This window comes from Periophthalmus magnuspinnatus, chromosome 9 (assembly GCF_009829125.3).
Source record: "Periophthalmus magnuspinnatus isolate fPerMag1 chromosome 9, fPerMag1.2.pri, whole genome shotgun sequence".
In the NCBI taxonomy this organism is placed as follows: Eukaryota; Metazoa; Chordata; class Actinopteri; order Gobiiformes; family Gobiidae; genus Periophthalmus; species Periophthalmus magnuspinnatus.
Genome location: NC_047134.1, coordinates 9,171,248 through 9,459,605, shown reverse-complemented (window position 1 = coordinate 9,459,605; position 288,358 = coordinate 9,171,248). Strand labels below are relative to the sequence as shown.

The window sequence follows — 288,358 nt, the reverse complement described above, 5'->3', positions numbered from 1 at the left end:
TTAGCCATATACAATAACTTCCATTTCAACTTTTAAAATTATTTTATTTAAAAAGAGTTTTATTGTTTTTCACGCCTGTCATATTTTAATTCAGTGCCTTACCTGTGTGTCTTTAAACTGTATATTTGATTGTGACCCCTGGGTTTTAAAACCTCCAACTGTACCCTCAGTTTACCACACATGTACAAAAGCTAGTGTTTTCTAATGATAGACACAAAAATAAGAAAAACTAAATCATATCTGAAGGAGCAATTCAAGAAACACAAATGTTCAAATCATTTCATATTGTCAACATGAAGCTCAAGTCATTTATACTTACTTACAGTGGGAAGAGGAACCACAGCACTTTGCGCTTTGGGTAATGACCAAAAGGACACGGCGGCGGATACAAATGGCCAAAATGGGTTTCTTCCGCAGGGTGGCCGGGGGCTCTTAGAGATAGGGTGAGGAGCTCAATCACACAAGAGGAACTTGGAGTAGAGCCACTACTCCTCTCCACTTGGAGGTGGCTCAGTCATCTGTTCTGGACGTCTCCGTGGAGAAGTGTTCTGAGCATGTCCCATTGGAAGAAGAAAGACCCAGGGCTCAAGACTATATCTCTTGGCTGGCATGGGAAGACTTTGGGATTCCCCCAGAAGAGCTGGAGAAGCTATGTGGAAAGGGACCTCCCTACTGCTGCCCTCCCCAATCCGGCCTCGGATAAAGCAAAAGAAAATGAATGGATGGATGACTAAAATGTGCATGAAACAAAAGACATGTCCGTTTCTGTCAGCGTTAAAGGGCAGGTCCGGTCCTGTCACTGTTAAAGGGCTGTCTTCTGCATGAATGATCTTTATAATTGTGTTCTCAGCGGGAGACTTCTGAAAGTGTTACTGCCAATCACACTCCTCTGATAGAATATACACCAGGAACCATTAGACCGGGTTTAGTCCTGCTTTAGACCTGGTTCGGTCTTTCTTTAGTCCTATTTCAGTCCTGGTTCAGTCCTGCTTTAGTCCTGGTTCAGTCCTGGTTCAGTTCTGCTTTAGTCTTGGTTTAATCCTGGTTAAGTCCTGTTTTAGTCCTTCTTTAGTCCTTCTTTAGTCCTGGTTCAGTCCTAGTGCAGACCTGCTTTAGTCCTGGTTAATCCTGGTTAAGTCCTGGTTTAGTCTTGGTTTAGTCCTGGTTCAGTTCTGCTTTGGCCCTGGCAGGAGGCATTTTAACCATTACGGCCAGTCACACTGCTGTAATACACACCATTATTATACTTTTTTCAGTGAATACAGATTTGCATTTTACATAAAAGAATCAGATGGAGTAGAGTAGCCAGAATATTCTCAAAGTCAAATAAAGTATTTGGGGAAATACTCAAGTATAAGTTCTGCAGGACTGTTGGGAAGTATCATCAATAGGCCCCGTTTGCTTTCCCAGACTGATAAATGTGTAGTTTTCTCTTTCTGTCCCTCTTTATCTCTCTCTCTCTGTATGGTAATTTTGTGGGTGTGAGTCCCTCTTTCTCTTTGTCTTTCTCATTTTCTCATTCTCTCCCTCACTCTCTCTCTGTATGGTGAGGTTGTGGGTTTGATTCCCTGCTACCTTGCTCGTGTGGCGTGAAGTGCTGCACTGACGAGATCGTGCAGAGCTAAGTGACGGCTATAGACTGTAATGGAGCCCCATGCTGAAGGCACCAAAGGAAGGAAGGGGGGGATTTAAAAAAAAAAAAGAAAATGGAGATAGGGAGAAAGGAAAATCAGTTCCCAAACGCTTATTGATTGTTGTTAAAATGAAAGCTGATGTAGCACAGTGGTAAACATGCCCCTGTCTCACCTTTATTGGAACATGTTGCAAGCATCAAATTGAAAATGAGTGAATATTTGCATAAAAACAATAAAGTTTATCAGTTTGTCATGTTTATCAGACAATATCATGTCTTTGTAATTTACATAGTTTTACATAGTGTCCCAACTTCATTGGAATTGGGGTTGTTTAATAGGAACTCTCTACACTCTCCCTCTGTCCTGGTGTGAGATCAACTAGTGCTCTGAGGTACTGAGAATTCTCCCATAGAGCACAATGCATTACTGGGGAATTCAAACTGCCTGTGGTCTGACAGAACTTTCACAGTGTTCACAAAGGTCAGATTTTGATGGGGTTCTTCTGTATTTTCATAACTTTTTAGAACTTTTTAGATTTTAAAAAATATTTAGCCTTAAGCCTGCTCCGAGCCCGCGCTAGCCCGATCTAGCAGCTATCGCTCTGATTGGTCAGGACTGGTCACTGGTGAGTGGCACTGGGCCATTATTCTCCAATGCTTAGAGCTGGATGAGTTTATCTTTTGAAGAGTGCCCCCCTACCACCACCACTCCCCTCTCTTTGAATACATACCTGACTGTGGAGATGATTTGAGGTGTTAGATACATGGGGGTGGTCTCTCTGTTGGGGCACCTCTCCCCACACCCTCTCTCTCTCTCTCTCGCCTTCTAATCTCTCTAATGGAGCAGGTACATGAGGTCATTATAGTGTCAGCCACACTGTGCGCTCTGGACCCTGCAGAGTTAAACATCACCCCCATCTCTCTACCTCTTCATCTCTCCACCTCTCCATTTTTCCACCTTTCCTTATCTTCATCTCTCTCCCAAATAGAGGGAAAAATCTGTAGAGGGAGACAGACTGCAATACTGAAACATGAATGAAACAAAACAAAAAAATGTTTTTGATACATCATAGACATAGGCTAAGAAGATATGGCACTCTGTGCTAACGCTGTTGATCACTTGGGCTATCACTCTAGCTATCTTGACAGTTATCAATGTAAGCAACACAACACATATACTTTATTGTAATTCACCCTACAGATGCCCTATTGCCAATCAACTTCCGTTTTTACTGCTACAGGTACAGGCACACTGCTGTGTACTGACTTCATAATTTTAGTTTCTTAATCGGTGATACGTGTAGGATTGGGCAGCGTCATATAGTCATTTTGGTACTTTTAAAAAAAAAATGTAATCTGTACTAGCGGGATCTACAGCTATCCATTGGAGGCGCTGACAGCTGCACGACTCTTTGTTGTCATGTTTTCTAACGTGGAAGTCAGAAGTCTTTTATCTTTTATACATATTTTTATATATTTTTTGCAACTGAAAATATCAAATTATAACATAATGATGCACAGATTATAAATATAGAGCAGACACAAGCACAGTCTTATTTAAATCAAATAGTATGTTGAGATTAAGTTGTTCTTCTTTAGTAGTCTATTTTTGATGTGAATGAGAGTGGTTTATTACAGCCTCATTGATTGAGCCATCTGATCCATCTGAACCAGCAACCTCTGACCTCTGGACTTACACAGGGTTGCCAGTTTCAATGCTGAAGTTGGTTTAAACCTAAAATGCCTCTCTTTGATCTGAATGTTCATTACCTAAACCCCAGCACTTGCAACCGATCATGAATCAGTGCTAGTGCAGCCTGTGCAGCTCAGTGACTGAATGCTGGAGGTTCTGAGCTTTCACTTGAGGCATGGCCTGTCCATATATTGAGAATTTAAAAAAATAACTTGTATGTGTCCTCTATCTGCAGGTTAAGGCACTGCAACCCAGGGTGAGTCGTGATTTTAAAGCTGTAAGAGTGCAGGCTACATACAGTTCCTTTAACAAAAACACAAAAACATATACTTTTTGTGATTGTTTACCTGTAACTCATAGAGATGTAATGGGAGCAGAAGGGGAATAGAGCCAGAATGTTGCACAGAGCCATTTGTAAGTATAATATGTAATATCACCATTTTACATATCTGAGGACACAAATATGGCAACAGGTAATCTGTATGAAATACAGTATGTATAAAGTGAAAGGCTGAAGAATAGTAAAGAATAATTTGTCCAAAGATGGCTCAAAAAATGCACTATCCCCTGGTTGTTGGGTCTGTGGATAAGTGTGAGTTTCGCCCCAGGTTTGTGTGAGGGGCTTTGTCCATTGGTCTGAGGCTGGATTAAGGTCACTGGGGAACAGGTGTGTCCTTGCCTCTTTCCGGACTCTTTTTCTCTCCCTCTGTGTGTGTCTGTGTGTGTGTTGTTTGTATTTCGTGACACTTTTGTCCAGATTTGGTAGATTTTTGGTGGAGGTCACGACACAATCTGGACACTGCATTTTATTTTTCTCGGTCGATAACAAAATGAAAATGCCACACACACATAACTATTGCCATAGTGCTCTGGCATTTTTGGATCAGAATATAGCTTCAGCCCTTAAGCCCATGTCCTCTCCCATCAAATGTACACCTGATGCGTTTTGTCTCAAATTGCTATCTCACACCTTGTGATATCATCAGGTGATATTCAAGTTCTGTTCCTCCATATTTTTAAAGTCTATACACCTGTGCCAGACTCATTTGAAACTGCCTTCACAACATAGCTTACCATTAATGAAAGAAGCTTTTGAACCTCATTTCACCTTTTCTTAATGTAACAATAACTCTTCCTGCAGCTCTAGATGTACAGTGTAAATTTTTGTTCCACCTTGTGGCATTAAACATACTTGTCCTGAATTTATTCAAAGGAACTGTATGTAGCCTGCCTTTTTACAGTTAAAAAAGCTCAGGACCTCTAGAATTCACTCACTGAGCTGTAGAGGCTACACTAGCACTGATTCATGATTGGCAACAGGTGCTGCGGTTTAGCTAGTCATGATTCAGAGTCCTTTTAGGTTTAAGCTTTAAAACTGCTGTTGTAACCGTTGTACCAGTGTCTTCTTGTTGTTTCTGTGATTTTGTGATTTCTCCAGCAGATTGTCCAGTCACAAAGCAGACTGAGCTCTTCATCTTGGGTTTGCCAGATTCTGTACAACATTTTGAAAACCAGTTTGAAATAAACTCAAAAGAACTTTCCATAATCCTAGGCCTTAATAAGTTCTTTTTGTTGTTTGTATTTGTCCGTTATGTTTTGTCTGTGTGATTCCGAGTCTTCCTTTTTCCCCATAAACATGGCTGCTGGCCTGGAGTGACCAGTATGCCATTTAGCAGATTCTTATGGTCCAGTCACAAAAGGGTAGTGACTTTTTGTGATGAGACACTTCAAGATGACTTTGTTTGTTTGTTCGTAAGATTTTGTTATCGTGAAATTTGTGCTTCCCCCCAGGTTCCCCAGCACCAGGGATGGGGCTCGGTTCCAAGCGTGGCCTGGCCAGTCTCAATGGGCTTGAGGGAAGGGATGAGAGCGCACTGGTCTTTGGACCACCCAAACCAGCTCTGGTATTTTGTCATGTTTTCCACCTCCTAATCTTTAGACACCAATGTAAGTATAAATTCATTATTTCAGTTAAGTACAAAACTAGTTTGTAAATTAAGGGGAAGGGTGTTATGGTGTTAATTTCTTCTTTCTTTCTTCTCTTTTTCTTTTTGTTGTTTGTATTTGTTCATTATGTTTTGTCCGTGTGTTCCCGAGTCTTCTTTTTTCCCCATAAACATGGCAGTGATTGGAAGACAGTCTTCCAGCCTGGCCCACCTTCAGCTGCCTCCCACCCTATTTAAGAAGATTGGGGACACTATGCCATTGTGCGGGTTTCTTTGCGTCTAGTCACAGGGGTAGTGGCTTTGTGTTACGAGACACTTTATTGTCAGTACTGACTCTGTTTGTTCATCAAGATGTTGTCACTTATTGTGGAATTTGTGTTTTAGTTAACTTTACCTTTTGTTTTTGGTTTAAATCCTTGCAAGGTACCCTTTGTTTATATATGTCCCTTTTTGTTTAGTTTACCCTTAACATTCTTATTTTACCAATTTTCCATCTTGGTTTTCTTTTGGTACTTCTCTTCCCCTAGCTGAGCTGGGTTGTAACAGAAGGTGAGGGGGAAGAAGGGTGAGGTGTGAGAGACTAAAGGGAAGAGTAAGGGGGAGGAGTGGTGGGGTTTGAGGGACTAAAGAGGAGAGTGAGCGGAGAGTAAGGGGAGAAGCAGGGTGTAGACATATGAGGAACAGTGTGATTGGTTTAACAGGTACCCACACCCCTGTAACAAGAAACACCTGCTGTAATCACGGCAGTCCTGTATGATGTCACATATACTTGAAATGGCAGTGACCACTGGAGACAGCACATACTCAGGTTATGACTGTTTTTGAAAACAAAGCAGTGAATTTACCTAGTTTGCACTAAAATTGGAATAGTAAACAATACTATTCAAACATCATATACACAGTTTAGTAGCAAAAAGTTGATTTCGTGTTTAGTTCCACTTTAAAAAACAAGGCTTTCAGAGCTGGCATTGGCATTGGTTAGCTGCATGAAATCTGGTGCAGGTGTGTGGACTTTAAAAACACAGAGGAGCTTTTCAGATGCCCATAGTGTCAGCCCTCCTCCTACAGCCCTGTGTGAGATATCGCTCTGGAGAATTTGGAACCCCACGGACAGAGAGACCACCTTCTTCAGTGCTCTTCACTCTGCCCCCATCGAGAGACCCCATTATAGCTGTGCTGCCTGTGGCCTGAAATACAAAATAAGGCCCCAGATAAGTGCAGCGGGGAGGCTTGTCACCAGCATAACAAAATGCCAGAAGGTCCCCAGTTCCATTCCCGGAGCAGGTGGGTTTCTGTATGGCGTTCATATGTTTTTGCAAATGCAGAGCCATAGGAGCAGAGCCAGAGGAGCAGAGACAGAGGAGCAGGCAGGAGCAGAGTTTAGCAGACCGGAGCCAGAGGACCAGAGCTAGAGCAGCAGACCAGAGCTATAAAGACGACATAAGGAGCAGAGCCAGAGGAGCAGAGCCTCATAAGCGGACAAGAGCAGAGCCAGAAGAGCAGAGCCAAAGGACCAGAGCCAGAGGACCAGAGCCAGAGGAGCAGAGCCACATAAGCGGACAAGAGCGGAGCCAAAAGAGCAGAGCCAGAAGAGCAGAGCTAGAGGAGCAGAGCCAGAGAAGCAGAGCCAGATGAGAAGAGCCACAGAAGCAGAGCCACAGAAGCAGAGCCACAGAAGCAGAGCCACAGAAGCAGAGCCACAGAAGCAGAGCCACAGAAGCAGAGCCACAGAAGCAGAGCCACAGAAGCAGACAAAAGCAGAGCCAAAAGAGCAGAGCCAGAGCAGCAGAGCCAGAGAGGTAGACAGGAGCAGACAGAAATAGAGGGAGGGGTGCAGAGGGGATTGCAGTGAAATGGAGCGTCTCTGTGTGTCTAATGGGGCGTATAAAGCTGTAACCCTCAGTGAAATGTCTTTATCCTAAACATCGATCTGGTGTCAATAATCATCTGCTGTTGTGAAGGGGCACTGTTTTCTGCGGCAAATGTACACTGAGACGAGAGGCAATGGGTGAATGAGGTCAGGCACACTCACATTCATCTATATAAAGACGACATAATCACACTCTATTGGGCTAATATAGCATTTTAAATAAGGGCCATTTTCAGCATTGTGGGAACTCTGTGGAAGTGTGTTCTATGGGACCCTTAGTTTAAAGAGGGGGGTATTTTACTTTTTTTTTTTTTTTACTGCTAACACATATTTAGATCACCATGTTACCTTTTATTATTTTGAAAATGCTATATTCACTGAAAAACAACATATTAACATTAACATTCATTTTTGACGTTCTGAGTCAAAAACTTTGCTCTCCGTGCTAAGTCAGTCCTCCTTCAGAGTGCTGTCCACACAATCAGCATGCATTCCGCTAATGAAACTACTATGCATCACATCAGGTTTGTCAAGGTGTACTGCATTGTTTGTATCATATTTTTTGTATATTGATGAAGAATTAGTCTATCTGGTCTTTAATGTTAATAGATTATTTTTTCAGACCAATGTTTAGTTTGTTTTCATACCTCAAACACATCTGTCCATTAGCTCACAAGTCATCTAACATTTAGAAATAAATCAAATTTCTGCTCATTCACTGATCTTGCAGAAATCCAAGATGTTTCAGCCTCCAGTGATATTTTTTTCTTATTTTTCCGATACTGAGGACCCTGCATGTCCCTGATTAGCTAATCCACCTGTCAATCACACCCATCTGAAAACAAGGTGATTCACGAGTAACCAACCAAGACTCACATCTTCGTAAAGAAAATCTAGATGTAACATCTCATTAACAATTTTAAGTCAAAGGTGCACTTTTCTGTCACTTGTGTCGATGTCCATGATATTGCTGAGCTTGGAATATTGCACAGTATAGCTTTAAACCTATCTTTTGTGCATTTATTTAATTAATTATGGATGTTTTTCCTTTTAAATAATTCCACAGTAGATTTAATGTCATACTGTGGCGCATTTAATAGGCAAAACAAAAACATCTCCATGGACACATGCAAGTATCGTACCCTCCCACACAAAAGTTACAAAGTGCATCTTATTGTAATTTGAAGGATGAAACATTAAATAATGCACAAAATCTGGTATTTTCACAGGACAGTCACAAAAATGAAAGGAACCCAAACTTTACTCATGTTCTGTTACTTAAAAAACATGAATAAAGATATACTGTACATAATACTTAAGTAGAAGTAAAAGTATGTAAATGTTGTAAATATTTGTGTATAAATAAGTAATTCTTATTTTTGCCTACAATTACTGTATTGTAATTTTACATGTATTTTAATGTGCCCATTTTACTTTGTGTACATTTGTATTTATTTATTTTATTTTTTTTTTTTACTGGCAGATTAAACATTTTCTTTACCACTTGTCTTGTCTTTTAATAGGAAATATCAAAGCAAAAAATAACCCAAAAACATATAAGGAGATACCACTTAATTCTTACACCACTAGTCCTGTCTTCTGATCCTGCAGACACATTTGGATATTGCAAGAGAGTTTTTTACGTCCACTCTTGCTCTGGCTGAGAATGGACGCCTGCACCAGGTGAGAGCAGCTGTGATGTCCTCAGTGAGCTTATCACAGAGTCACCAACAGCGGTCAGAGAGCATTAGATTGAAAACAAAATGAATGACTTGAATTAGAACTATTTAGCAATGATCAAAGCAACATCTAAAGAGGTATTCAATCACGTATCACATGATTTGCTATAGACACAATTAGGCTTACTTCTACAGCTACTGCTATACCACTAGTACTATTACTGTCGCTACTACAGCCACTACTTCACTCCAATTCAACTTAAAGGAACAATATGTTGCCTGTGCCTTTACAGTTAAAAAAATACACAATCACAAATGAACCTGGGTTGCTAGCACCTTAACCTGCAGATAGAAAAGTTTTCTCATTCTCAGTATATGGATAGGCCTCATGTTAAAGTTCAGAACCTCCAGAATTCACTCACTGAGCTGCAGAGGCTGCACTAGCACTGATTAATGACTGGATGCAGGCGCTGGAGGTTTAGATAGTGAGGATTCAGATCAGTGAGAGTGCTTTAAAGTGTAAACTAACTGAATTTCAGCAATGGAGCTGGCAATCCAAATGAGAGACTCATAGGAGACTCATTCTGCTTTCTACCTGCATCTTGAGAAACAAAACACCAAAATATAACATAAACAACATTCTGTAACTAAGAAAAAAAATCAGCATTACAATTATTACTAGTAAGAAACTATATTTGAATTAAACATGTCTCGGTCATATCTGGGGAAACCTTGTTTTTGTTTTGTTTTTTTACATATAGGTTGCTATAAAAAAGGATTCTCTCTGAGGTTTCTCAAATATTACCAGGCAGGGTCAAAACATTCCAGGAGTTTTGTTTTGTTTCATTCACATGTTTGAATTACATTTACAATTCATTATTAGTATGTCTACATCTCCAAATCTCAAAATGCTCTGTTCTACCGTGTAATGTTTATGAAACAGTTGTTTTCAAGTTAACACCTTTATCTCCTTTGGCTTTTGTTCAGGAGAGATAGGCAATTTCAGTGATAAAATCACCCAAATGATTCTAATGAAGGTGTATGGAATTAAAAAATACAGTGTCTTTCTGTTTTATCACATGGCATCACAAAGTGGAACACTCTGTTCTTTTCGTTTAGTTTGAGGAGAAAAACTCAGGCTAATATGTAGGGTTTATGGTGCTAAAAATGTGTGAATGACAGTCTACACCACACAAACCCTAGGTAATATTTTTGCTGAGGAAACAACATTATACATAGACCAAAAATACAGTATATGGGCCCTGTAAAATTATAAGGAGTATAAACAGGAGTATTGACCTAAATAAAGTTATGATTCAACTGGCCCCTAGACCTCACTGTATTACGAATGTATCATTCCAGCTGCCACCCTCTATATTAAATATTACTGACCTATATAATGTTGTGATATTATCTAAAACCCAACAATAAGACACATGGTACCATAACAGAAAGTACCACAGTTTATGTTGAAAATCACATTCTATTGTCTAAATAAAGCATTTTTTAAAATTATCATTGTGGTATCGGAATAGGTATTAAGTATCAAGTCTATTCCTTAGTGTCCAAAAATTGAGAATTTTAATATAGCAACAGCACTAGGAGAGGCACTGAGATCTAGCAAAATTCTCTGCAGAACATAGCTATTATACTGAACATATAACTGCAACCATGTCATGTTTATTTCTCCACTAGTAAATAAAGGCCAATAAAGTTAAATGAAACAAAGTGAACTCCTGTAAACTTCCACCTGTGGATCTGTGGACCACGTGACTGAACAAGGAAGCGGAAACGGAGGAATCCAACAGCTGACAGCGCAGATCGAGATAGGCGACAAGAGGTGCCACTCTGCCACCACATTCCAAAATACGTCCGTTTAAGTCAATATATGTACCCATATTTCATCCAGAACATTTAATTTGTTTATATTATTTTGCGCATATATATCAGAATTTACCTAGGGTTTGCTTGTGTATGAATGAATAAAATAAAAAAAGAATATTCTAAATAAATAAGTAAGTTACGTCTGGTATGATGAAGTGATAATAGCCGAAAATATATACATTTTATCTACCTGCAGAAAACGTACAAATATCTGTATTGGGAAAAGTCATTATACTGTGGGATTCTATATACTGAAAAAAATCAACTTATTTATGTCAGGATTCAAAACATTTACACGTGTTATTAAAATGTGTAAATTTATGATTTATCCGTTTCAGTATTGTTGATCAGTACGCTCAACTTTTGGAAAGAAAAGGGCAGGGAGTTTTCATATTAAAAAGGCCAAATTACCTGAAGAGATCCATCTTCTAATAAAATTGGACTTACGTTTTCCTGTTACTTTGCCAATAAATGTTGAAATTCATAATTAAACCTCAAATCTATCAAAATTAGTCTGTTATATCACTTCAACTACGGCAAACCTTTTAAAATCCGAAATTGTACCTCAACAGTGACTAACCCTGACCTAAATTTTACATGCGAAGTGGCGCTCTGTTTGTGCTCCTATCTCTGCACTCGGCTTCAGCAGTGCTAGCAGCTCGGGCTAATCCGGCTAACGCTAACGGTTCAGGCTAGTGGCGCTGTGATGGCGGAGCTGGTGCAGGGACAGGCCTCGATCAACCAGCCGGCGCTCAAGTCCGACGGCCTTGTAGACGCCTTCCAGAGGGCTCGGCAGGTAAACAACTCCCCCGGTTCTCGCTCTGCCTCGCTTCCGCACCAAGCCGACCCGTTTCCACCGAGCCGACACACTTTTTCGGTGGCCAGTCCCAACTTAACTTCGCCAACTTAGCAGGCTAGCGCGGCGGATGCTAACTGCGAGGAAAGCGCTTACAAGTTGCATATGTCGGGGCATTACCGGGGCTTTGCGTGGTTCGCGGTGGCCTATGGAACTCTGAGGGTAGTTTGATCGGACTTTGCGGAGCTGTCACCCCCGCGGGACCGCTCTAAAGGCCGGGGAAAGGGAACGGCGACGGAGGGGGGGGCTGCACAGAAGTTTGGCCACACGTGTCACTGAGCTCCTCAACCTGTTGGTGCGAAAAGCCCTTTTAAAAACTGTGCTTTTTGATGTTTTAAACCGCAATTTAACTCCCATTAGCAAGCTACGTACTAGACTTTTCAACCGGTAAGATGTTTATTAAATGCACATTTCTGCACATGGACATAATTTTCACCCTGGCTTTGCACTCCTCTTATAGGCTCATGTTTACTGTAAGTTGGTTTCGAAACTAGGCTCAGTTATGTAACGAGCGGACAGCCATATACAGAGCCGCGGAGGTGTGTCTGCTGCCTATAGACTCCTGGGACAATACGACATTTTGGGTGAAAGCAGCGCACTCAGCTCTGCGTGTAAACTTCCAAAAGCTAACGTAGAAACCAGCTGTCAGCGTTAAGAGCAGAGTTTCATTTTTTTGAAGACGAGTTGTGCAAAAGTTTATGTGCTGCTCCGCTCGTTTGGCCTGTCGACTTGTTGGTTCTGGTGCGAGGAAACCACAGGTAAAGCGAGAAAGACGACAAAATGCCTCGTATGCGAATCTATTAAGATTTTGTTGGGTAGATGGCTCTAAAACTGGTTGTGTGGTAGTTGAATGGTGCAGGGTTGCAGAGGTGGATGGACTGGCCAAAATGTACGCGAGTAAAGACTACTGCCTCCTCTTTAGTAGTGTCATCGCGATACTACAATTTCAAACTCGATTTTGATGCTCAATACCGGTAATAAATAGCAGTCTTTATTTAGACAATAGAATGAGGTTTTCAACATTCACTTTTTCAGCATTCTTTTATATTACCATATGGCCTTATCTCTGAAATCCGTCAGTCGTACAGGTAGTCTATGTAGGCTTATACTTGTTCTGATATAGCTCAAGATTCTAAAGCAATTCAGGAAATGTTAATTTCTGTCCTGTTCATGACATTTTTTAGTATCAGTACCTGCTCAGATAATCATCTAGTTGCGATTCTAGTTTTAGTATTGATTAGTGTCTTATGTTTGACAACAATACTCTATAGTTGAGCTGTTGCAGCTTAATCTTTGGCAAAAAAAAAATCACAGTATTTGCTACCACAGTAATCAATAAGGAAAAAAGAATATATTTTACAACTTAAAAGTTATTCATGACAGGTTTGATTCATGATTTTCCTGAAGTGTTTGTTTGACCTGTAGACTGCATACTATATTTTTCATGTTGCTAAATTATTATAGCAATATTTTAATAATAAGCAGTGTCATTCTCGCAATACCAGTCATAGTTGCAGAATATCGCATCTTTATCTCATATCGTGCAGACCTACTATAGAGTAATTCAAATTTTATTAAATCTAGCATTAAGGTGGACAAATTAACACAAACTTTGCTGCCCCATTAAAATTTATATAATGGAGCATTTAGAAAAGCTGCGCACACAAACTAATATAAACATGTCTTTCCTGGAAGGGTCTGTTAAACTAAACTAAATTGCATTTATTGAAAGAGACAGTGTGCAAAATCACATTTTTTGGAGGTTTTAACCATGTTGTAATAGTTTTCCCTTCTCATTTACCCTCTCAAATTTGTATTTGGAGCGATTTGTGCATGTTAGCGTAATCTTTATTCTCCTGTATTCAAGACATCATTACTCTGATCATACGCCGTTTTCACCACCAAGGCACACACCCACTGTTCTGTACTTCGTTCTTCAGTTTTATTTTCTTAATAATTAGTCATTTGGGCCTTGCAATTTTCCAGCCCGTGGGCTTGTTTCTTTTAAGTTGTTTTAGATGAATATTGCAATTTAAAATGTCAACATATAACAATGATCTATATGTGTCATAGATGATAACTGACACAAGAATGTTTTCTTTAATCACAGATGTTTTTATTGCTCAAACATACCCTGATGATAATGATAATGATGATCATTTTCAGTAGGGTGACCTCTCAACAGATCTGCCTTGTAACTTGACTTGGTAGCCTCTACTTATTGTATGTCTGAGTGGCAGAAAACCTTTTCAGGTTTTAGCTTTTTACCTTTTACCTATGTGACAAATTGCTAACTCTGCAGTTTTTAAAAGTTGTATACCAGATTTTCAGTGTATTTAAAAACTAACAGTTTGCTGTGGTACATAATTATTCACTTTCCTTTTGCATTCCGAGCATCCTAATTATTCACTCTGATGAGTTAATACATGTTTTTCTCAACTTTGATGCCAGAGCTAACTTTTGCCGTCACCGTAATGCTAACAACGAGCATGCTAAAGCACACTTCCTGATTATCTGACAATAAAATGCTTCACGTTTAGATGCAGACAGTACACAGTGGACTTATTTTGACACCCGAAGAGCTGCTTATACAATCAGTCTGTACTGGGGCAAGACAAAGTTTGCTCAAAAATACATGCAATACACACATCAGGTACAGGGCCTTTTAAGTAACACAATATTCTGTGCCAAGTAAACAACGCAACTAGTTATATTTTGTATCATTCCTAAAATGATTAAAAATGCAACTAGACATTGTTCCAAAATCTCCACATGACCAATCTCCACATGTTTTAGTTTAAAGATTTTGAAATGCAGTATTACATTTTAACTTGTAATGGAGAGAAGCCAAACATTGGTCTCAGATAAGAGTTAGCAAGAAACGACATAAAAACGTGGTATAATGAAAGTAGTGCACACATACATTAGCCATAAGTCACTTGAAGTGCACGATGACAAATCCTAAAAGGCCTCCATTCTAAAAGTGTAGCTTTAAATTTCTCATCCACAACAAGTTCGACAAAAACATACAATCGCATCAAAGTTAATTTTATTGGCAAATCATAAGTGCAGTTATTTATCCATGATACGATCTTGTGCCTGTCTTCATATTTCATTCTCATGCTGCTCAGGAATGACAGATCGACCAATATGGCCTTTTTCCATTCTAGATACGCTTTTTTTTTAATCCAAAATGGCTGATGGTCGATAAGGTCTACTGATTATGTAGGTCATGATTTGAACTTACTCTTTAACCTTTTAGGACCTGGCATCCACATATGTGGACAACACATTTTGGTTTGTCTAGGCCACAATGGACATTTTTAGAATAAGAATAACAGCATACAAGAACAGCAAACAACGCAAATATATGCCTTTACAAAAGAAAAAAATATTTAAATTGAATATGTTTTCCTGCTCCTGTCAGCAGCATTTCACATGAGATACATTGTTCCAAGAGGCACAATTGTTGTTTCTCATTTTGTTTTGTTTTTTGACAAATGTTGCTGTGTTCAGGGTCTTAATAAGTTTTTGCAAATCATTATTCAAATGTTTTAACAAAATGATTAAAAATGTCCACATATGAGGATATTTGTTTTACATAATTTTTCTCATAAACTACATAATGTAAAAAGATATTTTTTTGTATTTACATTCATCAGGTCCAAATCAGCCTAAATAACAAAGAGAAATTAATAAAGCAAGAGCTTGAGTCTTAGGAGGATAATTTGACTTCAAGATCACAATTTGAATGACCGTAATTGGCAACTTTCTAAAGCTGCAATTTTTGAAGTACCACCATTTCCACCACAAACAACAAAAAAACTCAGTCGTGTTTGTACAGATCTAGTTTGTCCAGATCATATTTCCTTTTGTCTGTTCTTCCTGCAAAATTTGAACTTTGAACAGAACCCCATCATTGAAACATCAGTGACAAATGTAATTGCTGTCACTATGGTTGGCTGAAAAATCAAAATGAGATATTATAAATATTTTAGTTCTAGGCTAAACATTGTACTGCTCTACACAACAACAGCTATTGTGCTATTTGATCTATGTTATAATATTGTTTCCTCATTGAAAACATACCTGAAGTTGTTACACATGTTTAACACACAAAACCCTCATATTTAGAGTTCTTTTCTCAAAGTGAAAACACCTTGTGATGTCATATCATAATACAGGAAGTGCTCCCTGTGGTTTTAAACTTCATACACCTTCACTAGATTCATTTGGATAAGCCAAAACTTGCCAAACTCCACTGAACAAGGGATAAAAGGTAGCTGTTAACTCAAACTAACACTCCATGACATCACAAGGTGGAACAGAACATTTTGAGCTTTGGAGATGTACACAGACTAATAATAAAGTCTTACTCAAACATGTGATGACTTGAGCTTATCCAGGCAATATAAACACAAAGTCACCAGGATGGAGCTTTTAGAAAATGGTGATTTTTTTTTTCTTTGTGCAGGACATTATGGTATTCTAAAACTGCACCTGAACAAAATTAGCTCATTTTGATTTGATGGTAAATCATCTTGATTTAATATTTAAAGAAAGTATTTAGCGCCAATATGTAGTTGTTCACTGCCCCAGTCTGTGTGGCGCCCATGTCATAACCAGTTTGTCCTCTGTTCAAAAAACACTTTTCTGATGCACTTACTAGTAAGCTCCAATGGAAATGGAAGAGCAATGAAGATTAAGTGGTGGCTCCATGTTTGTTTCAGCATAAAAAGCGTGACAAATCTTATTTTAACCCAGGCAAATACATTTAGTAATTATTTGTCACAAAAGAAGTGAAAAGTGAATTTGTGAACGTAAATACAACTGTAAATCAATTTGTGGTCCTAGCTATAATTTTTTAAATCTATACCATTATCAGCCACAAAATCAAGAGAGAATAATATCGGAAAACGGCTGAATAAAAATTCATATGGGTCCGCCCCAATTTTGTAATTGTAACCATGCAATTTTATGTGAATCCTTTGTCCATAATTGGACCTACGTTTTGATATTCAGAATAACATAATACTTCTTACCCTAACCATAATAATACTAACCCTATCAAAATGGTGGAGTTTTCTGTGTCAATTGTGGTTGTGCCGTGAGATTGTCGACAATCCCCTGCCAGCCTCATTGTTTGTAGTCAAGGTTACATCCATGCAAAGTATTTGGAGCACTTCCCACAGTCAGACCCCTGTATACCTCATCCTGTCTGGAGTGCAAACATTCTACCTGTCCATTGTCCACCGCATGTTGTTGTTTATTTTGTTTTTGTTATTTTGTTTTAAGGTTAAATCCTGTGGAACCATCTTATCCCATCCTTCCCTCCAATCCAAAGCTACATTCACACAATACTGTCTAATCCATTTGAACATATTGGAGGTGTATTGAAAAATGGATTATATTGTAATTGGAACATAGTGTATAATCTATAATCAAAACATTAAAAAGAGACAGAATCATCTAGTGAAATCATAGACTGTATGGACATGGTTAACCCACTAGCCTCCGCGTTCTAAATAGGAACTGAACATGGGCATGCTTCCGGTTCCATAGACTCTGGCTCTAAGTCCCTTTCTATTGAAAAACTGCCACCCCTCTCTCTGTAACTGCTGCTGTCAGGCTTGTCATTTTGGTCCTTTGATCCTGGAAATTTTATTTACCTATTATGTCCATAAATCTAGATATGAACATTAATGATGTAAAAATCGGGTGCATTCTTTCCCCAAGGTCACTCCCACTAGCGTTGGCATCAGATTTGATGCTGCAAACCAGCAATGCAACCTGGGAACCTGTCTTCAGTAACCTCGCTCCGGATTTCCTTTTTGGTTGCTACGATACTCGTAGTCATAATTCCAATTATGAAACTTGCCTCCAAATTGGCCCCTATAACTGCTAGTCTTGATGAGCTTCATTTGACTGGAGCCGAACGCTATGGGTGACGTCACACTCCTTTAGTCCACTTCTTTATACAGCCCATGAGTACTCTTTTGTGGGTATTTTACATAGGCCTTTCATGATCATTACTATATCAACTTGTCGTTCAATATATGATGGACGGATCAAAAATTTTTAGGGGTCAATTTTTTTTAATTTTTTTTTTGAAATTTTTGTTTATTTCTTTTGCAGCATGATTAAATTTGAGTGATAGAAGGTTGAATTTTGAACTTCTATGACTAATCTAATTTAGTTATTTCAGCTCATGTTTTTTTTTGTACATTTAGAATATTTTTGGGGGGCAATAATTCTGCTTTACAGTTTGGTTTTCAACAATATATTGCACAATATATTGCACTTCAAAATGGGACTAATTTTATAGTCCCTTCATGTTTTGTGTCTTACTTGAACCTCAACTAAAACCGACACATTCCTGGTACATTGTTAAAGTATAGCCTGAATATTGTAATTATGAATTTGAGATGATACAAAAAATGAGATATACATTTTTGTCAGTTATTATTGATTGTGGTTTCCAGTGCTACACTTAAGAGACTCGTGACTTAGTGTCTTTGTCTGATGGAGCTGAAATGACTGCTCTTTTCTCCTGTTTCCTGTGGACACTCAAGGCCGTGTGCTCGTTCGGGCTGCCTTTGTCTGTCCTGTCCCCTTTTTTTTTCTTTAGTGTGTTTGTCCGTGCTGAGCGTGTGTTAATGGAGGCCGTGAGGTCAGGAGAGCCTCTTGACTGCTGTAAAGGTAGGGCCCAAGTCAAAAGCTGCAGCTGAGACACTGAATGAAAGAGAGGTGAGAAAGAATTCTCACCCTGTAGTTTTTAAACTCCATACACCTTTACCAGACATAGTTAGTGTACACCGAGCATTAGAGTAGGCATGATCCAAATGCAAGTGCGGTGCGGTGCGGTCCGGGACCCGTGCAGGTCTCAGGACTTAGAAAGTCATTCAGATCAATGCACCCTGCCACACTGACCTTGGTGGAGTGCAAGTGCAGGTCCAGGCACAGGTCTGCAGAAAGTATCCACAAGAAGATATTTTTTGCAGTTTTCAGGTCATTATGTGTGTTACTGCATGAACCCATGTGAAACCACTCTGCTTTGGTCAAATACGCACCGCAGTTGTCATTGTTGGTGTAACAATTTGCCAGTTACCTGCTCAAAGTATGTACCGGACCAGGTCAGTATAAATCTGGCGTAAGCATTGTCAACGCTAGCAGCTTTTTAAAAAAACTTATCAAGAGCTGCTTTTTCACTCTTTGTCTCCAGACAAAGATCTAAATACTAGTGGTTTGAAGTGTGTACTATATATAAAAAGTATAAAAAATAAGCAACCACTTTTCTTGCTTTTCTATGACAAAGGATTTTAAAAACTAGACTTTGCACTTTTTAGTGTATCCGCTATCGGCCTCCAGCAGAAGCCAATATTTTGTTTCCTTTTTTTTCCCATTTTTAGCTTTCTACCATGTTATCATTTTTCTGTCATCAAAAACGAGAAGAGGTTTTATGTTATAGATTCATATGAGTATTTTGGTGAGCTCTCCCGGCCCCTCTTCGAACCCTCATTACAATTACTGTAAGATACTATGCAATGCTCAGCCCACAAGCCTACGTCCCCCATGTTACCACACAGCAATTCATAAATATACAAAACATGATACAAAAGTGTGCACAAGCAGCTTGACAAACCTGATGCGATGTGCAATAGTTTCGTTAGCACAATGCATGCTGATTGTGTTGTGATAGTGCTCTGAAAGGGGAGTGACTTACTGCGGAAAGCAAAGGGACAGGGTCATAGATGAGTTTGTACATCCAAACAGACAAACATACCTTTGTTCGGTGCCAACTTTTGGCTTCTGGTGAAAATTAAAGTGTACTCATTATGTAAACGAAGACCCAGGCTAGACATCAACATATGTGAAGGCACAGTTCCATCCTCCAGGAACACATTTGTTGTCTTAGCTGTCCTCAGGTGTAAAAGTTCATTATCTCATGGGTGTGAAACAGAAGTCATTGCTTTGAAATGTATGTAACTTTGTCATTCTGGTTAAAAAACTCAGAGCTTAGATTCTCGGGGGAACCAAGCACCAAGGGTAGAGACTCGGAGAGACTTGGGATACCGGCGGTCTGTGGCCAGGGCAGCTCTGGGCCCTGTCCAGTTGGTATCTGCTGTAACAAAGAATAAACCTTTTTTGTATCTCCGAGCTTCATAAATTGATTAGTTTTCATCTAGAATAGTTAGTTTTCCACAACTGGTTCCTTGGCTTTAAATGTTGTTAATAATTCCACATCCAGTCACTCTTCTGTATCCACGTGAAGTTGAAGCCAAACGCATAACATGAACCAGACTCCTTCAAAATCCTCCTCTTTGCTCTTGATGAAATCGTAATTTTAGTATAAAGTAAATGTGTACTACATTTGCAGTGTGAATAAAGATGCAGCCAAACGAGTCCATAAAGTAAACTGAAGTAACTGCGCAAGTTCTTAGAACAAAATGCATGAGCTCCACAACATTGCCCATGATCTAAAGTGTCATATACGTACAAAACAAAAGTGAAACTTTAGCATGTGTGAGACACTTGAGGATCAGCTGTGCACTCGGATTCATTTGCGCATTTGATCATATAGCCTAGTATTATTTTTTAAAATATGAATTAACATAGTTATTCAGGGACTGAAAAGTATTTTCTTAATATTGGCCATGAATTTACATAAAAAAATACAGGCACTCAAAAAAAGAACCGTTCAGGAACTGGTGTCAAAGTACCGGTATCGGGGGGGGGGGATGGTTAAACAATGCCCAGTCCTACGTATATCTGTGTAATTCTATTTGCTTAAACCACCCTGATTTTTTTTTTTTTATCCCAATTTCCACCGTAAAATCACTTTGTTCCATTTCACTTTTGCCTCCAGTTGCCTACATTCTGGAATTTAGATTATTTATGCTTTACATTGACATCGCACTGGGGATTATATAGTAAATAATTTTATTATATAATTAAAATTAAAAAGTATCAAGTCTAAAGTGACCAAGGAAGGTAACGATGGTGAGGAGTTAACTTGTCTAATTGCAAATGTTTTTTTCTTTTAGCAGATGGTGGGAAAGATGGGAGCAGAAGGCCTTCCTCACATGAACAACTCTTCTTCCTCCGTGGAACAGTCCCTTTACTACAGTGGCCAGAAACGGGAGGACACAGGTACCACTTACTACACACAATAGTGACTGAAATCTCCTGTCCTATGACCACAAAGTTGACCGTTCCATTCTCCTCAATTTATTTTAGCAAGACACTTTAATATTGTTCAGTCCATAGAGGTGAATTTTTTTGGGGGGGGGGGAAATTGTGTCAAGACATTTTTAAGACGCTGTACCTGAGTTTTAATGTTTTAAACATGAAAAACAAAACAATTTCATTTTAAAGGGTTTGCAGTTGTCCAATGTTGTTATTCACTTAATTTATGCATTCTAAGCATCCTGAATTCATTATGTTGAGTTTTCATGCACTTTCACAACTTTGAGACCAATGCGCAGTTTTGCCGTAACAATAAAGTCAACTAGTAAAGGCTACTTCCTGATTATCAGGCAATAAAACACTTAATAATTGGATGCTGACAGCAGACATATTGACATCAAGAGCTGTTTATGCCCATGTTTTGCTCAAGCACATAGGAAAAATCAGGTACAGGGCTTTTAAGTTCTGTATCACAAATCTATTTTAGTTAGTGTTGAGTCTAAATCTGTTTTGTGTGTGCAGGGAGCCAGCTGGGAGTCATGAGCCATCAGAGGTACGTGCTCCTCTATTGATCCTGACTCTGCATAATACCTGTGTGTGGACATGTGTGTGGAGGGGAGTGCAGGGCAACATCATTCACTCTGTGTCCAACTGCAGTGTCCCACTGAAATCTTGATCTAATTTACATATTCTTGGAGTGAGAGTGATTCAGATGTGCTGTGTGTTTCAGAGTGGTGACAGAGGACTACAAGGTCCCAGACAAAATGGTGGGATTCAGTAAGTATGTTTTTGAGTGCTTTTGCTGTGGAGAACACCGCAGAGATGTCAGCGAGGACTGGAACATTTGTGTTAAGCTTGTATCACATCAAAATCACACAAAAAATATTTCAAAATTTGTTGTAGAAACTACTACTTTTGATCATTTCATCAAAAAATTCACCTGAGGGCCACATTTGGCCTCCGGCCAGTAGTTTGGACACTGCATTAGAGTGTTGGTCCACAGGCCGAAACTGGTAGAATTACTGGGACATGAGAATTGTACAGTATTACAATATTTTCAATATCTCAGGGGGAAGTATATTGCACCATAAGGCCAAAGAAAGTTCCTAGTTTGTGACTTTTGTTTACCGACAATGGCAAGAAAACTGATTCTGATACATGCTCATTAAGTCCACCATTGCACGAGTAATGCTGTTCACATTTTTGTAAATATTTTGGTTTTGTTGAAATATCTGACAGAATTCTTGATATGAACACATTTTTTTAAGGTGACAATATGGCTGTCTTCACTCATTTTCTGAGTTTCAGACTTGAGGATTGTTCCTGATTTGAAGGATTGGTATGGCAATGGTCTTCCGTTATTATATTTTGGTTTATATTGCATTATTGCTACATCATTTGAATGTGGAAAATCCTTAAAATCAGGAAAGAATCATTTTCCTGAAACACAAATACACAACGCTATGTAAGACCAGCAGATGGGTGAACTTGCTTGCTGGAATCAAATCTGTGCTGTTTGACATGTGTGCAAAGACCCTTATGTGTAACTGAAAATGTGTTTACAGTCATCGGCCGAGGAGGGGAGCAGATCACCAGAATCCAGCTGGAGTCTGGCTGTAAAATCCAGATTGCCGCAGGTCAAAAACAAACACCACTGTTGTTTTTCTTTTTTCTTTTCTGCATTTGTGACCAGTGTAACACCATTCTCCTCCTGTTGTGCTGCAGACAGTGGAGGTTTGATGGAGCGGCCATGTTCTCTCACTGGGACCCCAGAGAGCATCGAGTGAGTCTTCAGCGAGATTTAAAGTGCAGTTTTTTTATGTTTTTCAAATTTTGATTTGATTTAGTTCACCAGAATAAAAAAATGGGCAATAGTAAATCTGAAATAGAATTATGTGAAGTGTGTTTTAGAGAGAAAGTACTCTAATCTGTCCTATGCACTTCAAGTCTGTAATGCATTAAGAAAGTGTAGTTAGTTTTACAGGATTTTCTCTGCTTGTCTCACAGTCGGACTGCCTGTTTAATTGTCCTGAAACGTGTGTGCTCCTTAGACAGGCCAAGCGTTTGCTGGTTCAGATCGTGGATCGCTGCAGAAATGGCCCTGGGTTCCACTCGGACTCTGACGGAGCTGCCTCAGTTCAGGAGATGCTCATCCCCGCCAGCAAAGTGGGACTGGTTATTGGACGAGGAGGGGACACTATCAAGCAACTACAGGTCCACTCCTAATGTTCTTAATACTACTACTACTAATATTACAACTATCATTAATGCAAAGGATTCAGGTAAACACCATCAAATGACTACAGGTGGCTACAATATTGAGGTGGGAGAGATGTGATTTGAAAAAGGGTTAATAGACACAAATACTACCCATAGTGAAGATTGTAGGCCCATAAAATGTGTAATTTCTTTGAAAGAGGAAATAAATGCTTAATCCACTTTTTTCACTACTAAACTGTACATTGTATTTTAAATGCATTACCTACTGGACCTAGTCATTTTTGGTAACTTCAAACTGCAAACTCTAAATTTGCAGCTGTTTGGTCAAAAATACTTAATCCCCTAGCATTCCGGGTTATTTTGGTGAAATTGCCTTTGTTCTGACCTCTTCAAATTAAAATGCTCACCATTATTGAACCCTCAGTAGTAAATACACAAGTTTGGGTTTTTTGTAAAGGTAACACCCTATAGTTTTACCCACAGGTGTCAGAATCACTGTAAGTTTGTCTGCTGAGCATTTAGACACTTTGGAACACACATAAAAATTAAGGTGTAGAAAGCTGCAGTAGGTCGCTGGAGACGAAAATACACTATATCTCAACTGAAAATCTTGCTGACCACTCACATTTCAAATTTAATGTCAGTACCTATAAAAATGAGTAAGTCCAGGCCTCTCCAAACCTATCCAAATGGAGACATTTGGAGAACGTTTGAAAGAAATGCAGTAACTTTTAAATGCTTCAACCCACAGACATCAATGAGGGCTCTACTGAAAGCTCACACTGAGAGGAATCTGTGTCTGCACACCCAGCTGCTCTATTACTGTACATTTATATATCGTATCAAAACACAATATAAAATTGTATGTATATTTGTATACAAAATACAGTCAAAACAAGTGGTATGGGTCAAAATAAATATAGATTTACAAACCACACACTGCAAACATTGAACAAACACACACACATTTCAAAATGTAAACAAACGCACACGGAAACTAACAACACTGTACAATCATGTACAATCATGTACAATCATGTACAGTGTGACAGTGGCTCAGTGGTTAGAGCTTTGGTCCCCCAACCCGAAGGTTGGAGGATCGAGTCCCGCTTGGACCAACTGCTGTCATTGTGCCCATAATTCTGTCATTGTATCCTTAGTTCTGTCATTGTATCCTTAGGCAAGACTCTTTCAGTCATCTGTAGCACTGATTCACTGTCCGAAGCACCAGTAACCAACAACCCCCACCTTATTGGCCAACTTTGGTGTCAATCACAAGCTAACAAATTTGTTTTGCACTGAGGAACAAAGTTGGCACTGTCAGAAGTTTATTATGCTTGAAATCGACAAAAGAAATGCAAAGAAGTGATGGAGCAGATTTCACTTTCCTGCACCAGATTGGACATGGAGGATCTAACTTCTTTTGTGGACATAATTTCTTGACTGGATTATATTCTCTGGACCTTTACGGAACGAAACAGACCAACTTTGTGTGAATATGTTGATGTTTGACAGAACCACAGCCCTCAAAGGTAAGTGAAGTCCAAATCCACATTTCCAACTTCTCTGTAAAAACGGCTTTCCTGTCAGCTTTACAGGTATAAATGGTTTACATATTCAGAAAGATGAGTGCCGTAGCTTTCACTTGATGTGTAGATTGTTTGTGTGGGTGATGCAGAAATACACATACATTGCTGTAAAGTTGTAACGTAAAGGCACGTCAAGGGTTTAAATCTAAGTTTGTCCAGCATGTCACCAACTACTGGAATTGAAGAGGTCACTGACGTCAGCACAGAGGAGGAGGATCATATGAAGAACTTACTTTCCATGGACTTGTTTGGCTGCATCTTTATGCAGACACGTGCGCCACCCTGGATATTTACATCATCATCTTTGGCGATGGTTCACAGAGATCAAGAAGGAGGATTTTAGTGAAGTTTGGTTCATATTATCTGTTTGGCTTCAACTTTACATGAACTGTGACTGGATCTGAATTTATTGCGCACAAAAACTGTCAAGGCCCTGTACTGAAGACTAAGTTTTTGAATGGATTTCAACTTTGCATGCTGTTTCTTCAGCTCTTCTGTTTTACTGGCAAGATGAAACATTGTGCTTTGTTTACACACATGTAGGCTTATGTTAAAAGCCTATGTTAAAATGTGAGTGCTGTGCATTTATTGGCTAATTGGTACCAGCTTTTGGTTCCTTGGCTTTAAATGTCCACCTCAAATGAAAGTTAGTCTTGTGGTACTAGTACTTACCGGATTCAGTCAGTTCCTACTTGGAACAGCGTTTCGATGCCCAGCTCTAACCCTGTATATACAAAATAAGTGTTGACTATATTGTCAGTATTAAAAAATATTAAATTAGTGGTGAGGTGGACTGAATGTGTTTTTTGTGCTTTAGGAGAGAGCTGGAGTGAAGATGATGATGATCCAGGACGGAACCTATGCCGACAGGAGCCGACAAGCCCCTCAGGATCTCAGGGGACCCCATACAAAGTCCAGGTAAAAACAGGCAGTACAATTTCCAACCAGAAGTCAGCAGACCTGTTTTTAAATCAATATTGGAACTTAAAATACTGTTGGTTTTATTATGCTGAATCCCATGGATTATTACTTGTATTTTTTGGAGTGACTACTAGTCTAGCAGTCCAGTCTTTTAAACATACAGAATACATCAAATGTATGAAGTAAGATATATGGAATTATATGCAAAGACAAATGTAAAAAAACTACTAAATATTATAACACTTTTTAAATTCAAATCCTCAAAGTAGCCACCCTTTGCTTTGTGGAAAAATATTTTGTAATTATGTAACTATTTGATGTCTTTTGTATATGTCTAAAATGTAGAAAGTCAAAAAATTGAATGAGATGGTGTGTCCAGATTTGACTGGTACTGTATCCCAAAATAGTATTAATCCCTGGGATTAATCATAATGAAAAATTTGCCAAAGTGATGAATGTTTAAAAAAAAAAAAAGTATCTTCTAAATGGGGAAAGGTACAAAATAATTACCATAAATTTCGGACTATAGAGCAACACCTGAATATAAGCCACACCAGCTAAATTTGAAAAGATCAGTTTTGTCCATATATAAACCGCACCTGAATATAAGCCGCACGTTTTTGTGTAATGTGATATTTACACATAAAGATGGTACACAGAAGGTTTCTTTAGTTTTAATTAGGAAATGCTTTTTTTTTTTTTTTAAACTGTGTCTGAAAACCATCAGTTCATAATCTTTCCCCATGTCTCACTTTTGCATTTACTGTTAGAGTGCCCCCCAGTGGCCGTTAGGCAGTCAAAATCGTTTAAATTAGCCCCGCACTGTTTGTATAAGCTGCAGGGTTCAAAGTGTGGGGGAAAAAAGTGGCTGATAGTCCGAAATTTACGGTACTTTTAGATGTTTTGGCCTGTAGGCCCTATGTGTCCTGAGTGATAAGTCCTGTATGTTGTTAATTATTTTTGTTTGCAGGCGGCCAGAGAGCTGGTTATGGAGGTGATCCGAAGAGAAAGATGGAGACTTCAGAAGAAACGACTTCGGTGCTCGACTTGGAGGAACCTCTGTGGATGTAAGGCACAAATACAGCACTGTGTACAGTGGTTCTCAAAAAAACCAAAACATTTAATTTACAGGTCATGTCTTCTCTGTAGTTCAACTGTACAAATAATTTAAAGTGCCTGCACTTGATTTCTTTTCATGTATTTGAGCAAAATTTGTCTTGCCCCAATACAGATATATTATACAAGGAGCTTTTCAGGTCAAAATAAATCTGCTGTGCATTGTCTCCATCTAATTATAAAACATTTTATTTTCTGGTAATCAAGAAGTGCACTGTTGGCATGCTAATTGTTAGCTCTGCTGTGGTCTTGGAAGTTGTAAAAAAATACTTATAAACTTGTGGTGCATAATTACTCTCAGAATATATGATAAGGTGAGTTATAACTGGACTACTGCAAACCTTTTAAAATTAGTTCTCTTTTTCATGTTTTTTAATAGTCTGTGTATTCCCGCAGTTGTCTAGGTATGATCCATAGTAAAAGAAAAATTCAAATCTGTCAGCTGGACAGAAAGTTGTCTTACATGTTTATTAATCCTATAAAAATCTGGTAGATCTTTAAATATCCAAGGTTCTCATAATGCTGCTTTACAGTAGTGACTATTCAAATTTTATTTTTTATTGATACTGGCACCAAGTACTTTTTGGGTTTTGATATATTTATACCAATATCCGTGCTGTAGTGAGTCAGAATAGACCATCTCTGTTTAATGGTCACATTTTACATGGCTTGGCAAGGCAAGTTTATTTGTATAGCACAATTTGTACACAAAGTAATTCAAAGTGCTTTACAGAATAAGAATGACAATGAAATCACACAAATCAAACATAATTTTATAATGATTATTTGTGATTATTTAACATTAAAACCGAAGAGTGCAGAATAAAAACCTTTCAGACATACACACATATGCGCAGTTAAACAGAACTGTTTTGAGGATTTAAATATTGTCAAAGTAGTGGCCTGGCTCACATATTCAGGAAGATTGTTCCAGGTTTTAGTTGCATAAAACTGAAACACTGATTCCCCATGTTTAGTCCTGACTCTGGGCTCCAGCAGGAGGCGGGTCCCTGAAATCCTCACAGTGCTAGATGGTTCCTATGGCACTAACTTTTCGGGGATGTACTATGGTGCTAGGCCATGTAGAGGCTTGTACACAAGCAGACCTGCTTTAAAGTCTATTCTTTGAGCTACAGGAAGCCAAACTACATGTTGACAAGCCTCAAAGCTTCTGGGAGAATGTCCTAGGGACAGATGAGACAAAATGAAACTTTTTGCCAAGGCACATCAGCTCTATGTTCATAGATGGAAAAATTAAGCATATCAAGAAAAGAACACTGTCCCTACTGTGAAACATGGAGGAGAAAAATGTGCTGGCCAGTGTCAGAAAGTTTGGTCTCAGTCGCAAGTCATGGGTCTTGCAACAGGACAATGACCCAAAACACACAGCTAAAAATACCTAAGAATGGCTAAGATGAAAACATTGGACTATTCATAAGTGGCCTTCTATGAGCCCTGACCTAAATCCTATTGAGCATCTTTGGAAGCAGCTGAAACATGCCGTTTGGAAAAGGCACCTTTCAAACCTGAGACAACTGGAGCAGTTTGTTCATGAGGAGTGGGCCAAAATACCTGCTGAGAGGTGCAGTCTCATTGACAGTGACAGGAATCGGTTGATTGCAGTGATTGCCTTAAAAGGTTGTGCAACAAAATATTAAGTTAAGTGTACCGTCGTTTTTGTCCAGGCCGGTTTCATGATTTTTTTTAAATTTTTTTTTATAATTCTGTTGAAGCATGGTTGAAAAGCAACATCTGACTCTCATTGGTTAAATTTCATAGAATTTTTATTATTACTTTTGTCAGATTCAAGTTATTTCTGTGACCATTGTGAGTTTTTCGTTCATTAACCGAAGGGTACCAACAATTTTGTCCACGTGTGTAGATGAACTCAGACTGGTGATGATTTCTTGGACAGTTTTGTCAGTTACAGGTGCAAAGTGAGTCAAGTGTGAGTATAGTGTAATTGACTTTTTGGTACATTTTGAGGCCTACAATTGTCTCCCCAAGTTTCATGCCAATCAGACAAAGTCGTGTGTTTTACATGTACTATAGGGCAGTGGTCCCCAACCACCGGGCCGTGGACCGGTACCGGTCCGCGGATCAATTGGTACCGGGCCACCGGCCGTCCAAGAAATAATTATTTCCGTTGTATTTATTATCTGAGTCTGAACAATCATTTATTTTGAAAAATCTTTTATTTTGAAAAATGACCGGATTCTCTCGGTTACATTTCCGTCACTTGAGCGCCGACAACTTTACCACTTGGCGTTCCAACGGCCCGCCCGTGACGGCCTTTACGTTACAACTTTACAGCAATGTACGTGTATTTCTGCATCACCCACACAAACAATCTACACATCAAATGAAAGCTATGGCATTCATCTTTCTGAATATGTAAACCATTTACACCTCTAATCACCACAGTGCTGACAGGAAAGCCGTTTTTACAGAGAAGTCAAAACTGTGGATTTGGACTTCACTTACCATTGAGCGCTCTGGTTCTGTCAAACATCAACATATTCACACAAAGTTGGTCTCATTCGTTCCGTAAAGGTCCAGAGAATATAATCCAGTCAAGAAATTATGTCCACAAAGGAAGTTAGAGCCTCCATGTCCAATCTGCTGCAGGAAAGTGAAATCTGTTCCATCACTTCTCTGCATTTCTTTTGTCAGTTTCTGGCATAATAAGCTTGTGATTGACACCAAAGTTGGCGCTGTCAGAAGTTAACAAGTTTGTTTTGCGCTGAGGAACGAAGTTGTCCAATAAGGAGGGGGATGTGGGTTACTGGAGTCGCAGACAGTAAATGAGATCTATAGATGACTGAAAGAGTACGCCCCACTCTCCCCCTTGTAGAATCAAGCTGTTACATTACACACGTTTAGTGATGTTTTCCTCTTAAAGCCCATGAACTGCGGAACACGCTGATGCGTGACATGCAGTGGTTTACTGTAAACAGACGGAGTTTGCTGTGCGCGTAAAAAGACGAGACTGGATATAAAGATCCGCGCGTAAAATTATGCGCACGTATTGTGTAATTTTACGCAGCAGTTTTTGCGTTTTTATGTGTGTTCCAAGTGTATAAATGCCTCAGCAGACAAACATAGTGATTCTGACACCTGTGGGTAAAACTATAGGATGTTACCTTTACAAAGACCCCAAACTAGTGCAGGTACTACTGAGGGTTCAATAGTGGTGATTATTTTTAATTTGGAGAGGTCAGAACAAAGGCAATTTCACCAAAATGACCCGGAATGCTAAGGGGTTACAAATGAGCAAAATGAGTTAAAAAAAAAAAAAAACCCGGTCCACGGTAAAATTTTCAAGCGTTGGCCGGTTCGCGGTGATAAAAAGGTTGGGGACCACTGCTATAGGGGGAGTTATAGAGGCCACTGGCCACGTGCTCATTACTGTTCTCTATTCAGTTTTATTCTGCATCAGTGGTTAGAATTTGAGTTCTTTAGGCTGATCCATGTGTCGGTGAGCGGGAATCAAAGAAACAGGAAATGAAGGCATTATTCGGCGACGGCGTACAAGCAAATGGCGTGGAATTTGGTGAAAACGTGGATATCGTATGAAAATCCATGAGTCTAGATGTGGTATGTGAAATCTGAGCTCATATAGAATAAAAACCTGGGATTAGATACGTTTTGAAAACACATGGCAAAAAATTTGGCAAATTTTCAATCCAATATTGCAGACTTCCTGTCCGTCATAGAGTAGTGCTTCAATTCATTTTAATGCATTTTTCAACGTGTTCTATCAGTGTTCCGATTTTTGTATGTGTATTACAAAATTTACCAGCCTCCTCTCCCACACGGGTCAACTTCTAGGTGGTGCCGAAATGAATGAAACTTGGGGAGATAATTGTAGGCCTCAAAATTTACCAAAGTTGTGTCTTTTACGTGTTCTGTAGGAGCTATTGTGTGTAGTGGCCATGTGCTTTTTTTTTTGTTTTGTTCCTGTTTGGATTCCGCACCTGTGGTAACATTTTGAGCTCTCTGGCACTATCTGTGCACGTCAGACATTTTTCAATGATTTTTTTTTTTTTTTTTTTTTTGGTGTCTTTGCGCTCCTGGTGGCCAACTATGGAAAATGGAGCATGACCATAATTTCATATTTTGGTTCTTCTGAAGCCACCAATTTATTCCCCAAATTTCATAGGAAATGGATAATGCTGATGTCTATGGTAGCGGGCACTATGTGAATGTGAACTCTGTAAACCAATGGTCTTAAGAGGACATCGACAAAACAGGAAACAAAGGCGTTTTTCTGCGGCATTCTATGGGTGAACGCCGGGGAATTTGGCGAAGACGTGGATGTTTTATGAAAAACCATGTGTCTAGATGTGGCATGTGAAATCTGAGCTCATTTGGACCAAAAACCTGGAAGTAGATACGATTTGAAAACGGGCAGTGAAAAAAGTGGCGAATTTTCAATCCATTACGGCAGACTTCCTGTCCATCATAGGGCAGCACTATTATTGGCATTTTTGCTCGTCTCCATGAGTTCTATCACTGTTGTGATTTTTGTCGAGTTATGGCGAAATATGCGGGTCACCTCCCAATTCATTTGAATTTTTTTTATTTTCTAGGTGGCGCTGTGAAGCTGTTGTGCGTGAGACAGTGTCGCTAAGCGCATTTTCTCGAATTTTTGGCCGAGCTAGTCGATCCTATACCCGGTTTGGGGACTTTTCGTGCACGTTCAGGGGGGAAAAAAATAAGAAGAAAAAGAAACCGAGGAAGAACAATGCCCCTCGCCGGCCAATGATCAGACAGCGCAACATCCACCACATTGAGATTTGAAATATTTATTCCATTTGTAATGAGCAGGTCCAGAGTGTGCCCTCTGTCGTGGGTGTGCTCGCTAACATGCTGAGTCAGACCGAAAGTTTCCAGGACAGAACTGAGCTCTAGCATTTCTGTCAAACAGATTATCCACATGTACATTAAAATCATGTGTAATGACTAAACCATTGAGGTCTGTGCATATGACTGAAAGCATCTCAATAAAATCATCAATAAAACTTACAGTGCTGGGGAGGTTTGTATATGTATTTTAAAGAAAACATACTCAAAAGATGAATCCTCTCCAAATGACAACCTGTGAGTGACCAAATTATCTCTAAAAAACGCACACACACCTCCGCCCTCTTTGTTTACTTGCGTTTCAGATTTAAGAATGCATTACCTGTGTTTTTGTCTAGCCATGTTTCGGTTAAAAACATTAAGTCCAGATTAAAAGAAGAAATACAATCATTAATTAAAAAATGACTTGTTACATAAAGATCTGACATTGAGCACAGCAGGTTTCAAATTAGTCTCAGTAAGGCTGGATGTTATCATCTTGCAGGGAATGTGAAAAAAATGTCTCTGATTGGACAGTCTAACTGTCCTTCTGGTTATCAGTCTACACCACATAACTGTAGACATGGCTCCATCACAGGGCCTCAGCATGATATTATTTTTATTATGACTATGTCAGACAGCAGAGGTCCTGTGTGTCCTAACACTTGGTGATAACAGCTCTGGGGGAAGGCAAGGAAGAGCGAGCAGGGGAGTTTGGGTGAGGGACCAGGTGAGGGACCAGGTGAGGGCTGAGGAGGCGGAGCAGGGGGGAGTTTGGGTGAAAGACGAGGGGGGATAGGTGGGTACAGGGAAAAGTTCAGCATAGTTGATGCCAGAACTCTTGATTGCGCCATATTAGGTGTGAGGGGAGCCATCTTAATCCCTGATCTGATGAGGCTTTCTAGATGGTTGGGAAGGGCCATGGGTGAAGGTGGGGAGGAAAAGGAGAATGAGGCATCCCTAGAGGGAGTAGATGTAGCAAAGGGGACTCGGGGCTGATCTGTGAGCAGGGGAGGTGATGGGGTTGCTGCTGAGACTGAAACCTCTGTTGGGGCCATCACAGATGGGTTCAAGGCCTATAACGAGGGGCCTGGTAGACTTGGGGCTTGGGCAGGTGGTGGTGCTGACTTGTTCTCTGGGGGAGGTGGTGATGCTGCTGAATCCCTCGCTGGGAGAGATGGTTGTGCTGCTGGTGGTGACTCCTTCGCTGGGGGAGGTGGTTGTGGTAGTTGTGGTGCTGCTGGTGGTGCCGACACATTGGCTTGGTCTCTGGCTGGCGCAGCAGGACTGCTTCTCCCATTCCTCTTTTCTCTCATTGGCAGCCCAGGACCCTGCTCAGGCCGGTGCCAAGACTTTTAAACCTTTTTTACATTGGAGGAGGTTATCCGTTAGCACTCACTCCACCTCTGCTCAGGTGCAGGCCATTTCCCTTGAACAGGTCCTCTCGTTTCCAGAATAGATCAAAGTTCTCAATGTAGTGCGGTCCTCTGGCTACACATTCGTTGAACAGCCATGTGTTCAGCTGAAACAGCCAGGTAAATTTGTTCATCTTCCTTCTGTCTATGCTAGGAAGATGTCCACTGATAAATGTCTTAACCTCCACTTTGTCAAGCTCCTTGAATAATTTAATGAAATCCGTTTTCAAGATTTCTTGACACCATTCTGGTGTCAACTGCACCCACGTGCACAATCAGGAGTTTAACTCCTCTGTGTGTTGACAAAACGTTTGGCAGGAGTTTTGTAATCTCAGAAATGGTGTAACTGGGATAAGAGCAAGTTTGGATTCCTCTGTGGATTACATCTCTGATGGCACCGTCTCCTAACAGTAGCGTATCTCTTACCTTGACGTTTGGCACAGATCGCATGTTTGCCACCGCTCTTTTGCCAACATTGTTTTGTGACAAAAATCAATTTTCTGTTTGTATGCTAACATCAAAATCAGTCTGTGAGAGTGGTAAAAATGTGTTTGTAAACTGTTTTGGGTGATGTAACTGTTAGCATTGTCTTTTATCACTTGTTGTGTTGGCTTGGTATTCTTGTCCTTACAAACTTTTGGAAAAGACACCGGATCGCTCAGGTTTAAATTGAAAGTAGCTTTTTTTTTTTACCCTCTTCTCTGAAAGTAACTGTGGGCTGCTTACCACTGGAAGTCACAGGGAACGTCCGGTGAAGTCCTTTTTCAGATTCTAAAACAAATATCCGTGCTTGTAACTCATTAATGTGCTGCTGATAGTTTTGACAGTGTTCACAGAAAGAATTCCTTTGGTTTCGTCCCCTGGACATGTCGCTGGCTCATCAGAAATTTAGTTAGAAAATGTAAAAATGGTTTAAAAGTCTTGGTTTACTTAAAAGAAAATCATAACTAAACAAATCTTCTAGCACTGAAAGAGGTAAAATGATTTAAAAGGCAAAGTAAAGAAGGAAGCAGCAGGAGCAAGCAAGGTTTGGGTCTGCACTCTTCAGAAGCAGGAAGTAAGTCTGTGAGACCTGCCATACATCTTCATTAGCTGTTCATCTGTAACATGTCTTCCTGTGCAGGTCCCGGTGCCACGCTTCGCTGTGGGGATTGTGATTGGACGAAATGGAGAGATGATCAAGAAAATCCAGAATGACGCCGGGGTCAGAATCCAGTTCAAAGCAGGTACTGTACTGAGCAGGGGAGCAACCACCATGAAAGGGAGATGGCATTTGTCCATTCAGTCTTCTGCTCGCTCATATGCGGAGTTTAATATGACTTTTGTTTCCAGACGATGGCATCAGTCCTGAGCGTGTGGCTATGGTCATGGGGCAGATGGACCGCTGTCAACACGCCATCCACATGATCAACGAGCTCATCCAGACTGCACAGGTGAACAGAAAAAACATACCTACAGTATCTATAACCGGCAAGGGTGTCCAGACTACAAATGAACAAAACATATCTATAGTATCTACAAGCTCATCTCACTGCACAGGTCAAGAAAACATACCTAACAGTATCCATTACTAGCATCCAGATGCCACAGGTGAACAAAACAAACTCATCTACAGTATCTATAACCAACAAGCTCATCCAGACTCCACAGGTCAATAAAACAAACCTCCAATATCCATTGATATTTTGCAGTGACATCACTGTTTCTGCGTGTATGTCTATGACGGAATGTTCAGCAGTTACCATGGTGATGTCATGCACACAAACACGGGCAAAAAAGTCTGAAAACTGAAGAAAAATGGATTTTAACAACACAAACTGTTGATTAATGCTAGCTAACTGCAATCTTATTTGAGACTTTTTTTAACAGCACAAATCATCTCACCCGTTGTAATTTCAGCTAAGTCAGTGCTTTATGGTCACAAGTCAAACTTGAGTAACAAAGTCTGACAGGAGAGCCTCCAGTTAGCTTCACCTCCCAGGAAATGTTGATGACATCATCTGCAAAGTATCAATAGCCAATAAGCTCATTCAGACTGCACAGGTGGTTTGGCTCTTTCTCTCCAGACAACACCTCCTCTCTTAACTCTTGTCTTTTTTCTAGGAGCGTGATGGTTTCAGCTCCTCCCTCAGGGGAAGGGTCCGAAGTCGTGGGGACTGGCCCATAGGTTCCCCTGGGCCTCTTCAGGAAGTTACCTACACCATCCCAGCAGACAAGTGCGGCCTGGTCATCGGCAAAGGTAACCCCACATCATGCAATTATCTGGAGTGTTTAAACGAGGAGTCATGACAAATGTAGGGCTTTCATATTCATATTTTCTCAGTATTAATTTTCTGAACAAATACAAGACAGCCTTTTAATGTTATACAAAATTTCCTTTTTTTTTCTACCATGTTATAATCAAAAACAAACTTGGAGAGGTTTTATGACATCCATGCAGGTTTGAGAAATCTTTTGATCTCTCCCAGGCTCTATTCGAGCGACTTATGATTAGCAGTACAATTCTGTTCAATGCTCAGACCACAAGCCCATGCTTCCACGTGGAAATTTTCCAGAAATCTACAAAAACATAATGCAGAACAAAATACGACTTCACAAACCCGATGGGATGTGCAGTAGTTTCATTAGCGGAATCTGATTGTAATGTGATAGTGAAGTGAGTTAGCGCGGGGAGTAAAGGGAGGATGAAATCAGAGCATCGAAAACAAAAGTGAAACTTATCAAACATGTAAACACATTGTTTTCTGTGAATACAGCATTTTTTTTTTTTTTAAAGTAACATGGTAATATAAGTATGTTATGTGTTAGCAGTTGTGATCCCATAGAAGTGTAATAGCCCCTCTTTAATTGCCCGCCCTAGAAAAATGTCTAATTTATCTGCATTTTTTGAGTGTAAATGTGTGTGGATTTTTCTTAGAGAGGGAATTTCCTAGTCTTGTATATGTCCAGGTTAAAGAGGTTGGAGCTGGCTGCATTCTATATGGAACCCTGTAGCTGTACTGGTGAGGTCACAGTGAGGGACTGAAGGTCACAAACCAATGGCCTTCATCAGAGCATAATGGGCCTGAGCCAGCCTGCTCTGCACATGGCAATCTGAGCTCTAGCCATTTAGCAATCTTAAATCCAGTGTTGGGCATCTTACTTCAAAAATGTAATTAGTTATAGTTACAAGTTACTTCTCCCGAAAAGTAACTGAGTTAGTAACTCAGTTACATTTTGGGAGAAGTAACTAGTTACTAGGCAAAGTAACTACTCCACGTTACTTATTATGTTAAAAACAATAAAAACACAACAGATGTGAACCTTTAACATTTATTTCGCTTTAACAGATTGCAATTATATTGCATTTGTTTCCAAGTAAATTATAGAATGTATCAAAAATAAAATATATATATATATAAAACATTTAATTTGAAGTGCAAATAAATCAACATGTCACACAAGTTCAGACGACTGTACTTAAAGTATTTTCTTCAGTAAAATAAACAATAACAATGAAGTGCTTTCAGTATAATACTGAAAAGATTCATTACCATGTTTTGTAAAACTAAGGCATTCAAATGTAAACCTGTAATAAAATATCATCATCAATCAATCAATCAATCATGCATTACGCGTTTGTAGTCCATGCAGGCGACCGCAGTCTGTGGAGAGCTGCTGCGCTCAAAAACTTCCCGGCACCGATCGACGGCGTCGTATCTGCGCCCGCCTCATCTCAAACAAGCCTTTTATCTCAGCCCAGCCTCCTCTTTCACCACAGAAACACAACAGCGTTGCAGCTCCTTGGCTGACAGACTCTGATGAAGAGCAGAGTTAACTCAATTAAAAGTAACGCACCACATTTTATTGTCAGTAACGGTAATGGCATTAGGACGCTGGAAAAAGTAATTAGTTAGGTTACTCCGTTACTGAAAAAAGTAACGCAGTTAGTAACGCCGTTATAATTTAACTCCGTTATTCCCAACACTGCTTAAACCACCAATCACATGTTAGTCTGTGCTCACACATGGTTCACCCCAAGTTGCAGTTGCAGTTGAAGTGGACCGGTTATGGGGCAGGTTCCTCTTTTCACTTTGGCATTTGCTGTGGATGGCGCCATCGTCATTGGGGTTGTATTATTTTGCATGTGGCTGCAAAATAAGTTCTGTATGGATTACAGAGTTGTTTTAAAGCCTCCCAGAGAATCAGTGCATTGTTGACTTGTTGGTCACATGAACACTGAACATTTTGCATAAATCAACCTACTTTATATTCTATTTTAGCAGCAAAACGTTTCTCAAATTCTCCACTCCTCAAGAGGCAAAAGTGGACAGAGAAGATAGTAGCACAATAGTAACGAAAGTTCAATTATTACTACCATCTTAAAACTTTGTGTATCAAACAGTTAGCTGTTAACTATTTTTTGATAGTTTTTCTGGTGGGTCACTACGAGCCATAAAAGGTTAACTTGCAATCCCTGCATGAATAAAGGATGCTCGTTTACCTTAAAGTCTTATGAATGTTTTTCCTCATTGCAGGTATGATCTATAAATTGTTCTAATATTAAAAATAAGATCACTGTTTACAATCTCTGTTAGCATGCTAATGTTTATTAGCATTACTCCGACGGCAAAACTCCTTTTGCTGCTAAAAATTTGTGTAAGCTTGTTGCATTAGAAAAATGAGAGAACTACACAAAAAGGTAAAAAAACAGCTAGTTCATTTGGAACAGATTGAAAGGGGGCAGACTTTAAAAATCAGGTACAGCACATTTAATGTTCCAATACTGACATTTTGATGTTCTGCATACAAATGAAACTTCACTACACTTAGTTAAATATGGTCAAATCAATTGTACCAGTTCAATAGATAGCAAAATATAAAGAGTCTAGAAGTGCAGTGCTACCAAATACATTGATAATGTTTTTGGTTGCAGCTGCCATCTCTATCACTTAACCACAATGAGACTATTTCACTGGTTTAGTCCTCATTTGGGATTAGACTTGAGACCTTGATCAAGCCAGGTTTAGTTCATTTGTATACACGTTCAGTCTGTCTTTACCCCTAATCAAAACACTCCTCAGTCCTTGTTTACGTCTGCTTAAAACTTTGTTTGTTTTCTTTGTCTTCACTTCGCTTTCCCATATTATGCACTGAATGTGATGTTAATATTTTGGAAGCAGCCCCTTTCAAGACGACCACAATGGAGTCTCTTTAACTCTCTACAAAGAACAGTCAACACTAACAGCCCTGGCCCATATGGTGTCTGCTGGCTCTCCCCCTCTCCCACTATCGGGGCGCTTTTATTGTGGCAGTCCGCTCCCTCTTGACGTCTCATTCACTGGTGCTCTTATTGTGATGGGGCGACCCTCTTGACCTCGCGTTGATGGCTTCTCAAGAGGCTTTTATTCTCTCACACTCGGCCACCAACCACTTCCTGCGCACAATCTTTAGACCAGGCAGGAATCCAAGCAAACAACGACCATGTGTTTGAAAGGGATTAGCAGCGAGTACATCGGAGGGACGCTTCCATTTGTACTGAAAGTCAGATGGGTCTGTGTCCTTGCTGAGATGGCTTGGACAGGTACAAATACTTTATTATGAAGGGATATTGAATATGTAGTACAGAGCAGGGAAGGTGACTTATGTACAGAGGAGGGACAGTGAATATCAGATACAGAGGAACCCATGGTCTAGAGTAGTGATGTAACATTCATGAATGAGTCACCTCTTGTACTTGGAACTGAATCTTTTTCTTTCTAATTTTTACTGTTTAATGTTGAACCAACACAAGAATCAGCTCAGAAGCAGAGAATGTGACATTAGTGATTTTTTTTTATTTTTTATTTTTATTTTTTATTGTAGTGCAGGTTTTATTTAGATTTTCATAATTTTAAAGGGTAAATGCTCTTAGTTTGAACCATTTTAAACACATCTGACCCATGGTAATTTTTCTGATTAGTTTGTTGTTAAAAGGAGTTCTCACATTGGCTTCTGTAATTTAAATAAATATCAAAAGAGCCATTGTTTAGATTGGCTATGCAGAGGGTGCAGAGGAGAGGGTCCAGTTAAGTAGAGGATCCAGAGGAGAGGGTCCAGCTAAGCAGAGGATGCAGAGAAGAGGGTCAGACAGCCAGGTGTAGAAGAGAATTCCTGATCTTAATGTACTATTTATATACTGTGGCTAGTATTTTTTTATTTGTTTTTTTAAATAGAATTTTCTTTTGTCTCATTCTTTTACAAATGCCATATAACTGACCTGACTGTTCGCTTGTAGGTGGGGAGACCATAAAGAGCATAAACCAGCAGTCGGGGGCCCACGTGGAGCTTCAGAGGAACCCCCCTCCCTCTACTGACCCCAGTACCCGAGTCTTCACCATCAGAGGCACGGCGCAGCAGATGGAGGTGGCCCGGCAACTCATCGACGATAAAATCGGGGTCTGTACATTTAGTAACACATACTCTTATATTGATTCTTTACAGATGATGTCCTCAACATTCCCTGGGGACACCCCAGGGATGATAACTTTTGTCACTGCACTGTCTGAAGCTCACTTAGACTTAAATCTGAGCTTTATTTTACAATGTGACTGAAAGTTTTTTTTCCAGACCATCTTAAATCTTTTTTGACAATGTTTGCTAATATGCATTGTTTCTTCATGGTAACTACTGAACTACTGATCACGCATGCATTTCTATGGTGGAAAGTATCAGTACTAAGGTTTTATTCCAGTGAAAGGCAGGTGCACAAGAAGACATGTACTAAGGCATACTGTAACTGTAAAATTGGCCTGGTGTGTCCATATTTGACTTGGTAGGTTCATATTCACGAAAGATAAAGATAAAGAGTTTTTTTTGTGTGGAGTTTGCATGTTTCTCTCTGTGTCTGGGTGGCCACTCCAGTCTCTCTGATCAATCCAAAACATGCACCATAGGTAAATGTCTTCAAGCTAAGTAGTCCTACACTGGTGCCCACGCTCTTGACAGGTTGCCCCAGCAGCATTGGAAGATGGATCAAATGCAGATGACAAATTTACCTACAGGGACTATAAAGTGTACCTTAACCTTCACTGTTTCTATTATTGTACTCTGAAGGCAATCAATTATTCAATTAAAGGGCCCATATTACACTATTTACTGATCGGTTGTAAAGTCAAAAATGTACTTGGAGTTGTTTGTTTCATTCCCACATTTGATTCACAAATCCTGCGTATTTAGGCTTTTAGGCCTTCTCTCAAATTAAAAACACTCTGTTCCACCTTGTGATGTCATACGATAATACAGGAAGTGCTCCAGTACACCTTCACCAATAATATTTGGATAATTTCAGCTCTGGAATTGTCAAAATGACAAAAAAAAAAAAAAGTTAACTTCAAAACTACCTACATTGCAATGTAGGGGTGGTTTTGAAGTTCGCAGCTTTTTGCTTGTGATGTCAACAGACTAATAATAAAGAATTGCTCAAATATGTGAACGAAACAGAATACAACTCCTAGTTAGGGCTGGGCAATTTTGCCTAAAAATAAAATTGTTTTTGATTTCATACTACAGAAAACTGTCAAAACTAAAAATATTGTATTCAGAAGTAATCATATTTAACCTATTGGCGGAAATCTTTTCATGAATGAGATAAAACAAACTAATAGTAATAGCACTAAATATGCAGCCCCACATTTAATTTGACATCACTGATTTCAAAGCAGTCTTGGTAAACTTTGGTCCCTATGACTGCAGTGAGCCTTTCTTGCAGTTTTCAATGCCATTTCCAATGGAAGAAAGTGGGGGAAAATAAAAATCGATTTGGAAATTCAAATTTGATTTATCGATTTAGTCAATTTGCCCAGTCCAACTGCAGGTATGTTTTTGAGGAGGTAACATCATTATAACACCTTAAAGCTCCCAAGAGTCTTTTTTATATATATATGAGTCTTTTTTATATATATATATGTCTTTATATATATATATATATATATATATATATATATATATATATATATAAAAAGACTTATATCTTAAGACTTATAATGTAGAACATTTTAAAGATGATTATAGTGTGTGCCCCTAGAATCCAAGGTTTGATTCTTTCATTGAAACTCTCATTGCCTCTTTCTTCTGTAAACACACTATGATTCCTCTCCAGGGCTCAGGGATCATGAGTAACGGAGGGTTTGGCTTCAGCCCCTTCACCCAGGGCCCGGCCACGCACCAGAAGTGAGTCCACACCATCTATTCTCTGTAGCTGTGCCAGTACACAGACCTCCTTACTGCAGTAGTAGTAATAGCAAGTGGTAGTAAGTAGTGATATTTGTAGTTTTTGTTCTGATGATTGAACGTCTTATCTTTAGCTGTGGTAGTGGGCAGACCTTCCTGACTGGAGTGTGGGGGAGCACCTATCAGACTTGGCAGAACCCTCCACAGCAGGACCCAGGTACAAACCGCTCCTCATTCATTCACACTACTGCACTGGAATCAGTTTGCGCTGTAGCAAAACTCAGCTGTTGCTAACACAATGTCCTAAAAGGTAGTGTACCTGATGTAAAAACATGAAAAACTTCACACACTTCATTTTATAGTACAATATAATAGTTTGCAGTGGTCCAAAGTCATTCTAGCATACTAATGATCTACTTCAGTCTCCTCATAACTTTCAGTGACCAGGTGGAGTTTTGCCATCACAGTAACGCTAACAGGAACTTACATGCTAGCAGTGCACATCCTAATTCTCTCACAAAAATGTATAATTGAATGCAGACACCAGTGAATGCAGTGATCTCACTTTGAACCCAAGAGCTGTAGTTGAGCAAATGATTTTTGCTCAACTACACAGAAAAGCCACAAAATAATACAAATAGTAATACAATTTACCCTATAACATGTTGGCAGTCGCTTAATTGTTGAAACCACGGTATTCTCTGTTCAAGATGATTATTAGAACATACCTGAATTTTAGTCTTTTGCTGACAAGAATTAGATTGCATTTTAGGCAAATAATTTCATTTACCAAACAATTTTAGCTTGTCCACATTTAGTTTTTGCATCTCTGGGCAAGATATTTTGGTCACATTACACACTCTAGTCTGCCTTGTGTGTAATTATGTGATTTAACAGTGGCGTTTGTGCTGTATAGGTCAGCAGAGCCAGCCTCAGAGCCTGATGACAGACTACAGTAAGGCCTGGGAGGACTACTACAAGAAACAGAGTGAGCACAATGCCGCGCAAGGAACTACCATAGTTTTAGTTGCTTCAGTAATTCTAAATTTGTGGAAGGAAAAAGCATTCCTAGTGCGTTTTTAATTGAAATTTACGACAAAATAATGAAATCATTAATATTGATCAAACCTTTTAAAACGCCATTGCTAGATGAGATTAATGATCTGGAGGTATAAGGAACAGTGTGATAGGTCTAACAGGTATCCACACTTCAAACTCCACCCCTGCAGCCAGACCTTTGTAATCAAAAACACCTGTCCAGTGTGATGTCACATAGCACTTGAAATTGGCCACTGGGACTAAGACTCACAGTTTTTGGCTGTTTTTGAACATAAACCTCTAAATGTATTTAGGTTGCGCTAAAATTGCCAAAATGTGACTGGGTTCAGTAGGCAATGCTATTAAAACACCCTGTACACATTTTAGTAGCAAAAACATTTGTTTGGTGTTTTGTCTCACTTTAAAATCTGGTCTTATTTTATTTTTATTTTTTGACCTGAGATTTAACAAATTGACTTGCTTTAACATGGTTTTGATTTGCATGAGGTGCAAAGTGGCTAACAGTGTTGTTTTCCCTCCAGGCCAGTCGTCTCAGCAGAGTTCGGTGCCAGACTACACCGCAGCATTAGCAGAATATTACAGACAGCAGCCGTACCTGTGGAACCCCACCCAGATACAGGTAAGAGGCAGGGTGCGCAACATTTTATTCTGATTTTTAAGTGATCTATTCTCCAAGCCTGCATTTATCGATGCCTAAATAACATAAAAAATACTATACTATAGGAGAACCATGATAGTTTAGGCTCCACTCAAGATATTTTTTTGTTCAATCATTAAAAAATGTTATTCAGATAATGGTAATTCACAATTATAAACCACAAGCAGCTGTAAAGTTCTTAATTTATTTTCATTCACATTGTCTAACAGATCCCCATTCCTCTAGTATGTGACTAGCTTTATATCAAACTTTCTGAGTGATAAAGTATGAATGACAAAATAAAATGTGGCTTACACAGTGAGATAAACACATTTTGCGTTTACTAGATTCAATTGATTCATCTTGTTAGCTCCTAAAATACTTGTAACAATTAAATGGTAATTTTAATCATTTTTGATTAATGTTGTTGATAATGTTGACATCCCTTCTCTGGTACAAAACAAACCCCAAGTCATGTGCACAAAGATAAAAGTAAATGGCCGCTGTTATTTCAATAATAAATATTGAGTGTTGATTCAGATTAGCTGACTTGAAGGGGAACACCTTCTTTTCCCAAATCCTCCTTACCCTCTTTTGTGTCTTCTCAGGATCACTAGACGGCTCAGATCAGCGTTCCCTAACCACGCTCTGCCGCTTCCTCCTTCCTTTTGTAGACAGAAAATTACGGAGAATTAACTCAAACAAATCACAAACTCTTTTCTTTCTTTTTTTTTTTTTTTTTTTTTTTTTTTGTAAACCTGAAATTTTGTCATGGCAGATGTTTTTGGTCTCCTCTCACGGCATAGACCTCGATTATTATAATTTTTTTTTTTTAATCAAACTTGAAAAATGTATCAGTGTGGCTTTGAACAAACCGAATATATATGATAATAATAATCTATATTTTGTGCATTTTCCGATAAACACAAACGGTATAGGGCTTAGCAGTCTTGAGTCACAAATCAGAATATTATTTTGATAATGTTATAAACGCATGCGACAGACTGTGTTATTTTTTATTCTAGAGATGTTTTATCAGCGAAGGTCTATGCCGTTGTCAGTCTTTTGTACTAAAAAAATCTTTTTGGGTTTATTTTTGGATTTTGAATTTTACAAGTCGTCATCTTGGAGGTGCAATGATGTTTTTTTGAGTTTGACGATATTTACTAGTTCTTATTCCTGTATCTTTATTAGTGATTTTTAGTTTTTATGAGAAATGTATATTGCATTGCCGAAAAAGCTGTATCTCTCTGTGGTCGAACCTGGTTTTTGGATTTTTGAATTTTCCCGCCATAATTTTACAGTAAGATAAAAAAGGCGGGAAAATCAATTACTATTTTCTTACACAGTGCAACGTTATATTATTCTGTTATTATAAATGTGAGGTTTTCTACTTTGTCGATTGTTTGTAAAAGTTAACAATGAAGTTGTCAGTTGTCTATGTTTTAGCAATGCTGGCGCATTAGCTCGATGCTAAAGCTAAGCGCTGTTTCAAGTGTTATTCAGACCTGTGCGGAGGGTGAATGCTTTTAAGTAAATGGTTGTTAGCGAAACGGTGCCTGTTTAAATGCATATGTGTGTTTGAGTGTTAGCAAAGCAGTATTGGCACTTAAAGGGGCTAAATGTGGGATTTCTGTTGGAACTTTGTTTAAATGTATTGTAGAGTGGCTATCCAGTCTCTTGCCTCTTCACCCATTGATCTTTTCAATGTAACATTGTTTTTATTGTAATATTTTTCTGTAACTTCATTGTTGGCCTTTTCATCCAAGTTTGTTTTCTGTTTGAAATTTAGGTTTTGTGCAGGTATACCTGTTAATCTATTCTGGCAAGGAGGTTGTGACAGTGGAGCAAACCAATAAGAAAAGTCGCAATTACAAGTGGTAAATGATTCCCTGACAAGCCCCCAATTCTTTACAAACTTAGAAAACTTAAAAAGGTGGTGGAGCTTGCTTTATTAACTCCCACAAAAATCTCAAGGTTTGATAATCCAACCTTAGACCTTTTTACAGGGGGGCAAGATTGCTCTCCTGTACAAAAAACATGTCCTTCTTATGTCCTTTGTAATTCCTTCTTAGTGTAACAAATGTACTTTATTCTTGATTTCTTAAATTACTGCTAATTTATGCTAATGTTACCGTCCCAGCTGAAATCCTGTAGTTAGCCTCTGTCTGGCGCTAACACGTTTTGTGATTTAAAGTCGGGGTATATTTTTCACGTCGGGCTAACTGCTGCTGAACTGTGAGTTGGCTCCTTTAGCTTTTTTGAGAATTTTTCACACTGTTGCTAGATCTTGTACAAAAATTTGAAAAAACGCGTGTGGGTTGTTGATGTATTACTACGACTTTATTGTGACAAAGGTATATTTTCTTGGTGAATCATTTTTATCTGTTTAGTAAATAATTTGAATATTGTTGACCTTGCAGCCTTTGCCGCTGTTTTGTTCGACCACAGAGAGAGGGCACTATAATGTTGATGGGTTGTTTGTTTTTTTTGTTTTTTTGTTTTTTTTTCTGAATATCTCCGTGTATGTGTGCAGATGATAATAATAATAAGAGGTTCTCCTGTACAGGGCTCTATATTTAAATCCATTTTGTTTTTGTTTGTGTTTCCACTCTATGGCGGGTGCTGCGATAGTTAAAAAATGTACCTTATTTTAAAAAGAAATTGTTAAATTGGAATGTTGTCTGACGATTGAAACTGTGTTAATCATTCAAGACTGCTAGGCTAATCATCTGGCTCCTGTCTGTCCTTATGCCTCTGTGAAATAGTTAGCCGCCACGCTAACAAGCGAACGTCGTTTTCTGTCATTTTGCTTGGTTCTTTTTTTTTTTCATTTGAAATTTTGAAAATGTAGGGTTTTGTTTGAAAGGGACATTGAGAGAAACATCTAAATCTACACTGGGTTGTCATTTTGTAAAAGTATTTAGTAACTGTCTTTTACGATATTAAAATTTAAGCCATCGAAGTCTATTTCAAGCTATTTGAACATGTATAGTAGTATCTAGTTTGTCAATAGGAAGCAAAGTCTTAGTGTTTTCCAGAAATTATGTTTACATATTTTTACCACTTATTTTGCATTATGAAATATTAATGTTGATTTATTAGATGTTCTGATGTCTAAAGTTGAAATCCATTATCATTGCCCTCTCAAATAAGCTCCAGCCATGACTTTGCTTAATGGTAAATGCAAGGTCAGTGAAATCTGCTGCTTGGTTCACTCATGAAAATATTTTATAAAAATTGTAAAATGTTTGATTTTGTTGTCTGATAATGCTGCCAATTCATATCTTGCAACCAAATATTTTCTTAATGTACTAAGACATTTCTTTGTTGAAATCCGTAAATTAATATTATATTTAGTTTAATTTATTTTTCATTTGAAATGTGTGATAAACAAGGTCAGGCTTCAGTTTCATAATTCTGTAAAATTGTGATTTAGCAGAAGCATATCTGTTAACGTCAAGTTTAGTCTTTTAGCATCTTGTTAGCATGGCGGCTTTTTTCTCTGAGGTGGTAGTTTTGGGGGTTCTCTCCCAGTTTGTCATTCTAATGATTTGAATAATTGTTGATGTGTCCTGGCTGCACCAGGAAGCTCCTTTGTGAAAATGAGCTGTTTTGTTTTTTTGTTTGTTTTTCTAACGTGGAGCAGAAAAGGCAGGTTTTTGTAGATTGACACAGATGGGATTGTGTTGAGGCCGACGGGCGATGGAGGATTAACACCAGGGCTAATAAAGCTCTTCTTTCTGAGTAACACACTCTGCTTTTCATTATTTTCAAACAACTGTATTGCCCCGTTAAATAGAATGTGCTGATTAGCTGAAACACTTGAAGATGCACTTTGTAACATTTCTGCAGGAGTGTCGTCCACCTGTTTACTGCTTTGTCTCCATGGATAAATAAGTTTGCCATACTTTGGAACATTCTAGGCAAGCAGTTTGCTTCATGTGCTCAAACCAGTTTAGATCTGTGGAGAGGCGAGCACACTCACAATATGCATATTTTTCACTGTAGTCTTTTAGCAGTGAAAACAACCAAGACAACATTCCAGGCAAATCAAAAACACTCTCCACCAGAAAAGCTACATACTGCACCTTTAATTGGCTCCTATTAGTTTCATAAGCACTGTCTGCAATACCACATTTACTGATAGTGACAGACTTAACCTTCCCCTTCTCAATGAAATTCTACAGAACCATAAGAGGGTGGGTGTGTGGTCTAGACAATATCAGATGCTTGAGGTTAAGGCAAATGAAATGTCAGTCTTAAAATGTGTGAATGGTAAGTTGGGGTTTTCATTCCTACGATTTTCTATCCATCCCACATTTTCTACTTTTAAAGGTCACCCTACCCATTTTTTATTGGCAATGAAACTAAGCTCTGTTTACTGTAGATACTGGAGTCTGAGCGTCATCCCAACACAATAGAGGGTGGGGATAAAGTACTGCATATAATGTGCACAACTTCCATCTGGATTAGAAATGGCATGAATTCAGAATGATTGCTAGAGGCACTTTAAAATAGTGCTACCAACAATGATTGTTGGTAGCACTAGGACTTATTAGGTACTTACAGTGGTAGTTACTGTGGTACTTTTTCTTGCCAGTATTTCATGTTTAATGATAGCATATTCTTTAATATTGTGTATTAAATCTTTTCCAAGTGCAATATCACCATCACTGTACCATATCACTGTACCCTCAATAGATACCATTGTAACTAACACTATAATTTAACCATTCACTTAATACGACATATTACTGTAAGTACCAGTATTAGTACCAATAACTATTATAGAGGTACAAGAAGTGGTACTTTAAGTACTGCTTTAAGTACCACAAAGTACCATTATTAGTTATATTGTATAAATCCCAGCCAAAGTACCAGTAAGTATCAGTATAATTACCAGCAAAAGTACCACCACAAGTACCACAGAAACTATCACCGTAATTACCAGTCAAGTATCTGCTAACTGTAAAAGTGCCTAGTAATTTCCAGACCCTATTTCAAGACCTGATTGTTTATAAGGCCAACAGACTGACTGTTTTCAAGAAACCTATACTTTATTTACTAGTAGGGCTACAACAGTTGGCTCAGTAATTAATCATTATATATATTATTCAATCAGATTAATGTAAAATACACATGCTCATGTCAGGTGTCCATGCTTTGTGGGGATATTACATTGACATACATTATTTTCCTGTATACTGAGCCTAATCTTAACTATGAAGCAGACTGACATAGGAAACCCACAAAGCCGGAAACACTGTAGAAAATGTGTGATTCAAGTAATTATCAATTATTTCAATATTTATTCCTATTATTGCTGCAGTCTTAAGTACAAATTACACTCAAATGTCTGCCTCCATTTACTTTAACAATACATACAATACACAAGCGTGTACACTTTTATTGTTGGTCAATTTTACATGACCAGTCAAAAGTTTGGATGCTCCTTTTTTTTTTTGCTGCTTTGTACATCATGCATACTTCATGCATGGAATGCCATGAGTGTACAAAGCAGTGATCAAATCAAAGGGTAAAAGCTGTTTTGAAGAATCTATAAAAGACATTTTTTGTTATTGCACACTTTTTTTTTTTTTTTACTACATTCCATAAGTGTCCAAACTTTTGGTAGTGTTGAAAATATTTTGGTTGACGTTTCAGTTTAAAGTGCACATTCAGGGTTGGGCCTATGATCAATCTGAGCCTTCATCATCCTGTTTAGGTGTTTGATTTTCAACAAAAAGGTGAGGGTGGCTAACTAAAAAAATTGTTGGTTAATGCTAGCTAGCTTGTGACTGTAATGTTACAACCCCAATTCCAACGAAGTTAGGATGCTGTGTAAAACAAAACAAAAAAAAAAAATAGTAATAAATAAATTAAAAAAAAACTGAATTCAATAATTTGTAAATCCTTTTCAACCTATATTGAACTGAATAAACTACAAAGACCTGATATTTAATGTTCAAACTGATAAACTTTATTGTTTTTATGTAAATATTCACTCATTTTCAATTTGATGCCTGCAACACGTTAATTAATAAAGCTGGGACAGGGGCAACAGAAGAATGGGAAAGTTGAGCAACGCTTAAAATACACCTGTTTGGAACATTCCACAGGTGAACAGGTTAATTGGAAACAGGTGAGTGTCATGATTGGGTATAAAAGGAGCATCCCCAAAGGGCTCCATCATTCACAAGCAAGGATGGGGCAAGTTTCACCACTTTGAACAACTGCATGAGCGAATAGTCCAACAGTCTAAGAACAATGTTTCTCAACGTACAGTTGCAAGGAATTTAGGGATCATCATCTTCTATGGTATATAATATTATCAAAAGATTCAGAGAATCTGGAGAAATCTCTGCAAGTAAGCGGCAAGGCCGTAAACCAACACTGAATACCCATGACCTTCGATTCCTCGGGCGATACTGTATTAAAAACAGACATGAATGTGTAGAGGATATTACTACATGGGCTCAGGAACACTTCAAGAAACCATTGTCGGTTAGCACAGTTCGTCGCTACATCTCGAAGTGCAAGTTAAAACTGTACCATGCAAAGAGAAAGCCATATATCAACAACACCCAGAAACGCGGCCGGCTTTTCTGGGTCTGAGCTCACGTGAGATGGACTGATGCAAAGTGTGCTGTGGTCTGACGAGTCCACATTTCAAATTGTTTTTGGAAATCATGGACATCATGTCCTGCGGGCCAAAGAGGAAAAGGACCATCCGGATTGTTATCAGCGCAAAGTTCAGAAGCCAGCATCTGTGATGGTATGGGGGTGTGTTAGTGCCCATGGCATGGGGAACTTGCACATGTGTGAAGGCACCATTAATGCTGACAGGCACATACAGGTTTTGGAGCAACGTCTTTTTCAGGAACGTTCCTGCTTATTTCAGCAAGGCAATGCCAAGCCACATTCGGCATGTGTACTAGACTGGCCTGCCTGCAGTCCAGACCTGTTTTCCATTGAAAATGTGTGGCGCATTATGAAGCGCAAAATACAACAACAAAGACTCTGGACTGCTGAGCAACTGAAGTTGTACATTGAGCAAGAATGGGAAAAGATTCCTCCTGCAAAGCTTCAACAATTAGTGTCCTCAGTTCCCAAACGCTTATTGATTGTTGTTAAAAGGAAAGGTGATGTAACACAGTGGTAAACATGCTCCTGTCCCAGCTTTATTGGAACGTGTAGCAGACATCAAATTGAAAATGAGTGAATCTTTGCATAAAAACACCATAAAGTTTATCAGTTTGAACATTAAATACCATGTCTTTGTAGCTTATTCAGTTCAATATAGGATGAAAAGGATTTGCAAATCATTGTATTCTGTATTTTTTTTTTTTTAAGTTTTACTTGTTTAACAGCACAAATCAGCTCACCTGTTGTAGTTCCAGTAAAGTCAGTTCTTTATGGTCAGATTGTGTTAAAATGAAGGTCAGATTAAAGTCTAATTTAACAGAGCTTTAGATAGAGCAATGCCTCCAAGTAGCATCACACCCCTAGGGAATGTTAATGACATCAGTTGCAAATTATCAATAGTAGAATTTCAGAGTTCATGGACACAAGGATGTTTACTTTTACAACTTTTGAAATTTGAGATATACACATATGACAACTTTTGGCTGTCATATGTGTATACACACACACACACACACCCCTACACCCCCCCCCCCCCCCCCCCCCACACACACACACACACATATTGTTTGATACGAAATAGTTTGCAAAACTTTACCTTTTCTGAACAGTTTTAGAATAATTTTTGAACTTATCAGAACTAACACAAAACCACTTAAAGTTCCCAGTTAATATTAGAGATGTTTTTTTTTCCCCTATGTGTTTGAGTAAAATGTGTCACACAGATATTGTACTAAGGCAAAACTTCCACAGTCTCACCTCCCTATTTTAATTCAATTCTCACCATCACCACACCAGTTCTCAGGGGAGATTGATCTTAGCAGTACTACAAATGTACACAAACCAAGGGAAAACTGGTTTTAGATTGTATGCCCCTCATTTATGGAACACTCTCATAAACCAACTCAAACTAAACTGTAATTCCCTTAACTGAATTTAAACACACCATCTTGTCATCTTTTTAGACCGTTGTAATTGTTTTAATTGAAGCTTGTGGACCACAGGTTCAGTAAAGTTCAGTATTCAATTCAGTATTCAACTCAGTATTTAAATGTACATTTTACTATGCATTTTATTCATTGTAAATGTTGTATGTTTAAACTGTGTACTCAGGACTCCCTTGTAAATGAGATGTAATCTCAATGGGACTGCATGATGAAATAAAATATAATGAAAATAAACTGTATTGGCAGCTCTTGGGATCAAAATACGTCTGCACTGTCTGCCTCAGAAAGTGTTTTATTATCCAATGTTCAAGAAGTGTGCATTAGGATGCTATTTGTTAGTTACAGTTAGTTAGTTACAGTCACAGCAGAACACCACTCTGGCCCCTGAAAGTTGTGGGAAAACGCTTATAAACGCATCACCGTGGATAATTAGGATGTTCAGAATGCATAAGGTAAGTGAGGAATAACTTTTGACCATTGCAAACCTTTTGAAATGTTTAAAAACAAGCTCTGTTTTTAAAGATTGTAAAAATCAAGTACAGTGGCTTTAATTTGGGTTGGAAATTATCTAAAGAAATGGCATTTTTATTATTACTGTGTCATCGATATTGAAGGACGTAAACGTCATTGCTCATAATATTAAAGATTAGACTAAAAGGAGGTTTAGGACTTTCACGCAACACTGCACAAACACACTCCATTCTTGCCCTATCGCATAGAAAAGAACGTACTGTGACAATAGATAGATTGTGTAGCATGTCCTCCCAGATTAAGCTGTTACAGATAACGCTGTGCCAGTGGGGCGCCTGGAGGGTAGAGGAGTGCCAGAAGGAAAAAGATGTCCACATCCAGACACTGAATATTCATGATTTATGTTTAAATGTGGCGTTCAGGGTCAGGCGCTCAGATCAAAACGGGACCGCCCCTGAGATCTCCGTTCACGTACTAGGGACAGCATCACGCCTGACTTGTATTAGATGTATGTATGTATGTATAGGGAACAATAAAACTCGAGTGATTCTACTCTCTGGTCTCCAGTGATTCTTCTGATCGGATAAAAGGAACATGCTTACAATTTGGTGACCCCCGACAGGATCCGATCTTGAGGCCCTGGGGATGGAGACCGACCCTCGAGGATAGGTCCAAGGCAACTGGACGCATTGTGACTTCCCGCCGCGCGGCAAACTAAAGAGGTAAGGAAGACCTTTCAAAACTTCCATATTGACTACATGTAAATTGAGGAAGTCACTGTGCTGTCTGGTGCCGCCAGAGGTAAAATTTAGCAAACTGACCGTATTAAAATCGCATTTTAGGGCCAGAAGGGCCACGGGGTAACTGGTAAATTACAGGTGTAACATTGTTACGGGGTTAGAGTTCCCAACTAATAATTCCAGGTGTAATATTATTACGGGGTTAAAGTCCCTCACAAAAAAAAAAAAAAAAAAAAAAGAGGTAACGGCCGTGTTCAGGTTCAAGTCCTGATAGTAAAACAGGTTCAAGTCCTGTGACCCACCGTGGACTGGTGTAGTGGGCAGACATGTCCCTACGTAGCTGTGTGCGTACAGCACTTCCCTGGGGAGTTTTGGGTCCCCCAAAAATAATAAAGGTACAGGGTTCAAGTCCCTCACAAAAAGGTAACGGCCGAGTTCAGGTTAAAGTCCTGATAGTAAAAGGGGTTCAAGTCCTGTATACAGGGTTCAAGTCCCTGGTGAAGGGTTAAAGTCCCTTACGAAGAAAGGTTAACGGTCGTGTTCAGGTTAGAGTCCTGACAGGAAAACAGGTTAAAGTCCTGAATAACAAACAAAGTAATAAAGATAAAATAACAGAAGTAAAACCAAGGAAAATATAATAAAAACAAAAACAAAAAATAATAAGCAAAAGAACAAAAACAAAACTATGGATGAAGAGTGTACAAGAGAGTGTGAAGAGTTTGGTGGATGTCCGCAACTAGAGGGCGGCAAGGACTCGCTGGATGGAGAATGGTTAGATATGTGGCAAAAAGTGGAGGAGCAAGTGCTGTCAGGCATGGAGAAAAGGAAAAGGCCAAAGGAAAAAGAAAGGTTGAATAAAGAATGGATTTACGCACAGATAACTATGCCCAAAGACATGAGGACAGTTCCATGCTGGGAAAATATGTGTAAGTTGTGGGTAGGACGAGAGGAGAAAGCACAGTATGTGATGGGACGGACCACAAAGGAGAGACAAAGGGCATGTATATTTCAGAAAAAGTCACTGACTAAAAAGGTGGAAGCATGCGAGGAGATACGACGTGTGGTGCATAGCTGTGCTGTGGCATGCTTAGCACTCACCAAGGTAAGTAAGCTCACACCTAGACCTAAACCTGACAAACAGAAGCAAGTGACTAAAAAGCTGCACTGGAGAGAGGAGGACCAACTAAAACGGACGAATTCTGTGTATCCTGCAATGCCTAGCGCACCACCTCCTCCTCCTCCTTTGAATCCAGACCAGACACAGGTAATGGCCCCGGTAATGAAATTTTCAGATAATATAAAAACTGAATTACAGAGTGAGGAAGACTTGGTAACATTAGCAGAGTGTGGTAAACGAAGGAAAGAGAAAGAGTTACGCAGACATGGGTCACTATCAGACCTGTCCTTGGGGGTAGGAGCAGCAGCGCTTCATGGCCCAACTATATCTATAGCACAAAACACAGGGCAAGATAAACAGAGAGAGGAATCAGAACAGAACATTTATTAAGAGAATTACAAGTGAGTCAAGACAAGGTGAGGGCATTGGAAATAAAAAAGGCAGAATTAGACATTGACAATGCAGAGTTACAGGCAACACTGGATCAGAGTCGAAGAGAGCTAGCACAACAAAAGGAGCAGATAGTCTCATCCGATGTAGATAGTGTGAAGAGCCAAACCACAATAACACACTTTGAACTTTATGATTACAGAAATACTAAAAACAGTGACTCAGAGGACAGTGAGGAGGAACAACAGATAGACAAAGAAGTGACAGAAAGTGCAGCAATGACAAAATTATTACAAAAAGCAGCTCAAAAAGGAAGAAAGAGAGGAGGAAAGAGCTGCATCCCCAAACGGTCTCCCATTGGGACACGGAGTACACTACAGAGTAAGACACAGAGTAAGTATCCAGGTAACTATCCATTGAGAGTAACTGCACAAGGCCAACTGGGTGGCTATGAACCATTCCAATACAGAGATTTACAGGCGATGGGTGGCAGGCTCCTGCAACTGAGTAAAGGAGGCTCCTTCTGGGTGAGTGAGTTTGTGAAACTAATGACAGGTCAACAGGCTGCCATGGGCGATGTAAGAGCTCTTCTCTCCGCAGCATGCTCACGACATGAATTGGCAACAATTGAACGCACTGCAGACACAGATGGGGTGGGAGATGAGGCTGCCTTGGGACCACACGCAAAATACTATTTTGACGCGATACGTGACGTGTTTCCAGACCCACAGACTACGGCCCCAAGTGGAATGGACTTCTGACCAGGACCCTGCTGAGTGGTATAGAAAAGCCATGACTGGCTGGCTTGACAAGACTAACAGACACCCATTTAGAAGCGATAGCACTAGTGCCATCTTTAAAGGTGCTATACTGACTGACTTACCTGGACCTGTGAAAGTTGAACAAAAACCCAGAATTGGCTATATGGGACAAAGACCGCTTTAAATTACATGTAGTGCATTTATTAAAATTACACAAAGACAAATTAGACAAAGATGGAGATGAACTGAAAGACATGTCTACTCAATTACTGAAATTACAATTAAAACAGGCTCGAGACACTGAAAATAAAAAAGAAAAAGATAAAAAGAAAGCTGAAAAAACAGAGAAACAGATGGTTGTTTACCAAGGTGGCAGGGGACAGGGGAGTGAACCCAGCGGTGGCCGTAGGGGCTTTGGGAAACTTAGAGGTGGAAGGAGGCGCGGCTTTGGTGAGGACTCATGTTTCATTTGTGGACAGAATGGACATTGGCACAGAGAGTGTCCACAAAACTTTGATAACCCGATCCAAGGTCACTTCCAGGCTCTAGGCCCAAGGGGAGGAGCTGGAGGTGGCCACGGACGAGGACGAGGCTACGGGCCCCCACCAAACAGAGGCCCGGTACCATGGCAGCAAGGAGCAGGCCAGTATTATCAACACGATGATGCTGGCGACCAATATGAGGAAGGCTACTACTAGAGGTGCCCAGGTGAGTCCCAGCCTGGGGCAGGGGCAGACCCCAAGTGGCAGGTAGAGTTGTCAACATGCTTGTTGATACTGGAGCCACTATGTCATCGATAAATCAGCCTGTACCACATTCTCTTGTTTCACAGAGAACTGTGTCACTTGTGGGATTCGCTGGGACACCACAAAATCTGCCGCTCACTAAACCCCTAAAAACTGAACTTGCAAAACAAACCACGTACCATTCTTTTGTTGTGGCACCACAAACACCTGTTTCATTGTTGGAGAGAGACTTACTAATGAAAATGAATGCAAAAATTTTGTGCACAAAACAGAACAGTGACTTTTCCTGGTGGCTATGTTAAAAACTGTTTTGGTTCAGGAGGCAATGGACAATATCTGATGGGAGAAACTAGTCCACCTGAACCTGCTGCGGACATTTATTGGACTAGATTACATTGCCCTAATTCTCTCACTTCCTGGTGGAAGTGAGAGAACTGATCCACTCCACTGTACTTTATTCTATGACAGAGAAGGTGATTTGGTGTATAGAGAAGAATTTGATGCTCAGATTTATCAAACAGATTGGACTTTTGTCATCACAAAATTATTCATAGCTCAAGAAGGTGTGGCCGCATCATGTGACCTCACCCCCAGCCAGTTGTTGTGGTACAGGTCACCTGACGCGGTCCCACATGTGTCTCTGGCACTGTCTTCCAGGCGCACCAAGCCAAAGACTTAGGTCCCATGGTCAAGTGACTATTGACTGTTGATGATTGGAAACCCACTGAGAACGCAAACGTTTTATTTTCTCAGTCTCAGAATGCTTTTCAAATAACACATGACTCTCTTCTCACTGTTACAGGACTGTGTGAAAGATGTGCACTATCTCGTGATCATGGATGTGAGATGGAAGACCATGAAATGACATTGACCTAAAAAAGGTCCCTGACTCTGTTTGGTCACAAGGCCCTCATGACGTAGGACATTGCTCCACAACACCAGAGGTGACATTTAAGTATGATCACAACACACATGTTTATATTCCACAATATAGACACAAATCTCAAGCAGCTGCAGAAGGAATTGATGACACTCTCACAGGTTTGTGGGAGGCAGGAGTATTGGAGGTGTCTGATTCATCCTATAACACCCCTCTACTTCCTTTGCCAAAGAAAGAACCTGGCAAATTCAGAGCAGCTCATGATCTTAGAGCTATCAATGACATTGTAGTGGACCCATGTCCTCCTGTACCTGACCCATACAGAATGCTTCAAAACCTAACACCGCGTCACCAGTGGTTTACAGTGATTGATTTGGCTAATGCTTTCTTTTGCCTATCTCTGCATCCAGAGGTGAGACACCTGTTTGCGTTTACACACAAAGGATGTAAACTGCAGTACACAAGACTGCCACAAGGCTTCAAATTAAGTCCAGGAATTTTTAATCAATGTCTAAAGGCTGTGTTGTCGCAGGTCACTCTCCCAGATGGTGTAGTTGTTATGCAATATGTTGATGATATTCTCATTGCTGCCTCAACTCCAGAGCTGTGCCTAAAAGCCACTGTGCTGATACTACAATGCATAGAACAAAATGGACTCAAGGCCTCCAGAAAGAAACTACAATGTTGCAGGAAAAGAGTTGAGTTTTTGGGTAGGGTTATCACAGGGCAAGGTAGTCAGATGTCCCCTAAACATCAACAAGACATTCTACAACACCCAAAGCCAGTGACAGTGAAACATATGCTCACATTTTTAGGCCTCTGTGGCTACAGTAGATCCTTTGTACCGGACTACGCTCTGACCACACAATCACTCAGAGCTATGATAAGACAACAAGGCATGCGCAATCTGACTGCTACATTAGAATGGACTGATGAGGCAAACAAAGACTTTCTTAGACTGAAACAAGAGCTGGCCAAGGCAGCCGCTTTGGCTACTCCAGACTTTTCTCAACCCTTTTGGCTTGATTGTTCTGTTTCCAGAGGCACGGCAAATGGTGTGTTGTATCAGAAGTCCAGCGCTGGCAGATGTGTGTTGTTGTATGTTAGCACATTGCTTGAACCAATTGAAACTAAACAACCTTTTTGTGTTCAGATGGCGGCAGGTGTCGCGTCTCTGATCCAGAAGGCGGATCATATTGTCATGTCTTATCCTTTGTACATGGTTACAAATCACATAGTTGTATCATTGGTTCAATCTTCTTCTTTTACTATGTCTTCACTTAGACAGACGCGCCTACTTAAGGTTCTGGAACAACCCCATCTTGTTTGGGAAACTTCTCTACATGATATTGCTGACTCATGGGGCACCGAAGGCACCCCCCATGACTGTTCTGGCGTTGTCCTGACCCTTAGCTTGGCCAGACCCGATTTAAAGGTCAAGCCTCTCAACACTGGACGTGTTCTTTTCTCTGATGGCTGTTGCTTCAGAAAAACTGATGGTCTGCTCTCGGCTGCTGCTGCAGTAGTCGAGTACTTTCCCGAGTCCGGGGAGTACAAAACTTTGGTAAGTGAACTCTTGACAGAACAGCCCTCTGCTCAATGTGCTGAGCTCCTAGCCATGTATCCCTGCATCACCCAGGATCTCAAGTGGGAGCCAACCATCAACTCCCTCATCAAGAAAGCCCATCACAGGATGTTCCACCTGCGGCAGCTGAGGAAACGCAAGCTGCCGGTCCAGATGATGGTGCAGTTTTACACGGCCATCATTGAGTCCATCCTCACCTCCTCCATCACTGTGTGGTTCGCTGGGGCCACTGCCAGGGACAGACAGAGACTGCAGCGCATTGTGCGCTCTGCTGAGAAGATGATTGGCTGCAGCCTTCCATCTCTACAGGACTTGTACGTCTCCAGGACTTGGGGGCGAGCAGGCCGTATAGCAGCTGACACTTCTCACCCTGGACATGGACTATTTGAGCCACTTCCCTCTGGCAGGAGGCTACGGTCCATTGGGACCAGAACCTCTCGTCATAAGAACAGTTTCTTCCCCTCTGCAGTTTGTCTCATGAACACTTTATAATATTTGCACAAAACTGGACTTTATAACACCGGCCACTTTAATAAGTCATGTTTGCACTGTTGTTCTGATGCTGCTGTTGTATATATTTTCTACCTTTAAGTATTTTATTTGATTTTTAAGCATATCTTTTTTTTTAACTTCGTGCATGCCCTTAATGTGTTTGGCTTTGGAGACTGCTGCTGGACAACAGGTAACTATATATTGCGATTCAGCTTATGTAGTCAGTGTTCTGTGTTGCGATTTAGCCTCATGGACACGAAATGGATTCAAAACTACCAAAGGCTCACCTGTTAAGCATTTAGATGTTGTACAAAGATTGTCTCGAGCTGTGATTTTGCCCTGTGAATTGGCTATTCTCAAATGTCCTGGCCATTCTAAATCTGACTTTGTTACAGCTCAAGGAAATATTGCCGCTGATTTGGCTGCCAAACAAGCCGCGGGATATGTTTCTCAATACATGCTATCTTCCCAGCCACTGCCACAAACCCAATTGGAACTTACTCCACTTTTTATTATTTCTGTTCAAAACACAGCTTCTCCAGAAGAAAAACAAACATGGACTGAAAAACAGTGCTTTGTGGACGAGACATGACTGTGGCGTGGCCCTAATGGTAACCCAGTCTTGCCTATGTCACTCAAAGTAATGTGTTTTGAAGAGGCCCATGGTCCTCAACATGCCTCTCCACAACAAATGTCGGTTAGATTACAAAATTGGCACCATCCATTTATGACCGACATGATCTCTGATTTTTGCTCTCAATGCTCAACTTGTCAGCTCTATACTGTCAAACCTACACTCAGACCACATGTAGGCCAATTTGACCCTGCGCCCTTTCCAGGTGCCGAAATTGTTATAGACTTTACAGACATGATTGATAGAGTCTGTGGTAAACGCTATCTATTGGTCATTGTTGATTCTTTTACCAGATGGGTTGAAGCTGTACCCTGTGCTAAGGAAGATGGCATCTCCGTGTGTAAAGCTCTCACCAATGTTTGGGTCTCCGCACATGGCTTTCCTTGTGTTGTGCACTCAGATAATGGAACACACTTTAACAATGCTTCTCTCCAAAAGGTTGAAAAAATGTTTGGTCTGACTCACAAATTTGGGGCCGTGTACCATCCTCAATCGTAGGGGATGGTCGAGCGGGTCAACAGGACCCTAAAATCTATTCTGGCTAAAATTATGTCTACCACAGGTCTCAATTGGCTCCAGGCTCTGCCTATTGCTCTTCTAGACAATCTGTTCACAGAACCACTGGTTATTCACCTTATGAATTTTTGACTGGCAGGGTGATGCCTGGCCCTGGCAGCACGGCGTTATCTTATTTACCTGTGTCTAACTCACGTTCTGTTCCCTATAAAGCATAATAGCATATCTTACCTCCAGTCTTTCTGTTCAGGTCACCTCTCAGGCTGCTCCTGTTGAAGATACTGATCTTGCTGCTCCTTCACGTGTGTACCTGAAAGTACTGCGCAGAAAATGGTCTGCTCCACGTTGGGAAGGCCCGTATGACGTGACTGCTCGCACCTCTCACGCTGTTTGAGTAGCAGGGAAACAAGATCGGTGGTTTCACCTGTCCCAAACCCGTCCTGCTCCACAGGACCCCTCATCTTCCACTTAATAAATTTTTACCTTAATTATTTTTAGTTTAATTATTTTCGCTTATGCTGAACAATTTTTCTGTGGCTTCCAGGTTGAACACAATTGTGCTCTGGTCAGAGTCGGTACGGGTGGCTACCCTGCATCCCTGTCAAAAGGCTTGTACACGCATGCTTACACACGCAATGGTTTTTAGTGGACGGGGTTCTACCCCGCACAAAAGGGGGATTTCATTATTAACAGTATTATGCTTTAGTGTAACATTATGGGCATGTGCAGGTGGGGCCTCCAGTACCTCAGATAACTTAATTTCAATAACAGGTCAGAAGTGTTCAAACAAAACCAGTCACGCAACATTACCTCAAATGTGTACTCCCACCGGAGAATCCAGAGTTTTTCGTGTACCATTCCACTTATTTAAACATCGGGGGACTCAGTTAACTTCTTTGGTAGACCCTAGCTCTTATCACTGGTATGTGATGCCCGGACAAATTGACAATTTATGGGGAAACGTAGCTGCATACTCAGGTAATGACTGGACTCCATGGTCCGCCACAGAACTAGCTAGTAAATGGAAAAACATGTTAACTTTAACCAGGACCGCAACCCATTTAGTAGTAACAATAGATTTCACACAACAAGCAAATACTTCTGAATGCACAGTATTTAGATTTTATGTATATGTGTCCGGACCATCCCGTGATTATTACGCCGACGCAATTATATGTCAAGATCCAATCAGAACTAACAAGACCAGTCCCTATACTTCTGTTGGTAGATTAGACCAAAATACTAAATACATTCAAGTTCTGGACCCATCACAATTTACTTCAGCAGAATTTGTTTATTCGGCTACTGGCACTAAATTACAATCTAACATTTGGCTCCAATCCGCGCAAAATGTTGCCTTTGGTATAAGAGAAGACTGTGTGGTCTGCCTTCATGCAAGGCCACAGCTGCAGTTGGTCCCGGGCATTTATGAGAACACATCATGTGCATTGGAGCTCTCCTCAAGGAACAATTCAAATCTATCCTCATCATGTAAACAACTAGGCCCTATCTTCCCTATCCAACCTCCAATTTTTTACACTCCCAAAGCGGGTAATTTCACCTGTGTCTCCAGTACCTGTCCTGAAAATTGTACAGATTGTAGGCATGTAGGCTCTATTGACCCTAACATGTGTTCTGAAAATCTAACCAAAAACAAATCTTTTATTCTCTTAAAGCAACATGTTGATGTATGGTGGTGGTGCGGAAGTGAAACTCTCAGAGGACACATGCCAGGTATTTGGACTGGTGTGTGTTCATTGGTTTCTCTTATCTATCCCGCTACCATTATTGTTAAATCAGGTTCACATACCACACACACCAGATATCAACGTGACACTATATCTGATTTAAATCATGCTCTAGGCCCTAACCCAACCTATGTAGATGCCATAGGTGGACCACGTGGTGTTCCAGATGAATATAAACTAATCGATCAACTTGCTGCAGGGTTTGAAAATCTCCCATTCATTAGTGCCATATTTCCTGTCACTCGTAACAAAAATGTAGATCGTATAATTTATCTCCATTACAACTTGTTGCGTTTAACCAATCTGACCACATCCTTAGGCACAGCTATGGCTGAACAATTAGACGCGATATCTAGAACTACCTTTCAAAATAGAATGGCCCTAGATATGTTATTAGCCGAACGGGGAGGGGTACGTTCTTTGTTTGGGGAACAGTGTTGTACATGTATTGCTAATAATACTGCTCCGGATGGCTCCGTAACCAGAACTCTTAAAGGACTCCAAATGTTCTCGGACATGATGCATTCTCACTCAAGTGTTAACAATCCCCTAGATGAGTGGTTCTCCAAAATGTTTGGCTCTTGGAAACAACTAGCAATGTCAATGGCTACCACATTAGTAATGGTGATTGCATTATTTATCTTTGGTGGTTGTTGTTGTATTCCATTGATTAGATCTTTAATTGAACGTGTCATTCAATGCGCTGTAGGTGGTCAGCTAAAAGGTCAATATACAATGCTTAAACAGGAAGAGGTAAAACCCACATTACCAGTATTGGCCCCACCGTATGAACTTTAAGAAAACATATAAATGGTGATCTATAAAAATAGATCAAAATGGGGAATGAAGGACGTAAACGTCATTGCTCATAATATTAAAGATTAGACTAAAAGGAGGTTTAGGACTTTCACGCAACACTGCACAAACACACTCCATTCTTGCCCTATCACATAGAAAAGAACGTACTGTGACAATAGAGTCACAGTATCAAATTTATTCCTTTGCATCGAAATTGAGAGATTGAAATCATGACACTATAACCTTCTATGCTATTCAATATTTGCTAACCTATGAGGAGAGTTCACATGGATGTGGTTACAGTGTATGAGGGCCGTGCACAGTGAGACTGCACGTTGTGATTACAGTTGTTCCTAATGGCTCCATCTGTTTCTGAAGTCTGTATGAATAAATGATAACGAACATGGGCCCAGCTGCTGTGGTTTGAATGATGAATTATGGATTTACTGTTACAACTGTCTGCTATTAACGCCTCCAGCCTTACTCACATCAGAGCCGCAGAGAGACCGTCCACTAGGGGACGCTGTGGGGCAGGTGTGAACACAAGTGGCAGCACCAAAGACAATGTTATGGTTACATTGTAATAAACGTAGTTTCATTCACACATGTTTAACACACAAACCCTGCATATTTAGACTTCTCTTAAACAGAAAACACTCTGTTCCACATTGTGATGTCATGTGGTAATACAGGAAGTGCTCCAATGTGTTTTTAAACTCCATGCACCTTCACTAGAATCATTTGGATGATTTCAGCCCTGGAATTGCCCATATCTATTGAACTAAATGTAAGAGGTAATGGTTGAGGTGGAATAGAGCATTTTGAGCTACTCATGCGTGAATGAAACAAAACACAACTCCAGGTATGTTTTTAATGAGGTAGCAGAGGCAGGAGTCAATCTTGCGTAGTATAGGACCTTTAAAAGACCTTTCTTCTAAGGACCTTTAGAAGATAAAACTGCATTACCCAATTTTCAAACCATTAAAAGGATCCTTGGAAGTATTGTTAGAGAAAGTGCATTTCTGTGTTGTGCTAGTCTCACAGTGCCACTTCTGGCTTTGTTATCTTGGCTTACATCATCAGAGGTATAATACTCCCTACAACAAAAGCACAGCCAGACTGGACTAATGAACTGAATGGACAACACTATCACAATGTGTTTAGGATTCATATCTTCGAGTGTTGGGTGTTGTACTGGTATATAAACTTCTCCTGTGTTAGAACTCCAGTGTCATGTCTTTTCACTTCAACTCTCTACTAGTTTATTCTACAACAAGTGTTTAAATCTATCTAACTAACTTTGGCACATCACTAGTACTAACATGCATGGATTGTGGAGAATGTACACACCTAGGTTTGCAATCGATAAAAATAGTTATAAGATGCAGACAGTGTTGGTCATTAAAATATAATAATCATATTTTTGATGATATTACCTGGACTATAATCTAACCAGGCCAGGTTAGACTACTCAATTCACTAAAACATACCCGGTAGTTCACATCATTATATTTAGGTTTTTATTAAAAGGCTTGCCTTTTTTTATTTTCTATTTTTATTTGTATTTTGGTGAAATTTACAATTTTACTTTCTAGTTGGACAAGGGCACACATGTGACACATGTAAAAGTATTTCCATAACTTTTACCAGCAAACTTTTCTAAATTACACAGTAGTAATGATTAGACAAATACAAATAAATGACAACCTTTATTTTGTTAAGATGTCTATGTAGACCCTCAGTCGTCCAGGTCTGATCCATAGCAAGGTCTGATCTTCAGAACTGAAGAAGCGGCTTGGATGAGCAGTGAAACGTCTTCACTCCTACAAGATTTGTCCAGTTGACAGATTTAACTTTGTTGTTTTTATTTTAATAAAGAACACATATTAATTCTCTATTAAACATGTTTTGGTCACTTTGGGATAAATATTTCATATTTTACCTTAAATAATGTTTGGAAAACACTTTATAAATTGCTCCAATGTTTCCAATTATGTATTTTGCAGTCTCTGCTGTCAGCAATGGGAATGAACAACCAGAAAACAAACAAATTAAGATCTTAGGCCAAATGAATACTATGCTAATAGAGCCGTGTGTTTGTTGTGAATAAAATTTGAATGTAAAATGAGTCAGATGATGATTTATGGGCTTAAAAACTGTGTCAGAGAAATTCAGAGTTTTTACCTGTGACGCAACAATCCTGGCAAAATGTGAACAGAATATTTTTTTAGTGTCCGGAGACTTTGGATTAATGAATCAAGCATGAATGAAGAAAAATGCCTTCCTTGTGTGTAAATTGTCTATATTTTGGATGGAGTTTTCCGTGTTCATGACATAGGCAATTTAAGAACTCTTCACACTTATATTTTTCTTTTTTTCCCCCACAAACTGTCACTTAACTGATGTAAACCTATGATTAAATATTTACCAGGTACTATCACACCAAACCAATTTAGAAAAACATAAAAAAGCTGTCATAGGTACTAACCTTTCTGTTCCTCAGTATGGCATTAACCATATCTACCTCTATGGAGACAAGCAGATGACGCAACCTGGCCAAGGTACAGATTAGATCTGTGGGGAGGCAAACCTACTCACAGTTAGCATGTTTCTGAAGGACAATAAAGAGTCTGTAGTGAAATAAATACAAGATAGATACATTGCCATGCCATACAGTGGAACATTCCAGGCAAAACAATAACATCTCCATAGAGAAAAGCATATAGCAGATCCTCTACCAGAGAAGTTACTTTGTTCATCTATAAAGTAACAAAGTGCAAAAGAAAAAGTACTGCATATTTGTTTTTAGGTATCTGTACATTACTTAAATACATTTTACAGTAGATACTTTTTACTTTTACTTCACTATATTTAAGAGCAAGAGGTATCCATACTGCACTCCACTACATTTTGCAATTGGACAAAAAAGTTTAAAAAAAAAAGTAAAAAAAAAAAAATAAAAAAAAAAAAAAAAAAAAATATATATATATATATATATATATATATATATATATATATATATATATATATATATATATATACACACACTGTCAGCATGCCATCTTGAGGTTTTGAGAACAATTAAGAAGTTGATTCAGCCTTCAGTCCTGTGCTGACAAAAATGAGCACAATTCTTTATCAAGAACACCACATTTGATGCTTTAATAGTTAGTGTACTTCAATCCTTTTTTTTTTTTTTTTTTTTTTTTGAGCAGATTCGTATATGTAATACTTTTACCTTCACTTACTGGTAAGTACATTTTTGCTCCTGCATCTGTACTTTTACTTAAAGGGCCTATAAAGCACTATTCGTGGTCTATGTTCTATTGTTCTTTCCTCATCAAATACATTCCTGGAGTTTGACTAGGGCATTTTGAACTTTGGAGATGTAGACAGACTAATAGTAAAGGGTTACTTAAACATGTGTGAACAAAACAAAACACAACTCCAGGTATGTTTTTGAGGAAAATAACATTATAACATGGCTTAAAGCTTACAAGAGTCAATTTTGTGTAAAAAGAGGACCTTTAAGTAACAAAATGGAATACTTCCTTCACCACTGAATAACAGTAACGGAGAAATCTCATTATAGTGGAAACAGAGTAAGTGGTTTAGACTGGGCTCCATAATACAGCTGCAGCCATCACTCCAGACCATGCGATATCTTTATGTGTGTGATATGATGAGTGGGAGTATGGGATAAAAGCCTATGTCCCCACAGACCCTACGATATCATAAAGTCCAGGAAGTGTAAGCACTCTTGTGATTAAAGATTCAGACAATGGGTTTGGAGCCGAGCCAAATGTAGTGACCGCATCCCCACATGGGCCTGCTCCTCCCGCCCCTCCTTGATGTAGGCCTACCTGCAGTCGACTTAGAAGAAGAGAAATATAGACAGTAATATCACTCACATGTCAAAAGTAGTTTTATTTGTTTCATTATTAGTATTATTGTGTTATTTCTTTACTTGTTGATGTTTAGACTATAATAAATTGCAAATAAAAAAGTAGTTGTCACAGAGTATTTAATGGCTGCACTGAACCAGTTTGATTCATAATTTCGAGTTAAAGGTGCATTATGTAACTCTTTTCTCTTGCCACGGAAATGTATGTACTGTATGTTGCATTCATAAAGTTGCAGGTGTTTATTATTATTATTATTATTATTATTATTATTATTATTATTATTATTATTATTATTATTATTATTATTATCATTATTATTTATGAGAAATAATGCATTCTTACTATGACAAACCAGAAGTCTCATTTATAGTGTGTATATACACTTTTTATATTGTTATATAATATATGTTTTACAATGTTTTATAATGTTGCCTTTTCATGTTTCTTATCTATAAAAAAGACAACTCAACATGAACATGAGGGGCCGGTGCAACAACTGTGTTTTGTGTAACTTGACCTGGTGGCGTCACCTGTTTGTCTCCTTGGAGAGACGTTGAATGCCAATACATTGGAACATGCCAGGAAAAGCATTAAGATCTCCGTGAAGCAGGTGGCACACCCCTGTTTTTATGTGAATGACTCGGGACTAAACGGCTCTTTTCCTCCCTCCTTCTCTTTCTCGCCCTCTGTCCCTCTATCTCCCTCTTTCTCTCCCTCCTCCTTCCCTCCCGCCCTCCCCCTTTCGTTCTCCCAGTCCCTCACTCTCTCCTTCTCTCTTTTTCTGTTTGTCTCTCTCTCCCTCTCTTACTCTCTGTATGAATAATCTATGAGACATTGTTTTGTAAATGTTTTTCTATTGAGTCTAATGGAGCGATAACGAGCCTGTGATGGACTCCCACTCTGCAACTCTCTGACCGGAGCTCGGGCTGCGCTGAGGCTGCGCAGCTGCGCTCTGTGCCGCTGATCCGCTAAAAGCCTGTTAGCGCACATTATTAGCGCACATTCTAATGTCCGCACGGCGCATGAATACTAATGACCCGTGGAACAATGTGTGCGCCGTTTGCGCTCACTCCCGTCACGCGTGCCAGTCACCTGCCGCTCCGGGCGTGAGCTCCAAAGCATGTTAAAGCGTGACGCACGGCTCTGGCAGAAAACGAGACAAAAACATCGCAATAAAGAGAAGAGGCCGTTATTAAAGCGCCATTATAGAGGGATTAAGGCACAAAGAGCTCCGAGCAGCCGGCTGAGGAGCGCTGTGAGCCGGCCACAGCCGCAGCCAGGCCCCGCTGTCACCGCGCTGGAAGTCTGGAGAGAGATTTGGTCTGAACGAGCAAAACAAAGACTAAATCGACTCTAAACTAGAACTCAAACAAATCAAACTAGGACTTAGTCCTAGGGTAATTAGCTAATTAATGAATAGGCATGTTGATATGAGTTAACATATTGATTATTTGCGCTTCAGTTGAAACGACATGCGACCCTCAGCATCAACAGGTCTCACAAACTCAACTCTCACACATGTCTCCTGCGATTTCTCTTAGTCATCGGCCCCTCCGACCACCGCCACTCACACAGCACTTCCTTACAAGGCGGGTGGGTAAAGTGTCTTGCCTTAGGACACAACGACAATTACCACTCCACTGGCGCTCCACTGCAGCGCCCGATATTCCCAACGGTCTCCGCCTTACTTATCTTTTGAGATCAGACGAGATCAGACACCCACAAGCAGGTATGGCATAGTCATGACTCAAATGTTCAAATTCACAGCAACATGAACCCCGCAGTGGAGTGGCCCTTGCGCATTGATTTATTGTGTGAGAACAGTGGCGCGGCGGATGAATACGCCTCAGTTGTACGTCAAAATCAATGACCTTCACCTCATTCACACACGAGTCGTTTTGTCCGAGAGCGAAACATTTTACCTTTTTGTCGTCAACTGTTCTTTTATACAGAAGTGTAGATGGAAATTCCGCCCTAATAAAATACAAATTGAAGAGGGTCGACAGGTTGAGAAGTTCAGGCCTAAATGGTAGCCTATTGTGAATGTCAATTTCTCCAGTCGGGACATGAGGGCGGGTATGAGAAATAGACTATCCCTGTTCGTTCTGGGCAGAAAAAAAAGTTCCAATTGAAAACGTCTAATCAGTTTCTGCGCGCTCCCACCCTCTGGAGCAGGTCCGCCGCCCGTCTCCAAACAACATCATTATTACGGGCTTCAATAGGCCCACGTGCACGCGCTCTCACAGATGCACGCGTGCCCACACACACACACGCCGGCACACTCCTCCCTCGCGACAGGAGGAGGAGGTGTGTGTCTTTATAAAGACCCGTGTCAGCGCGTCTCTGCATTTTATAAATCACTTCTGAAGAAATTGTCCAAAAATCGACCACGGATTCGCCAAACTTAACCCAGTTTATTAGTTAGTATTAGTTTCAATATTTAGGTTTTGGCCTCCAGTCCCTGAGACATTCGCCTAAACCCATCTCAAACCGGGAACATCCAGAGCTGACGACCGGAGAGCGCGTCTTTAAAGCGGGCGAGTTCACGCTACTCATCCCGCACAGGTCTGCCTCTTACCCGGGTAAACCATCGCATTGACCCCGCTCTGTCGGTGCTCTCCTCTGGGTCAGAAGGTTGATCGCGCCGCGTCTCCTCAGTTTGACTCTCTGACCCTCGGAAGGCGCTCCCGCCCCCGGGGAAAATCCATCACATCTACGCAGGTTGAGCTTTACCCCGGTCTCACCTCTCTCTCCCCGGGTTCTTTTTGGATCACCACTCCAGGCCTCCTCCTCCACTTGTCGCGATGGGCTCGGTTCTTCCCGGGTCCAGTCTCGCTCTCAAAGCGGGTTTCAAGCCTCAGCCCGCGGTACCCTTGTCCCTCTCTGACATCATCACTTCGGACGTCCTGCACAGCTTCCTGTACGGCCGCTGGAGGCACGTGCTGGGCGAACACCCGCAGCACGAGGACCGCACTGCCCCGAGCTCGAGCCCCAAGACCGCGTTCACGGCAGAGGTCCTCGCGCAGTCCTTCTCCGGAGGTCAGTGCCACAGCGGGAGGGGCAGGCCGAACTTTTGCTCATTTTATTCACAAATTTAAAATTTGTATTATTTTAACTATGTTTTTTGTAATTTCGTGACCAAGGTAACTGAATAAACATTTAGCACGATGCGTAAAAAGTGATCGTTTCGAATAGACACCAACAGGTGTTTTTTATGCGCAGCCCCGCACACTTCAACACATTCATTTACATGCACATATTTTGTCTCCAATGTTGCTTTTGAGTTAGTGTGAATTCATCTAATTATATAAAGCTAATTAAATAAGAGCCGCGTGCATAAAATTGCAAATAACCAATGCGCATATCAGAGCGCTTTCTGCACACTCCTACTTGACTTCATGAACGGCTTAATGTGGTAATCCACGAAGACTTTGGGAAGACATAATGTACCGAGGATAGCCTAGTTAATAGCCTCCTTCAATTTAAATGACCTTAAATCTCGCATATTAATTTAATTTACTTTTATAGGCTATAAAAATCTAGCCCGTATTATATATTTTCTATTCTATTCCTCGCGGCTCTTGTGCGCTGGGGGGGAAAAAAAAAAAACAAAACTTGCTGACTTCGTGAAAACACATTTTTTCCCCCATATTTACGCACGATAATATAAATAGGAACAGTTATTCTGGATTTTAAAAATAACAAATAAAATCCAAACATATTTCATAATAATAAAATAAAACATCTTAATTAAGGGCAAAACGGGTGCAAAAGGTTTATAGAGGTTTTTGGATTTTTAGGCACATTTTTATCCATAAGCATCACGTCTTTAGGCCACATATAAAGCACTAATTGTGGACGATTCGATAGAACTTGTGGCTATGACTTGACAACACATTCATTTACGCGAGGGAGAATAGGATTTTACGTAGGTTATATATTTATTGAAGTTATGTAGACGAACACTGATATAGATGGGCTACAGGTCTGAATTTGTAATCATTAGCGTGGAATCCGGCCTGCTGCAGCAAAGGCCTCGAATTTAAAACGTAGAATTAATGAATAAGCGTTAAAAATGTCATTTGTGGAAAATAAATACAAATCCACTACTAGGATACAGTTAACGAACTCTCTCTTTTAAATGCATTTGCGTAAATGGTTCGTTCTATTTGTGGTTTAATTGGCCAAAAAAGTGTTTCTGACAAATGCATATTCATTTGAAATATGACCAAAAAAAAGTAAGAATCCTATTCCAAACACAAGCTGTAAATTAAGATTTTGATGTGTCCTGTGCGTAATATGAAATGAATTATGCGCACAAGAATGGTGTGTCTGGCAAGCGTAATAGTCCTTGTGAAGGTATGACCGAAGTCTAGTTTTCACTTTTGGAATAAGGTGACATTTGATTCAAAGGTTGTGCGCGCGGACATCAGACTCAGTATTTTTTATTCTGTTTTAATTCTTTGGAACTGTTTTTCGTAGTACGTTGGGTTTATAGTTACATTTTACGCATTTAAAAAACCCTCGCACTAATAGCGCATATACTTTTTACGCAAGGTATAAAAATAGGCTATGGGCTATCCTTTTAAATACAGAGCGACGCGTGTATACTTTCTTTTAAAAAGTAAATCTTACATTAAAGGAGCACTATGTAACTTTTCTAGTGCGGATCAGCCACCTGCTTGTCTCCATGGAGATGTTATTGCTTTGCCTAGAATATGGCATTCAACGTATCTATCTCTTCTTTTCTAAGGAAATGCTACACGTCAGATCTAAGGAGAGGGAGGCGAACCCTGTCACAGAAAGAATTTGCGCTTTCCAAAATATTGTTGAGCAATATTGACACCTGTAATTGAATACATAAATACATACATGCCATTCTGCTGAACATTCGATACAAAGAAATAACATCTTCGTGGACACAAGCGAGTGGTGGATTGTTCACCGAAAAGTTGCGTAGTGCACCTTTAATATTTAAAATTTATCTCGCGTATTAGGCCTAAATTGGTTTTCCGCAGCTTAACATTTCAAGTTGACAGTTATAGGCCAAGTTGACAGTTAATTATTTTACGCTTTAAAACGACCCCCTTTTGAGTTTTGAATCGCCTTTTCTCGCGCGCACCTGTTAACGCAATATGGAGCTCATTCGTTTTCATTGGCTCCGTTACACGCCGTTAATGCCGTGTCGCTGCTCCCGTCTGCTCCGCTAACCCCTTGTGCAAACCGTGTTTTATTATTTATTTATAGCCCCGCGTGTGAAAGGCCCTTTCTCTCGCGTACAGCCGCCGGCTCTCTTCTCGTGCGCTTTTGTTCCGCTGTTAATCTGCGTCTCGTTTACGTCGTGCCGGTTTCACGCTCAGGGACGACCGTGAAATGCGCAGCGACGTTAAAAAGTATGAGTTTTTTGTGTCACGGGAGGAGAGCGGCCCCCGTCGGTCACAGCGCGGATTAACCCCACGATAATAAAAGTTTAAAACGATTTAGATACGCGCTTTTTTTTTTCTTTTTCTTTTTTTAGAGACGGCGGGTTACGTGGTGCTCAGCGTGACGCGACACGACCAGCTGCGGCTTCAAAAGAGCGACACAATCATGTTTTCACTATTACAAGTTGTGAACACGAAAGAGGCTTACGTAAAACAGACGTTCAGACGTGTTAGACAGCGCCTGTGCAGCGGGAGATGAGCAAAGAATGTTGCGCAAAAGAAATGTAGACCGCTCACCCATTTAAATAGGGCTGCTCATAAATGTAATGGATGATTTGAAGTTAAATGTGGCATTATTTATTGAAAAATACGTGGAAAGTTGTTGACCTGAAGCATCGGGCCTGTTTCATTTTTTGTTAGATTACGTTACGTTACGTCACGTTAGATTAATTGCATTACTGTACAACCTAAACTTAAAGGGAAAAATGATTTACTAATTTATAAAGTCTGTATTTTCCTGAATAGGCTATGGCAAATAGTTTCAAGAAATTGTTGCCTATATTTAAAATGTCACTATGTGAGTTTTGTAGGTGGAGGGTCCGATGTTGTTATGCCAGAGTGCTTCACCTTGTATTTCCACACAAAACGACTTCAAGTTTAAAAGAGACAGTTGCACAAAGACTCTGTTTTAAATTATTTGATAATACTGGAGATGATGCATTATTTAATATTTTGTCTGTCAGATCATAATTTAAACTTAGAGAACCCGAATTGCACTATTTTCTGGTCTATGTTACAATGCTCTTTCATCATCAACAGACCTGAAGTTGTGTTTTGTTTTATTCACATATGTTTAACACACAAACCTGCATATTTAGACTGAGTTCTTCTCTCAAACAGAAAACGCTGTATTCCGCATTGTGCTGTCATGTGACAACATACAAACTGCTCCACTGTGTTTTTAAACTCCATACATCTTCACCAGAGTCATTTGGATGATTCCAGCCCAACTGCCAATCTCTACTGATCTAAAGGTAAAAGGAGCTGCTAAGTTGAAAACATAACTGAGCTTTATGGCATGGTGGAACAGAGCATTTTGAGCTTTGGAAATGTAGACAGACTAATAATAAAGGATTACCCAAACATGAATTAATGAAATGAAACACAACTTGAAGTATGTTTTTGAGGAGGTAATAACATTATAACATGGTTTAAAGTTCACAAGAGCCAATTTTGCATAATATAGGACCTTTAAATATGTTTTTCTTTAATTGCACATACAGAGATTTACCTTTGGTCTTGTTCACGAGTGAGAGAAGGATGGGCCGAGAGATCGGTGCAGCATCTGTTGTGATGTGGTAGCTGTATCGAATTGTTATGGAATGAAGGAGCTGAGTTGAAAGGCAAAGCTGTCCATTTACTAGTCAATCTATGTTCCTACTCTCACATATGGTCATGAGCTTTGGATAAGGGCAAGGTCGTGGATACAAGCGGACAAAATGAGTTTCCTCCGCAGGGTGGCTGGGTGCTCCCTTAGAGATAGGGTGAGGAGCTCAGTCACATGGGAGGAGCTTGGAGTAGAGCCGCTGCTCCTCCACAACAAGAGGAGCCAGCTGAGGGTACTGGATCACCTGTTCTGGATACCTCCTGGACCCCTCCCTAGGGAGGTGCTTCGGGCATGTCCCACCCGAAGGAGGCCCTGGGGAAGACCCAGTACACGCTGGAGGCACTACGTCTCTCAGCTTGCCTGGAAACACCTTGGGGACCAGACCATACACAGAGCGCTTTTAAAGCTCCAAAAAGTCTGACCGTTTATAACGTGATATAGTCCCTCTAAAATGTAATGTTTTTCCATACTTTTATTTTTCTTACAGAGGTGCAGAAACTGTCCAGCCTGGTGCTCCCCAGTGAAGTCATCATTGCCCAGAGCTCTGTCCCAGGTTCAATATTTCATTCTCATTTTCAATAAACAAATATTAACAGCAAAATATCTCACTTTTGGCAAATTAATCAATGGATAAAAAAGGAATAGAATAGAAATATGTGAAAACAAAAAACTATTTTTAAATGTCCTGCACAGGTGCTATTCAGGATTGCATTTGCCTGGTTTAGTTCTGGGTTAGTGATACAATTAATTTGTTGTAGTTTTCAGATTCTAGACTGTGGTGATGTCATGCTCCAGATGGGTCAGTCACAGTTGACACTAGAGATTGTTTTGTATTTTATTGACTGGCAGATAAAATGTTGTCAACAGTAGGTTGCGTTCCTGTGATTTTGTCACATGCACAATAGGTACAGTCCTCCAGCGAAGGTAGTCCTGACCAAGACTAACACCAAGATCATGGAGATGAGTCCCCAGGTGCAGCACCAGCTGAAGGATGGCTGCATTGAAGGATGGGTCAAATGCATCACAAAGTGGTAGTGTAGTTAAAACTGAGCTGGAGACAGGTCAGAGTTCTCAGGTGGAGTTTGCTGTGTCAGATGCAGAAGTGTTGACCTGGTTTCTGGTTAATATCTCTGTAATTACCCTATAGCCCTGTCCACATGAAAGAAAAACTGACACAAAGTTCAGCGTCTGTTCTGTCAGTTCAAAATAAACAAAAGTCAAATGATTTTTCTACAATATCTTAAAAAAAAAAAGTGCCATTATTCAACTCCAAAGTTGTAATTTTTGTCAGCTGAAAGAATTTTTAGCCATAAGATAAATATGACAAGTTTGTGGAGCTAATCCCAAACTAATAATGAGAAGGTTAAACTTTTGTGGATCATAAGTTTAGAGATTTCTTTCAGACAGTGAATCTCCCATAGAGTTATATTAGCCCTGCCTTCCATCTGAGATTATGACATCATCAGATTCTAAAATGTGAATGCAATCTATTTGTGGCCTAAATCTTAATGCTTCCTGTGTTGTAGGAGAGGGTTTAGGGATCTTCTCCAAGACGTGGATCAAAGCCGGGACTGAGATGGGACCTTTTACTGGCCGTCTGGTGTCTCCTGAACACATCGACCTGTTCAAGAACAACAACCTCATGTGGGAGGTATGAGCACGCCTGAACACACCTGAATGTCCCTGAATGCACCTCAATGTACCTAAACACACCTGAACACACCTAAACACACCCGAATGTGCCTGAAAGCACCTGAAAACTCCTGAATGTACCTGAACACACCTAAACATACCTGAACACACCTGAATGCACCTGAACACTCCATAACGCACTTGAACACACCTGAATGCACCTGAAAACACCTGAAAGCACCTGAACACATCTGAATGCACCTGAATGGACCTCCTGAATACATCTGAACACATCATGCTCACGTGACACCTCTCTGTAGCAACTCCATAGTCACGATTTCCCTATCACTAAACTATATCCTAGATTTCCCAAGTCTGTCCAGTTTAGTCAAGTGCATAGTTTTTCTTCATTATTGGACATGGGCAGCAAATGTGACGTACACAGAGGTCTGAATATTAGTATAGTATATATAGTAGTATAGTATAGTATAGTCACCTAGCAACAACATACTCAAATCTAATCCACACAATAGTTATTATTTGCCATTTAAAAGTACAAGACAAACCCTTAAAATGAATGTTTAATGTGTCAGAAAAAGAGCTCTACCCAATGACATAGATAATAAGATATAACCAGAAATAACCAGCAACAAACTAAATAAGGTAATGCATCTCTATGGAGTAATAAGGACACATACTCTAGCAGTGTAGCTTTGTGCTTGCGCATACCCCAGATATATGGGAGGGCATCTGGTCAGACATTGCCATCAAAAGTCACCATTTTAGACAAATACTTAACTGTTGTGTGTGTGGTGTACTCAGGTGTTTAACGAGGATGGGACAGTGCGCTACTTCATCGATGCTAGTCAGGAGGACCAGAGGAGCTGGATGACCTACATCAAGTGTGCCCGTAACGAGCAGGAGCAGAACCTCGAGGTGGTTCAGGTGGGCTCCAGCATCTTCTACAAGGCTGTGGAGGTGAGTCCGGGTTAAACCTGTTTTCCTCCTGGTTTAGTGTTGGTTCAGACCAGGACTAAACCAGGGCTAACCTGGTATAGTCCTGGTTTAGACTTGGTTTAGACCTGGTTTAGTTCTGGTTTAGACGTGGTTTAGTCCTAATTTTGTTTTGGTTGAAATCACAGACCAATTGTGGCAAGTCCTGTCTATAAGGCAGGGAGTACTTTATTGAAATTAGAAAATGTGTCTCAGATAAAATGTCCCTGACCTGTGCAGTGCCCCACGGGTCAGTCCTGGGACTCCTGCTGCTTAATCTCTACATGCTGCCATTAGGCCAGTTTATACCCAACAATAATGCGTCCTATCCCAACTATGCAGATGACACTCAAATCTATGTCTCACTGGCTGCAGGTGAATATGTACCAGTGGATTCACTCTGCCAATGCAAACAACTTTCTTCAGCTAAACTCAGACAAGACTGAAGTCATAGTCTTTAGCCCACAGAAACATAGAGAAAGTGTTCAAAGTCAAAAACCTAAAACCTTCAAATCAGGCTAGAAATCTTGGGTTAAGAATGGACTCAAACTTGAACTTTAACAGCCACATCAAATCAATAATATCTGCAGCTTTTTATCATCTAAAAATCCTTGCAAAAATTATTGGTATACTGTCAAACCCAGACTTAGAGAGACTAATCCATGCATTTATCACCAGTAGGTTAGGCTACTGTAATGGCCTGCTCACTGGCCTCTCCAAACGAGCCTTAAGACATCTGCTCGGGTCTTAACTAGAACCAGGAAGTACTTCACACATGCATCCTGTGCTCAGGTCTCTACACTGGCTCCTGTGACTCAGAGAATAGACTTTAAAGCAGCTCTGCTCGTGTACAAGTCTCTCCATGGACCAGCACCAAAGTACATGTCCGTTGTTTCCATATGAACCATCTCACACTCGGGCCGGCCTCCTGCTGGTGCCTAGAATCAGGACTAAACATGGGGAATCAGCGTTTCAGTTTTATGCAGCTAAAACCTGGAACAGTCTTCCTGTGAGACAGGTCTCTATATTGCAAAGTAAATCCAGGCTCAAAACAGTTCTGTTTAATTGTGTATATGACTGAAAGGTTCTTATTCTGCTCTCTTCTCTTTTAATGTTAATTTTATGATGACTATTTATGTTTTGATTTATTGCATTGTGGTTTTTTTTTTACTCTGTAAAGCACTTTGAATTACCTTGTGTACTTATTGTGTTACACAAATAAACTTGCCTTACCCTTGCCAACAGCTCCCTCTAGTGGATAATGAATCAATGACTATTTGACTAATACACGTTTTCAGGATCAGCATTTGTGGCTCTTTAAAGTGCACTGTGTAACTTTATGATGGCGGGTCCACAACCTGCTTGTCTTTATGGAGTATTGTATTGCTTTGTCCAGAATGTTTCATAGTATGGCAGTATTAATTCAATCACATGTCATCATTACTGACAGTGGAGTCATCTCTCCACAAACCTGACTTGTAACTTGTCCTGGTTGTGTCATCTGCTTGTCTCCATGGAAACAGATACATGTAATGCCATATTGTGGAACATAAGTCTTTGTTTACTATCTCCATGTTTATGTTTATTTGATTAAATATGGGACCGTGCACATCAATTACCATATTTTAGACCAATATGTAGGGCTGGTAGATTCATGACAATCCAATTGAAATCACACTTTGGATGGACGCAATTAGCAAATTGAGCAATTACCATAATTTTCTTCACAAAAAGCAAAATCTCTTGTGTTATTCTGCATAAAACTGCTAACCCTGTATTTTAGATCTGTACAAACATGTTCTGGAATGTCCCTGTGTATCAGATGTCCTTAAAATGTGAACTTTGAACAGAATCTTATCAGAAAACACTCATTGAATGATTGAATAACCAGACTAAATAAAGATGTCTGTGTGTCCTTAGACCATCCCTCCAGACCAGGAGCTGCTCGTGTGGTATGGCAACTCCCACAACACTTTCCTTGGGATCCCAGGGATTCCCGGAGGAGATGAGGACCACAGCAAGAAGAGCAAGAGTGGTCAGTTCTGCTTTAGCTCTGGTTTAGTCCTGGTTTAGTCTTATTTCAGTTCTGGCTTAGTCCTGGCTTTAATCTCTCCCTCCTTTCTGTGCAGATCCATATTGACCCCACATGCCCTGGCTCCAGTCTTAGTTTAGCCTTGCTTTAGACCTGGTTTAGTCCTTGTTTAGTCTTGGTTTAGCCTTGGTTTAGTTCTGGTTTAGTGGTGGCTCTGAACCCTCTCTCCTCCCTCTCTGTGTGCAAATGACTTCCATTTTGACCTGCAGGCCCTGGCATCAGTCTTAGTTTAGTATCACTTTAAACCTTAGTTCTGGTTTAGTCCTGGTCTAGTCCTGGTTTAGTTCTGACTCTGACCCCTCCCTTCTCTCTACTCTCTGTGACTTCCAGATGAGTTCCACATTGACCCTGCGGGCCCTGGCTCTGCCCCCCTGGCCAGCGTTGCCCTGAGTGTTGGCAGAATGCGCTGTGTGATCTGTCACCGGGGATTTAACTCGCGCTCGAACCTGCGCTCCCACATGAGGATCCACACTTTGGACAAGCCCTTCGTCTGCCGCTTCTGCAACCGCCGCTTTAGCCAGTCCTCCACACTGCGCAACCATGTTCGCCTGCACACTGGAGAGCGGCCCTATAAGTGTGTAGTGTGCCAGTCTGCATATTCACAGCTTGCAGGTACTACACATGTACTTAGATCTGGTTTAGACCTGGTGTAGACCTGGTTTAGACCTGGTTTAACCAGGTGGTTTATCCATCCATCATTTTTTTCAGCTTATCCGGGGCTGGAACAGGGGGCAGCAGTCTAAGCAGGGACTCTAAGATTTCCCTCACCCCTGACACGTCCTGCAACTCCTCCGGTGGGACCCCAAGGCCAGTGTGTCCTGGGTCTTCCCTGGGGCCTCCCACCAGTGGGACATGCCCAGAACACCTCCCTAGGGAGGCGTCCAGGAGGCATCCTGACCAGATGACTGAGCCACCTCAGCTGGCTCCTCTTGACATGTAGGAGCAGCAGCTCTACTTCGAGCTCCTCCCGTGTGACTGAGCTCCTCACCCTATCTCTAAGGGTGCGCCCAGCCACCCTGCGGAGGAAACTCATATCGGCTGCTTGTATCCGCGATCTTGTCCTTTCTGTCATTACCCAGAGCTCATGACTATAGGTGAGGGTAGGAACGTAGATTGACCAGTAAATCGAGAGCTTTGCGTCCGGCTCAGCTCCTTCTTTACCCCAACAGACCGATACAGTGACCGCATCACTGCAGATGCTGCACCGATCCGCCTGTCAATCTCATGCTCCATCCTTCCCTCACTTGTGAACAAGGCCCTGAGATACTTGAACTACTCCACTTGGGGCAAAGGCTCTCCACCTGCCCGGAGCGGGCAAGCCACCTTTTTCCGGTCGAAAACCATGGCCTCGGATTTGGAGGAGCTGATTCTCATCCCAGTCAACAACATTATCTGCAAACAGCAGAGATGAGATCCTGTGGTTCCCGAACCAGCCCCCCTCCAGCCCCTGTCTGCTACTAGAAATTCTGTCCATAAATATAATGAAGAGAACTGGTGACAAAGGGCAGCCACTGCTCCTCTTGGATCCGAGGTTCGACTATCGGTCGGATTCTCCTCTCCAATACCCTGGAATAGACCTTACCGGGAAGGCTGAGGAGTGTGATTCCCCTGTAATTGGAACACACCCTTCAGTCCCCCTTCTTATACAGAGGGACCACCACCCCAGTCTGCCAGTCCAGCGGTGCTGTCCTCGACCACCATGCAACCTTGCAGAGACGTGTCAGCCGAGACAGCCCACAACATCCAGAAACTTGAGGTATTCGGGACGGAACTCCTCCCAACCCCAAGTTTTTGCCTCTGTGACCGCATGAGCGGCACGCTTGGCCCGCCGGTACCTGTCAGCTGCCTCAGGAGTCCCATGAGCCAATAAGGCTCGATAGGACTGCTTCTTCAGCTTGACAGCATCCCTTACTTCTGGTGTCCACTGCCGGGTTCGGGGATTGCCGCCGTGACAAGCTCCGCAGTCCTTACAACCACAGCTATGAGCGGCCACATCGACAATAGAGGTGGAGAACAAGTGTCAAGAACGAGTGTCCAAGACATGTGGTTGGATGTCAGATGAAACGACAACAAAGTTGATCATCGATCTCCGACCTAGCGTGTCCTGGTGCCATGTGCACTGATGGACACCCTTGTGCTCGAACATGGTGTTCGTTATGGACAAACTGTGTGTAGCACAGAAGTCCCCCAGGAGAACAACGGAGTCACCGGTCAGTGCACTGTCTAGTACCCCTCCCAGGGACTGAAAGAAGGCCGGGTACTCTGCACTGCTGTTTGGCCCGTAGGCCGCCACAACAGTGAGAGGTGAACTCCAACATGGGGGGGCTGAGCTGAGGGGCAATGAGCAAGCCCACACCAGCTTGCCGCCTCTACCCACGGGACACGCCAGAGAAATGGAGAGTCCAGCCCCTCTCAAGGAGTTGGATTCCAGAGCTCAAGCTATGCTTGGAGGTGAGGCCGACTATATCTAGTCAGTAACGCTTAACCTCCCGCATAAGCTCCGGCTCCAGCCGGTGGTCGAGGCCCCCACCTTCGACTGCCACCCAGATCTGTCTGCACCGGCCCTTTACGAATCGTCCCGCGGGTGGTGAGTCCACGTGAGGACGGCCCCACGTCGCTCCTTCGGGCTGAGCCCGGCCCCATGGAGAAAGGCCTGGCCACCAGGCGCTCCCTGTCGAGCACCCACCCCAGGTCTGGCTCCAGGGTGGGGCCCCGGTAACGTCGGTCCAGCCGACGTAACTAGCCTTGATTGTTCTCTCATCATAAAGGCCTTCTGAACCACTCTTAGTCTGACCCGTCCCCCTGTAACTGTTTGCCATGGGTGCCCCTACCAGGGGCATGAAGCCTCCAACAACAGAGCTCCCAGGATCATTCGTGTGCACAAATCCCTCCACCACGTTAAGGTGGCAGTTCAGGGAGGGTAGACCTGGTTTGGACCTGGTTTAACCTGATTTAATTCTGGTTTAATCTTTGTTCAGTCCTGGTTTTGATCCACCTGCACATGGTTGAGAGGCATTACAGGTGTGTGGTGTGCCAGTCCGCCTACACCGCAGGTACCTTACTCAGACCCAGCAGTATTCCCATGCGTTCTGGAAATTATGGAAAATCTGGAAAATAATTGGCCTGTTTTCCAGGCATGGAAAATATACGGAAAATGAGAAACCTCATTTATTTTATACGTTTAAGCAGTAAGGTAGGCAGTGTAGTCAGCAAAAGCACTACATATTGTGCAGTATCAGCACAGTGCATGTTCTACATTCATCAAACCTGGCTGGATCAGCCCTGCCTCCTCCAGTGCACCATCGCAGGTGAGCGCAGCTGTATATGGTCACTTTGGCATCTATAGGCATACGGATAGTTATATCTGTAAATATGGGCAGCTGACCCAGGGCCCGAAGCCATGGTTTAGACCTTGTCTAGTCTTGGTTTAGGTCTGGTTTAGATCTGGTTTAGACCAGATCAAACTTTAGAGTTTAGTCCTGGTTTAGTCTGGATTTGTACATGCCTAACATCTGTGTTCTGTTCGCAGGACTACGAGCACACCAAAAGAGCGCCCGTCACCGCCCCACCTCAGAGGGAGGGCAGGGTGTGCATGTGGGGCCAGCAGGCGTGCATGTGGGACCGGCAGGCGTCCACGTGAGTGGGACGGGCGTGCATGTAGGCCACAGCACACCTCCTCCCCCTCCACACCCTGCAGTCCTGGGCCACCACATCCCCACCATGGTCCTGTAGGAGAGACCAGTTTTAGACCAGCTTTAGTCCAACTTTAATCTGGGTTTAGTCTAGGTTTAGTCTGGGTTTAGTCCTGGTTTAGACCTGGTTTGAACCTGTTATAGACATGGATATAGACTGGTTTTAACCTAAATTAATTTTGGGTTATGCCTGGTTCAGTACTTGTTTTGACACAGGTTTAGTCTTGGTTTAGTCCTGGTTTAGACCATGTCTGGACCTTTTGACACACCCAGTTAAAGAACTGGTTTTAACCGATGGTTAAAATTACTCCTAGTTTTTACATGGGTTTAGAATGGTTAAAATTGGTTTATACCAGGTTTAGTCACACGTTTAGAGTCCTGGGGCAGTTCTTGCTTAAACCATTTTAGGTTCAAAAGGTCTTACAAGTACTTTGAGTATTTGTAACCTTGTGCCACTGTGTGTACTCCAGTGTACTGCATGTTTGAAGTACTTTTGTCTAATGCATGCCTGCTTTAAAACTGATGCTAGAGTCAAGGAATGTGATCAAGTGGTCACTTGTGGTACTGCAACAAAAGGTTTCCTACTATATGAGCTTTGTAAATGATCAGGGACACATTTTAGCTGTAGCTCTAAAAACATTTGTAATTATTTAAATATATTAAAAGTGGGTGACTAATAATGTAATATAATGTCTCGGAGCTTCTCCTGTCCTCAGGAGTCATATTGCAGTGGTCCACAAGAGGGCAGAGGACCCTCCCTGTACAGGCACGACCTGTGACATGTGTTTCCAAATGGAAAGCACCTGAGGAGAGTTAGTTTAGTCCTGGTTTAGTCCTGGTTTAGACAAGGTTTAGTCCTGATATAGACCTGGCTTAGGCCTGATATAGACCTGGTTTAGACCTGGTTTAGGCCTGATTTAGTCCTGGTTTAGTCCTGGTTTAGTCCTGGTTTAGTCCTGGTATAGTTCTGGTTTACTCCTGCTTTAGACCTGCTTTACTTCTGGTATTAACCTGGTTTAGACCTGGTTTTGTCCTGGTTTAGACCTGGTTTTGTCCTTGTTTAAACTGGGTTTAATCCTGATTTAGACCTTGTTCAGATGAATAGATGTAGTCCTGGTTTAGTCCTGATCTAACTCCAGCGGACTTAAACCCTAAACTTTTTGTTCTCATGTGACTAAGATCATGGTTCTTGTTACATTTTGACCCAAATTGGGCCAGAGCCACTTTTGAACCAAGCACTGTAAATGTTTATGTTTGTATTGTTATTAAATTTATTATGTTATGATTTTATAAGATGTGATTTGCTGCATGTGTGTCTGAAAAAAGCACCACTCAACTGTTGATGTAAACATGTGAAGATAAAGAGAATGTAATGTTACTTTACGGTTTTACTGTGAATAACCATCAATGAAATAATAATTTTAAAAAAAATAATAAAGTATTCTGTCTGTGTGAAGGTGTTTCTGATGGTGACTATTTATGACAAATAGGATTGACAGTGAATATATGGTAGAGACTTGGATATGAGTAGAGGAGAGGGTCAGATGGAGCAGAGGATTCAGAGGAGGTAGTCAGATGGAGCAGAGGATGCACAGAAGAGGGTCAGATGGAGCAGAGGATGCAGAGGTCTCTGCTCCTGTCTGCTCTGACTCTGCTACTCTAGCTCTGCTCCAGGACTAAACCAGGACTAGATATACAACACCATTTAAGCATGCACATATGGGCTTAGCAGGATATGAGAACACAAGAGAGAGAGAACAGGGAAGTGTGGTCATGGGGACTAGACCAGGTACTAAACCTCCTCTGGCTCTGCTCCTCAGGCTCTGCTCCTCTGGTTTTGCTCCTCAGGCTCTGCTCCTCTGGTTTTGCTCCTCTGGCTCTGCTCCTCTGGCTCTGCTCCTCTAGCTCTGCTCCTTTGGGTCAGGACTAAACTTGGACAAGACAAGGTACTAAAGCAGAACAAGACCAAAATTAGACCAGGACTAAACTTGGGCTAGACCAAGTTCTAAATCAGGACTAGATTAGGACTAGACCAGGACGGGACCAGGGCTCAACTAAGACTAGACCAGAACTAGACCACAACTCGACCCAGACTAAAGTTTTGTTTCCAAAAAAACTGAGGACCCAAAAATGGAACCAAGATAGGATGGAAAAGGTAAGTGGTATATCTAACAAGGAGTTGGACTGAGGTCATCAGGAGAGCAGGGAGAGGCATGTGGCAGGACCAGAGCATCAGACTGAAGAAACAATTTGGCAACAACTGACTGAACTGAAGTAGTGGCTGAGCTTGATTTCAGACATGGTTCAAGTAAGTAATTGCCAGGCAAACTCCGCCCACAAACTCTCACAGAGGGATAGAAGGGGAGGGGGAACAGGGAAACAAGAGAAACTGTCACAGCTCCCTGTAGCTCAGACTTCCTACCAGGTTTGTTGGAGAACATCTGGTAGAAATTTCGAAGCAAGGTGGGATTCAGGACCATTCCTTAGGGCCATATCCCTCCCAATCCACATGATACTGATAGCCCTGACCATGTGTCTAACATCCAAGATGCGACTGACCGTGAATGCTAGATCACCATCAATGATCAGGGCAGGCAGAGAGTGTTCAGCTGGAGGGTAGAGAAAACTGGTAGTCACAGTTTTAAGGAGGGATCATAAACTGTATAAAGAAGTAGACTAAGGGGGTGTGACATCACCCATAGTGTTCGGCTCCAGCCAAATGAAGCTCATCAAGGCTAGTAGTTATATGGGCAAATTTGCAGCTGAGTTCTGTATTTGGAATTCCAACCTCAAGTATCATAGCAACCACAGAACCAATCCAGAGCAAAGTTGTGAAAACAATTTTTTAATGTAAAGCGAATAGGAGTCGATGGAGCCTGAAGTATGCCCATAATCACTTCCTAGCAGGTTAGCTACGTCAATTTATACATGCAGTCTGTGGGTGGGATACACAAAATGATGGGTGAATATTCATGTATCAGAGCAACTTCAGGTGGACAACAGCCAGATTGATCATTTTTTCAATAACACAAGGTTCAGCATACTTCGGCGCCAGTTTACATGAATAAACTTGGAAGGGAATATCATGGGTGGACAACCAGACACGTTGGCCGGGCAGGTTAGCTGATGACAGTTTATGTTGTCTATCTGCCCTCTCCTGGTTGCAGGCAACTGAACATCTTAGAGCGCGTGATGACATCACCTCAGATAGACTTGAACCAATGGAACAGAGACATCCGTCTCCTGGTCAGGAACAGAGGTGGTTGAAATCCCATACAGACCATGACAGAAGACTGCAGTGAACTGTGTGGATACTCAGTCCAAGGTAGAAATTGACTCCATTTTGCAGTTTGACCATTTGCTTGACAATGATAATCAGATGTGTGGCTAATTGTAGTTCCAAGAGCATGGCAGAATGCCTTTGACACTTGTGATGTGAACTGTGGTCCTATGTCAGACACAATATCAAAAAGGATGCAGTGTACTCTGAAAGCATGTTGGACTAACAAATTAGCAGTTTCAGTGGTTGAAACTGAAAGAACCTCGGAAAGTGGGACAAAATGAGCAGCTTTAAAGAATTGGTTAAGGATAGGATGGTAGTATGTAATGATAAAGTGAAATCATCCAAGATACAATGCCTCATCAAGCCAGATGGGCTTAATGAGAGTTCAATCCTTTGGCAGAACGGAGGCACAAAAGATTTTTATGATTGGTCCAGACATCCAGCGAATCCACTCCTGTAAAGTCAGCTCCACTGAGAGAAGTTCTCTTTTCCCAATGTCATCATTAATGTCTGCAGGTGTGAGTCGGTGAGAAAAGAAGGCACAAGAATGCAACTTCTGGTCTTTGAGGGAGCACCAACACCAGTGTCTGAGGCATCAACCTCCACAATAAATTGCCTGGATGGATCTGGGTGTGACAGCACAGGTGAAGAAATAAATAGTTGCTTTAGAGAGGAAAATGCTGTTTCAGCCTCACTTGACCTTTTGAAAGGGAAGGTGGTGAGTCAGTGAAAAAGCCTTCTTGCTGTAGTCCTTGATGAATCTCCGATAGAAGTTTGTATAGACCAGGAAACATTGGAGTTGTTTGCGATTTTTTTGGCCATTCTGCCACTGCTCTTAGTTTTTCTGGATTGGCTTTTATCAGCCAAGAAAATTCATAGAGGTGGCCTAGGGGGGTGTTAAATGCAGTCTTCCACTCGCCACCTTGGCAATGATATGCATTTCTCAGATCTAATTTATGGAAGATTGTCATTTGGTGAAGTGGTTCAAGTGCACAGTCCATCAGTTGCAGAGGCATATATGTTTTTAATTGTAATGTCTTTTAAGCCACGAAAACCAATGTAGGGGCACAATATCTTGTCTTTTTCGTCAACAAAGAAAAATCCTGCACCTACTGGGGACAACGAGGGACGAATTAGGCAAGCAGCAAGAGAGTCAACAATTGGTTGTTCCATGGCATCTCTCTCTCAGGAAGGAACAATTTGTACAAACAACTCAAAGGTAATAATGCTTCAATTTTACAAGCCAATTACACAATTATGAGAACAATGTAGTGGAAGGGAAAGGGCTTTTTGTTTGTTGAACACCTCAGGGTATGGTATACTGTAAGGACAGAAGACAAATCGTAAGAAGTAGGTGGAGGGGTGCTGGGACTTTTTCGCTAGAGGTTATGACTGATCTGAGGCAATTTGAATGGCAAAACTCACTCCAACCAGTTACTTTAATTGCAACCGAATCTATATGTGGGTTATGGAATTTTAACCAGGGTAAGGCCAAAACGTCAGGAGCATGTGATTTCAGGACATAACCAGAGTAATGAGCAAAGTTGCACTAGCTGGTCCAAAAGCAATAACTAACTGTACGATGTAAATGTTCTCCATTAAGGGCGTTAACGTCTCTGGAAGATTCAATGGTAAATGGTAAATGATCACATTTTTATATAGCGCTTTTCCATCTTCAAGATTCTCAAATAACTTAACATCAAGGTACACAGACACCAGGGGTGAGGTGGGTTAATTGTCTTGCCCAAGGATGTAACAGCAGTATTCATCTGTTGGAGCTGGAATTACACCTCCAGCCTATTGGTCAGTGGATCTGACTGGTTAACCAATGCTGTTTTTACACTGTGCTATGGAAAAATGACAGTTCTAGTTGAAAAGTAATCCATTTGCGAAGCTTGGTGAGTTTTGAAATACAGGGAAAAAAAGTTTGTTTGTTACAGCAGATACAGACAGGACAGGGTCCAGGCCTGCTCTGGCCACAAACTGGTAGCCTCCCAGCCTCTCCCCAGCTCCCCTCTCACTCTAAGTCCAAGTCTCAACAACCCAACCCCAAGCATCTGAGCTCTGACTATTTTATACCAGAATGACAATGCTATATACATTTCAAAGCAGAGTGACTTTTGTTTCACACCCATGAGATAATGAACTTTTACAGGTAGAACAATAGCGATTTTCCTGTGGGATGGAGACAGAGCCTTCACACATGTTAATGTCTGGTCTGGGTCTGGCAGACTGACACAGATCAAATGCTTTTTAAATACAGAACATGACTATACTTAAATTTCTATCACACTTTCTCCCTTTTGATTATTCATTAATCATACTTCATAAACAATCATCACAAACAGAACATGCACAGAAACATTCATTGTTGGAGATGAAGTCAGTTCCATTATTGTTGACTGAGATGGAGGGAAATTCAACAGTTCATTGTTATGTTCAGTTCAGTCTGTCCTTATCCAATGATTTGTAGTCAGACAATGTATCATGCCACCTCCTCGTGTCAATAAAGAGTTCTTTTACTGATGGCTAGATGAATCTTTAATTGATACAAGTGCAAACTTGATTGTAGATGCCAACAACATCATCATCGGCGTCAAAACCACCAAACCACCGTTGAACTAAATCATTTACATAAATTACAATATATAATAATAATAGAAATATAATAATAAAAGACATAAAATAAACATGAAATTACAAACACATACCTCGCTGGCTGACTCAAATTTAGGAGGTAGAATGAGCTTTACTTTGATTAACTTTGTAACTTGTAGTGATGGGTCATTTGAAGCCGGGGCATCGAAACTTGTACCGAGTAATAGGGGGGCGTGTCAAATGAAGCCCTGCTTCGAGGCTTGAGTCAGATTACTAAAAAACACGTGACCGGCGTAAAGTGAGGCCTCACTTCTCACCGGTCACGTGACTGGTTTAGGCTACGTGTCATTTTTCTAAATAAAAGCGCGCAGCACCTCGCTGTGGGTGTCGTAGATTGGTTGTAGTTTGAGCGAATCAGTGACAGATAGTAATAAAGTGTCAGGAATAAAGCGTTCCTTCACTCATCATTACGTGCCAGTTGGTCCAGGGGTAGTGGCACGCAACGAGTTGATGTTAAAACCGGGCGTAGAACAAAACTGAGAGCGTGGAGACGTGGTCAAAACAATCATAAAGTAAATTTATTCTTACAAAAAGTGCTCAGAAAGTGTATACAAATTAAACAACTAGATAATACAAAAATAAAATACAAATTAAAGCCACAAGCAGCATCGAACGGCCCTCGCGGGCCATGCTTCGCACTAGGCCGGCCCCGCACTCCCTGTGGGTGGCGCTGATGTGCCACTTGTCCCTTCTTTTTTGGGGCTCTGGACTCCATTTGGCACCAAACAAGTGAAAAGACATTGGAAGTGCTGATGCACAAAATGGCAAAATTTGGGTTTTTCCAGGCATCGCCATGGCAACACCGTGCAAAATACAAACTTGGCCCCCGGACTTTTTTGACGGGGACGACCTGAAGAATCACTGTGCCAAATTTTATGTCCGTCGTTGACGGTAATAAGTCGTTATAAGACTTTGAAATGTACGACAATTTGGAAATTTTCCCATTAGGATAACATGGGCACTTTCGCGCATCGCCATGGCAACCCAGTGAAAAATATGACTTGGGTCTGATTGACTTTTTTTGATCAGGATGACATGAAGACTCATTGTGCCAAATGTCACATTATTCCATGAAACTAATATTTTTCCCATGAATGGGAAAAATTGGGAGGATTCCCATTAGGATAACATAGGCAGTTTGGCGCATCGCCATGGCAACACGGTGCAAAAGACGACATACGTCTGCTTGACTTTATTGATTGGAATGACCCAATGGAATTTTGTGTCAAATTTGGTAACATTTGGAAAAACTAAATTTTCAGCCTTCCATACAAATTTATTTGTTATTCTGTAGGGGGCGCTGTCGCGCCAAATTTACTTCTTTCACAAGCATAAGAATTAGGGCCGAAAGTTTTACAACTGATTCGAATTTGAGCCAAATCGGACTTTGCTTGCGCAAATGGGAGCAAATTTTGACTTTTGAAAATTGCAAAAATTCCAATGGAATTTTGCGGCTTCGCCGCACGGAAACCATAAAAGGGATCATCATAAATTGGATAACTTTTGATGCCCCACTTGTCTAGATAATGTATAGTGATTTTCAGCCCTGCAGGTGAAGTGCCTTCAGAGGAGTTGACGAAAATGTGAGGTCAGCGAAAACGCTGACTCGGCATTTTGGAATTTTCAATCCAAGATGGCCGACTTCCGGTGCGTCAGAGGGCGTGGCCATAATAACTTCGTGAAGACAGTCTGCAACGATGAGTGCATGGGCTTCGCAAGCCCATTGACTCAATGTTGACGCTGACATGCTAGCAAGAACAAATATGCATGTCCCATGCCTACGGCATGGGTTGCTAGGACACAGGAGTCTGTGCAGGGGGCGACGGGGGACGACTCCTGCTATTCATTCCTGTTGCTATTCACTCCTGTTCGCCCATTGACTCAATGTTGACGCTGACATGCTAGCAACAACAAGTATGCATGTCCCATGCCTACGGCATGGGTTGCTAGGACACAGGAATCTGTGCAAGGTGTGGTGCTGCCACGAAGTTGTGCGCGAAGCGCGCAACTTCGTGAAGACAGTCTGCAACGATGACTCATCGTTGCGGAAGCAACAGGCCCTACGCCCTGTAGGGGCTCGAGCCTAAAAATAATAATAATAATATTTTTAGCAAAAACAATATATCCGATAACATTACAATGACATATTATACGTTTTTTGAAAGCTCTCGACTTTCCCCACGTCACCGTGGGGTCAATGGCGAATGACGAGCGCGTTAGCCATGGCGTTAGGGTCCGCCATTGACCTTCCATTGACTTCCATTCATTTTAGCAGTAATAAAGATGGCCCATGCCTGCGGCATGGGGGCTTGGATAGGGCTCGATGCCAGGAGTGTGTCCCTCATGAAAAAAAGTTCAGCTGTCCTTACGCTCGACTACACAAGGACTTTCACCCTTTTGTCTTTTACCAGTTAGTAACCCTAGATAGGAGTTCACTTACTGAGTGTTCGCTAAATAGCAGGGACTTCCACCCATTTGACTGTTTATTAGCTAGTTACAACTAGAGGGGAATTTCACCCATGACTGTTTGATAGTTAACTGTAATGACTCCTAAACATCACTCTGGAGAATAAATTCAAATAGGTCCCAATACTAGATATTATATAAAGCAAAGTGCAGCAAAACATGTTCACCTTTACACAGTGTCTCACAGCTTAGTCATAGGTGGAGCTACAGTCATCACAGTCCCATGGACTAGACCTGGATCAGGGGCGGGGCTAGTGACTGGGCACAGTCAGCACAGCAGGGCTCCTCAGTTGGAATCCATTTCTGTCCAGATCCTCTTGAAGTTTTGCTCCACATTTTAGATGTTTTGGCATTCGTAACTTCCAATATCTTAGTTTCAGTGGCTTAAAAGGATGAGCGGTCTGTCAAGTATGTCCCAAAAGTGAGGAAATCAGGAGTGGTGGAAGGCTATTGTTGTTTGGATTGTATTAGCAGCATCAAAAATTGTATAGGATCAGAACTATGGCCGTTCGGTATGTTTAGTTAAGCATTTTGCATTTCCAAAATACATTCTCCTTTGATTTACCAGTCTTTGTAGATGAAGATTTCCTTTTCAAATGGAAAGAAGTCTGTATTGAAAAAGCTCACCAAGTATACCTTGTTTGAATCCAGCGGTGGTGATCCAGGACAGAAACCAATGTCCATCTCTGTTCTTCTTTGAAAGATCCGTGCATCAGGACAGAAACCAAAAGGAAGACAAACTTCCATCTTCCCCGTGTTCTAGACGACCACTCGTGGATCCCACTTCTGACACCATTATTGCTGTGGAAAAATTACAGTTCTAGTTGAAAAGTAATCCATTTGCGAAGCTTGGTGAGTTTTGAAATACAGGAAAAAAGGTTTATTGTTTGTTACAGCAGATACAGACAGGACAGGGTCCAGGCCTGCCCTGGCCACAGACTGGTAGCCTCCCGGCCTTTCCTCCAGTTCCCCTCTCACTCTAAGTCCAAGTCTCAACAACCCAACCCTTCCTAGTAGTATTCCTTCCTTTCCTGTGGGATGGAGACAGAGCCTTCACACATGTTAATGTCTGGTCTGGGTCTGGCAGACACACAGATCAAATGCTTTTTAAATACACAACATGACTATACTTAAATTTCTATCACAACTGCCTGGCCAAAAAAAAAAAAGAAGAGCATGTTGTTCAGTGATTCTTAATGAGAGCTCTGTTGCAATGTGGCCACTGACCTCTTGACTTTGATCAAACTTGGACATTACGATGGCAGAAATTCTCAGCATTTCATAGTCAAATGGACGAAGCCACGCAAATTTCACATAGACTCAAATGGACAGACACTTTGGACATGAACTGCCACAAAAGTTTCTGGACCTTGGTTTGTCAAATACCAGTGTTTTTCAGACCAGTCTGCATTCTGTATTTTTTGTTTGTTTGTTTGTTTGTTTTTGGTGTTATTGTATATATTTTTAAAAAGTTATAAATAAATAGTAAAAAATATATATATATTATACAAAATATACTTTTTGGAGCTTTTTACTATGTTTTAATATTGTTCCCTCGTCAAAAAACATACCTCAAGAGGTGTTAGATGTCATCTATGCATGTTTGAGTAATCTTGTAGCCCATCCAAAGCTCAGCCCACAAACCTACAACATCCATGCACCTAGATGGCTATTCTCCATTAATAGACAAAAGCAGGATACAAAACTACTACACTACAACTTCACAAAACTGATGTGATGTGCAGTAGTTTAATTAGCTGGATGCATGCTGTTTGGCTTGTGATTGCGCTCTGCAGGGGGGATTGAGCAAGGCGAGAGGGGAACTCAGAGTGTCAAAAACAAAACTGAACCTTACGAAATAAATGTTAATACACTGTTTTCAGTGAATATAACATTTTCCAATAAAAGGAAACATGGTGATTTAAATATATTATGTGTTAGCAGTTAACACCCCATAGAATTGAAATATTAAGAACAAACATGTTCATGGACCCATTGATAATAAGGATGGGCAATATGGCCAAAAAATAAAATCTCAATTTTTTTTTGCACACACCAGTCGAATATGATTGTAATCTAAGTCAGAGCAGGGACTTTTTCAAACAGGGGAAGGTGTTTATGTTTTCATTCTCATCATATGCTGTTATTTAAAAAATGTAAGCTGTCTTAAATTACATTTGTATATATATCTAATTGTAATTGCACAATAATCTTGATTTCAAGAAAGAAAGAAAGTCAAGAGTACATTTATTTCATAATAATCCTTGATTTCACAATTTTGTAATTTCGATTGTTAAAAACCCTAATTAATCTAATTAATTCTAGTTCTAATTCTAGTCTAGTTTTAGTACAGATCTTTTTATATCTCTCAATGTTTTTGACAACCAAGTCCCAATTTTAATATAGTGAATGTGCAAAATTGTGAAATTAAGCAAATATAAGACAAGAAGCCCTGACTAGCCTTAATTCAATGTCAATGGAACATTTAGGCTTTGCAGTGCTGTACTTTGGCCATTCAGTTTGATGACGATTTGGTACTATCAGATGATCTGCAAACACAAAATGAACAGTCAATATGAACACGCAGACCTTTGAATCCTGAATTTCCCTTGTGCTGCCAGAGATTTACCATCAACCCAACTCAAACAAATGAGCACACTCACTCCAGGACATCTGGACTGAAACCAGATTGGAATCCTGAATTTCCCTTGTGCTGCCAGAGGTTTACCGTCAACCCAACTCAAATGAGCACACTCACTCCAGGACATCTGGACTGAAACCAGATTGGAAGCAGGGTACAGACCAAGACTAAACCAGGTATAAAATAGGATCCAGACCAGGGCTAACCCAGAAAACTAAGGAAACCATTATTGGGGCAAATGAGTATCTAACTAGGCCTAACTACCCACCTAAAGGTTATTTGTAACAGTGTCAACAAGGACTAAATCAGGACTTCAATCGGGATCTAAACTGGTATTGGGCCAGGTCTTGGGTCCTTGGGAGGTCTTGCAGGATGTTGGGGGTCTTGGTGAAGATCATGGCACTGCTCATCTTCGGAGGGATGTGCAGTAGAACAGATGCACAAGACCGAACGTGAGTGAAAATGATTGTCAAAGTTTAATTCCTGGAAAACATTTTTGTAGTTTGTTGAATAACAGAAATAATGTGTTAATATTTGGTGTAGGTTTTCATAGGTTGCTAATGCTAAAAATGAAATGTTTCTTAAATAATTTGAGGAGTTAAAATAAAATTGTAACTCATTAATAGCAATAGGCTCCTGCTCCAGTCTGCTCCTCAGACTCTGCTCCTCTGGCTTTGCTCCTCTGGTTCTGCTCTTGTCTGCTCCTCTGGCTCTATTCATGTCTGCTCCTCTGGCTTTGCTCCTCTGGCTTTGTTGCTGTCTGCTCCTCTGGTTTTTCTCCTCTGACTCTGCTCTTCTGTCTTTGCTCTTGTCTGCTACTTTGGCTCTGCTTCTCTGGCTTTGCTCCTGTTTGCTTCTCTGGCTTAGCTCCTCTGGCTTTGCTTCTGTCTCAACACCTGTCTCAGCTCCTGACTCCTCCTATGGCTCTGCTCCTGTCTGCTCCTCTGGCTCTGCTCCTCTAGCTCTGCTCCTCTGGCTCTACTCCTCTAGCTCTGCTCCTCTGGCTTTGCTTTTCTGGCTTTGCTCTGCCAGCTCTGCTCCTGTTTGCTCCTCTGGCTCTGCTCCTCTGGCTCTGCTCCTCTGGCTCTGCTCCTCTGGCTCTGCTCCTCTGGCTCTGCTCCGCCGGCTCTGCTCCTGTTTGCTCCTCTGGCTCTGCTCATGTTTGCTCCTCTGGCTCTGCACCTCTGGCTCTGCTCCTCTGGCTCTGCTCCTGTTTGCTCCTCTGGCTCTGTTCATGTCTGCTCCTCTGGCTCTGTTCATGTCTGCTCTTCTGGCTTTCCTCCTCTGACTCTGCTCCCCTTGCTCTGCTCTTCTGGTTTTGCTCCTCTGTCTCTGCTGCAGTCTGCTCCTGTCTCAGTACCTGCTTCAGCTCCTGTATGTTCCTCTGTCTCTGCTCCTGTCTCAGTTCCTGTCTTTGCTCTTGTCTTCTGCAGGTTCCTGGTGGCTGCTCCTCTCTCCTTCAGGTTGGATGCTATGGAGAAAGTGGTATTGCAGTTGTTTGGTTTCTCAGACCCGGTGACGGTGTATGTGTTTGTGAGGAAGACCATGGCTGACTTACCCATTCTGCGGCAACAAGTGACCCTCAAGGCCAGTGACCAGCACATGGGGGAAGTGCAGTTTCGGGTACTCACAGCACATCACTACTCAGTCATTAAATACTCTACCAATAAGCTGTAATAGCAGCTGGTAGTAACATAAAGTAATAGCTTTAGTAGTAACAGCAGTAGGCCAATTAGAGCACTAGTATTAACTGTAGTAGTAAAAGTGCAGTAGTTGTAACATTAGTAGGCCTATTGACAGCATTGGTATTAGCTGTACTAGTTAACGTAGCACTAGCTGTAGTAAAAGAAGCAGTAGTAGTATTAGTAACAGTAGTAGGCCTATTAGCATGAGTAGGAAAACAGTGGTAACAGTAGTAATAGTAACAGTAGAAGGCTTATACTTAGCAGCAGTAGTATTAGCTGTAGTAGTAAAAATATACTAGCTGTAGTAGTAGTAATAGTAGTAGGTATATTACCAGTAGTAGTATTAATTGTAGTACAAGTAGTATTAGCTGTAGTTGTACTAACAGTAATAGGCCTATTAGCAGGAGTAGTATAACCGTACTAGTGGTAGTAATATTAATAATAGTATGGCTATAATTAGCAGCAGTAGTAGGCCTTTTGCCAGCAGTAGTATTAGCTGTAGTAGTAATAACAGCGGTAGCAGTATGGAGTTTAACCTTAAAAAAAAGTCTGAAATCTTGCTGGGTGCTATTCAGCAATGTACCATAAGAGCGATCATCTTGTTCTGAAATCTTATAAATCGCTAAGTTATTAAAACATTTAGCCAAATTTGTAAGTTTTAGATGTGTTTTTTACTTGGACATTTGTTACATTATTTAGCATATTGTTTGTCTGTTGTACCTTAATACTCTTAATATTAGATTTTTTTTGTTAATTTTTTTTTTGAAAAGTAGATGTCGTAGATGTAGTAGTAGGCTGTAGCTATAGTAGTAGAAGTATTAGCAGCTGTCATGACCATGGTATTAGCTGCAGTAGTAGTAGTATCTATTAGCATCAGTAGTGATATCAGTAGTATAAGCAGCAGTTGTAGTAGTAACAGTAGTAACAGTAGCACTTATAGCAGTATTCACAGTAGTAGTACTTTGCTTTGAGCTCTACCCTGTGTATTGCAGCTGTTTCCGGAGCAGGTAGAAAGCACCATGCACCATGTGATCCTCCACGTCCAATCAGAAAGTTTCAACCAACACGTCTCTATGCCCCTGAGCCGCACCAATGGCTTCCTGCTGGTTCAGACAGACAAGCCGTTGTACACACCCCAGGAGAAAGGTAAATACTACTGTACACACCCCAGCAGAGAGGTGAATATTACTGTGTTCATCCCAATAGACAGGTGAATACTACTGTATACATCCTAGTAGACAGGTGAGTACTACTGTACACACCCCAGCAGGCAGGTGAATACTTCTGTACACAAACCAGCTGACAGGTGAGTATTTAGGGATGTTATCAATTCCTAATAAATAAAAATATGTATTTAACTAGTTCTAACCAGTCCATGTGTCCACAGTGAAGGTGAGGGCCTTTTCTCTGAACCAGGAGCTGAGACCTGCTGTCCGTAGTGTCTTCCTCACATTCAGGGTGAGTGTATATCTATGTATCTCCTGCGGTGCAGGGACTTGAACACATAATGCACTATGTTATGGGCCCAGTCTTACCACTGTAAACGCTTCACAAATAACAAGCTTGTATGGTCAAATGTTGTTTGAGTAAGAAATCATTTTAAATCGTCCCGTCTGTTGATTCTGATTCTGTGCAGTTTATTTATAATTACTTGTTTTGATCAAGAAAATTCAAAAATAACACTGGTGGTTATTTTTTTGTTGTCATTAACTGAACTTGAAGAAGTACAGGCCATATTAGGTGCCATTTAAAACTGGGAACTGCCTTCTGGTGCTGTTGTTGGAGAAAAACACCACATTTGTAATATACTCACATGGTTCCATCAGAGTACTATATTTGGAACATAGGGTTGAACATGCTTTATGTTTGCAGCAGAAAAGTAGGAAAGTAACTGATTACGCGCTTGAATCTTTGTTCAATTGTATTGCAGATATCAAGTTGTGGTTAGGACAAAATTTTCTGCACTTAAATGAAGAAAAAACAGAATATATTTTGTTTGGTGATTCTGCCCCCTTAAATCTTGGCTCACTGACCTCAAGGCTCAGACCAACTGTTAAAAATCTCAGGGTCATTCTTGACAATGCTTTTAAATTTGACAAACAAATTGACAGCGTGGTCAGAGCAAGCTTTTTTCAGCTACGTCTTTTAACAAAAGTTAAGCCACTTTTAAATCGCAATGACCTTGAGAAAACGATTCATGCTTTTATCAGCTCTAGAATAGATTATTGTAACTCACTTTATGTTGGTGTCTCTCAGTTGTCCCTGGGTCGCCTCCAACTTGTGCAAAATGCTGCAGCCCGATTTTTAACCAACACATCCAGACGCCAACACATCACCCCAGTCCTTTATTCACTCCATTGGCTTCCTGTTACTTTTAGAGTTGATTTTAAAATTTTACTTTTTGTTTTTAAAGTTCTTAATGGCCTCGCCCCGCCCTACTTGGCTGAACTGTTGGTGGTCCAAAATCCAGACCGGGCCTTGAGGTCATCTAATCAACTCCTTTTGGAAGTTCCAAAAACTAAATACAAACACTGGGGTGATCGGGCCTTCTCTGTTGCTGGGCCCAAACTCTGGAACAAACTGCCTCCTGATGTGCGCACCATTACTGACTTCGGTCTTTTTAAATCCAGGCTTAAAACATATTTATTCAGACTGGCTTTCAACACTTAGTAATGTTGTGACACATTATCATTATTTATAATTTGTTGTATTAATGTATTTTATTCTATTTTATTCTCCTATTTTACTGTTTTAGTATGATTTTAACTTGTTTTAATTAGATTTTACTGGAAAGCACTTTGAGTGTTGTAAAGTGCTCTATAAATAAATGTTGATTGATTGATTGATTGATTACCACCAAATACCACCAAAAAAACTACAGCTTATAGACTGGACATAGTTAATGTGCTAACTGGCATGTTCCAAATAGGAAGTGATTATTGGCACGCTTCCAACTCCATCCACTCTGGCTACAATTAATTTTCTATTTCTTCACCCCTCTCTTCATAACTGCTGCAGTCAGCCTATTAAGCCGCTCTACATGTTCCTGGTGTTTTTATTTTGCTATTTTGTCCAGGAATTAAAATATGAACAGACAAATCAGGCGCCTTCTTTCCCAGAGGTCGCTCCTGCTGGCTTTAGCAACAGGTTTCAATGACATTGTTGCTAAGTGCCCGCTCTCTAGCAGTGGGGGTGGGACGGGGCGTTACCTTCATCGGCCTCACTCCTTTTTGACTCTTTGGTTGCTATTATGCTCGTGGTCAGAATTCCAGATGTGGAGCCGAACTCTACAGGTGACATCACATTCAATTAGCACACTTTTTTATACAGTCTATGCTACAGCTACATATACCAAAATAAAGTTATTCATAATTTCTATTCTGAATATGTACTTTTGGTATGCATTTAGTTACTTCCAACACTGGTAGTAACAGTAATTGAAGTATTACTAATAGTATAATTGCTAATATATAATTACTAATATCATTTGCTTTCCAGGATCCCGACTATGAGAAGGTGGATGTGGTGGAGGTGAAGGATGCCAGTAATGGGATGCCATCACTGACCAACCCTTTCAGAATCCCCATCAACCCCAAGTACTTTTAAATACAAATAATACAATATACAAACCACTGCTTTGTATATATTGGTGTGTGGTAAATGTCTTCACAAACCCTCTCTGTGTGCAGGTTGGGAGTCTGGACGATTGAGGCGTCGTACATGGAGCACTTTGACACAAAAGCCAGTACCGCATTTGAAGTCCGAGAATACGGTCAGAAACAACAAACACATAGAAATTTACCCTAAGATTACTGAAATGAAAAGTGGAGCAGCTCAGATGAGCTGAAGAGCTAGTTCCCAGTCTTCTGTGGAAAAATACTATCTGTAGTGCTAACTAGGAGCTCTATGCCTCATTGCATCATGGCTCATAATTCTTTTTATGTAGTTTACTATTGATTCAACCCAAAGACTATATATTTTATATTATATTGTGTCTTGTATACAAAAAATTGCCAAGCCCTTTAATGGGTTTATAAGACACCATTAACAAAATACAATAGTCCAGACGTGTGTTACAAAAAACAATGGACTCATTTAAACAAACTCATCTGCCGCTTCATCCAGGCGTTACAAAAATTGATGCCAACTTTTAAACATTAGAATGAAACAACCATTTCATCTTGTTGTCGTCATTACGCCAGAACATATCAGGGCATTAGGTGAACATTTCATCAAATAAAATGGACAATACAACAAAAATGAGCTTCACTTTCCACTTTTCCCGACTCATATAAACCACAAAGTCTTTCTTCTTCAGGGGTTTGAGAAAACCTCCCAGTTTCTAAAGCCAGGGGAAGGATACCTGTATGCAGCAGTGCCATCAATGATCTTTGATTCCTGCTCAAATTTGCTCTAACATAAAATTCAATCTTAAACGTATATTTTAATTGAATATATGTTTGCAACTTGGGTTTAGCCAAGATCCCATTCAACCACTGCTCTTCATAAGTGGACAACAGTTTTGCTCGTATTCTGTTGATGCTGCATGGAAAATTGTCAGTGAATACATACTGAAGTTGCGCTTCAGCAAAAACAGCCCGTAGCTTATATAGTTGTTTTGTTTTGGGTTTTTTTGTTTGTTTTTTTACCTTTATTTAACCAGGAAAGTCCCATTGAGATTAAAAACCTCTTTTTCAAGGGAGTCCTGGCGAACTGGCAGCAGCAAATAGCAAATAAAATATACAGTTACATAATTACAAAGAGACAAGATAACAGGAAAAGACAAACAGATTATGAAAAACAAGTGCATGTTATGGAGTCAGCCTCGAGACCTCTCAGTTTAGATTTAAAAGCATTCAAGAAAATCAACTCTGTCAAGTTCCAGTCTTTCTGCAACATATTCCATGCATAAGGTGCAGAGTGGAAAAAAGCCTTTTTGCCCAGTTCAGTGCAAGGAAATGGAACAGAGAGCAACACATGATCTTGTGAATGAAGAGAACAAGAATCAACCCTTCTCTGTGACAGTAAGGAACAGATGTAGGTCGGCAGTAGTCCAAGCATTGCCTAATAAATGAAAGTGCACCAATGACTCTTCTTTGAATGGCCAGGGCAGGCCACCCCACTCGAGAATACAACTCACAGTGATGTGTCATTGCTTTACAGTTAGTAATGAACCTTAGAGAAGCATGATAAACAGTGTCAACCATTCAAAGAAATTGAGCTGAAGCATTCATATAAAACAGATCTCCATAATCCAACACAGAGAGGAAAGTCGCAGCGACAAGTCGCTTCTTTACTTCAAACAAAAAACACAGCTTGTTTCGAAAATAAAAACCCAATTTTAGTGTCAGTTTCTTGACAAGATTCTCCACGTGTGGTTTGAAAGTGAGGGAGTCATCAATCAATACACCAAGGTATTTATACTCATGAACCACCTCTATGTTGTTTCCTTCAAGAGTGGACACTGTGGGGATTGTATGAGGCATCTTACAATTAGAAAACAACATAAGCTTGGTTTTATATATATTGATGGCTGCAGACTCTGGTCAGTACGGTGTATTGGTTTTATTAGATCTGTCCTCAGCTTTTGACACAGTTGACCACAAAATACTGTTATGTCGACTGCAAAATGAGATGGGAATTTCTGGGACTGTTCTCTCTCATTTCTTCTTACCTGACCAACAGAACTTTTGCCATGTTTATGAATAATATAATGTCTGAAGTCACTCCCCTGTTACACGGTGTCCCACAGGGCTCAGTCTTAGGCCCAATTCTGTTCCTTTTGTACATCAGCCCTCTCAGTAAAATTATAAGCACCTTCAAAAATGTGTCTTACCATTTGTATGCTGATGACATCCAATTGTACTGCTCCTTCAATGATTCAGAGTTACATAAGTTAGCTGAGCTAATAAATTGTGTCTCATCTATTAAGGACTGGCTTGCTCACAACTGTTTTCAATTAAATTATAGGAAAACTGAAACTCTGATCATTGCTCTTGAAAAGAAAGTTCCTTTAATCAAACAACACCTGGGTTCTCTGGGCTCCTCTTCCCAGCCTAGCCTCAGAAACCTTGGTGTTCTATTTGACCACTCAATGTCCCTGGACAGCCATTCTAGACAGTTGGTTAAAAACTGCTTCTTCCATCTGAGATCTATCTCCAAACTGAGGGCAATATTATCTAAATCTGATCTGGAATTGATTATTCATGCTTTTATTTCTTCTCGTTTAGATTATTGTAATTCTCTTTTTACTTGTTTATAACAAATCTGCAGTCACTTGTCTCTAGTTGGTCCAGAACGCTGCAGCAAGGCTTTTATCAGGAACCAACAGAAGGGCACACATCACTCCGGTTTTATCGTCTTTACACTGGTTACCTGTCAGATTTAGAATTGATTTTAAAATTTTAGTCTTGACTTTTAGAGCTTTTAATGGACAGGCCCCAGAATATATCTTGGAAATGCTGGTTCCTTACACCTCTGGCCGCTCCCTCCGGTCTTCGGGGCAAAATCTTTTGAAGGTCCCTAAGACCCGGTTTAAAACTCGAGGAGACCTGTCCTTTCAAGCAGTAGCCCCTAAACTGTGGAATGCCCTGCCCCTGTCTCTTCGTGTGGCTGACTCTGTTGACTCCTTTAAAAAGCAGCTGAAGACACTGTTATTCAGACAAGCTTTTAGTTAATTTACTACTCTTTGTCTTATTTTATCTGTTGAACATTTATTGTTGTTGTTTATCTATTTTTATTTGCACTCTGTAAAGCACTTTGTGATTTTATCTGTGAAAGGTGCTATATAAATAAAGTTTACTTACTTACTTACTTACTTTTATAAGCATTGACAACTAATTTTAGTAAAGATTGCTGGACAGCAACAAAGGCTTCCTGCAAGGATTCAATGGCCTGATCAAGAGTTGATCCATAGCTGTAAATAACTGTGTCATCAGCATAAAAATGTATATTAGCATCAGATACATTTAGTATCTGATGCTAATAAATTTTGTTTTATTTTGGAAAATAAAAAGTCTTTTAATTGCTCACTTACAAGAGATTCAAGAATTTTGCACAATACTGATGGATTAGATATTGGTCTATAATTAGTTAAAATTGCTGGATCACCTCCTCTTAGTAAAGGGAGAACAGAAGCTGATTTCCAAATGGAGGGAATTTCTTTGGTTTCGACTGTGAGGTTGAAAAGAATTGTCAGAGGTTCTGCCACAAAATCAGCTGCTAGTTTCAAAAAGAAAGGCTCTATTAAGTCAGGTCCAGGAGACTTTTTATGATCTACAGCTTTCAGGACTTTGTGCACTTTCTGAATGGTGAAAGGTACAAAATTAAAAGGATGTCCAGTGTACACTGGGGGGTCAGTGCAGGGTTTCACAAAGTCTGCTTCTTCAGATTCAAGCAAGGAACTAGAAGATATACATTTTTTGTTAAAACAATTTAAGACCTCCATCCTATTAAAAACAGGGTCAGACTCATTTAAAACATATTTAGGTAGAGCCTGAGAGCTTTTACTCACAGGGAGAGACTTAATAACTTTCCAGAATTTCTGTGGATTATTTAATTTTTCTGTGGTGACAGATAAATAATATTCTGATCTGGCCTTTTTAATAAGGGAAGAGCATTTGTTTCTTAGTTGTCTGTAAACAGACCAATCCTTAGTAGTGTCATTTTTTTTCTTGCATAGGCCTAAGCTATGTTACGCTCATGAAGAGTATCTGCCAACTCTGGAGAGAACCAGGTGTTTTCTCACCCAGTTACCCTGTGCCTTCTTAAAGGAGCATTGCTTATTTACAATTTGCATAAAACTTGTCTCAAAAAATTTCCAAGCTAATTCTACATCTGGCAACATACCTATATTCCTCCAGTTAACTGTAGACAAATCGTGATGATATGCTTGTTCATTAAAAAGTTTGAGATTTCTCTTATAAATAATGCGTGGTTTACATTTAGTGATTTTGGTGTTCCTACCAGCAGCTACCACACAGTGGTCACTCAGTAGATATATATAAAAATGACCATGGCAACCATGAAGATAATAAGAGACCCTGAGGTCTCCTCCTGCTAGTTTTAACAGCGTTGCTAAATGCCTATGCTCTGCAAAACCAGCAGTGCAGGCGGGAAGGGGCAAGTGCCTTCAATAACCTTGCTCCTGATGGGCCTTTTGGTTGCTATGGAACTTGCTATGGAAATTAGAATTTGTAACTGCTAGCCTCAACTGGCTTCATTCGGCTAGAGACGAATGCTGTGGGCCCACTTCTGTATACAGTCTATGGTCTTTCCACCCCCAGCTTAATGGAAAGGATATTCATTTGAAACAGTCAATAGAAAATGTATTCATCAGGATACTGTTTTTGAAATTGTGATGTTTTGACTCCCATCCAGAAGTTATTTTCAATCTGAAGGTCCTGGGACCTGAGTGATTAGAATTGAATCCTGACCTAGAATTGTCCTGTCCTATGGGAGGAGTTGAAACAGACCTTTTAGACAGTCTTTCTTTATGTGATAGCCTTGATATGGATCATTCGACTCAAATTCCTGGTTATCATTTGACTGGTCACATTGAAAATGGCTTCTTGATCCCAGTTGAAATGTAAGGATTTCAAAAACAGTCTCCAGATTGTTCAGAATACACCTGCCCCCCTTTGGTCGTGAGTTGAAATGGCATCTTTTCTCAGTGCTACCAAGCTTCACGATCCTGATCGAGCCCGAATACAGCTACGTCAGCCACAACAATTTCCAACACTTCACTTTCAAAGTGTCTGCCAAGTGAGTACAGCTTCTGCTATTAATCCTACTACTGCTGCTGGTTTGGTCCTGCTTCAGCCCTGGTCTCTCCTCAGATATCTTCACGGCGCTCCTGTAGCTGAGGGGGAGATGTTCCTTCGTTATGGTTATGCAAGCTTGATGTCTTCTCCGGTGATCATCCCCAGCTCTGTCACAAGAAACATAGTAAGAGCCGCACACACACCACACACACACACACACACCCCCACACACACACACACAGATGTTGGATTGCATCTATGTTGACATTCATTTACTGGAGACTAATAGAGAAGGGTTGCATAAGACAAACTCATACCATAAATGAAATAGATGAAAAATTCCGCCAATGACAGCCAGTTAGCGAGCTGCAGTACTGTCTCAGAGCCCGTGGCAGAGCCCGTCTGCAGAAGTATACTGCCACGTTGGGTTTCCAAACTTTTTAGGGACATTACATTGACTTTTAATTTCATGTAGACTGATTCTAACCTTAGCCATATTCACTAATCTATGTTAACTCATATCTAATAATAATGTTATTATGTCATGGGGACCAGATTGTCCTTCTTTTGAATTAAAACAATTGATGACAAAATGTCAAAGATTCTGAATTAAAACAAGCTTATGGTTTCTTTGGCAGCTCATGTGCCTTGTCTTAAATAGTCCATGTGTTCTGTAGCTGTCGCCTGAAGGAGAGCTGGAGGTCACTGTGGACCTACAGAGGGTCTTCTCCAAACACACACAAGAAGACCACAGGACTGTGGGTGAGCTCAAGGACAAGTACCTGTACATCGCTGTGCTGCTCCGTGAGAAAACCGGTAAGACTCTACACCTGTATCTGTCATGCGGTGAAAAGGAGAGCAGTTTGGAACATGATAAAACAGTACTGAAAACCACCACTAAGGTGATTTGAGATTTGAATGACAAGAAAAAAGTCTTGTGAAAATGTATAGACTTTAAAGCAAAGACTCTTGTTGAGTATAAGTCATTACAAGACCTTAACCAAGCAATATATTTGATATATGTTTTATCATGCATATGATAATTCTCTCAGAGCACAGGTCATGAGTTTGATTCTACTTCTAGTAGAAGTTGGTATATTGTCGTTGTGTATATATGTAAATAGTGGAAAATAGGTACTGTCTTAGTGTTGTTGTTTTGTCTTGTCTTTGCCTGTATGGATGTTATTCTGTTGTATGTTGAAATTTCTGCCTCTTGGCCAGGTCGTCGTTGAAAATGAGAATTGGTTCTCAACCAACCTACCTGGTAAAATAAAGGTTAAATAAATAAATAAAATAAAAGTTGGAATGTAAAAATAAGTGAAATACTGTCATATCGCATTGTCAAAAGTCTGACAATTTTGTTGTGGGCTGTCACAATATATCAAATTATAAGCTCAGGGATCTACATAGACCACGATCCTTTGTTCGCTCTGGATTGGTTTTTTGCTTGCTATGGTACTCATGGTCGGAATTCCAAATATTGAACTCGGTTCCAAATTGGCTGCTATAACTGTTAGCCTTGATGAGCTTCATTTGGCTGGAGCTGAATGCTATAGGTGACGTCACACTTCCTTAGTCCACGTCTTCATACAGTCTATGTTTTAAATGTGTACTTGTCTGTGCTACAGGGGGCATCAGTCAGGAGGCAGAGCTAAGGTCAGTGAAGTTTGTTCAGAGTCCATACACTCTGGGTTTGGTCTCCACCCCACCCTTCATCAAACCAGGACTGCCCTACAATATTCAGGTACCCAGCATACGGTATAGTGTACTGAAGAGGGAGGGAATTAATTTTTTATTTTTTATTTTTTTTTTGGTAATTTTTCATTTATCTTTTGTTATACAAGGAGAGCCCAATGAAAAAGCCGCACAATTAAAGCCGCAAGCAGCGATGATTGTCCCCTGTGCATGTATGCTACGACTGAGTAATAATTTTGTTTTTTGTTGACTTTTTATGTGAAGTACTTTGGGCAGCTGAAATTGTATTTAAATGTGCTATATAATTAAAATTTAATTTTACATGAAACAGTGTAAAATCCAATATGTTTTCATGAGGATTTTATGATCTACTGAATCAAAAGCTTTAGTTAAATCAATAAATAGTGTTACACAATCTTGTCACAGTCTGATATAGCTCTTTTATAACTCAATAGCTCTATTATAACTCAATGTAAGTAGTGAGATTTGTAACGTATTGATGCTTGTGTGTATTTCAGGTGCTGGTGAAGGACCACATAGGGGCACCAGTGAGCGGGGTGCCTGTGCGTTTAGTGGAGAAACAGATGCACAGGTCTGGCAGGCTTCCAGAGGAGCCATACTGTACAGACAAGGCCACCAGTCGCTCTGAGGGCATCGCACTCTTCATCTGCAACATCCAGATGGGGGTGCTCTCTATTGACCTGCAGGTACAATGTGCTGTGTGCATTAACCAGTAGACTAATCCAGGACGTGACTGGACTGTGGGATGGTGGATGGACTTACACCTCACAGCAAGAAGGTTCTCAAACCACCCAGGTCCCTCATGTGTGGAGTTTTTAAGTTCTCCCTGTGTCTTCCTTTCTGCCTCCAAGAGTTAGAAGCATCCTCCAAGAGTTGAGAGAATTGTTTATGCTTGTCAGACCAATCACACTGTTCCTCATACGTCCGGACTCCCTCCGCCCCCTCCCTCTAACTCCCCTTTAAGGCTCATTTATGGTCCACTCGTATGTAAACAGATTTGTGCTGTCCCATCAATGCATTTACACTTCCAAACATTTCTAATGTTAAGGATGTGTTCTGTTAAACACTCACCAGATTGCTCCCAAAGGCAGTTAGAGAATTGAGTAAAATGGATGAAATAAAGCAACAAACGAATAAACATGGAGGTACCCACTATCAACCTGTGTTCACTACTATCCCCAGTGGTCAGCTCAGATTGCTAAGGTTCCACATGTTCTGAGGAGACGGACCAAATGGCGGACAAAACAACGCAGAGGACTTACAGAAGTATGCGTCCATATGCATCTAGAAAGTAGAGCATAAATGAGCCTTTAGTCCTCCATACTCCACCCCTTCTCCCCCCTCACACTCCCCTTTAGTCCTCCAGACCCTGCTCCTCCTCCTTCCTCACTTCCCCCCTTTAGTCCTCTAAACCTCACGCCTCCTCCTTCCTCACTTCCCCCTTTAGTACTTCAGGTTTTCAGCAGCATGTTTACAGTACACACACTGGAATGTAAGTTTGTCTTTTGCTAAAATCTTCTTGTTTTGCCATAATCAGAGCAAATAAAGAGTACTATAACATGTTGTTTGCAGTTTGCCACAGATGACCCTTTACTCCGATCAGAAAGCCAGGCATCTCTCCTCCTGAAGGCTCAATCCTATGAGTCTCCAAACGCCCGCTACCTGTACATCGACCCCTCCCCCATCCAGACCGTCATAGGGAGCTACACACAAATCCCTGTCTACTCTGTGGCCGCGCCCTACCTGTCTGTCAAGTCTCTCAACTACCTGGTGAGCACGTACCTGAGACACTACCAGTCAAATATTTGGACACACGTTTTCATTTAGCATTTACATTGTAGATTCTCAAAGAAAGCATCATCACTATAAATGAGCATGTATGGAACAAAAGTAATAATAAATTAAAGCCGCATCGAACGGCCCTCGCGGGCCGTGCTTCGCACTCGGCCGACCCGGCACTCCCTGTGGGTGGCGCTGATGTGCCACTTGCCTCTGTTTTATTGTGGCTTTGGGCTGCATTTTGCACGAAACAAGTCAAAAGACACTGGAAGTGCTGATGCACAAAATGGCAAAATTTGGGATTTTCCAGGCATCGCCATGGCAACACCGTGCAAAATACAAACTTGGCCCCCCTGGACTTTTTTGACGGGGACAACCTGAAGAATCACTGTGCCAAATTTTATGTTCGTTGTTGACGGTAATAAGTCATTAAGTCATAAGACTTAAGTCATAAGTCATTATTAAAGACTTTGAAATGTACGAAAATTTGGAAATTTTCCCATTAGGATAACATGGGCGCTTTCGCGCATTGCCATGGCAACACAGTGAAAAATATGATATGGGTCCCATTGACTTTTTTGAACAGGATGACATGAAGAGTCATGGTGCCAAATTTCACATTATTCCATGAAACTAATATTATTCCCATGAATGGGAAAAATTGTGAGGATTCCCATTAGGATAACATTGGCAGTTTGGCGCATCGCCATGGCAACACGGAGCAAAAAAACACATGGGTGTGTTTGACTTTATTGATTGGGATGACCCAATGGAATTTTGTGTCAAATTTAGTAACATTTGGGAAAATTTAATTTTCGGTCCTCCATACAAATGTATTAGATGTTCTGTAGGGGGCGCTATCGCACCAATTTAGTTTCTGCCATAATGAGTAGCTTTAGGCCCAAACGTTTTACAACTGATTAGAATTTGAGCCAAATCGGACTTTGCATGCGCAAACGGGAGCAAATTTTGACTTTTGAAAATTGCAAAAATTCCGATGGAATTTTGCGGCTTCGCCGCACGGAAACCGTAAAAGGGATCATCATAAATTGCATAACTTTTGATGCCCCACTTGCCTAGATGATGTACAGATAATTTCAGCCCTGCAGGTGAAGCGCCTTCAGAGGAGTTGACGAAAATGTGACGTCAGTGAAAACGCTGACTCGGCATTTTGGAATTTTCAATCCAAGATGGCCGACTTCCGGTGCATCTGAGGGCGTGGCCATAATAATATTTTTTGTTTGGCATCACTTGAAGAATGCGTGTACCGAATTTCGTGGTTCTACGCCAAAGTTGACGTCGGGACGTCTCCCATTGACGCAATGTATTTTGACTTTTGCTGGGGGCGCTGTTGCGCCATTTTTTTATGCTCAATGATACACCACATAAAAAAATAAATTTTTCGCCAGACCTGAATTTTGGGCAAAATTTGGTGAGTTTTTGAATATGTTCAGGGGGTCAAATTACTGCTCAAAGAGCAGAAGAGGAAGAAATAAAAATAAATTAAAGCCGCAAGCGGCATCGAACGGCCCTCGTGGGCTGTGCTTCGCACTCGGCCGACCCGGCACTCCCTGTGGGTGGTGCTGACGCGCCACTTGTCCCTTTTTTATTGCGGCTTTGGGCTGCACTTGTCACCAAACAAGTCAAAACACATTGAAAGTGCTGATGCACAAAATGCAAAAACATGGGTTTTCCAGGCATTGCCATGGCAACACCGTGCAAAATACAAACTTGGCCCCCGGACTTTTTTGTCGGGGGTGACCTGAAGAATCACTGTGCCAAATTTTATGTTCGTCGTTGACGGTAATAGGTCGTTATAAGACTTTGAAATGTACGAAAATTGTTGCGGAAACAATAGGCCCTTATTATTAGGCTCGGGCCTAATAATAATTTTAGCAATAACAATATATCCGAAAACATTAGAAACACATATTATATGTTTTTTGAAAGCTCTCAACTTTCCCCATGTCACCGTGACGCGCCCATCATGCTAGCATGCTAGCAAGAACAAATACATGCTAGCAAGAACAAATATGCATGTCCCATGCCTACGGCATGGGTTGCTAGGATACAGGAGTCTGTACAGGGGGCGGTGCTGCTACGCGCGCAACTTCGTGAAGACAGTCTGCAACGATGAGTCATTGCGAAAGCAATAGGCCCTACGCCCTGTATGGGCTCGGGCCTAATAAAAATTCATTGAAATTTAACCAATGAAAGACAGATATTTCTTTTTAACTATGCTTCATCAGAATTATTAAAACAATAAATAAACTCACGAAACAGGCCTGGAAAAAAATGATAGTACCCTTAACTTAATATTTTGTTGCACAACCTTTTGAGGCAATCACTGCAATCAAATGATTATTGTAACTGTCAATGAGACTGCACCTCTCAGCAGGTATTTGGCCCACTCCTCATGAGCAAACTGCTCCAGCTGTCTCAGGTGTGAAGCGTGCCTTTTCCAGGAGACATGTTTCAGCTCCTTCCAAAGATGCTCATAGAAGGCCACTTTAGAATAGTCCAATGTTTTCCTCTTAGCCATTCTTGGGTGTTTTTAGCTGTGTGTTGTGGGCCATTATTCTGTTGTAAGACCCATGACCTGCAACTGAGACCAAGCTTTCTGACACTGTCCAGCGCATTTCTCTGTAGAATCCCTTGATAGTCTTGAGATTTCATTGCACCCTGCACAGATTCAAGACGCCCTGTGCCAGATGCAGCAAAGCAGGCCCAGAACATAACAGAGCCTCCTCCATGTTTCACAGTAGGGACAGTGTTCTTTTCTTGATATGCTTCATTTTTCTGTCTGTGAACATAGAGCTATTTTTGTGTTATCTGTCCACAGGACATTCTCCCAGAAGCTTTGTGGCTTGTCAACAACATTTTCAGCAAAGGCGACCTTCTTGGTTGTCTCCCATGAAGTCCACTTTGGCTCAAACAATGATGGATGGTGCGATCTGACACTGATGTTCCTTGAGCTTGAAGTTCACCTTTAATCTCTTTAGAAGTTTTTCTGGGCTCTTTTGTTCCTGCGGCTTTTTTTTCCTCCTGCAGCCACGTCCAGGGAGGTTGGCTACAGTCCCATGGAGCTTAAATTTTGAATATGTGCAGCTGTTGTCACAGGAACATCAAGCTGCTTGGAGATGGTCTTATAGCCTTTACCTTTAACATGCTTGTCAATAATTTCTTTCTAATCTCCTGAGACAACTCTTTCCTTTGCTTCCTCAGGTCCATGTTGTGTGTGGTACACACCATGTCACCAAACAGCACAATGACTACCTGTAGCCCTATATATAGGCCCACTGACTGATTACAGGATTGTAGACACCTGTGATGCTAATTAGTGGACGCACCTCAGATTAACATGTCCCTTTGATCACATAATTTTCAGTCTTTTCTAGGGTTCGCGCAAAACTTCATGTGCCCTGTCGCCCTGACTCCAGTATCCTAGCAACCCATGCCATAGGCATGGGATATGCATTTTTGTTCTTGCTAGCATGTCAGCGTCAACATTGAGTCAATGGGCGAAGACAAAGGCAGCGCGAAGCGCTCATGTCCCCAAACACACTGCTGGCATCCAGTGTTGGGCATCTTACTTCAAAAATGTAATTAGTTATAGTTACAAGTTACTTCTCCCAAAAAGTAACTGAGTTAGTAACTCGGTTACTTTTTGGGAGAAGTAACTAGTTACTAGGCAAAGTAACTATGCCGTTACTTATTATGTTAAAACAATAAAAACACAACAGATGTGAACCTTTAACATTTACTTCACTTTAACAGATTGCCACTATATTGTATTTGTTTACAAGTAAATTATAGAATGTATCAAAAATAAAAGATATATAAAAAATGTTATTTGAAGTGCAAATAAATCAACATGTCACGCAATTTCAGACAACTGTACTTCAAATATTTTCTTCATTATAATACTGAAAAAAATCATTGCAATGTATTGCAAAACTAAGGCATTCAAATGTAAACCATGTAAAATAAGACAAAACCTTTAAGCTTTTCTGGCCACACACTGTAATTCTCTGCCTAGTATTCAAATATAAATCACTGTCATTTCAACATAAACTGAACTTTATCCAACTCTTTAACATTCATTAAAAGATTCACACAATCCCTCTAACACATTTCTATTCCTTTATTTATCTATCCACCCAATCAGCTGTCGATGCACGTGTGGACAGGACATCATTTCCCATCATGCATTAAGCATTTGTAGTCCATGCAGGCGGCCGCTGGCGGTGGAGAGCTGCTGCGCTCGCCTTGCTCAAAAACTTCCCGTTACCGGCGCACAGGTTATGTCAGCGCAAGTCGGTGGCATCTTGGACACAAAACTAACCGGCATGCACCGCACACCGATCGACGGCGATAGTATCTGCGCCCGCCTCATCTCAAACAAGCCTTTTATCTCACTCCGAGCCGCGTTGCAGCTCCTCGGCTGATGAAGAGAAGAGTGAACTGAATTAAAAGTAACGTGCCACATTTTATTGTCAGTAACGGTAACGGCGTTAGGACGCTGGGAAAAGTAATTAGCTAGATTACTCCGTTAGTGAAAAAGTAACGCAGTTAGTAACGCCGTTATAATGTAACTCCGTTATTCCCAACACTGCTGGCATCAAGCCCCATCAAAGCACCCATATTTATTACTGCTAAAATTAATGGAAATCTATTGGAGGTCAATGGGTGACTCCGACATTGATGCGGCCATTTGCCATTGTCCCCACGGTGACGTGGGGAAAGTCAGGAGCTTTCAAAACGTGTAATATTATCCGATATATTGCTAAAAATATTATTTTTATTTATTTTATTTTTTTGTGTTTTTTTTGTTTTTTTTAGGCCCAAGCACTGTAGTGGCTCGGGCCTAAAAAAATAAAATAAAATAAATAATATTTGTAAGGCAAGGCAAGTTTATTTGTATAGCACAATTCGTACACAAGGTTATTCAAAGTGCTTCACAGAATAGGAAAGACATTAAAATCACACAAATCAAAACATAAATAATCACAAATAATCATCATAAAATTAACATTAAAAGAGAAGAGTGCAGAATAAAAACCTTTCAGTCGTATGCACAGCTGAACAGAACCGTTTTGAGCCTGGATTTAAACATTGTCAAAATAGAGGCCTGTCTCACATCTTCAGGAAGACTGTTCCAAGTTTTAGCTGCATAAAACTGAAATGCTGATTCCCCATGTTTAGTCCTGACTCTGGGCACCAGCAGGAGGCCGGTCCCTGAAGTCCTCAAATTGCGAGATGGTTCATATAGCACTAACATGAGATATACTTTGGACCTAGGCCATGGAGAGACTTATACACAAGCAGAGCTGCTTTAAAGTCTATTCTTTGAGCTACAGGAAGCCAGTGCAGAGACCCGAGCACAGGACTTATGTGCTCATACTTCCTGGTTCTAGTCAGGACCCGAGCAGCAGCGTTCTGGATGTACTGCAGCTGTGTTAAGGCTCGTTTGGAGAGGCCAGTGAGCAGGCCGTTACAGTAGTCTAACCTACTGGAGACAAATGCATGGATAAGTCTCTCTAAGTCTGGCTTTGACAATATACCTTTGATTTTTGCAATGTTTTTTTAGGTGGTAAAAAGCTGCAAATGTTATTGATTTGATGTGGCTGTTAAAGTTCAAGTCTGAGTCCATTGTTACCCCTAGATTTCTAGCCTGATTTGAAGGTTTTAGAGAGAGAGACTGGAGGTGACTGCTGACACTTTCTCTATGTTTCTGTGGGCCAAAAATGATGACTTCAGTCTTGTCTGAGTTTAGCAGAAGAAAGTTGTTTTGCATCCACACACTGATCTGCTGGGTGCAGTGGCAGAGTGAGTCCACTGGTCCATATTCACCTGCTGCTAGTGAGACATAGAGAGTGTCATCTGCATAGTTGTGGTAAGACACATTATTGCTGCGTATTAACTGGCCTAACGGCAGCATGTAGAGATTGAACAGCAGGGGTCCCAGGATTGAACCCTGGGGCACCCCACAGGTCAGGGACATTTTATCTGACATACATTTTCCAATTTCAACAAAGTACTCCCTGTTTTCTAAATAGGACTTGAACCAGTTTAGTGCCGTACCAGAGATGCCCACCCAGTCCCCTAGATCCCATGATCCACAGTGTCAAAAGCAGCACTCAGATCTAACAGGATCAAGTCTGAGACTTTGCCTGCATCAGTGTTCAGGCGGATGTCATTTGTCACCTTGATAAGAGCAGTCTCAGTGCTGTGGTGGGGTCTAAAACCTGATTGGAAGACATCAAAGGAGTTGTTCATTTCGAGGAAGTTAATAAGCTGTTGGTAAACAACTTTTTCAAGGACTTTGCCTAAAAATAGCAGATTTGAGATCGGTCGATAATTGTTCAATATTGTGGCATCAAGACTGCTCTTCTTTAGAAGAGGCTTGATAACCGCAGTTTTCAAAGCGCTTGGGAATGTTCCAGATTGAAGTGACATATTAACTATGAGAGTGAGTGGTGACAGCAAACTGTTGAGCACAAGCTTTAGAAATTTAGTGGGTAACACATCGAGGCAGCATGTAGATGAACTCAGACTGGTGACAATCTCTTGGACAGCTTTGTCAGTTACAGGTGCAAAGTGAGTCAGCTCTAAGTGTCTAGGTGGGTGCTGGGTAGTTATTTGCGTTGTGGAATTTATGGCATTTTTAATGCCCTGAACCTTGTCATTAAAGAGCACTGCAAACTCCTTGCACTTAGATGTGGAAATTAGTTCTAACGGCAGTGGAGCTGGGGGGTTTGTTAATCTGTTTACTGTTGCAAACAGGACACGAGAGTTGTTACTACAACTTCCAATACCTTTGCCTTGTTCTACATAAACTGTGGTTGTACATGTGCATCTTTTCTCTGTAAATCTCATAATGAAATTGGAGCTTTGACTTGCGCCATTCCCGCTCGGCCCTCCGGCACTCCCTTTTCTGTGCCCTGACTGAGTCATCATTCCTCCATGGCGCTTTCTGCTTATCTTTAACCATTTTAACCTTCATTGGGGCAATGGTGTCCAGAACATTCAAAACACTCGAAGTTACAGAGTTCAACAAATCATCAACATTAGAACATGAGGCATTTTCAAAGTTTATCATTTCCATGAACAGTGCACCTGTGTTATCATTTATGTGTCTCCTTCGAACAACTGCAGGACCAGCCGCTGGTTTGGGAATAACAGACAGGTCAAAAAAGACACAGAAATGATCAGACAGAGCAACATCCACCACATTGACATTTGAAATATTTACTCCTTTTGTAATGAGCAGGTCCAGAGTGTGTGCTCTGTTGTGGGTGGGCTCGCTGACATGCTGAGTCAGACCAAAGGTTTCAAGGACAGAACTGAGCTCTTTAGCGTTTCTGTCAAACACATTATCCACATGTACATTAAAATCACCTGTAATGACTAAACCATCAAAGTCTGTGCATACGACTGAAAGCATCTCAGTAAAATCATCAATAAAACTCAGAAAGTGCTGGGGAGGTTTGTATATGACTAAGTAGAGTATGGAGGGGGATTGTTTTAGCTCCATTTTGAATGAAACATACTCAAAAGATGAAAACATCCCAAATGACAATCTGTGAGTAACTAAATTATCTCTAAAAAATGCACACACTCCTCCACCCTTTTTGTTTACTCATGTTTCAGATTCAAATTTGAAGTTGGGTGGAGTTGATTCCACTAGAACTGCATTACCTGTGTTTTTGTCAAGCCACGTTTCGGTTATAAACATAAAGTCAAGACTAAAAGAAGAAATAAAATCATTAATAATTAAAAAGGACTTGTTACATAAAGATCTGACATTGAGCACAGCAAGTTTCAGATTAGTTTCAGTAGGACTGGATGTTATCGTCTTACAGGGAATGTAAACTAAATGTCTCTGATTGGACAGTTTAACTGTCCTTCTGTTAATCAGTCTACGTAGTGTAACTGTAGATATAGCTCCATCACAGGACCTCAGCATGATATTATTTTTATCATGACTGTATGTCCTGAGACAGCAGAGGCCCTGTGTGTCCTAGCTCTTGTTGATAACAGCTCTGGGGGAAGGCAGGGAAGGGCGAGCAGGGGGGAGTTTGGGTGAGGGTGAGGGACCAGGTGAGGGCCGAGGAGGCGGAGCAGGGGGGAGTTTGGGTGAAAGACGAGGGGGGATAGGTGGGTACGGGGAAGAGTTCAGCATAGTTGATGCCAGAACTCTCGATCGCTCTATATTAGGTGTGAGGGGAGCCATCTTAATTCCTGATCTGATGAGAATTTCTAGATAGTGGGGAAGGGCCATAGGTGAAGGTGGGGAGGAAAAGGAGAGTGAGGAGTCCCTAGATGGAGTAGATGTAGCAAAGGGGACCCAGGGCTGGTCTGTGGGCAGGGGAGGTGATGTGGGTGCTGCTGCGACTGAAACCTCTGCTGGGGCTGTCACAGACAGGTTCAAGGTCTGTGATGTGGGCCCTGAGGGAAATGAAGCTGGAGATGCATCCTTCACTTTTGAATCCTTCGCTGGGGGAGATGGTTGTGCTGCTGGTGGTGAGTCTTTCGCTGGGGGAGGTGGTGGTTGTAGTTGTGGTGCTGCTGGTGGTGCTGACACATTGGCTCGGTCTCTGGTTGGTGCAGCAGGAATGCTTCTCTCATTCCTCTTTTCTCTCACTGGCCAGGACCCTGTCCAGGCCGGTGCCTCAGAGCGTGGAGGAGGTTATCCGTCAACACTCTCACTCCACCTCTGCTCAGGTGCGGGCCATTTCCCTTGAACAGGTCCTCTCGTTTCCAAAATAGATCAAAGTTCTCAATGTAGTTCAGTCCTCTGGCTGCACATTCGTTGAACAGCCATGTGTTGAGCTGAAGCAGCTGGGTAAATTTGTTCATCTTCCTTCTGTCTATGGTAGGAAGAGGTCCACTGATGAAAGTCTTAACCTCCACTTTATCAAGCTCCTCAAATAATTCATTAAAATGCTTTTTCAAGATTTCAGTCTGATTCATTCTGGTGTCAACTGCACCCACGTGCACAATCAGCTGTTTAGCTCCTTGGTATGTTGACAAAACTTTTGGGAGGAGTTTTGTAATCTCAGAGACAGTGTGACTGGGGTACGAGCAAGTTTGGATTCCTCTGTGAGTCACATCTCTGATAGCCCCGTCTCCTAGCAGCAGCGTATCTCTGACCTTGACGTTTGGCACAGACCGCCTGTCTGCCGCCGCTCTTTTGCCAACTTCATTGCTCTTGTTTTGCGACAAAAATCTATTTTCCGTTTGTATATTAACATCAACATCAGTCTGTGACAGTGGTAAAAATCTGTTTGTAAGTTGTATTTTGAGTGATGTAACTATATTAGCATTGCCTCTTATCACGTTGGCTTGAAAAAGACACCGTATCACTAAGGTTTAAGTTGAAAATAGCAGTTTTTTCACTCTCTTCTCTGAAAGTAACTGTAGGCTGCTTACTGCTGGAAGTCACAGGGAGGGTTCGGTGAAGTCCTTTTTCAGATTCTAAAACAAATATCCGTGCTTGTAGCTCAATAATTTGTTGTTGATAGCTCCGACAGCGTTCGCAGAAAGAATTTCTTTTGTTTCTTCTTCCGGACATGTTGGTGGCTCGTCAAAAAATTTGTTAAAAATATAAAAATGGTTTAAAAATCTTGATTTACTTAAGAGAAAATCATAACTAAACAAATCTCCCAGCAATGGAAGAGGTAAAATGATTAAAAAAGCAAAGTAAGGAGGAAGCAGCAGGAGCAAGCAAGGTTTGCGTCTGCACTCTTCAGAAGCAGGAAGACAAAAAAAGTAGTAGTCTGTTTTGCTTCACACACAACTTTGTGTGCACTGCCACCCCCTGCCCTGACTCCAGTATCCTAGCAACCCATGCCATAGGCATGGGATATCCATATTTGTTCTTGCTAGCATGCCAGCATGAAGTGAAGCGCTTATGTCCCCAAACACACTCCTGTAACGTCAGCAAATTCAGCATTTTTGCTGACGTCACATTTTCATCAACTCCTCTGAGGGGGCTTCACCAACAGGGCTGAAAATCACTGTACATCATCTAGACAAGTGGGACATCAAGTTTTCAAATTTATTATGACACCTATCATGGTTTGCGTGCGGCAAGGTCGCAAAATTTCATTGGAATTTTTCTAATTTTCAGATGTCAAAATTTGCTCCCGTTTGCGCATGTGACGTCCGATTTTGCTCAAATTCGAATCAGCTGTAAAACTTTCTTGCTTAAACCTACTCATTGTGAAAGAAACAAAATTGATGTGATAGCGCCCCTACAGAATAACAAATATATTTGTATGGAAGGCAGAAAATTTTGTTTTCTGAAATGTTACCAAATTTGAAACAAAATTCCATTTGGTCATCCCAATCAAAAAAGTCAATCAGAACTATGTTGTTTTTTGCACATTGTTGCCATGGCAATGCGTCAATGTGCCCATGTTATCATAATGGGAGTGATCCCAAATTTTCCCATTAATCAGAAAAATATTAGTTTCATGGAATATTATAATATTATCCTAATGAGAAAATGTTTTAATGATGAACATAAAATTTGGCACAGTGATTCTTTAGGTTGTCCCCATGAAAAAAGTCTGGGGGGCCAAGTTTGTATTTTGCACGGTGTTGCCATGGCGATGCCTGGAAAAACCCATATTTTTGCATTTTGTGCATCAGCGCTTCCAATGTCTTTTGACTTTGTTTGGTGACAAGTGCAGCCCAACGTTGCAATAAAACAGAGGCAAGTGGCGCACACACCTACAGGGAGTGCCGGGTCGGCCCAGCCCGCGAGGACCGTTCAATGCCGCTTGCGACTTTAATTAGGCCTATTGCTTCCTCAACAATGAGTGCATGGGCAAAGCAGTTGCAGTCTGTTGCAGTCTGTTTTCACTTTCAATTTCGTGCCCCCAGTCGCCCCCTACCCTGACTCCTGTATCCTAGCAAATATGCATATCTATATATGCATATTTGTTCTTGCTAGCATGTCAGCATTGTACCCACGGTGACATGGGGAAAGTCGACAGCTTTCAAAAAATGTATAATATGTCATTGTAATGTTATCGGACATATTGTTTTTGCTAAAAAAATATTATTTTAATTATTTTATTATTTCCACCCATGCACTCATCATTGTAGTCTGTCCTGACTCCTGTATCCTAGCAACCCATGCCATAGCCTCCTGAGACCCGAGCTTTTGTCTGGTGTGCATTTTATATTTCTTATTGTTATTTGGGATAAGTAGGATCTAATAAATATAATACCTAAAGTGTGATTTTGTACAGGAAGTAGTTTTTGCAAAAAAACATGTCCTTGTATGAGGACAGTGGGTCTATCATAACCTTTACAATCATTCTTTGCTCTTTGAGGCCAGAAGGTCCTAATTAGTTTAAATTCAAAATTTCAGCTTAATACTATATGTAGTTCTCTCAAAAATGAATGTCCTCATACGAGTACAGTGGGTCGACCTTACTATATGACACAAATAAACTCCATTGGTCAAAAAAGTATACAACAGTTTATTTGAAAAAGTAAACATCAAATGTATACATAAAATGTAAACAGCTCTTTTTTACAAGCCTGAAACATGGCTTTACAGAAATTAAATTGGAAAGTACTGTGTAAACAGTTTATTTCAAGCCCTAAACATGGCTGAATAAATTAATAAATAAATGTGTTTGGGTTTTTTGTAACGGTAATAGTCCAAAAACAATAGAATTCCTTTGAACTGTGGCTAGCTCCTCTCTCTGTCTGTCTGCCTGTTCGGAAAAGACCTATTGGCCAGTGTGAAATGCTGCAAAGCAGTTGCGTTCACTTTGCAAGCACAGGTACACATTGCATGTTATGCATCGCACACGGGATTTTCCAGTGCAGTCTTGTGCTCTGCAACGCATGGGGCTTTTCAAGGCTACCATCTCCGGGAGATGAGCAGCGCTGAAACGGACTGAGAGGTGGGGGATTGGAACAACCCGAGATTTTTTGCCTGGTGGTGGAAGGTGCCTGTTATCATTCTCTTCTTCTGCGACATGAGCTTTTTCACAAAGAGCATCACATTTGCTGAGGAAAACCTCAGCCACTACCATGCGAAACTCAAGAAACTTCATGATGGCTTTCTTTGGGGTGCCATTTTCCTGGTTATCTCTGCGATACAACAGCCAGCTGTTTACAAGATCAAGATCTGTGAAGTGCATCATCATGCGAATAGTCCACTTCTTCATCCGCACACACATTCGGTAGTAGCTCACCATCCTATCTGACATGTCAACTCCTCCCATCTTTGAGTTGTACTCTTGCACAATGTTTGGTCGTGTGATGGTCACATACTTTTTTCCTTCCTGGACCACCGCTCACAAGTGTCTTCTGGCTGCTCTGAGTGAACAGTGGAGAGTATCACAACTGGCTTGTTGTCATACCACTTGACCACACATAGTTTCCCATCTGCCCTGGTTACTGTGGTGAAGGCACCTCTTCCTTGGTGTTTCAGGGTTTTGTCATCAGGTAACTTTTTCATTGCTTGTTTGACTCATTTATCTCATCCTTCAGCATATGGTCAACAGCAGATATGGTGGTAAAGAAGCGATCACAATACACTTTTGTGCCAGCAGTGAGGGTTTCAGACAGATGTTTGATGACCAGTATTCCTAGACCCAATCCATCTGAGTTCTGAACCTTCAAAGCCAGTGTCTTTGAACCTTGATAGACTTCAAAGTCTAGCACGAGTCCATCCACGGATGCCAGTACAAAGTTCTTCATTCCCACTGGATTTGGCTTTAGTGGCACCTATTGTCTGAATGGACAGGCCCCAGTAAAAGGGATCATCTGCTCGTCTATTGAGACGCATTCTGGATGAGCCTGAAGGCGGCAGCCGGCAAGTATGCGGTCCATATAAGGCCTCACCTTCCAAAATTTGTCGATTTTCCTCTCGTCTTCTGAAACATCATCATCAATGACTACTTTCAGATGGCTCTGCAGTTTGAAGAAGCGATCACGTGACATTGTGTCACTAATGGCAGGGATTCGTAGGCCATTGGCCCAATACATCCTTGTTTGTGGATAAGGCACGCAAGACATCAAGATTGCTGCTCCAAAAAAGTGATAAATCTAATCAACTGAAGTTTTGAGAGATCTCCCACTGTTAGCCAGGGACATGGCATTTGTACAGTCAGCAATGAGTTTCATCAACTCCAAGTCAATGTATTGCTCCACATAATCCATTGGCTGCCAACTTGATCACTCATCTTTCAGGTCATCATCTGTGCACTTGTGGATGATGTGGCTGACTCTCATTCTCAGAGTCGCTATCTTCAGCTGCATCAGGTGGTTGTGTATTCTTCATCTGAATCATCTCCTGATGAATCAGGTGGTGAAGAATCAGGTTGATCATCCATGAGATCAACATTTTGTGGAATGACTTGAAACAAAGTAGGATGATAATCTTCCTCATCTGAAAAGTCCTCTACCTCAGAGTTGTCTGCAATTGCCATGAGCAATTGTTCTGCTCTTGACAATGAAAGTTTCCCAGCAATGTGAAAAAATAACATCAAAATCTACAGTATATCAAAGACACATGGCTATCATAGAGGCAAGCTGTATCGTTTAGTTTTTTAGTGTACTATTTACAACTGTAAACCACATGACTAAGCAAATATATGGTTGAATATATGATATGATATGAAAATAGCTATTTACAACTGTAAACTCATCTAAATCTTCCAAAGTTAACTAATAACATGGTAGAACCAATAGCGGTACATAGTCCCAGTGTCCTCAAATGAGTGCTTCACTTTTACTGACGTCCTAGCCTGCTACTACTACTAAAATGTGTCAAATTTTAAACTCCATATGAAGCTAGAGACATTATTGTACATAAATACATTGGTTTCTTTCATAAAATTTGCATAGAATTTTTACCTGGGTCATTTTTCTTCCAAGAACTCTTGTAGAAGTCTTTTGCTGAAATTACCGCCATTGGTTTCCTACTGACATTGGTGTAATTCTGTAATATCACCACAAGATGGCGGGGGCAGCTCCTCCAAATGTGGCCAACAGGTCAAAGATTTAAAAAATTGAGTATCATTGTGCCAAGAGGCAAACATGTAATGTCCTCGTATGAGGTCGCAGGGGCTCAGGAGGATAGGATATGCATATTTGTTCTTGCTAGAATGTCAGCGTCAACATTGAGTCAATGGGCGACTTTTGAACTAATATGAAATGATATGTGCTCTTTACTCCCTCTGGTGGCTGTGTGCAGATCATGTCGAAGGGTAAAATTGTGAAGTACGGCTCGATGCCATTTGGCGAGAAGCTGGAGAACAGGCACACACTGAACTTCCAAGTGACTGCGGAGATGGTGCCCTCTATCAGGCTCCTAGTTTACTACATGCCATACGGAGAGCAGACCACAGAGCTGGTGGCTGACGCAGTGTGGCTCAACATACAGGGGGAGTGTGTTAATGGACTGCAGGTACTGAAGCCGTAGTCAACCAGGAGGACTGAACTGAGATAAATGTAAAGCTATCAAGAATACCCATAAACCAAGACTAAACAAGGTCTTAAACATAACTAAACTCAGGAATATGTCAGATTAAGTTTATGCATAACAAAAGCAGGTATTTACAATGCATTTTGAAGTTAATCAGGACTAAACCAAGACTAAACTGGCACTAAGAAAGAGGTGAAATAGGAGAAAACTTCACTAGGACTAAATTGGGACTAAAGAGGGATTTAGCTTGGACTACATAAAACCAGGTATTTACAACATTCTTCATCAGAACTCAACCAAGACTAAGGATGTGCACTTACACACAGACCACATCAAAACTAGGACTAAACTGGGACCCAAAACTAAACCTTGACTAGATTAGGACAAAATCAAGACTAGAACAGAACAGGACTAATCTGACTCTACATCAGAAAACTGAGCTGAAGCCAAGACCAATTATTGATAAGTGTGAACGCAACTTTAAGAAAAACTGAACCAGTTATAAACAAGGACTAAACCAAGTCAATAATATTGTGAAGAGGCTAAAGAAGAAGAAGTGTATGTGGAGAGTCAGGATGCGGTTGTTATGTGTGTGATGTTTGCAGACGGAGATGAAGACCCAAACAACAGACTACAAACCTCAGCAGAACCTGGAGATGCAGGTAAAGGTCAATCAGGACGGGCATATCGCCATGGTAGCAGTGGACAAGGCCATCTATTCCCTACTCCCCAACTACAAGGATCCTGTCAAAAGGGTAAGGCGACCTGTAAATGTTTACAATGTGTTGGGGAGGTTTAGAAATGTTTCATATGGGACTTCCGGTCTGACGGGCGAAGTGATGGCAGCATAGAGAATTCTCTCCCGACTGCAAATCCATAGATATACCCAAAGACTAACTCGAAACTGAAAAGTTTTTTCGATCAACAAACGGTGGGTAAAATAAATAAGACAGAATGCCCAAAAAAAGTAAGAAAAGTACTTCACAAATGACGGAACGCGGTGAGGAAGAGGACGAGGCATTATCTCAAGCTAGTAGCAATAGCAACGTGGAGGACGACGAAGCGAAAGTCAAAGACAGAGACGATAAAGGCAAAGTTGACTTAATCTTGAAAGAGCTTCGTGATTTTAGGAAGGAGAACAAGAAGCAGTTAGATGCAATGAGAGAAGAAATGATTGATATTGGCAAAAGGATGGATGAAGCAGAAGAACGAATAGTGGCTGCAGAGACGCACATCCAGTCGTCAGAGGAGATGCTAATCGAACTAGCGAAACTCCAAACTCAAATTGAAGCTAAACTACTGGATTTAGAGGGGCGTTCTAGGCGTGAGAATATCAGAATATACGGGGTGATTGAAGGGGCTGAAGACGGAGCAGCATCTGTGATTAACTTTGTTGAGACTTTACTCGCAAACGGCTTGGGTCTGCCTTCACCCGCTGCGCTCGGCATTGAGAGGGCGCATCGCACACTCGGAGCGAGGCCGCCCACCGGAGCCGCGCCACGGTCCTTCGTGGTCAGGTTCGCAAGTTATCGGATGAAGGAGGATATTCTACGGCGGGCGTGGCGGGCAAGGGGGTTTGATTTTCAAGGTAAAAAGATCTATTTGGATAATGACTATGCCCCAGAAGTACAACGTAAACGTAAAGAGTACACAGCAGCAAAGGCGGCACTCCGGGAAAATAACATCCGATTCCAGACGCCCTTCCCGGCTAAACTGAGAGTGCACTACAGCGGAGGAACGGTCACATATAACTCGGCTCAGGAGGCAACGGAGGACATGGTGAAGAGAGGAATGACGGTTAACGTGGTCAAAACCCCCGTTTCGCTTTTGAAGCAAATAAAGCAGCGAATGTGGCAGACGGAGAGTGGAAAGAAAGGCCATGCAGCACAGATGCCAGGATTCAAGGAGAAACTCCAGGCATTTCGACGTCAGGATGACACGCCCTAAGGTTGTTATTTGGTTGGAATTGCAGACAAAGTAAGATAAGGCTTCACACAGCTATGCAACTAGGTTTTGATCTTGCACTGATAATTTTTCATTAGTTTTATATATTCCATGATATGGGCATGAGAATATCTTTGTAGTCGGGTCACACACAAAGTTAAAAGACCCTACAGACTCACGTAACAGCCTGCAGGCTGAAGAGGGCGCTCCTGCGCAAGAAGACGGAGTAGTCCTTCCCTACCCTACGGCCAACAAAGTGGCTCTATGTTTGGAAGTCAGTATGTTCTGTTTTTGTTCTTCAACATCTGTTCTGATGTTTGTTACTAGTTTTGTTCTGTTATTAGTGGTGTACATGTTTCATTTACAGGAGGAAATTTACTTGGGAAATATCTATGCAGAGTACTGGGATAATTAAAGTAGCAACCTACAATGTTAATGGTTTGGGAAATCCAATTAAAAGGAGTAAAATTATGACTAAATTGAAAAAAGAGGGAATAGAGCTGGCCCTACTTCAAGAAACTCATTTACCGAAATCAGAACATGAAAAACTTAAAAAATGGAAATTTAAACAATTTTCAGCTTCATGTTCCCAATGCTCAAAGAGAGGGGTAGTAACCTTGATTTCTAATAAATTAAACTTTGAGTGTATTCAAGAGAAAAGAGATAATGAGGGGAGGTATGTACTGGTTAAAGGTTATTTACAGGGGGTTCTAATTACGACCATAAATGTATATGCCCCCCCAGGATCTGAATGGAAGTTTTATAAACATATTTTTGAACTAATTAGCTTAGAGACAGAAGGCATTTTGATTTTGGGAGGTGATTTGAACATACGACTTAACCCTTTCTTGGACTCATCCAATCCTCAGACACAGGGAGAGAGCAAAACAACTAAAAGTTTCAAACTGACAATGAAAGACTTGGGACTTCTGGACGTTTGGCGAGAATCTAACCCAACGCAGAGGGATTATACCTTCTTCTCCCACCCCCATAATTTGTATTCTAGACTGGATTATTTCCTTATATTTAAAAATGATTTGCACAGAGTGGTTGATTGTAAAATAGGCGTTATGGATATATCAGATCACACTCCAGTGTATATGGACATTACCTTAAGTGGGGGAAGAAGAGATACAACCTGGAGGTTGAATACAAGTATTTTGCATTTAATGAGGGAACAAGTTAGAGAAGACATCCAAAATTATTTGGCCGAAAATGGAAATGAGGAAGTTATGCCTACAATTGTATGGGATGCATTGAAAGCGGTCATAAGGGGGAAAATTATTGGATACAGCTCAAACTTAAAAAAGAAAAGAAATCAACATTTAACAACTCTACAAACGCAATTAAAAGCTTTGGAAAATGCACATAAAACGAATTTAAATCCGAGCGTGAAAATCGAAATAGATAAAACAAAGAATGAAATTAATGAAATTCTTTCAAGTGAAATAAGGAAAAAGATGACTTTCATGAGACAACGATATTATGAATCGGGGGGAAAATCTGCAAAGTTATTGGCTTTCAAATTAAAAAAACAACAATTGGACAATACAATTCATAAAATAAAAGATCCCCAAACAGATACTATAGTCTCTAAATTGGAAGATATCCAACAAGCATTCTTGATATTCTATAAACAATTATACACTCAACCGATGGTGGATGGTGGTCTCATAATGGCTTTTTTGGATGCAATTAAACTACCAAAAGTAAACGAAGAACAAAATAAAAACTTAATCTCAGAAATTACTGAACTTGAAATAAAAAAAGCCATTTCTGATTGTAAAACTAATAAAGCTCCAGGACCGGACGGCTTTCCCACTGAGTGGTATAAGGAGATGAAGGACCTACTGGTCCCGATTATGAAAACTTCATTTAATCACGTTCTGAAATTTGGCATAATGCCCCCATCCTGGAATGAGGCATCTATTTCTTTGATCGCAAAGGAGGGAAAGGATAAACTTGAGTGCGGAAGCTATCGCCCCATTAGTGTGCTTAATCAAGACTATAAAATATTTACACATATTATTTCTAAGAGACTAGAAAATATTTTACCCCAAATTGTTAGTGTGGACCAGACAGGTTTTATTAAGAAGAGACAGACACAAGATAACATTCGCCGAACTTTACACATTATAGACCAGGTAGTTAAAACTCAGGAAAAAATGTTACTTATAAGTCTTGATGCTGAAAAGGCATTTGATCGGGTTAATTGGGAATTTTTGTACAAAATTTTGGGAAAATTTGAATTCCATCAGTCATTTATAAAGATGATCCAAGCGTTATATAAATGTCCAAAAGCGAGAATTAAAGTAAATGGAGCCCTCTCCAAATCTTTTAACCTAGAGAGGGGAAATAGACAGGGATGTCCAAGCAGTCCGTTGTGCTTTGCCATTTTTATTGAGGCGTTGAGTCGGGGTATAGCTCAGAATAATAACATTACCGGGGTGGGGATGTTTGGCCAAGAACACAAAATCTCTTTATTTGCAGACGATGTGCTGATATATTTGACAAATCCAGACTCATCCTTTCCAAGTCTTCTTTCTTACCTGGATACTTTTAGTTCATTATCGGGGTACAAATTGAATATTTCTAAAACACAGTTACTTAGTTTCAATTACACACCTACTCAGTCACTAACTTCTAAAATTCCGTTAAACTGGGAATTGGAACATATAGAATATCTTGGAGTGAATGTCCCAAAGGATTTATCCAAATTGTATGACGTGAATTTGAAGCCCTTATGCCAGAAAATTAAAAGTGATATAAGAAGATGGGATATGATACCAATACTTAGTTTTGAATCCCGAATTGAAACTGTCAAAATGAACATTCTACCTAGGATGTTGTATCTGTTTCAAACACTTCCGATCCAAATTAGTGATGAACAATTCAACAAGTGGGATAAATTAATCTCCAGGTTTATTTGGCAGGGGAGGAGGCCTAGACAAAGACTAAAGACACTACAGTTGGCTAAGGAGAAAGGGGGCCTTGCTTTACCCTGTCTGAAGGACTATTACACATCAGCCCAAATGAGAACCCTGTTGTGTTGGTGTAATACAGATTATGAAGCCAGGTGGAAGGAAATAGAAATAAAAATGTCTAATGATTGCCCAATTCAGGCCATACTTGGAGACAAAAGACTTATTAAGAAACAGATGCAACGAGGTAATCAGTGGATCAATGTACCACTGAAACTTTGGTTAAATTTTATTAAAAAATATAACTTGCATGAATCGATCAAAATATTAAGGTGGGCTTCAAATGACCTTGATTTTACACCAAACACATTAGATGGGTTGTATAAAAGTTGGATCGGGCGAGGCTTGACATCATACTGTGTATATTTTTCTGGGGAAACCATGAGGGACTTCCAATCAATTCAAAGACAATTTCAGTTGAATAATAACGATTTCTTCAGATTTTTACAAGTTCGGCATTATATAACAAGCTTCATTCCAAAGGATAAAAATGTTTTTGAGATACCTATATTGAGGATCTTTATTAAGACATATCAGGATGATTCTGGTTTCAAATTGATTTCTAAACTATATAAGGACTTTCAAGACATTAAAACTTCAAACACAAGCTATATTAAACAAAAATGGGAAGCGGAAGCAAATACGGTTATGTCACATGAAACCTGGGTGAAACATAATGCTTTCCAATGGAAGATCACCAGTTCAAATTCATGGAGATGTTTTGGATGGAAGTGCCTCAGCAGATATTTTATAACACCTGCACAGAGTTCACACTATTCGGGCTCACCCGGTTGTTGGAGAAATTGTGGTGTTCAGAGAGCAAATCATTATCATTTGTTTTGGGCTTGTCCAATGATACAGAATTTTTGGAATAATATTCGTTCAGAATTAAGAGTAATATTTAATTTACGAGAGCCTTTAAATTGGGACGAATTATTGTTTGGACTCCTATATTCTGTGGACACAAGCAATGAGATGAGACGTTTGTTTGGTATGTTGAGCATGGCGGCACGGAAATCAATAACAAAAAAATGGGCGAAGGCGGACCTCCCCACCCTGGACGATTGGCATAACCTGGTCTACTCAATGTTTGTCATGGAACGGATTACACTGTACAGCAGACTGCAAAAGGACAAATTTGACAAGATATGGGAAAAATGGAAATCCTATATTCTGACTAGAAGACCAGAATTCATTTGATCATGCGATTATTATGTGAGGTTGTAACTGTACACCCTTTTTTGTTTTTGTTTTTTTGTTTCTTTTGTTTTTTGTTGAGTGTTGTTGTGTTGTGGTGTTTATGTTTAAAACAAAAGTCTAGAAAAATTTAATAAAAAAAAAAAAAAAAAAAAAAAAAAAAAAAGAAATGTTTCATATGTGTGTGGTCATTTGGAGATGCTTCACCTTTACGTGTGTGTGTGTGTCGACATTTAGAAACGCTTCAGCTTTACATGTGTGTGTGTCGACATTTAGAGAGGCTACACCTGTACATGTGTGTTGACATTTAGAGATGCTTCACCTGTACGTGTGTGTGTGTGGACATTTAGAGATGCTTCACCTGTACGTGTGTGTGTGTGGACATTTAGAGACTCTTCACCTGTACATGTGTGTATGTGGACATTTAGAGATGCTTGACCTGTAGGTGTGTGTGTGTGTGTGTGTGTGTATGCGTGGACATTTAGAGATGCTTCACCTGTACGTGTGTGTGGACATATAGAAACACTACACCTGTACATGTGTATGTGTGTGGACATTTAGAGATTATTCAACTGTACGTGTGTGTGGACATTTAGAGATGCCACACCTGTACGTGTGTGTGTGGACATTTAGAGATGTTTCACCTGTACATGTGTGTGTGAGTGTGGACATTTGGAAACGTTGCACCTGTACATGTGTGTGGACATTTAGAGATTCCCTGTACATGTGTGCGTGTATGTGGACATTTAGAGATGCTTCACCTGTACATGTATGTGTGGACATTTAGAAATGTTTGAGCTGTCTAAGTGTGTGCATTTATAGCTTTGACTGTTCTCCTTCAGGTTCTCCATCACTTTGAGAGTGCAGACCAGGGCTGTGGAGGAGGCGGGGGGAAGAACGCTGCAGATGTCTTCAAACTGGCAGGACTGAGCTTCATGACCAATGCAAACTCTGGCCAATCGTCATCTGGTGAGTAATGAAAAAAATCACACACCAATCCAACTTTTTCAGCTCAGATTTCAGTACTTTTACTTTACCAGAGCAGAGATAGAAAATAGATACGAATCCCTCTTCTTAAAGCAGACCTATTATGCAAACTTTTCAGAGCTTTTAGCTGTGGTAAAGTTGTTTCTCCTCACCATTTACTCACTTGTGGTTGTATTTAGAGTGATTCATGCATCTTTGCTCAGTCTTTTTTTCGAAATGCCATTTTGTTAATCAACTGCCACGGTACACACCCACTGCCCTGTACTTACTTTGTTCTTTAATTTTATTTTCTTAATCAATGATACTTGAAGGATTCGGGACTGTTGCATGGTCATTTTGGTATAAATAAAAAAATGTATCCACTGCTCACTAGTGTGATGTGAAGCTATCCATACAAGGGGCCAACAGCATGCGGCACTTTGTTGTGATGATGTCATGATCCGCACTGTCCGCTCCTGGTTTTCCTCCCGTCCTGCTCCTTCCCTCCCTCACCTGCCAGATCTGGGCTGGGCTCCTGGCTCCTCCTGCGCACACCTGCAGCCCATCAGCGCAATCACCACACCTGCTGTGCATAAGAGGAGCTGGGAGAAGAGACTCAGCGCGAGATCATTGTTGTGTTCACTTCATCCCTGTCGTGTCACTGGGTTCCTGTCATGCCTGCGTTCCTGTCGTGCCTGTCGGTTCCTGTCGGTTCCTGTTGGTTCTTGAGTTCCTGTGTTCCTGCTCACTTGCTCACCTCCGGATCACCTTCTGTTCGTACTTTGTCCCTTGTCTACAATAAATACTGTAATTCTGCCCCGAGTCTGCATTCCTTGGTCCGCTACACACACCCGTTACGACAGAATGATCTCCAGCAAGACTCGGGGTTCAGCGGACAACACAACCTGCCCACCCTGCTTACCTGTCAGTTTTCTGTTCACGGGCCTGTTCCCCGCTTGCTGTCCTGTCCCGACCGGTCCACTCCCAACCTGTCTGCTCCTCGCCTGGACCGTTGTAGCTCCGCTGGACACCGTTTCCCCTCCAGGGACCTCCTCGTGTCATCTGGACCTTGCCTGGACCGTTGTAGCTCCGCTGGACACCGTTTCCCGTCCAGGGACCTCCTCGTGTCATCTGAACCTTGCCTGGACCGTTGTAGCTCCGCTGGACACCGTTTCCCATCCAGGGACCTCCTTGTGTCATCTGAACCTTGCCTGGACCGTTGTAGCTCCGCTGGACACCATTTCCCGTCCAGGGACCTCCTCGTGTCATCTACCCCTCGCCTGGACCTTTGTAGCTCCGCTGTACACCGTTTCCTGTCCAGGGACCTCCTTGTGTCATCTGCCCCTCTTCTGGACCGTCGCAGCTCCCCTGGACACTGTTCTCCGTCCAGGGACCGCCTCGTGTCCTCAGCTCCTTCGTCAGGACAGTCGCAGCTCCACTGGCATCATTCTCCATCCAGGGACCTCTTCGTGTCCTCTGCCCCCTCGGTGGGACCCTTGCAGCTCCGCTGGACTCAGCTTTCCGTCCAGGGACCTCATTGTGTCGTCCGCCCGTTTCCTGGACCGTTGTTGCCCCACTGGACAGTCTACCGGCCCGCACCAGTGACATTTTGCCCGCCGTCCGGCTCCCCTCGCCCACCCGTATCAATTTTTGGTGGCCCTTAGGGGGGGGGGGGGTACTGTCATGATCCGCACTGTCCGCTCCTGATTTTCCTCCCGTCCTGCTCCTTCCCTCCCTCATCTGCCAGATCTGGGCTGGGCTCCTGGCTCCTCCTGCGCGCACCTGCAGCCCATCAGCGCAATCACCACACCTGCTGTGCATAAGAGGAGCTGGGAGAAGAGACTCAGCGCGAGATCATTGTCGTGTTCACTTCATCCCTGTCGTGTCACTGGGTTCCTGTCATGCCTGCGTTCCTGTCGTGCCTGTCGGTTCCTGTTGGTTCCTGTGTTCCTGCTCACCTGCTCACCTCCGGATCACCTTCTGTTCGTACTTTCTCCCTTGTCTACAATAAATACTGTAATTCTGCCCTGAGTCTGCATCCCTTGGTCCGCTACACACACCCGTTACGACAATGTCACTGGTGGGGCCCAAGGCAGTCCCTGGACGGAATGTAGTGTCCAGCAGAGCAGCACGGGTCCTGAGCAGGGGAGGGCGGGTCGGGCGTAGACAGGTCGGGAGTGGACGGCAAGTGGGAGGCCTTACCCCGGGTACCCTCCTGGCATGTGGGGACGGAGGCCCTAGTGTCCTTCTCTTGGATACGGGGCTGTAACACCAGCCCTCCCAGAGCCACCATTTGGCGCCTCCTCTTAGGCCGTACCGGACAGGTGGCCACAAAATGTCCAAATCCACCACAATAGAAGCACGCCCCCGCTAGGCGGCGCCGCCGTTGACGCTCCTCGGCCGACAGACATGCGAAACCCAGTTGCATGGGCCCCTCCGGGGGAAGGGTAGAAAGGCGCATCTTGGGCTGGACTGGCAGATGACGTCCCTCTCTCCGGCCCATCTGCATACTGTCCTCTAACTGGTGGGTCGGTGGAAACAAGGATTCCGGGTTGGGGGGTCCCTCTGGGGGCGGTGCTGCGGTCCAAGTTGGCGAGTGATATCTCGCTTTCGCAGCCGGTGACGGGGGGCAGACCGCGGTCCAAGCGGGGGAGTGTCGAGCCTGCCGCTGACGCTCCTGTAGACGGTTGTTGATGCGGTTGGCTAGCGTGACCAAAGCCCTGAGGTCCGAGGGCTCGTCCCGTGAGGCCAACTCGTCCTTAAGTGTGTCGTTAAGCCCCTTAGCAAAAAACGCTTTAAGCGCGCTGTCGGACCAGTCCACCTCCGCGGCGAGTGTCCAAAACTCAACGGTGAACTCCGCCACAGTCCGGGAGCCCTGAGTAATGGCAAGTAGGCGGGAGGCGGCGTCCGCGCGATAGTGAGGGTGACTAAAAACTAGCTTAAATTCATTTTAAAAAGTCTCAAAGTCCATACTGTCTAACACGGAGCTGGCGAACCTAGCCTCCGCCCATTGGAGTGCCCTGCCCCGGAGCAACCCACAGACGTAGCGTGTCTTGGCCGCGTCGGTGGGGAAACGGGCTGGGCGCTGCTGGAACATGGAGCGGCACTGAAACAAAAAACCCCGGCAGAGGTCCGGCTGCCCCGCATCGGTGCTCCTAGACTCCGGAGGACAGGACGGTGGAACAGATCCCGCTGCGGCGGCGGTAGAGGGCAGGTGCGCGAGCAGCACGGCGACCTGGTTCTCCAGCTGCGCCACCCGCTGCACAAGAGACTGATTGTGCTCCAACAGGGTCCAGATGGTTTGCTCGTGCTGTCCGAGCACGTCGCCGTGGTGAGTAAACGCCTGCTGAAGCGTGGTGTCTGATCTTGAGTCCGCTTGGTCCATTTCTGGCCGGAACGTTCTGTCGTAACCAGCGGGGCGTAGGGACCAAAGATGCGAGACTCACGAATTTTTACAATGTCTTTATTCACAATAAGTGTTCATAGAAACCAAAGTTCATTAATAAGTGTTCATAGAAACCAAAGTTCATATATCCACAAGGCCGGGGAAACGAGGCAGCTTCATAGCGTAGTGTCTGACATTACATAGTTCATAAATCCACAGTAGCTGGGGAGCGTGGGTGCGGGTCCGTGAGCGCAGAGAGACAAAGTGCACGACAGTGAAGACACAAGACCATACCAGGGCGGAGGTGCGGGTGCTGGGGAAGTCCGGAGCTGGTTCTGGGGCGGAGATCTGGAGCAGGGCAAAAAAGGTTCCAATGAGACAAAATAGACAAGCAAGAATCAAAGTACTAAGCCATGAGCATAATCACGTGAAACACGCGGACGTTCCGGCCCCGAGTGACTCGTCCGAACCCCTCTTATCCGCGGCAGGTGGCGTTGATCGCGCTGATGGGGAGCAGGTGCGCGTGGGAGGAGTCCGGATTCCGCCCAGCTCCGGAGACAGACAGGTGAGGGAGGGGGGAAGACGAGGGCACAGGGAGAGCAGAGCAGGAATCGTGACAGAACAGAACAGGGATCATGACAGAACGTTATCACATTTTAATTGGTGCGTGTGGTTAAATTGGATACAGCAGCTCACCCTTAGTAAACTGGTCGTCCGGAGTGGGATGTGCTCAGGAAATGACCCAAAAGACAAGCTTTGATAGTGTAATGCTATTTATTACAAATAGAGAGTATATGCCAATTGCAGACAAAGTCTGGGTATTCTCTGAGCCAATGTGACCCCAAACAAAGACGTTGAAATATAGACACCTATATTTATAGTCTATAGAACACCCCCTTGACACAACTTGTTTTTTCAGACATAGGTTGCATGCATACCTCTCAGTGTGAGCCTGTGACCTTTGTCACCTCTATGCCTTGACCCTTAAAGAGGGACAGGGGGGAACAAATGGATCTGGTGATGCAGGTCAGATACCACATATTCCTACCTTCATGTCGTAACCAGCAAGACGGAGGAACCAAAATTGCGCGACTCACGAGGGTTTAACAGAGTTTTATTCACAAAATGTGCAAAGTCAATGTTCATAAATCCACAAGGCCGGGGAACGAGGATGCTTCACAGGATAGTGCAACAGGTTAACATAGTTCGTGGATCCAGAGGTGCTGGGGAGCGCAGGTGCGGGTGCGTGACCAGGAAGAGACACGAGGGCTAGATGAGGACAACGTGAGACCATACCAGGGTAGATGTGCAGGTGCAGGAGCGGGGGTTCCGGAGCAGGTTCTCGGGCAGAGGTCTGGGGAAGAGCAAAAATTCCAATAAGTCAAAAGGTTCACAAGAATACCAAGATACAAGGCCAGGCAGTAGTATTCACGTGTGACACGCGGACGTTCCAGCCCCGAGTGTCTGGTCCTCACTCCTCTTATCCACAGCAGGTGGTGTTGATTGCGTAGATGGGCTGCAGGTGCGCGCAGGAGGAGCAGGACTCCGCCCAGCTCCGGAGACAGGCAGGTGAGGGAGGGGGGAACACAGCACGGGAGGCCAGCAAACAGGGATCACGACACTTCAAGACCAAAGTGTGCTTCCTGCTTCTGAAGAGTGCAGATGCACAAACTTGCTTGCTCCTGCTGCTTCCTTCTTTACTTTCTTTTTAATCATTTTACCTCTTCCAGTGCTGGAAGATTTGTTTAGTTATGATTTTCTTTTAAGTAAACCAAGACTTTTAAACCATTTTTACATTTTTTTACTAAATTCCTGACGAGCCAGAGACATATCCAGGGGAAGAAACCAAAGGAATTCTTTCTGCGAACGCTGTCGGAACTATCAAATTAATTAAGCTATAAGCATGGATATCTGTTTTAGAATCTGAAAAAGGACTTCATCGGACACTCCCTGTGATTTCCAGTGGTAAGCAGCCCACAGTTACTTTCAGAGAAGAGGGTGAAAAAACTGCTATTTTCCAAAACTTTGTAAAGACAAGAATGCCAAGTCAATGCAACAAGTGATAAAAGACAATGCTAATATAGTTACATTATCCAAAATACAGCTTACAAACAAATTTTTACCACTGACACAGACTGATGATGATGTTAACATACAAACAGAAAATGGATTTTTGTCACAAATCAAGCGTAGTGAAGTTGGCAAAAGAGTGGTGGCAAACATGCAATCTGTGCCAAATCTGTGTGTCAGAGATACGCTGCTGCTAGGAGACAGTGCTATCAGAGATGTGAGCCACAGAGGAATCCAAACTTGCTCTTATCCCAGTTACACTGTTTCTGAGATTACAAAACTCCTTCCAAAAGTTTTGTCAACACACAGAGGAGTTAAACTTCTGGCTGTGCACGTGGGTGCAGTTGACACCAGAATGAATCAGACTGAAATCTTGAAAAAGAATTTCATTGAATTACTCAAGGAGCTTGATAAAGTGGAGGTTAAGACATTCATCAGTGGACCTCTTCCTAGCATAGACAGAAGTAAGATGACCAGATTTACCCGGCTGTTTCAGCTGAACACATGGCTGTTCAACAAATGAAGCCAGAGGACTGCACTACATTGAGAACTTTGATCTATTCTGGAAACGAGAGGACCTGTTCAAGGGAAATGGCCCGCACCTGAGCAGAGGTGGAGTGAGAGTGTTGATGTATAACCTCCTCCACACTGTGAGGCACTGGCCTGGACAGGGTCCTGGACCAGTGAGAGAATAAAAGAAATGAGAGAAGCATTCCTGCTGCGCCAACCAGAGACCGATCCAATGTGTCAGCACCATCAGCAGCACCACAACTACAACCACGAACTCACCCAGTGAAGCGGATCTTGCTCCTCAAGGGGAGCAAGATTTGCAATTTGAAAAGATTGATTTTGCACTGAAGAAAGAAAACCACAGATTTGTAAATATTTTTTTTAAATGCTTACGTGGTATGTTTTGGCCCAAAACTAGAATACTGTGACCCTCCTTCCTGGTTTGAATAGTGTATTTCCCCAAATAGGGCTAAACTGAGAAATAATGTCAGTATTCATTCATTTCTTTACTGTGTACCAAATTTCAATCATATTTTGAACTGTAGGGTTCGTAATATCGGTCTTAAGCTGCTTTGGTTTTGCAGAATACATATATGAATTCAGTGGTAATGTAACAGAACTTGATTATTTTAAGAAAAATAAAATATAATTGTTCTTCTCCTTAGTTGAGTTCCCAAGTAGTACCAGTAAAGGCTGGACACTTCAAACCCCCATTTCAAATGGGAGATACAATAAAGATAAGCAAATTTGGGAACATTATTAGTAATATTGGTAAAGTTAGCCACTGCCAAGTCTATCTTCTAACATAAGTACTACTTGAATGCCCAAATATGTAAAACTAGAGGTAATATTAAAAGCAAACACATAGTGACTTACTTTGAGGAGCCCTTGTTTTAAGTAAAATTAGAGATGATTTTATGTTGTGTTGTGTTTACTTTATACCCAGAAAAACTACCAGATTCGTTGATCAGAGCCATGGTTGCTGGCACAGTGATTTGTAGTTGTTTTAGGTGTAAGACTACGATAGGGAAATAGAGCTATTCTTTGTTCCTTACTACCAATTTTGATCCCTTGTAGTTGCACACTAGACCTTATGGCTATTGCCAAGGGTTCAATAGCCAAAATGAACAAAAGTTGTGATAATGGTGAACCCTGGGGACAGCCTCTCCTGGTGCTGAAGGGCTCAGAAATTACAAGAGTATAATCATTTGAAGGAACAATTTACCAAACCTACCAATAACATTAAGATTATAGGCCCGCTCAACTTTATAGAAGGCCTTCTCCATGTCAGAGAGAAGGCTTGTATGGGTTTTCAGTGGTAGAAGGTAACAAAGAACAAGTAGTAAAGTACAGTACTTAGAGGGTAAAGCACAGTACTTAGAATTTTTAGGTATCTGTACTTTACTTAAGTTTGAGAGCAGGTATCTGTACTATCTACTCAACTACATTTTTGAAGTGGACTGAAAAGTAAAAAGTACTTTTCATATGATTTGAGGGGTTATTTTTACCATTTTTGTGGAAACATCCTGACTGATGTTTTTGAGTTTAAGCTTTGGCTTTGAGCAAACAAAAATAAATACACAAAATTCAGCAGATTAAATCGGAAATTGGTTTGTTTTGTTACTGTGACCAAAATCTTCAGAAATTTTGGGAATGTTTACTTTGTCCAAATGTTGATAAAATAATTAAAAAACTTTATACATCTTCATTGGATCTACATTAATACTTCCATTTGGAGTCTCTAGACTTGCAATTGCCCTTTTCCTATTGTTTAGAAGTCTCCCAGGTTTTACTCTCTGATGATAAAATTGCTTCGGCTTTTCATTTGTTATTGTGTTGATTGAATTTCTAAGCAATAATAATTCTTTGCACTTCTTTGCACATCGCCGTGTGGGAGCATGGGTGACTGTCGTAACGCTCAGCGCAGGGGACCAAAGATACAGAACTCGGGGAAAGTTAAAGAGTGTTTATGAGTCTGAGACGGGACGGACTGTACCGATAAAGAAGAGTTGGGTCGGAGGCGGGAGAGCTGAGTGGGTCCAGGGAGCGGGATCTGGTGGGAAGCAAAAGTATCCAGTTTAGCAACGTGAACATGAAAAAAACATGAACAGAGCCAAGTGAGGAATTACCACAGAGGTACGCGGACGATCTGGCGCCGAGTGTCAGGTCCTGGCTCCTCTTATTCTCCCCAGGTGCAGCTGATTGTTGATTAGCCCCAGGTGTGCACGGGAGGAGCCCAGCGCTCCGCCCCAGCTCTAGACTCAGACACGTGAGGGAGATAGAAAAACAAACAAGGCAGGACAGACCAGGATCATGACAGTGACATAGACTTGTGGGCGAAACTTTGGACAGTATTGTATTGGTCAAATAGGGCCTGGTCACTAGTTTACTGAAACATGCATGGATGACATCTAAAAGCTATTCAGTGAACACTATTATAACATGGTAAAAAGATACAGAAAGTTGATTCTGCAGAATACCACCTCTTTAATAGAAAATACTCCAAAAATAAGCACTTCTTTACACTTTGTGTGGACAGTAAATACACAGTTTACATTAAATTAGAAACCCAAACTGGATTTCACATAGACTGATATGCACTACAGGAAATCTGTATCAGGGCCAAAACTACAGGTGAATCCCAAAAATGAATCATCCACTCACAGCAGACCTGACTAGTCACATGATCTGTTTCCCACAGCTGAGCCGTGCACTGCTATGGTCCGACCCAAACGAGCCATTACTGAGGAGCAAAAAAAAAAAATATGTAAGAATCTTCTCCACCATCTGATGGTCTCCTCTGTATCCTCTGCTCCATCTGACCCTCTCCTCTGCATTTTCTGCTCCACCTGACCCTTTCCTCTGTATCCTCTGCTCCATCTGACCCTGCCCTCTGCATCCTCTGCTCCATCTGACCCTCTCCTCTGTATCCTCTGCTCCATCTGACTCCCCCCCCTCTTCATCTTCTGCTCCATCATCTGACCCCTTCTGCTGTACCATATATTCAGTGTTGCTCCTCTGTACCTTTTATATATTTATATATATATATATATATATATATATATATATATATATATATATATATATATATATATATATATATATATATATACTGAACTCACTAATTGTTCCTGTCTGCTTCTGTCTATAGTGGCCAAATACAAACATCCAGCGGTACAAGACTGCTGTCTGCAGGGAATGAATAACATTCCCACCTTTGAAACTTGTGCACAGTCTGCAGAGAGTAGGTATAACGCACAATATCGCAATTGTCGTGCTGCCTTCACGGACTGCTGCCTCTACATTCAGAAAACCATCAACCAAGAATACATCCTGGGCAGGGCAGGTCTGTACCACACAACACATAATACACTCTAATATACGTAACCAAGATAGAAAAAAGTGAAAGTTGAATTTGACAGTGGGCAAAAAGATTGAGGTGAGCGAAAAAATGTGCTTACATATGAGAACTGTTACTTCAAAATAATATTGATTTTGTTGAATAAGTAAAAAGTAGTGGTTAAAGGAATGGCTCAAGAGTAAAAAGTACGGTATATACGATCCAGCATACACACTTCTCCAATACTTTATGAAGATGTGAGTCTAGTCACTGGTGAATCTCCCCCAGTTCGTATGAGTGTGATTGACAGGTGAATTAGCCAATCAGGGACATGCATGGTTCATCCATATCAAAACAAATATGGCTCCTTACGAGGAAAAAATAAAGAAAAATATATCACAGGGGACTGAAAAACATTGCATTGTATAATCAATGAATTCCATTAATCCTAGAGGAAAGAAGATTGATTTTATTCAAAATGATGGGTTATCAATGAGCTCCTTTGTTTCACATGTGTCACTGAAATAAACAAATCTGATTGGACAGCTGTGTTTGAGCTTGGCTTGAGACGCAACGATGGCTGATATCTCTCTGTATACATGATACAGAGAGATATCATTCTGGGCTTGCCAGGCTCAAGTAAGAGTAATTGTCAGAACATTTGGTTTATTATTCAGTCAGTGCTCTTGGTAGGATGAAACGTTAAATAATGCACATAATTTGATATTTTCAAAGGAATCAAAGGAATCATCTAACTCTAAATTGTATTTGAAGGAGCGCTGCAAGAAACACAAATGTTCAAATCACTTCATAATGTCAATATAAAGAAAGCTCAGGTCACTTGTAGACATACTCATGTCTGCAAATGACTTAGTTGTGATTTGTGGGAAAACAAACCACAACTTATACTCAAGTAAGAGTACTGTTACACTGTACAATATGTTACTCGAGTACTCAAGTACTCTTACATTTGAATAAATTTATAAAATTAATTTATTTAAATGTATTTAAATTAGTAGTTTTAGTTAAAATGCTACATCTAAAAAGTACTCTGAGAAGTAATCTTAGAGTTTTATTTTTTGACAGAACTGGGAGGAGATTTTGAAAAAGTCCCAACTCTGGTGAGGAGCTCATTCCCAGAGAGCTGGCTGTGGCAGGTCCGAAGGATCACGTGAGTCCTGGTCCAGTCCCACCTTAGCCCTTTTAACCCTTTTGGTCTTTGTTTGTTTTTTGGCCTGTGTTTAGTACTGGTTTGGAACTGACTGACTGTTTTTGTCATTGTTCTTAACTACTTGAGGTCTGTTTCAGGCCTGTAGCTAAATGAGCTACCTGTTTTAACTAAAGAGGGTTATTATGCAAAATCTTTTTTTTAAGCTTTCTCCCATGTTATACCATTGTTCTCTTATCAAAAAAATGCATGAAGAGGTTTTAGGTGTCATCCATGCATGTTTGATCAGTCTACTGACCTCTCTGGGGCTGTATTCAAACCCTATATGGATAGCTGTAAGACTCTGTACAAGGGTCCGCCCACAAGCCTATGTCGCCCATGCTGTCATACAACAATTCTCCATAAATATACAAAAACTGATACAAAACTTTGCACAACAACATGACAAACCTGATGTAGTTGTTTCGTTTGCGGGATTCACGCTGATTGTGTTGTGATAGCGCTCTGGAAATGCTAGTGAAGTTTATAAAACATGTTAATACGTTGTTTTCGGCAAATATAGCATCAACACAATAAAAGCTTACATTGTGATGCAAATATGTTGCATCATGATGTAAGTATATATGTGTTAGCTTTTAATACCCCATAGAAGCTATTAACCATGTTATGTTGTTGTCCCCTCATGAAAAACGTGTCTGGAGTTGTACTAGTTCATTCCCATGATGACAGCAGAGGGTGCTTTAATGCCCAAAAGTCTTATTGGAAACAGAGGTGTGGTTCATAAAGTATATTTTCCAAATGCAGATAGTATTTGAAGTTATAAAATGTGAAATATTGATCCTTAGGTGACATTTTTAAATGAGAATTAAAGCCACAAGAATGCAGAATATACGCCCTTCGAGACAACTGTTGTTGTGATTTTGGGCGTTACAAAAATAAATGAATTGAATTGAATAATATGTGTTCTTTAAGTTCCAATAATGTCCTGGTCTAGATCTGATCTAACTATCTTATCTAACTATCTTATGTCCTCTGTAGTCGTGGGTCTATGTCTCTGTTTGAGAAGCTGCCTGACTCGTTGACGACTTGGCACATAAAAACTGTGGGGATGTTTGACAATGGTGAGTCCTTGTTTTAAGCACTTTACTCTGACTGGTACATAAAATGCACTGCAGTATTTTTGTACTTTGTCAGGTATTTGCATTGCCAAAGCAGCTGAGGTGTCAGTGAACCTGCCCCTGTCTGTGGACGTGCCCCTGCCATATCAGATCGTGAGAGGAGAACAGGTGGAGCTGAAAGGCTCTGTGTACAACCAGCTCAACTACGGAATCAGGGTACTACAACACTACTACTAGTACTACTCTACTATGGCAAATAGAGCTACTGCAAATTCTCCTACAAATACTCCTAGAGCATTTACCTTTGTAAATAAAAATAGTACAAAAGTTAGTTGCAAATGCTACTTGCTGGTATAGAGTGTTGTTTATATAGACAAGGAGTTTGCCCATTGTCTCGAACACCGTTCATCAGATACCTGCAAACATTGCCATGCCATGGGATTTAGGAATGAAGATTAGAACATCCATCCATTCATTTTCTTCCACTTATCCGGGGCCGGGTCGTGGAGGCAGCAGGGACTCCCAGACTTCCCTAACCCCAGACATGTCCCCTCCAGCTCCTCAGGCGTTCCCAGGCCAGTCGAGAGACATAGTCCCTCTAGAGTGTCCTGGGTCTTCCCCGGAGCCTCATTCCAGTGGGACATGCCCGGAACACCTCCCTAGGGAAGCGTCCAGGACGCATCCTAAACAGATGCCCGAGCCACCTGAGCTGACTCCTCTTGATGTGGAGGAGCAGCAGCTCTACTCCGAGCTCCTCCCATGTGACCGAGCTCCTCACCCTATGTCTAAGGGAGCCCCCAGCCACCATATGGAGGAAACCCATTTCGGCCGTTTGTATCCACGATCTTTTCGCTCATTATCCAGAGCTCATGACCATAGGGGAGGGTTGGAACATAGATCAAGTATCTCAGGGTCTTGTTCACGAGTGAGGGAAGGATGGAAGATTAGAACATGAAGATTAGAAATATGCCGCTTTAGATGTAGGCTCAAAAACTACAAACTAAAACTTCAAGTACCTTTCTTTAGACAAAAGAATGTGAGTTTCAACATTATATGATAGTACTTTCTTTTATATTACCATGTGGCCTTATATCGGTGTAATCCCTCAATCGTCCAGGTAGATTCCATTGTGGTCCATAGTCTATGTGGTCTTATACTTGTTCTGATATAGCTCAAGATCATTCTAAAGCTGTTCAGGAAAAGTTTATTTCGGTACTGTGAATCAGACCTTTTTTGTATTGATACCTGCTGAAAAGAGCATCTAGTTTTCATACTAATTTTAGTATTGCCTGGTAAATCCAGAAATTAACAGAGTTTAGTGCTTCACTCATTCATATTTTAGTCCTATATTTTTTCTGATATGGATGGACCAATGCGTGTCCCTGACCTTTCACATCCACTTGAAAACAGAGAGATTCATCAGTTACCAGACTCACTTCTTCATAAAGCATTGGAGAATTGTATATTCTGGATACCAGACAAGTTTTAGTATAGATTAGTATTTTTGATACATTTGACAACCTTATTTGCCAGAACTGTGTCTCATTCTAAGTATATGGACAGGCCTCGTGTAAAAGCTTAGAACCTCCAGAATTCACTCAAAATCTCTTTTTTGTTGCTTTTCTCTCTTCTCTGTTCTCTCTCTTGTATCTTTCTGTCTCTCCACTCCTCTTTGTATTTTTCTCTCTCTTGCCTTTTCTCTCTCACTGTTTTCTGTCTTTTGACTCTATCTCTCTTCCTCTCATGCCTCTACCCCTCTTTCTCCTTCTATTTCTCTTTTTCCCTTCCTTTCTCTCTTCTCACGTCCTCTCTCTCCTCTCCCTCACTCTATCTGCCCATCCTCTTCTTTCTTTCTCTCTCTCCTCTCCTCTCCCCCTCCCCTCTTTCCTCTCCATGTATTTTCTTTTATTTCCCCCTCTCCTTTCTCTCTCCTCCCTATGCGTTTCTCTCCTCTCTCTGCCTCTCTCTCTGCCCACCCCCCTTTTCCTTTTCCTCTCCTCTGCCTTCCACCTCTCTCTCGTCTCCGTCTTTCTTGTATTTCCCTTTCTCCTTGCTCTCTCCTTCCTCCTTCTTCTCACACACCTTTCCCTCCCCTCCCTCTCTCTGTCTTTCTCTCCTCCTCTGTTCATGTCCTCTCTCTTTCCCTCATTTCTCTCTCTTTCCCTAATCTCTCCTCCTCCTGTCTTCCTCTCTTTTGCCCCCTTCCCCGTCTCCACCGTCTCTCTCTCTCACTGTCTTAGTTCTGCGTCACCCTGACCGTAGGGCCGGAGCTGTGTCTGGCGGGCTCGCAGGCTGCGTCAGATGGCTCCAAGAAACGTTCTACCTCATGCAAGGCAAGCCAGCTCTCTGGTCGTGGTGTAGGGGATGTGAGCTTCACTCTGATGGCGCTGGAGGCTGGCTCATACACCCTCACATTCACTCTGTATGAGGGGCACATTGACAGGCCCTATGCCCACCTGTTGCCCCGTGATATTGTGGTAAAAACTCTCACTGTGGTGGTAAGTACATGAATGTAACTGTGACTAATTTTGTGTAGTTGTGAAGTATAGGACTAAGCTCCTTTCTCTACCGCTCTCTCACTCTTATGTCTCCCTCTTCTCTCTCTCTCTCTGTTCTCTCGCCTCTCTCTTCTCTTACTGTCTTTCTTGTATTTCCCTCTCTCTCTGCGTCCTCACTCCTTCTGTCTCTCCTCTATCAGTTCTCCTCTCTTCTCTCCCTGTCCTTGTCTCACACACCCCCTCACTCTTATCCCCTCTCTTTGCCCCTCTTCCTTCCTTCCTCTCTCTCTTTTTGATGCTTCTCGCACTCTTATGTTTTCCCCTCTCTGTTATTGTCTTTATGGTCTTTCTTTCAACCTTCTTTCATCTCATTTTTCTCTCTCTCTCTCTGCCACACCTCTCTCTCCTCTCCATCCCATTCCCCTCTCTCTTTCCTCCTCTTGGGAGAGGCATGTCTTCTCTCATGAGGTGATGTCTCTCTCTCTCTCTCTCTCTCTCTCTCTCTCTCTCTCTCTCTCTCTCTCTCTCTCTCTCTCTCTCTCTCTCTCTCTCTCTCTCTCTCTCTCTCTCTCTCTCTCTCTCTCTCTCTCTCTCTCTCTCTCTCTCTCTCTCTCTCTCTCTCTCTCTCTCTCTCTCTCTCTCTCTCTCTCTCTCTGTTTGTCTATATCACATGTATCAAACTCAAGGCCCGGGGGCAAAATGCGGCCTTCCACATCATTTTATGTGGCACTCAACAGGGTAAATTAAAAGGTATGATGGTCTTAAAATGTCATTTTATCAGGAAATATGCAGTTACACAGCCATATCTTTACATCTAGGCGAATGCATATGCAACATTTGTAACTTGAATAAGCAATAAATACAGAAACAATTCATTAAAAAGTAAAAAAAGTAGTTAGATTTATTTTATATCTGGCCCTTTGAGGGCAGCCATTTTGCTGATGTGGCCCTCGTTGAAAATGTGTTTGACACCCCTGGTCTATATTGTCTCTCTCTCAAACAGCTCTCATTTCATTTTCTCACTTTCCCTGTCACACTCCTCTCTTTCTCTTCCTGTGTCTTCTCTCCCTCCCCCACTCTCTTTCTGCCCCCCTCCTTTCCCTGTCTCTTGGGTTATATGATTATTCTAGTTAGGTTATATCCATATTCTATTTTCAGTGGCCATCTAAAATGTACCCAGTGTGTTGTGGCTCTTGTTTCAGCCTGAGGGGGTGCTGAAGGAGGAGATGGTGGGAGGACGCCTGGATCCTCAAGGACTCTACGGTAAAGCCATATTTGTTTAATAAGTTTTGCTTTTATTTTTGGTGCTCTGAGACCCCCTCCCCCTGCTCTCTGCGCTAAATCACTCCCTCTTCAGAGCTCTATCCCAACCCATTCAGCGTGCATTACACTAATTAAACTACTGCACATTGCATCAGGTTTTTGAAGTTGTAGTGTATTGTTTTATATCGTGGCTTTGTATATTTATGGAAAATTGTTGTGTGGGAGCATGGGTTGGGTGGCTTGGAACATTGCAAAGAATCTTACAGCTAACCGTGAGGAGGGTTTGAAAAGAGCTCTTCAAGAAAAATACCTAGACCACACTTATTTGGATTCTAGTTCAAGTTATTCTAAGGGTTATAGATGTGATGTGGTTCTTTTCTAATAGCACAGCAGTAGGGTTTATTCTATATTATAGAGACGGCTCACTGTGAGTTGTTGCTTCCTCAGGTTCGTCGAAGCTGAAGGTGGAGCTGAAGAGCGCCCTGCCTCAGAACATTGTCCCCAACACTGAGGTCCGGAGGGAGCTCACCATCAATGGTGCATAGCAGCATTAATTTATACTTGACTTCTTCCGTCTTATAAAAATACTGTAAATTGTTATCATTTTACCTGTTAGGTTGCTTTTTATTATTGGTACGGAGGGCTGTATGTGCTCTTACTTTTTTTTAAATGGCACAGCACTCTAAACAATGGCTGAGCTAAATATTAGAGACGGACAAAAACATTTTAACTATCAAGTGATATCTAAATATTTAAAGTGCTAAATATTTATCATAGTTTTACATCAGTTATGTCGCAGTTTGTGGAAAAAAGTTAAGAAAAGTACAAAAATACAGGAAGTAGTGATGAGCTCTAAAACAGAATCCCTCTATCTATGTCATCAATACTGAAAACTCCATCAGTATTGATGGAGTTTTCTACAAGTCCAGAGATGATTTATGTACAAGGAAGACATTTTTCTGAGTATTTAAATAATATTTTTTTAATAATGATGTAAAAAATGGTACTGTCATTTTAAATTAGTCTAATCTTGTGTAATTTTGATAAGTTTTAGCCATCGTGAAACTATAAAGTTCATCAAAATAAAAAACAAACTCTACGGAGTTAGGCAAGATCTTTAGTTTTTAGTTTATTAATGGCATTAACTATGTTCTTTATTTGTATGTGGACAGATCGTTGGTACTGTTCCATATTTACTTTACCCCTGTTACACAAACATGAATTGATGATGTGTGACTTCAGGTGAGATCCTGGATGACTTTGTGTCAGTGGTGGACAACCCAGCTGGCCTGAAGAAGCTTCTGTCTCTGCAAGACGGGTCGGCTGTGTCGGAGCTGGGTGGGGTGCTGCCTCTGCTCTACGTGTACCAGTACCTGGAGACCACGGGACACTGGCACATTCTGGGACCTGACGACCAGAAGAGCTCCGAGCAGCTCAAGACCCGCATCAGACAGGGTACTACCTCTGTCACACATGCCATATATCATAGGGACATTATGTTGACTTTTGTTAATTTCCTGGAGAGCAAACCTTAACCATAGTCACTACTTTCCTAACCTTAAACTAAACCCTAACCTTTAGGTGACAGGTCCCCATGACATCAGTGTATAACAATTTTTATACCCATACTTTGGTTTCCATCCTTTTTGGGAATGTTGCATTGACTTCTATCCATTTCCTGAAAACTGATCATAACCTTAACCATTGTCCCCATTTGCCTAACCTTAACCTAAATCCTTACCTATTTTAACCCATATCTGAACTTTAAATCATGTTGTTGATCTAATAATAAAGGACTCTGTTATTAATGTTCATGCCTTGATTTAGGGACAAAATAGTGAAATAAACCTAAGCATCATGTAAAGCAGGTTAATACAAACATTTTAAGACCAAAATGGCGAGCCTGACAGTGGCAGTTAGAGAGAAAGGGGTCAATTTTTTTCAATAGAAAGTGAATTGGAACCATAGCTGATGGAGCTGAAGCGTGCCCATGCTCACTTCCTGTTTGTTGTTGAATGTGGCGGCTATAGTGGGCTATCTCTGACCATTTATATATACAGTCTATGGCATACACATACTCTGTGGAGACAGTACACTCACTTGCATTAATTTCCTGGAGACTGAAGCTAACCTTAACCTAAAATAAAGAACTAAATCCAGTTGACCCAATATTGTTTTGTGTATTTTCATACCTGAATGAGTAAAAACTAAACTCAAAGTCAATAGGAAAATGTCAATGACTTAATTGGCTATAGTTAAACTGTGAAGATAGAAGCTTTGTTAAACTAAACACTAAACCTAAACCAAAACCAGGCTCATTTGGAAATAATTACACTGCACGGACTACATTCATCCTGTGTCCTTCTCTGTTTCAGGTCTAGCTGGAGTGAATTCATTCAGAAAAAAAGACTTCAGCTACAGCATGTTTATGAAGAAAGAGACCAGCACCTGGTCAGAACTCCCCAGCATCCTCTGCACAATACTCTCCTCCTCTGTACCACATACTTTCATCCTCTGTAGCGCACCTTATACACTCCTCCTCTATACATATGTCAGTTTCAGTTCTGATGCATGAAAAACAGGTGCAGAGACACTGGAATTGTTCCACAGATCTTTAGTTAGTCTGTCAGTAAAAGCAATACTGTCAGGTTGAAGGCAATGTCCAGCAAAATTCAAATTAGAGTCAAATGAGTAGGGTCTAAAGCAGTGTCTGAATCAGAGTCTAGTGAGTAGTGTCGTAAGTGTTGTCTGAAGCAGTGTCTAAACAAGATGAGATGATTGAACCAGTGTTTTATAACCCTCCCAGAGTGTCGTAACAACAGGCAAGGGGAACCAAAAAGACAGAACTCTGGGAATAGTTGAACAGTGTTTATTTACAACAAATGTGCAAAACGACGGTAGATCAAATGGTGGTTCGGGGAGAGTGCTGTGGTCCAAGGTGAGAGCGTGAGGAGCAGGGTCTGAGACACGGCAGACAGTACCGGTGGGGAAGAGCAGGGTCGGAAACGGGACAGCAGAGCAGGTCCTCAGACCAGGATCTGGTTGAGAGCGGAGCGGGTCCAGGGAGCAGGATCTGGTGAGAGCGAAGCGGGTCCAGGGAGCAGGATCTGGTGAGAGCGGAGCGGGTCCAGGGAGTAGTGATGGACGAAATGAAACGGCGCTTCGACACACGCCTCGAGCTTTTCCGGATCCTGGTTCACAAAGCGCGTATCGGAGCGTGCGTTGTTTTCAGCATGTGACGTCATCAGTGGTCATGAAGCACTAGATGCGAGAGGGGTGTTTGGGTGATCGGTTGGTTCAGAAAGTGGTTTGTTTTGGCAGCGCTGTGTTAAATGCAAAGGATCATGATGCGCAAGTGGCATTTTGGACTCCATAGTTTATAAAGGGAAGTCTAAGGGTACATTAGCAAAAATAAGCATATATTTCAAATTATAGGCCTAGACTTCAACCAATATATTTATTATGTGTGTTTTAATCAAATCGTCTAGCAAAGTCAAATAACACAAAAACAACTGAAGTAGGAAAATTAATCACATGACATCACAACATTCTATAGGCCAATTTAATACATGGAGAGCAGGTAAAATTAGTATAGTTTAAATGTATCATGATTTAGTAGTACTAATATTATTGTAATACAGTAATACAATACATTATTGTGTCAGTAATAGAAAATTCACCAGATTGTACATTTGTAAAACTACCTTTTACAATAGCCTCTTTGCATTCGCTCTCTTTGATTTTCAACCTTTTACAGACCATCTGTTATTATCAGTAGTGTAAGCTAACTATGTAAAAAAGTAAAAGTCCTATATTTATGTAACAATTTTATGTATATGTACTTTACCTAATTGCATTTGATATTCGATAGGTACTTCTTACACCACTTCATATTAATGACTGAAAAGTAAAATGTATACTTTCTACTTGGTTTGAGGAGTTACATTTTACCACTTTCATTCTGCCAAATGTTTGAGTTCAAGTCTGGACTTTGAGCAAACAAAAACATACACATAAAAAGTCTAAAAGCATAAATCATGTACTTTGTATGATACTTTTACTTAGGCCAGTGTAACAAAATTGGGGACTATAAACTGCTATTTAGCTGATATGCCTACATATCAACAGAACACACAAGGCAAGTTTTTTTATGGCTGATTTTTATTCAGAAATAATATCTTTTCCACCGTTTTAGGATTCAGACAGTTTCGTTTTTTATTAACAATTTCCCCAGCCTTTGAAAAAACACGTTCACAAGGAACAGACGAAGCTGGGATACACAAATATTTGAGTGCCAGCTCATACAGATATGTGTACAGATCTTTGTTTTGTCCCCCAGTGCAGCAGAGGGTCACATTTGTTTCACTCATATCTTTGCACCTCCACTGTTGCACTGGCTGTGGCAGTCCTTACTTTTTTTGAATCCGACACCTGTTGATCCAGTAGATCCCAAAGCCCAGGCCCTGAAACAGAGGCATTACAGTTAGTTACATTATTTGTCAAATATAGCGTTCATAATACAATACTACTTAACATACCAGAGGCTGGAGGCAAAGGTGTGGTAGGCACAGATGTAATTGGCACAGGTGTTCTGGGGTAGACAGTGCAGATGTACTTTGCACAGGGGTTGTGGGCACAGGTGTAGTTGACACAGGTGTTCTGGGGGTAGACAGCGCAGATGTTCTAGGGGTTCTAGGAGCAGATGGCACAGGTGTTGTGGGCACTAGTGGTGGGACATGGCTCTTAATTTTGGCAGCACATTCAGCTGTGAGTTTCTTTATAGCATTCTGTGCATTGGTGGGATTGCAGAACCCAATTGTTTTGAATCTTGGATCCAGGAGTGTGGCTAGAGATGTTTGAGTAGCTACCTCATAGAAGCTGAGCTTCTCGGTCATCAAATCAAGCAAGCATCTGCAGAGATGTGCTGCCTTGCAGTCTCTCACTTTAACACTTGCTGATGCCAGATTATGCCTGAGCATGCGAACAAGGGGGATGATTTTGGATCCACTCACAGTTCTTTCTGCAGACAACTCCTCAGTAGCTGCCTTTATGGGTGACAAGACAATCAGGCACTCCTGAATTGTGTTGTAGTCAGCAGAGAAAAGGGGCAATAAATTGGTGTGGAGTGTGGCCAGTGACGCACCAACTGGTTCCCTCTGTTCATATAGCCTTGCCATCATGTCATAGAAGCTGTTCCATCGCATTTCAACCTCTTGGATTAGCTTGTGCTGAGGCTTTGACATCATGGTCTGACAGGTGGTAAGCTGTTCTTAGCCAACAATCTTTCTGGCTTTTTCTTGAATTTCTGCCAGCCCTTCTGTTTGGTCAATGGCTTTCTTTACTACCAGGTTGAGGCCATGTGCAATACAAATGGTGTGCCGCATCTGCAATTCCCTACCACATGCAATCATATTTTGTGCACTATCCGTGACAAGACAATTCACTTTTTCTTTAATGCCCCAGTCTTCCATGAGGGAGGTCTTCATGGCAGCGATGTTAACTGCAGTATGTGACTGCAGAAAATGACCCACCCCCAACAGAACTGTTGATAGTGACCCAACAGAATTAACAAAATGGCATGTCACCACTAAATAGGCATCCATGTGCAAATAGGTCCACATGTCTGATGTAAGGCAGACTGCTGTGGCCTCTCACATCCACCCTGGCTTTCTCCTTCTCCTCCAGATATCTCCTTTCCACCATGGCTTTTAAAGACTTTCTTGACAGAAGGACATATGATGGAGCAGCGAGTTTTACAAACTCCCTGAAGTCCACACCATCCACCACTGAAAATGGCTGGCAGTCCTTAATGATCATGTCCACCACGGATGCATGCAGAGCCTCCTTGGAAAGTTCTGTAGAGCAAAAACAGAAATTAAATATTACTAATAATGTATAATGCGGATTATTCAATGAAGGCCTATGTAGGACATGGATGCATGTGGGTCCAGTACACAAATCTTTACGGTATAAAGCCTAAATCTGACTGTGAGGCAATATTCACCCATTAATGCTGCCCTTAATCAACATGTATATAGTGAATAGATCATGCAATAAGAGGAAAGCCAAAGGCCCATGTTTAAAAGAAAGTAATCTTAAACCATGAATCTACAGTTACATAACAACTTTGCAGAAACAGTGCAGCGTCCAAGTCTTTAGATTAAAGCACGAATTGTGAAAATGGTAGGCTAATGCTGCAGCTGGCTTGCTCAGTGCAGTGCTTTGCACGATAGTACCTCTATTATTAGAAGCCAGTTCAGCTGAGCAAATCAAGCATTTAACCTGAGAAGAATAAGACATATGGGATGCAAAATACACTAAACTACTATGGTAGAAGCATGGCTAAAAGTTACAACAAACTGTACTACATACATTTATTAAAATGTTTTTCCACTATATCTGCAGAATGTAGCCTAGGGTACATACTGGTTCTGGCTTACTTACAAATACAAATATAATATCTCATGTCAATATTAACCTTTGTCTCAGATATCATGTCAAAGTACTGCCACATCTCTGAACGCTTGCGCTTGCCACCACGCTCCATTATATCATTGGTCTGTGCCTGTAATTACCACTGGAAATTGTCTCAATCCTCAATAAGCTCAGTGCTTTCTGCCACGACTACAACCCATGAGGAGGCGGGCGCTTTGCCTCTCATTTGAAGCTTCGGACGCGCGCTTGAATCAGTGACATATGTGTTGTGTAACATGACGCGCCGGACGTCACCTGTCACATGACTTGTCATGAATAAATGAAGCTTCGAGTAGTGAACCGTTTTTGACACAGTTTTGATCCGAAGCGTCATTGCTTCACAACGCTTCATTTTCCCATCACTACCAGGGAGCAGGATCTGGTGAGGAGCAAGAATATCCAGTAAGTAAAATCCAAAGAGCACAAAATCAAGAACGGAGCCAAGCAAGGAGTACCACAAAGATACACAGATGATCTGGCTCTAGGTGTCAGGTCCTGGCTCCTCTTATCCTTCCCAGGTGTGGTTGATTGGTGATTAGCCCCAGGTGTGCACGGGAAGAGCCAAAAATCTCTGCCCAGCTTCAGGCTCGGACACAGGATGGAGTGGGGAGGTGCAAAAAGGGGCAGGACTGACAGGGATCATGACACAGAGTGGGGGGTACACATTCTACAGATAAGAAATGGGAAAACAGAACATTTTGCACCTTTGTAAGAATGTAAGCAATGTGTGACATTTGTATATTGTCCACACATATACTGGCCCTCCTCTGTACCATATATTCACTGTCCCTCTTCTGTACCATGTATAGTCACTGACACTAACTCTGCTCCTGTCTGCTTCTCTGTCCCTGCTCCTGTTCCGGTCTAACTCGCCCCTCTCTTTCGTCAGGGTGACAGCTCTGGCTGTGCATACTTTGTCAGTGGTGAACAACATATTTCAGGTGGATCACGAATCTTTGGGCAACTCTGTGAACTGGTTAATCCACAATGCCCAGAAACCAGATGGCTCCTTTCAAGACACATCCCTCTACAAACCCAACAGGATCATGGTCAGCACATATAGTCTATAGTCTAAAGAGTTTAAACTTCTCAGATGCTAAAATGCTGTGTTTTAGGCCCTTCCTCAAGACAATGTGGAAAGGTCTGTTTACCTCACATCCTTTGTGATCATCGCCCTCCACAAAGCAACAAGGATTCAAGCGAAAGGATTGAATCTCAAGGTAACTAAGCCTGAGGTAGACCATGTATATCTTTGAGGGGTATACTACGTAGTGAGATAGGTGGCTAAGCTGAGTTAGTCAAGCGCACGTATCACGAAGACAGCTCAGCTTTCAGCATAGTTAGATTACTATAGTAACAGAGCGGCAGAGCAAACCTGGTAATGCACTGTGATAAACCCTTTCCAGTCAAATGTTATCACTTAGAAACATGAGCATGCAGAAGGACGTTTAACTCACCCAAGCTCAAAGGTGCAGTGTTCACCAGAGAGCTCTTATGCACAGCTCTTCAGTCTTTTACAAGATCACTTTTTTGGTCCTTGGAGAAAAAGTCCGTCTCCATTTTGCTCCAGGTTCAGTTATGCAGACTGCACATTTCTGCTCACAATCTGGATATACATTACAAACTATTGGATGAAGCAGTGAACACAAAGTTTGCTCTTTTTCCAATGTATTTTATCTTACAATTTAGACTAGTAGTTTTGATAGTAGATAAAAATGTGCAATAATCTGCTAGTTACGGGTCAATTTACAGAAATCTATCATATTGTTTGCATACCTGTGTTATACATGGCTTTTATGTTTGAATATTTTATAATCAGCTCTTCATCAGACTTCCCATTCTGTGTGTAAAATCAATGGTCAAATGATGTGGCATGCGCCTCTTTCCATGTGAGCGCGCTCAGAGACTGAGGCTTTACAGATTCTGTGGCTAACTGGCTTCATGTCACTTATTATCTCTGAGCTGAGCTTCAAACTTGGATAGGTTACCTCACTGAATTAAAGCCTAGCTATGTCCAACAAGCTTCAAAATATACCCCTCTTTTATGAGCTCTATGTTACCACTCGCCCCATCACAAGACTTTTTTAAGAAACTACATTCAATTATAAGCCTATTTCTCTGGAATAAAAAAAAGCCTAGAATCAGGGCTTCAACTCTGTCGAGGCTAAAATCCTTTGGAGGGATGGGCCTTCCTAACTTCGAATGGTACTCATGGTGCTTTGCTTTAAGATCATTTACTGCATGGATTAAATCTGGAAAATCTGCAGCATGGGTACCAATTGAAGCGCAATTGATTAAACCTCATACTATGCCCACCTTGCTACATGCTAAAGTGCCACATAAAACCGTTAAAAGCCTTTATGGACCCATTATTACTCATCTTCTAGATGTCTGGAACAGAGTCAACAATTTACTGGGGAAAGATGTCCAATATTTCCTTCAGACACCAATCTTTCATAACCATTCACTTTTAATTGATAAGAAACCCATTTCTTTTTTATCGTGGGAGCAAAAAGGGGTTCGTCACTTTAGTAATATTATAGTTCATAATGGATTAAGAGAGCTTCATGATTTACAAAAATGCTATAATTTACCAGGTACATCTTTTTTCTTCTACCTACAGTTGCGCACAGCAATGCGTTCACATGGGGTTCCTTGGGGGTGCATGCTGGAAAATCATCCCCTTCACACTATTTTGGCTAAAACACAAAGCTCTGGTATGATTTCCGACCTGTATAAATTACTTGTCAAGAGCTCCCAGAAAAATTTACCGATCGAGCAGCTTTGGAAAACTGAACTGAGGGATCACTCAGAGTGGGATTGGAATCACATCTGGTCCAATATCTCTCTTTCATCGAGGAATCCCAATCACCAGATGATTCATTATAAAATAATTCATCGAGCTTACTTGTACCCCAGAAGATTACACCAAATGAAAATAAAAGACAACCCTTACTGTGATTTCTGCACTGGCCAAACTATTGGCACTTTCCTTCACATGGTCTGGGAGTGCCCAGAAGTGAAACACTTCTGGGAAAATGTCTCAAGGACACTGTCTAAAATAATAGGCATAACTATCCCTTGCACTCAAAGGCTTATTTTGCTAAATGATTCTTCCAAACTTAACTTGACAATCAACAACCGGCGTGCATTACTAGCAGGCCTCACAGCTGCCAAAAAAATTGTAACATGTCGCTGGAAGTCACTTCAACCTCTGACTGTAAAAGGGTGGCTGTTGTCTTATCGAGAAATAATTCAGCTGGAGTGTTCTGCTGCTCGAATGCACAGAGCAAAGGCCAAAAACATTTTTTGCTGGTCCGACTTACTAGCCAAAATCAAAATCTGAATATATCGTGTGTGTTTTTTTGGTTTTGGTTTTTTTTTTTTTTTTCTGCACTATGTGGATGTTTATGTCAAACTGTACTGCTCTAACTGTATATTCATAAAAGATACTCAATTTGTGTATGCTTAAGTCCTTTTTATATATATAGTACATAATGAATATGTATAATCCAATTTCTGCCAATGTCTTTTGATGGAGGAAATCTACTGTTACTGTATGGAAAGAATTCAAACCTGGACGGGATTATTCTTATTTTTATTATTTAACTTTTTATTTTTATTATTATTATTATTATTATTATTATTATTATTATTATGAATTTATTAACTAATTCATCTTTTTATTTATTTATTTTATAATAATAATAATAATTATTATTATTATTTTATATATATATAATTATTATTTTATTTTTTTATTTTTTTGTCTATATGCCCATCGGGGTGGTGGGTGGGAAAAAAGAAGGGGGAAAAGGGTAATCAGATTCTAATCTGTATATTTGCACCTGAGACTGATAAAAAATTTGATCACAAAAAAATTAAATATATATATATACCCCTCTGGACTAAGCTAACCCTGTAGCTATAGCTTTCCAAATAGGAAGTTAGCATAGCATACCCACAAACTGGCTCCATTGAGTCTGGTTCCAATTTGCTTTCTATTGAAAAATCTGTTCCCCTTTCTTAGTTACTGTTTCTGGTCAGGGTGGTCATGAAATGTTCGTTTTAAACCACTCTATATGATCCTGGTGTTTTTATTTTTAAGTGAAGATATTAAGAAAAATAAAAAAAACAACCAGGTACCTTCTTTCACCGAAGTTTGTTCCAGCTAGTATTAGCAATAGGTTTGATTGACAGTTAGTGTGCCCCGTTGATGCGGGTGAGAGAGGGCGAGCTTGTTAAACAATCTCGCTTTTGAAATTAGTCGATTGGCGTTCACCAGCTCCAACTAAACACGTTGGCTAAAGCTGTCAAGAGATGTATACAGTTCATGGTCTATCCTGAGAATATATCAGGTCTTAACCCATCCCTGTTCCTGTTGCAGAACCAGGAGCTTAGTATTGAGTCGGCGATGAAGTTTGTCCATGAGAAAATAAGGGATATACAGAAAGTCTATGTGCTGTCTGTAGCAGTCTACGCCTCCACGCTGCACAACCCTGGCAGCGCCACCACCAGCCAGCTGCTCACCCGCCTTGAGACACTTGCCAGGTCAAAGGGTAAGCACTGACCAGTATATCGGCCCACTAATTTAGAATATTTCTTATAGACGTTTTGTTTTGTTGCCTGGCAAATTCAGAATGATATCCCTCTATATTTTGGCTTGGCCTATCAGTCTGGTCACTATGCTGTCCAGCACACTTTAAGCCAGAACCAATCGTGGAATCAGAATTATTTATTTCAGTGACACGTGTGCATGAGCTCACTGGCCATCCATCATTTGGAACAAAATGGAATTTCTCTCACCTCAGATGAACTCATTGCTTCACTCATTGATTCTGTAGAAGCAATGTTTTTCAGTCACCTGTGATTTTTTTTCCCTTATGTTTTTCCTCATAAGCAGCCATATTTGTTTTGATACAGACCATGCATGTTCCTGATTGGCTAATCCACCTGTCAATCACACCCATTTGAATTCAAGGAGATTCACCAGTGGCCAGACTCACAAGTACTGAAGAAGTGTGTATTCTGCATCCCAGGCAAATTGTTTCAATCCAATTAACTTCATAATACTCAATGGAAATGGAAAGTAGTTTCTCACTTGTTGCTTAGCTAGTTTGTTAGCTAATCATAGGGGTCGTGGGAGATAATTCACAGCATTTTATTTCCTCAACGCACAAACTCAGACACATCTTATTTAAAATAAGATAAAGGTAGACTAATCAGTTCAGCTGTGTCTGGCCCCAAAGTGTGTCTCAGTGATAAATGTGTGTGTAGCCTGCAGTGTTCTCATTGTTGTCGGTTTTCAGGTGCAAACTAAATATTTACCACAATTAAGACTTGTATATTTATTATTGAGCTGTAGAAATGTTGGGGTAATAATGGACTCAGACATCGGCAACCTTTCACCATCTAACATTGCAAAAGTATACTGTCTAAAATAGACTTGGAGTGACTTATGCATGCATTTGTCCCCAGTAGGTTAGATTACTGTAACAACCCGCTCACTGGCCTCTACAAACAAGCCTTAAGACAGCTGCAGTACATCCAGAACGCTGCAGTTCAGGTCCCGACTAGAAGTAGGAATTACAAGCACGAGTCCTGTGCTCAGGTCTCTGCACTGGCTTACTGTGTAGACTTTAAAGCACCTCTGCCTTTGTACACCTGTCTTCATGGCTTAGCACCAAAGTACATCTCTGACATGCTAGTGCCATGTGAACCATCTCACATTCTGAGGGGCTGGCCTGCCCGTGCCCAGAGTCAGGAGTAAACATCGGGAATTAGCTTTTCAATTTTATGCAGCTAAAACCTGGAATAGTCCTCCTGAAGATGTGAGGCTCAAAATGGTTCTGTTTAGCTGTGCATATGAGTGAAAGGTTTTTATTCTGCACTCTTCTCTTTTAATGTACATTTTCTGAATAATTATTTATGTTTTGATTTATTTGTATTGCGATTTTAATGCCTTTCTTATTCTGTAAAGCACTTTAAATTATTGCGAATTGTGCTATATAAATAAACTTGCCTTGCCTTGCCAGCTGTCTTCATGCTTGTCTGAAGAGGCCAGTGAGCCAGCAGTTGCAGTAGTCTAACCTACTCGAGACAAATACATGGATTTGTCTCTCCAAGCCTGGTTTAGACAGCATACATTTTATTTTTCCAATGTTTTTTTAGATGGTAAAAAGCTGCAGATGTTGGTGGATTTGATGTGATTGTTGAAATTCAATTCTGAGTCCACACTGATTTGTTAGATGCAGTGGTAGAACCAATCCACTGGTCCATAGTCACCTGCTGCCAGTGAGACATAGATCTCAGTGTCATCTGCATAGTTGTGATAGGACACATTATTTCTGTGTATTAACAGGCCTAACAGCAGTATGTAGAGATTGAACAACAGAGGTCCTAGGATTGATCCCTGAAGCACCCAACAGGTCAGGGCTATTTTATCTGAGACACATTTTTCAATTTCAATAAACTACTCTGTCTTCTAGCTAGGACTTGAACCATTTTAGTGCAGTGCCAGAGATGCTCACCCAGTTCTCTAGTCTCTGTAAGAGGATCCCATGATTGACAATGTCAAAAGCAGCACTCAGAACTAACAAGGTCAAAACCTTGCCTGCATCAGTGTTCAGGCAGATGTAATTTCTCACCTTAATGAGAGCAGTCTCACTGCTGTGGTGGGGTCTCAAATCTGGCTGGAAAATATCAAAGGAGTTGTTCATTTGGAGGAAGTTAATAAGCTGTTTCAAGGATTTGAAATAGGTTAGCAATTGTTTAGTACTGTGGCATCAAGACTGCTCTTTAAGAGAGGCTTGATATCTGCAATTTTAAAATCTCTTGGGAAAGTTCCAGATTGGTGGTGGTGATTGAGCACAAACTTCAGAAATCTATTGGGTAACACATGGAGGCAGCATGCAGATGAACTCAGACAGGTGGCAATCTCTTGGACAGTTTTGTCACTTACAAGTGCAAAGTGAGTCAGCTCTAAGCGCCTACGTGGTTGCAGGGGTGTTATTCGCATTGTGGAATTGATGGTATTTTTAATGCCCTGAAACTTGTCATTAATGAATACTGCAGACTCACTGCACTTAGATGTGGAGATTTGTTCTAATGGCAGCGGAGCTGGAGGATTTGTTAATCTGTTTACTGTTGCAAATAGGACACGAGAGTTGTTACTGCAACTTCCAATACTGTCTGAAAAATACCTCTCCCTTGTTCTACATAACCTGTGGTTGTACATGTACATCTTTTCTCTGTAAAATCTCATAATGAACCTGGAGCTTTGACTTGCTCCATTCCAGCTTCTCCCTCTGGCACTTCCTTTTCTGTGCCCTGACTGAATCATTATTCCTCCACTGTGCTTTCTGCTTATCTTTCACCATTTTAACATCAGGGCAATGTTGTCCAAAACATAGCAATAACAGACTTGTCAAAGAAGACACAGAAATGATCAGAGAGAGCAACATCAACCACATTGACATTTGAAATATTTAGTCCTTTTGTGAGCAGATTTAGAATGTGCCTTCTGTTATAGGTGGGCTCGCTGACATGCTGAGTCAGACCAAAGGTTTCAAGGACAGAAGTGAACTCATCATAATGTGTCAAACACATTATCCACGTGTACATTAAAATCACCTGTAATCATCTCAGTAAAATCATCAATAAAACTTAGTCCTGGGGAGGTTTGTATATGACTAATTAGGGTGATTGGAGGGTGATTGTTTTAGCTCCATTTTACACCCTAGATGACAACCTGTGAATAACTAAATTATCTCTAAAAATGCACACACACCTCCACCTTTTTTGTTTACTTGTGTTTCAAATTCAAATTTGAAGTTGGGTGGAGTGGATTCCACTAGAACTGCATCACCTGTGTTTTTGTCAAGCTGTTTTTTTTTTTTTTTTGTTTGTTTTTAAACATAAAGTCAAGAAGAAATAAAATCATTAATTAAAAAATATGTCTTACATAAAGATTTAACATTGAGCACAGCAAGTTTCAGATAAGTTTCAGTAGGACTTGACGTTATCTTCTTACAGGGAATGTGAACTAAATTTCTATGATTGGACAGTTTAACTGTGGTAGATATAGCTCCATCACAGGGCCTCAGCTTGATATTACCTTTATCATGACTGTACCTCACTGGAGCAGCAGAGGCTCTTTGTGTCCTAGCTCTTGGTGATAACAGGGAGGAGTTTGGGTGAGGGACCAGGTTAAGGACAAGGAGGCAGAGCAGGGAGGAGTTTGGGTGAGGGACCAGGTGGGGGCCGAGGAGGTGGAGCAGGTCGGAGTTTGGGTGAGAGACCAAAGTGGTGGTGAAACAGGCACAGAGGGAAGACCTCAGCATAGCTGGTGCCAGAACTCTCAATCATGCTATATTAGCTTTGCATTCCAAATGGTTAGGAAGGATCATGGGTAAAGGAAAAGTAGAGTGAAGAGTCCCTAGAGTACATGTAGCAAAGGGGACCCAAGACTGTTCAAATGGGCAGGGAAGGTGATGGGGTGCTGGGGCTGTAACAGACAGGTCCAAGGTTTGTGACGATGGTCCTGGGGGAAGTGACGTTAGTGATGAATCTTTTACTAGGGGAGGTGGAGGTGCTAACTCATTCTCTGGGGGAGGTGGTAGAGGTGGTTATGCTGGTGGTGATGACTCCTGTGATGGGGGAGTTAGTTGTGCTGCTGATCATGGCTCCTTCTCTGGGACAGGTGGTTGCAATACTGATTATGACTCCTTCGCTGGGGAAGGTGCTTGTGGTAGTTCTGGTGCTGCTGGTGGTGCTGTGGGCACGATCTCTGGTGGGCGCTGCAGGAATGCTTCTTTCATTCCTCTTTTCTCTCACTGGCTGCCCAGGACCCTATCCAGGCCGGTGCCTCAGAGCATGGAGTAGGTTTTCCATCAGCATCCAATGTAGCGCAATCCTCTGGGTGCACACACGTTGAACAGCCATGAGTTCGACTGAAACAGTCAGGTAAATTTATTCATCTTCCTTTTGTCTATGTTAGGAAGAGGTCCACTGATGAATGTCTTAACCCCCACTTTATCAAGCTTCTCAAATAATTTAGTGAAATCCCTTTTCCAGATTTTAGTCTGTTCCATCCTGCTGTCACTCGCACCCATATGCACAATCAGCTGTTTAACTCCTCTGTGCATTGACAAAACGTTTGGCAGGAGTTTTGTAATCTCAGAAACAGTGTAACCTGAATAGCAGCAAGTTTGGATTCCTTTGTGGCTCACATCTCTGAGAGCACCTTCTCATAGCAGCATGTTTGCATTCCTCTGTGGCTTACATCTTTGATAACACCATCTTCTAGTAGTAGCGCATTTCTGATCTTGACGTGTGGCACAGATCTGTCTGCGCTCTTTTGCCAACTTCGTTGCTCTTGTTTTGGACAAAAATCAATTTTCTGTTTTATATGTTAACATCAGTTTGACAGTGGTCGAAATCAGTTTGTAAGCTGTCACTTGCTGCCTTGCATTTTGGTCTTTACAGTGTTTGGAAAGGACACTTCATCAAGTTCAAAGTATCACTTTTTTCACCCTCTTTTCTGAAGGTAACTGGGCTGCTTACCACTGAAAGTCATAGGCGTCTGGTGAAGTCCTTTTTCAGTTTCTAAAGCAAATATCCGTGATTATAGCCCATTAATTTCTTTTTGATAGTTACAACAGTGTTTACAGAACCCTGTTACTTCTCACGGACATGTCGCTGACTCATCAGACAAGTTGTTAAAATTTGTTAAAATTATTTAAAAGTCTTGGTTTACCTAAAAGAAAATCATAACTAGATTTTCCAGCACTAGAAGTGGTAAAATGATTAAAAGGCAAAGTAAAGAAGGAAGAAGCAGGAGCAAGCAAGGATAGCATCTGCACTCTTCAGAAGCAGGATGCAAGAAACTGTCATTACACTCTCCATTGACACTTTTGCCACTCATTGCTAAAATTTCAAATGCTGTGATGACCTCTGCATAACCTCAATTTGCTTTCCTCTGTGACAATGCACCAGAATTTTTGTTGCGTTGTCACTTTTGGACAGGTTCTACCTCACTTGATTTTCATCTAGAATCACATATAATCACAGAGTAAACCTTATGCCAATGTAAACGACAAAGTATTTCATGTCAAAAAGAACATGATAATAGTGATGGGTTGATGCTTTTATGTTGTACCTTCAGGAAACCCCGCTGAACTGAGGTACTGGCAGGAACCCCGGGTGCAGACAGAGTGGCTCAGACCAGACCAGAGCAGCGCCTTTACGGTGGAGACCACAGCCTACGCCCTGCTTAGCTTCCTGAACATGGTAACCCAGCACTCCCACCCACTCACTTTATACAGCAGGGGAGGGGGTCTCAGCTGGGGCCTGGGGTGGTAGTTTCATATGGGACCTGGGATGGTAGTCTTAGTTATTTACTTACCGTAAATTTCGGATTATAAGCCGCTACTTTTTTTCCACGCTTTGAACCCTGCGGCTTGTACAGCAGTGCGGCTTATTTATGGATTTTTTACTGGATAACGGCCCCTGGGTTTTATTTTCACGGACAAGCCTTCTACACGTGGCAGATAAATATGGCAAAAACAACTTAAGTGCATTAAAAAAATACAACTCACCAAAGCGCTGCATCAGAGGGAGCCCTGCGCTGATTATGTGATTATGTCTACTCTGCTCCGCAGTTTCTTTCAAAAACTCTAAAGGCGTATCGTTTAATCCCAGGTGCTTATTCTCCATATGCCAAAGCAGTTTTGAAGGTTTCATTGCCTTATTTGCTTTTCCCGTATGTTACGCAGAGCGGACTGTGCGCGTGAGTCACCTGCAGCGACAAACCCAGGTTTTAAGTAGGCATTGTCTGTTAAATTTATCTTTCTTTTTCTTGGAGGTGTAGTCTCCTCTTCTGGCTCCTCAGTTGTCCTTTTACCCTTTGTTAAAAGCTCTCCAAAGACTTTTGTTTTGGCTCATTTTCACTCGCTTGTGGCTCTAGTTTTGTGCGTCGTGTCTGATGTGTTATACGTGATACGTCACCGCGGAGACAAGAGCAGATAATAAACTTGCTACTACATCAAATAGATTTCTGTGGCGATTTCCAGCAGGATTTTCATGATACATCTATGGACGAGCTTATTAGTGCGTCATTAGGGACGGGCCAAAGTTGCTCCTGACCCCTGTGCGCACAGCGTCTGAAAATCAGGGCTCTTTACGCAGGACTGTGAGCTGTGTCTGTGTCTGTGTCTGTGAGACGTGAGACGTGAGCGGTGTTTGTTTTGAACATTGTTCCGCGAGTGTGACGCTTATTTTGAGCAACGAAAAATAAGAAAATATAATTTTATTTTAAGATCATAATAATCTTCCAATTTAAACTACAACAAAAAAGAACTAACACAAATAAAATACACTTCAGCCACGCAGAGCCGCAGTATGAGGCTGAAAGAGGCGCATACGGCTCCGGAGCCGCGGGTTGCAGACTCCTGAAATAGAGCCACTGCACGTAAGCTCGACATCAATGAATCCAACTTGGTCAATGTAAAAGACGACAAAAGTTTTCAGAGGAAATAAAAGCAGATTTTCCGTTTTGGTGCAGTTTTATTTTCTAAACCTGCAGATGTGTTCATCCCGTGTTGTTGTCGTGTTGGTTCCAATTTTCAGGCACAGTTTAAAAAAAAAGCGTGTCAGTGCACCGTCTTTCTGTGTAAATATCTCATGTTACAATATGAAAACCTGCGGCTTTTATTCAGGTGCGGCTTATATATGTACAAAATTGATTTTCTCTTCAAATTTAGCTGGTGCGGCTTTTAATCAGGTGCGCTCTGTAGTCCGAAATTTACGGTATTTATTTGATTGGGACAATGCATTTTAATAAACAGACATGATACAACATTCTTATTCATTGTCTTGAGCAGGGGCCAGGGGTGGTAGTCTGAGGTTGGGCCTGAGATGGTAGTGTCATCCAGGGGTCTGGGGTGGTAGGTTTTAGCGGGGGGTCTGGGGTGGTAGTTTTTAGCACGGCCCTGGATTAGTAGTCTGAGCTGGGGTCAAGGGTGGTAATCTGAGCCCCTGGCTGGGGTGGAGGTCGAATCTGGGACCTGGTGTGGTAACCTTGAGCAGGAGACCAGGGTATTAGTCTCAGATGGGGTTTGGTGTGGTAGTCTGAGCAGGGGTGGTGGTCTTTAGCTAAGGCCGGGGTGGTAGTCTCAGGTGGGATCGGTGGTAGTAGTGTTTAGCTGGGGTCTGGAGTGGTAGTCTGAGCTGGGGTTGTAGTCTTTAGCTGGGACCTGGAGTGGTAGACTCAGCTGGGGCCTGGGGTGGTAGTCTGATCTTGGGTCTGGCATGGTAATTTGAGCTGGGGCCAGGAGTGTAAGTTTGAGCTCTGGGCTGGGGTTGCCTGGGGAGATGGTCTGGGCAGGGGTAGTTTTCTCAACAGGGGGTGGCACTCTCTGTTGTGCCGTTGATGGTGGTCTTTAGCTGAGGCCTGGGGTGGTATTCTTTAGCTGAGGCCTGGGGCAGTAGTCTTTAGCGGGGGCCTGAGGTGGTAGTCTGACCGTGGACCTGGGGTGGTAGTCTGTAGCTGGAGCCTCGGGTGGTAGTCTGAGCAGTGGCCTTGGCTGATTGTCTTTCGCAGAGGCTGGGCTTGGTAGTCTGAGCAGGGGTTGAAGCATAGCTGGGGCCTGGAGTGGTAGTCTCAACAGGGGCTTGGAGTAGTAGTCTGAGCAGGGGTGGTAATCTGAGCGGGGGCCTATGATGGTCGAATTCTTCAGGGGCCTGGGATGGTTGTCTTAAGCAGAGACCTGGGGTGGTAGTTTGAGCAGGGATATGTAGCAGTAGTCTGAAGAGGGGCCTGGGTTGGTAGTCTGATCTGGGGTGGTAGTTTGAGCAAGTGTAATGCTGAATTGTGTTCTTGTTTGTTATACAGGGCAGGTTCCAGTACTGTAACCCGATCGTGACATGGCTCACCCAGGACCAGCACTATGGAGGAGGCTACTTCAGCTTGCAGGTGACTAGGTGTTTTTTGTGTTTTAACACAATCTGACTCTCTCTCTCTCTCTTTCTCTCTCGATCGATAGATAGATAAATCTAACCCTAATCCATCTGGCAGTGCCTTAGTTATCTTAATCCCCCAGGTAATGTTAATGACAGGCTCACATTGGATTCTGTTTGTGTGCGTTTGTGAGGACATCCTGACGTGACACTGTACTGTTAAGTTTGTTTGTGTGTTTAAGAGGACACATTGTACTGTGAGTGACTGTGTTGTGTTTGTGAGTATGTCTTGTACTGCTTCTGAATGTGTAGTGTTTAGGTGTTGCCTATGTTTGTGAAGAGACTCTATGTACTATGTGTGACCCTGCTCTGTTCCTGTTTGTGGTGTTTGTGAGGACACCCTGATGACCCTGGAGGCGGTGACGGTGTACTCTGACAGAGTGCCCAGAGCAGAACTGGACCAGAACATCCGGATCCGCTTCAGCCGTGCCTCTAACCTGGACCAAGAAGTCCATCTGAGCAAGAGGGCACCTGTTGCCTCGCCCATACAGGTACAACACATTAGCCTTTTATATACATGCAAGTTCAAACTAGGGATGTAACGATATCCAAATCTCACAGTATGATATTTATTTGCGATATTTAGAAGGCTAACAAAATTATTATTATTAATATTATTATTATTATTATTATTATTATTATTATTATTATTATTATTATTATTATTATTATTACATCCCTGGTTTATCCCTGGTCAACTTTTTTTGCCATGAGTGCAAAGAAGATACGTCATTATCCCCCATTGCCTTTGTCCTACTGTAGTTCAGTCCTGTTTAGTCAAGCATTTTAGACATGGCCAGTACCTGGTATAGTCCTGGTTCAGACCTGGTTGAATTCTCATTTCCTTCCAGATAACTAAGAACAGTGAAGTGACTGCTACCACAGCCTTTGGTCGTGGAGTCTCTCATGTGAAGGTGAGTGTCCATACTACATTACCCACAATGCACTGCTGCATTGAAAAGGAAGATTTGAATCAAATGTGTTGAAGAGGACATATGTAAAAACAACATGACCATTATAAGTGTTCCATCATCAAATTGAAAATAGTTTTTGGATTGGAGCTAGCACATCTTGATTTCAAAAACAGCATCTAGGTGACTACCTCTGAAACCCTTTCTACCTTGGAGCACTCCTGAACGAATGAGGGTTTACACTGTCTTATTCCCTCACCATTAATTTACTTAGAGTTGTATTCTGATTGATTCCTGCATGTTTGAGTAATCCTGTATTATCATGCATATCATGCAGAGTGGCTTATCGGTCAATTTCACCTATCCCCTATCTCCACCCACTGCCCTACTTATTTAAAACAATTCAGGGCATGCGTGTAGGGTTTGAAAATTTCATAGACATTGTCAACAGTAAATACTACAAAATACAATGCTCGCTATAGTGAAATGTCTCTATGAAGAGGGAGAACTATCAGTTCTGCAGTTTTGAACAGCTGTTCAAAACTGTTTTAGATCAATATTGCAATTTACAATCAACAAAATGTAAAATAATGATGCTTTTTACCATGTTATAATGTTGTTTCCTCATCGGTAATCTAGGGATCCTCTAACCGTCCTTACGGTTAGCTGTAAGACTCTGCCCAAGACTCCACCCACAAGCCTACGTCACTCATGCTCCCACACAACAATTCACCATAAATATACAAAAACTGAATACAAAAGTGTACACAGTAATTTCAAAATCCTGATGTGATGTGCAGTAGTGTCAGTAGTGTTTAGTGAAGGAGGAGTGACTTGGCACAGAGAGTAAAAAGAAAGGGGACTCAGAGCGTCAAAAATGAAATGTCAATGTTTTTGTTTTGTTTTGGGTTTTTTTGTTTTTCAGTGAATATACCATTTTCACCAAACTTGATTGTTTTTTTATGCAAATATTCACTCATTTTCAATTTGCTGCCTGCAACACATTCCAATAAAGCTGGGACAGGGGCAACAAAAGAATGGGAGAGTTGAGGAATGCTTAAAATACACCTGTTTGGGATATTCATCATCAAAAGATTGAGAGAATCTGGAGAAATCTCTGCATGTAATCAGCAAAGCCGAAAAACAACATTGAATGTCTGTGACCTTCAATCCCTCAGGCGGTACTGTATTAAAAACAGACATGAATGTGTAAAGGATATTACCACATGGGCTCAGGAACACTTCAGGAAACCATTGTCAGTTAACACAGTTCGTTGCTACATCTCCAAGAGCAAGTTAAAACTGCACCATGCAAAGTGAAAGCCATATATCAACAACACCCAGAAACACCGCTGGCTTTTCTGGGTCCGAGCTCACCTGAGATGGACTGATGCAAAGTGGAAAACTGTTTCAAATTGTTTTTGGAAATCATGGATGTCGTGTCCTGCTGGCCAAACAGCAAAAGGACCATCCGGATTGCTATCAGCGCAAAGTTCAAAAGCCAGCATCTGTGTTGATATGGGAGTGTCTTAGTGCCCATGGCATGGGTATCTTGCACATCTGTGAAGGCACCATTAATGCCGAAAGGTACATACAGGTTTTGGAGCAACATATGCTGCCATCCAAGCAATGACTTTTTCAGGAACGTCCCTGCTGAAACGAATGTGGGTACTAGACTGGCCTGCCTGCAGTCCAGACCTGTCTCCCATTGAAAATGTGTGGTGCATTATGAAGCGCAAAATATGACAATGATGTTTGTTTTTAATACAGTCAATGGTCTTGCACCTTTTTACTTGTGTGAGATTTTGACCCCTCACTAACCCAGCAGAGCGCTATGATCTGCTGGGCAACATCTGCTGGAGGTCCCCCAGTCTTTGGGCAAACAGTGGGGTGATCGTTCTTTTGCAGTGGCTGGTCCAAAACTTTCGAATTCTTTGCCCATTGAGTTACATTCCATTAATGACCTGCCTTTGTTCAAAGCCAAACTTAAAACCTACTTATTTAGAATGGCTTTTAATGGCTCAGCCCGAAGGAGTGACGTGGGGCCGTCCTCATGTGGACCCACCACCCTCAAGAGGATCCGTAAGGGACTGGTGCGAGGAGATCTGGGTGGCAGTCGAAGGCGGGGGCCTCGACGACCGAATCTCCGGACATGGAGACTAGCTCTGGGGAGGTCACCTCGCTGGGGGGGAAGGAGCCTGAGCTTGTGCGGGAGGTTGAGCGTTACCGACTAGATATAGTCAGCCTTGCCTCCATGCACAGTTTGGGCTCTGGAACCCAACTCCTTCAGAGGGGCTGGACTCTCCATTTCTCTGGCGTTGCCCGCAGGGAGAGGCGGCGAGCTGGTGTGGGCTTGCTCATTGCCCCACAGCTCAGCTGCTTCGTGTTGGGGTTCACCCCGGTGAACGAGAGGGTCGCGTTCGGGTCGGGGACAGGTCTCTCACTGTTGTGTCGGCCTAGGGGTCAAACAGCAGTGCAGAGTACCCTGTCTTCTTGGAGTCCCTGGGAGGGGTACTAGACAGTGCCCCGACCGGGGACTCCGTTGTTCTCCTGGGGGCACCCATGTGGGTAACGACAGTGACACCTGGAGGGGCGTGATTGGGATTGATCTGAACCTGAGCGGTGTTTTGTTATTGGACTTCTGTGCTAATCACAGTTTGTCCATAACGAACACCATGTTCGAGCACAAGGGTGTCCATAAGTGCACATGGCACCAGGACACCCTAGGTCGGAGGTCGATGGTCGACTTTGTTGGCGTATCATCTGATCTCCGGGCGTGTGTCTTGGACACTCGGGTGAAGAGAGGGGCTGAGCTGTCAACTGATCACCACCTGGTGGTGAGTTGGATCCGCTGGCGGAGGAGGAAGCCGGACAGACCTGGCAGGCCCAAGCGTATCGTAAGGGTCTGTTGGGAATGTCTGGCAGAGCCTTCTGTCAGGGGGGTCTTCAACTCCCACCTCCAGGAGAACTTCTCCCTGATCCCGGGGGAGGCTGGGGACATAGACTCCGAATGGGCCATGTTCTCCACTTCTATTGTCGATGCGGCCGCTCGTAGCTGTGGTCGTAAGGTCTGAGCCTTGTTGGCTCGTGGGACTCCTGAGGCAGCCAATGAGTACAGGCGGGCCAAGCGTGTCGTGGCTCGTGTGGTCACAGAGGCAAAAACTCGGGGTTGGGAGGAGTTCGCGAGGCCATGGAGGAGGACTATCGGATGGCCTCAAAGAAATTCTGGCAAACCGTCTGACGCCTCAGGAGGGGGAAGCAGTGCTTCACCAACACTGTTTACAATGCGGGTGGAGAGCAGCTGACCTCGACTGGGGATGTTGTCGGGCGGTGGAATACTTTGAGAATCTCCTCAATCCCCCCGTCATGTCTTCGGAGGAGGAAGCAGAGACTGGGGACCCGGAGGCGGACTCGACCATCACCCTGGCTGAAGTCACTGAGCTGGTTAGCAAGCTCCTCGGTGGCAAGGCTCCGGGGGTGGACGAGATCCGTCCCGAGTACCTCAAGTCTCTGGATGTTGTGGGGCTGTCTTGGCTGACACGTCTCTGCAACATCGTGCGGCAGTCGGGGAGAGTACCTGTGGAATGGCAGACCGGGGTGGTGGTCCCTCTGTATAAGAAGGGGACCGGAGGGTGTGTTCCAATTACAGGGGAATCACACTCCTCAGCCTTCCCGGTAAGGTCTACTCCAGGGTACTGGAGAGGAGAATCCGACCGATAGTCGAACCTCTGATTCAGGAGGAGCAGTGTGGTTTTCGTCCCAGTCGTGGAACACTGGACCAGCTCTATACTCTCCATCGGGTCCTCGAGGGTTCATGGGAGTTTGCCCAACCAGTCCACATGTGTTTTGTGGATCTGGAGAAGGCACTCGACCGTGTCCCTCGTGGTGTCCTTTGGGGGGTGCTCTGGGAGTATGGGGTCTGGGGCTCTTTGCTAAGGCTGTCCATTCCCTGTATGACTGGAGCAGGAGCTGTGTTCGCATTGTTGGCAGTAAGTCAGACCTGTTCCCGGTGCATGTTGGACTCCGCCAGGGCTGCCTTTTGTCACCGGTTCTGTTCATTATATTTATGGACAGAATTTCTAGGCGCAGCCAGGGGCCGGAGGGGATCTGGTTCAGGAACCACAGGATCTCATCTCTGATCTTTGCGGATGATGTTGTCCTGATGGCTTCTTCGAACCAGGACCTGCAGCAGGCACTGGGGCGGTTTGCAGCCGAGTGTGAAGCGGCTGGGATGAGAATCAGCTCCTCCAAATCCGAGGCCATGGTTCTCGACCGGAAAAAGGTGGCTTGCCCTCTCGGGGTGGGTGATGAGCCTCTGCCTCAAGTGAAGGAGTTCAAGTATCTCAGGGTCTTGTTCACGAGTGAGGGAAGGATGGAGAGTGTGCAGTGTCTGCAGTGATGCGGTCGCTGTATTGTTCCGTTGTGGTGAAGAAGGAGCTGAGCTGGAAGGCGAAGCTCTCGATTTACCGGTCAATCTACGTTCCTACCCTCACCTATGGTCAAGAACTCTGGGTAATGACTGAAAGGACAAGATCGCGGATACAAGCGGTTGAAATGGGCTTCCTCCACGGGGTGGCTGGGCGCACCCTTAGGGATAGGGTGAGGAGCTCAGTCACACTGGAGGAGCTCGGAGTAGAGCCGCTGCTCCTACACGTCGAGAGGAGACAGCTGAGGTGGCTCGGGCATCTGCTCAGGATGCCTCCTGGACGCCTCCCTAGGGAGGTGTTCTGGGTATGTCCCACCGGGAGGAGACCCCGGGGAAGACCCAGGACACGCTGGAGGGACTATGTCTCTCGGCTGGCCTGGGAACGCCTCCCACCGGAGGACCTCGAGGACGTGTCTGGGGTGAGGGAAATCTGGGAGTCCCTGCTTAGACTGCTGCCCCCCCGACCCGGCCCCGGATAAGTGGAAGAAAATGGGTGGATGGATGGACTTTTAACACTTAGTGGCCCTGTGACACTTTCTCTATTTTAATGGTGTAATGTGCTTTGTTGACCTATTTGTATGATGTTTATTGTTTTTTATCTTGTTTTTAATGTTGTACAGCACTTTGGTCGGCTTTGGTTGTTGGAAGGTGCTATAGAAATAAAATTTGGTTGATTGATTAACAACGGAGACCACGGACTGCTGAGTAACTGAAGTTGTACATTCAGCAAGAATGGGAAAGGATTCCTCCTGCAAAGCTTCAACAATTAGTGTCCTCAGTTCCTAAACACTTATTGATTGTTGTTAAAAGGAAAGGTGATGTAACACAGTGGTAAACATGCCCCTGTCCCAGCTTTATTGGAACATGTTGTAGACATCAAATTGAAAATGAGTGAATATTTGCATAAAAACAATAAAGTTTATCAGTTTGAACATTAAATATCATGTCTTTGTACTTTATTCAGTTCAATATAGGTTGAAAAGGATTTGCAAATCACTGTTTTAGTTTTACGCAGCGTCCCAACTTCATTGCAGTTGGGGTTGTACTTTGTGTACCAATTGTGCTACAGAAATAATCCATCTGGCATTGAAATGTGACAAAAAGTGAAAATGATTGAAATTCAGTTTTAGAAAGCAAAAAGTATGCATTAGGGCGGCAAGATTAATTGGAATAACAATTTGAATGGACCCAATTAGCAGATTGCATTCTGGATTCTTTTATGTCATTCCTCCACAAACAACAATATATCTTGCCTTATTCTTCATAAAAACAGCCCTGTAGTTTAGATCTGTACAAACATGTCCTGAAATGTGATCTTGTATCCATCCATCCATTTTCTTCCACTTACCCGGGGCCGGGTTGCAGGGCACCAGTCTGAGCAGGGACTCTCAGAGTTCCCTCACCCCAGATACGTCCTCCAGCTCCTTCGATGGTACCCCATGGCGTTCCCAGGCCAGCCAAAAGACATAGTCGCTCCAGCACCTCCTGAGTCTTCCTCAGGCCTCCTCCTAGTAGGACATGCCCAGAACATCTTCCTAGGTAGGTGTCTAGGAGGCATCCTGAACAGATACCAAAGTCACCTCAGCTGGCTCTTCTCGGTGTGGAGGAGCAGCAGCGACTCTACTCCAAGCTTTTCCCATGTGACCAAGCTCCTCACCCTGTCTCTAAGGGAATGCTCAGCCACCCTGCAGAGGAAACTCATTTTGGCCACTTGTATCAACGATCCTGTCTTTTAAGTCATTACCCAAACCTAAGGGTAGATATGTAGACTGACTGGTAAATTGAGAGCTTTGCTTTGCATCACTGCACCGATCCACCTGTCAATCTCACACTCCATCCTTCCCTCACTCATGAGCAAGACCCCGAGATACTTGAACTACTCCACTTGATGTAAGGACTCACCACCCACCAGGAGAGGACAAATCACCTTTTTCCAGTCGAGAACCATAGCCTCAGACTTGGAGGAGCTGATTCTCATCTCAGCCGCTTCACACTCGGCTGCAAACCACCTCAGTGCCTGTTGCAGCTTCTGGCTCAATGAAACCATCAGGACAACATCATCTGCAAACAGCAGAGAAAAGATAATGTGGTTCACAAACAGGACCCCCTCCAGCTCTTGGCTGCACCTAGAAATTCTTCCCATAAATACAATGAACAGAACCGTTGACAAAGGGCAGCACTGGTAACAGGTCTGACTTATTGCTGGCAATGCTAACACAGCTTCTGCTCCAGTCATACAGACACCGGACAGCCCTTAGCAAAAGGTCCTGGACCCCATACTACCTGGAGCACTCCCCAAAGGACACCACGATGGACACGGTCAAAAGCCTTCTCCAGATCCACAAAACACATGTGGACTGGTTGGGCAAACTCCCATGAACCCCCGAGAACCCGATGGAGACTATAGAGCTGGTCCAGTGTTCTTCAACCGGGACAAAAATCCCACTGCTCCTCCTGGTTCGACTACCGGTTGGGTTCTCCTCTCCAATACCCTGGAATATACCTTACCAGGAAGACTGAGGAGTGTGATTCTCCTGTAATTGGAACACACCCTCCAGTCCCCCTTCTTAAACAGAGGGACCACTACCCTGCTCTGCCAGTCCAGCGGTACTGTCCCCAACCACCATGCAATGTTTCAGAGACGTGTCAGCCAAGACAGCCCTCAACATCCAGAGACCTAAGGTACTCGGGATGGATCTTGTCCATCCATGGAGCCTTGCCACCAAGGAGCTTACCATACACCTCTGTGACTTCAGCCAGGGTGATAGTCCACTTCCGAGTCCCCAGTCTTGGTTTTTCCTCGGAAGACGTGACGGTGGGATTGAGATCCTCAAGTCAGCAAAGTCAGCTGCTCTCCACCCGTACTGTAAATAGTGTGTGTGACTCACTGCTTCCCCTCCTGAGGCGGTTTGTCAGAATCTCTTTGACGTCAACTTATAGTCCTCCTCCATAGCCTTCCTGATCTCCTCTCAACCCTGAGTTTTTTCCCCTGCGACAGCAAGAGCCGTGGCACACTTGGTGCGCTGGTACTCCTTAGCTGCCTCAGGTGTCCCACAAGCCAACACAAGGCTCTTTAGGACGGCATCCTTGTCTTCCGGTGTCCACCACTGGTTTCAGGGTGTCATGAGGCACGTATCTCTGCTCCTGTTTTGCCTCCCTGTGTGCTCTTCTCCCTCCCTCACTTGCCTGAACCTGGAGCTGGGCGGAGCTCACGGCCCCTCCCACACGCACCTGCTTCCCATGAGGGTAATCATCACCACCTGCCATGGATAAGAGGAGCTGGGAGAAGACACTGCCAGATCGTCCGCATGTCAATGTGACTATTCTTGCTCCGTTTTTGCATTCTTGTTACTTACCTTTTTGATGCCAATTGGAGTTTGCTGCCTCCCAGGTTCCGGTTCTCCTGACCTCCACAGCTCCTGGTTCTGTTCCTGACTCCGCGCTCCTGCTCCGGTACAGTCAATCTCCTTACCTTCACCTCCCTGCCTCGTCCTGGACCCCGGCCACTCCACGCCTCTGGTTCCGGCTCCTGCTCTCCTGTCCACCCCGGCTCGGCTTCCTCTGGTTCTGTTCCCAGTCCTGTCTTCATCCCGCTCCCGGTAGTTCCCTGTTCCTGTCTCAGCTCCCCCGCCCCGCCCCTGGGCTCTCGCTCGCACCCTGTTCCGCAATGCTTGTCGGATTACAGGACTATTGTTTGATATTTTCACTAACTGTAAATAAAACACTGTGAATCTGCCTCGAGTTCTGCACCTCTTTGGTCCACCCTACACTGGCATTACGACAGAACCATCTGGCCAAAATGGACCAAGCAGACTCTGGACTGGATCAGACGCTGCGCCAAGCATTTTCCCACCATGGAGTGATTATTGGGCAGCACGACCAGTCCATTCGGACTCTTTTGGACTATAACCAGACTCTTACTCAACAAGTGTCCCAGCTTACCGGCCAAGTCGCTGCTCTGCTCGCCGCCTTGCCTCCAGCCCCGCTCCCTGCTGCTGCTGCCATCGGAACCGCGGCGCTGCCACGTCCTCTGGAGTCGAGGGGCATGGATCCCGACCCCTACTCAGGTCAGCCCGGCTTATGTCAGGGATTTTTGTTTCAGTGCACGTTCATGTTCCATCAGTGTCCTGCCCGTTTCGATTCAGATGCTACTAAAATACGGTACACAACGGCAGAGGTTGACTGGACGGATAGTGCTCTACGGGCCGCCTTTTTAAGGGGACTTAATGAACACTTAAAAGACGAGTTGGTTTCCCGGGACGAGCCCCTGGATTTAAAATCTCTCATTACCTAGGCTAACTGGATTGACAATGGCTACAGACACGACGGAGGGAGAGACGCAGACCGGAGGAGTTGATGCAGCTGGACCAAGCCCGCGTGTCCGCTGAGGAACATCGACGACGTCGCCACCTGGCGGGGGAGTGTCTCTACTGCGGTGAACGGGGACATTTTTTTGCTGTCCGGTTCGGCCAAAAGGGGGCGCCCACCAGTAGCACTGGGAGTACTGGTGGGTCAGCCTCACATCCCGGAGAAGAACAATAGACTCTTGTTGAACGCTACTCTGTGCCTACACTCGGATACCTTACTTGTTTTAGCTCTCGTTGATTCCGGGGCCGAGGAGGACTTTATTGACAAACAGCTTGCAGAGCAGTTTGGGATTAAACTTGAGGCCCTGGAACATCCCCTCAATGCCCGGGCTCTAGATGGACATTTTCTCACCTGCGTGACTCAGGTCACAAAACCTATTACACTCGTCTTATCAGGGAATCACCGCGAGGTTCGTCGCTTCCACGTCCTCTCCACCCCCTCATCACCGTTGGTCCTGGGTTACCCGTGGTTACGGACGCACAATCCGGTTTTTGACTGGGTCCGGGGAAAGGTGTCAGGCTGGAGTCCCACATGTCACACCCAGTGTCTGCAGTCAGCCCTGTCGCCCGGAGGGGGGGTCAGCTCTACTCCCAATCCCGCCTCGGACGTTCCGAATCTCTCAGCTGTTCCAGTAGAGTACCATGACCTCCAGGAGGTTTTAGTAAAAGTAGGGAGCTCTCGTTGCCACCACACTGCCCCTACGATTGTGCTATTGATCTCCTGCCGGGTGCCCCCCAACATCTAGCCATCCATATAATTTGTCCAAACCCGAATGCGAGACAATGGAAGAGTATATCCGAAATTCCCTGGCCGCCAGTATCATTCGCCCATCCTCCTCCCCAGTGGCCGGGGGATTCTTCTTTGTTGCCAAGAAGGACAAGTCGCTACGTCCCTGCATTGACTATAGGGGGCTTAATAACATTACTATTAAGAACAAATACCCACTTCCCCTCCTGGACTCCGCTTTTACGCCCCTCCATGGGGCCACCATTTTCTCCAAGCTCGATTTATGGAATGCGTAACCACCTGGTGCGCATAAGAGCGGGGGATGAGTGGAAGACTGCTTTTAAGACCCCCCTCGGCCATTTCGAGTAGTAGTTATGCCCTTCGGCCTTACCAACGCCCCTGCAGTATTTCAGGCCCTCATTAATGATGTGCTCCAGGATTTTCTTAACCGGTTTGTCTTCGTGTATCTTGATGATATTTAAATTTTTTCCAAATCTCCGCAGGAACACTGACATCATGTCCGTCAGGTCCTCCAACGCCTACTACACAACTACTACTGTACTTTGATGTACAAATTGTACATCAAAGCAGAGAAGTGTGAATTTCATGCAGAGGAGGTTAGTTTTTTGGGTTTCATCATGGGGAAGGGCCAGGTGAAAGCTGACCCGGAGAAGATCCAAGCCGTCACTAATTGGCCTGTTCCTGCCAACTGCAAGCAGCCCCAACGATTCATTGGTTTTGCTAATTTTTATAGATGGTTCATCCGTGACTTCAGTCGAGTCATCTCGCCCCTCACTAAAGTGACCTCACCCGCATTACCATTCGCCTGGTCCCCAGAAGCACAGTCCGCCTTTGATAAACTCAAGCACCTGTTCACCTCCGCTCCCATCCTTCACCAGCCCGACCCGTTGCAGCAATTTATCGTTGAGTGGATCCGTCGGACACTGGGGTGGGGGCCGTTCTATCTCAAAGGTTTGAGAGGGTCTGGGGGCTATGGTCAGCCTCACCTCCGGTTTCCATCCTCAATCGAATGGGCAGACCGAGTGGGCGAACCAGGACCTTGAGTCGGCCCTCCGGTGCGTGGTTTCCGCCAACCCCGCGACCTGGAGCTCCTTCCTACCCTGGGTCAAATATGCCCACAACTCGCTGGTGAGTTCATCCACAGGTGTGTCCCCGTTCCAGGCCTCCCTCGGGTACCAGCCCCCACTATTCCCGGCTGAGGAGAAGGATCTGGAAGTTCCCTCAGTCCAGCATCATCTTCAACGCTGCCGCAGGCTGTGGAGGAAGACGAGGTACGCGCTCCTTCGAGCAGGGAGGCGAATCGGTGCCGCGTCCCGGCGCCTGCATATCAAACTGGCCAAATGGTGTGGCTTTCCTCTAAGACCATACCACTCAAGACTGACTCTCGTAAACTTTCCCCACAATTTTTAGGGCCGTTCAAGATTACAAAAATCATCAACCCTCCGCCATACAGTTACAACTAACCCCGTCTCTTCGAATCCATCCTACCTTTCACATGTCCCAGGTCAAGCCCGTTCACACCAGTGATCTCGGCTCCCGCTCTCCTGTCCGCCCCGGCTTGGCTTCCTCCGGTTCTGTTCCCGGTCCTGTCTTCATCCTCATGAGCACAGTTCTCCCTCTCAGCTCTCCCTGACGCGCCCCTGGGCTCTCGCTCGCACCCTGTTCCGTGATGCTTGTCGGATTACTGGACTATTGTTTGATATTTTCACTAACTGTAAATAAAACACTGTAAATCTGCCTCGAGTTCTGCACCTCTTTGGTCCACCCTACACTGGCATTACGACACAGGGTTTGCCTCCATGACAAGCACCGCAGACCTTACAACCACAGCTATGAGTGGCCACATCAACAATAGAGGCGGAGAACATGGCCCACTGATCCATGTCCTCAGCCTTCCCTGGGATCTGGGAGAAGCTCTCCCACAAGTGTGAGTTGAAAGCCTTCCTAACAAAGAGCTCTGCCAGAGGTTTCCAACGGACCCTCACAGTACGCTTGGGTCTGCCAGGTCTGTCTGGCTTCTCCCTCCGCCAGTGGATCTAAGTCACCACCAAGTGGTGATCGGTTGACAGCTCTGCTCCTCTCTTCACCCGAGACACGCAGCCAGAGGTCAGATGACACGACAGCAAAGTTGATCATTGACCTCTGACCTAGGGTGTCCTGGTGCCACATGCATTGATAGACACCCTTGTGCTCAAACATGGTGTTTGTCATGGACAAATTGTGGTTAGCACAGAAGTCCAACAACAGAACACCAGTCTGGTTCAGCTCAGGCTGGCCATTCTTCCCGATCATCCCCCTCCAGGTGTCATTGACGCTTCCCACATGGGAGCTGAAGTCTCCCAGTAGAACAACAGAGTCCCCGGTCGGTGCACTGTCTAGTACCCCTCCCAGGGACTCCAAGAAAGCCGGGTATTCTGCAGTGCTGTTTGGCCCGTAGGCCGACACGGCAGTGAGAGATCTGTCCCTGACCCGAAGGCACAGGGACATGATCCTATCATTCACCAGGATGAACTCCAACACGTGTCAGCTGAGCTGTTGGGCAATAAGCAAGCCCATACCAGCGCTTTGAGCCACTCTTAGTCTGACCCATCCCCCAAGACCTGTTTGCCATGGGTGGCTCTTCCAGGGGCATGAAGTCCTGGACAACATAGCTCCCAGGATCATTCGGGTGCTCAAACCCCTCCACCACGTTAAGGTGGCAGTTCAAGGACCTATTAATTGGTCACTTAAGATTTCTGTCTTTTTGTCAATTTTTCTGGATGTGTTTAAAATGTGAACTTTGAGCAAATCTAAACACAATGCATGTCAGAAAAATTGCAATTGGATATTATTCCCAGATCGTTGAGACCTTGTGTACATGAAATTAAATATGTGCTGTAACTTCTGTTTGGTAAACAGTTGAAGACGATCTATTACCAGACAGTCCCTCCTCAGGAAAACTGCAACTTCAACATCAAAATGGAGCTCCTCAAATCAGGCAACAGTGGTGAGTCACACATTCAATTTATTATCACTATACAAGACAAGAGTCACAAAACCAGATGCGGTAGAGTAGCCAAAAATAGTACTCAAGTAAGAGTAAGGTTGCTTTAAAATTATACCACTAAAGTAGAAGTAGTAGTAGTAATCCAAGAAATAAGTATTAATTAAGTATTTTTATATAGTATTTTACTCATGTAATATATAGTATTTTACTCAAGTAAAAGAAACTTAAAGAGCAACTGTCAGGAATTAAAAATGAATGTAATTGGAAGAACAAAACATGAAATAATACATAAAATGTAGTATTTTCAAAGAGACACAAAAATGAGCCAAGTCATATCTGAAGGACCTGCAAGAAACACAAATGTTCAAATTATTTCATATTGTCAACATAATGGTCAAGTTACTTGTGGAAAGAGTACGTAGTAACATTTACTAAAGTAAGAGTGCTGTTCCTTCAATCATAAATATTACTTAAGTAGGAGTAAAAGTTTTCTACTAGTACTCTGAAAAGTCCAATTTCCTTAAAAAGTTATTCATGTAAATATAAATGAGCACTATCCAGATCTGCACAAAACTGAATCCCACTATAGCACATTCATACCACTGCTGTGTCCTTTGGCAACTAGTATATGTGTATAGTGTATATATAGTGTATATCTAATTTTTTCATACTAAGATTTGATGTTGTTTTCAGATGGCAGCTTGAGCTTTCCTCACCTGGTCGCCTGTGCACAGTAAGACTTTACAACTCATATCATTCATCATTGTATTTAAAAGTTGTACTGTGTTTTTTGACCACCTGCTTGTCTTGTTATTGCTCTGCCTGGAATGTCCCACATTATATCTAGCATCCATTTCATTGCAGGTGATTTTACTGCTCAAAATACCTATATATATATAAATGCATTTTGTGTGTGGGGTCGTGTTTCCACAGATCTGATCCGTAAGTAAGTTTAATGCCATACTGTGCAAAGTAGACAGTATATACTCAACAAGAAAACATAGTAGTAGTAGTACTAGTAGTGTAGCTGTAGTACTATTTGTTGTAGTAGTAGCACTAGCAGTTGTATTTTTTGCTGTTTTGGTAGTAGTGGTAGTAGTAATAGCTGTTGTAGTAAAAGTAGTACAACAATTTGTAGTAGTAGGTTGTAACAGAGGCAACCCCACGCACAGAATTCATTAGCATTAGTTGTAATTGTTGTTGTTTTAGTAGTAGTGGTAGTAGTAATAAAGTAGTATTTGTTTAAGTAGTTGTAACAGCAGTTGCAATGGGACTAGCAGTAACAGTAGTAGTAGATGTTGTAGTAGTAGTTGTAGTAAAAGTAATACAAGAAGTAGCCGTAGTAGTAACAACGTTACGATATAGTTACTGTGTGTTTGTCAGATACAAGCCGCCCCCTAACGAGGAGGTAGCGGAGTCTCTGCTCACAGTGATGGAGATCCAGCTGCCCACTGGCATCGAGCCCTTTCTTGAAGACCTCCGACCTCTCATGGACATGGACAACCCCATTGTTGCCTCCTACAGGATGAACGGGAGAACTGTGCTCATAAACATCTATGCTGTGAGTTTACAGAGTCAGAGGAGCAGAGCTGGAGGAGCAGGCAGGTTTAGAGCCAGAGGAGTAAGCAGGAGCAGAGGCAGAGTAGTAGAGTCAGAGGAGCAGACAGGAGCAGAGTCAGAGGCGCAGAGTCGGAGGAGCAGACAAAAGTAGACCAAGAGGAGCAGACAGGAGCAGAGACAGAGGAGCAGAGACAGAGGAGCAGAGACAGACGAGCAAGCAGAGACAGACGAGCAAGCAGAGACAGAGGAGCTGACAGGTTTAGAGTCAGAGAAGCAGGTAGGTGTAGATCCAGAAGAGCAGGTAGGTGTAGAGCCAGAAGAGCAGGCAGGAGCAGAGCCAGAGGAGCAGAGCCAGAGGAGCAGAGCCAGAGGAGCAGGCAGGTGTAGAGCCACAGGAGCGGGTAGGTGTAGAGCCAAGAGAGCAGGCAAGAGCAGAGTGAGAGGAGCAGAGCCAGAAGAGCAGGCAGAAGCAGAGCCAGAGGAGCAGAGCCAGAGGAGCAGAGCCAGAGGAGCAGAGCCAGAGGAGCAGAGCCAGAGGAGCAGGGCCAGAGGAGCAGAGCTATAGGAGACAGTAAATATATGGTATTTATCTTATTCTTCAGGTGCCCTCAGATCGGTTTATGTGTGTGGGGTTCCGGATCAGAACTGCGTTTGTGGTGGGAGGAACCAGTGATACGGTCTTCACTGTGTACGAGGAGCAGGACCAAGGTAAACACCAGGCCAAAACTGTGGGGCTAAACACCTAAACCATCACATTATTATGTTTTTCTTATTGAAAACACAGAAAAATGGCTTTGAATTTAAATGTTTTGGACATAAACAACACATTTTTTCCTCTAAAGTCTGAACTCTGACTGGCATGTATTGGCTGTAGTCCTCCATTAAAAACAAAGTTGATCATCACTGGAGCCTATTTTAATTTTCTACTTACTCAAATATGAGCTTCAAATAGAGTGTTGTGTCTTGTGTGCAGCGTCTAAATGTATAAAGCTCGTGTCGGATCAGGAGCAGAAGATCCACAGGCTTTGTCAGTTTGACCAGTGCCAATGCGTCAGTGGTGAGTCCTGAACATTTTACATACTATAAATGGACTAGGGACAAATATCTAAGACTAATGTTAATTACAGCCGCAAGTGGCGATGATAGCCCTCTCCCCCTGTGCAATCACCACCACGCGACCGAGGGGGCCAGCCACCGCCCCCATGCAGCATTCCCCCTACTCGGCCACCGCCTGTCTGCTATCCGCCCTCCTTCGCACCGTTTCTATAGTGCTGTGTGGCCATTGCATTATAGTGGTGATCCACGGCATTGAACCGGCAACCTTGTGAATAATACAGCAATGATGTAATCAACTTTTTTTGCCCCATTCGAGGCCCAGAATTATTTCCACAAGTTTCATGGCATTCGGATAACGTTGTGTCTTTTATGTGTATTATAGGATACACATAAAAAGAACTGCTATAGAAGCAACTGGCTATAGAAGTGGACATGTGTTATTCTGCATCAGCTGTGAACATTTTTGCTTTTAAGGCTGATCCATGTGGCCGCGAGCGGGAAACAGTAAATGAAGTCATATTTGAGGGTGTGCTACACATAAGCCATAAAGAATATCCCCAAAACGCAGATATCATATGAAATCCCACGTGTGTAGATGTGGCATGTGAAATCTGAGTTCATTTGGATCAAAAACCTGGGACTAGATACATTTTGAAAACAGGTGGGGAAAAATGTGGTGAATTTTCAATCCAATATGGCCGACTTCCTCTCCCATATCGGTCAAATTTTAGGTGGTGCCATCGAGTCATCTGGATACCATCCATCCATCCATTTTCTTCCGCTTATCCGGGGCCGGGTCGCGGGGGCAGCAGTCTAAGCAGGGACTCCCAGACTTCCCTCACCCCGGACACGTCCTCCAGCTCCTCCGGTGGGACCCCAAGGCGTTCCCAGGCCAGCCGAGAGACATAGTCCCTCCAGCGTGTCCTGGGTCTTCCCCGGGGCCTCCTCCCGGTGGGACATGCCCAGAACACCTCCCTAGGGAGGCGTCCAGGAGGCATCCTGAGCAGATGCCCGAGCCAGCTCAACTGATTCCTCTCAACGTGTAGGAGCAGCGGCTCTACTCCAAGATCCTCCCGTGTGACTGAGCTCCTCACCCTATCTCTAAGGGTGCGCCCAGCCACCCTGCGGAGGAAACCCATTTCAGCCGCTTGTATCCGCGACCTTGTCCTTTCGGTCATTACCCAGAGCTCATGACCATAGGTGATGGTAGGAACGTAGATTGACCGGTAAATCGAGAGCTTCGCCTTTGGGCTCAGCTCCTTCTTCACCACAACGGACCGATACAGCGACCGCATCACTGCAGACGCTGCACCGATCCGCCTGTCAATCTCCCGCTCCATCCTTCCCTCACTCGTGAACAAGACCCCGAGATACTTGAACTCCTCCACTTGGGGCAGAGACTCACCACCCACCCGGAGAGAGCAAACCACCTTTTTCCGGTCGAGAACCATGGCCTCGGATTTGGAGGAGCTGATTCTCATCCCAGCCGCTTCACACTCGGCTGCAAAGCGCCCCAGTGCCTGTTGCAGGTCCTGGCTCGAAGAAGTCATCAGGACAACATCATCTGCAAACAGCAGAGATGAAATCCTGTGGTTCCCAAACCAGACCCCCTCCGGCCCCTGGCTGCGCCTAGAAATTCTGTCCATAAATATAATGAACAGAACCGGTGACAAAGGGCAGCCCTGGCGGAGTCCAACATGCACGGGGAACAGGTCTGACTTACTGCCGGCAATGCGAACACAGCTCCTGCTCCAGTCATACAGGGACCGGACAGCCCTTAGCAAAGGGCCCCGGACCCCATACTTCCAGAGCACCCCCCAAAGGACACCACGAGGGACACGGTCGAATGCCTTCTCCAGATCCACAAAACACATGTGGACTGGTTGGGCATACTCCCATGAACCCTCGAGGACCCGATGGAGAGTATAGAGCTGGTCTAGTGTTCCACGACCAGGACGAAAACCACACTGCTCCTCCTGAATTCGAGCTTCGACTATCGGTCGGATTCTCCTCTCCAGTACCCTGGAATAGACTGACGGCTGAGGAGTGTGATTCCCCTGTAATTGGAACACACCCTCCGGTCCCCCTTCTTATACAGAGGGACCACCACCCCGGTCTGCCATTCCACAGGTAATGTCCCCGACCGCCACGCGATGTTGCAGAGACGTGTCAGCCAAGACAGCCCCACAACATCCAGAGACTCTCCTCCACCCCCGGAGCCTTGCCACCGAGGAGCTTGCCAACCACCTCAGTGACTTCAGCCAAGGGTGATGGACGAGTCCGCCTCTGGATCCCCAGTTTCTGCTTCCTCCTCGGAAGACGTGACAGTGGGATTGAGGAGATCCTCAAAGTATTCCTTCCACCGCCCGACAACATGCCCAGTCGAGGTCAGCAGCTCTCCACCCGCACTGTAAACAGTGTTGGTGAAGCACTGCTTCCCCCTCCTGAGGCGTCAGACGGTTTGCCAGAATCTCTTTGAGGCCGTTCGATAGTCCTCCTCCATGGCCTCCCCGAACTCCTCCCAACCCCGAGTTTTTGCCTCTGTGACTGTGCGAGCCACGACACGCTTGGCCCGCCGGTACTCATCAGCTGCCTCAGGAGTCCCACGAGCCAACAAGGCTCGATAGGACTCCTTCTTCAGTTTGACGGCATCCCTTACTTCCGGTGTTCACCACCGGGTTCGGGGATTGCCGCCACGACAAGCACCACAGACCTTACGACCACAGCTACGAGCAGCCGCATCGACAATAGAGGTGGAGAACATGGCCCACTCGGAGTCCATGTCTCCAACCTCCCCCGGGATCAGGGAGAAGTTCTCCCGGAGGTGGGAGTTGAAGACCCCCCTGACAGAGGGCTCCGCCAGACGTTCCCAGCAGACCCTCACGATGCGCTTGGGCCTGCCAAGTCTGTCCGGCTTCCTCCCCCGCCAGCAGATCCAACTCACCACCAGGTGGTGATCAGTTGACAGCTCAGCCCCTCTCTTCACTCGAGTGTCCAAGACACGCGGTCGGAGGTCAGATAACACGACAACAAAGTCGATCATCGACCTCCGACCTAGAGTGTCCTGGTGCCACATGGACAAACTGTGACTAGCACATCAGTCCAATAACAAAACACCGCTCGGGTTCAGATCGGGGAGGCCGTTCCTCCCAATCACGCCCCCCAAGTGTCACTGTCGTTACCCACATGGGCGTTGAAGTCCCCCAGGAGAACAACGGAGTCCCCAGTTGGTGCACTGCCTGGACTGGTGCTACCGGGGCCGGAGCAATGTGGGGCTTCACCTCCACGCACAGCTTGGGCTTTGGAACCCAATTGCTTGAGAGGGGCTGGACTCTCCATTTCTCTGGTGCTGCCTGTGGGGAGGGGCAGCGAGCTGGTGTGGGCTTGCTCATTGCCCAACGGCTCAGCCGCCACGTGTTGGAGTTCACCCCGGTGAATGAGAGGGTGTCCCTCTTCCTGCGCCTCCGGGTCGAGGACAGGTCTCTCAGTGTTGTGTCGGCCTACGGGCCAAACAGCAGTGCAGTGTACCTAGCTTTCTTGATGTCCCTGGGAGGGGTACTAGACAGTGCACCAACCGGGGACTCCGTTGTTCTCCTGGGGGACTTCAGTGCCCATGTGGGTAATGACAGTGACACTTGGAGGGGCGTGATCAGGAGGAATGGCCTCCCCGATCTGAACCCGACCAGTGTTTTGTTATTGGACTTCTGTGATAGTCACAGTTTGTCCATAACAAACACCATGTTCGAGCACAAGGGTGTCCATCAGTGCACGTGGCACCAAAACACCCTAGGTTGGAGGTTGATGATCGACTTTTTTTGTCGTGTCATCTGATCTCTGGTCATGTGTCTTGGACACTCGGGTGAAGAGAAGGGCTGAGCTGTCAAAGGAGAGGAGGAAGCCGGACAGACCTGGAAGGCCCTAGTGTATCATGAGGTTCTGCTGGGAACGTCTGGCAGAGCTCTCGTGCGGTCACAGAGGCAAAAACTTGAGAGGAGTTCAGGGAGGCCAAAGAGGAGGACTATTGGACGGCCTCAAAGAGATTCTGGCAAACCGTCCGACGCCTCAGGAGGGGGAAGCAGTGCTTCACCAACACTGTGGCAGTGGAAGGAATACTTTGAGGATCTCCTCAATCCCACCATCATGTCTTCCGAGCAGGAAGCAGTGACTGAGGGGACTTGTCCATCACCCTTGGCTGAAGTCACAGGTGGTTGGCAAGCTCCTCGATGGCAAGGCTCCGGGGGTGGACGAGATCCATCCCGAGTACCTCAAGTCTCTGGATGTTGTGGGGCTGTCTTGGCTGTCACGTCTCTGCAACATCGCGTGGTGGTCAGGGACATTGCCACTCGATTGGCAGACCGGGGTGGTGGTCCCTCTGTATAAGAAGGGGGACCGGAGGGTGTCTTCCAATTACAGAGGAATCACACTCCTCAGCCTTCCCTGTAAGGTCTGTTCCACAGTACTGGAGAGGAGAATCCAACCGATAGTCAAACCTCGGATTCAGAAGGAGTAGTGTGGTTTTTGTCACGGTCGCGGAACATTGGACCAGTTCTATGCTCTCCATCGGGTCCTCGAGGGTTCATGGGAGTTTGCCCAACCAGTCCACATGTGTTTTGTGAATCTGGAGAAGGCATTTGATCGTGTCCCTCGTGGTGTCTTTTGGGGGATGCTGCAGGAGTATGGGGTCCAGGACTCATGCTAAGGGCTGTCCAGTCCCTGTATGACCGGAACAGGAGCTGTGTTCGCATTGCTGGCAGTAAGTCAGACCTGTTCCCGGTGCATGTTGGACTCCACCAGGGCTGCCCTTTGTCACCGGTTCTGTTCATTATTTTTATGGACAGAATTTCTAGGTGCAGCAAGGGGCCGGAGGGGGTCTGGTTTGGGAACCACAGGATCTCATCTCTGCTGTTTGCAGATGATGTTGTCCTGATGGCTTCATCAACCTGCAGCAGGCACTGGGGCAGTTTGCAGGAATTCCACGAAACCTGGCCAATACACTCTACACTATAGAAATGGTGTGAGGGGAGACTGATAGTGGCCTGGGCAGGGGCTGAGTGGGGAGAAAGCAGTTTAGGGGTGGTCGCAAGTTCCTGGCAATCGCACCGTTTTGTCGTTGACAATATGAAATCATTTAAACATTTGTGTTTCTTGCAGTGCTCCTTTAGATATGATTTAATTTTGCTCATTTTTGTGTCTATCCTTTGAAAATGCCAGATTGTGTGCATTGTTTTGTCCTTCTAATTACATACACTTCAAATTATAAATCAGATGTTACGTTGTAGTTGAGATGTCTGAAGTAATGATACTCTTGAGCACAGTTTCTGGTTACAGTCCCCACTTTGTAGCACTAGTGATTATGTGAATGTGACCACCTGATAACTCAGTATTTTTCTGTGCTTTTCTGTATCAGCCATCTGCTCACCCTTCAGAGGAACTATAGACCCCTCCATCACCCAAGAAAAGCTCAACCAGGAGATCTGCCACCCGGGGGTCAAATACGGTACTACTCGGGTTACATAAACATACTGTCCCGCCATGATCAAATCATAGACTGTGTAAAGAAGTGGACTAAGTGAGTATGACATCACCCATAGCATTTGGCTTCAGTCAAATGAAGCTCATCAAGGCTTGCAGTTTTAGGGGCGAATTTGGAGCCGAGTTCCATAATTTGAAATTCTGAGCGTATCATTGCAACCAAAGAGCCAATCCAGAGCGAGGCTGTTGAAGGTAACTCCCCTTTCTCCATGCACTGCTAGTTTAGCAGAGAGCAGGTGCTTAGCAATCAAACCTGTTACTAATGATAGAGAGAGTGGTTTATTATGAACATTTCAAGACCAAAATGACAGCATCCATTATGGAGAGAGCAGTGACAATTTTTCAATAGAAAATGAATTGGAGCCAGAGTCAATGGAGCCAGAAGTGTGCCCATTTGGAACGTGGCGGCTAGCGGGTTAGCTGTCCATTTATATATATAGTCTATGGCTCAAATACCGCACAAATAGCATGATAATAAATACATTATGAATAGTGGGTCGACCTTATGGTCAGTTAATCCTAACACTACCTCCATTTTAGAATTAGATGCAGACAGCAGGTACTGGTCAGATATTGTCACAAATTGCTCTATGGGGTAGACAACCAAATGTACTAAGACAGTATTACTTAGACAGCAACTTCCAGTAATGTCAACTTTCTATTGGCCTTCAGTCACTTTTTGAATTTCTGTAATCCCTCAGTCACCCAGGTAGGTTCCATCATGAAAGAAAATCATATTCTGTCATGTGGTCAAAAGAGACAAAAGAGACTTTTGAAAAACTTTTGTCCATGTGAAAGAGTTCCATTTCCTTTTGTGATCTCTTTTTGAAACAGTCAAACACTGCATTCCTCATTCACTGTTCACTTGATAGTGGTACATTATGACTTTAGCCACAGGTGCACTGTGTCAGACAAACTGCCAACCTGAAGCAATGGTCTCACCTACCACCACCACCACATCACTTATTTACCCAGTAATAAAAAAAACAACAACTTTAGCCTCTCTATAGCTTGTAAGTCTTCTGTGTCCACAGCCTACAAAGTGAAGGTGACCAACATCATGCCAGAGGGAGACTTTCTGACCCACACAGTCACCATACAAGAGGTCATCAAAAGCAAAGAAGGTCAGTGCCAGGGTCATAAAACTGTTAGCTCTGTTTAACTCTGGGCCTTAAAGTTCTGAAAGTTCTGCTTAAAGAACTTTTTACACACACACGCACATGCACACGCACACTAATAATATAATATAATTCATATAATATAAAATTCTTAAATCTAGAAATACCTGTATATGAGAGAAATGGGAATTTTCCTTTGTGTTGCTGGGAAAACCTTTCTCCTTCACTATTGAGTATCCAAAATGGAGCTTGAAAAGCTAAGAACCAAGTTACTGGCACATTATGGCAAAGAAATAAGGATCACCTCATAGAAATGAATGGATGGCTTCATACTTGTCTAATAGGAAACAGTGTACTGTGGTCAATGGAGTGAAATCGTCTTTTGTAGACTGTCCACTAGGGGTCCCCCAGGGATCGATTCTGGGGCCCATTTTATTTTCTCTTTTCATTAATGATTTGCCAGATGTTTGTGAGGATGTGGACATACAGTTATATGCTGATGATGCAGTGATCTATACAAGTGCAAAATCGCCAGAAGAAGCAGCTCAAACTCTCTCATCAGCACTAAGACATATTCAGAGTTGGCTTACCAGATCCTGCCTTCTCCTAAATACGCAGAAAACAGTCTGCATGATCTTTTCCAAAAAAGTTATGAACATCAGTCGTTCTAATGTTTTTTTTTTTGGAGATCATGAACTTAAACTAGTAACAGAATTTAAATATCTGGGTGTGCTGTTGGATTCCACACTGTCCTTTAAAAAACATGTTAAAATGATATCTCAAAGACTTAATTTTAACATCTCTAATTTTAATCAAATAAGAAGAGCTCTGACTGATGAAGCTGCTATGATGTTTCTGCACTGTATGATCTTTTCCCATGTAAGCTATTGCATAACAAGCTGGTCTCTTACAGGTGTGACAATCCTAAAACCAATAGAAGCTTTATATAAAAAAGCTTTGAAAATTCTAGACAAAAAACCTTTCACCTACCATCATTGTAATATCCTTTCAAAGTATAACTTGTTGAACTTTGAAAACTTTATTAAATTTAAAAATGCCTGTCTAATATACAAGTGCTTACATGGGCTGGCACCACCGCCTCTAAAAGAACATATTAAATACAAAACTGCATCACGAACAACCAGAGCCACAAGCAGGGGTGACTGTGAGGTTCCTGTGAGAAGAACTACTTTTGGTCAAAATGTTCTATCATTTAAAGGTTCTGTACATTGGAACAGTCTTCCCACTTTTGTAAGGGAGGCACCCACTTTTACTACATTTAAAAGGTATTTAAAGGAGTGGCTTAGATCAACACAAACATGTGAACACAATTCATAGTTACTCAGTTTTAGCTTTACATAAAATACTCGACTTATAGGACTTGTACAATACACCTTGCACTTTAGGTTATGTGCAATACACTTTGCACTTAAGAATTTGTGCAATACACTTAGCACTTTAGAACTTGTGCAGTACACTTAGCACTTTAGAACTCGTGCAATACACTTAGCACTTTAGAACTCGTGCAATACACTTAGCACTTTAGAACTCGTGCAATACACTTAGCACTTTAGAACTCGTGCAATACACTTAGCACTTTAGAACTCGTGCAATAAACACAGCACTTTAGGACTTGTGCAATACACACAGCACTTTAAAAGTTGTAGTAACCCTCCTGAGTTTATGTTTTTGACTTGGCTTCTGTCCTTTTTCTGTATTTGACTGTATTTTGTGTATGTGGTATTTTATGTTAAATGTGACCATCAACCTGTCCAGGGACAACAGATGGAAACTAGCCTGTGGCTAAAATCTGGCATATTTACATATGTATCTTATGTTCATTAATATGCACTGTCCCTTTTCTAAATAAATAAATAAAATAAATAAATAAATAAATCTGTAACTGGCTAAAACATAGTGAGGCAGTGGAAGGGTCACTTGAGGACATGAGCCATGAGCTAATGAAAGTGATCGAACATAAACTGGATGAAGTGGAGATAGGCTACAAGCCAGACGAGGCCATCTAGTATGTATCACAACTTTTATCAGCTATGCAACAGACTGGGTCTAAAGGCAATGCTGGTGAATGGTGCAATTTTTCCCACACCTTTAACATGGGAGACAAGTGCAAGGAACTCCAAGGAGGAATCAGAACCCTAAAGGAGAAGCTGAAAAAGGGGGATGCCGCACCCAATCAGGCTCAGAATCCTGTACAAGGAAAGATCCCTGAAGTGACCATCCGCAGACAGTTTCAGATCAGAGGCCAGATAGGTGAATAAGAGCAACGTGACAGGCTGTACTATACCACCCTGCTCCATCAAATGGAAAACGGCTCCACAAAGGCCACAGTGAGCCAGAGGTGATTGAGGCAGTGAGAAAAGCCATCAGCCCTGGTCATAAACTGTGTGACATGCTGGAAATTAAGAATCTACCCAAGATTTCCTCTTCAGAGCCATTGAGCTAAAAGGCAAGCTGCTGTATATCTCCAGAGGAAAAGAGGAGGAGCATTATGGAGCAGACCTGATCAAGAGGAAGTTTTTGAGGTACATGGGTACAGATCTACTGAATGACAACATTAAGTTTCAGATAAAGTAGCTTCTCAAAAAACATGGATGTGACTGATGAAACCCTGATTGAAAGACTGAATAAAGCCACCAATCTTGAAGCTTACAACACCAGAGGGGCTATGTAGCAGCCCACAGACCACCTCAGCTCCAGCTACGGAAAACCTCAAACCACCCCGAGCTCCACCTAAGGTACAAGCCTTAGTGACAAAACTTAAAGCTAAGGTTGTGGGGGTGAGACAGATGGTGCTAGATTCTCTTCGTAACAACAAGCCCCAGTCTACCAAGAAGCTAACAGACAACTCCATTGGAAGAGAGGCTTCAAGACCTGCCAGAACAATGGAGAGGGAGACAGCTGTACCCACTGCTTCAAATCCAGCTAGTCAGGTCACATCTCCAGAGGATGCCGAGCTTCACGTCTGGACAGGGCATGTCAGACAAACCACTGATAAGAACACAAACACACATGTAAAACAGTGCGGTTAGTAGGGATGAGATGATATTAAAATTTAGACTCATGATTATTGTGACCAAAATATCTGTGGCCTAGACACAATATTGTGCTCATGCAGTGATGGTGAAGGGCATTTTTCTTCCTCAGTTTCTTATTATTATTATTTTTCTCCCCAAAGGATTTTCACCTCCTGAACGTTGACGAAAAGTCCCACAGTATAGGATCGACCGGCTCGGTGAAAAATTTCATAAATTTGGCATCGCGAAAATGTCCCACACCCACCGGCTTGAAGGTTTACATTGGTCTACACAGCTCAAATTTGAATCACAGATGCATCATCTGGATATTAATGTAATGGATAATTAAGTCTAATAAAACTGAACACTTTAGCACCCCCTATAATACACATATAACACACAACATTGTCTAATTGGCATCAAACTTGAGGAGATAATTGTAGGCCTCAGAACATGCAAATAAGTCAGTTACACCATACCTGTATTTTGCACGAGGTTACTGGTTCAGTGGGTATAATTCGATGATCTCACCACATAGAAACCGTGTCAATCCTTACGGGAGTGGGGACAGGCAAATTTTGGAAGAGGCTAATGAAAGTCACAACAGTGATAGAGCTCTGTGAAACAAGCCAAAAAGTGAATGGGCGCACTGTCCAATGATGAACAGGACGTTGGCCATATTGGATTGAAATACCTATACCATTTTAACATACATGCAAATGAAACCGATTTAGTCCTAGGTTTTTAATCCAAACAAGCTCAAACTCCACTTGATTGTCAATAATCAAGCGATATTCTTTACGGTTTATGTGTAGCACGCCATCAATATGACGTCATTTCCTGTTTCTTTGATTCCCGCTCATGGACACATGGATCAGCCTAAAGAGCTCAAATTGTAACCACTGATGCAGAATAAAACTGTGAATAGAGAACAGGATTGAGCACGTGGCCAGTGGCCTCTATAGCCCCCCCCATAGTAAATGTAAAAGACACAACTTTGTCCGATTGGCATGAAATTTGGGGAGATTATTCTAGGCCTCAAAACATACCAAAAAGTTACACCATACCTATATTATGCACAAGGTTGTTGGCGCAAAGACCCCCCCTCATATGGAACCAGGGCCACACAGCCTAGGGCCATGTCGCATGTTAACATTGTTCTTCGTTTTTCCGCCCAAACAATGGCATTTTTCACCCACTGAACATGCATGAAAAGTCTCACATGGGGTATAAGATCAACCGGTTCTGTGAAAAATGTCATCAAATTGCCATCGCAACAATGTCCCATGCCCCCTGACTCGACGCCGCTACCTAGAAGTTGACCCCTATGGGAGAGAAGGCTAGTAAATTTTGGAATACATAAAAATCAGAGCAGTGATAGAGCACAGTGAGATGAGCATAAACATGAATTGATGGGTTATCCAAAATGCCTATTGACTTTAAGAACTATACCAGTCATTGTACACAGACAGTCAGTCAGTCAGGATGCCATAACAGCCACACAGCAGAGCATCTTAGCACAGTAAGTAAAGTAGGATCCCATGTTTAGTGCTGTTTCTTTTGATGCTCTCCAGCAGCAAGCAGGAGCCAAGAGCCTTTTTGGACACAGCTGTTGCCAAGAGAGGAGATCTGTGCAGCGCAGCAGAAAGACTCTGTAATAGGTAAAATGTGCAGTTACATAAAACAAAACAGGAAAGCTGCTGCATAGAAACTAAAAAAATCAGAGCCCTGAATTTAAGGCATTGGTCAGAGAGTGGCCTAAGCTTCAAATCAGGGAGGATGGGACCATGCAGAAAAGCTCACCACACCACTTAGGCTCAGAAAGGGCACTCCATCTGATGAGATCACTTCTTTTGGCCCAAAATGCAAAGAGATATTTAGCATTTTGTTATAAATGTTTGTGAGTGCTTAAAGAAAAGTAAACCAAATAGGCAAACACATGCCCCTTTGCAAAGCATTGGAAGTACTCACCCATTCCTACTAATGTCAACAGACTTTTTGCACCTTGAGCAATGTAAAGGTGGTTGTGAGTATATTCTTGTGCTGATGGACCATAATACTCACTTTGCTCAGGCATATTCAACAATTAACAACTATGTGGAAACAGAGAATGAGCGAAGCTTACAATATCGCTTCCAGAAATGCACCCACAGTAGGTAAAACACAGTATGACAAAAGAGTTCACAGCCTACCACTGCAAGTAGGGAGCCGTGTTCTTGTGACTGAGAAGTTAGCGCCAGGAGAAGTCCGCTTCTGCTGAGAGGACAACATTTTATGTTATAACACATCAAAAAAGTGATGACAGTCCTGTTTTCGAGTTGGAGCCAGAGAATGGCAAAGGCAGGACAGGAGTGTTGAACAGGAACATGTTACTGCCATGTGATTTTCACACCAGAACAAGAAGGAAAACAAGACTGAACCTGAGACAAAAGAAAAGACATTTTGAAAAAAGAGCACAACACATGTGACACGGGTGCAGTATAGACAATGAGGATGAATCCGATGATGACTTGTCTGATATTGTGTTCACATGGTCTGCTCCTGACCCTCACAGTACACCTGCACTGGATCCTACTGCTGCAGAGTTCATCCCACAGATGGACAGGGATGTACCGGTGCGGGATGAGCAAATCTATGTGCTTGAAATGGGGGAAAATATTTTTTCTTTTGGTAAATGGAATGTGAAAGAAAACATTGCCTATGTATAATTAGGTAATATTGATATGGATTTGTTTATAAATATGTATTGGACTGGTAACTAGGACTGATGGTGGGGGAGAGTGTGGGGGAGAGTGTGAGAAACAGGAATTTTCATTGATTCATTCATTGAAAGTATTGAAAGTATAATTAATTAATTTACAGTTATACATGGATTATTAAAAACATGATTATTGTGAATGGTTTTAAACATCATTGTTTTGAAGTTCACTGACAACCCCCCCCCCCCCCCCCCCTTGTTTTTATGATGTCATTTTCTGTTAAATTTCTGAGCATGTTATTTATGAGGTGCATACAAATGCCCCACACTGTTTAGTCTGTGTGCCTTGAACTAGTTCTTCTGTTCATACTTGCATTTATTCAATTACATGTGTTTTAATGGCTAAAACAATACCATGGAAAAACTTACACAGAGACAGCGACAATTAGAGTCACCTTTCCACAGATCTGACCTGTAAGTTGGCCCAGTACTGTTTAGCTTTATGCAATTATTAGTTTATCCAAAACCTTATAGTCAAAAGTACAATGAATTGCCTTTTGTTCGGAATGATAATTTACATGGTTAATTTAACAGTATACAATTATCGTGATTTCAATTAATGCAAAACAATACCATCTCCATGGAGACCAGCAGGGAGCAGACCACCCACCAGAGAAGTAATGCACCTTTAACAATTTTACTACTTCTCCTAAAGTTATTCACATAAGATAAGATATGCCTTTATTAGTCCGACAGTGGGGAAATTCCAGTATTGCACCGCACAGTTAAAGAACAGAAGGAAAATGGTACATGCAATAAAACAAGATAATAGATAAATAGCATAAAATAATTCTAAAAATAGACTTAAAAATTAAACTAAAAATAGACTCTAATGTAACATCTCCGTAAAGTGACTTGAGTATTGCACATAGGTGTGGTTGAATGACACATGTTCAGTGTTAACAGTGTTCATTGTACAGTCTGACAGCAGCAGGAAGGAAAGACCTGCGAAACCTCTCCTCATGGCCCAGCATACAAAAGACCTTAGCCAAGACATTTATCAACATAACAATTTATCAACATAACAATATATAAAATGTAAAGTACTGTAATGATGTGATATTTTGTGTTTAGTTCAAAGCTGACCCTTTTGTTTTTCTTGCAACTGTTTACGTGTTGTTGTTAAGGTAAATACTTTTGTCTTGGTTGCTATGCCAACAAGGACATGAAGGTTCTATTGGTCAGTTCCTGGTCTGTTTTAAAGACTGGCTGTAGTGAGTTGAGTTTCTGTTGTTCTGCTCTTGTTTTGGTGTCGGTTGCGGCATACAGTAGCCTTTGTGTTCAGAGAATAAACAACCAGAAAAACAGTGTATTTCCTCAGACAAGAACACTAAAGTTTTTGTAAATCTTTTGGTTTTCCAAAAGATAATGATACTGTTTGATACTGTTTTGTGCTTGTGCAGAGTTTGAAGCAGTGCGTGCAAGGACTGAGGTGGACTTTATAAAGAAAGCCACCTGTAACACTGTGGACCTTCAGAAGGACCAGCAGTACCTCATCTCCGGGTCCTCTGGCCTTGAGGTGGTCAACAACCAGGACTACAGGTGAGGACCAGGTCTGAACTAGGACTAAACCAGAACTAAACCAGGGACTACAGGTGAGTCTGAACCAGGTCTGAACCAGGACTGTACCAGAACTAAACCGGGCCTTAACCAGTACTAAACCAGGACTGTACCAGAACTAAACCAAAACTAAACCAGGACTATACCAGGACTATACCAGGACTAAACCAGGACTGAACCCGGACTGAACCTGGACTGAACCTGGACTGAACCTGGACTGAACCCGAACTGAACCCGAACTGAACCCGAACTGAACCAGGACTACACCAGGACTTAACGACGAATGAACAGGACTCAACTAGGACTAAACCAGGAGGACTGAATCAGGACTAAACTAGGACTAAACCAGGACTAAATCAGGGTTGAACAGGACTAAACCAAGACTACACCAGTACTAAACCAGGACTGAACAGGACTCAACTAGGACTAAACCCTGAGGACTGAATCAGGACTAAACCAGGACAACAGCTGAATACCAACCAAGGACCAGAACAAAACCTGGGGCTATACCAGAACTAAACTAGTAGGACTCACGTGCAAGCTCAGAACCTCCAAAATTCACTCATTCAGCTGCAGAGACTGCGCTAGCACTGATTCATGATTGGCTGCAGGTGCTAAAATAAAAATCGTACTGTGCATTTAAACCAGTCCTACATTAGAACTAGGTCCCATCTGGGGCCAGGTGGGTCTCCCCTAAACAAGAGCTGAGCGGGATTATCCTGGTTAAATAAACATTCATGATTAGAACTGCTAATTGTTCATTGATTCTAAACCAGGACTGAATAAAGCGTAAATCAGGACAGAGCTAAAATCTCACTAACCTGCAATTAAACCAAGGACTACAAGGATATTATTAGTATGTAATAAACCAACATGACAATGAGAAACAAGGGCTAAGCCAAACAAAAAATATGACTGAAGATTAAAGTCTTATATCAAGGAACTGTATATAATATCTGTGTACCCCGGTACATGACAAATCAGATGATGCTAATTTATTTTTAATTGCAAAAACATTGGACATGACATGGACATTGGCCAAGTAGTTTTTGTTATAATTTGGTGGTTTTATTCAAGACTGTTATCCAATCAGAAAGCAGAATGAGTAGCACATGACTCTCATTTGGGTTGCCAATTCAATACTGAAATTCAGTTGGTTTAAACCTAAAAGAACTCTCTCTGATCTGAATGGTCACTAAACCCCAGCACCTGTAGCCAATCATGAATTAGTGTTAGTGCTAGTGTCTTCTATGCAAGTTAAGTTGTGATTGTAGTTTAAAACAGTTTCATTAAACCTGTCTACCAAAGCAGAACAGGGCTAGAGCAGATCTAAAGCAGGGTCATGTCTGATCCTCTGATCTCCTGCAGGTTTCGGTTCCCCCTGGACTCCGACACTCTGATCCAGGTGTGGCCTTTAGACTGTGGGGAAGAGTGTGTGGAGCTGGTCAAGTTCAGCCTGTTGACTCAGATCTACGACTGCTAGTGTCTCCTCCTCTGGTCCTCCTTCTCTTCTCTGGTCCTCCTCCTCCTTTGGTCCTCCTCCTCTGGTCCTCCTACTCTGGTCCTTCTCCTCCTCTGATCTTCTCCTCCTCTGGTCCTCTTCTCTTCTAGTCCTCCTCTCCTATGGCCCTCCTCCCCTCTGGTCCTCCTCCTTTTCCTCTTGTCCTCCCCCTCTGGTCCTCCTCTTCTCTGGCCTTCCTTCTCCTCTGGTCTTCCTCCTCTCCTCTGGTCCTCCTCAGGACTATACCAAGACTACTATATCAGGAGTAAAACCCTTCATGTAATGCTGTAACATTCTAAGAGAAAGCCATACTGTGGAACATTCTAGGCAATAGCAATAACATCACAGTGAAGACGAGCAGGTGTTCGACCCTCCATTAGAAAAATTACATATTGCACCTTTAATATCTTAGTTAGTCACAAACATAAGCCAAAAATTGTACTCAAGTAAGAGTAAGGTTACTTTAGAATTTTATAATATTTTACTCAAATAGTAAGAAAAAGTAGTGGTACATGAAATCACTCAAAACTCAAAAAGAAGTATTTGGTGAAACTACTACTCAGTAAAAGTAACTGTAAGAGTCAAATCTGGTATTTTCAAAGGATAGACACAAAAATGAGCCAAACTAAGTCATATCTGAAGCAAGAGACACAAACGTTCACGTCATTTCATATTGTCAACATAAAGCTCAAGTCACTTGTAATAGTCTTACTCATATTACTCACAGTGGGAAGAGGACCCACCACTTTTACTCAAGTAAGAGTGCTGTTACAAATATATTAATCAAGTAAGAGTAAACGTATGGTGTCTGGAAACGAAGAACACATTTTTCAAAAAGCTACTCAAGTAAATGTAGCTGAGTACTACCCACTTCTCTTCACAACATTATCAATACTTGGCCAACACAACTTCATATTCACTGCTTCTCTGTGGAGAGTTAGATACACTTACTAACATGGAGAGAGGAACAGAATCACATTGAATAGCTACATGACAACATTAAGGCAACTTTGTACCAGCCTACAGACCAGGAAAATGCTACAAACTGTTAATAAAACATTTTGTGAATAAACCCATAATTTTGTCTTTTCTGTATATTTGTTATACCCCCCACACACTTTTGCCGTGAATGCGACTAACCTGCACATTCTTTGTGGTGATACTCCTGGTTAAGTGGGAAGCCCATCCGTTTCAATGAAGAATTTGCTAAATGTTTTGCCTCTAAAATCTGATCTAAAGTAGTTACATTTGTGTAAAATGTTCATTGTTCTTGCAATGAACAAGTCAATACTACACCGATTCTCTAGCGGCTTTAAAAAGGTTCTGTAGTTCATACAAAACTTATTTACTGCCGATGCAAAATAATATAGCCTGAGTGATGATGATGTTGCTCACGACAACTTTAGGGATAAGGTGAATAGTAGAATTTGCTGTTAAACTGTTAATATCTTTGTAATGAAACACTGCCATTGTTCATTACTTACAATAGTACTATTTCTCATGACCTACATATATTGTTTTAGATGGAAACTACACCAATAAAATAAGGATGATAAATCCATCATCCAAATTTGGTTTTATGATTTAAACTTCTTTTATTATGATGCCATCCAGGGTACCAGTAAGGGGTCTTTTGGATATTTTCAGGTCTGGATCTGTATGGCTGCATTTTAACAGGTTTCTGTTTATAACGGTTTACTAAGTTGCTTTATATTGTAACTAATATTTGTAGTGACCAACACACTGCTGTGGAACAGACCTGTTGCTGTAACAGTTCAAATGGGAAAAACACACATTGCCCAAGAACACATTAAGGTATTGAAATGTCTTTGTGTTAATTATATAGCTTGCAATATGTTGCCAAAACGAAATTACCTTTTGAGAATGAAATCCACAGGTGCACTTCTGTGGCTGGGAGAAAAGTGTTTGAGTCTCTGAGCTGCAGAAGGCACATTTCTATTTGTAAAGAAAACACAAGTTACCATCTTGAAATTTGCATATATTCTGTATGTTGGATGCTGTATGAACACAATGACTTTGTTCAGGATAACCTTAAGTATTTAAAATAAATACACAATAGTGATAGGTCAGTTATAGGTCAGTTATCTGCATGTGATGGCCAGGCACTAGTGGAGGAAAAACACCTGAGCTGTGAGACCCACTCACCGTCGTCCATGGCCTTGTGGCTTTTCGAATGTTTAGGCATGTTTTCTGGAATGAAAAGTTTGTATTAATTTCTTATGATTACATAAAAACATCACAATGCACACTAATACACTTTATTTGTACTATAGGACTATGGCCAACAAAAAAGGCGGATTAAATTGGCGCAATTTATGTGCGTGCCTTTTTCACTTACAGTACTTATTTACACTTAGATATACACAATAAGGACGGATATGCAGTTGTTTTTGTAGAGTATACTGAAGCTTAATAATAACAATATGACTAGCCAATCATTAACGACAGTATAATGAAATTATCTCCATGTGTCCCGTCACTAGCATCAGTACACAAAGTATCTGACTAAACGGCTGTAGTTATACATTTTAACACCGTTATGATTTATTTGTAATACAGTAAATAGCCTGACACTTGAGTGCTGTTGCTCAAGTTGACGTTATCTATGTATGACCGTTTCTGTCAACATTAGCGGCAACAGAGACCCTCATTTTATTCTGTTTGAAACGGCTTAATGTGTGATATTTAATAGACAATGAAAGTACTTACCTCAAAACAAAACGAGATGTGAATGTGGCAGATAAAAGAAACTTTCAAAATTCTGGAGGATGCGGGCATCGATCCCGCTACCTCTCGCATGCTAAGCGAGCGCTCTACCATTTGAGCTAATCCCCCTATACGGAATTGAGTTTGGAGAGGGTTTTTTTATGTGTTCTAGAGAGAAAGTGGGGAAAGGGTGTGCCTTATTTCTGTCGTGTCGTGTATCGGCAAAGTGAGTCCTTGCGCACTGTTTAGGGTCTTGAGTGGAGGAGGGGTTGTACTGCGTAGGGGATGGGGGAGAGGTTCCACAGAAGCGTTGAATCTTCCTGTGTGCCGTGTAAGTGCCTGGGGGAGGGGTACGCTTAAAAACATGCTTAGCTAGTCTTCTCAATGTGACTTAAGTACTCTTTTACATGTGTGAATGTAAAACTGTGCTTGTCAACAAGTGGGCTTTTTCAGACAGACATTCACACATAGCGCCATCGGTAGAAATATGGGGGATTAGCTCAAATGGTAGAGCGCTCGCTTAGCATGCGAGAGGTAGCGGGATCGATGCCCGCATCCTCCAATACCTTTAATCAGCATTTGTCTAATTCTTAACTTTGTTAAATAATTTAATTTAAAATACAAAAATTCTTATATTTGGGCAATTTTAATTTTTTGGGCTATTTTGAATTTTTAAAAGAGCAAGATTTTGCCTAAACTTCATAAACAGGTGTAGTATTGAACAAACAAGTTGAATTCACTGTTCATGTGTGTTTCTGAGGGAAAGCCTGAGAACTGCGTGAACTGATGAGAAATGTTCCAAACGGTGTGCCTCTGTCCAGATTTTTTACTCATAAACGGTGAGAAAAGGACTAAGAAAGAAGCAGCAGGAGAGACACAGAGGATCGTGAGCAGCGGAGCCACATGCGCGAACAGCGAGGCAGAGAGAGGAGGGCTGCACTGGGAGATGACAGCGCATGCGCCTCCCGGACACGCGCGCGCGCACACACACACACACACACACGAATACACACACGGGGTCAGTAGGAGAGATTGGAAAGGTTTTTTTTTTGGTTTTTTTTAGATAGTTTTAAGTGAATAAAACGTCATAATATCCTCCTGACTACCAGGAGAAAAAATGTTGTCCAATCACATTTATTTTAAAATTCTCTAATCTTTGTAGGGTAATTAGAATATTGAAAACATTTTTTTTCAAAAAAAAAGTTTTTATTTTCTAGATATCATGTGTCCACCACAGTGGACATCGGAATGCCATACATTTGAAACTGACCCTTGATGGCAATTAATTAGTGCCAAAGAAAATATCAAAAAGTCAACATAAAAATGTGTTTAACATCCACATAACTGTCAATTATAACTTTTGTTTGTTTTATTTTGCTTTGTTATTGTGCTTATTTGTTCTGATACTTCAAAAAGCAATTCCCCTTCTTGGAAACACAAAGGAATACTTTGCACTTTGTGCACATAACATATTTTTTGCTCTTGCAGCCAGATCTCCAACACCTTTATGCATGTGTTTCATTCACCATCTCTGGAAGATGGATGGCACCATAGTGTCTCATAACTGCATTTGGCTGCCATTTTCACTTTTGACGTGGGGGAGTGTGTTCATCTTCACTGCCCGTTATGATTCCTGCTTGAGCCCGGTTAATCAACTCTTCACCAAGGAGCAGTTTGATGTCAAGAAACTTCAGTGTTTTTTCCCCCAGAAACTGGCAGTCACTCTCATACTGAAGCCATGAGTTGGTGATTGCCAGGTCAAAAAAGCGGAATTACTACACGCACTGTCCGTTTCCGAGTGTGAGAGGCTATCCTGTAGAAACTCAACATTCAGTCAACCAAGTCCACGCCACCCATGTTGGTGTTGTACTCAGCGATTGCCAGTAGCCTTGACACCTGGACAAACATTTTCTCTTTCTTGGACCATCTTCTGCATGTGTCCTGAGGTTCAATGCCATAGGCAGAGGATCCCATGACAACGGGCTTGTTGTCCAACCACTTTATGACATCAAGTTCAGGAGGGTTTCGTCTAACTACCATCTCTGATGTCCTTCTTCCTTTCTTTTTGAAGGACTTATCCCCTATGATCTTGCACTCCTTCAGAACCCTGTTATTCCAGAGGGTTCCAGTTCCTGTCAACCCTTTTCTCATCAGGGTGTCGAGGAGGTTGACTGAAGTATATAACCTGTCAAAGAGCAGGTGGGTTTCTTGGGGAACAGACTCTGCCAAATGAAGAACAGCTTGTTCTTCAATGCCCTTTCCTCCCGTATCTCTGAAAGTAGTCTTGCCTTGGTAGAGTACAAAGTTCAAGACCAAGCCATTTGGTGCGGCCAAGACAAACACCTCCAGTCCAGTTGGGTATGTTTTAACTGGTACACACTGGCGCACTGGGCAGAGACCAGTAAATGGAATCATTTGCTCGTCAATGCACAATTTTCCTGTTCTAGGCAGATTTAGACATCCTTGCCTTACTTTGGTCAAGAGGGGCCTGACTCTCCACAAGAGATCACTTTTTTCTCATACTCTGGAACGTCAATGTGGAAAAAAAGAACATTTGAAAAAACACAACAAAATGGAGGAAATAACTGTAAATGTCCACTACAGAGGACATTTTTTAAACACTTAAATATTATGCTAAAAAATTATTAAAATTAATTAGACAATGTTTAAATGTGTTGTTAAAAGACTTCCATTAAATATGCCACCAACATTTCAAGCCAAAATTTGCTCAATAAAAAGTAAAATGCATTTACTTTTCCTCTTCCCATAAAATGTGCTTGCAGCGACAGACACCATTTTCCTTGATGAAAAAAGAAAGGTACCAAAGCCCCACCCCTTCACATTTGGTATCATTGAAAAGCTCTAAATGTCCTCTGTGGATGTCAAAAGGAGTTATTTCAGTAGTATGCAGCGGATTGGAGATATTCAGGTTTACATATGTCCTCCATAGAGGACAAATTTGAACTACTGGTAGTCAGGAGGATATATGCATGAGAGAACATTATCCCTCCATATAGTGTGCCTATAATAATCTAAATAAATGGGTCGAATTAATTTTTAATTCAGGATGTGTGGCATGCCATCGTGAAAAGGCACTGAAATGCATGAGTCTCAGAGCAAATGTGTGAGAGTTGATAGCCCTGAATTATCTTCTGGTTAATTAAGATGTTATAGAATATACAATGTATACTTGCTACTCTACAACACAGAGCTCAAGTGGTGCCTACTAACACAGAGGGAAAAGTGAAGGAGGAGCAACATGTGGAGAAAGCCCTCTCTGCTTGTGGATATCCAAAATGGGCCTTCAGTAGATCTAAGAGAGCTAAAAAAAAAACAAAACAGGACAACAGGGAATCTGAACCTAGAAGGAAAGGTGTTACTATTCCTTACATAGGGGGTGTGTGAAAAACTTCAGAGAATTTTCAGACAGTATGAGATTCCTGTCTTTTTCAAACCCACAAACACTTTAAGACAAAAACTGGTTCACCCTAAGGACAAAATCCCAGGCCATAAACAAAGTAATGTAGTCTACTCCATTCAGTGTAGTGAAGAATGAGCGTTACATTGGAGAAACTAAACAGCTACTCCATAAGAGAATGCACCAACATCGACGTGAGAGTTCCTCTGGACTCCAGTCCGCCATACATCTCTATCTCAAAGCCACTAACCACTCCTTTGAAGATAGTGAAGTTCAGATCTTAGCCAGAGAAAAGAAATGGTTTGAGAGGGGAGTTAAAGAAGCTATTTTTGTTAGGAAAGAGAATCCTTCCTTAAACAGGAGTGGGGGCCTAAGACATAATCTCTCCCCCATCTATAACACCATCTTCAGACCCCAAACAATGGGAACAATAGCAGGGTTGTTAAGGGATGAACAGGGTAGTCTCGGATGAAACTGGAAACAATAGCTGTTTACAGTTTCAGTGTGGTTAGCCCCTCCCCTCGGATAGATATAAGGCAGTGGCCACCAGCAATCTGACCAGAACTGAGGAAGCAGCTTGGATGAGCAATGAAATGTCTTCACTCTTACAACCATGTGTCCAGTTGACAGATTTAACTTAATCTTTTGTTCTCCACCCTCAGAGCTCATATGAAAGCCTTGCCCAGATTATTCAGCATGCATCTGTTCCACCTATTCAGCCATGACTGAGGATACTGCACCTTTAATAATAAAGACATCAACGGTAAATTGTTATGTTAGATTAGGAAATTGTGTATAGACTTTTTTATTTAATCTTAGGCTGCTAATTTCGTTAAAATTACTTCTTTGAATTATTAAACGCAGTGAAAGGCTGCGTGCTGTCGACGTCACTCTGTGGTACAACTTTAATGATGCACGTCATCAGACCGTTTGCACATGTTCTTTTCTTTCCTTCTGTCTCTTTGTGTCACTGGAAGCACAAACAGAAGTGTGGACACAAAATAATTTCTTGAACAGTGGTGATTTTCTTTCCCCTCAGAGATGTCCTTGGATGCTGAGACCTGTGTTGGACATGTTATTCTGAACGTAATACATTATATAAGAATAGTTACAGTGCTAAAATTGGTATTTGTTTCATTATTACTCTCGCTATGTCCCTGTGCCATGTAACTGCTATTGTTATACTACTTTCTTACTTTTGTCATGGACAAATTTGTATTTCCCAATTTTCCTTAAAATCTTTAGATTTACTGCAGGGTTAACCAGGCTTAGACTTGTTTAGATTTTGGATCTAGCGAGACAAGACACAAGGGCGGTTTATAGGTGGTGGCTGTTATTCAGGTTGTTACATTCAGATATAATCATCATTACATTTTTATTCTCTGTCTGCATCAAGTGCACTTTGACAGAGCAGTGTTTTTAGATTGATCTATGGAGACCAGATCATTGTTGTCACATATGCAACAGGTGCACCAGCAGTGCACACAGGTCCTCCATTCTCTAGCAGAGGCAAGGGCCAGGAGCATGACAGCCTTGATGAACAAGCGGTCAAACTCCAAGGGGTTCTGCCCCCAAAAAACGGCCTGTCTGGAAGAGGCCAGGGCCCCTGAAGTGGTAGGCTCTGGAGCGAGCTGACACTTGGGCTGTCTAGGGGGGAACCACCGCCATTAGCAAATTTTCCAGGCTAATCCTAAATAGCAGGGGTAACATGAGGTGGAGAAGAGGGAAGGCATACAGTAGAGCTGCATCAGAGACGACACTGCTCTCTGTACCAGTGGAAAAGGTCGACCACTAGCCAGTCGAATTTGTACCAGAATTCTGGTTCTTTGCTGAAAGGACCTGAGTATTGACATCAATCCAGATGTGGCACACCTGCGCGGATAGTGGTGCATAGAAGGATGTTCAGGAATACCATGACTGTAGTGTAGACTGTTTGATACATGCGTAGGTGCACCAGGCATATTGTTACTGTCTACATAGACTGATATGCCATCACAGCTTTGTCTGGATCTCCAGAGCTTCTCACCGCTCTCTGTCCCCGCACGCCCATCATGCCAGACACATGGGGCTCTTGTGTCTCACTGACTGATCCTTGTCCTTTCCTCTTGTGTCTCAAAGAGCTGTTGTTCAGTCTTGCTGTTTACATTATCTTCTTACGTTTATATTTAATGTTTTTGCGCTGAACAGAGAGAGAGGAGGGAGAGAGAGACATGAACTACTGCTTATTGTGGGTGCAAACTTGTTTTATAGAGTACTGGTGTCTTGGGTGTCACCGGGAGAAGTGGGTGCTCTGTGCTTCATAAGATGACATCAACAGATAAAAAGATGATTTCAAGAAATGTTTCAAGGTATTGATTTGAATGCAAGAGTTCTCAAACAGCATTGTTACATGGTCAAAAGCAACTATTTAAAATTAAGCTTTTGGTAGTTTTGGCAGATGTTGACCAAGTGGACCAGAGTTAGTGCGGGATGGAGTGCCATCTTGAAGACATGTTGTGATGCATTGCCATGGAAACGCAGGAGATCAAAGAGTTGGAGCAGCAGCTAACGGATGGTGAGATGGACCAACTTGCTGATCATGATAGAAAAGTGTGTTGTAATTAGATGTGTGTTAGTTTTATTTGTTCTTTGTGAATCTAGGTCAACTTCTGGCCAATGAGGCTCTGAGGAAGGACTTGGAGGGAATCATCTCTGGACTGCAGCAGTACTATAAGTCTCCCAGAGCCCAAGTGAACTGGTAATTTTACATCTCAAACTAAACAGTCTAAATATGGTAATATTTCTTTTTTTTTTTTTTTTTTTTTTTTTTAATTTTGAAGAACACCCAGTGACATAGAAACACATACAATATTTACAGCTTACTATTTACAGAGAAAGTTGTGTTGATGTGTAAAAGTGTTAGGGGGGGGGGGGGGGGGGGGGGGGGGGGGGGGGGTACAGTACGGTACCTGCATTATTCTGTCTTGGTTGGTTTTCTTTGTAAATATGCGTGTGTGTGTGTGTGTGTGTGGGGGGGGGGGGGGGGAGTGTATGAGTGTGTGTGCGGAGATAAAGAAGTAATACTAATAATATTAATAATAAAAGTAAAGATAACGATAACAGGTTTTATTATTGCTGTCATACTCAGTGTTGGTCAATATTGCTCTATGTTAGTTTTGTGGTCCTAATGGTGGTATTGGTTATTTAGATTTAAATGTAAAATGTGTGTGCATGCGTGTCCTGTACAATGCATTAAAAGAGGCAAGGTTTTGGTGAGCCCGCACTCAAGGGGCAGTACCCCCTAGCAACGCGCCCATTCCTTGCTAACCCTAATCTTTTTATGTATTTGTTGTCAATTATTTCTATTATTGATTAATAATTAATTTATTATGATTAATAATTGTTATTATTGTGTATTTATATATATATATATATATATATATATATATATATATATATATATATATATATGTGTATATTTAAATTATTATTTAATAATTCATGTTCTTTATTTTAATATTTAATATGTGTGTTTATATTCATCCATTTATTTATCTCCATCAGAACCACAAATTAATTCAATAAATAAATTAGTTAATGAATAAGGCAATAATAATGACAATAATAGTAGTGACAGCAACAATAGAAACGTGTACATACAATGAAAACAATAACACAACAATAATAGTGATATACAGCAATAGTGGTGGTATGATTGCAATTATTGTAATAAAGTTTACATAATGTCGTGTGTGTGTGTGTCTTTGTAGGAATGGGGGTGTGTATAGGAGTGTGCGTGGCATTCTCATAATTACTATGTTAATGGTGTTATAATAGTCTATTGGTGGAGTTTATGTTGTTGATATTGATGACTGATTGAAAACAATATTGAAGTGGTTTATGAATGGTGTCCAGGTTTCCATGAAAGACGGTATGTCATCCTCAAAGTATGCTGTCATTTGAGAGGTTGAAATGTGATGGATGAGCGAGTTAGACCAGTGTTTGATGTTTATTGACTGTTTTGATTTCCAGTTTTGTAGAATTATTTTCTTGGCGATAGTTAGAGATGTCAACAAACTGTTTTTATATTTAGGTGGTATGGTGAAAGTTGTAATAATGCCAAGTAAACATAGGGATGGGGAGGGAGGAATTCTGCAGCTCAGGATGTCTGTGAGTTTGTGTGTAACTGTGTTCCAAAAACCCTGAACTGGTGAACATTCCCAGAGTGCATGTAAATAAGTGTCTGTGACTCCCATGGTGCATTGTGAACAGGTGTCTGTGTCTGTTAGTCCCATTTTGAATTTCTTGTATTGGGTGATGTGTGTCCTGTGGATAACTTTGTATTGGATAAGTTGTAGATTAGTGTTGGATGTCATTGAGAATGTATTTTTGCAAATTTCTGTCCAGAGTTCGTATGTAGGTGGTGTATCTATATCTGTGTTCCATTTGAGTTGTGGTGCATGTATTATATTGTCTGAATGGATAAGTTTGTATAGTTTGGAAATGAGTTTCTTTGGTTTCTTGATATTCTTTATGTTTTCTAATAGTTGAGGGGGATCCAGGGTATTATTAGTTATATTAATCTTGCTTTGGATAATGGATTTGATTTGTAAGTATTGAAAGCGATTATTGTTGTTGATTTCGAACTGTTCCATAAGTTGTCTAAATGTTATGAATTTATTGTTGTGGAATAAGTGGTGAAGGTGAGTGATGCCTTTTTGTTCCCATGTGCGATAGTGAAGTGGGGTATTATTCATGTGAAAGTCAGGGTTGTGCCAGATGGGGGTGTATTTACAAGGTGCCGTGGAAGAATTAGTTAATTTTAAGGCTTTCCACCAGGCTGTCAGAGTTGTTGAAATGACTGTGTTCTTGAAGCAGTTATGTTTTTTGAGAGTAGTATTCATTGAGGGTATGTCTGCCAAAGAAAGATTTTTGAAATATGACTGTTCCAAAGAAATCCATGTGTTATTATTGTATGTTTGTCCTGTCCACTTAACTAGATATTGTAGTTGATTTGCCAAGTGATAGTGGATGAAATTTGGTGCTTCGAGGCCACCTTGTGCTTTGTTTTTTTGTAATGTTGAGAGTTTGATTTTTGCTTTTTTGTTCTTCCAATAAAAGTGTATCATTAATGAGTCTAGTGTCTGAAACCATTTGTCCGGAGGTGTAGCTGGGATGTTTGCAAATAGGTAATTCAATTTGGGGAGGATTTTCATTTTTACTGATGCTATTCGTCCTATTAGTGAAAGTGGTAAGTTTGTCCATCGTTCAAGGTCGTTTTCTATTGTTTTAAGCAGAGGGTTATGATTAAGTGAGAACAACTCTGACAGCCTGGGGGAAATGTTAATGCCTAAATACTTAATGTTACCTGTGTGCATACCAGGGAATGAATCCTGAGCTGCAGAACTTCCTCCTTCATCTGAGAGAGGGAGTATTGTTGATTTGTTCCAGTTGATAGTGTAGTCTGATATGGATGAGAATGTATTTATAATTTTGAAAGTTTCGTGTAATGATTGCTGTGTTTTTTGTAGGTACAGTAGAATATCATCTGCATATAGGCTGATTTTATGATGTGTGTCCGAGACGTATATTCCTTGTATGCTGTTATTTTGGCGTATTGCTACTGCAAGCGGTTCAATGAATAAGGCGAACAGCGAGGGAGAGAGCGGGCATCCTTGTCTAGTGCCCCTGTGCAGTGTGAACGAAGGTGAGGTGATACCATTAGTTGTGACTGTGGCTCTAGGTGAGGTATAGAGTGTCTTAATCCAGTGGATAAATGACTCCCCGAAGCCAAATTGATGGAGTGTGTGGAAAAGAAATGTCCAGTTTACCTTATCAAAAGCTTTTTCTGCATCTAATGAGGTTATGATTGTCCTGATATTTGATTGTTGAGCGATATTGATGAGGTTGAATAATCTACGAAGGTTGTCTGAAGAGTTTCTATTTTTGATAAATCCTGTTTGGTCGGGGTGAATTAATAGTGGTGTAACTTTTTCTAGCCGGAGGGCAAGTGCTTTTGTAATGATTTTTAAATCTGTATTAAGTAATGAAAGAGGTCTATAGCTGGTGGGTTGGGTTGGGTCTTTGTCTGGTTTAAGTAATATTGTTATGGCTGCTGTATTCATATGAAGAGGGATTTGAGATGTATTTTTTATTTCAGTCACTGTCCGGTTGAAAAGTGGTGATAGTAAATTCCAAAAGTGCTTATAAAATTCAGGGGGGTATCCGTCGGGACCGGGGGCTTTGTTGTTGGGCATCTGAAGGAGGGCTTTATGGAGATCTTGCAGTGATAATGGTGCATCTAAGAATTCAGCCATATCGGAGGGTAATTGTGGTAGGTTTATGTTTTGGAAAAATGATTTAATTGCTGTTGGATTGGATTCTTTTTCTGATGAATATAAGTTCTTGTAGAACATACGGAATGTGTTATTAATTTCTTGTGGATCATGAGTGATTTGATTTTCAAAGGTCTGTATTGATGGAATTATTGATTTGTCTTTTTTTCTTTGAAGTAAGTTTGCAAGATATTTACCAGATATATTATGTTTTTCAATAAGTTCATATTGGAGTTGTTGCATAATAAAGTTGTTTTTTTCCTGTAAAATTTTGTCTAGTTGTAGTTGTGTGTTTCTCAATTCAGGCATATTTCCGTTTTCTGTCAATGTTATTATCTTTTGATGTAATTGTTGTTCTAATTCTATTTGTTTTTTCTTTTTGTAGGTTGAATATGAAATAATTTTCCCTCTTAAATATGCTTTACCGGTTTCCCAGAGTGTTATTGCAGTGGTCTCCGGGGAGTCATTCAGTTCCATGAAGGATGCCCACTCCCTCTCTACCATCATATTGAATACTGAGTCTTTGAGTAGTGAAAGATTGAAGCGCCATCTCAAGGAAGGTTTGGTGTAGTAATGAAATTGTAGTGTTAGACTGACTGGTGCATGGTCACTAATTGAGATAGGATGAATTGTGGTTTCTTTTATATTAGACAAGAGAATATTGCTTATGAGGATATAGTCAATTCTTGAGGAAGAATGATGTACCGCAGAAGAGTGTGTGTATTGTCTTTTGTGTGGGTGTGACAATCTCCAACTATCGCCAAGTCCAAAGTCTGTCATGTATTGTTTTATTGTGTCTGTGGAATGCCAGTGTCTATTATGTCCTGCGATGTGTGAGCGGTCAAGGTTTGAATCCAGTACTGTGTTGAAGTCTCCAGCGATGATTATATTTGAAGCTTCGTTTAATTTTGAGAATATACAGTGAAAAAATGAGGGGTCGTCGGTGTTAGGTCCGTATATATTAACTATTGTAAATTTATTGTTGGACATGGTGCCATTGATGATGACATACCGTCCCTCAGGGTCAGTTATTGTCGAGAGATGGTTGAATATAAGTTTGTTGTGTATTAAGATTGATACTCCTCGTTGTCTGCTGTTGTATGTAGATGAATATATGCTGTTAAATTCTTTAAATTGTAGTAGATCAAGATCTGAATTTGATAAGTGAGTTTCTTGTAGAAGGCATATGTCTGGTTTTAGTTTATGAAGTTCGCTGAAGATTTTTTTCTTTTTCGCCTGTGTGCGAATGCCACGCACATTCCAAGTGACAAATGTTAATGTGTTTGGTGTCTGTATGCACATGTGTTTGTGTTAGGTGTGCAAAACCAAGACAGAGCAGACAGTAAATGCATCATTTGAATGAACTGATAACAGGAAAAAAATGTTGAAACTTGAAAATAAGAAGTAGATATAAAATAAACAAAATTGGATAGGGGGTTGAGAAAAAGAAAGAAGAGGCATGGCAGTATATGTATGTCTGCAAGTGAGTGCGAGTGTAGGAGAGAGAAAGAGAATGAATAAAGATAAAAGGGAGAGTCATAGTCCAGAGCCATTGGATAGAGTTATTAACTGGGAGTGAGGAGACTAGTGCAGTTCTATATGTCTAAAGTAGTTAGTTGAGACCTGGGTTATATGAATCAGTTTTGTATATGAGAGAGAGAGAGAGTGAGAGAGCGAGCAAGAGAAAGAGGGAGAGAGTGCGCGTGTGCATGCGTGCGTGCGTGCGTGTGTATGTCCGTATGTCTGTGTCTGCGTGCGTGTGCGCGTGTCTGTGTATGCGTGGGGGGAAGAAGGGATGTATGTATGTGTGTCTGTAGGTTCTGTGTGTTGTTGAGTTATGGAGAGGTTACAGTATTGGAAAGTTTAGTAAAGCCAAGGGGTTATTTCTGTATTCCGGTATAGCTGTCCATTTATGTAAAGTTTGTCCGAAACAATGATTGCTTTCTTTCCTTGTTGAATCATGTCCTTGCGAATCGGATAAAGTTTTTGGCGGCGCTGCATTATTTCTTTTGGGTATTGTTCATTCAGTCCATAATTCGTTCCTTTCAGTTGTCTTCCTTGATTCTGTACGTGTTGTTTTTGTTTGTAATGCTCGAATTTGGCCACGATTGGCCGGGGTCGTTTATTGTCCGGTGTGGTGTTTTTTTGGTCCCATGCGGTGCACGCGGTGAAATGTGATGGCGTTTACTGTAGCAGCTGGGAGTTTGAGTTGTGTTGTGATGAAATCTTTGACTAGTTTCTCTGCGTCTTCTGTGGGTTGCTCCGGGATGCCGGTGAATACCAGGTTGTCCCTCATGCTGCGTGACTGTAAGTCCAGTATGGTTTCTTTCATTGCTTTATTTTCTGTTGTTATTGTTGTAACCTGTGTAGTGAGTGTGCTGACTGATTTTTTCAATGATTTATTTTCTTCGGTGAGTGTTTGTATCTGTTCCTGACTGAATTCCAGGCTGTGTCGGAGTGCGGAGAATTCTTGGTGCAAAAGTTATGGTAATATTTCAATTTTAATCTATGATATACAGTGAGGCAAATAAGTATTTGAATACCCTGTGATTTTGCAAGTTCTCCCACTTAGAAATCATGGAGGGGTCTGAAAATTTCATCTTAGGTGCATGTCCACTGTGAGAGACATAATCTAAAAAAAATCTGGAAATCACATTGTATGATTTTTTGAAATAATTTATTTGTATGTTATTGCTGCAAATAAGCATTTGAATACCTGTCTATCAGCTAGAATTCTGACCCTCAAAGATCTGTTAGTCTACCTTTAAAAAGTCCACCTCCACTCCACTTATTATCGTAAATTTGAAGCACCTGTTTGAGGTGGTTAGCCGCATAAAGACACCTGTCCACCCCATACAATCAGTAAGACTCCAACTACTAACATGGCCAAGACCAAAGAACTGTCAAAATGCACAAGAGACAAAATTGTAGACCTCCACGAGGCTGGAAAGGTCTACGGGGCAATCGCCAAGCAGCTTGGTGAAAAAGATCCACTGCTGGAGCAATTATTAGAAAATGAAAGAAGCTAAACATGACTGTCAATTTCCCTTGGACTGGGGCTCCATGCAATATCTCACCTTGTGGGGTCTCAATGATCCTAAGAAAGGTGAAGAATCAACCCAGAACTACACGGGAGGAGCTGGTCAATGACCTGAAAAGATCTGGAACCACCATTTCCAAGGTTACTGTTAGTAATACACTAAGACGTCATGGTTTAAAATCATGCATGGCACGGAAGGTACCCCTGCTTAAACCAGCACATGTCCAGGCCTGTCTTAACTTTGCCAGTGACCATTTGGATGATCCAGAGGAGTCATGGGAGAAACTCATGTGGTCAGATGAGACCAAAATAGAACTTTTTGGTCTTAATTCCACTTGCCGTGTTTGGAGGAAGAAGAATGATGAGTACCATCCAAAGAACACCATCCCTACTGTGAAGCATGGGGGTGGTAGCATTTTTTTTTTTTTTTTTAGATTATGTCTCTCACAGTGGACATGCACCTAAGATGAAAATTTCAGACCCCTCCATGATTTCTCAGTGGGAGAACTTGCCAAATCACAGGGTGTTCAAATACTTATTTGCCTCACTGTATATGTTTAATCAAATGCGACACCTGACGCCTTTGGTACCTGTTGTGGAAAAATATTATAATTCTAGATGAAAAGTAATCCATTTGCGAAGCTCGGTGAGTTTTGAAATAGAGAAAAAGTTGTATTCTTTGTTACAGCAGATACAGGCAGGACAGGGCCCAGGCCTGCCCTGTCCACAGACTGGCAGGCTTTCGGCCTCTCCCCGTCTCAGTCCCAGTCTAAACCCCCGTCTAAATCTCCCTAGTCTGTTCTCAGTCTAAGTCCCAGTCTAACTTCCTGTCTAAGTCCTCCTACTCTGTTTTCAATCTAAGTCCCAGTCTAAGTTCCCGTCTAAGTCCCCCTGAGTATCTGAGCTCTGACTATTTATACCAGAATTACAACGCTACATACATTTCAAAGCAGAGTGACTTTTGTTTCACACCCATGAGATAATGAACTTTTACACCTGAGGACAGGACAAGACACCAAAGGCTTTCCTGTAGGATGGAGACAGAGCCTTCATACATGTTAATGTCTGGTCTGGGTCTGACAGATTGACGCAGATCAAATGTTTTTAAAGACAACATGAATATACTTAAATTTCATCACACCCTTAATAGTTATAACTAAGCACATCATGTGGCTCTTTATATAGTTCAATTTCTCTGATAATACAGCCATTAAAAAAACATATTTTTTATATATTTAGAGCCAATAGGCCCTGATTATGTGAAAAAATTGCATTGGCCATATAACACTGAAATTACATGACTGTATTGACAAAAAATATTTGGTGAATTAGAAGGTGGGAGGGGTCTAAGTTTAGTGTAGGTGCTGTTTTTGGAAAATGTCAGATTTTGAATGAGAACAAAATTGACGTTTAATAATTCCAGCAATTTCCTCATTCATTTCAAAGGCACTCAGTGAATCCTGCTTACATTTCTGTGTTTGGCCTTTCATACCAACCTCATTCAAACTCCAGACTGACAACATTTATGAAATATACATCTCATAGGACCTCATTTACATGCATATGTCTTTGGTGCCTGAGCCACCTCAGCTGGCTCCTCTCAACATGGAGAAGCAGTGGTTCTACTCCTAGCTCCTCCCACGTGATCTCTAAGGGTGCACCCAGCCACCCTGTGGAGGAAACCCATTTCGGCCATTTGTATCCACATTCTTGTCCTTTCGGCCATTGCCCAAAGCTCATGACCATAGGTGAGGGTAGGAACGTAGATTAAGTGGTAAATCGAGAGCTTTGCCTTTCTGCTCCTTCTTTACCACAATGGACCGATACAGTGACCGCATCACTGCAGACGCTGCACCGATCGCCTGTCAATCTGGGGGCTCCAACCTTCCCTCACTCGTGAACAAGACCGCAAGATACCTGAACTCCTCCACTTGAGGTAGAGGCTCCCCACCCACCTGAAGAGGGCAGCTTCACACTCTGCTGCAAACCGCCCCAGCGCTAGCTGCAGGTCCTTGATGAAACAACCATATATATATATATATATATATATATATATATATATATATATATATATATATATATATATATATATATATACACTCACCTCAAGGATTATTAGGAACACCATACTAATACAGTGTTTAACCCCCTTTCGCCTTCAGAACTGCCTTAATTCTACGTGGCATTGATCCAACAAGGTGCTGAAAGGATTCTTTAGAAATGTTGGCCCATATTGATAGGATAGCATCTTGCAGTTGATGGAGATTTGTGGGATGCACATCCAGGGCACGTAGCTCCCATTCCACCACATCCCAAAGATGCTCTATCGGGTTGAGATCTGGTGACTGTGGGGGCCATTGTAGTACAGTGAACTCATTGTCATGTTCAAGAAACCAATTTGAAATGATTCGAGCTTTATGGCATGGTGCATTATCCTGCTGGAAGTAGCCATCAGAGGATGGGTACACGGTGGTCATGAAGGGATGGACATGGTCAGAAACAATGTTCAGGGAGCCCATGGCATTTAAACGATGCCCAATTGGCACTAAGGGACCTAAAGTGTGCCAAGAAAACATCCCCCACACCATTACACCACCACCACCAGCCTGCACAGTGGTGACAAGGCATGATGGATCCATGTTGTCATTCTGTTTACGCCAAATTCTGACTCTATCATTTGAATGTCTCAACAGAAATCGAGACTCATCAGACCAGGCAACATTTTTCCAGTCTTCAACTGTCCAATTTTGGTGAGCTCGTGCAAATTGTAGCCTCTTTTTCCTATTTGTAGAGATGAGTCATACCCTGTGGGGTCTTCTGCTGTTGTAGTCCATCCGCCTCAAGGTTGTGCGTGTTGTGGCTTCACAAATGCTTTGCTGCATTCCTCTGTTGTAACGAGTGGTTATTTCAGTCAACTTTGCTCTTCTATCAGCTTGAATCACTCGGCCCATTCTCCTCTGACCCCTAGCATCAACAAGGTATTTTTGCCCACAGGACTGCCGCATACTGGATGTTTTTCCCTTTTCACACCATTCTTTGTAAACCCTAGAAATGGTTATGCGTGAAAATCCCAGTAACTGAGCAGACTGTGAAATAGTCAGACCGGCCTGTCTGGCACCAACAACCATGCCACGCTCAAAATTGCTTAAATCACCTTTATTTCCCATTCTGACATTCAGTTTGGAGTTCAGGAGATTGTCTTGACCAGGACCACACCCCTAATTTCATTGAAGCAACTGCCATGTTGATTAGATAATTGCATTAAGGAGAAATTGAACAGGTGTTCCTAATAATCCTTTAGGTGAGTGTGTGTGTATATATATTGTAATGCCCCGTAGTCACAGGTAAGAAGCACACGCCTTGTTTCTTGCAAATGGGTTTATTTAATAAAGTGGTGGCTCTCAACCGAGCTGCTGTTCAGCCACAGCTCACGCTAACTCTCTCAAAAAACACAGAACAGAAATCGGACCTACCCTTCAGTCCCCTCTTCTCAAAACACAACACATTGATCAAAACCCCCACAGCGCCCCCTCCTGATGCAACAGGGATAAAACAATAACACATCCCAACACAGAGCTATTACACTGCCCCCCCCCCCCCCTTTAAGAAGCCCCTCGCCCACGAGGGGACATAATCAAATTCTCAAAATGAGGGGGTCTACGCCTTGGCCTCCGGGGCCTGAGGGGAATGGACCCACAGTCAGTCTCAGATGTGACCAGTGTTTGGGGGAAAGTGACAGGAGGAGAAAAGGGAGGGTCACTGTGGTTAACCAAATGTCCTGGGCTGCTTTCTGGGGAAGCTCGCTGCTCAAATGAAGGCCCCTCCTCTATAAGGAGCCAACCTATCCTGGTGGAGGACTATTTTTCTGCCTCTAGGGGGCACCTGGACTCTATACACCACCTACCCCACCCGCTCCAACACCCAATATGCGCCATCCCAATGGCTATCAAGTTTAGGGCAGCATCCTTTTTTCCTTTTGGGTGTGTAGACCCAAACCAAGTCCTCAGCATGAAAGTCTTTGCCTTTACTTCTCACATCATAGTTCCTTTTTTGTCTCATACCAGCTTTCTCCAGCTGGTCTCGGGCGAAAGCATGAGCAGACTCCAGTCGGTCTTGCAGCTTCCTGGCGTACTCCAGTCCCAGAGTGTCATCTGCGTTACCTGGGGGCTGTCTATAGGCCAGCACCGCTGGAGTCCGAATCTCCCTGCCCAGCATTAACAAAGCAGGGGTACAAATTGTGGAACTCTGGACTGCAGAGCAATAGGCCATCAAAACAAGGGGAATGTGCTTGTCCCAATCGCGTTGGTGAGCAGCAGTGAGGATGGCTAGCTGCTGTTTCATAGTGCGATAAAAACGTTTCACTAACCCATCAATCTGGGGGTGCAATGGTGTGGTGCGCGTTTTTTGCATGTTCAACCGGTCACACAGGGTAGCAAAAACCAGGTACTCAAAGTTCCTGCCCTGATCACTGTGAATGATGTCAGATACCAAACTGGCACCGGAACATCCCCTCTAACAGTGCATCTGCTACTGTCTCCGCCTCCTGGTCCGGCAAAGCATAGGCCTCGGGCCACTTAGTGAAATAGTCCATTGCGCACATCACATACTTGTTTCTCCGGACTGACACCGGAAAAGGGCCCATAATGTCCATTGCTACCCTTTCCAAGGGCGCCCCTACTGCTTGCTGTTGAAGGGGGGCATGGAACTGGTCCAGGGGTCCTTTGTAGGCAGCACATTCATCACAACGCCGGCAAAAGTCCTCAACATCACGGCGGTGCTGGCCCCAGTAATAATCCTGGCGAAGACGACGCAGTGTCTTAGTGGTTCCGAAATGACCAGAGCCAGCACACCCATGGCACACCCCCAGCACTGCTTCTCTGAGGAACTTGGGGACAACCACTTACCATCTCTCTTCCTCAGTGGCAGGTTCCTTCCACGCCCGCTGCAGCACTCCATCCATGACGCGGAGTGCTCTGAATTTACTCCACAGGCCCTTAGTGGCCACTGACAGTCCCATAGGTCCCTAGGTCGGTCTCTCACCACTAATCACCCACTGGCACACAGGGTTCAAGTCCTTGTCCTTCTCCTGCTCGGAGGCCCAATCAGCAGCACCCACAACCTTCACTGAGCAGCATGTGGGCTCAGCTGCAGTCACCTCTCCTCTGAGCTCCTCCTCCCGGGCATCTCTCCGGTCACAGTAGCTGCAACCAGCCACTGCACATGGTCGGCAGGACAGGGCGTCAGCATTAGCGTATTGGGTCCCAGGGCGGTGGACAATCTCAAAATGAATGGACTGCAGCTCCTCCAGCCAATGTGCCACCTGGCCCTCCAGTTCCCTGAAAGACATTAGCCAGCGTAGAGCAGCATGGTCTGTCCTAATGGTGAATGGCACCCCACACAGGTAATATTTAAAGTGCCAGGCAGCTAACACAACGGCCAACAGTTCACGCCTTGTCACACAGTAGCGCCGCTCACTTTTATTGAATACACGGCTGAAGTACGCTACCACACGCTCACCTTCAGGGCTGATTTGCGACAGCACTGCTCCCACCCCGACGTTACTGGCGTCGGTATCCAGTGTGAAGGGCAATGTGGGGTCTGGGGGAATGAGGACAGGAGCATTAAAGAGGGCCTGATGAGTTTGAAGAATGCGTCCTGACAGTCTGATGTCCATGCAAAGGGGTGATTGTTCTGGAGGAGGCGAACAAGGGTGCTCCAATGCAGGAAAAACCCCTAACAAACCTCCTGTAGTAAGAGGCCAGTCCCAGGAAGCTCTTGACCTGTTTTTGGTTGCCCGGCACTGGCCAGTCTCGGATAGCCTGGATCTTCTCCTGGAGTGTGCTGATGCCCTCACTGTTCACCTTGTGACCGAGGAACTCGACCTCTCGCTGCATGAAGTGGCACTTATCTGGGTGCAGCTTCAATCCCACAGCAGCGATCCTCCCCAGCACCAGCCGCAAGGAACTCAGGGCCGCCTGGAAGGTCTTCCCATGGACAAGGACGTCATCCAGATACACTAAGCACTCCTGACGAGGAACATTAGCAAGAATGCGATCCATAAGTCTCTCGAATGTCCCTGGTGCATTGCATAGCCCAAAACTAAGGACCTTGAACTGCCAATGCCCCCTGCCAGTGCTGAATGCAGTCTTTGGTCTCGATTCAGGGGTGAGAGGGACCTGCCAATAGCCGCTACGTAAATCCAATGAGGAGAACCACGATGATCCCGACATTAAATCCAAGGTCTCATCCACACGTGGAAGGGGATAGCAGTCCTTCCTTGTTACCTTGTTTAATGGCCTATAGTCCACACAGAACCTCCATCTTGTGCTCTTTTTCCTTGGGACCATGACCACAGCTGATGACCATGGGCTATCAGAAGGTTCAATTATACCGGCCCCCAGCATGGCTTGGACCTCATTATCAGCAGCCTCCTGTCGTATCATGGGCAGGCGGCGGGGGCGAACTTTGATGGGTCGTGCATCCCCTGTGTCAATGTGGTGCTCAACCAGGTGTGTGAGCCCCACCTCATTGTCATTAAGTGCAAACAAGCCCTAACTTCCCACAGGACCTGCCACAGTGCGGCTCATCTAACCCCCGGCAGTTCATCTCCCAGATACCCCTGATGGCCTCTGCTCTGTCATCTGGTACATTCAGCTGCTGGTGGGAGGAGACTGAGACCTGCGGGTGCGATGGGTTGGACAAGGGTGGACAAGATAGGTCGGGCTGGATAGTCTCAGAGAGCACAGAAGTGCAACAGGTGGGTACAACTGGGGTAGCTTGGCTGTAGGATGAAATAAGCTGAAGAACCTGCCCACCTGGGAGAACCAATATGTCTGCCCCTAGGTCCAATACACATCCAATAAACCTGAGGAGGTCGAGGCCCAGGACACACGGGTCTCTAACGTCAGCCAGCCAGGCCTGGAAGGTCATGAATACACCCCCTATAGTGAAGACAAAAGTCCCCCGTCCTCTCATAGCAGCCGTTTGCCCAGTCACTGTCCTTAATTTCACTAAAGTCGGTCCTAAGATGGTCCCATCTGGAACAACGTCAGGTCTCACAAATGTAGCTGTAGATCCCATATCAGCAAGGGCTGGGCAGGAAACATTTCCAACCAACACTGGAACATGGCATCGAAAGCCCACCTCTGTCCAGCCCACAGTCTCTACAGCATCCACATGCGGGGAAGTATCACTGTTTCCTTCTCCTGAAGGAAATTCCCGGTGGATGGTAGACGGGGCCTGTGTCTTCCGGGCTGCACAGACCCTCTCCTGTTTCCCTGCAGACTTTTAGCATCCGGGCAGCGACATAGAGTGTGACCGGGCTGGCCACACCCCCAACAGGTGGGTGGAGGTGCAGGGGTATGCAGTTTATCGGCGCTCCGGGGTCTTCACGGCATGTATCAGCTCCTCCGCCCAAGCAGGTTTAAATTCAGACACCTCCTTAGCAGCGGGAGCAGCCATCACAGATGGACGCACGGTTTGTTCTGTGGCCCAGATGGCAGTCTCTCTCTCCAAGGCTAATTCCAGTGCCCAGCTCAGTGTGACAGAGTGGGCGAGCTGCACGTGCAGGCGCAGTTCAACTGGGGTCAGAGCATGCACAAACTGGTCTCGGATGAGCTCGCTCTGGATCACACTTGGCAAAGTGGTGTAGGCACGTCTGCCCAGGCTCTCGATCTCATGAGCTAGAGATCGGAGCGATTCACCCGGCTGCCTCACACGGTTTTTGAATTCACAGAATAAAGAGTCTTTCAGATGAAACACTCCAAAGCGCCTCTGTAGGGCACCCACCAGCATTGCATTGTCCTCTCTCTCCTCCGGGGTCAGGAGCAGCAGACACGCAGCTACATCTTCAGTCAGGGACAGCGCAAGTTGCACTGCTTTCATCCGGTTGGACCACCCCGCCGCAGCAGCTAACAGTTCTATTAGCTGTCTGCTGTTCTGTTTCAACAGAACAGAAATCCAAGATGGCGCCACGTACGGTCGCCCTGGTGATTTGGTGCGCTGTGTGTTTTTTGTTTTTGTGTGTTTTTTCTGTGTCTGCGTGCTCTTACACCCGTGAAGAGCTCTTAACTATCAGAACAACAACTCCTGTTGATCTACTGCCAGTCTTTTTAGTACCTGCAGTAGATTTTGTTTACTCTTTGGGCAAAAGAGTGAGGCGCCGAAGACGAGGAAAGCGGGCAGGGGCCTTGGTGCGCCTCCGGAGACGCGGCGCTCGCACGCCCCTACCTGGAATTTTCCTGTCTAACGTTCGCTCACTCAGCAACGAGACGGACGAACTGGCGCTGCTGATGAGGAGAAACAAAGACTTCTCTTCCTCTTGCGTCATATGCTTTATGGAGACATGGCTCAACGAGCGTATCCCGGACTGTGTGCTTCAACTGGAGGGATTCCAGCTCCTCCGTGCGGACAGACAACGGGGACTCTCCGGGGGAAAGACGAAAAGAGGAGGTGTCTGTTTCTACATCAACAACGCCTGGTGTACGGATGTGACTGTGATCTCCCAACACTGCTCTCCCGCCGTGGAATATCTTTTCATTAACTGTAGGCCTTTCTATTCTCCACGTGAGTTCACTTCATTCATTCTGGCCGCTGTTTACATCCCTCCGTGCGTGGACACGCACGAGGCCCAGCGCGTGCTCGCGGAGCAGATTCTGGATGTGGAGCGAACCTTCCCGGACTCTTGATCATCCTGGGGGATTTTAATAAGGGAAATCTGAGCCAGGAACTGCCCAAATATAAACAGTTTATTAATTGCCCGATGAGAGAGCAGAAGACGCTGGATCACTGTTACACAACAGTCAGTGGAGCCTACAGAGCCGTGCCCCGCGCTGCTATAGGGTTCTCTGATCACGTCATGGTTCACCTCATCCCTGCTTACAAACAATGGCTGAAACTCTCCAAACCTGCTGTGAGGACTTCTAAGAAGTGGACCAGTGAGGCTGTGGAGGAGCTTCGCACGTGTTTGGACACTACAGACTGGGATGTGTTCAAGGCTGCCACAGACAGTTTGGATGAGTACACAGACACTGTGACATCATACATTCAGTTCTGTGAGGACAGCATCATTCCATCATGCACCAGGGTGACTTTTAACAATGACAAACCCTGGTTCACACCCAAACTGAGACATTTGAGGAGGGAAAAGGAGATGGCTTTCAGGGCAGAAGATCGTGAGGGCTACAGGCGTTGCAAGTATGCGTTTAGCAAAGAGGTGGAAAAGGCTAAAGCGAAGTACAATACACGTCTGGAGCAGCAATTCTCCACCAATGACTCTGCTTCTGTCTAGAGAGGGCTTAGGCAAATCACCAATTACAGGCCCAAAGCCCCTCCCGCCGTGGACAACAAACAACTAGTAGAAAAGTTAAACGGCTTTTATGCGAGGTTTGAAGTTTCACACCCCTCCCCCTCCTCCCTCACCATCATGGACATTACATCCAAACCCACCTCGGACCCCCCCTCCTCCCCCACTGCCCTCACAGTTGTGGAGCAGGACGTGACTAAGCTTTTCAGGAAGCAGAATCCCCTTCAGGAAGCAGAATCCCCGTAAGGCAGCGGGCCCAGATGGTGTCTCTCCTTCCACCCTTAGACACTGTGCTGAGGAACTGGCTCCTGTCTTCACGGACATTTTTAACACCTCCCTGGAGTCATGTCATGTCCCAGCCTGCTTCAAGCTGTCCACCATTGTCCCCGTCCCCAAGAAGCCCAGGATCACTGGACTTAATGACTACAGACCTGTGGCGCTGACGTCTGTAGTCATGAAGTCATTTGAGCGCCTGGTCCTGCACCACCTCAAGTCCCTCACCTCCCCCCTCCTGGACCCTCTGCAGTTTGCCTACAGAGCCAATCGGTCTGTGGACGACGCCATTAACCTGGCCCTTCACTTCATCCTCCAGCATCTGGACTCCCCGGGAACCTACGCCAGGATCCTGATTGTGGACTTCAGCTCTGCATTCAACACCATCCTCCCTGCTCTGCTCCAGGACAAGATCACTCAGCTCAACGTGCCTGACTCCACCTGCAGGTGGATCACTGACTTCCTGACAGACAGGAGACAGCGCGTGCGGCTGGGGAAGAATGTCTCGGACACTCGGACTATCAGCACAGGATCTCCACAGGGCTGTGTACTTTCTCCCCTGCTCTTCTCCCTGTACACCAACTGCTGCACCTCCAGCCACGACTCTGTCAAACTGGTTAGGTTTGCGGATGACACCACCCTCATCGGACTCATCTCGGACAGCGATGAGTCTGCCTACAGGAGGGAGGTGGACCGGCTGGTGTCCTGGTGCAGCAGCAACAACCTGGAGCTCAACGCCCAGAAGACAGTGGAGATGATTGTGGACTTCAGGAAAGTCACAGCCCCCCTGCCTCCCCTCACCCTGACGGACTCCCCATCACCACTGTGGACTCTTTCCGCTTCCTGGGCACCTGCATCACCCAGGATCTCAAGTGGGAGCCGACCATCAGCTCCCTCATCAAGAAAGCCCAGCAGAGGATGTTCCACCTGCGGCAGCTGAGGAAACTCAAGCTGCCAGTCCAGATGATGGTGCAGTTTTACACTTCCATCATTGAGTCCATCCTCACCTCCTCCATCACTGTGTGGTTCGCTGGGGCCACTGCCAGGGACAGACAGAGACTGCAGCGCATTGTGCGCTCTGCTGAGAAGGTGATTGGCTGCAGCCTTCCATCTATACAGGACCTGTACGTCTCCAGGACTCGGGGGCGAGCAGGCCGTATAGCAGCTGACACTTCTCACCCTGGACATGGACTATTTGAGCCACTTCCCTCTGGCAGGAGGCTACGGTCCATTGGGACCAGAACCTCTCGCCATAAGAACAGTTTCTTCCCCTCTGCTGTTTGTCTCATGAACACTTTATAATATCTGCACTAAACTGGACACTTTATAATACCGGTCACTTTAATAAGCCATGTTTGCACTGTTGTTCTGATGCTGCTGTTGTATATATTTTCTCCCTTTAAGTATTTCATTTGATTTTTTAAGCATATCTTTTTAACTTTGTGCATGCCCTTATTTGTATTTGTATGTATTCAGTGTGTTTATGTTGCACTTTTTCACCAAAGCAAGTTCCTAGTTTGTGAACTGTGTTCACAGACTATGGCAATAAAAGTCTTCTGATTCTGATTCTGATTCAAACTGCACGAGGTACGCCTCCAGGCTCCCTCTGCCGGAGAACTTGGACCGGCCAATACCGGAGGATGGGCGCCGCCATCTTTGTTTACATTCTGGCCCGCGGCGCGGTCACACGGCTCCGGCGCACACTGAGCGGCGTCCCAGTGGCGGGAATCAGAAAATCCCGGGTTCCGCGAAATAATTGTCCCAGAGGACATGTCAGCGCAAGCAGGCATGTCTATGGAGCGGTGATCCTCTTTCTTCACCTGTGGATGGGCGTTCTCCCTGGGAAACATCTTTTCCAGTTTTATGGCAGTAGGGACGAATCTCCAGCTTCTGGCACCAATGTAATGCCCCATAGTCACAGGTTCTTGCAAACGGGTTTATTTAATAAAGTGGTGGCTCTCAACCGAGCTGCTGTTCAGCCACAGCTCACGCTAACTCTCTCAAAAAACACAAAACAGAAATCGGACCTCCCCTTCAGTCCCCTCTTCTCAAAACACAACACATTGATCAAAACCCCCACAGCGCCCCCTCCTGATGCAACAGGGATAAAACAATAACACATCCCAACACAGAGCTATTACTATATATATATATATATATATATATATATATATAACATCTCGTGCGTTGCTTGATACAGAGCAGTCAATGGGGACGATCCCAAATATATTTTGCCAAAAATCTTTGTGTATGCTTTAAAAACATCAGATCAGAAGGTGGGAAGTTTAGGACAAGACCAGAATATATGCATGTGATGTGCTGGCTGGCCTCTACAGCAAGGATATGAGGGAACTGTGTTAGGACACATGTCTGCCAGCCTTGCATTGGTAAGTTGAGCTCATAAAACCACTTTCAACTGTATAAGATCATGCCATGCACAGGATCCGTGTACAGTAGGGTAAAAAAGTATTTAGTCAGCCACCAATTGCACAAGTTCTCTCACTTAAAAAGATGAGAGAGGCCTGTAATTTTCATCATAGGTACACTTCAACTATGAGAGACATGAGAAAAAAATCCAGAAAATTACATTGTCTGATTTTTAAAGAATCCTCTTCTGGATCATTCAAATGCTCTCTAGCAAACTGCAGACAGGCCTGGACATGTACTGGCTTAAGCAGGGCGACAGGTCTGGCACTGTAGGATTTGAGTCCCTGGCGGCAGTGTGTTACTGATGATAGTCTTTGTTACTTTGGTCCAAGCTCTCTGCAGGTCATTCACTCTGTCCCTCTGTGTGGTTCTGAGATTTTTGCTTACCGTTCTTGTGATCATTTTGACCCCATGGGGTCGTGCGTGGAGCCCCAGATCAAGGGAGATTATCAGTGATCTTGTATGTCTTCCATTTCCTAATAATTGCTTCCACAGTTAATTTCTTCACACCAAGCTGCTTACCTATTGCAGATTCAGTCCTTCCAGCCTGGTGCAGGTCTACAATTTTTTTTCTGGTGTCCTGGCCCCCACTATGGCCAAGAGCTCTTTGGTCGTGGCTGTAGTGAAGTTTGAAATCTGGCTATTTGAGGTTGTGGACAGGTGTCTTTTATAATGATAACGAGTTCAAACAGGTGCCATTAATACAGGTAATGTGTGGAGGACAGAGGAGCCTCTTAAAGAAGACGTTACAGGTCTGTGAGAGCCTGAAATTTTGCTTGTTTGCAGGTGACCAAATACTTATTTTACCGCGGAATTTACCAATTAAAAGGGGGTAAAAATACCCCCTCTTTAATACTCCATGGAAGTAAAATACTCAGTCTTTAATACCCATAGAAGTATGATTTGATTAGTGATGTGTAGTCTAATCTGTCATTTGCTTCTAAATGGTGGTTCTGTGTCTTTAGAGTGACCCGTGTGTTCTGCCGCAGATGATTCTTGAACTTCAAACCCGACTGGGAAACTTCACCACTCCACCGCAACACTCAGCTCAATATGGGTTGGTGTTTATTAATGATGTAGTCTCTCATATGTGATTGGTGAGTTTTTTTTTGTAGTGGTGGAAAAATACAGAAAATTTGTACTTGAGTAAAAGTACTGGGATCACTTGGATATAATTGCGCTCAATTACAAGTACTGCTTCCAAATTTGTACCTAAAGGCATACAAAACATAAAAAGCAGACTTAATTTGCGTTTAACCATGTTACAATTGTTTCTCACCATTTACTCACCCAAAGTTGTATTTGGAGTGATTCATGTTTGATCTTTAATCACTTATTTTCAAGACGCCATTTTGTCGACCAACCCCCGTTTCCACTTCCACCGGTACACACCCACTGTGATGTACGCACTTCTTTCTCCAGTTTTAGTTTCTTAATCAGTGACACTCGTAGGACTGGGCAGGGTCACATAGTCATTTAGGTACAAATGAAAAAAAAAAAAAAAGTGCTGCTTGCTAGTGTGATGTGCAGCTGTCCATTGGAGACGCCAAATATGAACTCATTTTCAATTTGATATCTGCAACATGTTCCAATAAAGCTAGGACACGGGCATGTTTACCACTGTGTTACATCACCTTTCCTTTTAACAACAATCAATAAGCATTTGGGAACTGAGGACTGAGGAGGAATCCTTTCCCATTCTTGCTGAATGTACAACTTCAGTTAGCAGTCCGGGGTCTCTGTTGTCGTATTTTGTGCTTCATAACGCGCCACACATTTTCAATGGGAGACAGGTCTGGCCTGTCTAGTACCAACACTCTTTTACTACGAAGCCATGCTGTTGTAACACGTGCAGAATGTGGCTTGGCATTGTCTCGCTGAAATAAGCAGGGACGTCCCTGCAAAAGATGTTACTTGGATGGCAGCATATGTTGCTCCAAAACCTGTTTGTATCTTTCAGCCTTAATGGTGCCTTCACAGATGTGCAAGTTACCTATGCCATGGGCACTAACACACCCCCATACCATCACAGATGCCGGCTTTTGAACTTTGCGCTGATAACAATCCGGATGGTCCTTTTTGTCTTTGGCCCTGTAGGATACGACGTCCATGATTTCCAAAAACAATTTGAAATGTGGACTCGTCAGACCACAGCACACTTTTCCACTTTGTGTCAGTCCATTTCAGGTGAGCTCGGGCTCAGAAAAGCCAGCGGTGTTTCTGGGTGTTGTTAATATATAGCTTTCGCTTTGCATGGTACAGTTTTAACTTGTACTTAGAGATGTAGCGACAAACTGTGTTAAATGACAATGGTTTCCTGAAGTGTTCCCTAAGCCCATGTGGTAATATCCTTTTCACATTTATGTCTGTTTATACAACAGTACTGCCTGAGGGATCGAATGTCACTAGCATTCAGTGTTGGTTTTCGGCCTTGCCGCTTACGTGTGGGGATCTCTCAAGATTCTCTGAATCTTTTGATATTATGGATCGTAGATGATGAAATCCCTAAATTCCTTGCATTTGTACATTGAGAAACATTGTTTTTAGACTGTTGGACTATTTGCTCACGCAGTTGTTCACAAAGTGGTGAACTTCGCCCCATCCTTGCTTCTGAATGACTGAGCCCTTCAGGGATGCTCCTTCATCATAGGTACACTTCTCAATTTTCTCAGTTTTCCTATTCTTTTGTTGCCCCTGTCTCAGCTTTATTGAAACGTGTTGCAGGCATCAAATTGAAAATGAGTGAATATTTGCATAAACAAATAAAGTTTATCAGTTTGAACATTAAATATCATGTCTTTGTACAAAAGACCTTTGCACTTTGGTTTTCAAGGCCCCCAAATCTTGCTTCAAGGAGTAAACTACTTTTTATTTTCTTATGCTTAACAAAGTTTTGTCAACATATGTAATGAGGCTGAAAAAGACATGGACGAACACCACTTTCTTGGGGAGACCCAAGGCCTGTTTAAAAATATTGACAAAAGCAAAAGGCTGTGTAGTATATCATCTAAGATATTTTGGGCATTATTCAAAAAAAATATTATTAATATAAGCAGAAGTACAAAGTAGTGGTCCAAGAAATTACTCAAGTAAGTATTTAGAGAAAACACTACTCAAGTAAGAGTAAAGTGAAGACAAGATGAATGTCACAAAAGTAAGAATGAAGCTTTAATGTAAGATAGATTTTATATTTAGGTCAGTCAGGTTGACCATTTGGCCTTCTTAGTTCAAAAGTGTTTGACCTAGTATTTTTGCATTAGTATTTGAGTAGATAAGGATGATCAAACCTAGGCTATGTGAATGACATGTAAATGAAAAACACAAAAGGTACCAATGGCATTCCCCTGAGCAGAACCTTAGAACAATTACAGAAAAAACACAAGGCATGTCACATGACACATTTTGAAGTTCAATAACAGCTGATTAGCTTACCGTTAGCTGGCACTTCGGGAAGAGTCACAGTTTTTATCCAGGACAGAGAGTTAAAACTTTCCCAATCTGACGGCACAGATTCTGTGATGAATTTAGGCAGTGGTGAAGTTAGATACAGCCTGTTTATCTTACTTTTTTGCTACTTTTCGCAGCGCGTATTAACAGCATGCAGCGTGCACGACCACACAGTCCTTTGTTCAGCATGTGTCCCTGCATGTGTCTCACTGGAAATTTTCCACATTTTAAATGTCATACTGTGGAACATTACAGGCACAAAAATAAGATGTCACTGGATACAAGGAGATGGTGGACTATCCATCCAAAAAGTTACATATTACAAATTGTAAGGTATTTTTTAACAATGTAATACTACCCCAGATGCCTGTAGCCCCATTCACAAAAGACCCCCACCCTGAGAGGGTCATAAAGCAATCTACAGCACTGGGGCCAAGAAGATAACACCTATGACCAGGGCCACTTCTTATCTGTGGCCCTGTTCACCAAGGACTGAGTGCCCTCCATCCTGTGAGGGTCATAAAACAATGAGATTGATTGACTTAAAAACGCACATTCAGGGATTTTGCCAAAAGGTTTTTAATGTGTAATCACATGTTGCCAAGAGGAAGACCCGCCTCATACACTGGGAGGCCTATAAAAGCTGGAAACACAAACATCTCAGGACTCTCTTCCTATCCTTTCCTGAGAGTCCGGTGCTTCATTGTTAACTTTACCTGTGATGAACTCATTAAACCCTTCTGACTTATATTTCAGTCTCTTAGTCCTCTTTGACGCTTGCATCAGAAACGAACATTTCTTACAATATTAAATACACTTTTGGTAGCAGTTACTATGTAACTGGACTTTTATTACTTTTAGTATTAGTACTCATGTTTGGTACTTGTTCCATCACTGTTAGTAGACTTTCCCAAAGTGGGAAGAGTAACTCATTACTAAAGACTACTACTACTCTAACATATTATTTCAGAAGGAGTAAAAGTACAATACTGGAAAACAACTCCCAATAAGTATAATTGTGTTACTTGTGTAAATGAGTAAATGAACTGAGTTAATTAGGCCCGAGCCCATTCAGGGCGTAGGGCCTATTGCTTCCGCAACGATGAGTGCATGGGCAAAGCAATGAGTGCATCCTAGCAACATATGCATATTTGTTCGCCCATTGACATGCTAGCAAGCGCTCATGTCCCCAAACACACTCCTGACATCGAGCCCTATCCAAGCCCCCATGCCTGCGGCATGGGCCACATTTATTACTGCTAAAATGAATGAAAGTCAATGGGAGGTCAATGGCGGACCCCGACGTCATGGCGAATGACGGGCGTGTAAGCCATTGTCCCTACGGTGACGTGGGGAAAGTCGAGAGCTTTCAAAAAACGTATAATATGTCATTGTAATGTTATCGGATATATTGTTTTTGCTAAAATTATTATTAGGCCTGAGCCCATACAGGGCGTAGGGCCTATTGCTTCCGCAACAATGAGTGCATGGGCGAAGCATTGGGACACCACTACTAGGAGCAGATTTAATTATTTGTGAGAGGCTTTTGAAGGAGACCAAGAACATTCTGTGCTGATACGAGTTCATCTGGAGTCATGGTCAGACTCAGACAGGAAAAACACTGCCCTATTGAAGATGTTATTTTCTTGTTTTGTCAGATTTTTCCTGTTGTTTGATTTTCCTGTTTGTTTTTGTGTGTAGGCAGCACGGTGGCTGAGTGGCAACTCATGCCTCACAGCAAGAAGGTTTGGTTCGATCCCCGGGTCGCCCAGGCCTTTCTGTGTGGAGTTTTGCATATTTCTCCCCGTGTCTGGATGGGTTTCCTCCGGGTACTCCGGTTTCCCCCATCAACCAAAACATGAACGCCCTTCAAGACAACTGTTGTTGTGATTTTGGGCATTACAAAAATAAAATGAATTGAATATTATGTGATAAAATAGTTCCATCTAGTGGTTTCAGTTAAGCTGACTATGTTAGTGTTGATATGATGTTTTTTGTCTGTCTGAAGGTGAGGAGCTGTGGGAACGAGATAAAAGGTTGCTGGAGAGAGAGGTGGAGATTAGCCATTAAGTGGAGGAGTTTCACAAGAAAGACGTGGGGTTCACACTGGAAGAAACTGACCTACTGCCAAAAAAGGAGGAGCTGCCAAGTGAAGCAAGTGTGTGGCTGGATATATGTGTTGGGAAAGTGAGGAGTAAGTTTAGACCACTGCAAAACCACTTCTGTTCAACACATGTTTTTAAAGACTGTAAAAATCAGGTACAGCACCTTAAATGAATCAATCCCTGTTATGTTCTGTGTGTTTCCAGAATTCAGATGAAGAAACCAGTGAAGCATTCTACCTGTCCACCACCGGTCTCAAATCAGCCTCCAGCCCAGAGGTACATGCCCTTTTACTATGGCAGAGTGGCTGTCATGCCACCTCCCTCTCACCAGGAGGTTGTGGAGTGTGCATGCCCTCCCTGTGTTACTGCTCATCTTTGTAACTGCTAAAATCATTTTTTTTGTCTAGGAGGAGAGGTGAAGAATGGAGTTGGAAACAGACAAACTCGAGCTTAAACAAGACTCTCTGAAAATAAGAGATTTGTATTTTATTCTCCATGTTTGAAATGGGCGTAGTAGAGCCAGAGGAGCAGAGCCCGAGGAGCAGAGCCCGAGGAGCAGAGCAGAGAGGAGCAAACAGGAGCAGAGCCACAGGAGCAGAGCCAGAGGAGCAGAGCTAGAGGAGCAGAGCCAGAGGAGCAGAGCAGAGAGGAGCAAACAGGAGCAGAGCCACAGGAGCAGAGCCAGAGGAGCAGAGCTAGAGGAGCAGAGCCAGAGGAGCAGAGCTAGAGGAGCAGAGCCAGAGGAGCAGAGCCAGAGGAGCAGAGAGGAGAGGAGCAAACAGGAGCAGAGTCAGAGGAACAGAGCCAGAGGAGACAGGAGCAGAACTAAAGTTTGCTGAAAGATGCTAAGGTTCAGGCTACCAACTTCACTGCCCCTTGGAAACTCAGGACCAGAGCCTCCAGCAGCGAGGTCTGGAGACCGAGCAGAGCCTGAGGGGACTGAGGCACAGAGTGAACAGTCTGTGTATTTTAGCTCTGAGCAGCAGACAATCCAAATCCAAACTGTATATTTAATGGCTTTATATAGAACAACCAGGCAGCACCATAGTATAGTTCCTCAATAGCGAAAGTTCAGTCCCCATCTTATTATGTACCATTTTTATGTTCTCCCTGTGTCTGGTTAAAACATAATTTACACAAAGGACTCCGTGAAGTGTTTCACTCATGGACAGCAATAAATGGGTTGGATTTGCATGGGGATAATAATGAACATTACATAAAGCAATACTGCAGTGTTTCCTTAATCATTCTAATTTATTAAATTTTTCATACTAGGCAAAAACAGAACAAAAAACATTGTCACTGTACATTCCATATTTTTACTGTAAGTGTTAAGCTTCTTTCTGAAATAACACACAGAGAGACATTGATAGGTCAGTACTGCAGTGTTAATGGCATCTGTAAAACTGTTATTCATAAAATGTTTGCTATATATGTATTTATTCATGATCTGTTACTGCTACTAAAAGTATATTCTAGCATTGGCTATTTAGTTAAAAATGTTTATGAACAGAAATAACATGTTTACATCACAACATTATAAAGAGGCAGTTTGAACACTGAAGTGGAAGACATGTCCGAATTCTGTGGTAAACTGCTAGTGCTGTGTCCTGGCTTATGGTTGTTTCCTCTTTGATTACTGACAAAATTGGAAACTCAATAGTTTCTCTGCCAAGACAAATAAGTGAAATTATTTTGTCACTAGAGCTTCTAAAATAATGATATTCATTCACAAGAGTGACTGGACAGTAGGGAAGCACAATATGGTAGAATGAATCTTTTGCAATTTGAACTGACACAATTATTTAGGTAAATATAGGTAATATAATAGATTCTCTACTGCAAACATATCCAGTTTTTTGGAAATAAAAATCTTAAACCAGTAGGTTGGACCACTTCAAATCTCTTATGAAACGCACAGGATTTTTATATCCAATGAGATTTTTTCCAAAATCAAGCAGCTTTCTCAGAGCCTCTCACAGCCTTCTCAACTAAAAACACATCATGATACAGTGTTGCCGTAGGATTGAAAAATGCACTTTTGTGGAAAGGAAAAAATGTTATAGTTTTACTACATTTTAAAAAATAAAATACTTTCACGTAGTGTGTATGTGGGAACTTGTAATTGTGAAAAATTTGCTCCCAAGGACAGTTTTATTTGCACTACCAGCAGGCATTTTGGGATTCCTAGCAGACAGTTGTGCAGATCTTCTACACAATCTTTTTGCCTTTTCTTGTGCTCCTTCACTTGTTGCTGTTCTGCCGTCTGTCCTGCTGCTATGGGCTTTTAAGTGGGAACAGTGGACAGCTGCTTGGTTAAGTGCCGTCTTTCGCCCGGTTTTTGGTTCAATATTTGTCCCTCTACAGTTTCCATCACGTTGGAGTTTTGGTCATTGCTGAGTGTAAAACCTGTAGGATGTCTTTGCTGCATTGACTGCTGTCGACCTGCAGGAGGAGACACTGAGACAAGACAGACATGGCATTACAACAGGCCCATCATAGCTCTGTAAGTTTCTGATTGTACATTTTACAAACAGAACTTACCTGTGTCCTCTGATCTGAAGTAAACATGTTCAAATCAAATAGCTTTTAACAATTGTAATGGCAATTTATTCTTAGTTACAAAAACACTGGATGCCATGCTATTTATGTAAAAAAAAAAAAAAGTTTCTCCAGATGTTTATCAAATTAGAAAGCAGAATGACCCTTACATGAGTCTCTTCATTCAATGTTGAAATCCAGGTGCTTTAAACCTAAGAGGACTTTCTGATCCGAATGATCACCAACTGAACCCCAGCACCAGCAGTCAATCATAAATCAGCTTTCACATGAGACCATTCATACACTGAGAATGACACACTTGTATGTGTCCTTTAAACAACATGCCACATGTTTTTCTCTTTTTTATTAGAAGACTTTGATGATTTGGGGGTTGTAGATGTTAGTTGCTCTCTGTTTCTGTAAACTTGTTGAAACCACAAGTTTACATAAACTATATAAAAAGATGCATAATTTTTTTTTCTCACTGTCTGACATGAACTCAGAATAAATGTTTCCTTGTTAAAGTCAATTAGGATTACCAAATACATTTCCATTTGCTTAATGCCAGAATAATCAGGATTTTTTCAGACAATTTTTCATTACTTTCTTCAAAATCAGAAGTTTAGATAGATTCCATTAGTATTTGGTACCATTCCCTTTAAACTGTATGACTTGGGTCAAACATTTTAGATATCCTTCCATGAGCTTCTCACAATAGTTGGCAGGAATTTTGGCCCATTCCCAGCGACACAACTGGTGTAACTGAGCCAAGTTTGTAGGCCGCCTTGCTCGCATATGCCTTTTCAGGTTCGCCCATACATTTTCAATAGGACTGAGATGAGGGTTTTGTGATGGTCCCTAAAAAAAATTTAATGTGGCTGTATGATTTGGGTCATTGTCCATTTGGAAGGCTGATTTGTGCCCAAGCTTCCTGGCTGACTCCTCGAGATGTCTTGCTTCAGTATTTCCACATAATGTTCTTTCCTCATGATGCCATCTCTTCTGTGAAGTGCATTAGTCCTTCTTGCATGCTGCCACCCCCGTATTTCACAGTTGGGATCATGTTCTCAGGCTTGCAAGCTTCCCCGTGTATCCTCTAAATGTAACTACCAGTATGTTCATTATGGCCAAACCATTGAATTTTAGTTTTGTCAGACCATAGGATGTCTCCAAAAATGCAGGTCTTTGTCCCTGTGTGCATTTGTAAACTATAATCTGGCTTTATGTTTCTTTTGGAGTAATGGCTTCTTCCTGGCAGAGTGGCTTTTCAGCCCAGGTCAGTACAGTACTCGTTTCACTGTGGATAATGACACACTCCTACCAGCTTCAGCCAGCATCTTCACATGGTCTTTTGCCTTTGTTCTTGTGTTGATATACACATTTCGAACCAAAGCACGTGCATCTCTGGGACACAGAACTCGTCTCCTTCCTGAGCGGTACGATGACTGGATTTTCCTGTGGTGTTTTCACTTGTGAATAATTGTTTGAACAGATGAATGTGGCACCTTCAGGCATCTGGAAATTGCACCCAAGGATGAAACAGACTTGTGCAAGTCCACAATTCTCTTCCTGATATCTTGGCTGATTTCTTTTGACTTTCCCATGATGTTACACAAAGAAGCAGTGTGTTCCAGGTCTGCCTTCAAATATATCCACAGGTGTATCCCTAATTAACCCAAATGTTGTCAACAAACTAAAATCAGAAGTTTCCAAAGACATGACATCATCTGGGTTTTCTCTGATTGTTTAAAGTCATAGTAATCTTGCTGTGTGTAAGCTTCTGACTTTGAAGAAAGTAATGAAAAATTGTCAAAAAAAAATAATTCTCATTATTCTGGCATTTAGCAAATAAAAATCATTTTGGTAATCCTAACTGACCTAAAACAGGAAAGGTTTAGTCTGATTTCATGTCAGACAGTGAGAAAAAAAGTGCATGTGTCTTTTTATATAGTGTATGTAAACTTCGGGTTTCAGCTGTAAACCAAGAATCTACTGCTAAACCAGGATTAAAGGTTCTGCTCTGCTGGTTACTCACAAACCTACTACTAATCTTGCTACTACTAATGCTTTTTACTTTTAGGAAACTTTGAGCCAGTGTTTGTGTATTATATTAGAAAAATCCAAAATCCTGATGATTTCCATTAGTAACAAGATCCATTATCCCACTAAAATGATCCAACCACACCACAACATCCCATCTTACCACTGCAAGAGTGTGCGGGGATGGGAGGGCATCTGGCACATAGTACAGTATCAGTACATATACTTGAGTACCTGTAGTGTCCTGTTGGAGCAGACGTCCAATAGTCGAATACTTGCGGCTGATTGGTCAAAAATCTCTCGCTTCACTGAGTCTTTGAGATTTATGTCTGAAGAAACATCTACCAGCAAACGCAGCACTGCCTTGAGGAGCTGCTGTCCTCTCCTCTGGTTCACCCTGGAGACAAGAGCAAGTCAGAGCCAGAACTAAACCAAGACTAAACCAGATCTGAACGGAAGTCAGAACCAGGTCCGAACCAGTACTATATCAGAACTTAATGGGAAGTGAAACTAGTTATCCAGGAGTAAACCAGGACTAAATCAGACCTTAAAAGGTATTATGTTTGTTTTTCGGGTGCTTAGTAATAAACTGTAAATTACAATGTGCAATATTCATGTATACTAGCTTAACAGGTCCATAGACTTCCTGTTCTTGGTGACATTTCAATGTTGCAAATAGCAGATTTTATTTTGCATGTTTTTGTCTTTGAAAAATGGCAATGTGACATTTCTGAACTGTATAACCCCCATGTATAATTTTTGGAATAATCCCAAATAAGTATAGGGCGATTTCAGGTCTATAATTATTACAAAATTCAGCAGCACGTGTCCTGACTAAGACCAGGGGTCGATTTTAAAGTTCTTTTACTGGTTTTTAAATGTCCTAATGGTCTTGGGCCTTCTTATCTTACAGAACTGCTTTTATCCTATGAACCCTCGCGGCCCCTGCGCTCCTCCGGCAGCAGGCTCCTAGTTATTCCCAAAGTCAGGACACACACGCATGGAGAGGCCTCTTTCCAGTTTTATGGCCCCCGTCTATGGAACAGCCTGCCGGAGGACCTCAGGGCCGCAGAGAACATTCAGGTTTTTAAAAGCAGGCTCAAGACCCATCTTTTTAGCATAGCTTTTGATTAGTATTTATCATTTTAGTTTACTTCTCTATTTATTTAGTCTTATTTAGGCTGGCTAGTGTGTTTATGTTTTACTTATGTTTTATTTACTTGTTTAGTTTTGACTTATTTTATTATTTTTAATAATTTTAGATTTGCCAGTGTTTCCTCTGAGGAGCCCTCTGCACCGGGAGCTGTGGTTGGCTGTGGCTGCTGGGCCCTGGCTCGTGGGCCCTGGAGGTTTGGTCTTGACCTCATCTCTTCTCTGGGCCCTGGGCTGGTGCCCTGTGGCTGCGGGTGACCCTGTGGCTGCGGGTGACCCTGCTCCTGGTGCAGATGGTTCCTCTGGTGGCGCTCTCTCATCTGGTTCATCTTTATCCAGCCTATTGCATTGCATTAAACATATTTTAAATGAAACCAAAGGTATTTTAACATGTGTTGGGGTGGGGGGTGGGAGTGTGCGTTGGGGTGGGGGGTTGTTTGGTTGTGTTTATTGATGTGTTGGGGTTGGGTTGTTTGGCTGTGGGGTGGTTGGGTGGGTTTGGTGGGTGGGACTGATTTTAATGCTTTGTAAAGCACTTTGTGTTACTTTTTTTTTTGTATGAAAAGCGCTTTATAAATAAAGTTTGATTTGATTTGATTTGAGATTGTGGATGGGGGTAGGTGAGAACTGAAATTTTCAAAGCACCTTCTTAAGTGATCCTGTATTGCAGGACCATGCATAATAAACAATAATATTGAAACTACTTTATACCACTACTCACAATAACCATGAAGCAGGATAATTCCAGTTTTAGCCTTTTTTAAATGTAAAATATTGTTAAAAGGCATTGAAAGTCATAAGAGTTACTTATTCAAACTTGTACTGGGCCAGTCTTTACAAAAATGTACCCACTATTGAAAAATGTACACAAAATATATATTGATCCCTAAAATAGGTTGTTCTGTCTTTATTGAAAGATAAGTCAATATCGTGACAGGCCTAACCACCCAACAAAGCCAGAGGTATTTTCCAAAGCCTAGGTAACTTACCTACCCTAACCGTACTTGTAATGCATTTGATCAAAACTTTCAAAAAAAAAAAAAAAAAAAGATAGAGAACTTTTCTGTAACGCAGCAAATGTGGTGCCTCCAAAATACTACTTCAGTTTTTAAAAAGCAAATCTTTAATATCGACTGACCTAAAAAAAGTGATACATTTTCCTGAATCAAACCTTTATGGGGCCACTGGTGATAGATGTGGGGCACTATACCGCCAGGTGGTGGTGGGATTATGGGGGGTCAACATGGGGTTTTATTTGGTTGCACTTCATATTCAGATAATTTTTGATGCTGCTGCTCCTTCACCCTGAAGCCTGTTCCATTAGCTGCCTGTTTGGGCTGAGAAAGGATACTTGCCTTGGACTGGAAAGAGGTGACTCTGGGGGAACCCACTAACAAGGCAAGGTACCTAGGCTTGATGTTTTCCAAAGTGCATGTGGTCTCACCGGGGCCAGGCAGTCTGCAGAGTCTGGTTCAGGGTGAGGAGGATGTGGATTCGGCTGGTCTCGTCTGGAGGGTCACTGAGCTCCAGGTACTCCAGGATCACTCTCTCCAGGCGCTTCAAGTGTCTGCAGACTGTAATCCCACACCTGGACAGCAGAGAGCATACTGGTGTGAGCATACAGAAAGCCAGGATCAAAACAGTCTGCAAATGATCCAATTTCACAGGGGTTTGAAACTTTACACCCATTTGTTTGACTTGAAAACAACACACAATTCTTGGCAGAGAAAACACATTATGCTTTTTGGGGTATTCAGTATTAAAACATAACATACATAGATCATGAGTGAGTGAGTTCAGGCCGGTGGCGCTCACATCACTTGTTATGAAGTGTTTTGAACTGATCTTAAAGACTCACATTTTGTTTTTAATTGAAGGAAAACTGGATCCACTGCAATTTGCATATCAGCCTAAGAAAGGAGTGGAGGACGCAAAGCTTTTTTTATTGAACACTGTCTATAAGCACCTTGAAAACACTGGAGCCCATGTGAGACTTTTATTTGCAGACTTTTCCTCTGCTTTTAACAAAATGCACCCCCATGTCCTGGTTCAAAGACTGGCTGTGGATTTTAATTTACCAGATCAGCTTCTTTTATTGATTTTAAACTTTCTCACTGACAGGGTCCAGTGTGTCCTTGTAAATGGACAAATGTCTCCTCCCTCCATCTCTAACACTGGATCTCCTCAGGGTTGTGTACTGTCACCTCTCCTTTTTATTCTGTACATGGACAGCTGCAGATCCTCAGAGGAAAACAGATTCCTCATTAAATTTTCGGATGACACGGTCCTGGTGTCGCTACTTGCAGGATCTGAGATAAATCATGGCCCTGCGCTGGGGCAGTTTGTCCAGTGGTGTGAGGACAACTACCTGGATTTGAATGTCGCCAAAACGAAGGATATGGTTATTGATTTTAGACGTGCACCTTCTCATAGTGTCAGTGTCATACATGGAGATGTTGTCGAAATTGTCGATAATTACAAGTATTTAGGCACCGTGATAGACAACAGATTGAGATTTGATCTAAACACTGAAAGCATTGTTAAACAAGGGCAACAAAGAATGTATCTGTTGAGAAAACTGAACTCTTTTAATTTAAACAGAAATATTCTCAACAACTTTTATTGTTCTTTTATCGAGAGTTTGCTCACTTTTTCCTTCATTTGCTGGTTTCAGTCTCTGTCCTTGAAGGATAGGAACAAACTACAAAACATTGTTAAAACCTGCTCAAAAATTACAGGGGTTAAACAGAGGGAGCTGCATTCTCTGTGGGAGGAGCGGGTGCTGAGCAAAGCCAAGTGTCTCCTGGCTCAGCCCCTCCATCCTCTGGCTCCTGACTTCATCATGATGCCTTCAGGATGTCGCTTTTATGCTCCAATAAGGAAAACTAACCGTTTTTCAAATTATTTTGTGCCCTCAGCGATTAAATTGTTAAATTCCAAGGGTAGGGGTTCTTGAAGTTTTGCACTGTTTTTTTTTTATGTATATTGCTCCTATATTGTGCTTGGACTGACACACTGTGTGTTTGCATGTATGTTGATTTGCTCGGAGTATGCTGCAAATGAATTGCCCTCTGGGATCAATAAAGTTTTCTGAATCTGAATACTGTTGATTGTAAACAGCAAATTTATTTAAATGGCTTCATAATAGAAACAGGTCCAATGATGTCCTGTTCACAACTGCAGAACTGATAGTTCATGCTTGTATTTCACAGCAGCAAGTAGCTACTTTTCACCTATGAATTTTTACTGTTGAAAAAAGGCCACATTTTTAACCCTACATTTGAGATCCACACTGGAGTCTGAATACAGAGCAGTGGGTGGAATTAGGGGGTAGGTGAAAACATGCATGAATCAATAAAAATGCAACTCTGATTAAGCTAACAAAGCAGGAACACTGTAATAACCATAGACTGTATAAAGAAGTGGACTAACGGAGTGATGTCACCCATTCAGCTCCAAATGAAGCTAATTCTAGTAGTTATATGGGTGAATTAGGAGCAGAGTTCCATATTAGGAATTCTGATCAGGCGTAAAATAGCAACCAAAGAGCCAATTCAGAGTGACGCTGTTGAAAGTAACGCCCCTTCCCACCCGCACCGCTGGTTTAGCAAAGAGCGGGCACTTAGCAACACTCTTAATCAAACCTGTTGCTAACGCTAGCAGGAGCAACCACAGGAAAAGGAGGCCCCTGATTTGTGTGTTCATGTTCATGTTCACATGTTCTTATCTTGATTTACGTACAAAGTAGCGAAATACAAACACCAGGATCATATAGAGCGAGTCAACACAAACATTTTTAAAATGATGAGGCTCACTGCAGCATGCAGCAGTTACAGTGAGAGGGGTGACAAGTTTTCTATGTTAAGTTAATTGGAGTCAGAGTCAGTTGATCTGAAGCCCGCCCATGATCACTTCCTATTTGGAAAGTGGCAGCTAGCAGGTTAGCTATGTCCATTTATATATATATAGTCTCTGGTAAAACATGGTTAAATATCTTATAGAATATGTAATGGGAGAAGGAGCCACCTGTCAACAAGTGGAGGAAGTGCAGAGGCATAAACCCGCCGCAGAGCCAGCTTATGCTCCCCCTCCATCTGCGTCAGGACCATTCTCAAAACGTCATCATGGCGGCTGGCAGATCTCCGAGAGGGGGTGGTGCTTGGAGACAAAGGGTGCTTCTCCAAAACCAGCAACAGGTCCATCAGATAGGAAAGGACACACTGGAGGATGACAAATCAGATATTCTTTTTAATTTATAACACTAGATACATTTATACAGAAAAAAAAATCAGCTATTCTAGTTTACATTCACAAAAACACCTGGGTCTTTTCTGTGTAATTGTCATTGTCAAAACCTGCATAGGCGTGAACGATCAGAAATCAGATTAGTCACATGGGATGGAACTGTCCATCCATCCATTTTCTTCTCCTTATCCAGGGCTGGGTTGCGGGGGCAGCAGTCTAAGCAGAGACTCCCTCACTCCAGACACGTCTTCCAGCTCCTCCGGTGGGACCCCAAGGCGTTCCCAGGCCAGCCTAGAGACATAGTCCTTCCAGCATGTCCTGGGTCTTTCCCGGGGTCTCCTCCTGGTGGGACATGCCAGGAACACCTCCCTAGGTACCCAAGCCACCTCAGCTGGCTCCTCTCGACGTGTAGGAGCAGCGGCTCTACTCCAAGCTCCTCCCGTGTGACTCAGCTCCTCACCCTATCTCTAAGGGTGCGCCCAGCCACCCTGCGGAGTGTATTTCAGTTCATTTCGGCCGCTTGCATCCACGATCTTGTCCTTTCGGTCATTACCCAAAGCTCATGACCCCCACATACTGGTGAAAAAGGGTAGCCCTGGCGGAGTCCAACATGCACTGGGAACAGGTCTGACTTACTGCCAGAAATGCGAACACAGCTCCTGCTCCGGTCATACAGGGACCAGACAGCCCTTAGCAAAAGGCCCCAGACCCCATACTCTCGCAGCACGCCCCAAAGGACACCTTGAGGGACATGGTTAAATGCCTTCTCCAGGTACACAAAACACATGTGGACTGGTTGGGCAAACTCCCATGAACCCTCGAGGAACTGATGGAGAGTATAGAGCTGGTCCAGTGTTCTACGACCGGGATGAAAACAACACTGCTCCTCTTGGATCCGAGGTTCAACTATCGGTCGGATTCTCCTCTCCAGTATCCTGGAATGGACCTTACCAGAAAGGCTGAGGAGTGTGATTCCCCTGTAATTGGAACACACTCTCCAGTCCCCCTTCTGATACAGAAGGACCACCACCCCGGTCTGCCAGTCCAGCGGTACTGTCCCTGACCACCACGCGATGTTGCCGAGACTTGTCAGCCAAAACAGCCCCACAACATCCAGAGACCTGAGGTATGCGGGGCGGATCTCGTCCACCCCCGGAGCCCTGCCACTCACCGAGGAGCTTGCCAACCACCTTGGTGACTTCAGCCAGGGTGATGAACGAGTCCACCTCCGGGTCCCCAGTCTCTGCTTCCTCCACGGAAAACATGATGGGGGGATTGAGAAGATCCTCAAAGTATTCCTTCCGCCGCCCGACAACATCCCCAGTCAAGATCAGCAGCTCTTCACCCAAACTGTAAACAGTGTTAATGAAGCACTGCTTCCCCCTCCTGAGGCGTCAGACGGTTTGCCATCTGATAGTTCTCCTTCATGGCCTCCCCGAACTCCTCCCAACCCTGAGTTTTTGCCTCTGCAACCGCACAAGCCGTGGCACGCTTGGCCCGCTGGTACCTGTCAGCTGCCTCAGGAGTCCCATGAGCCAATAAGGCTCGATGGGATCAGGGAGAAGCTCTCCCGGAGGTGTGAGTTGAAGACCCATCTGACAGAGAGCTCCGCCAGGCGTGCCCAACAGACCCTTACAATACGCTTGGACTTGCCAGGTCTGTCCGGCTTCCCACATGGGCATTGAAATCCCCCAGGAGAACAACAGAGTCCCTGGTCGGTGCACTGTCTAGTACGCTGGGTAAGGCTGACTACTCTGCACTGCTGTTTGGACCATCACAACAGTGAGAGACCTGTCCCTGACCTGAAGGCACAGGGACGCTGGGGTGACTGGGGTGACCTCCAACGTGAGGTGGCTGAACTGTGGGGCAATGAGCAAGCCCACACCAGCTCGCCACCTCTCCCTGCTGGCAATGCCAGAGAAATGGAGTCCAGCCCCTCTCAAGGAGTTGGGTTCCAGAGCCCAAGCTATGCGTGGAGGTGAGGCCAACTATATCTAGTCAGTAACGCTCAACCTCCCGCACAAGCTCCGACTCCTTCCCCCCAGCGAGGTGACATTCCATGCCCCCAGAGCCAGACTCCATGTCTGGAGATCTGGTCATCGAGGCCCCCGCCTTCGACTGCCTTCGACACTGGGTGGGTGCTGTCGAGCACCCACCCCACGGGGCCTTGCCCCAATATCGCCGGTCCGCGCGACATAACTCGCCTTGATTGTTCTCTCGACATAAAGGGTTTCTGAACCGCTCTGAACCGCTGGACCTGTTTGCCATGGGTGACCCTAACAGGGGCATGAAGGGCTTCTGAACCGCTCTGAACCGCTGGACCTGTTTGCCATGGGTGACCCTAACAGGGGCATGAAGCCCCCAACAACATAGCTCCCAGGATCATTTGGTTGCTCAAACCCCTCCACCCCGTTAAGGTGGTGGTTACATGCCATTTCAATAATCTAATAACTCCAAAAATCAGATTACAATGAGATTTTTGGTAAAAAAGGTAAAAACAACTATTACTAACTTGTTTTGTCATCTGAAGTCACAGGAAAAGTCTACAATTTCCACCCACAACAGTATAGTTCGAATGACTATGATTCAGACTGACAACAGCGGTACTTGAACCTGGGTTTGCTAGAAGACTCGAAAGATCTGTATGTATGTCTTTAGAATAATACTGTGTCTAGAATAACAACAGGATGTTAGTTATCCAAAAATCACTAGTGACTCAAATACTGGACTCCTGCAATCACATCAGTGGGACAAAGTTGGACCTTTCATGAATACTTCATGGCCATAATAATGGTTTTGATCTATATCAGGACTAACTAAATGCTGGCACAATACTAAAATTTCAAACTCTAATTTCTATACTAGGGAATAGACTTGATACTCAGTATCATGATCTTCTTTATAGATCTTTATACACAAGAATGTGATTTCCAACATTAAATGGTAGTACTTTCTTTTATATTAGCATATGGAGTTATATCTGTGTAATCCCTCAGTGGTCCAGGTAGGTTCCATAGTGGTCCATGGGTGTCTATTTGGTCTTATACTTGTTCTGTTTTAATTAGGTCCAATCAACAGATGGAAACTAGCCTGTGGCTAAAATCTGGCATATTTACATATGTATCTTATGTTCATTAATATGCACTGTCCCTTTTCTAAATTAGGTCCAAAACAAGTTAATCAATTAATAGGAACTGATCAATTATTGAAATAATTGTCAATTAATTTAGCAATGGCATAATTGTTTCCTGACCTATATGCAGACTCCAAAACATGCAATGTGTTGAGAGAAGAGGTTCTATTTCAGAACCTTCTGACCGCCAGAGGCGGTGCTTCAAGCACTGGATGATCACTCTTGCGCATGCGCAGGTCGAGATTTAATAACAACAAATTCACCTATGACCTTCCGGTGACCCACGTGAGGCTATATAGTCACGTGACTCCGGAAGCACAGTCCCTTTTTTCTTCTCGCACTTAGGTCAAGTGTGTTGTGGCAACTCGCTAATACTGCTTGGTACCCACAACTGTTTTCTCCCTTTGGTGACAGCTTACTGCTCAGAGTCCTGTGACTTGTGATGGGAGTGCAGTGTATCACAGTCGGGGTAGCGAGTGTGAGTGAGTGTGCGTAAGCTGCGCGTGGCAGAGGGCCTCACCTGGAGCGGGTGGTTCCCTGACGCCGGTGAGGTGAACGTTCACAAGGACCGTATGGTAAGTAGTTTCTGCATTTTCTGTTGGAAGCACACCGGGTCGGTGGAGCTGGTTTGTATTTGCTGCCATGTTCGGTTCAGCTCGACTTTGCGTTGACTATTGCCGCATTCGGCTAAAATATCTCTGTTATTTTGGAATCATGCTCGGTTCTTTAGCTCATTCTTATCAGCAGTGTTACTGTTCGCTTTGAGTTTTTGAGTCTACCACCAGTGGCATTTTCAGCTCGACGTGGTATTTTTTTAATCCCAGTTGGCGGATCAAGAGTGGCATTTTCAGCTCGACCTGATCTAGCGTCTGTTGTGATGGAGTCCATGTGCTGTAGAGCTTGCATGACCCTGTCTCAACCTGAGGATGGACATGATTTATGCCCCTTATGTTTGGGTGTGGACCACCTTAAGGAGGACTTGACGGAGAATGCTTGCATGAGTTGCAGCATTATGCCGAGATCCCTACATGCTGACCACCTGGCCACGTTTTGGAGGAACTGGGCCCTCTGATATACAGGACACCCAGTTGCCGGTGAGCGGGAAGGTGAGGAGAAAGCGCTCTGCTATCGACGCTTCCCCTACTCCGCGTAAGCGCAGCAAAGGGGATCGCTCTGCGGGATGTAAGGTATTTTTTTTAACAATGTAATGCTACCCTCAGATGCCTGTAGCCCTACTCACCAAAGACCCCCACCCTGAGAGGGTCGTAAAGCAATCTACAGCACTGGGGCCAAGAAGATAACATCTAGGACCAGGGCCACTTCTTATCTGTGGCCCTGTTCACCAAGGTCTGAGTGCCCCCCATCCTGTGAGGGTCATAAAACAATAAGATTGATTGACTTAAAAACGCACATTCAGGGATTTTGCCAAAAAAGGTTTTTAATGTGTAATCACATGCTGCCGAGAGGAAGACCCGCCTCACACATTGGGAGGCCTATAAAAGCTGGAAAGACAAACATCTCAGGACTCTCTTCCTATCCTTTCCTGAGAGTCCGGTGCTCCATTGTTAACTTTACCTGTGATGAACTCATTAAACCCTTCTGACTTATATTTCAGTCTCTTTCTCCTCTTTGACGCTTGCATCAGAAACGAACATTTCTATCAGGGATTATCCTCGAAGGTGGATAGCCTTACTTCAGAGCTCACTAGAATGAAAGCTCTCATTGAGTCCATGCAGACTCGGGATAGCGACCAGCGAGCTGCCCAGCATGATGTGTTTTCTGTTTGCGAAGATGATGCCTTGTCTGTGGCGGCATCAGATACGCACTTCCACGACACTGACCCACATACTGGGGACGGTTTGGATGCGTGTTCTGACATATCAGAGTTGAGCTCACACAACTACACCTGCTCTCAGAGAGGTGACGATGACTCAGCTGCCTCCTCTTTACGCGTGGCTTTTGCACGGCTACAATTGGAGGCACCGGTGGTGCAGCCTATGGTTTCTAATGCGTTTTTTAGGCGACAGAGCTCTGGGTCTTCCTTTTTGGTTCCTCCCTCTATGGAGTATATTAAGGAACTACATGCCTGCTGGTCAGATACAAAAGTGTTTTCTAAACCGACGTCTGATGGAAGGTTCCTTGCTGCCATGCAGGAGGCGCCCAAGTTTGGGTTGGGGCAGATGCCAGCGATTGAACCAGCTGTGGCCTCCCTTATTGTGGCTCCAGACGAGGCTCTGAGACCCAATGCCAGGTGCCCGCGTCCTCAGTGCCGGGTTACTGACGAATTGTTGTGTAAAGCTTACGACTCTGGGGCGCGCATGGGTCGTATTGGCAATTCCCTGTCCCATTTACTGTTGGGTGTAGCGACTTCACTAGAGGCTTCTAATGTCGATGCGGCTACGCAAGGCTTGGTCGACATGTCCCTACAAGCATTTGCTTTTATGTCAAGGGAGCTGGGCCGCCTGCCGTCCATCCTGACCCAGGCGCGTCGGCAGGTTTGGTTGGCACAATCTCCCTTGACCGAGACGTGTAGGAGAACCTTGAGAGGATTACCTGTGGTTCCGGGTGAACTTTTTGGGGAGGCAGTGCTGGAGGCTTTGCAACAGACAGCCCGGGCCTCTCAGACTAGTCATCAGCTGGCGGGCGTTCACCGACGAGCCCCTCCTCCTATTGCTCCTGGGTCTTCTACGACACACCAGCAGACATATGCTGTACCATCAAGCCCAATTTTGGCTCCCTGGCGGCCTGTTACAAGGTCTGGGCGCTCACAGAGTGATCGGCCCAGGGCTTCACATGTGCCTGCAGTTCCGACGCCGGCCTCCTGCTTTCGGCCAGGGCCGAATGACTGCATTTCGGACCCGGCAAAATCCGTGGCACTCAATCTAGAAATAGCAACCTTGCTGGAAAAGGGTGCAATTGTACACGTAGACCCTTGGCAGGATCCGGGTTTTTTTTATTCATGATACTTTCTTGTCCCGAAGAAAACTGGCAACCTCCGTCCAGTTTTAGACCTGCGAGGTCTCACTGTGTTTATAAAAAGTCATGCCTTTTCACATGCTACGCACCTCAGAGGTGCTTCAGGCACTTTCCCCAGGCGAATGGTTCACGACAATCGATCTGAAGGATGCTTATTTTCATGTACCGATCGCATGCAAGCATTGGAGGTTCCTTCGCTTTGCTTTTCAGGGGAGACATTTTCAGTTCAGGGTCCTCCCGTTTGGGCTGTCCCTGTCACCCAGGGTGTTCACTCAAGTGGTGGCAGCAGCCTTGTCTCCACTACAGGCACGGGGTTTGAAGATTCTACCTTACCTCGAAGACTGGTTAATTTGTGCACCCAGCCGCGACCAGGCCATTCGCGACACAAGACTTGTACTCGAGCATGTGAGCTGCTTAGGTCTGTGTGTGAATATGGACAAGAGCAATCTGGTCCCGACCCAGGACACTGTCTTTTTGGGGATGGCTTTAAGCACTGTCACCATGGTTGCGTGCCCTTCTCCCACAAGGGTCAACAACATCATGGGGATGCTGGGTGCACTGGGTGAGGGAGAGGCCCTGCCATTCTTGTAATATCTCCAGCTTCTGGGCAGGTTGGTAGCAGCCTCCAGTGTAGTTCCACTGGGACTACTTTCATTACGGCCGATGCAGATGTGGCTGAACAGCCTGCATCTGGATCCAACTCGGGTCGCACACAGACGCAATAGGCTGCGTGTGTCTCCCCAGTGTCTGCACTCCCTGTCTCAGTGGAGAGACAGACGTTGGATCCTACAGGCACTGCACCATTTTCTGCCGAACTTGCAAGGCAGGCATGTGCTTGTACGTTCAGACAACAGGTTGGTGGTTTACCATATTAATCACATGGGAGGGACCAGATCAGTGAATCTCACACAGAGAAACAGCAGTTTCTCATGTGGGCGTCCATCCATTTTGCCAGCCTGCGGGCAGACTATCTCCCGGGGACGCTGAATCAGGTGGCAGATTTCCTCTCTCGCCAGACTCTCTTGCCGGGGGAATGGAAGCTTCACCCAGAGGTGGTCTGCACCATCTGGAGGGTCTTCGGCCGGGCCGAAGTGGATCTGTTCACTTCACAGGAAGCGACCCATTGCCCTCTCTGGTTCTCTCTGAGGGACAACACCAGCCCGCTGGGTCAGGATGCATTGGCTCACGACTGGCCTCACATTCTCCTCTACGGCATTCCTCCTTTTCCCCTGATTTATCAAACACTCCTGAGGGTTCTGCAGGAGGGACACAAGCTTCTGCTGGTTGCCCCATTCTGGCCAGCGAGGATCTGGTTCTCACTTCTGCACAGACTCTGTTGCAGCTCTCCAACGTGCCTCCCCGCCAGGACGGACCTCTTGTCCCAGCTGGGGGGACAAATACTGCATCCCCATCCCAACCGCCTTCAGCTCTGGGTGTGGCCTCTGCAAGGCCCGGTGTCGCATTCTCAGAGTATGCTGGAGGAATAGGACATACGATCTGTAATGCCTGGGCACCATCGACATGGCGGCTGTACACAAACAAGTGGAAACTGTTTGAGGAATGGTGCAAGGGACATGGACAAGATGCGGTGCGCTGTTCAGTCTCTGCTATCTTGCCGTTTTTGCAGGAACTTTTGAATCGTGGTCTGTCGCCTTCGACATTAAAGGTATATGTGGCTGCAATATCTTGCTGGCACAGTGGTGTGAATGGTGGCACTGTGGGCAGTGACAAGAACGTTTCCCGTTTCTTGAAAGGTGCTAGACGGCTTCTCCCACCTACACGACCAGTGGCTCCTTCATGGAATCTTTCACTGGTCCTGGAGACTCTGCAAGCTCATCCATTTGCCCATCCATCCTATTGCCCAGGCAGACATTAAGACGACATTTCTCCTCGCCATGGCTTCGGGTAAGCTTGTGGGTGAACTGCAGGCCCTGTCTGTCAGTGAGTCCTGCTGTAGATGGCATGCTGATGGCTCAGGTGTAACTCTCTGGCCTAATGTCTCTTTCCTCCCTAAGGTGTTATCTTCTGCTGATAATGCCCAACCGCTCCAGTTGGCGAGGTTTGGCACGGAATTCACCACAGAACCTTTATGCTCTGTTCGCTCACTGGAGGCTTATATACAGGTTACGGCAGGTATAAGACAGTCGGAAAGTCTGTGTGTTATGCTGGCCCACGTAAGGGTAGGGCTCTCTCTACACAGCGTCTCTCTCGGTGGGTTGTAGAGACCATTAAACATGCTTATACCTCGCAGGGGCGGCTGATGCCTGAGGGCGTGAGATGCCATTCAACCAGGGGCCTTTCTACCTCCCGGGCTGCTATGCATGGGATTGCCCTAAATGTGATCTGTGCTGCGGCCTCTTGGACCTCACCCTGCACGTTTGACAGATTTTACTGGGTGAATGTCGCGGTCCCCCATCCCCAGGATGGAGTGTTACGCAAGTATCATGCTTCATTTTTTATGACATTAAAAATTTGTTTTGTCTGTAAATATGATGATTTTCTTTGAGATTAGAGTAGAGTGTGGTGAAAACACAATAAGCTAGCAACCGTAAGTTCTGACCTGAGTGACCTGAGGTTGGCTGTTGCACAGGAGTCTAAACACAGCATGATACAGGACCTCTGCTCTGTTCAACTGTCGCAGATCTGCACACGCCTGGAACACACACATTTAGAATTAAGGTACACAGTGTCACTTTTGGTGGAGGGACCTGCTTGTCGCCATGGAGATGTTATTGCTTTGCCCAGAATGTCCCACAGTATGGCACTGAACCTATCCATCTCCATGGAGATAAGCAGCATGGTGGTTAGCACTCATGCTTCACAGCAAGAATGATCCCGGGTTGCCCGGGCCTTTCTGGGTTTCCTCCAACAACCCAAAACAATGCACAATAGGTATAATCCTCCAGCTCAGGTCGTCCTGACCAAGACGAGCAAGAATCATAGAGAGTCCCCAGACACAGCACTAGGGCATTCTCTGCTCCCGAGGAGATGCCCAAGCAGCAATGAAGAATGGGTCAAATGCAGAGAACAAATTTCACTGTGGGGACAATAAAATTGCCTTAACCTTAACGTAAACAGTCATGCAGGTGACACCACCAGGTTAAGATACAGGTCAGTAGAGCCTGTGGAGTGGTGATTCTGCTCACAGTAAAATGTATCTTTGTCACTATACTTTATAAAGCATCTTCATTGAAACAAGCAGGTAGAGAACTAGAAAAGTTACACAGTGCAGACAGGACCAGACCGTGTGTAGGACGATGTGATGCAGACAGCGGACTCCCAAAATACAGTTCTCTGGTCTGTAGTGGTCCGTGAGCAGAAGCGATGGTGGCAGGAGCCGAGGCAGGTATTGGGAAACGTCAGGGCGCGTCACCTGTCCAACAGAGGTCACATAAAACACATGAGCCGGGACCAGGACAGAGCATCACCATTTATTTTTACTGGATACAGCATCATTCTCTGACACTTTGAGAACCGGTCCATGCCCCAAAAGCTCTCTCGGGTAACAGACTATTATCATGCTATATCAATTTCCTATACACAAAATAGGGGCAAAAAACAAACCAAATGGTAAACACTTCCAAAATTAGCTAAATTTATATGTCACTACAATAAATATGTATATGATGTCCAATTTTAGTGCAAACTAGGTATATTTGGAGATTTCTGATAAAATACAGGTGAAAACCATCCAGTGGCCTCTGCAAATTCTAGTACTATGTGACAACACACAGAACTGCTCTGATTACAGTCTGCAGGGGCAGAGTTTGATGTGTGGATACCCATTAGACTAGGGGTGTCCAAACTTTTCTCATTAAGGGCCACATATAAAAACACAGACAAAGCTGCGGGCCGTTTGAGGGCCATAGACTGGTCACCAATACAGTGAATACTTCAAATCTGCTTTATTTTTACAAGTTAGACTGAACCACTAGATCTTCATTCATGCTGACATCCTCAGTGGGAGATATTGAATATTTGATATGGGCTTGTTAAAGTAGATTTTCAGAAATGTACAGTAAAATGTGCTATTTAAAGTAATATGGGCCGATTCACCTGGAAGCTTGAGGGCCAAGAAAAATTGGTCTGCGTGCTGCATTTGGCCCCTGGGCCACAGTCTGCCTGCATTAGACCAATCACATTGTTGTGTGACTAGACCCTGCCCCTCCTCACTCTCCCCTTTAGTCCTCCAGACCCTGCCCGTCCTCCCCCCTGCACTCTCCCTTTAGTCCTCCAGGTACTGCCCAGTTTAGCAGTTCTATTTGAAATGTGGTTGTAGCTTAGTGTTTACTCCCACTTTAATAGAAAGGTTAGGAAACTGTATGCTCCATCTGTTAAATATGTATTGAGTAAAACATTTTTAAAAAGTTTTACACAGAACTGACCTGGAGCAGGGCCCAGGAGAATACCAGCTTCACCGATTCACTGCGAAACATTGACTCCCTGAAATGAAACAAACATGACCCAATTTAGACCTGGTTTAGTCCTAGTTTAGTCCAGCTTCGTTTGTGGTTTAGTCTTACTTGCTGAGCTGAGGTTGAAGCAGGTCCAGGACTGGTCCCAGAATCCCCTTGGCCCCACACCTTTGCCCATCCTCCTTGTGCTTCCTATCCCCTACGAGCAGGTGGACGGAGTCCGTCCATGGTCCCACCTCCAGCAGCACTCCCATCACTTCCTGTGCAGTGGATCTGGATGATGGGCTGCTCCATGGCGCCACCTGTGTGTTGGTAGTGTGTTGTGTTATAAATATGTACGTCATATATTGGACTTGACTATACTGGATACTAGAATATAAATTAAAACAAAAATTAGAGCCGTTTTTGACAAAGCCATTAATGGGTTTAGGGTCTGAATGATGACTGAATGATGACTAAACCAGGTCTTAATCAATGCTAGACCAAATCAAGACCCAGAGCTAAACCAATACTGTCTCCTTCCCCCAGCTGAGACTTTAAGAAATTCTATTGTCTGGAAAATAACAAAATTACATAGTGGCAGGTAAGGCACTTGCCCGTTTCCATGGAAATGTTATAATGGAAGATAGTCCTTGGCTATAATTCGGTACGTTTACATTCATTATGCATAATGTCTGTTCATTAGCATGTATGGTCCCAATCAAATAAATAAATACATACAAATTAAATAAATAATGTCTCACAATATGGCATCTACTTCTCGTTTTATTACAGGCATTTTTGTTTCCTAAGAGATATAAGATAAAACATGCATTCTTATTGTGAACACCTATTCACAGATCTAACGTGTAACTTGGCCTAGTGGCCTCCATGCTTTTCTCCATGTAGATAAAGCAGGTTTAGTATCATACTGTGGAACATTTCAGGTAAAGCAATATCTCCATGGAGACAAGCAGGTATCCTTCTGAAAAGTTACATTGTGCGCCTTTAAAAAAGGTACAAAGGTACAACTTTCTGCATGTACCTGCATGATTCCATGGAAACAGAAAGTTAAAATCATACCTTCTTCATGGAGATCAGTTTAATGTCATACTGTGGAATATTATAGCCAAATCAACAACATTGACAATCCTTCAGGTCAAATAAAAGTAAGGTTTGTGGAGATGCAGACCCACTCTGTTGTTTATCCCACTGAAAAACATGCATCCTTACTCCCCAAAGATAGAAAGAAAAAACATGCTTTTATTTTAGTCCAAATTTTGGTGAAAAAGTTACATACTGTGTCGTTATGTTTTTTTTACCTGGAAGTGAGTAACAGCGAACACACAGATGTCCGGAGCCACAGTGAACAGGATTCTCTCCGAAACTCCGCCCACTTTGGATTCAGCCCCACCTTCTGCACTGCTTTTACCCACAACCCTCAGCAGGGAGACAAGGGTGTGGCTCACAGCTTGAACTCTGAGTCTGATCACATCATACTGCGACTCTGCCACAGAACTGACATCATCATCGGCAAGTGGCAGGGAGCAGCGGCTAATCAGAGCTTGTGATAACGAGAGGTACCCTAGCTCCACACCCTGCTCTGACGCCGTGCTGTGATTGGTGGAGGAAAGCCGCCAATCACAATCTGCGCCAGAGAAAAGCTGCTTGACTTTAAAGACAACGGAGAGGAGGGCACTATCAGGGCAGGAACTAATCAGATCGCTCAGAGAAGAGAGTAGAGATGTTATTGGCTGAGCTGGAGACACAGGCTGAGGGAGGGAGGAGAGCAGCAAGGAGAGGTCCATTTTAAAATATCTAAATATCTGGGGAAAAGAACAAGGAGAAACTTTACCTTAAAGTGGAACAAAATATTATTAAACTACTGTTCCTAGTCATTTGTTGGCAACTTAAAAGCAAACTAGGTAAATTTGCAGCTTCAAAAACGGCTGATCCAAAGTCTGTGCTCCCTCCAGTAATCACTGAAATTTCCAGTAGTTGGTGACATCTCAAAAGACTGCCCTGATTAAAGCCAAGTGTTTTGCTTTTTGTTTTTTTATTTAAAATTCTCATTGAAATGTTTATATGATCTTGTCACCTTCAGAAACAGATGTGTCTTTTTAACGTTGTCTGTGTAATCCCTCAGTCATCCAGGTACAATCCATAGTAAAAGAAAAATTCAAATCTGTGAACTCGACAAAACAGTGAAGATGTTTCGCTGCTCATCCAAGCTGCTTCTGACCAGAACTGAAGTGGCTTGGATGAGCAAAACATAACACAACTTTTTGTTCAGTTGACAGATTTAAATTTTTCCTTTACGGGTTTTTAACTTTTGTAATTCAAATACATCCAATTGGATGGTCACTAAAATCAAGTGGAAAAACACCAAGTGCCTCATATTATAGAGTTTGTTTGTTAAGATGATATCAATGAGTGTGCTTTTATTTACATTCATAGGGTCAGGTTTAGTCAGAATAGAAATTGGTTGTGTGAGATTCAGATTCTTTGGACTAATTTTCCAGCTAGTTAATACTTATATTACCCATTATGAGGACCTCATAATTTGCCAGTTTAGAAAGTATCATAAAAAGATCATTAAGAGCATTTTTAGGGGCTGAAGGTGCATAATAAATACCAGCAAGCACCAGTCTTTCTCAGGATCATTTACACAGCAGGAGAATAAAAAGGACCACAGACAGTTATCATTGACATAAATGACAACACAGCGCTTGTCACAACAAAAAACGTTATAATTTTCTATATCGCTTTCCTTATCACTAAATTTTTTAAAGATCTGGCTATCAAATAAAATAAAAATAAAATATATCTGGATCTGTTGAATCTGCCCAGACTTTAATGTAATCTAATTTAGATGTGATACTAACTGCATACATATGTAGAATTCCCAGTCCCTCCCTTTTCTTGAAGTTTTGCATATCAAATAGGCCTGGTTCTTTAGGGATACTAGGCCTATTTGAGATTGACCGGGAACGATTTGAGCCTGTGATTTACACTGTCTGGTCAAAAAAAAAAAAAAAAAAAAAGTCTCCACCTGGATTTAACTAAGCAAATAGGTCTAGATCAGACAGTTGGTCAGGTCTAGGTTCAGCAACAGTATGTGCTCAAAGAATGAGGTCAGCTGACTACCTGAATATACTGAATGACTAGGTGATTCCATAAATGGTTTTTTTCTTCCCTGATGGCACGGGCATATTCCAAGATGACAATGCCAGGATTCGTTGGGCTCAAATTTTGAAAGAGTGGTTCAGGGAGCATGAAACATAATTTTCACTAAGACTCCAGACCTTAACCCCATTGAGAATCTTTGGGATGTGCTGGAAAAGGCTTTGCGCAGTGGTCAGACTCTACCATCATCAATGCAAGATCTTGGTGAAAAATTAATGCAATACTGGACGGAACTAAATCTTGTGACATTGCAGACGCTTATCGAAACAATGCCACAGCAAATTTGTGCCATAATCAAAGCTAAAGGCAACCCAACGAAATATTAGAGTGTGTGATCTTTTTTTTGGTTTCGACTTTTTTTTTTGGCCAGGCAGTGTAGGTTGCTTAATAATAATGAGATCAACTCAAGATATCAAGTTACACAAGCTCTATGTTTGAGTCAGTAAGGAGATGCGGATCTCTGGTTCTGTCATCCTCGCTTCTAAGAGTGGACAGCCATAACATAAGGGTCCCGAAAAGGAGCCCACTGCGTTGAGATGACAGATCGACACACCACTCCACTGTGTCTGACATGTAATGTAGAAATCCTCAGCTAATATTGCAGTAGCGTCATAGTAATCAAAGAATATTTATGCCAGCTCTATATTTCTCGATCTTGTACTTTGATTTACTTTATACAGGGATATTTGAGTAAAAATGCTCTATAGAAAGTTTACTAGGCAAAGCAAGGCAAGTTTATTTGTATAGCACAATTCATACACAAAGTAATTCAAAGTGCTTTACAAAATAAGAAAGACATTAAAATCACACAAATAAAAAAGATAAATAATCACAACTAATCTATCATCATAAAATTAACATTAAAACAGAAGAGTGCAAAATAAAAAAGTCATATATCTGTGTAAACCCTCAGTCGTTCAGATCTGGTCAATAGCAAAAGACGAAGTTAAAATCTTCTTCAGTTCTGGTCAGATTGCTGGTGGCCACTGCCTTATATCTATCTGAAGGGAGAGGCTAACTACACTGAAACTGTAACCATCTATTGTAACGCTCACTGCACTCACTGAATGCTAACTAAACAGCTACTCCATAAGAGGATGTACCAGCACCGGCGTGAGAGTTCTTCTAGACCCCAGTCCGCCGTACATCTCTATCTCAAAGCCACTAACCACTCCTTTGAAGACAGTGATGTTCAGATCTTAGTCAAAGAAAAGAAATGGTTTGAGAGGAGAGTTAAAGAAGCTATTTCTGTGAGGAAAGAGAATCCTTCCTTAAACAGGAATGGGGCCTGAGACATAACCTCTCCCCCATCTATAACACCATCCTCAGACCCAGAACAATGAGAACAATAGCACGGTCGTTAAGGGCTGAATAGGGTAGTTCCAGCTGAAACTGGGGACAATAGATGGTTACAGTTTCAGTGTGGTTAGCCCCTCCCTTCAGATAGATATAAGGCAGTGGCCACCAGCAATCTGACCAGAAGAGAAGAAGCGGCTTGGATGAGCAGCTTCACTTTTACAACGATTTGTCCAGTTGACAGATTTTAACTTCGTCTTTTGCTTTAAGTCATATGCACAGCTAAACAGAACTGTTTTGATACTGATGTCTTACCTTCAACTCAGTTCAATCCTCTGAAAATCCATTCTTTGTTATAATTCATTACTCAGTCAAACATATCCCGTTATATTTAAACACAGGGCCACGGCGATGTAAAAAAAAAAAATGAAAATTAAAGCGTGAGCGACCCGGTGTAAAACGGTCCGTCAAGTTCAGGTCCGTGTCGGTCCAAGCTCTGTACAAAGGTTCCTCTTGCACAGTTCCCTACTAATTTTTATTTTCTAATCACAATTGATGACACGTTTGGTCCTTTACTCTAAATACTAAACTTAATTATTTCTGACATAATCTAGAGTCCACAAAAATGCAAGTAAATTCACATATCAGAGCCTATAATATATTCTGACCTACGTTGAGTTGTGTTTTGCTTCAATCACATATGTTTAACACACAAACCATGCATTTTTTCTTCTCTCAAACTGCGAACACTGTGTTCCACCTTGTGATGTGGCAAAAGGATTACTCAAACATGTGTGTGTGAATGAAACAAAACAACTCCAAGTATGTTTTTGAGAAGGTATTAATTTCGTAACATGACTAAAAGCACACAAGAGTCAGTTTTGCGCAATATAGGACCTTTAATGGACCCGTATGTACCCTACGTTCAGTTTTAAAAGGGTAGGCTATTTACAATCACAACTGAACCAGAGTTGCCAGTGCTTTAACCTGCAGATAGAGGACGCATACAAGTTTTTCTCGTTCTCAATATATGGGCAGGCCATGCTTCATGTGAAAGCTCAGAACCTCCAGAATTTGCTCACTGAGCTGCAGAGGCTGCACTAGCCCTGATTCAGGATTGGCTGCAGGGGCTAGGATATAGGTAGTGGCCATTTAGATCAGTGAGTCCTTTTAGGTTTAAACCAACTGGATTTCAGCATTGTGAGGCTCATTCTACATTCTTAAGAAATTATAACTATATATTGAAATTCCAATTCCTGTATTATCTCTGCCAAGTGAAAAACCCACCCACATTAGAATGTCGCATAAATATAATCCCAAATGACATAATAGTATTTTCAGACAAAGACCACAGGAGACTGCTGTTATTTTGTCAATAGGACATTTTATTCATACTTCTGTCTTTAGTCAAATACAGTAATAGTTGTGGCCAGCTAAAATTCACGGCTGATTCTAACGCCAAGCACTTTCACTTCGAGACGTTTCTCCAGCAACAGAAAAAGCAACGAGATGAGCGAGAGAGAGGTGAATGGGTGAAAAAACAACAAAAAGGACATGAAAAAGGAGAGTTATGGCACATTTGGTCCACGTTTTTTATTATAATCGATTTTCAACAAAAATAAAGAAACAGAATTCTTCCAGAAGCATTAATGACAGCGTTGAGACACAGGGGGCGCTCTTCATGTTTTGGATAATAAAAGCCAATTGTGTTTTATAAATTGTTTCTCCCTGGTGCGTTCATTGGTTCGGTCGGTCTTCTCTTCGTCCAATAGGAAACGGGGAAGGGTGGGGCTCAGAGGTGATTGACAGGATTTACAGGAAGTAGTCAGGAGTGCGTCTGGTCACATGGGGCTCACCACGACGAGGCGCCGGGTCAAACTGAAGGCTGAGAGACAGGGAAAAGAATACAATAATAATGTACTTCAGATGCCCTACCATTCTGCCTGACTTTGCCCGCTAACATGGTCTGTATTCATACTGAAAATCAAGATCAAGCGAGCATCCTGCAGGGTTTAAAGACCCTATACCTGATTTAATTTCATTTATTAGTTTATTTGACAGGGACAATGTGCAAAAAACATTAAAGATGCTTTGCACCAGATTATAGCCAAAGCTAGTTTCCATCTGTAGTCCCTGAGCAGGTGAGAAGCAGGTGATTTTGCCCATGTATTTGAGATAACTTTGTCTTGCTCCCATACAGATATAACAAACAGCTCTCAAGATCAAAATAAGTTCACTGTACCTTTTGCATATAATTATAGAGCATTTCATTGTCCTATGATCTGAAAAGTGCATGTTTACTTGCTAGCTGTTAGTGTTACTGTCACAGGAAAACACTGCACTGGTATGTAAGAGTTGTAAAAAGCACATATGCACTCTGAGCATCCTAATTATTCACTGCAATGAGTTTATAGGTAATGAGGAATAACTTTGGACCACTGCAAACTGTTTAAAAGGAACTAGTTCAGTTTTTCCACATTTGCTTATTTTGTCAATTACAAAGAAAATGAGTCCCTGTTATGATGATCATTTTCATATAAATACTGCTGTACTTACAAAGAGTATTTAAGGGTGTCATCCAATTCCATGATGGCCGCCTGGTTGCCACAGCGATAGCAGTAGTTTGGAGCACTGAAGATGGTCACCACGTTCTTATCATGGCCCCAGTTATAGCCCTGAACAACATCAAAATAAAAACATTAAAACAAGAATGATTTAGAGGAAAGAGAGCATTATGGCTCCAGAGACAGCCCACGGAGCTTCAAATATACATGCTAAAGGAGAAAAACACAAATCCCCCAAAATATTTACTGAAATAATTTTCTAGATTACATTTTCTAATTAACAGAATTTACAAATCCAGACTATAAACTAGGACTTTTATGGCTTTAATTGTATAGTTTATTTATCAGTCGTTTGTGTCTTAGCCAACCAAAATTAGTATTAGTCGACTAATCGTATAAATCCTTAGAATCTAAATTAAAATGAACAAAGTATTAGTGAGTGAGCTCAAGATTTGGTATTCTTTGGTATTTACATGTAAAAAGGCAGATTAAACTGTTTCCTAGTGTTGTTACACTGATACCAATACTTGGCCTTAGTGTATTCAACAATACTGCATAGCATCAAGAGTAGACTAAGGCTACTCAATTCTGTAAAAGTACAAGAGCAAAAAATATATCTCAAAGTATCCATCTCTATCTCTAAAGAACATCTGCAAGAATAAAAACGATTTTGAAGTGTTAGGGTTGTTATCATCAAGTGCTAATATATAGTGTAAAATGTAAAATGTATTTTTTCCCAGCATAAATAGTTCTTGCATGAATTCCTCCTGCAAGTGTAGTCTTCGGAGTCCAGTTTGGGTCAGATACATAAAGATATGTAATAGCTTTTGCCATGCTCCCTTTTTAGTCAACTAATCAGACTGTAAGAATATGTCTTTGTCGACTACAGAGCTACTATGAAAAAAGAAGCTGCATTTTCTACTTCTGTGAATAATGAGATTTGGAGACGCAGACTTACTAATAAGGGCTACTCAGACATATGTGAATGAAGCAAAACAACTTGCGGTATGTTTTTGAGGTCGTAACAACATTCTAATATGGCTTAAAGCTCATAAGAGTCCATTTTGTGCAATTCAGGATCTTTTTAAAAAAAAAAAAAACATGTCTTTTTAGAGTCCAGCCCTTTACCCTGCTTGGTCAGTTTGTGTTTGTTGGGGTGAATGTGTGACAGTGCGTCCAGAGCTGCTCTTGTCGGTGAATGGACGACAGGGGGGGCGACAGGGACAGTACCTCCATGACGAGTTGGTGGGCCCTGGACACCAGAGTGAGGCCGTTGGCATGGTTAAACGTCTCGGAGATGTCCTGTCCAAAAGTGTAGCCAGCGCCACGTGGAGAGATGCCCCAGCCGCCGCGATCATCAGGGTCAGACCACAGCAGGTCGCACATGGGGCCCTGGAGCAGCACAGGGGATTTTAGTCAAAATGTGGGATTATGGGATTGTCTAAGGCCATGGAGGGTTTGGCAAGTAAGGAAATTATAAAAAGAAAGAATACTGTGCCTTAAGCTGGGTGTCTACTGCACAATTTTGACTTCATGATCATGGGAAAAATCATGAGTTGTAGCTAAAAATCATGGGTAGTAGGTCTCAGAGTGAGACAGGGACAAAGATCTAACTTAGCACTGTCATGCAACCTAGAAATAAAAAAAAAATAAAAAAAATGCATCTCATATTAAGTGTGTGATATTTTGGAGTCTTGGTGCAGAGAACCTCTGCATCTGCAATCAGTCTGGTCAACATTAAACAAGTGCTCCTCAGTAACAGAAGAGGAGTTCCGCCATGAACGGGACCATCTCTGTCCAATTCCCTTTCATTTACTCAAGTTTACACATGCGAAAGCACCGCTAGCAGGTAGCGCTAGCATCAGCTAACGGTACAATTAGAGAGACGTTTCAACAGAACCTGGAGCCTGATGTTCGCTCTGACAAACTTTGGTCTTAGTCTCAAATGATGATGTGCACCATCACACAGTGTGTCTGGGTGTTGCTATACAATTTAAAAATACAAAAAAGTCGTGCAGTGGACACCAGGCTTAAAAAAAAAAAAAATCATCAGTTTTACATCAGTTAAGTGGCAGTTTGTGGAAAAACAGTTAAGAAAAGTAGAAAAATACATGAAGTAGTGCAGAGATCTAAAACAGAAAAAACATGGAAAATTCGATTCAAAATGTAAGGACATTCTACGTCTAAGGAAGGCAACAGTTTAAACAATTAAGCAAAATAAAGGTGCCCCTTTTAAACATTATGGCTTCTAGATAAGTTATGGAATTACCATGTCATATCTGCTGCCCCTGTCCAACCAGGAAGTAAAATAATAAACTATGCAAAAAAAACAAAAACAAAACTAGGCAAGACTTTTAGTAAAATCTTAAACCACATGCCAGGTTATACTACGCATTTCACTTAAGCATAGTTAACATTATATTTAAGAGTTTTGGTAAGATGTTTCATTTGTGACCTATTGTGCAGTTAGACAGCTGGTTCCACCACAGTGAGGAGACAGGAGACTCCTGCTTCTCTCTGTGCACCGAACCTGTCACTAACCTCACTCTAACCTGCTCAAACCACTGCACTTCATCTCCACACCATCTCTTGCTTTATTAGTAATCTGCAAATAAAAATCTCACCTCGTGTGGGACTTCCTGCAGACGGTCCAGGGCTCGTATGTGATCCAGAGTGTCTATGGAAGGAGACAGGCCGCCATGGAGACAGAAGATCTGAGGTGAGACACAGACAGAGAGTGTTTGAGGGAGAATGTACCTCAGAATAAGTCTGTAATAGTACCACACGAATGAAGGGGGCTCCTGTGAGTGCTAACCCCCTCCTCATGTACCTGTGTGTCAACGAGTGCGGTGAGGGGCAGGTAGTCGAACAGGTCTGTGAAGTACTTCCAGACGTTAGCGTTTCCATATTTGCGCAGACACTCGTCATAGAAGCCATAGACCTGTGTGATCTGCCTGGACTCGTGGTTCCCTCGGAGAATGGTGATCCGCTCCTGGAAGCGCACCTGCGCAAACACACACATAAAAGGCTCATTATAGGGCATACACTCACAATTCCTCCACTTGAGGCAAGGACTCTGTTGTGTTAGAGTTTCTCGGGGTCTTGTTCACAAGTGCGGTTATGGTCTGGTCCTGGGTTAGACCTGCTTTAGTTCTGGTTGAGTGAGCTGAGTCCAAAGCCAAAGTTGTCCATTTACCGGTCAATCTATGTTCCTACCCTCACCTATAGTCATGACCATAAGGACAAGATGGCAGATAAAGCGTTCAAATGAGTTTCCTCTGCAGGGTGGCTGGGCGCTCCCTTAGAGATAGGGTGAGGAGCTCAGTCACAAGGCAGGAGCTCGGAGCAGAGCCGATGCTCCTCCGGGTCAAGAGGAACAGCTGAGGTGGCTTGGGCATCTGTTCCAGATGCCTCCTGATGCCTCCCTGGGGAGGTGTTCCGGATATGTCCCACCGGCAGGAGACATGCGGGAGGGACTGTCTCTTTGCTGGCATGGGAACGTCTAGGAGTCCCTGCTTAGATTGCTTCCCCCACAATCAAGCCCCAGTTAAGGGGAAGAAAATGCATGGATGGAATTCTGAATGAAAAATGGTCACAGCTTGGGACACCTCTTCCTATTCAGTTCAAGGACTGCAACTGTCGGATTCACACTAAGTGCCACTTCAGTGAACCACCACTCTTTCAACAAAGGGCTTTAGGGGTATGGTCAGTGACATGAACTTCTCTTTATATTTACTGTTTAATGTAACAGCATTCAACAAGGTCAAAAGTTAAAAAAAAGTTACATACTGTGGCTTTAATGTGATATATTCTGTAGCAATACAGTACATGGCTCCATCTGAAACGGGCACAAAGCCACATTGGACTGTCAGAAAATCAAGTCTGGAGGTACAACAAAGAGTGTATGAAGTAGATCAGGGATGTTTAAAAAATTCTAAGTATATTATTTTATGCTGCAATCCCAATAGGTATTTTAACTATGTCATTAACATTAAGCGACAGTGTTCTCTGCTTTCAGTCAATAGTGGTAAAGCGAGAGCAGACAGGAGACAGAGCAGTGTATGAACCATGACTCAGCCTTTTCTCAGGACTCACTTATTTCACTGTCCTGTGATAAACAACAGGATTCAACAGTACAATCTGGGATTTTAGCCCCAAGCCAAACAGCAGACATTTATGATAAGAAACTATTGAGAACAAATAACAATAAACACACAACTCTATCATCAATTTTTATGTTCAGGTCTTTTTCCCAATTCCCCTTCACCAGGGGTGTCAAACACATTTGCCCCGAGGGCCACATCAGTAAAATGGCTACCTTCAAAGGGCCTTATGTAAAATAATTCTAACTACTTTTTAACTTGATAATTAACTGTTTCTGTATTTATTACTTATTCAAATTACAAATATTGCATATGCATTTGCCTAGATGTAAAAAATATGGATGTGTAACTGTGTATTTCCTGATAAAATGACATTTTAAGACCATCATACCTTTTAATTCACCCTGTCGAGGGCCACATAAAATGATGTGGCCACATTTGGCCTGCAGGCCTTGAGTTTGACACATGTGCCCTTCACTGTTAAAGATTAAATATAGTTAAATATGTGGAGGCATCATCACACCACCTCTAGCTCTCCAACATAGAGGGAGTTTGCCTGGAAGGACCTCATTATATTTTGTATTACACCTAAACTAAAGAGTAAACAGGTAAATATGCATTCAGTCTCTTTGATACCTAAACTGGTTTCTCTATATAGCTTCTCAGAGGGCACTATTCACCCATGTGATATACATCTGTTCAAAGTGATGTCATTAGCCAAAAAATCATTAACCAGGAATCGGGGCACAACTTCTGTGTGCATCCATCTAATGGAAAAAATAACTTGGGACTGAAATGGCAAGAGGCAAAAATTAAGAAAAATGGGGAAACATTTTAAATAACATATTTAAACGTAGTATTTCTTATCCATAAAACAAAGATGTTGAGACACGCCTCCCTCTCGGCCTCCCTCTCGGCCTCCCTCTCGGCCTCCCTCTCGGCCTCCCTCTCGGCCTCCCTCTCGGCCTCCCTCTCGGCCTCCCTCTCGGCCTCCCTCTCGGCCTCCCTCTCGGCCTCCCTCTCGGCCTCCCTCTCGGCCTCCCTCTCGGCCTCCCTCTCGGCCTCCCTCTCGGCCTCCCTCTCGGCCTCCCTCTCTACAGTCTCACCTTTAGCGTGACGAGCAGTGTGACGGTCTCAACAGAGTAATACCCTCGGTCCACGTAGTCACCCATGAACAGGTAGTTGGTGTCCGGAGACTTGCCCCCAATTTTGAACAGCTCCATCAGATCGTGGAACTGTCCATGCACATCACCACACACCGTCACCGGGCAACGCACCTGCAAAACAAAAGAGCCGCAGATTTAATCAACAACACAGTCACGTCAACTCCATCTCTGTACAAATCGTATTCCTCCAAGTCTGAGAAACTTCAGAGAGGAGGAAGTGTCTGGTAAGTGCAGTCTTAAAGAGGGGGTATTACACGTCTGTAAAGGTATTATTGTTAACACATTACAAATGTTTATATTTAGATCACCATTTTACCATTTATTGTTTAAAAATGCTATAAATCGCCCAAACCAACATATTTAAGTGCTTAATAGTTTCATTTACGTTGTTAATGCTCTGAGCCCCCCCTTCAGAGAGCTGAAACTACTGCACATCACATCAGGTCTGTGAACTTGTAGTGTTTTGTCGTTTTGTATCCTGCTTTTGTATATTTATGGAGAATTGCCATGTGGGAGCACGGGTGACGTAAGGCTTGCGAATAAAGCCTAGGACAGAATTGTACTGTAAGGAGAGTTTTTTCCAATTTATTTTCAAATTTAAAATTATACCCCTTCCTTAAAAACAAGCGATTGGTAGGCCTGTCAAGATAATTAGATCTACTTTTTAATGAACAATGTTTTTTGGGAGTCAATATTTATCATGGATACTGTTTCTTTGCACTAGTGCAGAACGGTTTGTTGAATAAATACGTTTCTATCTATAATGAGTCATAGAAGTTAAGTAAATACACACGTGGACAAAATTGTTGGTACCCTTCGGTTAATGAAAGAAAAACTCACAGTGGTCACAAAAATAACTTGAATCTGAAAAAAGTAATAATAAATAAAAATTAAATTAAATTTAACCAATGAAAGTCAGACATTGCTTTTCAATCATGCTTCAACAGAATTACTTAAAAAATAAACTCATGAAACAGGCCTGGACAAAAAATGATGGTACCCTAGAAAAGACTGAAAATAATGTGACCAAAGGGACATGTTAATCCAAGGTGTGTCCACTACTTAGCATCACAGGTGTCTACAATCCTGTAATCAGTCAGTGGGCCTATATGTAGGGCTACAGGTAGTCACTGTGCTGTTTGGTGACATGGTGTGTCACTCAGCATGGACCAGAGGAAGTAAAGGAAAGAGTTGTCTCAGAAGATTAGAAAGAAAATTATAGACAAGCATGTTAAAGGTAAAGGCTATAAGACCATCTCCAAGCAGCTTGATGTTCCTGTGACCACAGTTGCACATATTATTCAGAAATGTAAGATCCATAGGACTGTAGCCAACGTCCCTGGACGTGGCCGCAGGAGGAAAATTAATGACAAATCAAAGAGACAGATAATACGAATGGTAACAAAAGAAAAACTTTTTAGAAAAACTTCTAAAGAGATTAAAGGTGAACTTCAACCTCAAGGAACATCAGTGTCAGATCGCACCATCCATCGTTGTTTGAGCCAAATTGGACTTCATGGGAGACGACCAAGGAGGACACCGTTGTTGAAAACAAATCATAAAAAAGCCAGACTGGAATTTTGACAAGCCACAAAGCTTCTGGGAGAATGTCCTATGGACAGATGGACAAACAAAATCGGAACTTTTTGCCAAGGTACATCAGCTCTGTGTTCACAGATGGAAAAATGGAGCATATCAAGAAAAGAACACGGTCCCTACTGTGAAACATGGAGGAGGCTCTGTTATATTCTGGGCCTGCTTTGCTGCATCTGGCACAGGGTGTCTTGAATCTGTCCAAGGAACAATGAAATCTCAAGACTATCAAGTTATTCTAGAGAGAGATGTGCTGGCCAGTGTCAGAAAGCTTGGTCTCAGTCACAGGTCATGGGTCTTGCAACAGGACAATGACCCAAAACAGCTAAAAAAAACACCCAACAGTGGCTAAGAAGAAAACATTGGACTATTCTAAAGTGGCCTATGAGCCCTAACCTAAATCCTATCGAGCATCTTTGGAAGGAGCTGAAACATGCTGTCTGGAAAAGGCACCCTTCAAACCTGAGACAACTGGAGCAGTGGGCCAAAGAGGTGCAGAAGTCTCATTGACAGTTACAGGAATCATTTGATTGCAGTGATTGCCTCAAAAGGGTGTGTAACAAAATATTAACTTAAGGGTATCATCACTTTTGTCCAGGCCTGTTTCATGAGTTTATTTTTTAAATAATTCTGTTGAAGCATGGTTGAAGTCTGACTTTCATAGAATTTGTATTTATTATCACTTTTGTCAAATTCAAGTTATTTATTTCTGAGGTTTTTTTTCCATTAACCAATGGGTACCAACAATTTTGTCCACTTGTGTAGCAGAATGCAACACAAGTTTTTTTTATTATTGCAGCTTATGTTGATTAACAATATTGTACATGTAGAACAGTTTTATAATGGGAAAATCCTGCTTTAGGTTGATTGTGTCAGATACATCAAGCTATCACAATATGATCGTTTATTGTGATCATTTTCTTCAGAAATATATCACGATTTCCTTTATCATGAATACTCGGGTAAAAGGAGTAGTTCATAAGTTTTATTTGCACTAGGACTGTCTAGATTTGTTTGCGATCTATTATGCAGACCTAGTTAGATATTACTAAAGTGCAGTTGTGCACATTTATCAAAACTCAAAGTCTGTAAGTAAGTTAATAGAATGTCCTCTGCAAAGAACAAAATACGCACTCTTAACAGAAAAATATTGTATTGTGGGGAGTGTTGTCATACTAAAAATTTCAAACAATTTCAATACTAAGGAACAGACTCGGTATCAATACCACAACAATAACAAAACAAAAAACAATTTAGACAATACAATAGGATGGATGGGATTTTCAAAATTAAATGGTGGTACTTCCTTTTATATTACCATGTTGTTTTATATCTGTGTAATCCCTCAATAGTCCAGGCAGGTTCCATTGTGGTCCATGGGTGTATAATAGTCTATGTGGTCTTATACTTGTTCTCATAAAGTTCAAGTCCATTCTAAAGCCAACTAGGAAAGGTTCATTTCTGTCCTGTGAATGTGACTTGTATTGATATCTGCTCAAATGAGTATCTACTTTAGATACTAGTTTCAATATCAATTAATATCTGATTTACAAACCTAATCTGTAGTACCTTTAGACCTCTACAAAAATGTTCAGAAAAACATGTGATTCTTAGTTTATCAGTTAACATTTCTCTCAAATGTTAACGTTTCTGGAGTCATTTACAATATGCACGGTGAACAAAATCCTTTTTGAACATAAATCAAAAATCCAATCGCAATACTACATCCACTTTTATTGCCCAATGCTAAAAAACAGATATGTAAATAAAAAATATTGGAGTTCCATAAACAGTGAGAGGAGCTACTCAGATGATTCAATTCAAACTAAATTAAACAAACAGTGGGCAGACTTCCACACAGCAAAGGCCCATCAGCTGATCTGGCTAAAAGCAAACCACATACAACAAGAACATGAGCCACAGGTACGACCACATACAACAGCCGGGTTATTATTTTAGAAGAGAAACTCAACATTTAAAACAGATTACAGATTAGACCATGAGACACAGAGGGATTACCATGCTTTGTTAAGAGTCTGATTGAAAGTGCATATGACAGGTTAGACTACTCATTTTACCAAATACAGTTCACATAATTATTGTTAGATTTTCCTATAAATCTTGCCTACATTTTCTAGTTTATACATTTTGGTGAGGTTCATCATTTTACTTCCTGGTTGGAGATATGACATACATAGGTAATTCCATAATTTATCTAGCAACCACAATGTAAACAAGGGAGAAACATTTTCAAAATTCCACACAAATTACAATTAGGCTAATAAAAATAAATAAGACTTATTCTGTTAAATGAAGGTTTGAACTCCCAGAAAAATTCCTTCCTTGTGTGTGAATTGTCCCTGTATTTTGGATAGATTTTTTTTTTTTTTTGTATTGAGGGATTCTGTTTAAGAAATGCTGTGTATTATATAGTATAGTTTCTGTAACACTCACCTCCTGAACATTGGACTCATTAGTCAGAATCTCTTTAGCCTGAAACCAAAATAGAACAAAAGGTTAGTCATTTCAGAGGGACAGCATTCATATAATATACACATACAGTTCAATATATATACCTATGGCAACATTTACACTATACCCGCCATTCGTGTTTTTTAAATAAATAAAACGTTATTTATTCTACTAACTCATTGGCACTAACAATATCATGCTATCCAATGATATTCCAGAAACAACTGCAGCTGAAATAAAAATACAAAAAACTAAATATAACTTACACCTCAGATAATTCAATGTATGTATAGTTAAAAGTACTTAGTTTGTAGCAAGTTTATTAGCAATAATTTGTAACATTCTTAAAATTACAGTCATTGAACATACTCAATGTATATTTATACAGAAAATATCGATTTAATTATTGCAACTCATTCATAACCAACTTGCTTTTGAGGGGATATACGTGCAATTTTCAATTACATGTGATGATCCACCTTCATCACAAGTCATTATTATATTAAAACTTACATTACTACAGTATTTTGTTCAGGAATACATAAACGCGGAGCCATGATTGGGCCTTTATACAAGTTGTGATACACAAAATGAACAGTGTATGATGAGCGTGTTACTGAACCGATGACAAATATGAAACATGTCAGATTGAATGGGAGAGAATGTGTGGAAACGCAACGGCAGTCGCTGTTTGTGTGATTTGACCTCAAGAGACATAAAAGCTTTGAACGACATGGATCGATGGAGGGCGTTTCTCTGTGAAGACGATTTCTAAACATCATACACATACAAGTTATAAATCCATCAACGATAAACCCAAACGTGTGAGATGGGTATTTGAACGAAAGATCGAAGCGAAAAAGAGGTGAGGCTGCAGCGCCATTTATAGAATCGGGCTGCGGCTATCTCCCACTGAAGACGCCAGGGATGCGGCGGAAGGCCCCAGCGGCGACACGGGCTAATTCAACACCCAAATCCAATAAAATCCAAATATATCTGCCGATACCGTGTGCATAGTGCAGGTGTCATGGCAAACTTTGATAATCATACGTGTTATGAATGAATCGCCGCAGGATGACGGGCCAAATCCTGCGCTACTGCGTTAATTAGACCGAGCCACCCCGGTCAGGCCTCAGCACGGAGCGGTTAGAGGTGAAAATGGGAAATTAAAATCAATCATACGGATCATACCTTCTCACAAAGCGTCCGGACTTGGTTTTCCGACAGCTGCTTGCACTCGTTTAGCTGTTCGATCCATTGATCTAGTTCTTTTGTGAACGTTTTGTCGTCCATTGCGCCGAAAAAAGCTCCCGAAAAAACACACTACTGTTAGCCTGTTAGCTTTAGCCTTTAGCTCGGCGTATTGTTAGCCCGATCTAGTCCAGCCAAATCGGTTGAAAATTCGCCGCTGATGTTTTAAAAATACCGTGTCGTTCCTTCAATTCCTGTCATGATAAGGTACCCAGGCTCAAGTACCGCCGATCGCAGTCCGGGGATGGGGAGAAAAGGTCGAGAGAAACCGAGAGGAACGGCGGAGGCGGCGGAGACACAGCGTTAGCCGAGATGCTAAAAGAGTGAGCTACAATAACATCCGGGCATTTCAGCGGAGAGAGGGGGCATAGCGGCGGCGCGGAGACAGGCGGGGACAGGCGGGACTGCGGCCGGGCTGATGTCACTGCTTCACTGCGCACCATGACTCTGTTGGTATTAAATAGAAATGTATGGAAAACAAAGAAGTGCTTATTGACAGTAGAGGGCGCAGGAACTGGACTGAAGCAGATAGCTAATAACAGCTGCCTATTAAGAGTTCAGACTGGAGGAAATTGATGAATCCTCAGTCACTTTAAAAACACAGAGGAGCACTGAGGAGGAGGGCCCCACATCAGTTGGGAAAGAGGGTAAAGCTTCTGACTGGATTATACCAAACTGCTTTAATAGTCTTATGTGGAAAAAAAAAAAAACATAAAACTCTGGGCACCATCATAGGACATAACATGATGAAAACCTGAGGTCCCATGCGACAAACCAGTTCCTACTCCTACGTTAATCAGCAGACTGACCAAATTGATTTTTCATACATACATCTTTATTTGAAGAAATAAACTATTAAAACTATGTTTTAATAGTTTAGTAGCCTAATTTGTCATGACACAACTAACTTCAGCATTGTGCTTTCACTGTGCTAGTTTTGTCAGTACCTATAGTACTTTATTCAGTATTACTTTTAAATGGTATTTGGGCACCATCATGCATCTGCAACCCCCAGTGTTTGCCTTTTATTAGTGTACATGTATTCATCGGGCAAGACTGTGTAAATACCATCTTGACAATGCCTGATCTAGGAACCTAAGTAGGGTTGGGCCTGGTTAGTAGGATGGGAGTTCACCAGAAACACCAGGTACCATAGTGGGTACCACACATGCATAAAACTTCATAAATCATCAACTAAATCTATTATCAACCAACTGAGAATGGAAATTAAAAAGTAATTGAAAAAATAAAGAACAAAATATATTAAAACCGGTCATGATCATGCTGAAAAAATCTATTTATTCTGTTTTGCCCGTTGAAAACAAAATGATCAACAAATAAATACCCTCTTTTAGTTTTGTCCAAATCAAATCTTCAAAAACTAAAACAATAGCAATGTCTTTGTCATGGTTTCATTGTTTCAAAAAAGCTCAGCTTGTCCCCCCCGAAATAGAAAAAAAAAAGGCTGCTGATAGGTTAGTATGAAGTAAAACAGAGGGCTTTTGGGGTTTATTTCTTCTTCTTCTTGCTTTTCTTGCCTCCGTCTCCAGGCTGTGAGCTGCTGTCTGCTCCACTGGTCTTCTGAGTCCGTGTCTTCAACTTTGGGATCATCTCGGCTACATAGAACATCACGTCTTTGCCTGAAATAGAGGGAAAGTCATGGTAGGAGATTAAACACTGAACCTGTTACACTGTGCCAACTAGATCTGTCTGGCTATGGTTATCGCTTAATGTTATTTTAATACCTTTTCACCAAAGACTACCCCGATTACAGCCAGGTGTTTCAGATTACAAACATCTGGCTGCAGAGGCGGGGTTTGAAGTGTGAATACTTGTTAGAACAATCATACTGTTCCTCATGTATTCAGATCCCGCCCTGACCTTCCCTTAAGTCTCTTTAGACCTCCAGGCACTACCCAATGTAGCAGCTCTACTTGAAATGTGATAGAGGGCAGAGTTTAGGTTGTTTAGCCCCACTTTATAAAGGACATGTTAAAGGATGAGGTACGCTTTACTGATCCCTGTTAAGAAATTGGTCCTCTTCATTTGATCCATCCTTCAGTAACGTTGGGAACAGTCAGTAGCAAAGAGCAACCATAGAGCAGGGCCCAGGGACCCTTGTGCTAAACTTGGGATTAATTACTGTATTATGTAGTGTTTTTGCAATAATAAAAGTAGCTGTAGTATTTTCATGAAAGCACAAACCTCTTCACAAAGCTCTTAACTTTGTCTCTGACTGAATGTTTATTAGTCGTAATAGTAGTACTCACGTGAGCCGAACTTGTCATTGCACAGCTCTCCATCGGCCTGTTTGAGCTGCACCCGAACCCTCCCTCTGAACTGCACATCTCTGTTCCACTCTCGTGGATGCATCTTATTCTGAAACACACAATCTCTCATGAAAAACTTTCAATTCTTCAAAATATAGTGATGTAACAGTAATAATGATAAGAAACTGCTATAGCATCTCCCATCCAAGTCATTGGTCCTCAGCCTTGAGGTTGTGGCATGATATTTTTATTAGGTCGCAGGAAATTGACAGATCAAATCAGCATCTGGACAAAGCTTCTCTCAATTACAGTGTAGCACAAGGAGGATTCTCTAGTTTCAGAAGCCCCAAACCAGCATTCCAATACCACAATTATTGCCCATGACAACTTAATATTTGCAATGTATTCTGAGGCTGTGGTTCTAGCAAGTGGATCTTATCACTCCACCTCCTTAAGAGATGCTATTTGTGTTTCTATTAATTCAGTTTTTGTATGTATTGTATTATATGATATATAATTACCTCCACATAAACATTGAGGCCAGCTGCTGTTAGCACATCTCTGATCTCTGTGCATGATGGGTTTTCTACAGCCTGAAAACATTTTCAGAAGTAGTGATAACAGTTATAGTAGTAATGACACTACTAATACATCAGTAGCGATTTGTAGTAGCAGCAGAAATATGAACAAGATTGAACACTGATGGTAGAAGCAGACAGTATTGATATATTCAACCATATGATTAATTTCTGTAAAAACATTTCAAACTGACCTTCTCTGTGGGAATCCTACGTCCCTCGGCTAAAGTCTTTTTACTGTTGATATAAACTGGGTACAAACAGATGAACCTGGAAAAAAACAGATTCAAGAGATACTATGAAAAATATTTAAAGTAGGATATCTAAATAAACATTCTGTTGAAATAGACAGTAAGTTAGGTCTAATATGTTTGTTTAGCCATAGCCAGTTACTGCCGTCACCATCAAACTGCTCAACTCTGTGCTGCAAGTCTCGCTGTACAACTGTATGTAAAGATATAAATACGTTGATGCGAGAACTATATATTTCTTATAATTTAAGTTAAAACTTAAGTTTATTCTACTTTTACTAGGGTTTTAGTTGTACTTATTTTCTATAAGCTACTGATATTTTACATTTCAATTCAACTTTCTTAACTTTATTTTTTGATAGTTGTATTCTTCTGTTGGTCGGCTGCATGTCTGTAGCGAAAAAAAATTCCCCGTGGAGATGAATAAAAGTAATTCTGACTCTGATGTCATAGTTCCCATGATGGAACACATTAGTCGAACAATGTTTAACAATGTGCATCAACAAACAAAGCCTTTGAAATGCCAGTGTAAATAATAATATGTGCTTTAACTTCCTATCTATCCTTTCAGAATATAAATTTCGAATACGATTTTTGTATTGTCGATCATCCCTCCACTTAACTTTTTAGTCTGTTTAACCGACGTTATTCTTTGACTGATCGTTCTATAACAATTGCATTTTGGGAAAAGCACATCCCGTAATGTACAATGTTCTCACAACTCTTAAATCGTGGAAAATACCGTGAAAAATACGCACAATGTGAATGCCTTCACCACTGGAGCTTGCCATTAATATTAGCCCAATGCTTACTCTTTTTTAATGGTTACTTCTGTTTTTTCACTCACCGTTCTTTGTCAGCGGGGTTTTGCGTGAGGTGGGCCATGGTGCCGGCGTATTTCAACTCCAAACAGTGGATCAGCGCGGAGGAATGACGGGAAAGAGTGAAATAAAGCCGTAAAATCTCCACGAAACACGCTCTTCTATGCACGATTTGGAGCCCAGCCTGGAGGATGAGCTGGACTTCCGGTGGAGTTGGGCTGCGAGATATTGTACAGCGCCACCTGCAGATGAATTGGGAGAGTATAGAACAAGCAAAAAAAAAAAAAAAAAAAGTTAAAGCTTAAAGTGGACATGTTGAGACATTGTTGAGGTAATTACTGAAGTTGTTATAACTGTCGTTAAAAAACATAAACGCTAAATGTGAAAACAGGACGTGCTACTGAAGCTAGTAGATAAGGCAAATGGCAAATTCAAATTAATATATTTACATTTGTTTTGAAGGCATATATAATTTTTTACATCACATAAATAGGTATTTATGATAATTTATTGTATTTACTAAATCAAAAGTAGTACAAACTCTTCAAGTATTACAGGCTTATTATCGAGCTATCACAAGTACTGTAAGAAGTACGGCGCCTTTAATATTGAAACTTAAAAGTTTTATTAATTTTAAGTCATGACCATTAATTATCAGTGGCGGAAAGCAAAATTAGTTTCCGGTGTTTCTAGAGGAAGCTATTTTGAAGTAACACATAAAACAGTCGCTGCTCGTTTGTATGTGTGTGTATATATATATATATATATATATATATATATATATATATATATATATATATATATATATATATATATATATATATATATATATATATATATATATATATATATATATATATATATATATATAAAACAGCGAGATTTTCACCAATGCGTAAAAAAAAATTTAATAAAAAAAAAAAAAAATATATATATATATATATATATATATATATATATATATATATATATATATATATATATATATATATTTTTTTTTTTTTTTTTTTTTTTTTTTTTAATTTATTTATTAATTTTTTTTTTTTACGCATTGGTGAAAATCTCGCTGTTTTTGTTCTGATCGTTTTCGTTTTTGTAGTTTTGTACCTGTTCTTTCGGAGATAACATTACTAACAACTAAAGCATAACAATGTGCAATGGATCTTACATTTATTTAAACTTCAGCTCTATGTGAGTATAACTATGTAGTACTCAGTTAGATTTACTCTGTTACATTTACTTGTTGTTTTTTTTAAGAGTACCGTTCTGGCAGCATACTTAAAAAAATACTAGATTTTGTGCATTATTTAATGTTTTGTTCTTCCGATCTTCCATTAAGTACTGAGTTACATGAATAGTAGTTTTCCCATTTTTTTTCTCTCTTACTTGATCAATATCTGCGACCACTACTTTATGTAATATTATTTTGAAGTAACATTACTCTTACTTGAATAAAATCTTTTATTACTCTACCAACCTCTGGTAATAATAGATTATAATAATTTGCAGGTCAAATATGCTGATGATGTGTTGTATTCCAGGTTAATAAAAACATTGATTGCTGTATTAGTAGTGTAAGGCATGTTGAGTGAAATGCCAAACAATATCTTTAAAATTTGAATTTCCAGGTCTTCTAGAAGGATGTCCACTGATGAAGACGCCCCACAGCCTCTCTCCTCCTCCTCCTCCTCCTCTTCCTCCTCCCACTCCCCCTCCTCTTCCTTTCCTCCTGCAGACTCTCATTACATTGGGAGAAAGGAGGACATAGTGAGAGCAGGCAGAGTGACCAGGGTGCTGAACGGCTGCAGAGATGTCCTGATTCTGCACCACCAGGGACAGATCTATGCTATGGACATGCGCTGCTACCGTGAGCTCCATCTGTATGTAGTTTGGAATTTTCAGGTGGTGGCAAGTGGTCGACACTCTAAGTGAACACTGGTTTATTCTTACTACAAAAACATTACACATGATTGTAACGTTGTTTATGTCAAAATTTGTTGTTTTGTTTCTCAAAACCATCATCCAACCAGAAAGCAGAAAGAACCTCTCATGACTCTCTCATCTGAGTTCTTTCTTTCTTTATTCTTTATTTGTCAGGGACCATGTACAAATGCATTAATCATACAAAAGAAAATATGATTTGCACCAGATTTAGCTACTGCTACTTTCTATCTGGGCAGGTGAACACACATAAAAATACACATTTTATTTCAGTTCAGTAGTTCAGTAGTTAAATACAATAAAATGTCCCCATGTCCAATATAGTATGTTTCTACGGTTGATACCAATATAAAAAATCATTATGTGCAGGTTTTTACAGAACAGTACAAATTAACTAGACTGATGTCGACACATTTGATTATCTAAAATGTCCTTTTTCAAATTTCTAGTAAAACTATTCAAATCTATAGACAATTTCAGACTAGAGCTGATTCACTGTCTGCTGGTTTGAAAAGAAAAGGATGCCTGAACAAAGGCCAAGGATCTTTTTGGAACTATGCAATTTCAGTTTACAACAGGCCGAGTGGATCGGGTAGTTTGTTTGGAACAAAGTTTAGTAAATTTTTTCAATGTATGTGGCCGGTTTCAATGCTGAAATACAGTTGGTTTAAACCTAAAATGACTCACTCTGATCCAACTCGTCACTACCTGAACTCTGGCACCTGCAGTCATTAATCAGGGCTAGTGCAGTGCAGCCTCTGCAGGTCAGTGAGTGAATTCTGGAGGCTCTGAGCTTTCACTGTCCATACACTGAGAATTGAAGAAAACGTGGGTGTGCACTCTATCTGCAGTTAAGGCACTGGAAACCCAGGCTCAGTTGTGTTTCTGAAACTGTTAAAAAAATATTGCAAAACATGTATATAGTTACTGTATACCTCGATCTTTCTCACAGATGCTGGTGGTGGGTTACAACATGGAGACATAGAGGTCAGTCCATGGTGTGTAAGCCTTGCATGTGTGCATGAGTCTGTCTTGAGTATTTACTAACTCTGCCACTCTCTCTATGCAGGAGTTCAATAGCAGGCTATGCATCGTGTGTCCCTAGCATAAGTACAAGATAATCCTGGCTGAAGGAGAGGGCCTTTACCAAGCAGTGGACAACCCCACAGTGACACCGCTGTGGACAGAGTGGCGTTCGAAAGGCGTGAAGCAGCGCATACACCAGGTCACAGTGGTCAAAGGCCACGTGTATGTGACCCTGAACACGCACACCGAGGAAGTGGAGTCTGACAGGTATCAGAGCCACAAACACAGGACTGCCCTCTGCAAAGATCACACAAGAACGAACACATAATATAATGTGGATGTTTTGCACATTTATAATAGAATCTATAGCTCTTGTTTTATCTTGTCTATTGTCTTCATAGTTCTTTATTAGTCATTATTCAGAGGTGGAGAAGCCAAAAATTGTTCTCAAGTAAGAGAAACATAACTTCAGAATAATAAGGAGACCAAGTTTTTGTCTATCTTTTGAAAAGGATAGACACAAAAATGAGACGACCTAAATCATATCTGAAGGAGCGGTGGAAGAAACACAAATGTTGTGTGTACTACCCACCTCTGGTTAATATTATATTACAAATTTAAGTCCATAATAATTATGTTTGGGTTTTTTTTTTTTTTTGTTTTTTTTTTTTTGCTTTTTTTAAGTAAAAAAAGTACATTTATTATCATAGCTGGTCTGGGCCCAGTAGACCTAAATAAAATAGCTGTTAATTATGGCTGCACAATATATTGTAATATTGACAGATGCAATAAGTATAATAAGAATAAAGCAACATCAAGTTATCAATTTTACTGAAATTGACCCCTTTTAATGATGAAAACACAGATTTTATTCATAATTTATAATATGAATAAATTTATTATATTTATTCATATTCTGCATTAGACTGGGTTTGTCTTGGTTTAGTCTCAGTTAAGTTTATATTTTGGCAAAGTTTGTTGAATAAATGAAGGCATGTAAAAAACAGAACGTTTTGTTATTGCAATAGGAAACATAGTTATCAAATTTTGCTTCTTTTTCCCATATTCTGAAACCCAAGCACCAATGTCTGTCAAGGATCAGGCTTAAGTCTCACCCTAACATACCGGTATTTACACAGGCAAAATGAGAAAATGTCTTGTTCAAGGAGTTCCTTTAGCTGGCATGAAACTGCTAACATTCGGGGTATGGCACCAGCCTATTAGAAAATAATACTCAAAATAGTGTATTTATATGAGGTAAAACAAAGTATTGAGGAAGCAGCAATTGCAATATCTACAAGTTTTACTTTTCCTGTTCAAATGGCAGCTCTCTCCAGTAGGTGGCAGTGTTGTAGCATGGATGATGGTGTATGGTATTTCCAACATGGCGGCGGCCGTGGTGCATGAACGCTTGTAAAATATCTTTCTCACGTCTCCTCATTATTGTTTGACCATACATAATCTAATAATACCAAACAGGCTTAAAGTACATTTCACAACCATGGCATCAGGTACGTAGTTCTGAATGGCGGTCAAAAGTTATTATATTGGATTTTGTTGATAATTGCTGGTTGCATGTTTGCTTTTTCTGCAGAGGATGAAGTGAATTTGCTGGTGATTGTAGTAGATGTAAATCCGATATGGTGGGGACAGCAAGCACAACGGGACACGGAGGTACAATAAACCATAGACTGTATATATAAATAGGCAGAACTAACAACTAAAGCATAACAATGTGCAGATGGAGATTATTTAAACTGTGTAACACTGTAACTTTTCTCTCGGCTCCATGTTATTGCTTTGTCTCAAATGTTCCGTAATATGCCTTAAATATATCTATATAGCTAATATATCTAAATATATTTGACTGACTATGTGTGTGTATATATGTAAATGTGTGTGTGTGTGTGTGTGTGTGTGTGTGTGTGTGGGTATATGTGTGTATGTATGTATATATATATATATATATATAATTGTGTATGTATATGTGTAAACACCTGTAATTGCAAGATAATGTCTTAAAGTGAAAAACTTAAAACATGTACTTAAAACTTGAAAGAGGCAAAATCCTCCAGCTAAGGTAGCCCTGACCAAGTTTAGTTCAAGATCTGGAAATGGGTGGATGGGGCAGATGCAGAGGACACATTTCCCTACAGGGGTAATAAAGTGTACCTCAACCTAACCATAATCTTCTAAGTAAAGCAATAACATCTCTACGGAGACAAGCAGGTGGCGGACCCTCCACCATAAAAGTTCCACAGTGCACTTTTTAACATAGATTATACCATGTGTATTTTCAGTTCACGCTGTCGAAGTGTATAGATGCTGTGATGGTGTTGGGGAACTCTCACATGGCGATGAGCAGAACAAATAAATTGTGCATCATAGCAAGCCACTGTCAGGACAGGTAATGACACTCTTGAGCCTAGGCACGGGGGACAGAGCTTAGGCACTGGGGGTGCAGCCCAGCTACAACTGCAACCAAGCTAACCAAAGGGATATGGTGCAACATCTGTGGATTCAGGTTATTCAGTGAATCCCCTTGAGTTATATAGGTCCATACCCAAATATCTAAATTTTGCACATCAATATTCTAGAATCTTATGAACACAACCTATACTATGGCAACTTATCCTTACATTTACTTGATTGCCTTTACTGTTTGAGTGTTTACAAAAGGCCTTGGTCTTCCATATTGCTATTTGCACACATCTATGCTAAACGGTCTCTGTTCCAGCCACTTTCTGTACCCCTGTAAAAGCTGGAGGGGAGGGGACGGCCGTGATGAAGACACCTCGTCCAGTGGAGATGGGAAGTACGAGCTGCTGTCTGTGGCCAACAACCTGATGGCTGACGAGATCCGCAGCGTCATGCTCAAATGTGAGTTTAAGTACTCTTTAAGCTGGGGTGCCTGTTTTTCACCCAAATTTTTACTTGTCTAATTCTGACATAACCCCCCGAAAAAATAAAATAAATGAAATGATATAATGAAATTTAATTAAATATCAAATAAAAATATATATATAATTAAATAAACATCAAATGAATAAATTCATTTCGAAATGAATTTCAAAACTACAACGTAGGCCTGTCACAATAACACATTTTGAAGTGTGATATATTGATGAAGTAAATATAGAAGATAAACGATAATATTGAAACAAATTATAAAGCAGAATTATCCCCCCAAAAGTATTCTAAATGTACAATATTGTTGAATGTGGTTGAATATGGCTGTATAAATGAGTTCATAATTCAACTTTCTACAGCTTAAATATTACCATATCACACTTGCATTCCTCTAGTACAAAGAAAACATACCAAAATAAATATTGACCCCTCCAAAATTATTGTCCCATTTATAATATATTAAACAACAAATCAATACAGTAATTGCTAAGCCAGGCCTAGCTACAGTCCTCTATACTCTGTCAAAGGTGTCTGCTTGATTGGAGCACTTTATTTATAGCCATGACTAGTTAACATATAAAGTTTTTACTGCATATATTTTGAGTTGGGATACAAATGTATGTTAGTTCTTGTGCCTATCTCTCTTGTGATTGCAGCTAAAGTGAAAGGAAACTCCACAGACACCATGCTGGCTGGATCCCTTGCCAAAGCACTTTGTTGTATCCTTTTACATGTGATGAAGACATTGGAATCAAATGCAGCCTTGTGGGACTTATGCAGAGATAAACCTGAAGGGCTGATTATTAAGTTTTTTTCTTAACTCAAATGTTCAGATATTAACCGAATGTCCAAAGATCTGGAGGGTAAGGTATTTGTATAACCAATCCATATATATTTGAATGCGCTGTCTGTACTGTGTGTGGCTCTGTTGCAGTTGGGCAGGAGATCAAGTCTAAGATATTGGTGAGTATAAACATTCATTGGGCTCATTTATATTTGTGGAGATATTGGAATTATAGTGGGCATAAACGGAAACATTTTGGTTTAGGTCGGTAGATTGGTAGTTTAGTAGCTGCTTGTAGACAGAGGTGGGAAGTTACTAGTGCTGTCGGCATACTAACGTTTCAAACTCTATTTCGATACTAAGAATTTGGACGTGTCCCAATCCCCCCACCCCCACCCCCCACATATTTTTATTCAGATTTAACAGTTTCATGTGGCATTGTTCTAGGTGAGTATGAACATTTGAACATGTATTGCTTAGTGTACATGTGTAGTAGTGTAGTGTGCTTAGGGTGCATTTGGCGAATTGGGACACGGCGACTCAGTACTCAATGCTGATTCCGATACCATGATGATAATAAAAAAACATTCTTTTTAGACAACTGAATGTGATTTTCCACATTAAATGGTAGTACTTTCTTTTATATTACCATGTAGCCTTATAGCTGCGTAATCCCTCAGTTGTTCGGGTAGGATCCATTCTAAAGCTATTCAAGAATGTTTAATTTCTGTCCTGTGAATGTGACTATTTTAGTATCAATACATTCTCAAAGGAGGATGTAGTTTCGATATGAGTTTTAGTATCGATTAATATCTGATTTTTGATATTTTTGATGACCCTATTTACATTTAATCAACTACATTTACTTTAGTAACTTTTTATTAAAACTGTCCAAGTACACTTCAGAAACCATACTTTTACTCCTACTTGAGTAATATTTTTATTGAAGTAACAGTACACTTACTTGAATAAACGTAAGTGACAAAAGCTTTATCTTGACAATATGAAATGATTTGAACATTTGTCTTTCTTGCCACAGCAACGTACATCTGACTAACATGGATTAAATTGATTCAACTTTGTAATAAGCTCCAGGCCTCGAGACCAGAGCTCACATCCAGATCATCTGCCTGCATGTAATCAAAGGGACAGATACATTCTTACAAGCTCCAGGCTGTTGTGGCATGTCGGTGTCCCCCTTACACTCTAAAATGTCGTTGGACCGCCTTTAGCTTTGATTACGGCACACATTCACTGTATTATTGTTGTTTCAATAAGCTTCTGCAATGTCACAAGGTTTATTTCCATCCCACATCCCAGAGATTCTCAGTGGGGTTAAGATCTGGACTCTGTATGAAAATTATGTCTCATGCTCCCTGAACCACTCTTTCACAATTTGAGCGTGATAAATTATGGCATTGTCATCTTGGAATATGCCATCTGGGAAGAAAAAATCCATTGATGGAATAACCTGGTCATTCAGGATATTCAGGTTGTCAGCTGACCTCATTCTTTCAGCACATACTCTTGCTGAACCTCGACCTGACCAACTGCAGCAACCATAACCTATTTGCTTAGTTAAATCAGGTGGTGACTTTTTTTTTGGCTAGGCAGTCTATTTTGGGCTTCAAGAAAAGCTGATCCTAAAATCTTTCATTGTGTAGATCCAGAGTTGCAGTTTATAGTCAATGAAGCCTTTACCCACATAGAGATCCAAAACGAGCCATAGGCTTGGGACACATTTGCATATTTTGCTCTGCATGAGTGTAAAAGCAGCAGGTTTCTGATACATGGGGTTGGAGCAGTTTGGGTTTCACATATGTTCAGCGCCCTGCTCTGTGGAGGCAGGGGACCCAGTATACCTGAACGTAGCATGCCAAGGAGTAGTTTTCCAAAATACATTACTCTTTAGTACTTTCTTGGATGACTACTTGAGTAAGACTATTTGAAGTAACAGTAGTCCTACTTAAGTAAAACATTTGACTGCTCAATAGACTTTTTTTAAGTTTCCCAATAAAATAAAGACAGCAGCCCTTATTCCAGTGTGTCCTTGTGTCTGTACAGGTGATCAAAGCAGCAGATGACTGTGCTCTGCAGTACATGAACTTTATGAATGTGATTTTCGCAGCTCAGAAACAAGTATGACTTTTGACCTGTTTTATCCACTATGTTTTGAGTTATTTAAAACAAAATCATCCACGCCTCTTCTCATCTTTCCTCACAGAACATTCTGATTGATGCATGTGTGCTGGACGCAGACTCGGGGCTCCTTCAGCAGGTACAATTTGGATCTTTAACTATTTTTTATATAATAAATTCACAGTAGGGCTGTATGATTATCACAACAAATGGAAAACTATGTTCTAATGAACCTGTTCAGGAGTGTCCAAACTATGGCCCGGGAACCAAATGTGGCCTTGAGACAGATTTTTTAAAGCCCCCTTTTTTACATATTTGCAAATGCATATATAATATTTTTAACCTGAAGAAGTAATTAATACAGAAACAGTTAATTAACAATTAAAAAAAGTGGTTACATTTATTTTATATCTGGCCCTTTGACATCAGCCATTTTGCTGATGTGGCTTCCCCTGTTGTATTGGGATACAAACCTAAAGCCAGTGTTCCATGTTTAATTAAAGGTACAGTGGCTGTAACATGAATGTCAAAATGTCAAAAAAACACTCAGAAATATCAATTTTACATTACTTCACATTATTTCATTCATATAAACAGCATTTGCAGCTTTTTGACATTTTGTATTGACAATGAACTCCATATTCTAATTTTATATATATTCAAAACAAACATTTGGAATGCCTACCTCATTTGTTTTAATAATGTCGTGTTTATTTACATGTGATCCTGGACTGTCAGGCCTGTGACATCACTGGAGGCTTGTACCTGAAAATTCCTCAGAAAGTGGCTTTGGCTCAGTACCTGCTGGTGAGTGTTGTACATGTTTGCATTTGGACATTTTAGGGTTACAAATGTTCAGCAGTGTCATTTTTGGCACATTAAAGTATGTAGAATTTTGATTTAAAATCTGTAACCAGATCTGAGGTAAACATGTTTAAATCAAATATAACTTTTTACTGATAACAATTATTATGCTGTTATAATTATTCTTCATTACAAAAACACTGGACATGATCGATGTTGTCCTTTGGTGTATCGGTTCTCAAGCTGATTATCCAATGGGATTGCAGTATTAGCTACTTTGGGGTTGCCAGTTCCAATGCTGAAATACAGTTAGATTAAACCTAAAGGACTCTGATCTGAATGAACGCTACCTAAACCTCAGCACCTCCAGCCAATCATGAATCAGTGCTGGTGCAGCCTCTGCAGCTCAGTGAGTGAATTCTGGTTTTGAGCTTTCACATGAGGCTTCTCAATATGCTGCCTCTCTATCTGCAGGTCAATGCACTGGGCATACAGGGTCAGATGTGAATGTAATACCGTTTTTTTAAATTGTAAGAGTACACGCTATATACAGTTCCTTTAAAGGTGTATTTTTTTCAGGAGGAGGTATGACACATCCTTTTCTCCATTGCATCTTTAATAATAAAGTCAACATATGATGTTTGAGCAGTGAAAGCACTCTGTTAACTCAATGCAAGAACATATGTCACCATGGAGACAAGCAGGACCCTCCAATAGAAAAGTTACATAGTGCATCTTTAGTAACAGCAGCAAAAGCACTCTTTAAATGAATGCAAGATACATTTAAAATCATGCTGTGGAATATTCTAGGTAAAACAAGTACATCTCCATTGAGACAAATAGATGGCAGAACCCTGACAGAAAAGTTACATAGTGGACCTTTAATCATAAAATGAACATATTGGTGGTTTTCAGATTCTACAATGTGATGTCATTCTCCCAGATTGGGAGTGAGACAATTTTCCCTATTGCTAACCAATATTAAAAAGGCAAATTCACAAATGTTGAACCCGATCATTTCTTGTAGTGTCTTCTCTAGACCATAGAACTCTTGATATAACAACAAAATTCTTTATTTACCTGCCTAAATATGCCGTGTCTTCTGCCCCAACAGTGGGTGTTCCTGCCGGACTCGGAGCAGCGCAGTCAGCTGATGTTACCTCCTCCGGCTCACGTGGACTATAGAGCAGCGTGCTTTTGCCACCGCAACCTCATCGAGATCGGATACGTGTGTTCTGTCTGCCTGTCAAGTAAGGCCCACAACCCTGTTTAAAGGGCAGAGGACAGGGTTTCATGTTTTCTAATTATGACTTGGTTTGGTGGGATAGTACTTATCTAAACATCATAGTTTCACACTAAAGTGGCAGAGAATTTGTAGAAAAATACAGGATGTAATGTTGAGTTCTGGAATACCTTTACAAGCAAGGAAGGCATTTTTCTGACATGACTTAAACATATTTAACTAAACCAAGGTGTTGTCATTTGTTTTTATTAGTTTGATCATAACTATTCTGTATTTCCTATCTGCTGCATGTGTCCAACCAGAAAGTAAAACAAATCACCAATTTAACTAAAAGACAAAAAAAAAAAAGTTTTTGTAAAATCTTATATATAATGTTAACTGTGTTTTAGTGAAATGAGTAGCCATATGCACTTTAAATCTCAAGCAATGCCATATATTCAACTACTGTGTTTCTTTCTTTAAGTATTCTGCAATTTCAGCCCCATCTGCACAACCTGCGAGTAAGTTTGCCAAATTTTCAAATGTTTATGATCGTTTTAGAAAGAGGTATATTAAACTTTTTTTTTTTTTTTTTTTTTTACAGGACAGCTTTCAAAATCCAGCTACCCCAGATGGTCAAGCCCAAAAAGAAAAAGCTAAAGCCGTCTTGATGATAATTAATTTACTGTCAATTTAATTTTGGTATTTAAAAACTATAACTGCTAATTTTTTTCATTAAAATACAAAAGCTGGTGTTTGTGTGATATTGAGTTTTTAAAGTGGGACTAAACATTTAAACTCCCACAACCACATTTAAAATAGAGCTACTAAACTGGACAGTACCTGGAGGACTAAAGGGGAGAGTGAAGGATGAGGAATGGTGGGGTCTGGAATACTAAAAGGGGAGGAGAGTCTGAACATGAGAGCAGTGTGATTGGTCCAACAGGTATCCACACTTCACCCGTGTCTGGTTCTTTCTATTTGGCAATGATTGTTTTGCTTTTTCAGCAGATTTGGAAGTTGTACAGGCTACTCCAAACATTTTTATTGATTCAATTAAATGTATGTAAGAATTATCCATCCATTTTCTTCCACTTATCTGGAGCTGGGTCACAGGGCAGCAGTCTAAGCAGGAACTCCCAGACTTCCCTCATCCCAGACACATCCTCCAGCTCCTCTGGTGGGGCCCCAAGGCGTTCTCAGGCCAGTCGGGAGACATAGTCCCTCCAGCGTGTCCTGGGTCTTCCCCTGAGCCTCATCCCGGTGGTACATGCCCAGAAGACCTCCCTAGGAAGGCATCCAGTAGGCATCTGACACAGTTGCCCAAGCCACCTCAGCTGGCTCCTCTTGACACGGAGGAGCAGCAGCTTTACTCTGAGCTCCTCCTGTGTGACCAAGCTCCTCACCCCATTTCTAAGGGAGCACCCAGCTACCCTGTGGAGGAAGTTCATTTCAACTGCTTGTATCCGCGATCTTGTCCTTTCAGTCATTACCCAAAGCTCATGAAATCGAGACATTTGCTTTTCGACTCAGTTCCTTCTTTACCACAACAGTCTGATACAGTGACCACCTCATTGCAGATGCTGGACCGGTCCACCTGTCAATGTCAAGCTCTATCCTTCCCTCACTTGTGAGACCCCGAAATACCTGAACTCCTCCACTTGGGGCAAGGACTCACCACCCACCAGGAGAGGGCAAGGTGTGAGAATTAACTGAAATAGGACTTAACAGTACACCGGGAAATAAGGTACACTATTGGAAAGTCAGCGTTGCAGACCAAATATACTATCAAAAAAATTTTTTAAAAAAGACTAAAAATAGCTAAACATCTATTTAAGAGTATTTCTGATGAATCTGGATTTTTATCTCAAATGTTGATTTGAATTTGTGAATATTAAGTGTACACAATAACTGATTTATTCTGCAGTGCACAAACAAACTTTATTTAACTCCAGCTGAGATCACAGCAGTTACTGAGGCACTGGAACAATATTGCATCTGAAACAAGGGACAAAGACACAAAAGTCCAAAAGTATTAAATGATACTATACAATTATTTTACATTTTTCAATTAGTAATTAGGTCACTTACCCCAGCAACCCTCTGCCAGACCACCTCTGAGGAATCAAAGTCATTGGGCACCTTTCTCCACTGCGGACCACCACCACGCGTAACGCTTTCTGTTATACATTGAAAGAATTTGCAATTATTTTACACACATGGACAAAATTGTTGGTTAATTAAAGAAAAATTCACAATAGTCACAGAAATAACTTGAATCTGACAAAAGTAATAATAAATAAAAATTCTATGAAATTTAACCAATGAAAGTCAGATATTGCTTTTCAACCATGCTTCAACAGAATTATTAAAAAAACAATAAACTCATGAAACAGGCCTGGACAAAAATGCACAAAAGAGCCCATGTTCCTAATGGGAAAAAGTACAAATTTTCATACATTTCAAAGTCTCATAAGAACTTATTGGCTTCATTGAGGAACGCGACATTTGGCATAGTGACTCTTAAAGTCGTCCCCGTCAAAAAAGTCAAATGGGCTAAGTTTGTATTTTGCACGGTGTTGCCATGGTGATACCTCGATTAACCCATGTTTTTGCATTTTGTGCATCAGCGCTTCCAGTATCTTTTGACTTGTTTAGTGCCAAATGCTGCCCAAAGCCGCAATAAAACAGAGGCAAGTGGTGCGTCAGCACCAGCCACAGGAAGTGCCAGGTCGGCCGAGTGGGAAGCACGGCCCGTGAGGGCCATTCGATGCCGCTTGCAGCTTTAATTATTAGGCCCAAGCCCATACAGGGCTTAGGGCCAATTGCTTTCGCAACGATGAGTGCATGGGCGAAGCGCACAACTTCGTGCCCCCTGTCGCCCCCTGCCCTGACTCCTGTATCCTAGCAACCCATGCCATAGGCATGGGATATGCATATTTGTTCTTGCTAGCATGTCAGCGTCATTTGCCCATTGACTCAATGTTGACACAGGCAGCGCGAAGCGCTCATGTCTCCAAACACACTCCTGACATCGACACTCCTGCCGCAAGCGGCATCAAACCGCCCTTGCGGGTCGTGCTTCGCACTCGGCTGACCCGGCACTCCCTGTGGGTGGCGTTGACGCGCCACTTGTCCCTTTTTTATTGCGGCTTTGGGCTGCACTTGTCACCAAACAAGTCAAAACACATTGGAAGTGCTGATGCACAAAATGCAAAAACATGGGTTTTCCAGGCATCGCCATGGCAACACCGTGCAAAATACAAACTTGGCCCCCTGGACTTTTTTGACGGGGACGACCTGAAGAATCACTGTGCCAAATTTCACATTCCTCAATGAAGCAAATAAGTCGTTATTTGCTTCGCGCGCAACTTCGTGAAGACAGTCTGCAACGATGAGTGCATGGGCTTCACCCATGCACTCATCGTTGCGGAAGCAATAGGCCCTATGCCCTGTATGGGCTCGGGCCTGAAAAAAATAACTTCCATTGACTTCCATTCATTTTAGCAGTAATAAAGATGGCCCCATGCCTACGGCATGGGGGCTTGGGTAGGGCTCGATGTCAGGAGTGTGTTTGGGGACATGAGCGCTTCGCGCTGCGTGCGTCAACATTGAGTCAATGGGCTTCACCCATTGACTCAATGTTGACGCTGACATGCTAGCAACATGCTAGCAACAACAAATATGCAACCCATGCCTACGGCATGGGTTGCTAGGATACAGGAGTTTGTGCAAGGTGCGGTGCTGCCACGAAGTTGCGTGCTTCGCGTGCTTCATCGTTGCGGAAGCAATAGGCCCTACGCCCTGTATGGGCTCAGGCCTAATGAGCCTCACCTGACTCTCTCATTTGGGTTGCCAATGCTTCCATGCTGAAATCCAGTTGGTTTAAACTTAAAAGAACTCTCTCTGAATGGTTACTACCTAAACCCCAGCGTCTGCAGCCAATAATGAGTCAGTGCTAGTGCAGCCTCTGCAGCTCAGTGAGTGAGCAGTGAGTGAGAATTCTGGAAGTTCTGAGCTTTCACATGACGCATGGCCTGTCCATATACTGACAATGAGACACACTTTATGTTCCATCTATCTGCAGACAAAGGCTCTGGACACACAGGGTCACTTAATTTTTTAATACTGTCAGCGTACAGGCTACATCAATGGGAATGTCCTTACCCCTTCGCTGTGCTGAACAACGGAAGCAATGTTCTGAAGATTTTGGAAATTATTGGAGTTGACTGAACCAAACTCAATGACTTCATCACCAACTCGGAGTCCCTGGGAAACCACAAATAAAACATAAAAATAAATAAGGATATGTAATATATCTTTTAAAGGCAGTAGGAAGGAATGTGAAACTGATAAAAATGTGTATTATTGCTCCAACAATTAAAAAATGGGGACGATATGTGTGCTCATTTTGACCTTCCAAACCTGAAACAAAGCCACTTTTTGGAAGCGGAGTCCACCACGTGTTTGTCTCCATGGAGATGTCATTGCTTTGAATAGAATGTTTCACCGTATGGTATTAAACATATCCATCTAGCATGTATATAATTAGAGTGTTTTTAGTGCAATCTCCTCTCCACAGACTGTAACTTGGCCTAAAGGCATCACCTGCTCGTCTTCCTGAAGATAGATCATTTTAATGACAACAATCCCAGCAAAGAAATAACATCTCTGTGAAAACAAGCAGATGGTGGCCCCCGCACTAGAAAAGTTACATCTTGCACCTTCACAAAATATTACTAAGAAATTATATTTCAAGTGTTCTTAAAAAATCACTTTTGAAGTTACATAGTCTTAACTAATATTTTTAAAGGGCCTGTAATACACACATTTCTGGTCTGTTATAATCATCAAAAACATACCTGGAGTTGTGTTTTGTTTCGTGCACATGCCTGCATATTTAGGAGTTCTCATCTCAAACAGAAAACACTCTGTTCCACCTTGTGATGTTATCAAGTGGTTCCTCTGTGTTTTTAAATTCTATACACCTTCACTAGAATCATCTAAAAATATGCAGTCTTGGATTTGCCTGACATTGAACCTACAGCTATTGTTTGAGCTTTGTTGAACGTTCTTCATTTCTTGGTGCACCAGAAGATATTGTGGACTATCTTGGCAATCTCAACTGAATGTTAACTGAAAGTTAAATACATTTTAAATGGCAACAACTTCAGGTTATGTATTATAGAGTAAAGCACTTGAGGTTAAAATGAGGTTAAAAATACTTGTAAACTTTAAAACTACCACTAAATGCCATCACAAGGTGGAACAAAGCATTTTGAGCTTTGGAGATGTAGACAGGTCATTGAGCCCAATAATCCAGGATAACTTAAACGTGTGAATGAAACAAAACACAACTCTGGGTGTGTTTTTAATGAGGTGACAACATAAAAGCTTACAGGAGTGAATTTTGTGTAATTTAGACTTTATTAAAGAATCAGGACTTCACTTATAACCCAAACAATCATGTCAACTACTACTCCGTCTTATCTATATTTTCATTAAAAAAGCAAATTGTCAAACCAATATAGAACCAAGCCAGAAAGAAACATATTTGGAAATTGTTAAAAGTTACACCATAACATTGACTATAATGTATACTCTGACAAATTACCTCTCTTGAAGTCCCACGTCAAAACTTACCTTTACATTAGCCCACCCTGTTTGATGTTTCTATATGTTTAATGCATTAATGTTATTTCCAGTTAGGGTTGTGTTGTGTCAAAACTATTGAAAATCAGATACTAAAAGATATTAAAATTTGTATCAAAACTAGATATTGATTTATCGCAGGTATCGATACTAAAAAAGTCACATTCACAGCACAGAAATGAACCTTTCCTGAATAACTTTAGAATGATCTTGAGCTGCATCAAAACAAATAAGACCACATAGACTAGTATAAGCCCATGGACCACTATGGAACCTACCTGGACCACTGAGGGATTACACAAGGCCACACAAGAATATAAAAGAAAGTAGTACTATTTAATGTTGAAAATTACATTCTATTGTCTAAAGAAAGAAATATTTTGTTTTTTTATTATCATTGTAGTATTTAATTGGTATTGAATCTATTCCTTAGTAGTGAAATAGAGTTTGAAATATTAGTAGAGCGACAACACTAGTTTCTATTGTGTTTAATGCCTTTGTAAAATTGCCTTGGGTGTTAGAAAGGCACTTATAAATAAAATATATTATTATTATACAAGAAAGAGTGGGACTGACTGCTGTGTGCGCAGGGGAGCCTGCAGTAACTGCATCCACTCTGGCGAAGGTGGCGGGGAGGCTGGCTTCCTCCTCCATGGGGTTGTCGTGTGCAGTCCCCGAGCCTCTCTTCTCCTTCTCCTGAGCGTGCAACTTATGAAGGGCCTCTTCGATCTCTGCCATCAGGGCCTTGTGGTCATTCTGCAGACCTACAAAGCACAACAATAAAGCTGAATCTAAATACTTTCAGATTCAGATTCAACTATATTGGTATTGCACTTGTGCAAGTACAGTGCAACAAAATGAAGTTCAAGCATCTAACCAGTGAGATCAGAAAATACTAGATGAAAATGACAGAAAAATAGAATATTATGTAACAGCAGTAGATATAACAACATACATTGTTTTTTTGGCATCAATGTGGTGGAAAGGGTTATACAGCAGTTGCTTAGTAGTTAAAGGGTCTATATTACATTATTTTCTTTCTGATCTATGTATAATGTCTCTACTGACATCACAAGGTGGAACAGAGCATTTTGAGCTTTGGAGATGTAGATGGACTAATAATAATGGATGTGTGAATGAAATGAAAACAACTGCAGGTATGTTTCTGTCTGTATTCTAACATGGTTAAAAGCTAAAGTACTAGGAGTTGATGGAAATTGTGTGTGTCTTAAGCTTTACATTTCTGGATGACTTTAATATTAGAACTGTAGCCCCAGTGACTCCCATATCTTTTTTTTTTTTTACCTATGGAGATGCTGTTTACAATGACCTTTCTATATACACAGCTATTATTATTCCATCTTGAGAGGTCCTGAGCAGTTTTAAGAGAACAGAATAATTCCTTTAGTGGACTGCTGCCCTCCCTGCCTATAAGGTGTCAGACTGAAAAAGAGATTAACTGAACTTGGCTGGTTTATAGAGGCTCGCTGGTTTATAGAGGCTCACTGGCTCACATGCGATCTGGTGTCGGGCCGTCCTGATCTGGTACAGGTTGACGTCAGCCCGGGGATAGCCCTCCGCGTCCACGAGTGGTCCCTCCGTGCCCACACCCTGCTGTCACACGGACACCACACACGTTTTTACTTTCTGTCAAACTTCAGACAGTCGGCTCGGAAATTAGCTTAGCATTTAGCAGGTTATGTCAAACAGTGAAACTTACGTCCTCCAGTACGTCATAATATGCTTTGATCTGTTCTTCTATCTCATCTTTCTTTTTAATCAGGTTTCGGACATCATCCATCGTTAGGTCTGAGTGTTCACATGCCGCTTCCTCGGTCAGCTTCATCGCCGTAAAATGATGCGTCAACTTGGCGCTTGGTGTTTTGTTTTGACTGTTTTCTCACTTCCGAAACAACACTCCTCTTCCCTGTACGTCATGACGCAATCGAAAGCTGCCTTTACGCACACACTGACCTCATGGGGTCAGAGCTATGTTGCACTTTTGGATATAGAAAACGCTGTAAAAACATTAATTATAAAACCAACCATAGAAACAATATATAATTATTATATTATTATATTGTTATGTTATTATGCTGAATTTAGAGATAATTTAATCCACATTGTTGTCCTCCTTAGGGGTAATCCTTGTTTAGAATTTGTATAGCAAAAGTTTCATTTTAGATCTTGTTTAATTCTGGTGTTACACTTCTAAAAATAACCCCAGTGTTTTTTGTTGTTTGGGGGTTTTTTTTGTGAAATTTGAAATTAAAAGCCCTTCTGAGGACTGGTGTTGCAAATTAGCCTAGGCCAGGGGTCACCAACACTGTGCCCGCGGGCAAGCCCCATGTGAGTCGCCCGCATACCAGTTCTAAAAATAGCACAACTCACTAATGAGCTGCATCTAAAATTTAATTTTATTCTGTTGCTATTTTTTTTTTTTTTATCACCCTTGCGTTTATATAGATTTAAAAATGACAATATCTTAAACATATGTTCATTATACGTGAAGTTTAGATAAGTTAAGGTGAACTTTGACCTACTCACTTCAAAGGTCAGTATTGTGCGCGTGACAAAACCAGTGCTCCGCTCGCGAGCGCTGTGAGGATGCGCTGAATGCAAAGCGGCACAATGTGGAGGGACACTTTACTACGTCTCACAAAGCTCCACACTAACTACCCACGGGGACGCGCACTTCCCACGGGGGCACACTATGGGAAGAACAAGCCCAGAGCTAAACGCAGCTTTGGGTAAACAACAGGCTTTTTTCACGACACCGGTGAAAAAGTCACACAACACAACCGAGATTTACTTAAAAATATGTAAGTTTATTTTTCTTTAACATTACATAATTGATAACTTTATGAAACATGGTGCAATGTATATTATTTATGTTTTGTTAAAAAGGTTTGTCAATGCATATTGAAAATGGGATGTAAGTGTCATCTGGAAATTTAACAAGATTAGTAAAGTTAAAGTGCTGAATACTGATATCTGTTTCCCTCCTTGCTCATTGTTG

General features: G+C 42.2%; 9 protein-coding genes and 2 non-coding genes across 11 annotated transcripts; 6 read left to right on the top strand and 5 right to left on the bottom strand.

The window, feature by feature from the left end:
- The first annotated feature begins 11,368 nt into the window (after positions 1-11,368).
- Positions 11,369-46,490, top strand: LOC117375916 (far upstream element-binding protein 3-like). The gene is given in 21 exon segments (XM_055224405.1): positions 11,369-11,501; positions 20,606-20,711; positions 21,270-21,300; positions 21,478-21,524; positions 22,313-22,384; positions 22,473-22,530; positions 22,799-22,961; positions 25,374-25,409; positions 25,411-25,458; positions 25,460-25,474; positions 26,448-26,480; positions 26,482-26,544; positions 33,977-34,079; positions 34,186-34,286; positions 34,957-35,092; positions 39,110-39,270; positions 40,973-41,043; positions 41,178-41,260; positions 41,960-42,031; positions 42,624-42,721; positions 43,348-46,490. Coding segments are annotated over 21 exon segments (1,596 nt in total). The 5' UTR covers positions 11,369-11,411; the 3' UTR covers positions 43,357-46,490.
- A 21,929-nt stretch (positions 46,491-68,419) lies between these two features.
- On the top strand, positions 68,420-80,874 carry prdm12b (PR domain containing 12b). Its single transcript, XM_033972453.1, has 7 exons — positions 68,420-68,654; positions 72,913-72,978; positions 73,952-74,076; positions 74,880-75,035; positions 76,971-77,085; positions 77,473-77,754; positions 80,672-80,874. Exons 1-7 carry the CDS (start codon positions 68,420-68,422, stop codon positions 80,872-80,874), a joined length of 1,182 nt encoding a protein of 393 aa, XP_033828344.1.
- An 11,121-nt stretch (positions 80,875-91,995) lies between these two features.
- On the top strand, positions 91,996-194,859 carry c5 (complement component 5). The gene is made up of 41 exons (XM_055224404.1): positions 91,996-92,334; positions 93,316-93,505; positions 94,560-94,713; positions 94,955-95,025; positions 97,066-97,163; positions 97,257-97,339; positions 102,240-102,330; positions 102,405-102,513; positions 103,007-103,145; positions 103,958-104,073; positions 104,543-104,731; positions 105,618-105,815; positions 120,055-120,267; positions 120,891-121,040; positions 127,250-127,376; positions 136,040-136,105; positions 136,490-136,684; positions 137,765-137,849; positions 138,885-138,967; positions 139,041-139,180; positions 141,205-141,462; positions 142,665-142,725; positions 143,173-143,262; positions 143,968-144,180; positions 145,101-145,176; positions 150,089-150,248; positions 150,315-150,419; positions 153,587-153,758; positions 159,365-159,489; positions 162,092-162,172; positions 162,552-162,707; positions 163,068-163,130; positions 175,567-175,654; positions 176,348-176,387; positions 177,038-177,215; positions 177,817-177,922; positions 178,188-178,271; positions 183,678-183,767; positions 184,837-184,926; positions 192,117-192,255; positions 193,642-194,859. Exons 1-41 carry the CDS (start codon positions 92,255-92,257, stop codon positions 193,754-193,756), a joined length of 5,067 nt encoding a protein of 1,688 aa, XP_055080379.1. The 5' UTR covers positions 91,996-92,254; the 3' UTR covers positions 193,757-194,859.
- A 1,698-nt stretch (positions 194,860-196,557) lies between these two features.
- Positions 196,558-196,630, bottom strand: trnaa-agc (transfer RNA alanine (anticodon AGC)). Its single transcript has one exon. It is a non-coding gene; the product is annotated as a tRNA-Ala (tRNA).
- A 360-nt stretch (positions 196,631-196,990) lies between these two features.
- On the top strand, positions 196,991-197,063 carry trnaa-agc (transfer RNA alanine (anticodon AGC)). Its single transcript has one exon. It is a non-coding gene; the product is annotated as a tRNA-Ala (tRNA).
- Positions 197,064-228,067: 31,004 nt separating this feature from the next.
- On the bottom strand, positions 228,068-252,278 carry tti2 (TELO2 interacting protein 2). The gene is made up of 10 exons (XM_033973013.2): positions 252,108-252,278; positions 248,633-249,136; positions 247,440-247,633; positions 247,302-247,359; positions 246,161-246,289; positions 245,477-245,569; positions 236,589-236,782; positions 234,007-234,150; positions 231,645-231,807; positions 228,068-229,289 (listed from the first exon to the last, which is right to left on the bottom strand). Exons 2-10 carry the CDS (start codon positions 249,116-249,118, stop codon positions 229,203-229,205), a joined length of 1,548 nt encoding a protein of 515 aa, XP_033828904.1. The 5' UTR covers positions 249,119-249,136; positions 252,108-252,278; the 3' UTR covers positions 228,068-229,202.
- An 878-nt stretch (positions 252,279-253,156) lies between these two features.
- Positions 253,157-265,325, bottom strand: LOC117375862 (serine/threonine-protein phosphatase 2A catalytic subunit beta isoform). Its single transcript, XM_033972216.2, has 8 exons — positions 264,882-265,325; positions 263,673-263,711; positions 259,566-259,736; positions 257,187-257,360; positions 256,981-257,070; positions 255,587-255,748; positions 254,349-254,467; positions 253,157-253,677 (listed from the first exon to the last, which is right to left on the bottom strand). The coding sequence occupies exons 1-8, from the start codon at positions 264,981-264,983 to the stop codon at positions 253,605-253,607; spliced, it is 930 nt and encodes a 309-aa protein (XP_033828107.1). The 5' UTR covers positions 264,984-265,325; the 3' UTR covers positions 253,157-253,604.
- Positions 265,326-265,830: 505 nt separating this feature from the next.
- Positions 265,831-269,053, bottom strand: srp19 (signal recognition particle 19). The gene is made up of 5 exons (XM_033972743.2): positions 268,888-269,053; positions 267,984-268,059; positions 267,733-267,804; positions 267,212-267,320; positions 265,831-266,581 (listed from the first exon to the last, which is right to left on the bottom strand). Exons 1-5 carry the CDS (start codon positions 268,923-268,925, stop codon positions 266,451-266,453), a joined length of 426 nt encoding a protein of 141 aa, XP_033828634.1. The 5' UTR covers positions 268,926-269,053; the 3' UTR covers positions 265,831-266,450.
- A 969-nt stretch (positions 269,054-270,022) lies between these two features.
- Positions 270,023-272,171, top strand: LOC117376046 (Rieske domain-containing protein-like). Its single transcript, XM_033972451.2, is given in 4 exon segments — positions 270,023-270,052; positions 270,490-270,728; positions 271,755-271,789; positions 271,872-272,171. Coding segments are annotated over 4 exon segments (561 nt in total). The 5' UTR covers positions 270,023-270,050; the 3' UTR covers positions 272,157-272,171.
- A 1,052-nt stretch (positions 272,172-273,223) lies between these two features.
- On the top strand, positions 273,224-280,438 carry gtf2h3 (general transcription factor IIH, polypeptide 3). The gene is made up of 13 exons (XM_033972796.2): positions 273,224-273,339; positions 273,423-273,502; positions 274,129-274,235; positions 274,566-274,708; positions 275,395-275,457; positions 275,572-275,601; positions 275,673-275,701; positions 277,587-277,661; positions 277,747-277,800; positions 278,400-278,468; positions 279,580-279,715; positions 280,172-280,208; positions 280,292-280,438. Exons 1-13 carry the CDS (start codon positions 273,330-273,332, stop codon positions 280,356-280,358), a joined length of 900 nt encoding a protein of 299 aa, XP_033828687.1. The 5' UTR covers positions 273,224-273,329; the 3' UTR covers positions 280,359-280,438.
- Positions 280,439-281,601: 1,163 nt separating this feature from the next.
- On the bottom strand, positions 281,602-287,246 carry psmd9 (proteasome 26S subunit, non-ATPase 9). The gene is made up of 6 exons (XM_033972893.2): positions 287,060-287,246; positions 286,854-286,953; positions 285,916-286,103; positions 283,855-283,956; positions 281,779-281,867; positions 281,602-281,685 (listed from the first exon to the last, which is right to left on the bottom strand). Exons 1-6 carry the CDS (start codon positions 287,183-287,185, stop codon positions 281,658-281,660), a joined length of 633 nt encoding a protein of 210 aa, XP_033828784.1. The 5' UTR covers positions 287,186-287,246; the 3' UTR covers positions 281,602-281,657.
- Positions 287,247-288,358: the final 1,112 nt, after the last annotated feature.

What these genes read in the sequence shown, in the direction of transcription:
- prdm12b (XM_033972453.1), top strand. Translation starts at nt 68,420, where the DNA reads ATGGGCTCGGTTCTTCCCGGGTCCAGTCTCGCTCTCAAAGCGGGTTTC. An exon ending in CGCGCAGTCCTTCTCCGGAG is followed by an intron (nt 68,655 to 72,912) that starts GTCAGTGCCACA and finishes TTTTTCTTACAG; the next exon opens with AGGTGCAGAAACTGTCCAGC. An exon ending in CAGCAAGAAGAGCAAGAGTG is followed by an intron (nt 77,086 to 77,472) that starts GTCAGTTCTGCT and finishes TGTGACTTCCAG; the next exon opens with ATGAGTTCCACATTGACCCT.
- c5 (XM_055224404.1), top strand. Translation starts at nt 92,255, where the DNA reads ATGTTGGGGGTCTTGGTGAAGATCATGGCACTGCTCATCTTCGGAGGG. An exon ending in CCTCAAATCAGGCAACAGTG is followed by an intron (nt 175,655 to 176,347) that starts GTGAGTCACACA and finishes TGTTGTTTTCAG; the next exon opens with ATGGCAGCTTGAGCTTTCCT. An exon ending in CACCTGGTCGCCTGTGCACA is followed by an intron (nt 176,388 to 177,037) that starts GTAAGACTTTAC and finishes TGTGTTTGTCAG; the next exon opens with ATACAAGCCGCCCCCTAACG.
- tti2 (XM_033973013.2), bottom strand. Translation starts at nt 249,118, where the DNA reads ATGGACCTCTCCTTGCTGCTCTCCTCCCTCCCTCAGCCTGTGTCTCCA. An exon ending in GCCAACCTCAGGTCACTCAG is followed by an intron (nt 236,783 to 245,476) that starts GTCAGAACTTAC and finishes GTCATCCTCCAG; the next exon opens with TGTGTCCTTTCCTATCTGAT. An exon ending in GCTCCAACAGGACACTACAG is followed by an intron (nt 229,290 to 231,644) that starts GTACTCAAGTAT and finishes GTCTTGTCTCAG; the next exon opens with TGTCTCCTCCTGCAGGTCGA.
- LOC117375862 (XM_033972216.2), bottom strand. Translation starts at nt 264,983, where the DNA reads ATGGACGACAAAACGTTCACAAAAGAACTAGATCAATGGATCGAACAG. An exon ending in TCCGGACGCTTTGTGAGAAG is followed by an intron (nt 263,712 to 264,881) that starts GTATGATCCGTA and finishes TTTTGGTTTCAG; the next exon opens with GCTAAAGAGATTCTGACTAA. An exon ending in TGCAGGAAGTCCCACACGAG is followed by an intron (nt 255,749 to 256,980) that starts GTGAGATTTTTA and finishes GTGCTGCTCCAG; the next exon opens with GGCCCCATGTGCGACCTGCT.
- srp19 (XM_033972743.2), bottom strand. Translation starts at nt 268,925, where the DNA reads ATGGCCCACCTCACGCAAAACCCCGCTGACAAAGAACG. An exon ending in AACCCCGCTGACAAAGAACG is followed by an intron (nt 268,060 to 268,887) that starts GTGAGTGAAAAA and finishes GTTTTTTTCCAG; the next exon opens with GTTCATCTGTTTGTACCCAG. An exon ending in GCCTCAATGTTTATGTGGAG is followed by an intron (nt 267,321 to 267,732) that starts GTAATTATATAT and finishes TGTGTGTTTCAG; the next exon opens with AATAAGATGCATCCACGAGA.
- gtf2h3 (XM_033972796.2), top strand. An exon ending in AAGCACAACGGGACACGGAG is followed by an intron (nt 273,503 to 274,128) that starts GTACAATAAACC and finishes GTGTATTTTCAG; the next exon opens with TTCACGCTGTCGAAGTGTAT. An exon ending in AATGTCCAAAGATCTGGAGG is followed by an intron (nt 275,602 to 275,672) that starts GTAAGGTATTTG and finishes GCTCTGTTGCAG; the next exon opens with TTGGGCAGGAGATCAAGTCT.
- psmd9 (XM_033972893.2), bottom strand. Translation starts at nt 287,185, where the DNA reads ATGAAGCTGACCGAGGAAGCGGCATGTGAACACTCAGACCTAACGATG. An exon ending in ATTATGACGTACTGGAGGAC is followed by an intron (nt 286,954 to 287,059) that starts GTAAGTTTCACT and finishes TCCGTGTGACAG; the next exon opens with CAGGGTGTGGGCACGGAGGG. An exon ending in TTGTTCAGCACAGCGAAGGG is followed by an intron (nt 281,868 to 283,854) that starts GTAAGGACATTC and finishes AATGTATAACAG; the next exon opens with AAAGCGTTACGCGTGGTGGT.